The sequence below is a fragment of the Panthera leo genome, chromosome A1 (assembly GCF_018350215.1).
Source record: "Panthera leo isolate Ple1 chromosome A1, P.leo_Ple1_pat1.1, whole genome shotgun sequence".
Classification (NCBI taxonomy): Eukaryota; Metazoa; Chordata; class Mammalia; order Carnivora; family Felidae; genus Panthera; species Panthera leo.
The window spans coordinates 204057331-204345688 of record NC_056679.1 but is presented as its reverse complement, the minus strand read 5'-3'; the positions used below and the strand labels follow the sequence as shown (position 1 = coordinate 204345688).

The 288358-nt window shown below is 42.6% G+C and overlaps 5 protein-coding genes, 3 long non-coding RNA genes and 3 pseudogenes across 25 annotated transcripts; 4 read left to right on the top strand and 7 right to left on the bottom strand.

The window, feature by feature from the left end:
- Window positions 1-9179: 9179 nt before the first annotated feature.
- Window positions 9180-21043, top strand: LOC122226849. 3 transcript variants are annotated; one of them, XR_006205792.1, is made up of 4 exons: window positions 9180-9251; window positions 16603-16724; window positions 17599-17722; window positions 20330-21043. It is a non-coding gene; the product is annotated as an uncharacterized LOC122226849 (long non-coding RNA). The 3 variants fall into 3 exon arrangements; XR_006205789.1 differs by lacking the exon at window positions 9180-9251 and adding an exon at window positions 12062-12708; XR_006205790.1 differs by lacking the exon at window positions 9180-9251 and adding an exon at window positions 14338-14767.
- A 17634-nt stretch (window positions 21044-38677) lies between these two features.
- On the bottom strand, window positions 38678-39846 carry LOC122226843 (annotated as a pseudogene).
- Window positions 39847-39922: 76 nt separating this feature from the next.
- On the bottom strand, window positions 39923-51498 carry LOC122198440 (annotated as a pseudogene).
- A 927-nt stretch (window positions 51499-52425) lies between these two features.
- On the top strand, window positions 52426-75178 carry LOC122226857. Its single transcript, XR_006205793.1, has 3 exons — window positions 52426-52704; window positions 73850-74037; window positions 74812-75178. It is a non-coding gene; the product is annotated as an uncharacterized LOC122226857 (long non-coding RNA).
- Window positions 68059-72308, bottom strand: LOC122226845. Of its 2 annotated transcripts, none has more exons than XM_042950705.1 (2): window positions 72046-72308; window positions 68059-69254 (listed from the first exon to the last, which is right to left on the bottom strand). In XM_042950705.1, the coding sequence occupies exon 2, from the start codon at window positions 68836-68838 to the stop codon at window positions 68230-68232; it is 609 nt and encodes a 202-aa protein (XP_042806639.1). In that variant the 5' UTR covers window positions 68839-69254; window positions 72046-72308; the 3' UTR covers window positions 68059-68229. The 2 variants fall into 2 exon arrangements, with proteins under 2 accessions (XP_042806639.1, XP_042806629.1); XM_042950695.1 differs by having other exon boundaries at window positions 68059-69234.
- Window positions 75179-97294: 22116 nt separating the features above from the next.
- Window positions 97295-127582, top strand: ZNF131 (zinc finger protein 131). 12 transcript variants are annotated; one of them, XM_042950607.1, is made up of 8 exons: window positions 97295-97490; window positions 97737-97874; window positions 98396-98534; window positions 99562-99663; window positions 106340-106484; window positions 117166-117851; window positions 124815-124945; window positions 125662-127582. In XM_042950607.1, the coding sequence occupies exons 3-8, from the start codon at window positions 98411-98413 to the stop codon at window positions 126346-126348; spliced, it is 1875 nt and encodes a 624-aa protein (XP_042806541.1). In that variant the 5' UTR covers window positions 97295-97490; window positions 97737-97874; window positions 98396-98410; the 3' UTR covers window positions 126349-127582. The 12 variants fall into 12 exon arrangements, with proteins under 12 accessions (XP_042806541.1, XP_042806533.1, XP_042806549.1 ...); XM_042950599.1 differs by having other exon boundaries at window positions 97713-97874; XM_042950637.1 differs by lacking the exon at window positions 97295-97490 and having other exon boundaries at window positions 97644-97874; window positions 117166-117526; window positions 117629-117851.
- Window positions 127583-132449: 4867 nt separating this feature from the next.
- On the bottom strand, window positions 132450-136871 carry LOC122201885. Its single transcript, XR_006194361.1, has 3 exons — window positions 136635-136871; window positions 135709-135864; window positions 132450-132481 (listed from the first exon to the last, which is right to left on the bottom strand). It is a non-coding gene; the product is annotated as an uncharacterized LOC122201885 (long non-coding RNA).
- Window positions 136872-136961: 90 nt separating this feature from the next.
- On the top strand, window positions 136962-200791 carry NIM1K (NIM1 serine/threonine protein kinase). 2 transcript variants are annotated; one of them, XM_042950549.1, is made up of 4 exons: window positions 136962-137269; window positions 182710-183736; window positions 197737-198005; window positions 199972-200791. In XM_042950549.1, exons 2-4 carry the CDS (start codon window positions 183445-183447, stop codon window positions 200719-200721), a joined length of 1311 nt encoding a protein of 436 aa, XP_042806483.1. In that variant the 5' UTR covers window positions 136962-137269; window positions 182710-183444; the 3' UTR covers window positions 200722-200791. The 2 variants fall into 2 exon arrangements, with proteins under 2 accessions (XP_042806483.1, XP_042806474.1); XM_042950540.1 differs by lacking the exon at window positions 136962-137269 and adding an exon at window positions 141378-141458.
- Window positions 141427-142047, bottom strand: LOC122226794 (annotated as a pseudogene).
- Window positions 200792-208561: 7770 nt separating the features above from the next.
- HMGCS1 (3-hydroxy-3-methylglutaryl-CoA synthase 1) lies at window positions 208562-230751 on the bottom strand. 2 transcript variants are annotated; one of them, XM_042950492.1, is made up of 11 exons: window positions 230513-230751; window positions 224676-224736; window positions 217811-218268; window positions 217360-217485; window positions 216668-216832; window positions 215145-215310; window positions 214177-214347; window positions 213596-213702; window positions 212154-212279; window positions 211758-211921; window positions 208562-210388 (listed from the first exon to the last, which is right to left on the bottom strand). In XM_042950492.1, the coding sequence occupies exons 3-11, from the start codon at window positions 218256-218258 to the stop codon at window positions 210299-210301; spliced, it is 1563 nt and encodes a 520-aa protein (XP_042806426.1). In that variant the 5' UTR covers window positions 218259-218268; window positions 224676-224736; window positions 230513-230751; the 3' UTR covers window positions 208562-210298. The 2 variants fall into 2 exon arrangements, with proteins under 2 accessions (XP_042806426.1, XP_042806434.1); XM_042950500.1 differs by lacking the exon at window positions 224676-224736.
- Window positions 230752-260244: 29493 nt separating this feature from the next.
- CCL28 (C-C motif chemokine ligand 28) lies at window positions 260245-288132 on the bottom strand. Of its 2 annotated transcripts, none has more exons than XM_042950478.1 (3): window positions 288028-288132; window positions 267270-267396; window positions 260245-260453 (listed from the first exon to the last, which is right to left on the bottom strand). In XM_042950478.1, exons 1-3 carry the CDS (start codon window positions 288089-288091, stop codon window positions 260261-260263), a joined length of 384 nt encoding a protein of 127 aa, XP_042806412.1. In that variant the 5' UTR covers window positions 288092-288132; the 3' UTR covers window positions 260245-260260. The 2 variants fall into 2 exon arrangements, with proteins under 2 accessions (XP_042806412.1, XP_042806403.1); XM_042950469.1 differs by lacking the exon at window positions 288028-288132 and adding an exon at window positions 268410-268555.
- Window positions 288133-288358: the final 226 nt, after the last annotated feature.

The window sequence follows — 288358 nt, the reverse complement described above, 5'->3', positions numbered from 1 at the left end:
GGTGTGCAAGGAATGGGAACCTCCCTCCAGTGGAGCTTTATTGATTTTTAATATAGTATTATCAATGAATAAGTAAATACGTGGGGCGCCTGGGTGACTCAGTCAGTTAAATGTCTGAGTTCAGCTCAGGTCATGATCTCGCAGTTCATGAGTTCAAGCCACACATCTAGCTCTATGCTGACAGCTCAGAGCCTGGAGCCTACTTCGGATTCTCTCTCTCTCAAGAATAAATAAATATTTAAAAAAAGGAATAAGTAAATACAAATGCAAGCACATATGTCTTCAAATAAGGACTATGATTACTCTATTACTCAATGCCATTCTTCTAATGACCAATTTCTTAAAGGAAAGCTTATAATAAATGTTTTGTAATATTTTTATACTGAAAACACTTATGGATCAGGAAAAAATAATAGAATGGAGGGTGTAAGGAATTTAGTAATTGTGTGCTTGGCATAATACAATGTATTGATTCAAAGCCAGAATATAAACATCACAGACCTCTGGGAGTTATATTTCTTCTCACCATGTGTTACTTCCTGTGCAATCTTGTAAAAATAGATGACGTGACTCTCTGAGCCACAGTTTTCAGGAAAGGCAGTGAGGTACTGGGGACAGGTCTGGCCCAAACAACTGCTAAATTCAAAGTACAGGATTTTTGTTTTTTTATTTTGAACCACATTTTAACACACATTGACTGTGCCCTAGGCTTTTGTCCCCCAGTTTTCCAAAATACAAAAGTAAATATAACTATGGCTGCTATCAAAAAAGAAGAGAGCAGATACCTTAGCAAGGACATGGAGGAATTGGAACTCTTGTGCACTCCTGCTGGAATGTAAAAAATGGAACCACCGCAATGATAAACAGTACTGCAGTTCCTCAGAAATTACAAATAGGATTAGCATACAATCCAGCTAAATTCCCCTTTGGGGTAAAGACAGAAGAAGGGAATGCAGGAACTCAAACAGGTATCTTTACCGCCATGTTCACAGCAGCACTGTTCACAGCAGTCAGAAGGTGGAGGCAGGGGCATCTGGGCGGCTCAGTCCTTTAAGCAACTCTTGATTTTGGCTGAGGTCGTGATCCCAGGATCATGGGATCGAACCATCACCAAGCTACTCTGGTGGTGGATTCTCTTTGTCTCCCTCTGCCCCTCTGCCCCCTCCCCCTCTTGTTCTCTCTCTCTCTGTCTCAGCCTCTCAAAAAAAAAAAAAAAGTGGAAGCAACCCAGCACCCATCAGTAAATGAATGAATAAGTAAAATAAGGAATATGCATACAATGAAGTATTATTTGACCTTAAAAGGAAATTCTGACACCTGCTACAATATGGATGAAGGAAGAGGACACTATGCTAAGTGAAATAAGCCATTCAAAAAAGGCAAATTCTTGGGGCGCCTCGGTGGCTCCTCGGTTAAGCATCCGACTTCGGCTCAGGTCAGATCTCAGACTCTGAGAGTTCGAGCCCCGCATCAGGCTCTGTGCTGATAGCTCAGAGGCTGGAGCCTGCTTCAGATTCTGTGTCTCCCTGTCTCTGACCCTCCCCCATTCACGCTCTGTCTCTCTCTGTCTCAAAAATAAACATTAAAAAAAAATAATAAATACAAAAAAGGCAAATTCTGTGTGATTCCACCTCTATGAGGCACCTGGAAGTGTCAAAGTTACAGAGACACAAGGAGGAATGTGGATTGCCAAGGGCTGGGGGAGGGGCCAATGTGGAAATACTTTTTGTGAGCACGGAATTCAGTGTTGCTGGTTGCACAGCAACGTGCATGTAGTTAATGCCACTGACCACACACTTGAAAACATGTCAATGGTAAAGTCTACATGTGCGCCCTCACCACATTAAAAAAAATTTAATGGAAAAAAATGAGTGTAGACTCAGAACTAAAAAGAAAGAGACTGACACAATTGAATATATAAATGCTAAATATTCTTTGTTCTCTCCTCTTAAAAAATTTTTCAAGGGGCACCTGGGTGGCTCGGTCAGTTAAGCGTCTAACTCTTGGTTTTGGCTCAGGTCATGGTCACGGTTTGTGGGTTGGAGCCCCATGTCAGGCTCTAGGCTGACATTGTGGAGCCTGCTTGGGACTCTCTCTCTCCTGCTCTCTGCCCTCCCCCACCTGTGCTTGCTCCCTTTCTCAAAATAAATTAATTAATTAAAAAAAAATTTTTTTTTGGAGGGGTACCTGGGTGGCTCAGTCGGTTAAGCGTCCAACTTCGGCTCAGGTCATGATCTCACAGTCTGTGGGTTCGAGGCCCGCATCGGGCTCTGTGCTGACAGCTCAGAGCCCGGAGCCTGCTTCCGATTCTGTGTCTCCCTCTCTCTCTGGTCCTCCCCTGCTCATGTTCTGTCTCTCTCTGTCACAAAAATAAATAAAAACATTAAAAAAATTTTTTTGGAAAGCCAAAGAAAAATTGGAGAAAATAATTGCTGACAAAAATTTAATTTCCATAAACTTAATTTTCAGAAAAGTGCCCTTCAAACCTTACCTCCAAAGGTAAGTTTAATCTCACTAAAATCAAAGAAATGCAATTTAAAACAATGACTATAATTTTGCCTAGGGCATTAGTACATATTACACTTTTTGTTATTATACCCCATATTGGTGACAGCTTGGAAATTAGTAACTCCCAAACACCGCCGTGTTCTGTCCCCATGTCTCAATTGCTAAAAGTGACTGATTAACACCAAGGAGAGGTCAACACCATCGAAAGAGAAGTGTACTGTTATTCCCAGTGCCCCTCGAAGTGAGAGGCGTAGTTCACCACTCAGGGCCAGTGGATTACACCCGGTTTTAGTCAGGAAGCAGAAGCAGGAGTAAGCAGTCAGTTAGGCCAGAGCCTTTATTGCAGTTTCCTTGGAGAAGACCAGGCATGCGGAGTAAATAGTTTAGGATTGGCGAGTTCGAATATTTAGGGCCAGCTTTGGGCTACAGGGGTGGTCCCTAGTTGCCTGGCACCTGGCCCTGCAATGATTAGATACAGGAATATTGCCTCCAGGAATATACTCGCTGGGCCATAGGAAGTATGGCTGTGGATTGGTTTGTTTGCACAGCAAAGGCAGGCTCCTGGCTGGGTCCTTTGCTACTTCTAAATGGGCTTGCTCTGGGAGGGGCGGTCTGTCCACAGACAGAGAGGTTTTCTAAGATGTCAAAACGTCACAAGACACAGAAAACAGAAAACGTGATTAATACACACCAGTAGGAATAAATTTGAGAGGATTTTTGTAAATAGGGCAATATGCATTAAATATTTAAAGGTGAATACTCTTTTTATCTAGAAATTGCTCTGCTTCTACAAGCATGAAACTGTAACAATTTCACTGCAGGTTCATAGATTGGAATAACTCTACCACCCTGGTGAAGGATGTTGACTGATTGTGGAGGAAGTGATGCCAGTGTAGAGGAAGGGATACATGGAACTCTCACTCTTTACTGCTCAGTTTTGCTGTGCCCTACAACTGCTCTAAAAGAGAAAGTCTATTAGAACAAACAAATGTGTTTTTCAGGAAAGAGTTGGGGGAAGCAATGGTACATCTGAAAACCCAAAACTATGCAGTCCTTAGAAGTAAAATGAAATAAATTATTTTGAAAGGCTGTCCTACAGAACCACAAACCCAGAACTGCGTGCACTAGCGGTGGCCACACCAAGGCTTGGAAGGAGTGGACAAACCCAAGTTAGAGAGGAAAGCACTATGGCTAAACCACCAGGTTAGGGTTAGAGGGGGCAGAGTCCCAGGACCTCTGCCTGCGAGGACATCAGGTCGCAGATCTCTCAGCTTCCACCAGCAATGGCATGGCCCAGCTTTTCTGGGTCCCACTCAGCCGTATGGTCTATAGGACTCACCTCCCCTGGGTCTACTATGGCCCAGTCAGAACCTCAGTATCAGTTCCCAGGTAAGCCCATCTAGGCAGTTTTTTAAAGAGTTGGGGGCACAGACACAGTCTCCACATTCTCCTTATTCCCAATAGTCTGGGGCATTCAACTGAGCCTCCTCTCAGTACCTGGATCCGTCCCAGACCCAGGCTGGTATCACGTGCGAGGGGGTAATAACCCGGGCTCTCAACTTTTGCAGGCAACAATCAAACCCACTGAGCAAGAGAGATGAAGCTCCAATCCTTCAGGCTCCTAGATGGTTAAATCATATGTCCCGGCCAAGACAGAGGAGAAGGAAGCAGCAGGCTTCCAGCCTAGGACTATTAGTTGTCAGACACAAACTGCTGAAAACTGGATGTTGATGTTAACCTTCAGTGCAATTTGCTTCAGAAAGCCTGGGCTGGTGAGATGAAGCACATAAACATGCTCTTTCTGCATGATTTTAATCAAAGGAAGTTCAGCATAGCTTTGCAAGTCTAATTGATTGGGTCACGCCAGCATTAGATGGTGGTGACAAGCTTACTTGCATCTTCCCAGAAGCCAAATGAAACAAACAAACAAAGCTTCCAAGGAAGATATTTACATCTGACCTTCCTCTGTTGAGCCAATGGCTGGAGAGTATTTTGTATGCATTCATTCCTTCTTCATTCATGAATACCTTCTAAGTGCCTATATTGGGCTACATGGTAATCAAGGCCCTGGAGATACAACAACTGACAAGGCAGACATGAGTTCTGCTGTAAAGTATCTGACACTTGCGTGGAAGGAAACAAGCAAGACACATGCTCACAAATTAAAGAAAGAAGACTATGTGTGAGTGACAGTGCTATCAAAAATGTTATGCAAGTTAATTAGAAAGGAATGTAGCTGGGAGGGTGCTGTCTTAGCTAGGGTAGTCAGGATAGAATTGTCAGAGATGTGCCAGTATCCTTTCCACTTTGATATGAATAATGCGATAGAGGGAGCCATGCAGAGCCTGAGAGAGGAGTTATCATCAAGAGAGAACATTAAACTGCAAAGCTCTGAGTCTAGAACAAGTTTCATACAATCACGGACAGACAGAAGGCAAATGGTGGCCCAGGTGGGAGGTATCTGGACTGGAACGATCCTGTCCAAAGAGGGCCTGCTGGCCTCCAGGCAGACCTAAGAAATGATTTAGATGAAAGATGGAAGTTTTGGTTCACTTTCAATTGATTGCTGACAATAAGACCACTCAAATATATGACAGTTACCCAATCAATTATAAGATTGACCAGACATGTACCCAAGAGATTGGCAAGGGAGATCCAACCAAATGTCTTTGGAGATGTGTTGTTACATTTTCTTCCTAAGTGTGTCAGATTATATTACCCCATTTCATTTGAGCTGTTTAGTTTCTACATTAAGACACACAGACATTTTCCAGAATAGAATAGAAAATAAAAAATGTGTAAGAATAAAACATAATTAAGTGATCCTTCAAGGAAACTTTCATGGTCACTGGAGACCAGGAAACCAGTACCATTTGATTTAAGAAGATTTGATTTAGAGCATCTCCTGCTGCAGTGGGTGGTTTCTGTTTCCACGCGACTGACATAGAACTAAGGCTGCTCAGCAGGTCTCTGTCTGGGTAATGTAGGTTCCCACTAGGAGACCCTCTCCTCTGTGTGTTACTGCCCCCCCCCCCATCCCACCCACTCTCTACAATGCAAATGTCCACTGGCTCTTCACCTTCGGGAGACATATCCCTGCTCCTTAGCCCAGGAAATGCTGAAGCCACCTTCCTGGGGTCACCACTACAATCCCCAACGACCACTTGCCAGTTGGGTCTGCTCTTGCTTTCAGGGTCCATCCTCCAGACAGCTGGAGTCCACCTCCAGGAATTCACATTTCTCAAGAGAGTTCCCATTCTTGTTTTTAAAGAAGGCTTCACAGGGTGCCTGTGTGGCTCAGTCAGTTAAGTGTCTGATTCTTGATTTAGGCTCAGGTCATGATCTCACGGTTCAGTCCTAAGATCAAGCCCTGCAATTGGCCCCCCATTCCCTGTCCTGAGCATGGAGCCTGCTTAAGATTCTCTCCCTCTCCCTCTGCCCCTCCCCACTTTGTGCTCTCTCTCTCTCTCTGTCTCTCTCTCCAAAAAAAATAAATAAAAATAAAGAAGGATTCATATTTGTTAATAACGCAAATATTATTTGCCTCTTCTTTCTCTAGACTTGACACAGCAGTGGAGTGGGGGCTCATTTCTCTGGATTTCGCATTGGAGCAGGGGGGACTCTTTGGAAACCACGTTATTCCCCCCCTATCTTACAAGGAACGTACATCATTTTTATCTTCCTTAAGAGCAAATTGAATAGGTTCTATAGCCATTCAGCAGCCACATGACTTTAGATAATGTCTCTCCAGGTAGGAAAACAAAGGTGATGGCTTTAGATGGGGGCCCTGCTGACTATAACAGAGGTGTGGGGTCTCCCAACGGAGAGCCACATTACCAGACTAACCACTTGCTAAGCAGCCCCTCATGCCAACAAATACTTAGATTCTGGAAAGCTGCATTTCCTTACCTATAGAATAGACAGAATAACATCTAAATAAATGATAAATAAATAACACAATAAAAATAAAACATATAGAATAGTACATAATATATAGTAAGTTCTTCAAAAATATCAGCATAATTTTTTTCTAATGTTTATTTATTTTTGAGATAGAGAGAGACAGAAATATGAGTTGGGGAGGGGGAGAGAGAGAGGGAGACACAAAATCAAAGCAGACTCCAGGCTCTGAGCTGTCAGCACAGAGCCCGACGCAGGGCTTGAACTCACGAACTGTGAGATCATGACCTGAGCCGAAGTCGGACACTTAACCGACTGAGCCACCGAGGTGTCCCTCAGGATAATTTTTTATTTTTATTTATTTTTTTTTAATTTTTTTTAACGTTTATTTATTTTTGAGACAGAGAGAGACAGAGCATGAACGGGGGAGAGTCAGAGAGAGAGAGGGAGACACAGAATTGGAAACAGGCTCCAGGCTCCGAGCTGTCAGCACAGAGCCCGACGCGGGGCTTGAACTCACGAACCACAAGATCATGACCTGAGCCGAAGTCGGACACTTAACCGACCGAGCCACCCAGGCGCCCCCAGGATAATTTTTTAAAGGAAAGTGAATAGAATTATTTTATTACTTTCGAGTTATCGCTAAACATTTTACCACCAAAATGATACATATTTCTTTCCAAGTGAAATAAAACAGTAAGATACAAAGTAAAAACAGAAGTTATACCTTCCTTTTTCTTACCTCCCAATGGTTAAGTAACCACTAATGATATATTTTGGAGTATTTCTATAACGTTATACAAATGCAAACATACAAATTGTATTTCCCTCCAAGGAAATTGCATTATGTACAGGAATCAACAACTTGTCACTTATTCATATTTTGGACATCTTTCCTTTTTTACTCAAAAATAGTGTCTTCTAGGGGCGCCTGGGTGGCGCAGTCGGTTAAGCGTCCGACTTCAGCCAGGTCACGATCTCGCGGTCTGTGAGTTCGAGCCCCACATCAGGCTCTGGGCTGATGGCTCGGAGCCTGGAGCCTGTTTCCGATTCTGTGTCTCCCTCTCTCTCTGCCCCTCCCCCGTTCATGCTCTGTCTCTCTCTGTCCCAAAAATAAATTAAAAAAAGTTGAAAAAAAAAATTAAAAAAAAAAAAATAGTGTCTTCTACTTAAAGCAGCATGGCAATCCAATTTATAGACTACCCTCTAACATAAGTTCCTAGATGTAAACTTATCTAGAGAAAATACACCTCTTTGGAATTACTCTACTTATAGGGCACAATAATGGTTCAAATCAGAATCAGAATATTACTGGTTCTGTGCAATAACCAGTGCTCACCAGATTATTTCCCATAAGCTCCACATCACAGCCTTCCTGTAAGTCAGGTGGGCCACAGATGCCACCTACTTGCATTACCAGAGTGAGAAACACCACTGTGGTTTTCCTGGGATGAATCCTGATTTTTATCTGATTTCTTTCTCAAAAACCAAAAGATTAGCTGTAAAAAGGCAGTCACTCAGCAAGACCTTCTCACCAAAATCTAAGAGATAGGACAGCGTGGGGGGGAGAACAGGTGGGTAAAAAAATACAATTAAGAGACCAGTGTTCCCCTGGGAGGCCTAGGACATTGTCCGTTAGAGTCTATCTTGAGGTGCCTCCTAGTATCTTTGGATTGTTCATCATTTGCACCAGTGTTTCTTGAACTTCCCTTCTCCCACCAGAAACACATACACTTGTTCGCTTGTTCGGTGTCACCTTGGGAACTCAGAGCAAGTCCAAGGAAGAGAGGCCTCTGTCGTCTGGGGTTTCCGGTGAGGGGATGGGAGATAGGAGGGAGTCCACTGAGAATGGTGACCCCAGACATGGTGAAATTAGCCACCTGGCCCATGTAGGCTGAAGGTTTCAGTGTTAGGATTCTGTTGTGGTCATTCTGTTGTTCAAATCTCTCACCTCTTGACTTTCAAACGGTAGTTTATCCCTTCTGCTTCATTTTCCTCATTCAGGAAAACAACGTTCAATTAATTATACATGCCGCCACATCAATGTGTTTAGATGGTGTACTCCCTTAAGCATACATCCAGCACCACGTAATGTCAATAAATATTAACTGGGATTTTATGCCATTTGCTCTTTTCCAGCAACTTTGGGAGGACAAATTTCACCAATTTGTGGTACTTGAATGCCCTAGGCTTTCATCCCCAAAAGCTATTTCCTAAACTCCTTTCACCCCCACTTTATTTTCTGAGCTATCACCCTCACTGGTCTGAGGCTGTATGGAGCTTATCCAGTAAACAAGTGTTGGCCTTTCTTGGAGAATTGAAAACCATTGTCTAGTCCACCTGTTTGGCGACAGGATGATATTCCTGCTGTTTCAAACTCAATGCTGATTTCTCCGGTCATAGTTGGCTTGTGAACATACATTCTACCCCCTGAAGAATTGAAGACATTGATGTATGTTATAGATGCTAGTGTGCCTTTATTTAAACACAGTAATTTGTTGGTTCTGAGTGAGTGTATGTAAGAAAAGACACAATCATTGAAGATAAAATTGGCCAGAAATTACACTGTTTCTTTTTTCTCTACCTTTCCTTTTCTTGTTTCCAAAGCAATAACTAATCAATGGGGGTTAGGGAGAAGGGATAAATTGCTCCTGTGTAGACAAGAAAAGAAAGGATTCTACAATCCTGCTTGCCAATAACCACTGGTAGAGTGTGGAATACAGTTCTAGAATGTCTCACTGGAGATTCTACAGTCCCAAACTTCTTAAAGCCTGGACTCTCTCCACACACACAATTGGCTCCAAAACTCTTTTGCATCAAAGCAGACCTGAAGTGAAGAGAAGGTGTATCACACTCTTTGTTTCTCCCAGTTAACAGAGACAGTGATACTTTCCATAATGGAAACATCATGTAACAGAGTGGTACCAACCACAGGTCAAGATACTCAGGGTTATGTTCTATCAGGATGGGCACTCTCTTGCCTGTCTAGAATTTTCTACATCCTGAATTTTAAACCAAACGTGCCCTAAGTAATTCTTAAAAGCTATCATGTCCTGTATGTGTTCTAGTTATATATAAATATGTAATCATGATATAGACACCATTGTGACACACTTTTACCTCTTAACATGTTTAATACCCAACCAACTTTTATTATGCCTACTAGTGAAACTGCTCTCTTTCTTTTACCAACTGTATATGTCATTTTGAGGGGTGCCAGAAATTTTTATTTCCAATTTCCTATTTTTAGACATTTCCCAGTTTCTCCTTTTTGGCTTAAATTATCTTAATCCTATGGAATGGTGGAATACATTGCTGGAAGTTAAATTTATATGTTGTATAAAGTTCTTGTGTTATAAATTTTATAAATTTAAATATTAGAGTTTTACTGCTAATCAAAATTCAGCAGCAACAAATTTGACTTAGAGTATATGGCACTGCCTTACACTCTTAATGCTCTTAATAACATTGGGTATCATCAACTTAAAATACCGATTACAGGTAAAATATATATCCTCACCTCTTCTGTTCCAAGATCCCACCCCATGCCCCACTCTCTCCCTCCTCTCCTTCAGGATTTTCTGGGCCACCTCTGCTGGTGTGGATGCTGTTGCTAGACCACTGTGAACACCATGTCCTCAGTGAATTGCAAAGTACTTGCTTCTCCATGTCTTGGACCACAAGGGAATTTTCCCTTTGCAGTCTCAAAAAGACAAAACAAAACAAAAGTATCTAAGGGAGGGATTTTTTTCCATATGAGCTAGCCTACCACCCTAGGAACTGTTATCATAGATGTGTTTTGGAGACATTAATTACTTGACGTCTCTCATTTTCTTTTTTGGCCTCCCCCCCCCCCACCCACCCATTGGGAGGTTTGTTTAAGAGAGAAGATGAGTGAGGATGAGAGATAAATTATTGTCCAGAATTGCATTGTTTCTATATTTCATCCTCAGCTTTTCTGGGGAGTGATTTCAATAGTAACACGTAAGAGGAAGGGGGTAATAAATGAAACATGCTTTCAATTCACTGAGAGAATGACAGTCCCTTAAAAACCCTCTTGTCCGTAACTGAGGGGATTTGGAGGAGAGTTCCACAGTTCTTTATTAGCAATGCCCAAATCCAAACTGTTCTGCCAGCCTACAGTGCAAGATGGAGGCAGGACTGCGGAACTCGTTTGGCATCAGACCCAACCTGCACGAAGTTTATTCTTTGGCTAATCCCAGCTTGCACAAAAATGCTTAGGAAGAATTGCTTACTGGATGCTGTCCATCTGTTTCATTCAGAAGAAAATTTTTTAGCGTGAAAACTTCACAACCTGCACCCTTTGGGATGGAATAGGACAGGGAGAGGAAAACTGAAGGCGGCGCGATAACCGAACCCTTTGCCCTATCACACTCCCCACAGGAGCTCCCCACGGTGCCGGTGGCCTCGGGGACTTGTAGTTCTGCGGGTCGGGGTGAAGGCCCAGAGCGATCTGCACTGAGTAGGATGGGTCTGGGGCGGGCGTGCGCTCTGCTCCCTGACCTGCGGCGGGTGGGGGGGAACCCACGCCTGGAGCCCGGCCGGACGCGACACAAAGTCCCCGCGCGCTGGGGCCCCGGGAGTGAGCCCGAGCGGGAAGGAGCCGCGCCCCCTGCCCGGACCCGCCGGGATTCGAGTCCACCCGGGGCTGGAGCCGGAGGCGGCACCAGGAGAGAGCGGGTTTGGCCCGCGGGCGGGTGGGAGCCGCAGAGCCGACCCCGCGTGCGCCCCGCGCGGCCCGGCGGCCCCGGCTGTGTCCAGAGAGCTTGGCGCGGGCGGACCCTGCGTCGCCAGAGCCAGCCCAGCGGGACCTTGGGGGGGGGGGGGGGGGGTCCTCCCGGGCATTGAGTCGTCAGGGACACTGAGGGAGCTCAGACCGGCGTGCATTCTGGATCCTTGTTAGGTTTTTGTGTTTCCACGCGAAATCACCTTCGTTTGCGCGAAGAGAATTTTACAGGCTTCACCTTTACAATGAATGGACATTCAGGGAACTGGGGAACTGTTTCTGTTCCTTTTGCAAAATATCAAACTTTAAAAATTATTCTTCCCAACGTAAAAGCTCATTTGCCCACAAAGGCGCGGGGGCGGCGGGGGGGGGGGGGGCCGTTCCCCACTGCGGGAGACGCGGAAGGCGGGGAAGCGCGGGAACGGCCACTGAGCCCGGGATGAAAGGGGTCTCCCTGGACCTGAGGGACCCGGAGCCGCCAGGGGAGGGGTTCCCTAGGCGTCGCTGCCGCCCGGGGGTAAGCGACGGCGGGACTGGGCTGAGGCGCAGCGCCCAGCAGGGCTGAAGAGGGATCTGGCAGGGGTGGGAACCATAAATGACCCCATGATGGTCTAGAATTTTAACAGGGAGAAAAAAAGAAAACAACAACAACAAACAAACAAACAGGCGATCTGATTCGGGCGAAATTGCCCAGCTTGCGCGCCCTTTGCGCCCCCAAAGTACCCGAGTGGGGCGCCCCGCATGCGCTCCCGGACCCGCTCCGCCCCCTTCGCCTTCCCCAGACTTTGAGAGTCCCGGGGGGGGGCGGGGGCTGGGGGGATGGTTGTGTGGTTTGGGTTTGTTTTTTCGTTGTTTTTTGTTTTTTAAGGCCCTATAAGGTCACAGTCCCTGCTCTTGGACGGCATCACAGCCGCCCTTCGTCTCCTTCCGTGGAAGTGGTGAGCCCTTTTCTCCACCTCGCAGACCGCGTGCGTGAGCAGCGGGTCTGGGCGTTCCCTGTGGAAGCAGGAGGTGGGTGGCTTCTTCCCCTGGCTTCTCCCAGCTACGCCTCAAGGGGGTAAGTTACTTAACCGAAGGCCAAAACTGTTGTGAGGTGGCCATCTCTCCCGGCACTTCCTTGGTACCACACCACTCGTTCTCCTTTCTCCCGTGACCTAGGGGGCGACTGTTTCCTTCTGGTGCCAGCCCTGGCCTGGAGTGCTTCCCCGTCCATTTCCCTTAACCTGCCCCCACCCGCCCTTTGTGGGGAGTCACTCCGTTAACCGCTTCTCAGTTATCCCTGTGGAGTGTGCATTTGTTTTGTGGCAACGTTGATGCTTACAGGCCTCTTTTCCAACTGCACAATCGCTCCAAAATATTTAGGAAACCGAAATATTTAGTCCTGGGGGCACTGCAGAAGCCGGGCACGGAAGAGACGCCCGTCGACCCAGCTGAGAAGGAGCGTCTCCTGAAGTACAATAGAAACAAGGAGACTGGGACATCGTGGCAGCCAAGGACTATGAGGATGGCGAGGATAAGAGTCCCGTTGTGGAAATGACAGTGTTCTTGTAGAGGTTAGGAGAGGCTGGGAAGGGAAAGATGGAGATGGTGAATGTGTGCCCTTAGGGTGACTTTTTAAAGATTTTCACCTGGGGGGGAGGGGGGCCTGGGTGGCTTCCTGAGTTGAGTATGGGACTCTTAATTTTGGCTCAGGTCATGATCCCAGGTGGTGGGATCAAGGCCCCCGCATGAGGCTCTGCTCTGAGTGTGCAGCCTGCTTAAGATTCTCTCTCTCTCTCTCTCTCTCTCTCTCTCTCTCCCCCCTCTCTCCCCCTCCCCAACTTGAACTCTCTTTCTTTCTCTAAAATAAATAAATAAATAAATAAATAAATAAATAAATAAATAAGTGGTTTTCACTTGGAAATAAGTTGAACTTCACAGGAAAGATGCAGGAATAGCCTATAGAAATCCAGCAGACCTTTTACCCATATGGCTCAAGGTTCAGGATGCCACGTTTAGTCTCTCTCTCTATCTCTGTCTCTTTCTCAGTCTCTCAGACAGACATCCACACAACTTGAAACTAGATTGCATATATTATCTCCACCTATAGCTAAACATTTCAGTGTGTATCCTCACCTAAGGCTCTTACCTAATTAAGCACAGTACAGTTATTGGACTGAGGACATTTAACCTGTACACTATACTTCTATGGAATCTAAACTCCATAGTTCCACTTGGCCAATTTCCCTACTCATGTTAACAGCACTTTCACTCCTCCAGTTCATGATCCGGTCCAGAATCAAATGTTAAATTTAGTTACCCTGCCTCTTCAGTCTTGCTCAAGGTGGAAGAGTTCCTCACTCTCTCCGGCCTTGACATTTTAAACAATAGGGGCCAATCATTCTACTGAACAGTCCTCAATTTGGGTTTGTTTGATGTTTCTTCATGATTTGATTGAGATTATGTGTCTCTGGCTGGAATGCTGCATAAGTGATGTTGTGTAATTTCAAGGCATCGCCCTTGGAAGTATATAATGTCGCGCTCCCCAGTGGTGATGTTAACTTTGATAATGCCAGTAGGTCGTATGTGATGCCCCCACCCCACAGCTAATAAGCAATCTAAAGGAAGAGAAGTTGAGATAATGCAAATATTCTGCATCTCATTAAAGTCCCCTTTGCATATTAAGCATCCATTGGCAACTGCTGCCCAAGTAAACTTTTAATATATTGGTTGCAAATGATTTTCCAGTGCTAACACTGCACATTTGTCTACGGGAATTCTGCCGTAAGAAAGAATCCTTCATTCTTGCCTATTTTAAAATTAGTAGAGACTAACGGATTTCTATCTTAAGTATAACCCATTCTCTTCCTATTTTCATCTTCAAATTCTTAAGTGCTTTTGCGGTGAAATGGAGAAATAAAGTAGATGAAGAAAAGTGAGGATTTTCTAGATTTTTAAAAAATGTGTTCCATACATGTGTGTTTATGTCCCAAGGGGAATAAATGCATAGTTAAGGAGAAATTCTTGATAAAGGACAGGGGGTATATTTTCCCTTTAAGTTGGGGAAAGGAGATGTAATACAAAGAGGGTTTGGTCTTAAACAGAACACCTTTAAAGAAAAACTTTCTTTGAAATTCACCACCTACAGCTAACCTTCTTTATTCTTCCTCTACATCAGACACAGTGTGAAAGGGAAGCTCCTTCTGTGGTGGAAATTTACTTTGACCACAGTGCTGCACTGTCAGCCCTGTTGACAGTTTGTTTCAGCCATCTTTTAGCCTTGACCTTTTAGTCTTTGCTTATCTGGGCAAAGAGCAGGCAAGAGGTCTACAGTCTCTCTGAAAGTGCCTCACAACAGTGGCCATTCTGAGGTAATTCTGTCCTTTTCTGCCAATCAGGCAGCATCCAGTCAAACAGCAAAATGTCTTACTTTCTTACAAGTGCTTCCTAAGTGTTCTGAACATTATTCCTAGGACTATACAACATCATTTGCCTTCTGAGAGATACATCTTGGTTCCTGTTGGATGGGATATTGATGTGAATGCCACAAATTTCTCTACTCCTAGGAATTCCCTCTGTGACTCTTCAATTTGTTGAGTTTATGTATATCATCTGTAGAGGAAAAGGATCACGGTATTTTGAGTTACTTCAACAGTGGGGATGTTTCTCGAATCTATAGTGCCTGTTACACATTGATTTCATTTTGAGAGCTTCTGTCATAATAAGAAAAATTAATTCCATGGGATGTAAACTCTCCTAGGACTTAACTATGTCAGGAACTTGAGCAGAGGGAATAGTAACTTGTTAAAGATATTGTTTGCTATGAAATTTTAAAGAGACAAGGAAAGGTAGGAGTGCAAAAGCCAGGAAAAGCATATAATGTGTCATCCGGACCAGGACACTTGAGAATCAAGGGAGAGGGGGAATATTAATGATTTTACCAGGACAAGAAACCAGGACTATCTCAGGCACACTGAAATATGGCTGACCTAGTTTGAACCAAAATGGAATTTGAAATGGCTAAGAGTGAAAATTGACAGGAATATGATGCTTTCTAATTGAATAGTTTAAAGTAGTGTGTGGATGGAGAAGTGGAAGGACTGCACGAGAGACCATTCTGGGTAGTTCTAAGGAATTTGATCCATTAGAGAACTCAGCTGTGTTTCAAGTGTTAGGCTCAGCACATTGCCAGCATAATGGCTAATTTTCCCAGGCACTGGGCCCGATACACCATTATCACGTGTATATTATCATTATGTGTGTACATTTGAGGTTCCAGTAGATCATATGATTCAAACCCATATTAAAATCCACAGTGATAACCACAGATATGGTGGTAGATTTGATAAATTAGATTTTGAGGCACCAGGGAGCACTGTGGCACAGCCAGGCGAAAGGCAGGCAGCAAGGAGGGCACTTGGGAGTGGAGAGACTCATCTGTCATGTTGAGCAAGTGATTGTTTACTTTAGTACAACATTTTGAAGAACAACATAGAAATGCCAATCAACATTATGTTAGTCAAGTAACATGAAGAGTCTTATGAATTAAATCTTCTAGAACTCTCTCCTACAAAAGTATTCCAACATGTTGAGAACGGTGATAATATAGAGTGGGGAATATCAAGCAATTTTAAAAATTGATAAACACCATACATACCCTCATCACAAATGAGGCCAGGATTTCTTTACCAAAGAGTCTAAATACATTGTGTATACTCCCCAAAGAACAAAAGCAAAACCAGAAGCTTTAAAAAATGCAGGATTGTCAAGAGCTAATAAGGGAATGCAGACCTATACTGCATACTCTGTCAGACTTCAGTTTTCAGTCCATACAGGAATATTTGGCATCCCCTCACCTCATGTCATTCCCCCCAGTGATGAAGTTGGTACCCTTTGCTGGGGCTGCTATAACACAACACCACAGACGAGGTGACTTAAACAACAGAAGTTTATGATCTCACAGTTACGGAGAGTAGAAATCCAAGATCAAGGTATCTGCAGGTGTTTTCTCCTGAGACCTCTCTCCTTGGCTGGCAGATGGCTACCTTCTGCATGGTCCTCATGCACTCTTTCCTCTGGGTGTCCCCATGCCTGCTGTCTTTGTGTTTGACCACATTTCCTCTCCCTGTAGGACAGCAGTCTGATTGGAGTAGGGCCCACCCTAATGGACTCGTTTTAACTTAATCATCACTTAATGATTTTTATATCCAAATACACTCACATTCTGAGGTATGGGCAACAGGCCTTCAACATAGGAATTTGGGAAGACCGATGCAGCCCATGAAATGCATCTTACTCTTAAATCTAAGGGAAAAGATGAAAATAAATTCCTAGCAACTCTTCCACTTCAGCTTTGTGCCTTACCTTTCTTACAGGCATTCATTTGAAATAAAGGCCAATCGGAAAGATCACAGTACTTAAAGAACCACTAATGTCCTTAGTATCTATTGATTTCTTTCATTTCTTAGGTGTGTCAATGTGCTCTGAGCAAAGAACACCAGGAATACACTTGCAGTTGAATAAATTTATTACTCTTCGTACAAGATCAACTTATGCCTGGGAGGAACCATGAGGCATCTCAAGAGGAAGGGTGAGAATTACAGGATGTGAGTGGGCTTGTTTGCTGACCCTGTGGAGGATCTCAGCAAGCAGCTTTTGCTCTGCATTACATACTGTGAGCAGACAGGGGTAATTCTATGATTCACTATCTTAATAAATCTCTCTGGAAGGATGGAAGTCCGGACAGAGAGGACAGCTAAAATTGGTAAAGATGCAGCAATCCACTAATATCGTCGAGGACAGGTGTGTTTGCTTATTTTTGTGGTTAGGAGAAAGTTCATGATTTTGCCTCTGATCAGGTACGATTATAGGGTGGTCTTGTTTTTTTGTCCTGATCCATATATTGGCACTGGGTGGCCACATATGATGGTGTTGTTGTATGAAACTGTTTATATTCAACTGAAGAACATCAATGCCTACCTGTGAGTGCCAGGCTAGCTCATGGAAATAGTAAGTCACAGTACATAGCACCATCCAACTCTTGGATGTCAGGACTCCTGTTTCCTTTTAGGTGCTAAAATATAATAAAATAGAGACTAGTCTCAAAAATCTTCCAAGCAGACATAAGGTTAGTCACATAAACAATGTAAGTCAACTGATATCATGAACATAAGCGAAAGGTAGGTTATTTCTTGTAAATGCCTCTGGTTTTCATAGATGATGCATACCTTCCCAAGATGTATAAAAATCACTTAACCAATCGCCAGCCATCTGGAAACCACAATTGTGATAACCAATCATTGTAAATGTCAGAGTCCTCTCTTTCATTTTATAAGTCGCCCTATAACATCAAGGCCCCGAAGTTCAGACCACTTTTGCATTTCAGTTTTCCCTCTTTGTGAACAGTTTGCTTCTCACTCACAGAAGTACTTATATTGATTTTATGGTATAATTTTTTTGTACAGTGACTAGCATCAGAAGTGGGATTTGAAAAAGACCCCTGAAGAACCCTGAATACAGTGAGTAACGAGTGCTGCACCCACAGAGTCCCCTGCGGTCACTGCTTTCTTGCTGATCATGGAGTTCCAGGTACTGTCTCCCAAATCCAAGCTCCACTCCCTTTATGTTGACCTTTCCAATTAATTGAGCAACTTCGTTAAAGCTTTTTGGTAAGTCACACTCTCGTCTGTAAGGCCAGAATACCCATGCTTCTCGGGTTTGGGGGCAGTGGTAAATTAGTGAGTTCCGGGCAGATTTTTTGTCTTCGGGGAATCTAAAGGCAGAGATGGGTTCCACCTGGTCCCAGGCTGGGAGCTGGATCTTGTTCCTTTTTGGAAAACTGGTAAACAGTTTGCAGTGGCCACTTTAGGGAAGCTTTAACTTACATAAGAAAGCCTATTTCAGGGAGGATGCCCTTAAAAAAAGAGAATCCCAAACCTCTCTAAGACAATGGAATGCATTCTTTTATTAGGATGTAGAAGTTTCTAAAAAAGCAAAATGACTCCAAAAATAGGTTCTCTAAAAAAATTCTTATGCTAAGGGCACCTGGGTGGCTGAGTAGGTTGGACTTCTGTTCAGGTTATGATCTCAGGGTTCCTGAGTTCAAACCCCACATTGGGCTCGCTGCTCTCAGTGCAGTGCAGAGCAGGCTTCTGATCCTCTCCCCCTCTCTCTGCCCCCACCTGCTTGCATGCTCTCCAAAATAAATTTAAAAAACAACAAAAAAAATCTTATAGTAGTAAATTAAAGGCTTTACTGAAAAGCTGTACCCATCCAAGCAGGTAACCTTAACTTATACCACCTGCCAAAACCAGTTTAGACCCAACTATTCTTTTGAGCTTTGAGTTATTGTACCTGACACATGGCTAAGATTTTTAAATGATTGCTATAATTTTTGCAATTGTGTGTTTATGTATATTTGTATAGTTATGTAAAACTATGCTGGGATATATATTATCAAGCACTAAACTGCAGTAGAGAACTGATGTTAGCCCTCAGTGGGCCATTTCAAGCAACCTCAAGGAGATCTCAGAAACAGGAAGAACTGGGGCAGGGTGGTGTGGGCAGGGGGAAGAAAAAGAAAAAACAAAAACAGAAAAAACTGGAAAGACAGTTAAGTGGAGGTATGCAATCAATCTTTTTGAAAAATCAGAGATGAAAGACACATAATGTATTAAAATGATCTACGGGTCTTTCACGTGTCTATGTGGAAATCAGTAAACTTTAATTTTTACAACAGAACAGATTATACTTTGTGATGTGCAAATATTTGGAAAACTGCTTGCAAGTACTAACCCCTTTATCCACTTTGTACATCAAATGTATTGTAGCTAACAAGCTTCGGAACAGTTCTTCAGAGCAATCTGAATATCTGCTTCCTGGGCTATAGTCCTCAGTGAGACAATGAATAAAGCATTTGCTAGCCAAGATTGATATTGGCTTTCTTTCAGTTGACAATATGTATATGTGATATTCTTTGAGAGAGAGAGAGAGAGAGAGAAGGAGGAGGAGGGCAGAGGGAGTAAGAGAGAGGATCTTAAGCAGGCTCCCTGCCCAGCCCGGAGCCCCACGGAGGCTTGATCCCCACACCCTGGGACCAAGACATGAGCCAAAACCTAGAGTCAGGCACTCAATGCTCTGAGCCACCCAGGCACGATAAGTGTGATGTTTAACAAACAAGCAAACAAACAAACAAAGACCTGTGATTAACTAGCATAAAGAAAAATATGTGCTTGTATGAATTATGTCTTGAAGTCTAAGAAATATGGAACAAACCTTGACGTTTTTGTATACAAAAACATACCTGTTCAGGTATACATGATTGAGATATTCTTCAGTAAATTTTAGCCCTGGATTACTTTTCGCTTCCCGTGGGAGCTGAGAGCCTAGCGGTGGAATGCGGGAGGCACAGCTCCCTTCCCTGAGACCAGCTCTCCGGCCCCTGCATTCACCAATCAGTGCTCTCTGCTGGCTCTTGCTCTTTCCAGCATCGTCGGGCGCCCGGCGTTGGCAGGTGTCAGCCTCCCCTCCACTAGGTGCATGGCCCATGATGTGCGGTCACAGTCTCTGGCAGAGCCGGGCTGGCGCTTTCCCGGTGGAGGTGGCTCTTCTTGGCGCGGAGCTGGGTGTGTTTCGCCGGGGTCGCCCATCCTTTCGCTTAGCGGGGTGTTCCGTTCCAGGCCCCACTGGCAGCCGGGAAATCGGGGTGGGGGGTGGGGTCAAGGGGCAGCACCTGTGCATGAGCCCAGCCACGTGTTCCTCGGCGGGGGGGGGGGGGGGGGGGGGGGGGGGGCCCCGCTCCGCCCAGCAGCCTGTTTCTCGTCACCACTTTCGCGAGCAGCGCCCACCAGATAACTCTGGGATTTCTGCGCCACCACTTGAACTCCGCCCAAAGTTCAGGGTCGTTGGGTGCCGTCCCTTCCTCTGCCCAGGAAGGCCTGTGCCGGCCTTCCGGTGGTCGCCCTTCCCGGCCGTCCCCTTGGCACTTTGGCCAGTAGCTCGGAGCCGGCGGTTCGTCTGTCACAGCCCGGATTGTGCACAGGCTCTGTGGCAGCACCGCCCACGACCCGGCCCGCACTGTTTCTCAGTGACGGCCCCTATTCCGTGACTTCGCGGTGCGGGTGTTTGTCGTGGGCAGCACCGCTCGTCTCCCCCAGTTTGCATTTCTCTAATTGTCCCGATCTGGCCATTTGACAGGTGCAGTTTCCCTAGTTCCCCGGAGCATTCATTCTGTGTCTTGGTGGCTGCTCGGCGGCTAGCGTCCAGACCGCCGCTGCTCTTTGGACCTTTGCTAGTGGAGATGCGCCCGCGCTCGCTCTTTCGCAGAGAGGACAGCGACGCCAGAACGCCTCCATCGGACATTGGAACAATCACTGCCTGTGCTGGTCGGGTCTCGGTCTCCAACCCTCCAGGTTTCACCGTCATCATGCATTTCTTCCTTCTAGCACACCTGGAATTAGCGGTGCGTGGGATTTCCTTGTTGTAGCAGGTCCCGTGTAGTCGCGCCTGCGATTTCCAATCTTGGCCGAGTCCGAGAACGGCGGCCAATGAGATTTCTCCGCGGAGCAGATCCCGCTTTAGGCGAATCAAGGGTTTAGCCAGGCCTGGAACTTCTTAGTCAAAGGAAGTCCATGTTGATTCTGGCAAATGAGTATTTGATCCTGCCTTGCAGATTTCTATGTCTGACCGGATCCCGGTTTAGCGACTTACCAGCGTAGCATGAGGTGGGCGCTTCAGTTCAGCCTAAGATTTCCACTTGTAATAAGTCTGAATAAACCCATGTCTCTGGTATATCTGAGATCAGGTGAGCTCAATGTCAGACCGAATGTGTCCAGATTTGCAAGGAATCTGTACCTGTTCATCAGGCCTGCCATTTCTTTTTTCTTTCTTTAATAATTTATTTAACATTTATTTTTGAGAGAGAGAGAGAGCACGTGGGAGAGAGCATGAATGGGGGAGGGGCAGATAGAGAGGGAGACACAGAATCTGAAGCAGGCTCCAGGCTCTGAGCTGTCAGCACAGATCCTGACCTGGGGCTCAAACTCACAAACTGCAAGATCATGACCTGAGCCAAAGTCAGACCTTAACTGACTGAGCCACCCAGGCACCCAAGCCTGCCATTTCTTAATAGTAGCAAGTTGTGGTTTGGAAATGCCATGACCTGTCATACTTATGTTTGTTATTAGGTCCCACAGAAGTAGGAATAGATTGGCAAAACCAATTTCTTCTTTATGCTTATTACATTAGTTGTTTTTTTGTTTTGTTTTGTTTTGTTTTGTTTGCAATAGGAAGTCCACCTTAGCTATGCTTTTTATTACTAAATCTGGGAGAAGTCAATATCAACAGAATACAAAAATTTCTTATTTGTGGAAGTTTTAGGAAATTCAGACTTAACTGTTTTTGATTATTAGTCTCCTAGAAGTGGGTGTATATTTGCTAAAGAGATTTCTGACTTGGAGTCAGTTCTGGGGTGTTCTACTTTAACTATGTTTGCATCATTAAACCCTTAGAAGCCGATGTGTACTGGCAAAGCGATTTTTTAATCACAGCAATGCTAGATTCCACACCGGAAGTACCCTCCCCCCATTTACTAAGTCCTCTCAGTGTTGATATAAATTGGGGAAAATAATTTCTTCATCCCAGCAACTTCTGTAAATCAAGACTTAGCTGTGTTCCTGTTTATTATGCTGTGAAAGTCAGTGCATATAGAGACAAAAGCAGTTTCTTAAAACTGGAAGTTAGGGATTGGAAACACAAGGTCTGCCAATCATTTGTTAATAGGAAATCTGTGAAAATCAGTATATACTGCTAAAAACGATTTCTTCACTGTAGGCAGGTTTGGTTGTGCAAGAGACAGTCTGCCTTAGCTGTTCATTTTGTCGATTTCCTAGTCCTTTCAAATTATGTTTTTGCAATAGGAAGTTCAAACTTAATTGGTTTTTATCATGAAGTCCCCTAGAGGTCAGTGTCCACCAGCTGAAAAGATTTCTTGTTTGCAGAGAGTTCAAGGAAATTCTGATTTAGCTATGGTTTACTTTAAGGACACTGTAGAACTCAATTTCTTAATCGCAACAATGCTGTATTTGCAACTGAAGTCGGCCCCTTCTCTTTAAATCCCGTGGAGTCCCTGCAGACTAGCTAATGAGATTTTTTTTTAGGCGTAATAAATATTTGCTTAGCAGTGGCAGCTATTTCTTACTCCTGCTTCCTCTGGGTTTGTGTTTATGGAACACACGATTACGCTGATGGGAACATCTGGGAAAGCAGCATTTAGCATGTTTGCAATTTCTTTCTTTCTCTGAGGGGGAGGGGTTCTATGAATGCATTTGCTCCCTTAGTCTTCTATTCTCCTGCAGTGTATTTTCTTTGGAAATCGATGTGTTTGGTTTCATTTGTGTTGGGATCTATGTGTTTTGATTTCTATTTACATCTTGGTAGTTTATCCAATGCTCATGTTATTTTACTTCCTGAATTTAACTTTGTTATGTATCCTACTTATTTCCTTGCGTGTTTCACCACTCAGCTGCATGGTCTCTGACTTGCCTTCACCTTCTGAGAGCAAGCTCAGTCTCAGCCCCGCAGATGCTGGGTCTCCCTGTTTCCTGCAGGCTGCACCAGGCCTTCTGCCAGACGGGAGGCACACACTGCCTGCTTTATGGTCTGGGCACTGTTCCTCGCACCTAGTACACAGTTTCTCCCACTCAGGACCCCAGGGTTCTCTGTGCCATCTCCTTCTCAACCCCAGCACAGCTGGTTCCCCTGGGCTGGCCTGATCTTTGTTGGGCATGGACGTGTGAGGCCAGCTGGTGTAGAAATTGCGCTCCAAAGGCATCCTCTTCTTGCCCATAATAGTGAATGTTTTTTTTGTTGGGTTAGTTTGTGTATGGTTTGCTTTTGTTTCGGTTTCATTTCGGTTTGTTTTCCTCCTTTCGGTTTGTTTTCCACCTATCCGTTTGCTTTGCGCCTGTTGGTTGGTTTTAGTAATGGGCCTGTTGCTTTGGTTTATGGTTCTCTGCCAGGTTCTCCTTTTTCCTGTAGTCTCCACTGATTTGTTACCACTCAGTCGCGTGACTTTCTCCAGCCTTCTGCCTTGCCTCCGCCCACACCCGGAGACAGCATAAGTACCCAGGCTGCCGTACAGCTGAGGGCGTTGCCAGCTTCATCTGTGCAAATCTTCAATCATCCAGGTCAGAGACCCACTCGATGGAGTGGCGTTTTTCTGGATGTGTGAAAGGGGTTAGGATTTCACAGCAGTGATGCCAGAGTCCCAGGCCCCATCTTTGCTGTACGCAGAAGATTCTGGGCTTTGCCCACTCCCTTTCTATCCTGTGCTGGGAGAATCCTCAGGCCATGGTGGTGGTTTGGTTTTGGAACTGCTTTCCAGTCCTTGTTGGCTGCTTCGCTGGGTCTACCTGGAAAACGAAGTCTTGCCCAGAGCCCAGAGCACCCGGAGCCAAGAGCCACTGTGGGCCTTTGGCCAGGGACACAGAAGAACCCAGAGGCATCTGCAGGAGAGATGGACCCTGATGAGGAATGCCAGCAACTCTGTTTCTTCACTTCCTTTTTTCAGGTTAATATATACTGTTGTAAACAATTTCTTCATCCTAGCAAATTCTTGAAAAACAGGACTCAACTTTGTTTGCTGGCTAACCCAGGGAAGTCATTGTTTGCTGGTGAAAACAGTATCTTCCTCCTCGCCAGGTCTAAAAAACATAGGACTTAACGTTTGTGTTTCCTGTCTTCCTAGAAGTCCGTGTTCACCGGGGAAACTCCTCCTCCAGGCCAGTTTTGTGGAACTGGGACTTGGGTTTGTTGATGTTTGTTAACCCCAGGGACACTGTCAGATATATTGGGGATAGCGGTTTCTTGTGTGAATACGTGTTTGTTTCATTTATTATTTTACCTCTTCTTATTTCACTTTTTGATGGGCCTGAGCATTTCAGTTTTCACCCCTCTGCGCTCTAACCCGGGTTGGCTGCGCAGCTGGAGCGCCCTGCTGGGTCTCCTTCCTCCTCGAGAAAGACCCGGAGAGTCCCTGTGCTCCTCCCCTACAGGCCTGAGTTTCCTGCAGCACTTTCGACAGCAGCTCAGGAGGCTTCCTCCCTCAAGACAGAGCCCTGGTTTTCAAGCTCTCTGGGATGGTTGGTGCTTCCTTCGGTGGCATCTCTGTCCCAGGGCACCTTCTGGTTGCGTCAGCTGGTTCCTAACGGCAGCCCTGCGTCTGCACAGTGCCAGTGTTTGTTAGCACTTTCCCTAGTGGCGCGGGGTCACCATTTTTCCTGTCACTGGGCCTCTTGGTACCGAGTTGGCCTTTTCTCTGGAGCAGCACCATCATGCTACCTTGCCCAGTGTTTTGGGTGTGAGCATTCTCATCCCTGGGACTGGCTTCTCGGTCACAACAGTACCTTTCCTCCAAGCCCACTGGGTCTTGCCAGCCACACGCTGGGAGGTGGAATCTGCACTTTGCCCTAAGGCTCTTACTAGCCCAGTGTAGCCGGGCTTCCTGGGTTCCGGTACCTCTATGATGCCTTCATGTTATATGTGGGTCTCAGAGCTGAGGGACAGATCACCCCCACACACTGCTTTCCTCGGCCTGGCCCTTGGGCAAAATGTGCAGACCAGTGCCCAGCGATACCCTGGCAGGTTGGACCTTTGGCAGACCCCAGATGCTGCAGGGGGCTTTCTCCTCCCACCTGGAGAGCAGTGAGAGCTCTGCTCTCACCGCAGCATTGTCCACGGGGGTCCAGGTCTAGGAGCCTTGAGATTTCTGCTCACGGCTATTGCATTTTCCTCTCCAAAATGAATATTATTTACAGTAACATCTCTTCGTTTCCAAAAAAAAAAAAGTTTGCCTTCATGTTTCTTTGCAAAATGCTGCCTGTCTTTCTTAGTACAATTACAGAGAAATATCAAAGGGGCGGGGAGGCATTTAGGTGCCTGTTTTTTGTTTGTTTTTCTGCTTGACTGGTAGTACCACCCTGCTGGCTGAGGGTGGCAGTGTGGGGAGTGTAAGGAGGAAGCAAGGGTCCCCTGAAAACCTGAGGGCCTGGCTTCCCTAGGCGTTGAGACCTTTGACATCTGACTCTTGCCTGACTTTTTGAACGTTTCCTCTGGAGGAGCAGGTTTAGGGCCACTAACAAAAGTTGCTGCCCCACCTTACCTCAAAAAGTGAGCCTGAACATCTGAGCAGATCCAGTAGAATGCAGGTGGTAGAGAGGTCCTGACCTGCAAGAAGCACCCCCACTTGATATGCTGCAGCCCTTTCTTAGAGTTAAAGCCCTCAATGTTCAAGGCAGAGTGAAAAGGTGTTACTTTATTCCACAGTCTGACCACAGGGTGATATTTTTGCTATTTCAGTTCAAAATGAATTCCTCCTCATATTTGTACATAGGCTTACCATTTGACAGCTATGGCTGAGAATATACTACCTAAGAGAGGTAAAAGCAATTCCAAAATCAAAGAGCGGGCGTGGTTCATGAGTTCGAGCCCCACATCAGGATCTGTGTGGACAGCTCAGAGCTTGGAGCCTGTTTCAGATTCTGTCTCCCTCTCTCTCTGCACCTCCCCCTCTTCCGCTCTGTTTCTCTCTCTCTCTCAAAAATAAATAAACATATTTTTTTAATTTAAATTACAAAGTGTGAGGTGGTGCTCTGTACTATGTCTTAGTGTTGCCAGGAGCTGGCCTGGGATTCCCAGGTAGGCACTGGTGTTCTCCTCTTTAATATAAAGTTTCACAGGACACCAAATCAGAGAAAAATACTCACTGCCATGGGTGGATTAAGACAAAAACAAAACCACTCTGCAGTCATATCTGAACACAAACTCAGGAACAATACCTAACCACAAAATGCTACCTGTTCAGCAGAAATGGGTAGACTTACCTCAGAATAGCCACTAGGGGGAGGCATCCCAGGAGAGATCCTTGGATAATCTGATACCTTCCCCTAGAACTTTGGAGATCATGGATAGACCTGGAAGTAGTCTGAAGTTCAGAAGCATGACCTTACAGGATGGCTTATAAAGTGAAAAGGAGAAACTTGTTTAATCTTTACAGTGATTGAATATTACAAGGGGAGTTTCCTGATGGCAGGGGATTGGATACAAGTGATTATATTACACTATTTTGGAAAGATGATAAATTTCATTTATGATTATCAAAGGCATTTAAAGAAATAACTTAAGATTTGCTATGTTCATGAAATAGGCTAGACTGAGTTTTGCTTATGTGGTTAAATGGTTTTATCTGCTCCAGGGGTTTTTCAACCCTGGTCTCCATTTAAATGTGTATGAACCACAAAGACACCAAATATCCAAGTCATTGTGAGGAAAAAGAACAAAGCTGGAAGCATCATACTTCCTCATTCTAACTGTGGTATGAAGCTATAAAAATAAAAAATAATAATAAATTAATAAAAATAGTACTAGTACACGTGCAGACACATAGACCAATGGAACAGAACAGAGAGCTCAGATTTAAACCCCCCACATGTACAGTCAACTAATATTAGACAAGGGAGCCAAGAGCACCCAATTGGTAAAGGATAGTCTCTTCTACAAATGGTGTTGGGAAAACTGGATAAACAAGTACAGAACAATGAAATTAGACCTCTACCTTATACCACTCACAAAAATTAACTCAACATGGATTAAAGACTACATTATACTATTGTAATCATATTCTTTAGTATATTCACTACAAATTTTCTCCTTGTGGTTACCATGTGCTTATCAGTTTAAATGTGTAGCACCCTATTTTTTAAAAATTATTTTTCAATTTATTTTTTTTTATTATAAATTTTTTTAATGTTTATTTATTTTTGAGACAGAGAGAGACAGAGAATGATCAGGGGAGGGGCAGAGAGAGAGGGAGACACAGAATCTGAAACAAGCTCCAGGCTCTGAGCTGTCAGCACAGAGCCCGATGCAGGGCTTGAACTCACGAACTGTGAGATCATGACCTGAGCCGAAGTCGGACACTTAACCAACTGAGCCACCCAGGCGCCCCATAAAAATTATTTTTCAATTTATTTAAACTAAAAAAAATACCCATTTCTCCCACCTCTAATCCCCCACCTCTGGCAACAACCCATCTGTTCTCTGTATGTATGAGCTTAGTTTCAGTTATATTTATTTCAATATTAAAAATATATATTTGCTATATAAAATACATACATATTTTAGATTCTACATATAAGGGATATCATGTGGTATTTGTCCTTATTTGTCTAATTTATTTCACTTAGCATAATGGCCTCTAGGGCCATCCATCTGGTTGCAAATGGTAAGGTTTTATTCTTTCCTCATGACCAAATCGTATTCTACTATGTGCGTGTAACACCCTATTTTGAACTGATAACAAATTAATATTGATAGCATTCTTAAACTTTACAGTTTTACTTTCTCTCACATTTAGGTTATTGATATTATAGTTTGCATATGTTATATTGCATATCCAATAACATATTGTTGCAGTTATAGCTTTAATACATTTGATTTAAAAATTTTATTTTCTTAACTTTATTTATTTATTTTGACAACCACACACGAAGTAACCACTTGAGCTAAAGCCAACCCAATTATTTTGAGAGGGCAGGGAGGAGCAGAGAGAGAGAGACGGAGAGAATTCCAAGCAGACTCCTGCTGTCTGTATGAAGCCCATAGGTCTCCATCTCATGAACCGTGATATCAGGACCTGAGCCAAAATCAAGAGTCAGAAGCTTATGCTGATATCACTAGCAGAAAGATATCTTGTTCACCACTATGCAAGGACAAACTCTCAAATCATATTTTGCAAAACTTGCGACAAGAAAGACATAGTTATAATATTTCCCCATTGTACACCAACTTCTGAAAAGTGAAAAAGGAATAAAAAGAACACGTCTATGTCGTACTTTTAAAGATACAGGTCACCACTATACAGGTGGCAAATGTGAACAAAATTAAATCGTGATTTCCTAGAGCGACTAGGAACACAGAAAATATTTCTCCCCCCTGTTCACCAACATCTAGAAAGTGAAGAAAAAGGACCAACTCCACGTGGTAGTCTTTGGGACAGTGCTCACAGAAAGATACCATGTTCACCGCTGCACAACGACTTTCACTGAGGTGAAAAATAGCAACCAAGTTAAATCGTCATTTCCCAAAACTTGTGAGGAGAAAACAATTATTTTTCACCACTGTACACTGACTACTGAAAAGGGAAGAAAAAGGAAAAACAACGTGTTGTACTTTTAGGGATACTGGTAGTAGGAAGATATCATGTTCCCCAATGTACAAAGGCATCCACTGAGGTGGCCAATGCAAAGTTAAATCGTGACTTTGCAGAACTCGTGAGGAGAAAGAAATCGTTTTTCACGCTGTATATCAACGTCTAAAGAGTGAAGACAAAGGAAAACGTCCATGTTTTCCTGTGGTATTTCTGTGGTATTTCTAGCAGAAAGATACATTGGTCACCATTTGACAAAGACTTCCACTGAGGTGGTCAAACAAGAAAAGTTAAATCGTGATTTTGCAGACAACATGTTACGAGAAGGAAATCCTTTTGCATGCTGTACACTGACTTCTAAAGAGTGAAGACAAAGGAAAACGTCCATGTGTAATTTCTGTGGTATTGCTAGCAGAAAGATACTGTGTTCACGGATATACATGGAAGAGGCAGATACGAACAAAATTAAATCGTGATTTCCCAGAACTTGCCAGGAGAAATCCTTTTTCACCCCTGTAAACCAACCTCTACACAGTGAAGAATGAGGAACAAGTCCATGCAGTAACTTTAAAGATATTGGTAGTACGAATTATCGTGTTCACCTGTATAAAACGACTTCCACTGAAATTGCAAACCTAAGCAAAGGTAAATCGTGATTTTGCAGAACTTGTGAGGAGAAAGTAATCGTTTCCTAAGCAGTAAACCGACTTCTAAAAAGGGAAGCAAAAAGAACAAGTCCATGCGGTAATTTCCATCATTCGGCTAGCAGAAAGATCCCGTGCTCACCAGTATACAAGGACTTCCGCTGAGGCGGCAAATACAAACAAAATTAAAGGCGATTTCGCAGAACGTGCGAGGAGAGAAAAGTCGTTTTGCCCCAGTGTACACCGACTTCTAGGAATTTAAGAGAGAGGAACAAAGCCAAGTCCTACTTTTTACTATAAAATATATAAGGGACCCGAATGTAATAATCAACCAGAAACGAAAAGTAGAAACCTCAGAGAATAAGAACTGGACAGAGAACTCTGAAGCGCACATCTTAAGAGATTTTTATTTTGTAAGTTTCACAAATGAGACTCTTTTCCGAGGGCAGCTAGGAAAGGCTCCCGCTGCAATCTCAGGGCTCCTTAGTCCCAAAGATGCTCCTGCAGAGGCCGCTACTCAAGGTGTACACGGTGCGACCAATCCAGTCCAAGCAGCCTGAGAATGCCCCGACGGGACTCCACCGAGCGGGCAGGGGTCTGCGGTGCTCCGAAGGGTCCCCGCGGTCTGGTCTCCTCCAGCCTTCTGTCGCCAGGCGATGCGTCCTGGTGCAGGGAAGCTGCTGGTGCGAGAGTCCTTCGGGTTCCTCCGCAGAGTCCTCCTCTCCTGAAGATGCCTCTGGCTTCTTCTGTGTCCCGGGCCAGAGGCCCACAGTGGGCAGAGCGGGTCTGGGTTCCGAGGTGCAGTGGGATCTGGGCAAGACTTCCTTCTGCGGGTAGACCCAGCGAAGCCGCCAACAAGGACTGGAAAGCAGTTCCGAAACCAAACCACTACCGTGGCCTGAGGATTCTCCCAGCACAGGATAGAAAGGGAGTGGGCAAAGCCCAGAATCTTCTGAGTTCAACAGAGATGCAGGCTGGGGCTCTGGCGCCCCCGCTGTGGAATCCCAAGCCTCTTTCACACGGCCAGGAAAATGCGGCTACATCGCGCGCGGGGCTCTGATCTCCAGGACTCAAGCTTTGCACAGATGAAGTAGGCTAGCCTACAGCAGTACTGCAGCCTGGGTACTTATGCTGTCTCCGGGTGTGGGCGGAGGCAAGGCAGAAGAAGGCTGGAGAAAGTCACGCGACTGAGTGGTAACAAATCAGTGGAGACTACAGGAAAAAGGAGAACCTGGCAGAGAACCATAAACCAAAGCAACAGGCCCATTACTAAAACCAACCAACCGGCGCAAAGCAAACGGACAGGCGGAAAACAAACCGAAAGGAGGAAAACAAACCGAAATGAAACCGAAACAAAAGCAAACCATACAGAAACTAACCCAACAAATAAAACATTCGCTATTATGGGCAAGAAGAGGATGCCTTTGGAGCGCAATTTCTACACCGGCTGGCCTCACATGTCCATGCCCAACAAAGGTCAGGCCAGCCCAGGGGAACCAGCTGTGCTGGGGTTGAGAAGGAGATGGCACAGAGAACCCTGGGGTCCTGAGTGGGAGAAACTGTGTACTAGGTGCGAGGAACGGTGCCCAGACCAAGAACTGTCCTTGGCGCTCCAGGCCATAAAGCAGGCAGTGTGTGCCTCCCGTCTGGCAGAAGGCCTGGTGCAGCCTGCAGGAAACAGGGAGACCCAGCATCTGCGGGGCTGAGACTGAGCTTGCTCTCAGAAGGTGAAGGCAAGTCAGAGACCATGCAGCTGAGTGGTGAAACACGCAAGGAAATAAGTAGGATACATAACAAAGTTAAATTCAGGAAGTAAAATAACATGAGCATTGGATAAACTACCAAGATGTAAATAGAAATCAAAACACATAGATCCCAACACAAATGAAACCAAACACATCGATTTCCAAAGAAAATACACTGCAGGAGAATAGAAGACTAAGGGAGCAAATGCATTCATAGAACCCCTCCCCCTCAGAGAAAGAAAGAAATTGCAAACATGCTAAATGCTGCTTTCCCAGATGTTCCCATCAGCGTAATCGTGTGTTCCATAAACACAAACCCAGAGGAAGCAGGAGTAAGAAATAGCTGCCACTGCTAAGCAAATATTTATTACGCCTAAAAAAAAATCTCATTAGCTAGTCTGCAGGGACTCCACGGGATTTAAAGAGAAGGGGCCGACTTCAGTTGCAAATACAGCATTGTTGCGATTAAGAAATTGAGTTCTACAGTGTCCTTAAAGTAAACCATAGCTAAATCAGAATTTCCTTGAACTCTCTGCAAACAAGAAATCTTTTCAGCTGGTGGACACTGACCTCTAGGGGACTTCATGATAAAAACCAATTAAGTTTGAACTTCCTATTGCAAAAACATAATTTGAAAGGACTAGGAAATCGACAAAATGAACAGCTAAGGCAGACTGTCTCTTGCACAACCAAACCTGCCTACAGTGAAGAAATCGTTTTTAGCAGTATATACTGATTTTCACAGATTTCCTATTAACAAATGATTGGCAGACCTTGTGTTTCCAATCCCTAACTTCCAGTTTTAAGAAACTGCTTTTGTCTCTATATGCACTGACTTTCACAGCATAATAAACAGGAACACAGCTAAGTCTTGATTTACAGAAGTTGCTGGGATGAAGAAATTATTTTCCCCAATTTATATCAACACTGAGAGGACTTAGTAAATGGGGGGAGGGTACTTCCGGTGTGGAATCTAGCATTGCTGTGATTAAAAAATCGCTTTGCCAGTACACATCGGCTTCTAAGGGTTTAATGATGCAAACATAGTTAAAGTAGAACACCCCAGAACTGACTCCAAGTCAGAAATCTCTTTAGCAAATATACACCCACTTCTAGGAGACTAATAATCAAAAACAGTTAAGTCTGAATTTCCTAAAACTTCCACAAATAAGAAATTTTTGTATTCTGTTGATATTGACTTCTCCCAGATTTAGTAATAAAAAGCATAGCTAAGGTGGACTTCCTATTGCAAACAAAACAAAACAAAACAAAACAAAAAAACAACTAATGTAATAAGCATAAAGAAGAAATTGGTTTTGCCAATCTATTCCTACTTCTGTGGGACCTAATAACAAACATAAGTATGACAGGTCATGGCATTTCCAAACCACAACTTGCTACTATTAAGAAACGGCAAAAATAAATAAATATTAAAAAAAAAAAAATTAAAAAAAAAAAAAAAAAAAAGAAATGGCAGGCTTGGGTGCCTGGGTGGCTCAGTCAGTTAAGGTCTGACTTTGGCTCAGGTCATGATCTTGCAGTTTGTGAGTTTGAGCCCCAGGTCAGGATCTGTGCTGACAGCTCAGAGCCTGGAGCCTGCTTCAGATTCTGTGTCTCCCTCTCTATCTGCCCCTCCCCCATTCATGCTCTCTCCCACGTGCTCTCTCTCTCTCTCTCAAAAATAAATGTTAAATAAATTATTAAAGAAAGAAAAAAGAAATGGCAGGCCTGATGAACAGGTACAGATTCCTTGCAAATCTGGACACATTCGGTCTGACATTGAGCTCACCTGATCTCAGATATACCAGAGACATGGGTTTATTCAGACTTATTACAAGTGGAAATCTTAGGCTGAACTGAAGCGCCCACCTCATGCTACGCTGGTAAGTCGCTAAACCGGGATCCGGTCAGACATAGAAATCTGCAAGGCAGGATCAAATACTCATTTGCCAGAATCAACATGGACTTCCTTTGACTAAGAAGTTCCAGGCCTGGCTAAACCCTTGATTCGCCTAAAGCGGGATCTGCTCCGCGGAGAAATCTCATTGGCCGCCGTTCTCGGACTCGGCCAAGATTGGAAATCGCAGGCGCGACTACACGGGACCTGCTACAACAAGGAAATCCCACGCACCGCTAATTCCAGGTGTGCTAGAAGGAAGAAATGCATGATGACGGTGAAACCTGGAGGGTTGGAGACCGAGACCCGACCAGCACAGGCAGTGATTGTTCCAATGTCCGATGGAGGCGTTCTGGCGTCGCTGTCCTCTCTGCGAAAGAGCGAGCGCGGGCGCATCTCCACTAGCAAAGGTCCAAAGAGCAGCGGCGGTCTGGACGCTAGCCGCCGAGCAGCCACCAAGACACAGAATGAATGCTCCGGGGAACTAGGGAAACTGCACCTGTCAAATGGCCAGATCGGGACAATTAGAGAAATGCAAACTGGGGGAGACGAGCGGTGCTGCCCACGACAAACACCCGCACCGCGAAGTCACGGAATAGGGGCCGTCACTGAGAAACAGTGCGGGCCGGGTCGTGGGCGGTGCTGCCACAGAGCCTGTGCACAATCCGGGCTGTGACAGACGAACCGCCGGCTCCGAGCTACTGGCCAAAGTGCCAAGGGGACGGCCGGGAAGGGCGACCACCGGAAGGCCGGCACAGGCCTTCCTGGGCAGAGGAAGGGACGGCACCCAACGACCCTGAACTTTGGGCGGAGTTCAAGTGGTGGCGCAGAAATCCCAGAGTTATCTGGTGGGCGCTGCTCGCGAAAGTGGTGATGAGAAACAGGCTGCTGGGTACCGGCACGGAGTTGCCCCCCCCCCCCCACCCCAGGAACACGTGGCTGGGCTCATGCATAGGTGCTGCCCCTTGACCCACCCCCCACCCCGATTTCCCGGCTGCCAGTGGGGCCTGGAACGGAACACCCCGCAAAGCGAAAGGATGGGCGACCCCGGCGAAACACACCCAGCTCCGCGCCAAGAAGAGCCACCTCCACCGGGAAAGCGCCAGCCCGGCTCTGCCAGAGACTGTGACCGCACATCATGGGCCATGCACCTAGTGGAGGGGAGGCTGACACCTGCCAACGCTGGAAGGAGCAAGGGCCAGCAGAGAGCACTGATCAGTGCAGGCGCCCGAGAGTTGGTCTCAGGGAAGGGAGATGTGCCTTCCCAATCTCCTGCTTGGATGGGTACTCCCAGGGGAAATAAGGAGAAACTGGGGCTGAGATCCCTCAACCGAGCTGCCTGAGAGACCTGCAGTTCCCTAGAAGGAGTGGTGCTGGGACACTCCCTGTGCCAGCACAGCAAATGGCTGTGGTGGAGCCAAAGATGAACATCCCTCCTCCCAGAGCAACTGTGGTGCCGGGAGGAACCAGCGGTTCTGACCATTCTGTTGGCTCTAGTGGGAAACCCTTGGTTCTGAATCCGGGGTTGATGTAGCCCATAAACTAGCACCGGGTGCTACTCCTGAAAAGTGGTACAAGCACTACTGCTTCCACTGTCTGTTCCCAAATCAAAAGCACTGGGTGGAAGGAAATCGTTTTGTTGTTTGTTTTGTTTCGTTTGTGGCAGAAGCAGTCCCCACTCCCTCCCCAGTAACACCCTGCCCATCTAATGTTTCCTTCTATGGGAATACACAGGCAAAGCCCTGCTGGGAGTTATGGAGACTCAGGGTTCCTGGCCACTTAATCTCTGGACAACCAGCTTCTAAACTTAGGAGCCTATAACTATATTCTGTCAGCCACAGCACCCTTCTTCTGGCCCTCCACTTCCACATAATAGCCCTCTACCTCCTCTGACCTTCCCCAGCTTGATTCTACTACCAACCTTGTCCCTTTCCCTAACCACCAGGCCTAGCAGCCACTCCAGGTTCTACCCCAGGAATTGGCGACTCCCTGGGGCTTGTCCCACCTTCCCAGGACAATTTCCTCTATGCCACTCTGGTAGTCCAGTGGGACAATAAAATTTCACTTTTTTTTTTTTTTTTTTTTTTGCCCCTATTAGATACCACGGCCCAGGTCACTGTCATTCCATGAAATCCCTCTCAGTTCCCAAAAGGAAAGTCCTTATCCTTATAGGGCATTGCTGACAAAACAATCAAAGGTGTATAAACCCATTGGGATGTAGCTATTGGGAACATTCACTTCAAATGGCCTCCTCTGGTGGTGGCCCCCTGGCTCTTTCTTTCCTTACTATAAGCATGGATGCCCTGACAGGATGCCATGCTCTTGTTCTTCCTAACTGGCCTGCCAAATGGATGCCTTGACCACTCCTCTCTAGTCAAGACAGTAAACACTCCCCAGTATGACTTAAAGAAAGCACTGAAGGCCTATCCCATTATTAAAGATATGCTTCAGCCAAGAGTCATGGGGAGCCTGGGTGGCTCAGTCGGTTAAGTAGACTCTTGCTTTCCACTCAGGTCATGATCTCAAGGGTTCATAAGTTCCAGCCCCGTATCCGGCTCTGCATGGTTGCTTGAGATTCTCTCTTTCTCTCCCCCCTCCTCCACGCATGCACACACACTCTCTTTCTCTCTCAAAAATAATAAACTTTTAAAAAATTTTTTTAATTTTTTAAATATTTTTTTAAATTTTATTTATTTTTTTAAACTTACATCCAAATTAGTTAGCATATAGTGAAACAATGATTTCAGGAGTAGATTCCTTAGTGCCCCTTACCCATTTAGCCCATCCCCCCTCCCACCACCCCTCCAGTAACCCTCAGTTTGTTCTCCATATTTATGAGTCTCTTCTGTTTTGTCCCCCTCCCTGTTTTTATATTCTTTTTGTTTCCCTTCGCTTTTGTTCATCTGTTTTGTCTCTTAAAGTCCTCATATGAGTGAAGCCATATGATATTTGTCTTTCTCTGACTGACTAATTTCACTTAGCATAATACCCTCCAGTTCCGTCCACGTGGCTGCAAATGGCAAGATTTTATTCTTTTTGATTGCCGAGTCATACTCCATTGTGTATATATACATCTTTATCCATTCATCCATCGATGGCCATTTGGGCTCCTTCCATACTTTGGCTATTGTTGATAGTGCTGCTAGAAACATGGGGGTGCATGTGCCCCTTCGAAACAGCACACCTGTATCCCTTGGATAAATGCCTAGTAGTGCAATTGCTGGGTGGTAGGGTAGGTCTATTTTTAGTTTTTTGAGGAACCTCCATACTGTTTTCCAGAGTGGCTGCACCAGCTTGCATTCCCAATCTTTATTTATTTTTGAGAGAGAGACAGAGTGTGAGCAGGGGAGGAACAGAGAGAGAGGGAGACACAGAATCTGAAGCAGGCTCCAGGCCCTGAGCTGTCAGCACAGAGCCCAACGCGGGGCTTGAACTCACAAACCGTGAGATCCTGACCTGAGCTGAAGTTGGACGCTTAACCAACTGAGCCACCCAGGTGCCCCTAAACTTTTTAAATTAAAAAAAAAAAAGTCTTTATTCCCAAAGCTCCCCCCTTTCAATAGACCCATAGGCTGGTATTAAGCCAACCACTAATGCATGACACCTCACCGTTGACTATCTATCCAAACCTCACTGCTCAGGTTCCCTGATTTAGGCTCCAATTCCTAATATTATAGAACTGATTATAGGACATACAACAGGCCCAAAGAACATCCTTCACAGTCACTGACCTAGCTAGTATGTTCTGTTTTGTTCCCACTGTATACGAGTCCCAGGCCCAATTTTCTTTCACTTTTTAAGGGACTCAGTTTACATTTCCTTAGCTCCCTCTGGGATATTTATAAACAGTCCTGCAATTGCACATCACCTCTGCTAGCAGGTTTGATAGGATTTAAGTACCTTACAATTGGAAAGATGCCATTTGGGCATTATATTGATGACATTATATGAGGACACAATGATATAATTCCCTCTGAGGAGGCAGTACAGGCATATTTGCACATCCTCACGGACACATTTACACAGGCCCAGTTTTATCTGTCAAGTTTCTAGGCATCATCTAGTCCTTTCATCGCAGGAAAACTAAAAGTTACCCAGATGTGTTAATGCTATCTGGGAAAACTGAAAAAATATGCTTCTAGAAATTATGAAATGTATTTGTAAATTTGCAAATTTAAAGAATGCTGCTATAACACTCAGTTCACAATTGCTTACTTAGTTTTCACTAGAAATTAAGGTGATCTAAATAATATACGCAATTCAAAATAATAATAAGGGAAATATAATAATAATAAGGGAAGTATCTTCATGTGCCAAAAAAGTAGGATGTGTTTCAATAAGAGAAGATGTGAGGAAAGGAGGTACATTTTTTTCTTAAGGGAAAAGAAAGTAATTTTGTCTCAAAGTGAGGGTGTTTAAAGAAGAAAAACAGGACAAAATTGGAATGCAGAAAAGAAAGTTTGTAGAAGGATTATAGATAAGGAATTTTAATGTTTAATTTATTTTTAGAGCAAGAGACAGAGCTTGAGTGGTGTAGGAGCAGAGAGAGAGGGAGACACAGAATCTGAAGCAGGCTCCAGGCTCTGAGCTGCCAGCACCCTAGAAAAGGAATCTTTGAAAAGGAGTTGTAATGTGTAGTCAAACTAAGATTAAAATTAATTTACTTAAAAATGAGTTTTAATATCAAAAGTAAACTGGTGCGAAATTAAAATCTTGTTTTCTCTCTGTTAAAAGGACAGTTTTCTTGGGATTTATTGTATGATTATGATATACTGTGTAAAGTTTCTTTACCTTTTTTATGAAAATTACTTTTATTACATTATATTTGGTAGTCACACTCAATCAACAAGGTCAACAGAAACTTGTAAATATTGTGCTAAATAACACACTCTATGTACATACATTTTCAGTACAGTAACATTAAAATACTCCATTTCTTTTATTCATATACCTTTGCAAAGTGGGGAATAAATAAAGATACAAACATAGAGGGGCACCTGGGTAGCTCACTCAGTTAAGTAGCCAACTCTTGATTTTAGCTCAGGTCATGCTCTCATAGTTCTTGAGATCAAGTCCTGAGCCCTGCGCTGTCAGCACAGAGCCAGTTTTCAATTCTCTCTCTCCCTCTCTCTCTGCCCTTCCCCACCCTCAAAATAAATAAATAAACATTAGAAAAAAAAAGATACAAACACAGAAAAACGTCTTATCTTGAGCTGGTAAGAGTTACAGAAGTTACAATTATATTTATTGATAAGCCAATGACTGACCCTGACACTAGCAACACACAACTCAAAAGTAGCCCTTGTTCAGAAAAGTGTGGTAGATGGTTCATGGAAGTGATACCGTGTGGTCTCCACAGTGGTCTATTTGAGGTGATTTTTTTTTAATTGCTAAACTGGATTACTAACTCATAATAAAATGTAACTAGTCAAATTTAAACCATGATCAAAATGGGTCTACACATGCCTTTCAAAGCCCTGCTGGTCGCAGTCAGGAGGGGACTGCTTGCTGCACATTGTGCACACCTGCCTGTGACTTTCAATATGTTCTTCAAATTTGCTCTGATTATAGTTGGGAGGGAACAGTAATTCACAGAGGGGACCCTTCTTGTGAACATCAAAGCTGGAATCAAAGCAAAAGCGTGTCCTGCGCCCATGTGCCCATGTGCCCATGTAAATGCTGACTTGGAGGGTCAGGAGCAGTGGCACACTCTCATCTTCTTTCTTGTCCTCAGATCTTCTAAACCATCAGGCCGGCTAAGGTATCTGGCAGGCTGGCTGCAAAGACCATGATCTTCAGTCCTCAAGAAGGCTCTCACAGGTACCCTTCAGATTTCATCTGGGTAAAAAGCACCATCTGTGGGGTGCCTGGGTGGCTCTGTTAAGAGTCAGATTTCTGCTCAGGTCATGATCTCAGGGGTTCCTGAGTTGGAGCCCTGCTCCATGATGCCAGCACAGAGCCTGCTTTGGATCCCCTGTTTCTCCTCTCTCTCTGCCCTCCCCCACTTGCTCTCTCTCTCTCAAACATAAAAAACATTTTTTAAAAAAAAGCACCATCTGCTCCATCTCTGGTTTCCTGTGTCACACAAGGATTAACATATTGCAGAACGGGTTGTATATTCAGCACTGCAGCAACATGACCATTTTGCTCTGAGCGTATGTTGAGACACTGTGAAATCTTCTGAGAACCCTGGAAATTCTGACCTTCCGTTTCCTTTCTGCTTGATTTTCTAGAGTTCTTTCAAGTTCCTTGCTCCTAGAAAGGTTTTCCAAATGTGAAGTTAGACCATCTATTTCTTTGTCTCTCTCTCAAGTTTGTCATTGTGCTGTACTTCAACCACTGCTGGTTTTACATTTCCAGCAATCTTCACTTGTTCTTTCTATTTTGACTCCACTTTTGCAAGTTCATCAGCATATTATTGCATTTTGTTTTCTCATCCTGCAAGAGTAGTTTACATTTATTATATTTTTGTCTTGTCAGCAATGTCCTTGGTCATTTCACAGACTTTCCCCTTTGTTACAAGGGCAGAAACTGTCTCAGCTGCAGACAGTGATGGCTTTTACATCTACAGTAGAGCCAGCAGTAGCTGGGTCTGTGTTTATTGAGGCATCCTTTACTTTCTGCCGATTCCCAATTTTCATGGTGAATACGCTGTTGCTACTGGCTGATTGGTCTGAAAGTGTATTTATTTGTTTTGGGCCCCTCTGGCATTCCTTGAATTATCTTTGTAATTAATGATCTGCTGCCATCTGAAGATGATGTTTCAAATCTTCCACTTCTCTTCTCATATAGTGCACCCATGTATCAGTCTCTTCCTGATCTCTTTTCACAGCATTTAGTTGATGTCCTGCCACTGCATCAGCTACCTGCTTTTTGACTTTCTCACTTTCCCACTTTCCAGCTGTGCAGCATGCAGCTCTGCCATTGTTTGATCTCCCACATTCACAGCATCATTACGTTCTCTGGCCAGAAAGACCATTTCTTGCCCAGTTGCCTGAATCTGTTCCTCTGCTTTACAAAGTTGCTCCCTTAAAAGCAAACAAACAAACAAACAAACCACACACACACACACACACACACACACACACACACCCTGTATCTTACTTGAGGTTATAAACAAGAAAGCCCTTTGCAGATTTTCAGCCAAACAGAACTGCAGCCTTCCAATATCTTCTTGGCAATAAGCAATCATGCTTTTTTTCTTAAGTTTTTTTTTTTTAATTTAAGTAATCTCTATACCCAACATGGGGCTCAAACTCACAACCCAGAGATCAAGAGGTGCATGTTCCCCTGGCTGAGTCAGCCAGGAGCCTGACTAATCATGCTTTCTTTGTTCCCATCTAAATTCTTTAATGTCTGGACCTCTGACACGGCTTGGTATTTTATATTTCAGTATTCTTCAAAGGTACCTTAATAAAGTTCCTTCTCATCCTTTTCCATCTTCAACTAATGTTCCAGTTGTTCTCTTTCATATCATGCCTTCCCGAGTTTGTCCTTTAAACTGCCTCATTCAGTTTCTTTTCAATTGCTTTCTGTGTCACTGACACAATATCTTCCTCAAGCTGGAGAGCTTTGCATGTAACATCACTGTATCTCTTCTTAAACCCTTCATTTTCCATTTCTAACTTTGTGATACTTCAACAAGACCCTCTTGCTCAGATTGCAATTAGTTGGTCACATCTTTCTTTCTCATGGTTACTTTCTCTTTGCATTCTTCCAACTTGTTCTGCAAGTTGTGCTGGTTCTTTTTCCAGAACATCAATGAAATGTAAGAGTTCTTCTTTTTCTTTCATGGTTTTCTCAGTTTTCAACTCGAGAAGGCCAACTTTTGTGGTCACCACTAACATGTCAGAATTTCCTTCATCTTCCATAGTAAGTAACTCTTCAGCTGGAGAAGTTCTCAACTGGGAAGGTGTACTTGCTCCACGAATTTCACCCTAATGGGTAACATAACAGAACTAATAAAATGCTCCATCATCATTTGGAAGGCAATATCCTTGAAATGCAAATACACAATTAACGGTGGTTCCTTCTACATAATGTTCAGGCATACAAGGCCATAACAATGTGTGATAATCACAAGCAGTACTCCATCCAACCTTGAATATATCAACCCAATCTTCTGGATGTGGATGGACATATGGAGTTACGGTGCAATGACATTCCAGGTGGGAATTAGGAAGATAACTCTTGGGCACATATTTTTTTTTTAATGTTTATTTATTTCTGAGACAGAGAGAGACAGAGCATGAGTGGGGAGGGGCAGAGAGAGAGGGAGACACAGAATCCAAAGCAGGCTCCAGGCTCTGAGCTGTCAGCACAGAGCCCGACGTGGGGCTCAAACTCACAGACCGTGAGATCATGACCTGAGCTGAAGTCGGACGCTCAACTGACTGAGCCACCCAGGCGCCCCTCTTGGGCACATATTGAAAGATGACATGGGCAAAGTTGGAAGTCTGCAAGGGGACTTGTTGAAAAGATGTCATTGTGAATCGTTCAAGAGGCTCTAGGACAGAGGGAGCATTAGAGAGCCTCTGAGCCTATACCACCATCAGCCTTTGACCTCTTCCACCTCACTGCCTCGCTCCACCAACTGGCTATACTCCCCAAGTTTCTTTACCTTTTAACTATTAGGTTTCATAATCATCTGTGGTCCTAAGTAGAGAAGGGCTTTAAAACTTTTTTAAAAATATTTTTTACAAATTTCCCAAAATCAAATTGTAAATGAAGTTTTTTTGACCTACAATATTTCAAAGTATTTGCCAAACTAATTAGGCTTATTTGATATGTATATTTCGTGGGAAGTATTGTCAAATAATACTAAGCCTTTTTTACATTGTATTTGTAAGATTGTGTATTTGTAAGATGTAGAGAAACTCCATTCTCTTTCTGCAAGAAATGGGCCCACACTGCCAGACTTTTCCCATCTTGATGTGTTTATGACATGGCAACGTTTTGCTCCTGAATCAGAGAAATTAAGATGGGTGAACAATTGGAGTATTACTCGGCAATCAAAAAGAAGGAAATCTTGCCATTTGCAATTACATGGATGGAACTGGATGGTATTATGCTAAGTGAAATTAGAGAAAGACAAAAATCATATGGCTTCACTCATATGAGGACTTTAAGAGACAAAACAGATACATAAGGGAAGGGAAACAAAAAGAATATAAAAACAGGGAGGGGGACAAAACAGAAGAGACTCAAAAATATTGAGAACAAACGGAGGGTTACTGGAGGGGTGATGGGAGGAGGGATGGGCTAAATGGGTAAGAGGCACTAAGGAATCTACTCCTGAAATTATTGTTGCACTATATGCTAAATAATTTGGATGTAAGCTTTAAAAAATAAAAGATAAAATTTTTAAAAAAGAGATGGGTAAACAATGGTTGTAAATTAAATGAACACTCAGGGATATGGGAAACCCAAGACACTTGCTTGGTTCCTCCTACCTCCCTCGAAAACCCCATTTTTTGCTTTTTGCATTCCTTCACCATCCTAAATGACCCAACTTATGAATAAACATTGTGTCAAAAGCTTCAATAAAGTTGCAAAAAAAATTTTTACCAGCAATGTCTGATTTCCATCTAGGTCCATAATCCTATAAAACTGGTTTTGTTCCCAGAGGCTTCAGACCTCCTTCTGGACCCTTTGAACACCTACAGCTAGACTTCATTCAACTGCCACTCATTATTGGTTATGAATATGTTCTTGTTATTGTATGTGGTTTTCCAGAAGGGTTGAAGTTTTCTCCTGCTACAAGGCTGATGTCCTCATGGCAGCAAGGAAACTGTTAGAAATTGCGTTTCCCACCTGGTATACCTTTCCCAATCTCCAGCGACAGAAGAACCCACCTTCACCAGGCAAATCAAGGAACCTGGATGAAAACCTTGCAAACTTCTTGGAATTATCATTGTCCCTATCATCCTCAATCTTCAGGTAAGGTTGAGAGAACTAATGGGATCCTCTAACTTTAAACTAAACTTGCCAAAACAACTGTACTTTCCTGACCGAAGGTATTGCTTTTGATTTTGCTGACTATTCACGGTATCCCTCTTGGGAAACACAAACTCATTCCACATGAGATAGTCGCCAGGAGACCAATGTCTATGGGTATACAACTTTCTCCTGATCCTTTATTATCTCATGCTAATATGACTGGCTTCTTAAGTCTTCAATGTCTTATGGTAAAGCCTATCATCAACAGGTTAAAGAAGCCTCTCCAGACTCCAATTCAAAGGATCTTGTTTGTCATAGTGGGGAGATCGATGATTGGGTATTCTGGAAATAGCATTAGAGAAAACAGTGTTTGAGCCTCATTGAAAAGGACCTTACCAAGTGCTCCTGACCACTGACACTGCTGCAAAATTGGAAGGCACTGAGCCTTGAGTACACATGTAACAACTGAAGAAGGATCCACCTGATATCTGGTGGTTTACAGACACTGGAGACCTCTGAAACAAATTGACAGGGAAGAGAAGTAGCTGGCATTGAGGTAAACTGCTTCTGCCCAAGACAATGGATCAAGACTTCATACTTTAAATATGAAATAGGTTCTCCCTCTTTTCCTTTTCTTTACTTTGGCATTGGCCTGGAAAGATAATGCCTCATTCATAGCTCCCAGGCCATTGCTAAGGGAGGTAACCTTCCAGATTGCTGGATTTGTCATCAAAGATTCTGATCTTTCCATGATGCTAAAGATCCTCTAGTCTTCAATGGGACCAATTTATCTTCTTTTCCTCCTGTCCCTGTTAAATACAATCAATCACCTCTAGAAGTCTCTTACTTTGTTCAACTTTTATGGCCAGAGCATCCAATACCTTCTTTTTACCTTTCTCCAATAATAAATGTACTTACCAGTGTGTGAGCCACCCTAACACCATCTTGAACAAATCTACCTTGGTGACCATTCCATGACCTGAAGCCTTCTTGAACATAGCATCCTCCCCATTTTTTTTTTCTGTTTAACCACACCCTACAGTACAGTTTTAGGGCATAACATCCATGATATGTTCTGGAGATATGAATGTAATTTTCAAACACTTCCTCCTAGATGGTCCCCAGAACATACTCTCCAGCCTTTGAGACTAAATTTAACATGCCTGCACTCTCTATACCATCTGGCAAAAAAGGGAGTGCATCAGCATTGGGTAGAAGAACATCAAGCTGCCTTTGACCGAGCTAAGGTAGTAGCTGCTCAAGCACAGGCTTTAGGGCACCTTTCCCTGGTATACCCCGACCTTAGATGTGACTGCTACACCAGATAAGATGAACTGGGCTTGATGGAAGGAACAGCATGGGAAGTTAACTCCGTTTAGCTTTTGGTCACAACTCTGGAAGGGAGCAGAGAGCTGAAATTCTCCTATTGAACAAGTGTTGAGTCCATAAGGTCCTTTAACAAGGGGAGCCCTTAATGACCATCCCTCTGATAAATGCCTAGACCAGTTTGCCTGTAAAGGGGTGGACAGATGGTATATTTGCAAGAATGGCATCTGCAGTAGCACAAGCCTCTAAGACGCTTACTTACAACAAAGGAGTGTTCTCTCCACTAGTCCATCGGGAGCTGAATTACATGCTAACTTTGGGCAGCAGAATGTGAAATCTTTAATGCCCCCCCCCCCAGCCTCCTATGGAGAGACCCCATAACACATAAAGAAAGGCAAATACCATATTCCTAAAGAAGCTTGCTATACAGATGGGTTTATTAGAGAGAATCCTAGTACTGGACTACAGTAGCGATCTAGCCCCAGACTGATACTATCCGGTTTGAGACTTGGAATAGGCTAAAAGCAGCCAATGGGCTGAATTGAGAGCTGCCTGGATGGTATATATACACACACCTTGGCTCCTTACCCTCTGCATGGACACTTGGGCTGTCTATAGGGGTTTGACAACACAGGTGGCCCAATGGGCTAGGGACCCACAGAAATCATTATAAGTAGCAGAAATATGGAAAGATATATAGGAAAGGATACAGGACTCTGCTGCCTCCTATACTGATTTCCATGTCTCGGAGCATAGGCCTCCCTCACCCCCTGAGAATATTGAGACAGACCCCTTAGCAAAGATAGGGCCCTTACCCCCATACAAAGTTTAGAATTGGTTGCAGGGGTTCATAAGCACAGTGAGCATCTCAGTACAAGGGTGGGATGGAGCATAGTGAAGTGCTGTACTGACCTCCTAGCAGCTGTTAGCAACTGCCTTATCTCTTACAGTCTGAGACCTAGGAAGGTTCCACACACCACACAATCCTCCTGGGATCCAACCAGTTTTAGACTGGCAAATTGATTGTATTGGTCTTCTACCCACAAGGCAAGAAAAAAAGCACATCCAAACTTGTGGTGATACAGCTTCTGGGCTCACACACGCCACCCCTGCAAAAGAGCTAATCAAAATGCCAACATCAATGGCCTCGAACAACTTTGTGTCATGTATGGATAACCTCAAAGGATACATAGTGATAGGACATATATTTCACTGGACACAGGACTGGGCTCATGAACAGGACATACATGGGCAGTTTCATCTAACCTATAATCAACAAGCTGCTGGACTCACTGCAAGGAAGAATGACATTCTCAAAGCTCAACTCAGAGCCCTCTTACAGTGGCACATCTTGCCAGAAGCCATGACCTTGTTAAATTTGATAGCCTGTAGCCATACCCCAAACCCACGGTTAGGTACCAAAACCAGCATGCCTTCTGGACAACAAGGCCTGAAGCACTGGTTCCTGAGCTCAAAGCAGGCCAGAAACAACTGTATTCTGTGCTCCTCAGCCCATTCTCCCTGGGGGAGGGGACGCTTGAATGGGGCTTGGAATGGCAACTTCCCCCAAGTTGAACAGGCTGTTTCTTGCCAGAGTGTGAGAAATATCCTGGAGGGCTAAAGTGGTCCCCGTTGATCCTGCTGGAGTTGGGGCCAAAACAGTCAACATATACGTATTCCACACAGGCATCGATACCGCAAAGCACGATATGGCTGGTTACCTGACATGCTTGTTTGCACCACCTTTAATTTTACACGGACAGGCTGACTTTGGCCTCAGGCAACGTGTCTGGTGTGTCCCTCCTGTTCATGCACCTCAGACTCCCTCTGTCCTCACGACAAAGAGCGAAGCCACTAGCATCATACTGAGGGAGAGGGTTTTCCCAGACAGTACCCACTAAGCATTTATTCTTTTGTCCTTAGCCTGCTGCTCCTCTCTCATGCTAGTGAAGGAAACCCTTTTCTGCAGTGGGCATAGACCTACAGAGATGGTTTACAGTGGGATTCATGCTAGTAATGAGGTTTGCTCCCTTTTTCAGGGGTTTCTTTTACTGCTGCTGTCTGTACTTCTGCTGTGGTTTAAGCCCTCAATTTGAACACCGTCTGGCAAAAACACCTACCTCCAAAAGCCCCTCCATGATGGCTCAGGGAATATGGCAGAAGAGGTGGGCGTGTGAGATCATAAGAGCTGGATTTGAGGCGCGGAGTGTCTGAGCCAGACGAACACCATCTTGGAAAAATCTGCCATGATGATCGTTCTGCAACCTGAAGACTTCTTCAGCACAGCAACACACCCCTTATCTTTTCTGTTTGTTTAACCGCACCCTTGAGTACACTCTTGGGGTAGAACATCCTTAACCTGCTCTAGAGGTATGACTGTGATCCTCAAACATTTCCTCCTGGGTAGTCCCCTCGGCACGTACTCCCCAGCCTGGAGTGCTATAAAAGCGAGTCTTACGGGAGGCAGGGTTGTGGAGATCTACCCAAGACATACCTCTGTCTGTAAGTCCCTTTAATAAACCATTTCTTGTCAAGCTGGACTTGTTGGCCTTTTTCTCCAATCTTACAGCTCCTCCAGCCTCTGCGGGGTGTTTTCCTTTTCATGGAATACCCATCCTCCGTGGAAGGCATCCTTGCTTGCATACAAGGCAGGAAAAAGTCAAGCCACTTATGGCTTTGGCAGTGTAATTGGAGCACGGTTGCTCAGGCTCACACAGCATTGGCCGCTTGAGTTTCTCTTTTCCTGACTGAACTTGACAGGTAGAGTGTATGTGACCAGGAGTGGGTTCAGAAAACAATTTAAAAAGGAGAATTTAGAATTGGTTTTCAGACCCAGAAATCAACATAACCCTAGAGGATGAGTATTGGTAAATTTGCTAAACTTGAACATGAATGCTTCATTTCTACTGAAACATGGTAGACAGGTTATAACTTTTTATTATCTGCAGTGAAAAATTTACTGAAGTCAAAATACTGGAGGTCTAATTGGTTGTCTTTGTAGACCATTTCGATGAGAGTGAGGGCTACAATAACCACAGGGTGTGATGGCTGCCTCCACTGAATTGTAGGAGTCACAAAAACAAAAGATACAAGGATTTAAATTTTTGAAAGAAAAAGTTTCAGTAATGCCCCTTTAAAAAGCCTTATTTCTCATAGGTACAGTGATGAGAGGGCCAAAAATCAGACCCCAAATTGGAGCCTTTTAGAGGCTGAATTAAAATAGAAGGTGAATTCACATCTTTGCCACACCTCTCACGTGCAAGCAGGGGGACTGATGAGCAAGTAATAAGACTCTGTGGATTCAAATGGGTCAATGTGGGTGGATCTTTGTCAATATAAGAACCTTCAATCCCCATATCTCTCTGAGCTTCCCTTGAAGAACGAGTCCCTCGTCTAAGGAGGCTAGCCCTTCCTTGATTAAAGACACAGAGAAGATCTCACTGAGAAAGTTACCTTCTAGAAGAATGTCAATTCACCTAAAGTCATAAGCATCATAGTTCATTCCAAACCCATAACTAGCTGCAGATACTAGAATGCCCCAAAGGGACAACTATAAAGTGTGAATTTGGATTTATTGCTCATGTATCAAAACAATTGCAACACGTAGTTAACTTACATTGGCAGAAACCTTTGGAATGTGTACGGAAATGAATCTTAAAGGTTCTATACTAAGAAGGTCAGAACATGACATGAAACATACAAAATTTATTTACATGGACGCAGATAGAATTTCTAGCTTTCATGTACTTAAGCAGGCAAGAAAGTCTCCAGTAGGATTAAATAGTTGGGTAAAGTATTTCTTCAATGGAAGCCTACATAGAATCAGGCTCAGTTGTCACAACTTGCCTGTAAAATGAGGAAGAACTTAAAAACTTAGGAGTATCTCATAACCAACCAATTCTATTCCAAGGTCTACACACAAGAGAAATTCTTACACATGTACACCAGGAAACATAGAATAGAATGTCCAAATCTTCACTGTCTACGGCAACAAAATTCTGGTGGAGAGGGAGGAATCAAAGGCCCATTAATTGATGAGTGGATTAAATGATCTGTGGTATATTTACAGAATGGAATATTTTACAAGAATTCAAATAAATAAACTACAACAATATTCAAAATCATGGTGGTGGTACACTATTCAGAGAAATAATAAGGGTAAAAGACCACAGGGTCACCCGAGTGACTCAGTTGGTTAAGTGTCCACCTCTTGCTGTCGGCTCAAGTCATGATCTCAAGCTTCATGAGTTCAACCCCTGCATCAGGCTCTGCGCTGGCAGTGTGGAAGCTGCTTAGAATTCTCTCTCTCTCCCTCTCTCTCTCTGCCCCTCCCCTACTTGTGCTGTCTCCGTCTCTCTCAAAATAAATGAACTTAAACATTTTTTTAATTTCAAAACTACATACAGCACAGTTGTGTTTTATAAGGAAAAAAACAAAAATATAATTAAAATATGTAAAATAATATTCAGAATATTAAATTATATTGATAAAAAGTAAAACTATACAAAAATGAAAGCAATGAATAAATCAAGTCAATTGCAGCGTTGGGAGGATGGAATACAGGAAAATCTTACCCACAAGAAACTAGACTGAAAGACTCATCTTATATATCTACACCAAAAATGGATTTCTCAACACTGAATGGCAAACTTACATCCATCCATCCGGCCACCCGGACAGCTACACACCTCAAACTTCCCCAAATGGGGCTGTAGAGCATGGAGCAGCACGCACACTAGAAAATGTGTTTTCCATGGATAGCTGGCTCAAGTAAGAGTGGGATTGACAGGTGGGAGTTTTCATATGCGGATTCACTTCCAAACTCTACAGACAGATAATCCACTCAAGCATTGTGGGGAAAACTAACAAACGAAGCAAGAAACGAAAATTATTTCTGGAAAATTGCACCTTATAGAAATTGCAGGAGTGGAGAAGATGATTTCCCAGTAACATAATCCTTTCAGCCTCCTGAACCACTCTGTGAAAAGACAAACTTTTGTTCCAAATCTGGTGAATACAAAGCTGAGTATAAACTCAGAACCTAGGAAGAAAAAAGAGCAACACCTTTACCATACACAAAGCTAAATATATTGTGCTCTCACCCCAAAAATACCCACCATCAATTTAGTTGAAAAGGAAAGAAAATTAGGGGAAATATTGAAATTGTTGACAAAAGGCAGTACAAAGAGCTCCTTCAACAGAAACAGTAAGCTGAAACCACAGGCTTCATCAGGAAGTACTTCTAAAATTGACCCCCCAGAAATAAAAATTCCCACTTATTTTTTTAAATAACAATTCAATTCTCTCAGCTTTTTAATTTAGTTACTGTTATTTTATTTTATTTATTTTTAACATAATGCCCTATCACGGAGTTCGATCCAACCAGGCATCCCTAGGAGGTTTTCTTTTCTTTTCTTTTTTTCCAATTTTTAAAAATATAATTTATTGCCAAATTGGCTTCCATACAACACCCAGTGCTCATCCCAACAAGTGCCCTCCTCAGTGCCCATCACCCATTTTCCCCTCTCCCTCACCCCCCATCAACCCTGTTCTCTGTATTTAAGAGTCTCTTATGGTTTGCCTCCCTCTCTGTTTGTAACTATTTTTCCCCCTTTCCTTCCCTCATGGTCTTCTGTTCAGTTTCTCAAGATCCACATATGAGTGAAAACATATGATATCTGTCTTTCTCTGACTGACTTCACGTAGTACAATACCCTCCAGTTCCATCCACATTGCTGCAAATGGCATGATTTCACTCTTTCTCATTGCTAAGTAGTATTCCATTATGTATATAAACCACACCTTCTTTATCAGTTGACGGACATTTAGGCTCTTTCCATAATTTGGCTATTGTTGAAAGTGCTGCTATAAACATTAGGGTACATGTGCCCCTATGCTTCAGCACTCCTGTATCCCTTGGGTGAATTCCTAGCAGTGCTATTGCTGGGTCATAGGGTAGATCTATTTTTAATTTTTTGAGGAACTTCCACACTGTTTTCCAGAGCGGCTGCACCAGTTTGCATTCCCACCAACAGTGCAAGAGAGTTCCTGTTTCTCCGCATCAGGAGGTTTTCTTTTCAAGGGGGGAAACTAAAGGAGGTATGAACCCTAAGATCAAATAATTAAAGGCATATGGTAATATTTTAGTTTCAAAATTAATGCAAATTTTGTGCAAATTTTCATAGAAATTTCTTATAAAGTGAAAGATAATATTCATGATAACCATTACGAACAGTTTGGTTTCTATTTTTTAATCTAAAAACACATAGTTTATATATATATATATATATATATACACTAATATATATCGTATTTTTTAAACAAATCAAAAATTTAAGGTGTCTCTATTAATAACCTTCTATATTAGTACAATACTTATTTCCTATAAGCATTCAGTTAACCATGCTTTATTATTATTGTTTTTGATCCAGCACAGTGGCGCCCGAAAAAACATGCTATAGAAAGACAATTATTAAGGAAGCGGAGAGCCTCCTCTGGAACTTTAAGGAATAAAGTGCGGGGCATTTAAATGGTCCTGTTAGCCCCACTGCTCACCCCGCGCAGGCACATGGAGACGCTGTTGTAGGAAAGCTGCTAAATGAGTTTTCTCCCACTTTTGGCTCCAAATCAACAACTGGAAAATGAAAGCTATTACTCTCCTTCCCTTCACCATATGAGGACCCCGACTGGACTGCGGGGATCTAACACAGCCGCAGGAGGGTCGGGTGAGCTTAGGTTGTTAACATCAGAAGGGAACGAAGAGTGGAGGAATGAGAAATACCGGGCGTGACTCTAGAGAAAGAAGGCAGAAAAGCTGCTAGTCCTTACAGTGGGCGGGAAACCAGCCCTAACAACGGCCAGAGTGGGGTCAATGCCAAGCCTCCTAAGCATTCCAAGCACTCCTATTTTGGTTTCTTCTGATCCTACTCCTAAATCTCCTCCCATTCTTTTTGTCCTTTCTTTTCTGGTCATCTTTCTTCCTTCTTTTCTTCTTTCTTTCTTTCCTCCCTCCCTCCCTTCCTCAGACCTGCAACGAAGGAAAGCGGCACAGCCTGGAAGAAGGGCGCCTTTCCCCTTTCCCCCCAAATCTGCTCCTCCGCCGTGGGCCTCTGGGTGAGCTCGGCCCGATCCTCACCGGTTCCTCCTCCCGGGTCATCCTCCCGAGTCCGCGTGGGCCAGGCGCCGTTTCCTCGGACGCCCCAACCGAATGCAGGAGCCTAGACGTGGGATGGGAGGATGCCAAGATTCGCTCGGCGTCCGGGTCCCCGCCCACAACTGAGGTCCTACCTCCGTCCAGCGGCCCCCAGGCTCCCCTCCAAGCCCCGGCGCTGTCCGCGCCCCCAAGCCCTCGCTGCCCGGCCCCGCTACCTGGAGGCTCCTGGTAGCCTAGGTCCAGAGAGGAGCCGCCCCCCCCCCCCTCCTGTCCCCACCTCCGCGGTAACTGCCAGCTCGGCTGCCCTCACGCCCACGCACCCGCTCCGAGGAACCCTCCTTCCGCCTCAACGGTCAAACTGAATCAACCACATCCGTAAAACGAAAGAGAAAAGTTTTGGTATATGGTAAAATGTCATTACGAAATGATGTCCTCAAAACCAGTGAAATTTTTAGGCACTTAATTTTATGGATGATTTGGGGACACAGTTATGGAAGAAATGAAGATGATTTAAAACTGAAGGGTTAAATAAATTTCGATAAGTAGATTTCAGGGAAGCAAAATTTCGGAGCTGGAGGACCCAGCAAGGAAGCACTCCGCGCAGGCGCAGTTGCCGACCTGACTGCCAGTCTTCCGCCTCCGCGACCGGCCTCACCGAGCTCCTGACTCCCACGTGTGCCCCGTGTCCAGAGACGGCGCGGTTCCCAGCCTGGGGAGTTTGAACAGCGCCCCCACACTTCCCGTGACTATATACGGTCTTCGTGAGCCCCAGGCACGCTTTTGCATTCCTTGGCCCCTCAATCCATAAAAGAAAAAAACCCATCTCTTTCAGGTCGGCATTGGTTTTAAGACCTTATATTTATATTAAATATTTTCTTTGACCAAGGACTTCATTTTTCCCTTTTGATTTTAAAAGAAACTAAAAGAATTTTGTGAGGCCGTGAACTTATTGTGAGGCCCCAGGCATTTTGCCTAGTGGAATAGTCAGCCCTGCTCGTTGTGCTGCTGATTCCTCTTGGCTCCGGGCAGTTGGTGCTCCATCTCCAGAGGTGGTGGGTTCTAAAGCTTCCCAAATAAGATTTTCCTTCCTCCGCCGCAGCCTCCACAGTTTTTGAGCTGAGAGATGCGGCAAAGGATTCAACAACTGCCCGGCTATAAGGTTTTATGCTGCCTTCGAAGGACTCCATGGTTTTTGTAAATAAGCAAACCTCCCACAGATAGAAATTGTTCCTTCTCAGGTCATTCTGCTAACATTAGAACAGTAAACACAATAGTTTCTTTCATTGGAGTGAGTTGCGCAGATAAAAGAAACCTGAGTTTCCAACTGCGAACATGTGAAGCAACGTGAAGAGGCCACGAGACTCACCGAGATGGAATCTGGCACAGAAGGGCCAGGGCCACGGAGCGGGGGACATTTCCCGGCTGCGTGGAGTTCTTGCGGCTGCTGGCTGCCCGGGTGCTGCGTCTCCCGGATAGTCCACCGCGCGCGGGCAAGTTGGACAACCCTCCACGCCCCCACTCGGCCGCCCCCGCGCGCACGGAGAAAACCCCCACCGCCCGCCCCGTGCACTGCAAACCAGGCGCCCCAGGGTCCCCGCGCGGGGACCGGCACGGGCCACTCCCGCTCCTGCGCCTCGTCCTTCCCCAACAGCCAACCAGAAACGTAAGTGAAAAATCAGAATTAGAGCATTTTTTGTACACTTATTATTAAGAAAGCTAAAAGAAAATCTCCCAACGTCTGTGAAGGCCAAATTCTTACACTGAGTAATTAGAACAGATTACTAAACGGGGCGGTTACTGTAGCCTCGTTGTCCCAGGAGATTCGTGCCCGGAATGCTCGCAGGGGAAGTCTCAGGGGCCCTGGGCGCTTCAGACGGGCAGCGGAGCCGCCGCCCCGGGGATCCGGGCCACAGCGCGTGGGACCCAATCCATGGAGCCTTTGAAAGCCGAGGGGTGGCTCGTCTGGCAGGAGGAGGACGCCGCTGTCAAGTGTCTTCACCGCGAACGGCGGTCCCGGCGACGCCGGCGCAAGGAGGCTCTGCCGCGGGGCGCCTCTGGTTGCTTGCGGGCCTCGGGGCATTGAGGCCGCGGCTGGCGGCCCTGAGCCCCGCCTCCACGTGCTCCGCTTCTGGGTCCGTGTCGCCAGCAGTACTGGTGCAGCAGCCCGCAGGGGCGACGAAGCAGCTCTTGGTTGAAGTCCTGGTCGTCCCTAGAGAGCTGGCCAAGCTTCGGATACAAAGGGAGCGGCCAGGGCCCAGAGCTCAATGAGTGCAAAGTCAGCGGCGTGCTGGGTCCCTGCTCCCGCTGGGCCAAATCCCAGGCCTGGCGCACGCAGAGCGGATGGATGTGCCCCATGGATAGCTGTGCCCCATTGCTTCAGCGGCCCACGGGAGGGAAAGTGTGGACAGACTCCTTTCTTGCAAATTTATACTCTCCTGGGCGCAGGGCATAGGCCCACAGGATGTTAGGATGGGTGGGGACGTTTTCTAAGGTGTAAATTGCCTCAGAAGTCGGAGCCCGATGAAATTAAGGACAAAGTCAATCATCTTGGATGGAGTTATCTGAAGTTGAATTGATTTTGTTGACTGACAATATTAAAGAGTGTTTGTTTTAAAAGAAAATTTGGGTAGAGGGGCTTGGTCAAAACAAGCTATTTACAAGGTTACTCTTTTATTTACGAAAATCCTAGGGGCGACTGTGTGGCTCCGTCGTTAAGTGTCCGTCTTTGGCTTTGGTCATGATCTCAGGGTTAGTTAGCTCAAGCCCCAACTTGAGCTCTGTGCTGGTAGCTCAGAGCCTGGAGCCTGCTTCAGATTCTGTCTCTCTGCCCCTCTCCTGCTTGTGCGCTCTCTCTCTCTCTCTCTCAAAAATAAACATTTTTTAATAACAAAAAAAATAATTTTTTTTTTTTAAAAATCCCACGTGCCTGACAAGTTTTGGTAACTTTCCATCCATTGATTCTCATGGACATGCCAGCAGATTTTACCCAGATGGCCAGAGTGAGAAGTGGCTGGCTATCTCCGCATGAAATCACACTGCTGGTTAGTGACAGAAGTCAGATTCACACCCTCATCTTATATTTGTCTGTTTCCAAGTTAAAATAGCTTCAGAATTTCAGCCAATATGTATGATGGGGAGGGGGTCAAGATCTAAGGATCCAGATACTGTTTCTGTTCAACGTCGGTCCATCATTTCTCTATATGGGACACTCAGCTAGGACCTAGCCTTTCTTATCGACATATTTTCATCTGTTGGTTGGAGATAAAACTCAACATTTTACAAGGTAGCCTTTATGATTAAATTGGATACAAAGGCTATGTAATTAAATATCCCTGGCAGAAAATAAATTGTTCTGTTACAATTACTATTTTCATTGTCATCATTGGTGATATGAGATAAATATTTTTATCTAAATATTATTTACTGAGATAAATATAACATCAATAAATAAAATATAAAATGTCTTTTTGTATGTGATTACTCTTGGTGGATTGCTTTTTCCTTCCTGCATCATATCTATCGTGAAATTGAATCCTATTACATCCTTCCTCAAATATTTCAGACTTCGTACATCCATTTGGTAAATTTGTCAGTGCATCCTAACCTACATTTCCTTGATCAGATGTTTATCTTCAATGTAACAAAGTCAGTTTAATTCCAAGAACATAACAAGCATGTTTTGAGCACCCGCCATGAGCAGGGTGCTGTGGTTGGTGCTGCACATGCAGAGTAGAAGAACAGGTTCCTGCTTTTGCATAACTCACATTTCAGGGGGAGAACAGAGTCACAGTCAAGAAACCATGGAGACACAGACAACTCTTACTCCCTGTGGTGGTTCATTTGGTGCCAGGAAAAAAAACTTCTAATGTTTGAGATGACTCCCACCAAAGACCGTCTTTTTCATGAGCTGAGGAAAAAAGACAATGGTAGAGGTAAAATGAGAAATAAACAGGAAAAAAGAGGATAGGCAGTCAAAGCTGAGAGAGAGAGGGAGACGGAGAGGGTTGGGGGTAGAAATAAGGACATAGTAAGGATGAAAACATGGACAAGAGAAGAAGCAGAGGGTTGGAAGCTCTGGTCAAGGCAGCTAGTATCACTAAGTCGAAGGAATTCATTGGAATAACATGGTATCTTTGCAGCTAACTCAGGGCATGGGACACAGGTACTCGGGACAGAACGCTCTGTTGGGCTGAGTCCAAGAATGGGACAAACATGGTTCAACATCCCTGTTCCCTTTGAAGGCTCAGCCTGCAGCTCACTGGGTTTGGTGGTGTAGAACCTTCCCAGAGAATTGTTTGAACCACAGTGACAGCTGCTTCCCACCAGTGAGGTTAGGGGGAGAAAGTCCGCATTGTCGATGCATCAGAAAGAAGCCTCTACAGTGAGAACCAGCAATGTGGCCAGACTGCAGATGATTAGCCCCCTTCTCAACAAAGTGGGGAATCGCCGGGATTCAGGCAAGATCTACTCATTATATTCCATTGAGATGTCTTAAAATCTCTTTTCATCTATGAGATCCCCATCTCTTTCATTTTTTTCCCTTTTATTTTGTGAAGAGAAGCATATGTTAAGTATAGCATCTCCTCTGTTTTTTAAAGTTTCATTCATAAACAACCTTTCTGAGCATCAAAGCTAGGAATGTTCCACTGACCCTGTGTGTTGGCATGGAGCAAGTTCATCCTTCAATATTGGGCATTGAAGCAGCAAGGTTTGCCTAGGTAGCTATTTTCTCAAGACAAGAATTAAGTGATTTCAGGAAGACAAGGCAGATGGGGCACCCGGGTGGCTCGATGGGTTAAGCGTTCGACTTTGGCTTAGGTCATGATCTCACGGTTTGTGAGTTCGAGCCCCACATAGGGCTCTGTGCTGACAGCTCAGAGCCTGGAGCCTGCTTCAGATTCTGTGTCTCATTCTCTCCCTGCCCCTCCCCCACTTGTGCTCTGTCTCTGTCTCTCAGAAATAAATAAATGTAAAATAAAAAAAGGGAAAAAGAAAAAAGAGGTGGAACATGCACCCTAATGTCCATAGCAGCATTATCAAAAATAGCCAAACTATGGAGAGAGTCCAAATGTCCATATATACAGTATTCCATAATGGAATATTACTCAGCCATCAAAAGGAATGAAATCTTGCCATTTGCAATGATGTGGATACAACTAGAAAGTATTAACGCTAAGTGAAATAAGTCAGAGAAACACAAATACCATATGATATCACTTATATGTGGAATTTAAGAAACAAAACAAAGGGACAAGGAGCAAAAAGAGAGGAAAGCAAACAATAAGAGTCTCAACTATAGAGAACAAACTGAGGGTTGATGGAGAGAGGTGGGCAGGGATTGGGCTAAATGGATGATAGGATTAAGGAAGGCATTTGTTGTGTTGAGCCCTGGGTGTTATATATAAGTAGTGAATCACTAAATTCTACTCCTGTAAACCAATATTACACTGTATGTTAACTAACTGGAATGTAATTAAAACTTGAAAAAGAAGACAGAAAGAATATTTTATAGACTTCACAATCATTGAAATTGATATGCAAAAATGTAGATGGATTTTAGAATAAAACAACTCCATTTCTTATCCACCTATACCAAAAATAAGTTTTGGTCTATTGTTAAGGAAAAAGGTAGCATGAAAGAATATAGATTTGTGAGAATGGTTAACAAGAACATGTATAGGCAGGGATTGGACTTCCTCAGTGAGAAAATCAAGGACAGTCTCTGTGTGGGGCAAGAGGGTTCCTTTTTCCAGGGTTTGGGGTTCTGGTCTTAGAATGAGGAGGCCTTGCCTACTGATTGCTGTCTTATTGCTGATCTTTTTGCTTTTGAGAAAGAAGTCAGGTAAAATGCAAGCTCCTTAAGGGGGAAAACCACAGTAGAGTCTCTCACACCTAGTGCAGAAATTGGTGACAGCTGTGGGCCCACCTTACTTAATGAAGGGGCGGATGTGATTTGGAGCTTACAGGATATCCGGTTAGCACTAGTTATTGCGTAGAATCGGTGTCTGATTCTAATTTGAACCCTTATTTTCCCCTATCAGTAGACTACTTCTAAAGGGGCTCATTTTTTTCTTGAGGGCCATAGGGTACTCTCAGCAATGAGATTTAAAATTTAGTTTAATTTTCTCCATTTTATATGATAATTTCCTGCAATCCTGTCAAAATTGATACAGCTGTTTGTCTTCAACCTTGTGTAACAATCCTTGGTGAATTGAAGGGATTAAAGAAGGGGCAGTAGAGGAAATGCATCCTGAAACAGAATAACCCTTTTGTTGCTATCAGTGCACAGACAGTAGTATGCTCTTAGGGTGACTGTGTCCTGGCACACAGCGGGTGAGCAGCAGTGATGTGAGGGTTTCTTACAGAGAGGCTGGGAATGTTGGGGTGGGCCACAGTGAGGACTGTGATGTGATGGCTCTGAGGACAATATAGGAAGACATGAGAAAAACTCATGTTTGCACATAAACTTGACGTAGGTAACAATAAACGGGAAGGAAATTGACCCTTGGAGTCCATGTTATGATTAAATTCTAAGGCCCAGTTTCAAAACCAGGATAGGGACTTACAGGCTCAGCTTGGGAAAAGATGCCAAGACTTAGGCCAACACCCAGTACCCAATTAACACAAGGGTTAAGCATAAACTTGTCTACTCCTGCAGACATATGGATGGGGAAGAGGAGAGCAGTGGTCTAAGTACGGGAGGGGTTGGATGGTGAATCCCACAGTAATGCACCAGAGGCTACTTCTTCCACTATTAAGCATGACGACCGTGAGAATATTACTATTTTTGGCAAAGCTGACTTTTTCACACAATTTTTGTTCTAGCAACTCATGCTGGAGTATAGTATATAAATTGGATTGCCACGCTGCATCAAATAGAAGACAGTGTCTTCCAATAAAGACAGAAAGGTGTCCCAAACAGTAATACCTGACAAGTCAAATTATTGATGTGTGTGTGTGATATGATTTTTTGGAGGGGAATGATTTTTACATATTTGCATTTGTACTGGTGTGTTTGATTTTGTATAAAACTATAAATGCACTCCAAGGTATCGATACTGGTTACCTATCATTTAGGAGGTTGGGAGAAGGAGGGGGGAAGTTCTGTTTTCAGTTGACACCTTACTGTTCTATTCATGTAAAAATATATTTAAATTTTAACAGTAAAAGTATTTAGAAATTATTAAGAGACAAATAAAAGGATTCTAATGCCCATTTACTTTGCCTTTAAATTATAATAGCAAATATTTACTAAGAAGTTACTATATGAGAGGCATTATATTAAGAGGTTTTATGATCCTATTTCATTAGGTGCTGGTATTAAGTGCATTTTACAGGTAAAAAATGTAGAGGTGCAAAATTTAAGTAATATTTCAGCATGAGGAACTGCCAAGCAAATGTTTGGCTGAGTAATGTGCATCCCCATTGGGAAATCCCCACTTTGTGTGCTGTAGTCACCCAGGCACTGTCTACTCTCTACAACGCAGGTGTTCACACATTCTTGACGTCTGGAGACACACATTCAAAGTCACATGGCTAATGAGTGCCTATGCAATCTATTTAACTTCCCTTTTTTTCAATAAGGAAGGATTAAAATGATGCACATTTCTTTTTTTAATTTATGTTTTAGTTAGTTCATATATAGTGCAATTTTGGTTTCAGAAGTAGAATTCAGTGATTCATCACTTACCTACAACACCCAAACATACAACATCACAAGAAGTGCCCTTCTTGGGGCATCTGGGGGGCTCAGTCAGTTAAGCACCCAACTTTGGCTCAGGGCATGATCTCACAGTTCATAATTTCGAGACCCTAGCTGCGCTCTGTGCTGACAGCTCAGAGCCTGGAGCCTACTTGGGATTCTGTGTTTCCTCTCTCACTGCCCCTCCCCTGCCCACACTGTGTGTGTATCTCTCTCTCTCTCTCTCTCTCTCTCAAAAATAAATAAACATTAAAAAATCTTTTTTAAAAATAAGTGCCCTTCTCAATACCCATCACCGTAAATGATGCACATTTCTTATAAGATATCAGGAAAATAATGGGAACTTTTACAACCAGAAATGGAAAGTATCCCTGTAAATGGACTCTAGGTGTCTAGATAAAGGGTCCTGAGAGCAGGAGCAGCCTCAACTGGCAAGTTATCATCTACTTCAGCAGTGATCCCCAAAAGCAGGCTTCAGCTTTCTGTGTCAGATAGCAGGGATATATCTATCCAGGTGTGAACCGTGAGTGGATGCTTGTGTTGTAGAGAGAAAAAGGTGCCTGGGTGGCTATCGCTCATAAGAGTGGGGTTTCCCAGTGGGAAGCTCCATTACCCAGGCGAAGACCTAATGAGCAGCCCACAAGTTCACATGCCTCTCCCTCCAAACTGAACCAAACAGGGCACCGGTTCTTCTTAACTCTCCTAGGCAGAAACTGCTAAGACAGAGGACAATTTATTAGGGGATCTGGAATTTACACCATCTAAATTTACAATGTTACTTTTAAATCAAAATTCTATGGGTTTCTAGTGCCAGGAAAGGCTTCTTGAATAGCCACTTATAACACTTTTTTTTAATACTCTCTTTATTTTATATTCTACCTGGGAAGTATAGTGTCACAATACCTAAAAACTACAAAGCTCAGCAGATGTGTGTGTGTGGGGGGGGGGGGGGGGGGGGGGGGGGTCATATAATCTGACCAAATGAAGAAAAAAAAAAAATGTGAACACACTTTCCAACACTATCAGATCTCTCTTATCAATCCCTTGGTTATATTTCTGATCAATTTCATAATTTATTAGGTCAATATCATATATTTGAGCAGTGTTATTATCAGTAATTAAATCTTTCAATCAAAATGAACTCAAAAATTTGATCCTTCTTTTAAATTATCTATCAAGTATGACTATGCTAGTAGGTCCTCTTGGATAGAGGACTCTGAGATTGTTATGGTCCATATAGATCCTATTTGGGCCACAGAAAGTCACCATTTGCCTGCCCTCTGTCCCTGACTTTATTGATCTTGTTCTAGACTCAGAGTCCTTAAATTTGATGTTCTCTCTTGATAACTGCTTCCTCAGATTTTGTGTCGCGTTTTCATCACATTATTCTGATTTAACTTGAAAAGACACTCCCATATCTCTAATAATTCTATTTTGACTTTCCAAGGTAACATGGCACTCTCCCTGTTACCTTCTTTTCAATGGATTTGTAGAACATTCTTGATAGCACTTATTATACTAAAATAGTCTAATGCATTTATTTGCTGGCATGCTTACTATCTGTTCCTTCGAACAGAGGAAAAGTAGACGTCACTGAAAAAAAGAGAAAAATACCTTTCCTGGAAGGTTTTTTTTTTTTTTTTTTTTTTTCCATTTTGCTTCTCTGAAAACACTAGTAAGCTTGCTATGGCCACCTAAATGCTAGCACGACCCAATCAGCAGACTCAACCAAAACCGCACTCAACGCAGTTCTGATTAATGTCATTCAGGAAGAGCATGTTTATATATTTCCTCTCACCAAGCCAGGCTTCCTGAAACAATCTGCACTGAAGGTTAACACCAACATCTGTTTTCAGCACCTTATTTTCTAATGACTAAATGTCCTAGGCTAGAAGACTGCTGCCTCCTTCTCATCTCTCTTGGCCTCTTGGCCCTGACATATTGTTTTACCATCTACAAGCCTGAGGGATTGGAGATTCATCTGTCGTCGTGCTGCAAGGGTTTGGCTGTCTGCCTGCAGGAGGCAGGAGCCCTGCCTACTGCCTGCCCTGCACACCATAGAAGCCCGGGTCTGGGCCACCTCCAGCAGCTGAGAGGAGGCTCGGGGGAATGGCACACCTCCTGCAATGAGAACTGCCGGGACGGGGGAAAATGATGGGGACTCAGAGATTTTGTGCAGTGAGAAGCTGGAAAGCTACCAGACTGGCCTGCCTTAGAGCTGATACTTGGGTTCCTCTGGTCCAGCATTAGCCTCATGGAGCCTAATACTGGAGGTCAGGGGCTGAATTAGACACCAGGGCAGGTGGTTGTGGAGAGAACTGCAAGAGGGTATCCACATAGGGAAGAGTCCCCAGACTTTGCCCTTCTCTAAGCCTACCTGGGTGGCTGAGCCTCAGTGCTTCCCTCCCCACCTGGGTTAGAATAATACCCGCTTAGCCCCATTGCTAGTCACTGCCTTCCCAGGATTCAGAGGCCCGGAGCCTATTTAGCCTCTAGGATGGCTTTTCAAAATCATGCCTTCCATTTTATTTCTAAGGGCTGCATAGTTTGGGATTGTACAGATGTACGATGATTTTTTTTTCTAATCTTTTACTGCAAAGCACCCTTGTTTTTATTTTTTTAATTTAAATTTTAGTTAGCATACAGTGCAATATTGGTTTCATGAGTAGACTTCAGTGATTCTTCACTTACATACAACACTCTGTGCTTATCATAACAAGTGCCCTCTTTAATGCCCATCGCCCATCTAGCGCATCCCATCTCCCTCTGTCAACCCTCAGTTTGTTCTCTATGGTTAAGAGTCTTTGTGGTTTGTTTTCCTCTCTTCTCTTTTTTCCCCCTTCCCATATGTTCATCTGTTTTGTTCCTTAAATTCCACATATGAGTGAAATCATATGGTATTTGTCTTTCTCTCGTTGACTTATTTTGCTTAGCATAACATTCTAGCTCCAACCATGTCATTGCAAATGGCAAGATTCCATTCTTTTTGATGGCTGAGTAATATTCCATTGTGTGTATATATACCATATCTTCATTTGGGCTCTTTCCATAGTTTGACTATTGTTGATAGTGCTTCTGTAAACATTGGGGTGCATTTACCCCTTCAAATCTCTATTTTTATGTCCTTTGGGTAACTCTAGTAGTGCAATTATTGGATCATAGGGTAGTCTAATTTTACTTTTTCAAGGAACTTCCATACTGTTCTCCAGAGTGGCTACACCAGTTTGCATTCCCTCCAACAGTGCAAAAGGGTTCCCCTTCTTCTGAATCCTCGCCAACACCTGTTGTTCCCTGTATTGTTAATTTTAGCCATTCTGACAGGTGTGAGTTGGTATCTCATTATGGTTTTGATTTGTATTTCCCTGATGATGACCGATGTTGAGCACCTTTTCATGTGTCTGTTAGCCATCCAGATGTCTTCTTTGGAAAAGTGTCTATTCATGTCTTCTGCCCATTTCTTCATTGGATTCTTTGTTTTTCAGGTGTTGAGTTTGGTAAGTTCTTTATAGATTTTGGATACTAACCCTTCATCTGATATGTCATTTGCAAATATCTTTTCCCATTCCATCGGTTGCCTTTTAGTTGTGTTGGTTGTTTCCTTCACTGTGTAGAAACTTTATATCTTGATGAGGTCCCAATGGTTCATCTTTGCTTTTATTTCCCTTGCCTCCAGAGACATGTCTAGTAAGAAGTTGCTGCAGCCGAGGTCAAAGACATTGCTGCCTGTGTTCTCCTCTAGGACTCTGATGATTTCCTGTCTCGTATTTAGGTCGTTCATCCATTTGGAATTTATTTTTGTGTATGGTGTAAGAAAGTGGTTCAGTTTCATTCTTCTGCTTGTAGCTGTCCAATTTTCCCAACACCATTTGTTGAAGAAACTGTCTTTTTCTATTGGGTCCTCTTTCCTGCTTTGTCAAAGAATAGTTGACCATATAGTTGTTGGTCCAGTTCTGGGTTTTCTATTCTATTCCATTGATCTCTGTGTCTGTTTTTGTGCCAGAACCATATTGTCTTGATGACTACAGCTTTGTAATATAGCTTGAATTCTGGACTCAGGATGCCTTCAGTTGGTTTTTTCTTTTTCAGAATTGCTTTGGCTATTCAGGGTCTTTTGTGGTTTCATACAAATTTTAGAATTGTTTCTTCTAGCTCTGCAAAAAATGCTGGTGTTATTTTGATAGGGATTACATTAAATGTGTAGATTGCTTTGGGTAGTATCGACATTTTAACAATGTTTATTCTTCCAATCCATGGGCATGGGATGCTTTTCCATTTCTTTGTATCCACTTCAATTTCTTTCATACATGCTCTGTAGTTTTCAGAGTACAGATCTTTTACCTCTTTGGTTAGGTTTATTCTTATGTATCTAATTGTTTTTCATGCAATTGCAAATGGGATCAATTTTTTAATTTCTTTTTCTGCTTGCTTCATTATTGGTGTATAGAAATGCAAAAGATTTCTCCACACTGATATTATATCCTGTGACTTTGCTGAATTCATGTATTAGTTCTAGCAATTTTTTGGTGGGGTCTTTCACGTTTTCTGCATAGAGTATCAGGTTGTGTGAAAATAGTGAAAGCTTGGCTTCTTCCTTGCCAATTTGGATACCTTTTATTTCTTTTTGTTGTCTGATTGTTGAGGCTAAGACTTCCAGTATATGTTGAGTAGGAATTGTGAGAGTGGTCATCCTTGTTTTGCTCCTGACTATGGGGAAAGTTTTTCCCCATTGGAGATGACATTAGTTGTGGGTCTTTTGTATATGGCCTTTATAATGTTAAGATATGTTCCATCTATCCCTATACTTAGCTAAGGGTTTTTATCAAGAATGGATGCTGTGTTTTGTCAAATGCTTTTTCTGCATCTATTGACAGGATCATCTGGTCCTCATTCTTTCTTTTGTTAATGTGCTGTATCATGTTAATTGATTTGCAAATATTGAATCAACCCTGCATCCGAGAAATAAATCCCACTTGACCAAGGTAAATAATTCTTTTAATATAGTATTGAATTTTATTTGCTAGTGTTTTATTGAGAATTCTTGCATCCATGTTCATCAGGGACTTAGGCTTGTTATTCTCCCTTTTAGTGCGGTCTTTGGTTTTGGAATCAAGGTAATGCTGGCTTCATAGAATGAGTTTGGAAGTTTTCCTTCCATTTCTATTTTTTGGACAGATAGAGAAGAATGGGTATTCATTCTTCTTTAAACTTCTAATAGAATTCCCCTGAGAAGCCATCTGGCTGAGGACTTTTGTTTGTTAGTAGATTTTTTATTGCTATTTCAATTTCTTTGCTGGTTATGTGTCTGTTCAATTTTTATTTTTCTTCCTGTTTCAGTTTTGGTAGTTTGTAAGCTTCTAGAAATTTGTCCATTTCTTCCAGATCGCCCACTATGTTCGCATGTAATTTTTCATAGTATTCTAATTGCTTTTATTTCTGTAATGCTGGTTGTGATCTCCCCTCTTTCATTCATGATTTTATCTATGTGGGCCCTTTCTCTCTTCTTTCTGATAGGTCTGGCTAGGGGTTATCCATTTTATCAATACTTTCAAAGAACCAGCTTTTAGTTTCATTGATCTGTTCTACTCCTTTTTGTTTGTTTGTTTCTATATCATTTATTTCCGTTCTAATCTTTATTATTTCCCTTCTTCTGCTGGCCTTCTTTAGGCTTTATTTGCTGTTCCTTTTCTCCCAGCTTAAGGTGTAAGGTTAGGTTGTGTATTGGGAACCTTTCTTGCTTCTTGAGATAGGCCCGAATTGCAATACATTTCCCTCTTAGGATTGCCTTTGCTGCATCCCAAAAGTTTTGGACTGTTGTGTTTTAATTTTCATTTGCTTCCATGTATATTTGTATTTCTTCTTTACTTTTCTGGTTAACCCATTCATTCTTTAGTAAGATGTTCTGTAACCTCCATGTATTTGAGGGCTTTCCAAGTTTTTTCTTGTGGTTGACTTCAGGTTTCATAGTGTTGTGGTCTGAAAATATGCATGGTATGATCTCAGTCCTTTTGTCCTTGTTGAGGACTGATTAGTGACCGGATGTGTGATCTCTTCTGGAGAATGTTCCATGTGCACTGGAGAAAAGTGTGTATTCTGCGCTTTAGGATGAAGTATTCTGAATGTATCTGTTAAGTCCATCTGGTCCAGTGTGTCATTCAAAGCCATTTTCTGCTTAAATGCTCTGTCCATTGTTGTAAGTGGGGTGTTAACATCCCCACTACTGTTGTATTATTATCATTGAGTTTCTTTTCGTTTGTTATTAATTGATTTATATATTTGGGTGCTCCAAGTTGGGGAAATACATATTTACAATTGTTAGAATCTTGATGGATAGACCCCTTAATTATGACACAAGGTTCTTCTTCATCTCTTGTTACAGTCTGTTGAAAATCTAGTTTGTCTTATATAAATATGGCTATTTTGGCTTTCTTTTGATATCCATTAACATGATAGATGGTTCTCCATCTCCTCACTTCCAATATGCAGGTGTCTTTAGTTCTAAAATGAGTCTCTTGCAGGCAGCATACAGACAGATCTTGTTTTTTTTTTTTTTTTATCCATTCTGATACCCTACATCTTTTGATTGGAACATTTAGCTCATTTACATTCAGAGTGATTATTAAAAGATATGAATTTAGTGCCATTGTGTTACCTGTAGATTTGGTGCTTCTGGTGATGTTCTCTGTTCCTCTCTTGTCCTTATTGCTTTTGGTCTTTTTTTCTCCCCTCAAGGAGTCCTCTTAAGATTTCTTGCAGGGCTGGTTTAGTGGTCACTCACTCCTTCAGTTTTTGTTTGTCTGGAAAACTGTTTATCTCTTCTTCTATTCTGAATGACAGCCTTGCTGGATAAAGAATTCTTGGCTGCATATTCTTCCCATTCAGTACGTTGAATATATCCTGCCACTCCTGTCTGGCCTGCCAAGTTTCTGTGGACAGATCTCCTGTAAACCTGATCTGTCTTCCCTTGTAGCTTAAGGACTTTTTTCCCTTGCTGCTTTCAAGATTCTTTCCTTGTCTGTGTATTTTGTGAATTTGACTATGATATGCCTTGGTGATGGTCAACTTTTATTGAATCTAATGGGAGTTCTCTGTGCTTTTTTTAATTTGATATCTGTGTCCTTCCCCAAATTAGGGAAGTTTTCAACTATACTTTGTTTGAATAAACCTTCTGCCCCTTTTTCTCTCTCTTCTCTTCTGAGACTCCTATGATAGGAATGTTATTCCATTTTAATAAGTCACTTAGTTCCGTAAGTCTGCCTTGGGGATTTATTACCTTTCTTTCTTTCTTTTTTTTCTTTTTTTTAGCTTCATCTCCCCCCCCCCCCAATTGTATCTTCTTTTTTACTGATTCTCTCCTATGCAAATCTTCTTATCTATCCTCTTTTGTATGGCCTCCATTTGGGTTTACATCTGTTTTAGTATTTTTAATTTCAACCTGACTAGATTTTAGTTCTTTTATCTCTGCATAAAGGGATTCTCTAGTGTCTTCTATGCTTTTTTCAAGCCCAGCTAGTATCTTCACAATCATTGCTTTCTATTCTAGTTCAGACATCATACTTATATCTGTAGTGATTAAATCCCTGGCTGTGAGATTAACTTCCTGTTCTTTCTTTTGAGGTGAATTTGTACGTCTCCTCATTTTGTCCAGAAAAGAAGAAGGGAAAAAAACAAAAAGGGAAAAAGAAAAATTTTTAAAAACCTAGATCTTGGATGTGTGTGGTCTGTGTGTTAAATGAATCTAGATCTGAAATAAAATAAATATATATATATAAGAATTAAAAATAGTAAAGAAAATAAAAAAGGGATTGAAAAAAAGAAACGAAATAAAAAACCCATAATAAAAAATCACAGAATAAAAGTGAAAAGGAAGCTAGATCCTATTTACCCTAGAGCGAAGGTTTTGCAGCACTCTGTGATCAGTAGACTCGATGCCAGCAAGTTGTTTGTGCTGGTCTCTAGAGGAGGGGCCTGTTGCACTGATTCTCAGGTGGACTTGCCCTAGTGGAGATTCACCTGTGGGGTGGGGAGTTTGGTGCAAGCCGCTCTGGCCTCCACTAGGTGCCGCTGTTTTGCTTCCTGAAGGTTTCAGCGCCGAGGGGTGGGATGAACATGGCGGGACCGCTCTCTAGCCCCAGAGCTCAAAGTTTCCGCACCCCCAACGTTTCGGGGAACCCTCAGAGAAGAGCAACCAATCACCCCTCTTGTGTCCCTGATTTCGGTCAGAACCCTGCATTCACCCTGCCTACGTTCTGAGCTTTTTTTATCTCAGGCGCGGGACTGGGTTTCAAAACACCCCATCTTAGGGACGGCCCCGGCCTCGACCTGTGTGTGACCTGCGTTGTTCCCCTGGAGGAGGGTATCACCCTGTTTTTGCTGTTTGCCGGGTGTGCAAGGAAGACGGTCCCACGACCAAGCAGCAGTTCGGAACTTACGGCAAAACAGAGCAGAGAGCAGACATCCCAGCTCACTGCTCTCCGCCTGAGTCCCTGCTCCGATGCCTTGGAACAGCGCGGCACACTGGAGCCACCCTTTCTTCTTGCGACCCAGGGGATCCTCAGGCCATGCTGGCACTCCTGGGACTCCATGCCGCTTTGCCACCTGAGCACGTTTGAGCCAGGCATGTCCTCACAGGAACCGACTTCCAAAAGTTGAGATTTTGTGTTCCACTGCTTGTGATGGTTGGCGGTGGCTTCCCTCCTTTCCTGCGGCCACACCCAGTGCTCTGTCTCCACCAAGCAACCCTCTCCACCTCCTCCCTTCCAAACCAAGGACCCTTTTCTACTGGTAGACTTGCAGTTTTTGTTCTCTCAGACCTCTGATGGGTTTCTTGGGTCTTCTGAATGATTTGATAACCATCCAGCTGTCTTCAAGGAAGGAGACAAGCTTAGGGTCCCCCTCCACCATCTTAACTCCTCCAGCAGGCTTGTCTTTCTAATTTCTTGCTTGTAAGAAGTAGAATTTCTGGGCCCAATTAATGCTCATTGAGATGTTTAATATAAATTTGCCAGATTGCCTTCCCAAAGAGCTTTTCAAACTCATTCCCAAAGTGAGTAACTGAGAATTACTTCTTTCTATATGTTTACCAACATTGGATAAATTCTACACATTACTTAGTGCTCCTCGATATAAATGAACTCAATCTCCTTCACCTATTTCACCCATTATCCCCCCTCCCCTCTGGTATTCATTGTTTTAATTTGCATTTCTTTGATTTTAATGAGCTCCCACCAGCCTTTCAGCCCCGAACCCACCACTCCCTTCGGGGCCTGACCACACCCGCCCAAAATTAAATCCACAGGCTGAGAATAAGGGGAAAAGGCTTTAATTGTCGTGTGGAACTCGAGGAAGATTAGAATTTGTGTCGATTCTCAGTAGCTCTAGAAGAAGTTTTTCAAGATACTGATTCCATGAAGAATGTTTTCTAATGTAAAAACCTGTAGGTAATTGAGGACAGGTAAAGTAAATAAGGAAGGTTCTCCACCAGAGACCTCAAGGTTCATCTCGGTCCGGCCAGTCCAGCGAGGAGAAGTCCACACAGACAGAATGAGGGCCCCATAGGGTGTCTCGGGCTCCTTCCAGCGCATCGGTTGAAGGGGCGCTGTGGGCCCCGACGACGATGCTGGAATTCTTTCCCTCTCCAGCTTCCACCTTGCTTTGAGCCACGGTTTTCAGCAGCTTCCGGGGACGGCCTGGGCTCCTGGAGGCGGTCTGGCCGTGGGTCTGTCCACCACCGCTGGCGCTGGCATCCCCTGGCCGGTTCAGGGTCCATCGGGCAACACGGTCTGTCGCATGTGCCTCTCGTGGAGGTGACTGTAGCTCCATCGCGGTCTCAGCCGGGACGTGAGGGTCTCGACAGCGTTTCTGGCCCCTCTCAAGCCGGGGACCATCTCCGTGCCAAGGGCAAGCGTGGCTCAGCCTCCCGCACGCACCGGGGTTCCAGTTCCCGCACAACTGGGGGCGTTGGCAGGAGGGGCGGCTCAGCGCCGGGAAGTTATCCAGCGCCCAGGCCCAGGCCTGTTCTCGGTTCAGGCCCGGGGGCATGAGGGGCTCCGGACGTGCCCACCTGCAATCTTCCAGTGTGGGCAGATGGGGGTCCATGGCTTCAGCCTCTGACCAGGCCGAGACGTGCAGCCAGTCTGGGAGAAAGAAGATGCATCCAGCGCCGGGTGTGCCTTTTTATAGCGCTCTGTCGTGTGTAGGATCTCAGAAAGGACTGTCCTGATACTTGGGGCTGACCCTCATTAGCCTTGCAAATTACCTCGGAGCCAGATAAGATTAAGGAGAAAACTGCATCATTGTGGGCGGCGCTTTTGAGAGTTTGAAGGGTTTCAGTGATGGACTTAAGGGAGGAGCAGGGAGAAGGAAGGTCTTTGGGGAGAGAGGTCAAGTTCCTGGCTGTTTACAGTCGCTGTAGAAAGCCTCTCTCCTTGTCAGGCACACGTAGACAAATCACACTTCTCATGTCCCTTCTTTTAGAGTATCAGAGACGATTGCCTGGTGTTAAAGATGAGACCCTGAGCGTTAGATGAAAACAAGATCATAAACGTAGTTTATGCTGGAGCTGAACTGAGAGTATATGTAGGTCAACGAGTAAAGAAGTAATTCGGTAGAGGTGGGAAAAGGAAAGTCCCATGCCTTCCTTAAAATTGTAATTTTTTAGTATTTTCCATTCATTTGCAAGTTTATAAAATTGTGACATGTACATTTCTGTCTTATTTTTTCTTTGTAAGTAGGCTTCATGCACAGAGCAGAGCCCAGTGCAGGGCTTGAAACCACACTGTCAAGATCTAGACCTGAGCCTAGATCAAGAGTTGGACACACGTAACTGACTGAGCCACCCAGGTGCCCTACATTTCTCTTTTTTAAAATGTTTTTAGGGGCGCCTAGGTGGCTTAGTCGGTTAAGTGTCCGACTTCGACTCAGGTCATGATCTTGTGGTTCACAAGTTCGATCCCCGAGTCGGGCTCTGTGCTGACAGCTCGGAGCCTGCTTCTGATTCTGTGTCTCCCTCTCTCTCTGACCCTCCCCCCATTCATGCTCTGTCTCTCTCTGTCTCAAAAATAAATAAACGTTAAAAAAAATTTTTTTAAATAAAAATGTTTTTAAGTTTATTTATTTATTTATTTTTAGTAATCTCTACACCCAGCATGGGGCTTGAACTCATTACCCCACGATCAAGAGTCACATGCTCTTTGGACTGACCCAGCTAGACACCTCTGTTACATGTACATTTCGTCTGTGGTTTCCACTGCTGACATACTAACCTCCCATGAGCCCCTGCCACATTTTACCTATCTGCTGCCCCACAGTAGACACTCAGAACATCAATTACCCAACTTCACCACATATGATAGTCCTTGTGAGAGAATTTCTCTAAAATATATACCCATGAACAGAGTTATGCCATGAAAAAGTGCAAAAACCTAAATTCATTGAGTAATGCCATATTGTTCTTCAGGAGACAGGCAACACATACCCTCCAACAATAATGCCTGAGGATTACTCCATGCATGCATTCCCCACAAACACTTGGAATGACCCGATATGGTAACACTTGCCAGGGATTTGGTGATTCTGAACAGATCAACAGTAGTAGTAGTTGTGGATTCGTGTTTTCTGATTATTCTTTGGGACCCACTTTGCTCTGTGGTTCTAAAAACCATTACTGTTGTTCAGTCTAAACTATGTCCTCATTATTCCATTAAATTAAAAAAAATTATCCCTAATAAGTTATTTGATGCTTCAACTATTTGAGCATATTTCATTTCTGTTCCTAAAAAGCATAAAAAGAATACAACAGTGATATCACATTCAACATTATATTTACTTATTATAATCTTTTCCTTTTAACCATCTTAGAAGAATGATTTAGACTTCCTTAATAATGTGTAAATATTGGAAGTTTTTCTTTCTGTTTTCAGGATATTTTAAGAATATTTGTTTTATATTGATCGTGATTTTTTAGATGAAACCATAAACTTTAAAGAAGAAAAATTTCTCTCAATATTTCATCTTGAAACCTGACATCTTTCCTTTCTTACACATCCTTCCATCAAGAATGAAATAAGCCATTTTAGGGGTGCCTGGGTGGCTCAGTTGGTTAAGCATCCGACCTCAGCTGAGGTGATGATCTCCTGGTTCGTGAGTTCAAGCCCCTCATTGGGATCTGCACTGACAGCTTGGAGCCTGCTTCAGAATGTGTCTCCCTCTCTCTCTCTCCCTCCCTCCCCAGCTTGTGCACGCACGCTCTCTCTCTCTTTCTCTCAAAAATAAATAAATAAACATTAAAAAAAAGAAATAAGTCATTTTAATCAAGAATTTGAATCCCTTCTTTATGTGTTAATTTTCTTAGCATAGGGGTCCTGGGACAGGAACAAGGAGCTTCTCCAATCCCCGTTGGCACAAAGTAGTCCAAAGATGGAATCATGCAGAGTCTGATGTGGTTAGGAGCTGAGACTGGTGCTGCTGGTAGGGGTGGAGGGTTGAGAGGACCCTGAAACTAAAGACCAAAGTGTAGCTCCCTAGCTAGAGCAAGCAAGAAAATTATCCAGGAGAAAGACTCCATGCTTAACCTGGCTCCTGCCTCAGCCTGCTCACACGGCCTCTCCCGGACTTCTCTCTGGGGCAGGATCTCTTGTGACCAGCCGACCTCTGCAGGAGCCCACTTGGCAAGGAACTCAGGGCAGCTTCCAGCCAATATCGCTCAGGGAACTTAAACTTCATCTCAAACAAGTAAAATTTAGTTCCTCGGTTTTGTTGAAAGCAAAATACCATTCATATCACATAATTTTCTTATTTTAAAAAAGTTTATTAAACGAGGTTCAAACTCCTAAAAACAAAAAAACACAGACATTGAAACAAGAGCACGTATCTTTCGCCTACCAAATTGAAAAGATATTTATTACCCATTGATACTACCAATGACTGTCACATTGTAGGGTAATACATATTTCTTACACTGCAGTTAGGACTGTATTTGGTAGAGTAACACAGTGATCAAATTTACAAAGCACATATTCTCACACATATTCTCGAAAAACAAAACTTAAGTGGCAGTCTGTTACACACGGTGCACGAACAAGCACACATCTCCCCCCAGCACACACACAATCCGCCCACAAGATCGGCATGTTTATAGTCAAAACTAAGAGCTGGGAAAAGCAATAGGAAGTACGAATTAAGTCGTTGTAAACCCCCAAAGAAATGTATCTAGGGTAAATGAAATTGAGAAAGTTCATTCTGTAGGCAAAGCTGGCTACATAAAGGTATGTATATTATTGTTCAATTTCTGTGCTACATACTTACATACAGATATACTGTAACTAGAAAATTGACAGGTTCACAATAGCTTCTCAGAAACCTTGGGGGTGGGGCAGGTGCGTGTTAGAATTCATCTAGTTGGGGAATTCTAAAGTGGCCGCACCTGCTGAGCCCGACACTCTTGCCTTATTGTTCGGTATTGTTCTCAAGGGAGAGTTCCCTCCCACCTCCAGGATGGAGTCCCTTCGGTGTTGGGAGTTAAGGCACCTTGAGAAAGTCACCTCGCAGAGATGCAGATTGCAAATGAGCACGCCCGCTCCACGACCTCAAACCTTCCGCGACCTCAAACCCTCTGCTCTCAGCCGGGGGGGGGGCCGGTTTCTCGGGTCACGTGTCCAGGTCACGACGTCCCTCACCTTGCACCTCAGCGACCTTGAGGCAGGTCAGCTCGGGGGACGCTGGCAGGCGCTGGGCCAAAAGGCTGCAGAGAGTCGAGGGATAAGGGGCACTCGTTGGGCTCTGGCCGGCGCCTGAGGGCCCCTGAACTTCCGGGGGAGTTTGGAGAGGGGGGTGGGGGAGTGCGGTGGTGGCGGGGGCAGAGACACTTGCGAATGCCCCGAGGGCTTCTGAGACAGAGCCCAGCTCGGAACGGCCAGGGCCCTGCGGCGGGGGCGTTTCCCGGCTGAGCGGAGTCCTGGAGGCTGCCGGCCGCCTGCCTGCTGTTCCAGGAGCCATCGTCTGCTGGACCCACCAAGCGCCACGCTGTACTCCTGGCCGCCCCCACTGCACCCCAATGCACCGCAGACCCCACCGCCTTCCCCGCGCGCAGCAGAGCCCGTCGGCCGAGGGTCCGGCGCGGGAACCGTCACCGGCCACCCGCACCCCTGCGCCTCGTCGCTCCCTGGCAGACGAACCGGGGACACGCGGGAGAAATAAAGACTTTGGCGTTGTTCCTGGTCAGTGAGTAGCGGAAAGAAAATGGTCTACGGACTCCGAAGACAAGGCTGCTTCCGTGGTTATCCTGCAAACGCACAGGTGTCACCGTAACGCCTTCCGTGCGCGAAGGATGGTGAGCGGAGAAGGGTCTCGGCAGAAATCTCAGGGCTCCTTGGTGGCCAGGGGCGTCTGGGCCACAGCGCTTCGGATCCAGTGCCTTGGGACGTGCGGTGGTGGCTCCTGGGGTCAGGAACAGGGCGACCCTCTGAGGGGTCCCCACCGTCAGAGGCCTCGGGCTCCTCTCGTGGGTCCCGGAGAGAGGAGACCCCGCCGCGGGAGGCTGCGGGGGCGGGCGGCGGCCTGGCTCCCGGCTGGCGTCCGGCTGACGCGGGGCGCGTCTGGCTCCTAGGGGGTTTCCTGGTGGGGGGCGGACGTCCTGGGTCATGTCTTCCAGGCTCTGCAAGTGTCGGTTACCGGAGCAGCGCCAGCGCAGAAGCCCACGGGGACTGGAAAGCGTTTTTCCCAGGGGAAGTCTTGGCGGTCCCATGAGAGCCCTTCCAGGTCCCGAGAGAAGGGAGTGGCTGAGCTCAGGGTGGTGGTGCACTCAGCTCACACCAGATAATTGCATCAAAAGACCTGATGATATTCATACAAAACCCAATCACCTTGGATGAAATTATCCAGGATCAAATTCTCTTCGTGATAGATTGAATTGGGTTTGACAATAAAAAGGACTAGTGCACCTGAGAAAAGAAAACTGGGGGGGACACTGGTTTGTAATGTTGGAATGGACACAGAAACCTAGGTTTCCAGGCTGAACACTCTGAATGAGGGGAGTGACAAGGGAATTTGTGATGTGAAGGAGGTTGCAAGGGTGGTGAGCCAGTTCTTACATTGGACTTTCACTTCCCAGTGCTGCCTTCTCCTGGTGATTGCTCAATTCCAAGGACCTCAGACTGTGTTTGGACCGGTGTTTCTCCCAGAAGCTGCAGAAACTGGACGGCTTGGGTGAAGGGGAAGTTCTCCTCAGCAGATTATCTCACCTCTCTAGGCCTCCTTTTGTCATCTGTGAAATGGGGACAAATCACCTCTCCTTACAAGGTAGCTGGAGCAGTGCAAGCGTGCACGTCCATGTTTTTAATTTGCTCAATTATTACTGTGATTATCATCATTCTCAATATTATCATGGGTAGAATTATAATCTTAATGAGAACAAATGTTAAATACTGCCTCTGGGGGAATTTTCTTTCTCTAAATGGATTATGTTTTTCCTTAGTATATCATGTCGATGGTGTATTGCATTGTAATACATTCCTCTTCATCTGTGTCTAACAACCTGTTGACAAAAGCATCTGTGAATACATTATAGATTTCCTCAACTAGATATTCATCTTACTGTAATAAAGTCTAGTTATCCCCAACACTTAGGAAGCAAATTTTGATATCCTTCTGTGTTCCGGGTGCTGTAAGGGGAGCCACCCAACACAAAGACAACCGGCTGTAGCTTTCAGACCCTACATTCTAGGGAGAGAGCAAAGACACAGTCAAGAGAACACAGCCAATGCTGTGAGCATCACCAGACGTATATTCCAAACATGATACCTCCCTTTAAAGTGAGACTTGTATTGTTTGTTTAATTGCAGGGGGAAAAAAATAGGCTACAGTAGAATAATAAATGAGAAATAACAAAACAGAAAAATCGAACAATAGACAGTAAAGATGGCAGATTGAAAGCTGTAGCTAGTTGAAAGGTTTATGGGAGCAATTTCGGATTCTCATAGCTGAGGTGAAGATCAGAACAAAGATACACAGAATAGGAGAGCTCAGCCTGGGTTCTTAGAAGGGGGAGGCCAAGTCAGAATTGTCTGAACCCAGTGACTGCTGAAATCCAAGGGAGAAGGAAGGCATAGCTGGCCTGTGTTACGGGTGCACCAGAAAGAAGTCGCTACAGAGAGAACCAGCAATGGCGTCTGTCTGCTCCGCATCCATTACCAACAAGGTACAATGGCAAAATGCATGATAATATTTCAGGGCCGGAACAAAGAGGTATCTGGGCTCTCATACTGGGTTGTAAACATTGACCTCCCTTTCGAATTCAGATGAATAGTATGTGCATATCATGTTAGAGATTTGCTGAATCTGACATTGGGAGGTCAACCAATTTTTAAACATATTTGGAATGTATCTTTTACATACACACAGATAAACTGTGTCATCAAGTTTTGAATTACTTATATTTATATATCTTGGACACCTTTTGATATGATTCTAAGTTTAAAAAATTTCACTTTAAATGTTTATTATGGAGAAATCCAAATATACCCATGGAGAAAAATAGTTTAATGAACCTTAATGTATCCGTCAACCAGGTTTTAACTATTTTTCAACGTTTGGCAATCTTATTTCACCTGTCCCTCACATTTTTCCCCCAGAGTATTCTAAAGCAAATAATAGACGTCGTATCATTCACTCTGTCACTACTACAGCATCTAAAATACACCAGGACTTTCTTCATAATCGTGTTGCTACTATTACATTTTATAGTTCTAACAATAATTTTAGTATTATATCATCGGTATGTGTTCAAATTGCCCCCAGTCTTAAAAATGTCCTTTTTTCACTTGATTTCTTTAAATCGGGATTCAAAGAAGATCCACACATTACAACACATGTAGTTGATTTGCCTCATAAATATTTTTTATTTGTGGCAATTTACCAAGGCCTTTTTTCTTGCCTTTTATTGTTGAAAATGTAGGTAATTTATCCTGTAGAATTTTCCACTTCCTGGATTTGACTGATCTCTTCCGGTGTTAATTGTTCTTTTATTATTCATAACTGTATGAACATAAGATCTTGATATTTGTTAGATTTAGTTTGAATTTTATAGGCAAAAATATTTCATAAGTGATGCCATTTACCTGTTAATTAAAAGGTACATAATATCTTACAGTGAGATTAAGAATTATAGCTGGATTTAGGCAATATATGTTTGATCCCTCAGTTACATATTCTCCCATTAATGTGTTAATTAGTGGCATTAGCATCTGTTAATGATTATTACCTAGATCCATTATATCATGGGGGTTGGGGACATGTTACAAAATGATGATTACTTCATCCTATCTTTCACCTTCATGTATTAATAGATGTCTACTATAAATATGTACTTTCTCTTACTAATTGTTTTCTTAGACTAAGATGCAATTCATATGGCAATGACTGAATAAATGCTTAATTCTTTTCCTTTCTCAATTTGCAGAGAAAAGGTATGTCATAGCAACATCCAGTGGTGATTAATAAATGTTCTGTTAGTTTAAAATTTTTTTAATGTTTTTATTTATTTTTGAGACAGAGAAAGAGCATGAGCAGGGGAGAGGCAGAGAGAGAGGGAGACACAGAATCCGAAGCAGGTTCCAGGCTCTGAGCTGTCAGCACAGAGCCCGACATGGGGCTCGAACTCACGGAGTGTGAGATCATGACCTGAGTTAAAGTCGGATGCTTAACTGACTGAGCCACCAGGGTGCCCAGTTCAGTTAGTTTTAAGTATCAGTATGAACACTGGTTTTCTGGTATATTTGATGAGTTTGATACTTACTGTTCAGTTCTCCCCTGAATAAAAAGACTCGATGCCCAGCTGTGAGGAGGATAGCTATCTGACAAACCTCCAGCTCTCAGCTTCAGCAGAGACTGACTCAGCTTTTGAATCTACCCAGCTATATTTGGAAGAAAATCACCAGGTCCAGCCCATCTCAACAGAAGATGAAAAGACAGACATGAATACTAGGAGATAGTGATCATTAAGGCCTGGCTTAAAGGCTACCTGCCCACTGGGAGAGGTTCTGAGCTCAAGTGCTGTGAAAAGAACATCCATTCATGAAAGCAATTAGGGTGTGAAGGTGGGGGGGGGGGGGTAGGAACTGGGAGGGACTGGGAGTGCCATAGATTAGGCATTGATTATATGCAGAGGAACTCTAAATTTTTTCTTATTTTAACATATTGGGAATCAGGATATGTCTCACAAATAGTGCTGTTTCTAGTCTATGAGACATGTGGTGTCCAGATTGTGCAGAGCTGTTTTTAGGCTCAATAGTATGTTCCATTGGTCTGTTGGTCATGTCTCTCCATTTACATCACTGTAAATGGCATTTATATCATGGAATCTATTCTTTTCCATAACAGTGGACTCAGGTGTATCTGTGAGGGGCAGAGAGAAATGATAAAGAGAACAGGGAAGAATATGGGCTCATTTTATTATTTTTAAAAATATTTACAGTTTATTTATTTTGAGAGAGAGGAAGTGTGCATGCACAAGTGGGGCAGAAGCAAGAGAGAGAGAGAGAATCCTAAGCAGGTTTTGTGCTGTTAGCATGGAGCATGATTGGGGGGGGGGGGGGTGAGGGGGGGGGCTCCATAAGATAGATCATGACCTGAGCCAAAATCAAGAGTCAGACATTTAACTGACTGAGCCACCCAGGTGCCTCCATGGGCTCATCTTGAATACACCTGCATTTATGCCACAACCCTTCAAGGCTGCATGAGTCTTGGTTCTAGACTTGGAAAAGAAGATGGCACTGAGGCTTAGAGCTATCAGAGCAGGTGAATCGAGGGAGAAAAATAAGGTGAAAAAAAAATGGGAGAGAAGGAAACCGTAAGCGGGGTACAGGGGTGCAAGAGCACCTGGCTCGGGGGCCCCAAACAGACCAGGTTTGGCCACACTGACAAAATCCAAAGGCAGAGAGACCAGCGGTGGTGAAACCAGAAAGGAATGTATTTCAGTGAGGCCAGCACTGGGACAAAAGTGGACTAATGTCACACAACCTGTCCAAAGTGCTGGAAATACTTCTAGGTTTATATAAGGAAAATGTGAGACAAAGTTGCTGGGTATGTGCAGGTGGGCAGTAAAGGTCAGATCGGTCATCATCTTGGGATCGATCACAGGGTCTTGCTGGCACAGGGCAGTGCTTATTGCTTGAAGGGGTAATTTCGGTTCCCATCACAGGATGCTCTGTCCACAGGGTCTTTTGCCTAAGTTAAGAGATACGCTGGAAAGAAGAACTTAATCAATTAGAAAGTACGTACTGGGGTCAAAATGGGGGTAGTGGAAGTCCTCTTTCAAAACCTAGGGCTGGGAAGCAAAAACAAATAAACAAACAACCCCAAACTAAAACAACCAAAACACCTGTAGAATTGAAAGGCGAACTGCACCTGTCACTTTTGATCCGTTAGAGACACCCGCCCCCGCAAACCAACAGTCACCTGAATTCATTTGGAAAAAAAAGAAAAAGACCATTTGGCCCTGGGTCACTGCGAGCAGATGCGCTCCGTCCTCTTTCCGCGTCGTGTTCATTTTGCATACACACAAGTAGGGGAATGGCACCGACAGATCCTGCAGCTCCACCGAAGAACCACATCTCAGCCCTCTTCCCAGTGCAGGCCCTGACGATTCCTCCTGCCTGACTCCAATATCTCCCGAGGCTTGAAGGGAGGATGGTGGACTGTGGCTGGTTTCAATAGCCCAGCCAATTTCAACGTTTGCTAACTTTCTGCCTGGAAGTTTCGCATCCCCTCCAGCCTTAGAGAAAAGCTGTGAGGCCTGTGCCTGCTCACTCACCACTAGGGGGCAGCAGCACGCAGGGCTTCAAGCAGGACCTCCTGGTTCACTGGAGAACCTGGGACTTGCAGGGGCCTAATGCTACGCAGTCTTGAAGATTGATCAACGTTGCCATTCTTGATACAGCCACTAGGAGGCGATGCTGCCTTCCCCCCAAAAAAGTGGAATTGAAAACTCATTTTGTTTTGGTTTTTCCAGCTTTACTGAGCTGTAATTGACATATAACATTGTGTCAGTTTAAGGTGTACAAGGTATTGATTTGACATATATTGCAAAATGATTATTACCATAGCCTCAATGAACAGTTCCATTACCTTGTATGATTACCATTTCTTTTTCGTGGTGAGAACATTTAAGATTTACTCTCTTAGCAACTTTCAGTACACAATGTAGTGTTGTTAACTATAGTCACCATGCTGTAGATTAGATTCCCAGAACTTTTTCATTTCTAACTGGACACTTGTACCTTTTGACTGACATCTCTGTATTTCTCCCTGCCCCCCAGGCCCTAGCAACCACCATTCTACTCTGTGTCTATCTTTTTTAGATTCTACATGTAGAATCTACCAAACAATATTTATCTTCTCCACCTGACTTATTTCTCTTATATAATGTCCTCATGGGGCTCCTGAGTGGCTCAGTCGGTTAAGTGTCCAACTTTGGCTCAAGTCATGATCTCACGGTTCAGGAGTTTGGGCCCAGCATTGGGCTGTCTGCTTCCTGTTGACTGGGAACCTACTTCTCATATTCTCTCTCTCTCTCTCCCTCCCTCTCTCCCTTCCCTTCCCCCACTTGCGCCCTCTCTGTCTCAAAAATAAACATTAAAAAATACTTTAAAAGTAATATAATGCCCTTAAGTTCCATCTATGTTGTTGGCAGGATTTCCTTCTTTTTCATGGCTGAATGGTATTCATATATGACACACACACACCATATCTTATCCACTCACCTTTTGAAGGACACTTAAGTTATTTCCATATCTTGGCTATTGTGAACAATGCTGCAATGAACATGGGAGTGCGGATATCTTTTTGAGATCCTGATTTCATTTGCTTTGGATGTATACCCGGAAGTGAGATTGATAAATCATATGATAGTTCTAGTTCTAATTTTTTTAGAAATCTCCATACCGTTTTTTATAATGGCTGTACTAATTTACATTCCCACCACGAGTGCACATCCACATCCTTAGTAACATTTATCTCTTGTTTTCTGATGACAGCCACTCTAAGAGCTCTAAGGCAGTATCTCATTGTGGTTTGGTTTGCATTTCCCTGACGATTAATAATGGAGTATCTTTTCGTGCACCTATTGGCCATTTGTATGTCTTCTTGTTCAGTTCCTATGAACATTTTTTAATGAGTTTTTTTTTCCATTGTGTTGTAAGAGTTCTCTATATATTTGGATATTATCCCCTTTTAAGACCTATAATTTGCTAATATTTTCTTGGATTCTGTAGGTTACCTTTCATTTTGTTGGTTGTTTCCTTGGCTATGCAGAAGCCTTTTATCAGGTATACTCCTACTTACTAATTTTTGCTTTTGTTACTTGTGCTTCTGGTGCCATATCCAAAAAATCATTGACAAGACCAAAGTTCAGATTTTCCCCTATAGCTTTTCCTATTTTCTTCTGGAAGTTTTAAGGTTTCAAGTCTTATGTTTAAGTCTTTCATCCATTTCGAGTTAATTTTTGTGAGGGGTGTAAGGGATCCCATTTCATTCTTCTGAACGTGCTTTTCTTTAGACATAACACATATATAATATTTATATATTTATTTTATATTTATTACATATGTTTATAACATTACATATATATATACGTATATATACACACACATATATATATAATCATCTGTAAACAAAGACAGTTTTATTCTTCCTTTCATATTTAGATGCCCTTTATTTCTTTCTCTTGCCTGATTATTCTGGCTAGGACTTCCACTACTATGTTAATATGAGTGGTAGGAGTGAGCACCCTGTCTTCTTCCTGATCTTACAGTAAAAGGTTTCAAACTTTCACCATTATCATATTGGCATGGGCTTGTCATATGTGGCCTTTATTATGTTGAGGTATGTTCCTTCTACACCCAATTTGTTAGCAGTTTTTATCATGAAAGTATTTTTCTCACATGCTTTTTCTGAATCTACTAAGATTATAATAATTTTTACCTTCTATTCAATTAATGTGGTATATTACATTTATTAATTTGTGTATATTGAGCCATCCTTATATCCCAGGGATAAATCCCACTTGATCATGGTGTATGATCCTCTTAATGTGCTGTTGAATTCCGTTTGCTAGAATTTTGTTGAGAATTTTTGCATCTGATTTATCAGGAATACTGGCCTGTAGTTTTCTCATATTGTTCTTAACTGGCTTTGGTGTCAGGGTAATACTGACCTCTTAAAGTGAGTTTGGGAATGTTCCCTCGTTTTCAATTTTTTTTTTTTTTTTTTTGAAAGAGTGAGAAGGATTTATGTTAAATCTTCTTAAACATTTGGTAGAATTCACCAGTGAACCATCTGGTCTTGGGCTTTTCTTTGTTGAGAGGTTTTTGATTACTGATTCCATCTCCCTACTCATTATTTGTTCAAATTTTTAACTTCCTAATTCAGTCTTGGTAAACTTTATGTGTCTAGGAATTTATCCATTTCTTCTAGTTTATCCAATATATTGGCGTACAACTCTTCACAGTAATTTTTTATGATCCTTTGTATTTCTGTGGTATTCATTATAATGTTTCCTTTTCATTTCTGGTTTTATTTATTTGAGTGTTCTTTTTTTCTTGGTTAATCTAGCTAAAAGTTTGTCAATTTTGTTTAACTTTAAAAACAAAATCTGCTCTCATCGGGCACCTGGGTGGCTCAGTCGGTTGGGCACCCGACTTAGGCTCAGGTCATGACTCAGAGCTCGTGGGTTTGAGCCCAGTGTCGGGCTCTGTGCTGACAGTGCAGAGCCTGGAGTCTGCTTCAGGTTCTGTGTCTCCCTCTCTCTCTGCCCCTCCCCTATTCATGCTGTCTCTCAAAAATAAATAAAAAGTTAAAAACAAAATCTGCTCTCAATTTCATTGATTCCTTTTGTTGTTTTTCTGGTCTCTATTTCATTCTTTCTGCTCTGTTTGTTACTTCCTTCCTTTGCTAGCATGGGCTTAGTTTGTTCTTCGAGTTCATTAAGATATGAGTTAGATTGCTTATTTGATAGATTTATTTTTTCTTAATGTATAAGTTTATTTGTCACTGTAAACTTCCCCTAATATGGGATGTCTGGGTGGCTCAGTTGGTTAAGTGTCTGACTCTTGATTTCGGCTCAGGTGGTTCCTGGGATTGAGCCCCGCATCAGGCTCTGCACTGAGTATGGAGTCTGCTTAGGATTCTCTCTCTCCCTCCCTCTGCTCCTTCCCAGCTTGCACTCAGGCATGCACAATCTCTCTCTCTCAGAATAAATAAATAAACTTAACAAAAAGAGAGAGCCTGTTTCTTGGTTTCCATCTCTTTATAAATAAAAAAAAAAAAAAAAGAAATAGAAAAAACTTCCCTCAGAACTGCTTTTGCTGCATCCTACAAATTTTGGTGTGCTGTGTTTAATTTTTGTTTCAAGATTTTTTTTAAATTTCCATTTTAATATCTTCTTTGATGTGTTGGTTGTTTAGCTGTGGAATGTTTAATTTCCACATATTTGGTAAGTTTCCCGTTTTCATTCTGTTATTGTTTTCTAGTTTCATAGCATGTGGTTGGGAAAGATATTTAGTATGACTTCAATCTTCTTAAATTTGCTAAGACTTGTTTTGTAACCTATCATATTGTCTATGCTTGGTATAGATCTTGTATTTTGGTGTATCCAAAATACATCACATGTGCTTGAGAAGAATGTGTTGGATTGAATATTCTGCATATGTCAATAAGGTCTATTTGGTCTACAATGTAGTTCAAGTCTAATGTTTCTGTAGTGATTTTCAGTATGGATGATCTATCCATTGTTAAAAATGGAGTATTTAAGTCCCCTACTCTCACTGAATTGCTGTCTATCTCTCTTCAGATCTGTTAGTATATTATTAATATATTTAGGTGCTTGATGTTGGAGATATATATATATATATATATATATATATATATATGCATATATATATATATATATATATATATATATATATAAAACATATAATTGTTGTATCTTCCTGATGAATTGACCCTTTATGATTATATATTGACCCTCTTTGTCTCTTGTTACCACTTAGCTCAAAGTCTATTTCGGCTGATGTAAGCATAGCTAGTCCTGCTCTCTTCTGGTTCCACTTGCATGGAGTATCTTTTTCTAGCCTGCACTTTGAGCTTATGTGTGTCTTTAAAGTTGAAGAGACTCTTTGGCAGGCAGTATAGAGTTGGGTCTTATTTTTTTATTCATCCAACCTCTCTATACCTTTTTTTTTTTTAATGTATATTTATTTTTGAGAGAGAGAGAGAGCGCACGCACACTAGTGGTGGAGGGTCAGAGAGAGGAGACAGAAAATCTGAAGCAGGCTCTGTGCTGACAGCAAAGAGTCCTATGTGGGGCTCAAACTCAGGAGCCTCGAGATGATTTGCTGAGACGACATCAGATGCTTAACAGATTGAGCCACCCAGGTACGCCTCTATACCTTTTGATTGGAGAATTTAATACATTTACATAGGTCATTATTGATAGGGAAGGACTTACTAAAGCAATCTTATTCATTGCTTTCTGGCTTTCTTGTATTTCCCTTGTTCCCATCTTTCTTGCTTGCTGCCTTCCTTCATGAATTGATGACCTTCTGTAGTGGTATGCTTTGATTCCTTTTTCTTCCTCTTTTGTGAAATCTACTATGGATTTTTGCTTTCTGGTTACCATGAGACTTATGTAAGACATCTTATAGCTATATCCATATTTTATGCTGAGAACAAGTGAACTTTATTCACATACAAAAACCCTACCCACTTACTTCCCTGTTTTATGTTTTTGAGGTCACAACTTACCACTTTGTATGCTGTGTATTCATTAACAAATTACAGCCATGCCTCATTTTGTTGCACTTCGCTTTATTGTACTTCACGGATACTGTGTTTTTTACAAATTGAAGATTTGTGGCAACCCTGCCTTGAGCGAGCCTAATTGGTGCCATTTTTCCAACAACATTTGCCCCTGTCATATTTTGGTAATCTTCACAATATTCCAAACTTTTTCATTATTATTTGTTATGGTGATCTATGATCAGTTATTATGACTTGCTGAAAGTTCAGATGATGGTTAGCATTTTTTAACAATGAAGTTTTTTTTTGTTTTTTGGTTTTTTTTAGTTTGAGATAGAGAGAGCACAAGTGGGGGAAGGACGGACAGAGAGAGAGAGAGAGAGAGAGAGAGAGAGAGAGAATCCAAAGCAGGTTCCACACTGTCAGTGCAGAGCCCAACGCAGGGCTCCATCCCATGAACCAAGAGATCATAACCTGAGCTGAAATCAAGAGTCAGATGCTTAACCGACTGATCCACCCAGGCACACTAATAAAGTATTTTTTTAAGTCTACTTATTTATTTTGAGGGAAGGGGAGGGGCTGAGAGAGAGGGAGAGAGAGAATCCTAATCAGGCTCCTCACCACCAGGGTGGAGCCCAATGTAGAGCTTGAACTCAGGAACCATGAGATCATGACCTGAGCTTAAGTTGGACACTTAACCAACTGAGCCATCCTGGTTCCCCCTCCAATAAAGTATTTTTAAATTAAGATATATATATTAGAATGCTATTGCATAGTTAATAGACTACAGTATAGTGTAAGTTTATATATGCACTGGGAAACCAAAAAATTCATTTGAGTCACTTTGTGATATTTGCCTTATCGTGGTGGTCTGGACCTAAACCTGCAATATCTCTGAGGCATACCTGTATCGTAGCTATAGCTATTTTTAATATGCTTAGCCTTTATACTAGAGTAAGGGGTTAACATACCACCATATTACAGTTTTAGAGTATTCTGAATTTGACCATGTATTTGTGTATATTTTCATATTTTTCATGTTATTCATTAGTGCCCTTGCATTTCAGTTTACAGAACTCCTTTCAGCATTTCTTGTAAAGCAGGTCTCATGGCAATGAACTGCCATGAGTCTGGTCTCAGCTTTTGTTTATCTGGGAATATCTTTATCTCTCATTTCTGAAGGTTAACTTTACCAGATGGAGTATTCTTGATTGGCAGATTTTTCTTTCAGAACCTTGAATAGTATCATTCCACTCTCTCCTAACCTCTAACATTTCTGCTGGGAAATCTGCTGATAGCAGGCTTCTCTTGTAAGTGATGTTTTATTTCCCTTACTACTTTTATGATTCTCTCTTTGTCTTTGATTTTTGACATCTTTATTCAAATGCATCTTGGAGAACAACTTTTTAGGTTGAATTTGTTTGGGGTCCTATGCACTTCCTGAACTTGGATGGACAAATCCCTCCTTCAGATTTGGGAGTCCAATCATTATTTCTTTCAATTAACTTTCTTCCCCTTCTTCTGATTCTCCAATAATTTACAGATTGCTTCTCTTCTACCAAGAGAAAGCTTTCTTCACACCTTCATTCTTCCTTTGTTCTTTTTTGTTCTCCTCTGAATTTCTCCTCCTGTTTTCTACCTCACAGATTCTTTATTCTGCTTGATTCATTCTGCTGTTGGTGCTGCTCTCTGTTGCATTTTTTAAAATTTTATTCCCTGTACTCTTTACCTCCAGAATTTGTTTTGTTCCATTTTATGTTTTTTATCTCTTTATTAAACTTCTCATTTGGTAACACACTGTTTTCCTGATTTCCTTGAATTGTCTTTCTATTTTCTTATAGCTCAGTGACCTTCCTTAAAATTTTGAGTTCTTAATCAGGTAAATCACAGATTTCCATGCCTATGGGATTTGTTACTGGAAGATTAGTGTGATCCTTTGGTGGTGTCATGTTTTCTTGATTTTTCATGTTCCTTGAAGTTTTGCATTGCTGTCTTCCCAATTGAAATGGCAATCACTTTCTCCAGTCTTTACTAACTGTTTTTGGGAGAGAAGTGCCTTGTCAGCCATGCTAGAGATTCTTAATCTTTCTTAGACCTGCTAAAGGTACACCTGCTTCATGCTTTTTGCTCCCTATTGTGGCAGAATTCTTAAGTTAGTATGCCTTCTCTGGATCCTACAGTGAACCTCGCCTAGTGCTGACCTAGTGCTGAGTTTCTCTTTTGTTTTCCCAAAGGTGGCACTAAAGCTCAAGTTTATGGTCTCTGGCTTGCTGATTTGAACTGGCTTTCTGTGCATGCTCACTAGCCACCAGCCAAAACTTGTTCTTGCTGCCACAGTAGGGAGAGTGCCTCCTTCTGGGCATTCTGCATAGCTGGGGTGGTGTGGCAGGCAGGGCTCACTCACATGCGCATTCCCTGCCCCCACTCCAGAGAAATCACAGGCCAAGATCTTGGCCCCAAGCTGTGCTCTCTTAGGGGAGGGATGATGAAGATAAAATCAAGCTGTTTTCTTACTCTCTCCAATGCATCCAAACTTTTTTTTTTCTTCTCCAACGTCATGCTAGAACTTCTTCAGAAACCTAGATTTCCACAAAAGCTCTTTTTGTCTGTTGGTGATTGTGTAAGACAGTGTTCTCCAGGGTCTCCAGGACCACAGCTGAGAGGGGCTGGAGCTGGTTCATGGACCATTGCAGGGTCCACAGTCAGGACCAAGGTATGTATGCCTACTACCTCACATATAGGTGGGCAAGACTTCGCCTGGGTCCCTTGGTGTATGGTGCTGCCTTCCACAGCTCCCACAAACCACTTTTGTCTGTGGATGGATGTTGAATCAATGTTGTTGAGAGGGCAGCCAAAAACAAAGGAAAATCTCTTATTCCACCATGATGCTAATGTCACTTCTCTGAAAACTCATTTTGGACCAATCTGCTTAGCAATGCCTGCAGAAGAACTTGAAAGGAAAGAATAGAGGGCAAATATTTGTAAGGTTGGGCAAAAAAAAAAAAAAAAATCAAGAGCCAGGAACCACTTTTGCAGGCATGGCCACTGCTGACCATTTCAGCCACAGGTGATCTAAAGGAAAGGATGAATAATTATTAAAATAAGAAACAATCCAAGAAGAGGATGAAATGGAATTTTAGTACATTTAATAATTTTCATATGACTTTTTACATGATAAAGATACATTCATTCGGGGCATCTGGGTGGCTCAGTCAGTTAAAGCATCTGACTTCGGCTCAGGTAATGATCTCGCGGTCTGTGAGTTCGATCCCCATGTCAGGCTCTGTGCTGACACTTCAGAGCCTGAAGTCTGCTTCAGATTCTGTCTCCCTTTCTCTCTGCTCCTCCCTGCTCACATTCTGTCTGTCTGTCTCTCTCAATAGCAATCATGAACACATAGACTGAGAAACATAAAAAAAAAGATTCATTCATTCAACAAACAAATATTTATTAAGCACCTGCCACATATAAGATACTGTTCCGGAACTTCAAATACGTAAGTGAACAAAAAAATTGTATCTGACTTCATGGGACTCACATTGAATAACACATACTTGGTGTAAAACATTTAGAAAATACTGAACCTTGTAGAAAGAAAAATATTCTCTTATTCTACCATCAAAAGACAGCCAGTATTTTTTTTTAATTTTTTTTAACATTTATTTATTTTTGAGACAGAGAGAGAGAGAGCATGAACAGGGGAGGGTCAGAAAAAGAGGGAGACACAGAATCTGAAACAGGCTCCAGGCTCTGAGCTGTCAGCACAGAGCCCAACGCAGGGCTCAAACGCATGGACCGTGAGATCATGACCTGAGCCGAAGTCGGATGCTTAACCGACTGAGCCACCCAGGCGCCCCAAAAGACAGCCAGTATTGATATATTGTTGCATTTTCTTAATGCCCACTCTTGCCATGCCCATACTCACATCTATATACTTTAAAATTGGGGATTTTACTGTACCCTTGACTTACATAACACTGTACAAATTGTGGGGCACCTGGATGGCTCAGTCAGTTAAGCATCTGACTCTGTATTTTGACACAAGTCACAATCTCACAGGTTCGTGGACTGGAGCACTGCATTGGGCTCTGTGCTGACAATAGAGCCTACTTAGGATTCTTTCTCTCTCTCCCCCCCTCCCCCATGTGCTCACAGGTGCTCTCTCTCTCAAAATAAATAAAATTTTAAAAAATATTATACAACTTGTGGAAGGATATGAAACTGTCAAACTTCCTCCATAAAAATGGCCAAACATCTTTCCAGAAATACCGTTAATCAGTTGCCTGAGAGTTATTAAGGTTTAAAATAAACAGGACTGGGTAATATATCAATTAGATGTTTGTGTGGGAGAGAAGTAGGGAAAAAAAGTTTCAGGTTTCTGAATTATTCTACTAATGGGTAGATGTAGGTATCAATAACCAAGAATATAATTTTAATGAGGGTAATGAATCTTAATGTACATTAGATGTGGTTTTGAGGTACCCTAGGGGCATCCCAACAGAGCCACCAGCCTGGGGCTGAATATTAATGTCGAAGCTGGAGATATAGGTGTGGATTATATATTCAGCAAGACCAAGAATGAGCTTACCAGGCAAAAGTGTATGGAATAAGATGATAGAAGCTGAGTTTCAGGGAATTCCCACTGTCCCAAAGACTTGGTGTTGGTCTTCCTAGTCTGGGGGAGCCTGGGATGGCTAGGATGTATCTAGTACATTCCAGAGTCTTTACCCTAACATACATGTAAGATGGCTCTAGAGTTCCCTGATTCAGTCATCCCTTGGATTTATCCATAATAACATGGGCTCATGGGGTCAAAAGTTGAGGTAGAGATTTTCTGTGTTTATTTGTTCCCCTGCCCCTTTCTCATTACACATACATTCCTTGAATTCAGCTTAGATTTTTCCAAAGGAGAATTATGAATCATGCTAGGAAAGCCTGAGGGAAAGTCATGCACTGGAACTATAGTAAAAGCACTTCAAAGTCTCAAAATCATGTGTAAAATGGAATTTTAAGAGTCCTAATAGAAAACTCATATTCTGGTACCTTGACTTTCAGAAGTCAAATGAATCATTCTTGAAAGATTTTGTTTCAGAAAAAATGTCAACAAACATTTGTTAAATGTCTGCTATGAACCAACCACTATCCTAGGCTTGAGAGTTGGTGCCAGAGGAGGCGGGAGGCCCCTCTGAAGCGAGGCTTCATCTACCTGAAAGGCCTCAACCACAGAGCTGCAGTGACAAGAATGATATATGGTAATTCTAAAACTTTACATTTTTGTGCCTGCTTGGCACTATGAATTAATATCTTCTTTCCGAAAATCCTGTCATTTATCTTTCGAAAAGCATAACTACATTGTATTATATTTTGATTTGTGAAAAAGTAGAAATCTGTTAAATATTTTAAACAGGTCACAGTTTTTAGAAAGTTACTTTGAGATTTCTTAATTTTTTTAATATACCTGGAACCTCCAAAGGTGAAAGTGGTCATGCCCTGTTGACTTCTGAGAGACCACAGATCAGACATATTATCAATCCTCAAGAAAATTCCAATCTCAGGGACAGACATATCAATGGGGTCATTTCAGTATTGTGTGAACCCTATGCACAAATAGGGTTCTTTCTTAAGCCCTATGCACAAATCTTTCAAGAAAAACCAATAGCAACAACAACGATGAGTGGGTCAGAAACAGATCTTAAATTGCAGTGTTGAGGGCTGCTCACCAACTTCTACTGATCCTATCAATGCCACTGTGATATTACTATGCCCAAGATCCATTTCAAATCTTTTCCATTTTGTTCTGTGATAGGCAGCTTCAAAGATTGCTTACAATGATTATATCTCCCAGAATGTGCCTTCCTTTGGCTATGGGCTGCACACAGTGACTTGCTTTTAACAAAAAGATACAGCAACAGTCGTGGAATGCCACTTCTCAGATTAGGTTACAAAAAGACTTTGGCTTCTGTCTTGCTCACTTTCTCTTCCTCTTTGATGGAATCTAGCTGTCATTCCCTATGGTGAGCCCCACATGGAGGGAGGCCTTGCAAAGAAAACTGAAGTCTTCAGTCTAATAGCCCAGGAGAAACTGAATTCTGTCAACAACCACTTGTTGTTCCAAGTGACCTTGGAAGCAGATCCTCCCCTAGCCAACCCTTGAGGTCACAGCAGCTGACATCTTGACTGGAACCTTGTTAAGAGACCCTGAAAACCCAGCTAAGTAACATCCACACTCCTGACTCACAGAAATTGTGAAATAATAATGTTTTAAGCCACTACATTTGGGGGCAATTTGTTACACAGTCTTAAATAACTAAAATATCTTCCAATCTCAAACTTCTCCTCCCCAGCACGTGCGCACTAGTGTGTGTATGCACACACGCGCACACACACACACACACACACACACCCCTCCTAATCTTGGCTTTTAGTAGATAACAGCCACCTATTTCATGGAAAAAGTAAATGTTTTCAGTTATAGAGGAATCTCAACCTCTTGAAAGCAAATCCACACTCCTAAGAGCATTCACTCTATTAATCTTTTCAATGATAAGACACGTCCTTCCTTCTGTCTAAGGCTGATTCATTCACATATCCTCTCAACATCACTTTCTCCAGTTTCTTCTTCTCTTACACAATTAGCCCCTTTTCCTTACGTAGTTTCATCATCTTCCTCTACTGGATCCTTTTTCCATCAGCGTTTAAATTGCTTAAGTTTCTCCCATCCCCAAACACAAAACTAGCTTGACCCACATGTACCCCTCCCTTTCCTCCCTCATTTTTTAATGAGAATTCTATCATTATCCTTTCATTTTATTTTTCTAGTTATTCCTTAACCTACTTGGATACAGGCTTCTCACCACCACTACCACCTTCCAGGGAAGTTAACTAAAAACTGTTCTTGCTAAGGTCTTCTACCAAACACATCATGATACTAAATCTAATGGACCAACCCTTGCTAATCTTTATTTAGTTAGCTTGACCACTTGGTAGCATCTGGCACTGCTGACCACAACCTCTCTTTTGAAACACTGACCTGTTCTTCCTCCTTTCTCCAGCTGCCATGTTGTCCTTTGAGGTTCTTCTTTTGTACTCCACCCATAAACATCGATACTTAGCAGGGATAAAATTCTACACCCTCTTCCATTGTGATCGTGTGTACCAAGAGTCCAAATGCATGTGCTCTAAAAACAAGGCAAGTAAAAATGAATGATATGAACTAGATTTAAGACCTTAGAAAGTGATGAAGACTGTGAACTAGATAGTTTGAATCCCAAATAGAGAGAGAGTTTCTATTTATCCTAACCCAATTGTTGTATAGGAAAGTAGTCCTATAGACTAGAATTTTCAAAAGCCTATTTCTGTGTGTAGTTTCTTCACCTTGAAAAACACCATGTGAATAATGATGATAATTTTAAACAATAGCCAAGAATACTCTTTCCAGCAAGGCTATTATTCAGAATAGGAGAGATAAAGAGTTTTTCAGACAAACAAAAACTAAAGGAGTTCATGACCACTAAACTATCCCTACAAGAAATATTAAAGACTCTGTGGTGGAAATTAAAGGCCATACTTTACAGTAAGAAAAGAGAGTATAAAAAAAGGAAACACAAAAGCAGTAAAAATAAGTATTTCTGTAAAAACTCAAAGGATTCACAAAATAAAAGGATGTAAAATATGAAATACAAATACACAAAATATTGGGGAAAGAGTAGTAAAGAATGTGTTCAAACTTAAGCGACCATCAACTTAATATACACTGCTATATGCAGAAGAGGTTATATACAAACCTAATGGTAACCACAAATCAAAAACCACTAACAGATATGCAAAGAATAAAGAGAAAGGAATCAAAGTATATCACTAAAGAAAAAGAGCAAACCAAAAGGATCAGAGAAAAACTACAAAACAACCACATAACAAGTAACAAAATAGCAATAAATACATATCTATCAATAATTACTTTGAATGTAAATAGACTAAATGTTCCAATCAAAAGACATAGGATAAAAAAAAAAAAAACAAGACCTATCTATATGCTGCCTACGAGAGACACATTTCACACCTAAAGACACCTGCAGATTGAAAGTGAGGCTATGGAGAAATATTTATAATGCAAATGGATGTCAAAAGAAAGCCCGAGTAGCAATACTTATATCAGACAAAATAGATTTTAAGACAAAAATTGCAAGAAGAGACAAAGAAGGACTATATAATAATAAAGGTGACAATCCAACAAGAAGATGTAACAATTGTAAAAATTTATTCACCCAACATGGGAGCACCCAACATAAAACAGTTAATAACAAACATAATGAGACTAATTGATAGTAATACAATAATAGTAGGGGACTTTAACACCCCACTTACATTGATGCATAGATCATCCAAACAGAAGACCATCAAAGAAACTGGGGCTTTGAATGGCACACTGGACCAATGGATTTAACAGATATATTCAGAATGTTTGATCCTATTTTTAGTATATGTGCTGCCGAAGTGAGCACCAGAATGTTTGATCCTAAAACAGCAGAATACACATTCTTTTCAAGTGTACATGGAACGTTCTCCAGAACAGATCACATATTAGGCCACAAAACAAGCCACAACAGATTCAAAAAGATCAAAGTCATACCTGCATTTTTTCTGACCACAATGCTATGAAACTAGAAATCAACCACAAGAAAAAAGTCTGGAAAGACCACAAATACATGGAGATTAAGTAACATGCTACTAAATAATGAATGGGTCAACCAATATACCAAAGAAGAAATCAAAAAGTACATACAAATAAATGAAAATGAAAACACATGAAATGGTCCAAAATCTCTGGGATGCAGCAAAGGTGGTTCTGAGAGGGAAGTTCATAGCAATATATGCCTACCTGAAGAAGCAAGAAAAATCTCAAATAAACACCTTAACTTTACACCTAAAGGAGCTAGAAAAAGAACAAAAAAACCCAAAACCAGCAGAAGAAAGGAAATAATAAAGATTAGAACAGAAATAAATGATATAGAAACTAAAAAAACCCATAGAACAGATCGATGAAACCAGGAGCTGTTTCTTTCAAAACATCAGCAAAACTGATGAACCTCTAGCCAGATTCAGAGAGAGAGAGAGAGAGAGAGAGAGAGAGAGAGAAAGGATTCAAACAAAATCACAAATGAGGGAGGAGAAGTAACAACCAACACCATCGGAATACAAACAATTGTAAGAAAATAGTATGAAAACCTATATGCCAACAAACTGGACAACCTAGAAGAAATGGATAAATTCCTAGAAATATATAACCTACCGAAAGTGAAGCAGGAACAAATAGAAAGTCTGAACAGACTGATTACCAGTAAGAATATTGAATCAGTAATCAAAAAACTCCCAACAAACAAAAGTCCAGGACCAGATGGCTTCACAGGCAAATTCTACCAAACACATTTAAAGAAGGGTTAATACCTATTCTCAAACTATTCCAAAAAATATAAGGAAAACTTCTAAATTCATTCTATGAGGTCAGTATCATCCTGACACCCAAACCAGATAAAGATACCACAGGAAAAAATAACTACAGGCCAATATCTCTGATGAACATAGATGCAAAAATCCTCAACAAAATACTAGCAAACTGAATCCAACAATACATCAAAAAAAAATCATTCACCATGATCAAGTGGGATTTATTCCCAGATTGCCAGGGTAGTTTAATATTCTCAAATCAATCAACATAATACATCATCTCAATAAGAAAAAAGGATAAAAACCACATGATCATTTCAATAGACACAGAAAAAGCATTTGACAAAGTACAACATCCATTCGTGATAAATGCCTTTAATAAAGTAAGTTTAGAGGGAACATACCTCAACATAATAAAGGCCATCTGTGAAAAACCCACATCATACTCAGTGGGGAAAAACTGAGAGCTCTTCCCTTACGGTTAGGAAGAAGACAAGGATGCCCACTGTCACCACTTTTATTCAACATAGTACTGGAAATCCTAGCCACAGCAATCAGACAAGAAAAACAGAACACATTCAAATTGGTAAGGAAGAAGTAAAACTGCTACTATTTGCAGATGACATGATACTCTATATATAGAAAACCCAAAAGACTCCACCAAAAAACTACTAGAACTGATAAGTGCATTCAGTAAAGTTTCAGGATACAAAATCACTGGACAGAAATCTGTTGAATTTCTATACACCAATAATAAAGCAGCAGAAAGAGAGATTAAGAAAACAATCCCATTTACAACTGCACCAAAAATAATAACATACCTAGAAATAAACTTATGAAAGAGGTGAAAGACTTATACTTCGAAAACTACAAAATATTGATAAAAGATATTGAAGATAACACAAAGAAATGGAAAGACATTCCATGCTCATGGATTGGAAGAACAAGTATTGTTAAAATGTCTATACTACCCAGGGCACCTGGGTGGCTCAGTCGGTTGTGTCCAGCTCTTGGTTTCGGCTCAGGGCATGATCTCATGCTTTGTGAGTTCAAGCCCTGCATCAGGCTCTGTGCTGGCAGTGTGCAGCCAGCTTGGAATTCTCTCTCTGCCCCTCCCCAGCTCACACACACACCTCTCTCTCAAATAAATAAATGAAAACTTAAAAAAAAAAGTCTATACTACCCAAAGCAGTCTACAGATTTAATGTAATCTATCAAAATACCAACAGCATTTTTCACAGAAAGATAACAAACAATCCTAAAATTTATATGGAACCACAAAAGACCCCAATATTCAAAATAATTTTGAAAAAGAAAGTTGGAGATTTCATGATTCTGGACTTCAAGTTATATTACAAAGCTGTAGTAATCAAAACAGTATTGTACTGGCACAAAAACAGACATATAGACCAATGGAACAGAATAGGAAACCCAATTATATGGTCAATTAACCTTTGACAAAGCAGGGCAGAATACCCAATGGGAAAAGGACAGTCTCTTCAACAAATGGTTTTGGGAAAACTGGTCAGATAAATGCAAAAGAATAACACAGGACCACTTTCACACATCATAAACAAAAATAAACTCAAAATGGATTAAAGACCTAAATGGGAGTCCTGAAACCATAAAAATCCTACAGAGAGCACAGGCAGTACTGTCTCTGACATTGGCCATAGCAACATTTTTCTAGATAGGTCTCTTGAAACAAGGGAAATAAACGTAAAAATAAACTATTGGAACTACATCAAAATAAAAACTTCTGCACAGTGAAGGAAACATCAACAAAACTAAAAGGCAACTTACTGAATGGAAGAAGATATTTGCAAATGACATCTCCGATAAAGGGTTAGTATCCAAAATATATAAAGAACTTACATAACTCAACACCAAAAAACCCCAAATAATCCAATTTAAAAATGGGCAGAAGACATGAAGAGACATTTCTCCAGAGAAGACACATAGATGGCCAACAGACACATGAAAATATGCTCAACATCACCCATCATCAGGGAAGTGCAAAGTAAAACCACAATGAGTTATCACCTCACACCTGTCAGGATGGCTAAAATCAAAAACACAAAAACAACAAATATTGGTGAGGATGTGGAGAAAAAGGAACCCTCCTGCACTGTTGGTAGGAGTGCAAACTGGTACAGCCACTATAGAAAATGATATGGAGATTCCTCAAAAAATTAAAAATAGAACTACCCTGCAATCCAGTAATTGCACTAGTGTGTACCCACAGAATACAAAAACACTAATTCAAAGGGATACATGCAGGACAACTGCATGGCTCAGTCAGTTGAGTGACTTCAGCTCAAGTTATAATTTCATGGGTTCTTGAGTTGAAGCCCCACATTGCGCTCTTTGCTGTCAGTGCAGAGCCTGCTTCTGATCCTCCGTCCCGCCTCCCCCCCGCCCCCGGTCCCTCCCCCACTTGTGTACTCACTCTCCCCAAAATAAAAAAAACATTTTTAAAAAAAGGGATACATACACCTCTAAGTTTATAGCAGCATTATTTACAATAGCCAAATTATGAAAGTGGCTCAAGTATCCATTGATAGATGAAAGGATAAAGAAGTGACACACACACACGCTGGAATATTATTCAACCCTAAAAAGAATGAAATCTTGCCATTTGCAATGACATGGATAGAGCTACAGAGTATAATGCTAAGTGAAATAAGTGAGAGAAAGACAAACACCAGATGATTTCCCTCATGTAGAATTTAAGAAACAAAACAAATGAGCAAAGGAAAAGAGACAAACCAAAGAACAGACTCTTAACTATAACTATACAGAACAAACTGATGGTTACCAGGGATAGGTGGGTGGAGGATCAGGTGAAATAGGGGATGGGTATTAGGAAGTGCACTTGTCTGATGAGCACTGGGGGATGTATGGAATTATTGAATTACTATGTTGCACACCTGAAACTAATACACTGTGTGTTAACTATATTGGAACTAAAGAATGAATGAATGAATAAATAAACAAAATTTGCATTAGGATAGATGAAAAAAAAAAAATCTGTTTCCATGGCTTTAATATCCACTTTATGCTAAAAATTTCCAAATCCCTATGGCTAGCTCTCTCCCCTAAATTCTATACAGGTCCATATATAAAATGCCTTGTTGACATCATCTGTATTTAGTTGTCTCCTTAAAATCATCTCTCCCCTTCCCATCCTTTCTCCCCAATCATTTTTTCCAGTTATATTCTCTATTTTGGTAAATTGTACCAACAATCCATCCACTCAAGCCAGAAATCTAGGAGCCATCCTTGAGTGTTTTTTCTCTTACCATGAATATATCCAACATTATTTATTTAGTACCCATGATATGTTTCCAGTCAATGTTGATTCTATTTCTAGATTCCATCCAATTCTCTAATCCCATTTGCCACCACGATTTAATCCAGATTACTAACAGCTTCCCTCTGGTCTCTACTTGCATCTTCACCTATTAGACTATTCTCCATATTGGGGCTGGAACTACCTCTTTAAAAAGTAAATCTTTGTATGTCACTATCCTGCTCAACCTTCAAGGTTTCCCTTTGTGATTATAAGAAAATCTATCATCTTTAACACTGTTTACCAGGCCCCGGTGGGTCTGCCCCACCAACATTCTTTTTTAGTTCTTCGAATGCTATAATCTCGCTGTCTCTGAATGCGCTGTGTACCCTTGGCGTAAAAACACTCAGACTTCATATTGCTTCTTACAGGTCACTAGTTTTCCTCAAGGAGCCCTACTCCCCGCCCCAGATTACCTTGTTCTTCACATCTCACATAACACTCAGAAATCTGCATCCAGGCAATTAACTGTACAAAAGATCTATCTACTCCATCAGACTAAGATTAGAAAGGAACAAACTACATACGCCTTATTCACCACTTAATTTCTCAGTCCCTTAAACAGTGCCTAGCACAGCGCTGGCTCTCAATAAATAAATGTCTGTTGAAACAATGATTACACTCACCCTTGCATATAACCAGGTATTTTGAGTCTTTCCCTAATCCTCACTCTATTTTCTTATGCGAGAAAAAGTAAATCTCGACTGTTACCCTCCAAAAGCATTTTTTTCGGATGAATGAATGAATGACCCAGGGAAGAGAGGCTGATTGTAGGTCACTGGTCTCTTTAAGCGCAGGGGTTGGGAGTGGAGAGCTGTAGTAATAGCATCATGTGTAAATAATCCGAGCAGATCCAGGTCCCAAGCCTAGCAAGCACGTGCCGCCTGCAGAGCGCGGAGAGGGCGGGCACCGGGGAGGAAGGTCCCAGGCGGCCGGAACGTGCTCGCGCCCGTGGCCGCCGCCCGCGCCGCGGCCGCCAGGGTCTCGGAGCGAGCGCACGTGTGCCGGTCGGACCCAGCAGAAGCAGTGCCCGGGCAATCGTGAGGAAATGGAGGGCGAGGCGCTATTTAGGGGTAGGGAACAGTGTGGGTTCAGTTTCGCCCAGAGAGGTGAGAGCCGGGAAGATCCGAGGGCCAGAGAGGAGAGAGGGAGGATCAAGAGCTAGGTAAGGCGGGCCCACCCAAGGCTTGGGAGGGAAGGGGGCGGGGCGGGAGGAGCCGCGGAATAAAAGCGCACCCGGGACGAGTTGTGAGTTTATTTCGAGGTCCGGGTCGGAAGCGCTCACACCTGGAGTCCTGCGAAGGTGGGTGGAAGGGCGGGGTTTAGGATTTATGATTTAGGATCCCTGCCCCGGGTACAGCCTGGCCCGCAACTGGCTCTACCCTAGCACAGCCCGACTTCCTCCTCCCAGCGTTGGCCGCCTCACCCTCGACGAGCGCCAAATCCGCCACTAGCCGGGCGGTGGAGGTGTGGCTTCTTCGCTCCGTGGTCGGCGCTTGGTCGGCGTCCGCGTCAGCCGGAGCCCAGCGCGGTGACGCAGTACGTCGACGTAAGTGACGCGCAGGCCCGGGCCGCTCCTCCTTCGCTGAGTGAGTGCCGGCCCGGTCGGGGCGGGGGAGAAGAGGGAGGGCGGGGGAGGGAGAGGCGACCCGGGAGTCGTTGTGGGCCGCGGGCCGGACCGGGTCCGGGGCCGCAGGAGCCAGGGCCGGGCAGAGGGGCTTGGCGGGCCGTTAGGGCGCCGCCACGGCTGTCGGGTCCCTTCCCCTGCCGGACTTGCGCGCCCCGGCGCCCGGAGCCTCCGGCGCTCTGCCCACCCCGCTTCAGCTCGCGTCTCCCGACTCCAATTAGGTCAGGCTCGGAGTCCCGCGGCCGTGGCTCCGGCCCCCAACGCGCGGCGGCCACCCGGCTCGCCTTTCTTTCTTCCCTCGCCTTCCTCTCCTCTTGCCTCACCCTCCCCCCACCCCTTCTTTTCACGTAGCTGGGGTTTTGGGTTTTGTTGTTTTATGCTTTAGGGGTTTTGTGCCTCGGCCCGAGCTCATGGGTGTACATTATCATGCTCCTCTTTTGTAGAGCAGCCCGACGGCCATGGAGGCCGAAGAGACGATGGAATGCCTTCAGGAGTTCCCGGAACATCATAAAATGATCCTGGACCGATTGAATGAACAGCGAGAGCAGGATCGGTTTACTGACATCACCCTGATTGTCGATGGTGGGTAGGGTGGTGGGCAGAGCAGTGAATTTGTGGCTACCGTTCTTCTCTCCCCTTCCCCCACCCGCCTTTTATACCCAACCCTCTGTGGACTGTGCCTATTGAGTGTGCGCTGGGACGAGGGGGTACTTGTCAGTGGCCACTCACATAGACCGTGTTGCAGAAGGCTAGTTGGCTAGTCATGCTTTCAACATAATCATCACATCTTAACTTGTTGCAGCCTCTTGAAGTTTCCCTATTGCACACATTAGTGTAAGATGATGGCGTGGAGATAGAGAGGATGTCTCTAAATGTTTGGTTAATAGCTTTCTGCTCATAAACTTCTTTAAGGAGCCTTTCACAACAATCATTTGAGAAGTGTTGATTGTTCCTACCTTCCCAAATGGTCTTGGAGGGAGAACGTGAGACATACCTTTGCAGCATTTGTACCCTCTTTGGGTACAAATCAAATGGGGTCTTTACCAGTGTTAGGAGTTGTCATTATAATGGAGACAAACGTAGCTTGGGTATCTTTTCTATTTAGTGAAAATAGACTCCTCAAGGCAAGCTATTTATTATAGATCTGCTTACTGTAGATCTGCTGCTTCCAAATATTAGGCATATTAACATGTTTTCCATAGCAGATACATCCAGCATTATGTTTATTCTGTGTTTTTTTTGTCTCTTTCCAAGTGATGTATAACTTTTTGGGTTGTGTTTATATTTAGCAGTTTAAACTGAATCCGATATGCCTTTCACTCTTTAAGTAGTAAGAAGCTTCTCTTATCTCTTTTAGTTTTATAAACTGGCTTTTATAAATTGACTTTATGAGGTCTTTGAGGTAAAGATTTGGGTTCATGTCTAATTGAAATTGAAATTTATCAAGATAGCTGCTTAGAATGTTCTGACTTTAGTTTCGTAATTTATATAGTCTTATGATTGTATTATGAAGAAAGATCTTTATATAATTTACTACTTTGTTTTATGGTTTTACTTTTGATTTTTGAATACATATGATACTCTTTTTTTTTTTTTTTTTTTAATCTAGGACACCATTTTAAGGCCCACAAAGCTGTTTTGGCTGCTTGCAGTAAGTTCTTCTACAAATTCTTTCAGGAGTTTACTCAGGAACCTTTGGTGGAGATTGAAGGTAAATGCTTGTTTTTGTTTGTTTGTTTGTTTTTTAATTAATTTACTTATTTGGAGAGAGGGCCCATGCGTGTGCACACATGCAAATGGGGGAGGGAGAGGCAGAGAAAGGGGAGGGAGAGAATCCCTGGCAGCCTCCTTGCTGGCAATGCAAGCCCGACACAGGGGACAGGGTACACGGGACACAGGGCTTGGGACTGGATCTCACGAACCCATGAGGTCATGACCTGAAGACGCTTAACCAACTGAGCTACCCAGGTGCCCTGGTAAATGCTTGTTATAAATACAATATTTAGCAAACATTATAATAATTAATGAAGAAGTGTTACTTTAGCAAGGTACTGTAGGAAATAGGTATCAGTGGTTCCTGTTACTTGACTGGATAAATTGTTCTTTTGACACTTGAGAATTCTTGCTTTCCGTAAAGTGCATGGTAAAATGATCCGCCAGGGAAAACCCTTACTTTAGATGGTAGATGTTGATCTCATAAAAGAGTCTTTTTCAACTTCTGAGACCAGTGCTCACTCTTTTGAAAACATGTATTAGAAGTGAATTCCCATTTTTGTTCAGTGGGCTTATGTTTCAGACTGGTGGGAATGCCACAGGTTACAGTAGAGCTGCTTTATTAGCAGAGGTACTTATGACATGCGCAAGATGAAGTGTGCTGCCACAATATGGAAAAGGCTAGGAAAGATGAACCGAAGCAGCATTCAGAAGTTGTAGTGGATATAGAGTCTGGGATGGAAGGAATCGTTCAGTAGATACAACCTTAAAGTAGAAAGTGATTTTTGCACTTGTTTGACTTTTGTGATAATAGCTTCCCAAGTGCTAGCTATAGTGCTATTTAGTTTAGGTGCATTTTCTGAGGTTTAAAGCAATCCTTTGAAGTAAGTGGTATTATTTCCAATTTATACATCAGGGAACAGGCTCCAAATGGTTACTTGCTCAGTGTTGCCCAGCTAGGAAGGGATTCATTTTGTGTATTAATTACCATGCTTTTGTCTTTTGATATGACATTACTTACCCCTCCCCACCATCCAAAACTGTAGGAAATATTTGTCTACATAAATACAGAACTTTAGCTTTTCCAGTGTTCTTGAGCTTTGGTTTTGTATCTTCTTCACTGTGTGTGTATATATATATTTGTTATGAATGAGTTGCCTAGAAACACTGTTCCCTTGGGAAAATTTGGTGCCCTGGGGAGTAAAGAAAATGTGAAAACTTAAGCATATTCCTTTTGGGGGGGTGGCTTTACATTCCAGTTTAGCATTCTGGCTGATACATCCATAGATAATCTTTTCATTATCTGTGATGGACAGCCACAGGCATAATGGAAATCCACGAAGCTTACTAAAGTGAGAATCTAGCTGCCTATACGGTATTAGTTTCTGTTACAGGGCAAGATTTCATCCATTTATTTACCTGAGGTACTTTGTGACGCCAGGCAGGTTACTTTACCTTAGTTGCATAGACAGCTTGCCTTGAGGCAGGGCTGAGAGGAATAAAATTTTCATCTGAAAATTCCTCATTTCTTTATAGGCTTGTCACAATTACTTGAAATAACATGTGCAGAGCGCTGAGCATAGTGTTTGGTACATTGTCAAAGTTTAATAAATTGGGACTGTTTGTCAGAATTAATACTTGTTATGTGTTATGTACTGTACTGGACCCAGGAAGTGAAAAATTGATGAATGAGACAGACTTTAAAGAATTTGCAGATTTAATCACAGATGAGCAACAGATGCAGAAAAGAGAGCAAAGAGTGTTGCAGAGACTTTTATTGTGGAATGGTGTCGCCGAGGAGGGAGGACGAGTGGTTTAGTCTACCTTGGTGAGATAAAGATTTCAAAGAGGAGCTGACTTCTGCTTTTTAAGCAAATAAGTGGCCCAGTCTAGAATATGCATTGCTTTTGGAACAAGGAATATACCTGGAGAAGTAGGGTCTTTTCTTCTGGAGACTAATCACCTTGAGATTCTCTTGTACTTCTTAGTACCTCTGACCTGCTGCCTTCATTATAGGATAGCACATACAAGCCTTCAGTACTTAACATGACAAATGAGAAAGTGTAAGAACATTTTCTGTTTTTGTTATTTGCCAGGTTCAGGTTTAAAGAATCAGTTTGGCTCAGTGTGTTTTTGTTTTTCTTTTGGTGTTTTTTTTTATTATTAAAAAATTGTTTTTAATGTTTTCATCTTTGAGAGAGAGCACATGCACACGCGCATGTGAGCAGGGGAAGGGCAGAGAGAAAAGGAGAGAGAGAATCTCAAGCAGGCTCCACACTGTCAGTGAGGAGCCTGAAGTGGGGCTCAAACTCATGGGCCACAAGATCATGACCCAAGCTGAAATCAAGAGTTGGACGCTTAACTGAGCCACCCAGGAACCCCTTGGCTTAGTGTTTTCTTTCTTTCTTTTTTTTTATTTCTTTTTTTTTAACATTTATTTATTATTGAGAGACAGAGACAGAGCATGAGCATGGGAGGGGCAGAGAGAGGAGACACAGAATACGAAGCAGGCTCCAGGCTCTGAGCTGTCAGCACAGAACCCAAAGTGGGGCTTGAACTCACAAACTGCGAGATCATGACCTGAGTCGAAGTTGGACACTCAACTGACTGACCCACCCATGCACCCCTTGGCTCAATGTTTTCTTAAGCCCTTAACTTCAGGATCACTGTACAATCTGTCTAGGTCACTTGGCTATAAAGAAAGCCCTGGACATGTCATTAGACAACCTGCCTTGTAGTCCTGGCTTCACTGTTTTGTCGTTATATAACCTTGGACATGTGGCTTTTCTTTTTCTTATCTGTGAGATATGTCAAGTAAGTTTTCACTATGTCACGGACGTTTTAATGTTATGACATTCTGTGCTGTTAAAATCCTCTGGAGAATGCTGCTGTTGTTGTTTTGATTTGGTTTTGTTTTTAGCAGGCAGTCAGCCTGGTTTAGGTTCAGTCTGGGCTTATGTGGGCTGTGGATGCAATGCCAGTTTATTTTTCAAAACCTTTGTTGTGCTGCTCGGGTGCCAGGTGTGCCAGCCTGGGTCCACATCATACATAGTGCAGGTCTTAGACCCTTTACTGTGTTGCCTCAGGTCAGTTCCACATGTGTAGCTCAGTGGCTAGTGCTAGGCTGCATTCACAAGGACCTTTCTCTAGCTCCCTCTTCTGACTTCAGTACTTTAGCTCCTCGGGGCAACTTTTCCTGATCCTCTGGCTGGAAAACTGGGATTTTTAGCTTCCCTGTGCTGACATAGACTTCCCATAGTGGGATCCATTTTCTAGACAAAGTAATGAGAGGGGGGGAAAAAAAATTCTCTCCATGTTCTTGGAGATCATTGCTAGTTTTCTGTCAGAAAGAAGAACCTTTTCTAAGAATTAGTGTCTGCTTGGCGGCCACCAGCCACAGGTGTGCAGCATCAGAACTGGGACTTGCCTTGAGGCAGGGCTGAGAGGAATAAATCCAAGTATCTCCCCCCCCCCCCCCCCCAACAACACACATGTACTCTCTGTTCCCTTTCCTGATTCTCTAGCCAGAGTTTTCTTCTGTACCTGCTACACAGTTACAGGATTTGGGCTGTCTTCAAGTGTAAGCTGGGATATGTGAGAGGAAAAATAAAAACCAGGAAACTCACTGCTGCTCTTTTGAGTTTTGATTTCTGTCCTCAGCCTGCTTGTTTCTATTTATGTTTCAGAGTCCTTATGTATTTGCTTTATGTATTCTGCCCAGGATTTTTAATTGTAATCAGTGGACAAGATAGGGTGGAGTGTGCTTTCTCCATCTTAGTTATAATTTTAACCTCCCTCCGTAAAATATGAATAATGACCTCTATATGTCTAGAATGCTGCCCTGTTTTGCTTCTTCCTAAGGGAAAAAAAGAAGATTCAGGCTAAGGTGTTCATATTAACAGTTTCCTTAGATAACTCAGAAAGACTATATTCTCTTGCCCACTTCTCTTACGAAAGGAGCAAGGGATTAGTGAAGTCGACTGAGATTTGGAAGTTATCAAAGTAGTCCTGATAGAGAACCAAGTGTTTTCGCAGCTGTGCATCATCTGTCACCACATCACTTCCCTGGGCACATGTTAGCCGTTTGGTCCATGTTAGCTAATTAGGTCAGTAGTTTATTCCTAGGACTAGTGCTGGACTGGCGACTTAAGCACCTAAGGTGCTTATAAAAAAAAAAAAAAAAGTTTCCTATCCTGGTTTTGATTCTAAGGATCAGAGACCCATGCTTTAAGTCTGCAATGATTCTAATTAACCAAAATTGGGAACTAAGTCTGTAATTCCTTATTCAAATCCTTGGAGGCCAGATGTTTCTTGAAATTACAAATTTTCTAAAGATAATGCAGTCTGTGTAGTACATTATACTCCCAGTGGGGTCTAGGGGGTGACATTCTATAACGAAATAATACTTCAGCAGAGTAGCATATTAATATTTACTCTAAGTGGGATAAAGACTATAAATAGCCTAATGTCCATTCAGATCAAATATTGTTGCCAAATTAATGGGAAAACTTCTGGTCTTAAGAGATCTGGGGGACTTTGGAATTGTGAATAAGAGATTGTGGGCCTGTAGTGAATTAAGCTGTGGATATTCAAACTCTTCCAAGCAGGAGTGTTTCCTGCCATCATCTTATTTAAAAATCTTATGTTGGGGGCGCCTGGGTGGCTCAGTTGGTTAAGCATCTGACTTCAGCTCAGGTCATGATGTCACGGTTTGTGAGTTTGAGCCCTGCGTTGGACTCTGTGCTGACAGCTCAGAGCCTGAAGCCTGCTTCAGATTCTTTGTCTCCCTTTCTCTCTGCCTCTGCTCTCTCTCCCAAAAATAAATAAACATTATTTAAAAAAAAATCTTATGTTGGGCTTAAGAGTCGAGCCATCTGTGTTTGATTCTAGTTTAATCTTTTCAGTAACTTGCCAAAGTCACAGTTATTAACTTCTGTGTGCCTCAGTTTTCCTGTCTGTGAAATGGGATTATTATAGTAAGTTCTCCATAGGATTGATATGAGGATGGAGTTAATACTTGTGACGTGTTTAGAGTCATGCCTGGTATTTGTAGTATTATATGTGTCATTCCATTTCGAGAAAAATACACATTTAAAAAAGTTTTTTTTAATGTTTATTTTTGAGAAGGGGAGGGACAGAGAGAGTGGGAGACACAGAATCCAAAGCAGGTTCCAGGCTCTGACCTGTCAGCACATAGCCCAGCGTGAGGCTCAAACTCATGAACGGTGAGATCGTATCCTGAGCTGAGATCAAGAGTCAGACACTTAAATGACTGAGCTACCCAGGCACCCCAACAAAGGTGTTTTGTTATACTTTTAAACATTTGATCAAAACTCCTTAAGTTTAGTTATCTGTACCTCAGGCTACTCTCATATAATAATGAATACCATGGTGAAAAGACAACAGGAAAACAGAGATTTAGGGGAGATCCAAATAAAAGCAACCTGAAAAGAATCCAGTCATTTTTAGATTGCTTATTCAGGTATATAAAGTGCATAGGAAGAAAATAAAAGTATTTTTGTATTTGCAGTTATGCAAATTGTGTGCAGTTTAGACTTGGGCATTTCTTAGTGTAAAAATTCAGTGTTGAAAGTAGCTTTCTCTTGGAGGGCCTGGTTGGCTCAGTCGGTTGAGCATGTGACTTTTGATCTTGGGGTTATAGGTTCAACCCCCCACTTTGAGTGTAGAGATTACTTAAAATCCTTAAATAAAAGTGGTTTTCTATTTGTTTCTTTCAATAGATTTTTGTTGTCTTGCATTAGCAGACTGAAACAATAATATATAGCATTGAAGAGAACAAAGAAATAGAGTATCCTTTTGGGCCAAAATCTAACCATAAAACTTGTAAAGAAAAGTTGGAATCATGGAAATTTAATTTTGGAAGTGACTTTAGCCCTTATTCACTCCTACTTTGTGTGTCTGCATTTTAGGGAGCATTGTTTTAGATAGTGGGAGGTGAGTGTACAGAGACAAAAATCATTTCCCTCGTGTAACTTAGAGTCCAGAGATGCCCATGGGTTTTAATTACCAGAACAGGTACAGAGTTCAGCCTGGGGGAAGTATTAGAAAGTTTCATTAAGGGTGTGGCATTAGAATTGGGCCTTCAAGGGCAATAGGACTTATACAGATACAAACTGAGCATTCATTAAGGAAGGTGAGTGTTAAGGCAAGGAAACTTTTAGAAGTGAAGGGTTTGTTTAAAGATCAGTATATAGTATGGGATTGATACAGTTTAAAATTTGGAAGGGAAAATAGTGGTAAATAGGAAAATAACGTGAAGTACCTTGAAATAAAGGCAGACTGGTTTGGAACTTTTTTGCTGAGCTGTGGAAGGCCCTTGAAAATTTGGAGCTGAGTTGATGTAGTGATCCCTGGCAAGAAACATAGCATGTCTGACATGTAATAGTTAGCCAATTCATGTATTTAAGTGATAGATTTTACTATTTACTATTCATAAGAGTATTAGGAAACCTTTGGGAAAGATCTTAAAGTAGTTTGGTAGGAACTTTGGCTATAGTATTACTGTACTGTTAATGAGAATTCCATCAGGAATTAATTTTCTGAAATTCAGATACTAATCAGGTTTTGAACACTGAGCTTTTTTTTTTCTTTACTAAATGTTAGAAGTTTTGAATCAGTGGGCAAACATGCTAATGCACATCTTTTTTTTACAGGTGTTAGTAAAATGGCCTTCCGTCATTTAATTGAGTTCACATACACAGCAAAATTAATGATACAAGGAGAAGAAGAAGCCAATGATGTATGGAAAGCAGCAGAGTTTCTACAAATGCTAGAAGCTATCAAAGCCCTTGAAGTCAGGTAATTACTTATTTTCTTAGTGATGCACAGATAGTTCTGTTCAGTCATGTACATCCTATTAGTCAAGAATTTATTGTATGTGTTATGCCATAAAGGATTGACATTTTGAAATTAAGAATATTTAAGGATCTATAAAATTCTTGATACTGATTGCTCTTTCTCTCACACTTGATTTCTTGTCCTTCTGTAAAAACTGCTAAGGGTAATTAAAGTAGCATCTTTTGTATCTAATAAAATCGGGAAGACTAGGCAGCTTTTAAGGAGTTGTTTTGTTGGGTTTGAGTTGTTAATTGTACCAAGCTTTATTCTAAAAAGAATTTGGCTTACAAAGATTAACATAGTCCTGTTTAAAAATAGTGAGGAAATGGATGAAGATAAATAGGCCACATGAGGTGATAATCAGTGAAGTTAGAAATACAGTAGCCAATATGCATGGCATTCAAGTCTATACACTTGCTAGGTGGGCTAAATCTAGCTCTGAATTCTGAAGCACCTAATGGAAAGAAAAAGGAAAGAAAAACCTTAAGCTACATTATTCATGGCTATGAGAACAAATCAGTTGCTTCGGAGCCATTCCTGGCATTAAGACACAAAATTTCTCAGAGAAAGTATTAAAACATTAAATGACATAACAAAGACTCAACATCTTGCATAACAAACAGTGGCAATATAACATAGTGACCAGGGTGCCTGAGTGGCTTAGGCGGTTATGCATCCGACTCTTGATACTGGTCAGGTTGTGATCTCGCATTTGTGAGATCAAACCCCTCTTGGGACTCCGTGCTGAGCATGGAATCTGCTTAGGATGTTCTCTGCCCCACCCCTGCTCATGCACATGTGTACACACAGTCTCTTTTTAAAATAAAGATAATACATATGTTAACAAAATAAAAATAAATACAGTGACTGAGAGCAAGAGTTCTGGAGTCAGGCTGCCTGGGTAATAGCTTCGCTCTCTACCATGTAATGAAGTTACTCAACTTGTCAGCACCTCAGTTTCCTCATCTGTCAAAGGGGGTAATAGTGGTACTTTCTACACAGGATTATTTATGGGCATTAAATGAATTAATGCACGTAAAGTGCTCAGCATGGTGTCTGGTATAAAGTACTCCGAATGTGAACTGGCATTGTTATTAATATCTCCCGGCTGTGTTTCTTGTGATGTCATTGGTGTAACACTAAAGTGCAGTTTGGTAAAATCCATTTGCACGTGGGGCAAAATAATTTAGTCCAACTCACTGGTATGGTTTAGTCAAAAGATGCAAATTAGAATAATTCTAAGAAATAATTGAATTATAATTATCCATAAGTACCATTTCTCCTAATGAACTTGTAATTAGTTTGATGACAGAATTCAAGATTAAACCACGAGCTTGGTATGTATGTATTCTCTAATGCCTAGTGCCTGGCACATAGTATGTGTGTGCACATTTGTGAATGGATGGGTGGGTGCGTACCAGTTAAAACCAGGTCAACACTCCTGCAGAGAGAGCTGAGACCTGGGTAGCAAAATAGAGGTATGTTGAAGATAGTACCTGATGTCATACCTTTTCAGAATGAAAGTAGAAAGGGAATATAATACGGATAGGGCAACATCAGATGTGGTTAAATCCTGGCTGAGAATCTACTGAAAAAGTGTTCTATCTGTGTAGTTCTCCTTGCTGCTCGTACTAGTAAGTTAGTATCCAGCTGTGGGGAAAGTCCTTGGCAGCAGAACAGTGGAACACATTCTGACAGCCTAGGTTGGATTCGGGAGAGTTAGGACTTGAGTTCATTGTGTATAGTCACTGTGAGATGAAGGTGAGAACAACTGGGCATGGCTCTTTTCCCAGGCCTATTTAGAAACTTTGGGAAGATTTATTATTATAAGAGTGGGATCTTTATAGTAATTACAACCATCAGTGAATGCTTTTCAATGTAAATACAATAACATACTGAATTGTTTCTTGAAGCAGTTAGGCATGCAGCGTCCTCTGAAGAGTTCTTTAAAGACAAGAAGACAGCAAGCAGCATTACATGTTGGCTGTTAATGATAATGCAATTAAGGAATAAAAATTAATTTAGTTGTAGTTAAATTGACTGGTTAAGGCAATTCTATACTGAGAAGATTATTGTATAATTGTTTTGTAGATACAGAAGGTGAAATAAGTGCTCTTCTCACTTTCGCATTATGCAAGTATTTTTGGCATACGGTGTCAACTTTCTGAATGACACTGAGGAAAAATATTAGGGACTTATTTTGCTTTGCTAGAATTACATTATTGTGTATTTAAAGCTATGTATGAGAAGCTTCCTGATACTTGTTAGGGAGCAGCAGTTGCCTTATAGATTTTTCCTCGCCAGCCTATTGAAGTATAATTTACATGTCAAACAGTTCACCCAGTTAGGATAGAGTTTGAATTTTGGCGTTTGTATACAGTGGTGTAATCACCACCATAATCAAGACATAGGAACGTTCCCATCATTCTGAGTTTCTCATGACTCTCTAGTCAGCCCTAATCCCCAGCTTCAGTTATCCACTGCTTTGATTTTTATCACTGTAGTTTTATCTGGGATGTCATATAAATGGATTCCTACAGTGTAGTTTCTGGTTGACTTTTTTCACTTAGCATTATGTTTTAGAGATTTGTCAGTGTTGTCGTGGGTATTACTATTTCATTACCTTTTATTGTTGGGTAGTGTTCCCTAGTATGGCTATACCACCTGTTGATGGACATTTAGGGTTCCACCTTTTACAAATAAAGTGGCTATGCTTTCATTTCTCAGTAAATACCTAGGAGTGGAATAGCTGGGTTGTATGATAGATGTTTTTAATTTTTTTTAAGAAACCGCTAAACTGCTTTCCAAATTGCTGTGCCATTTTGTATTCCAAATTGAAGTGTGTGAGAGTTCCTGTTGCTCCACAGCCCTGCTGATACTTGATATGATCAGGCCTTTTCATTTTAGCTGTGCTGATGTAGGTGTGTAGTGGTTTTAGTTGGCATTTCCCTTATGACTAATGATGAACATTACTTCATGTGCTTTTTTGCCATGTGCTTATCTTCTTTGGCAAGGTGTCTGTTGAGATCTTTTGCCCATTTTTAAATTGGGTTTATTATCAAGAACTGTGAAGGGTCTGGGATTTTATCCTGTTTGCAAACTAATAAATTGTCCTGCCACTGTTTTTTGAATGCTGGCAGAAGACAGGAGACTCCTGAGTCAGAGAAAAAAGGACTTCATTTCTCTCACAGCATAAGGAGCAGCATGAACTCTCACATTCACATCAATTTTTCTTATCCTCCTTAGCCCACATGCAAGTCCCATGGGGGTGAGACAGGGTGGCCTAGGTGTGTGCTGTACTCACAGTGGTTTGCATCACATTTGAGGAACACTGAGCTGTAGGAAACCCAAATCTTTTATAATGAGCTATAGATGCACCTGTCCCCCACTTGGGGGAAGACCAGTTCTCTCTTCTAAGGCTATTTGCTATACAGGCAGCATTGAAAAGATCCAGAACAAAAGGCTATCAGTGTCTGTTTACAAGACATGCAGAAACATGAGGGATCCATAACTATCTTCCAACAATATCCTTGTTTCTATATTATTTTAGCTTCTGGTAAATTGTTCCATGAGTACACTACTCTGTGGCCACTCTGATTAATCTGACCAATAGGGACTGGGTCCTAATCCATTGAATTTTTTCACACTGGATTTAATGAAGGCAACTATAAACAGAACTTGAAGCAGCAGGATGTGGCCACCCTGCACCACTGAGCTTACCCATCCACCCATTTTCTTAAGGTCCTAGACTCAGCCAGCTGAACAAATTCCTAGAAAGCCAGGTAGCTTTATTCTTTAGCCCTAAGTGGAAAGTGACCTTTTTCACTTAGCCCTAAGCATTAATCCAAGTATAGCAAGATCTTTTAGCACTTGCACAGTCCCTCATTGGCCCACAGGGAGGAGGTCTAGGGCAAGTGTATCCATAATAACCCTGGCCAGTGATTTGAAGCTGACATGAATGCCTTCCAGGGCCCAAGTGGTGTCCTTGATTACATAGGCTTACGTCAGGCACAGATTTTGTGCCACCTTTTTATTTAGATGATTCGCATTGTTGGGAAAACTATGCATGGAGCACACATAAATAACAAGTCAGTTATTCCTCCAGGAAGCTCCCCCAAATAACCAAAAGTTGCCTCGTTTTGGGGAGATCTCTGCAGTCATCTGAGAACTAAACTGATCTACTGGTGGTGTTTTGTTTAAACAGGATGATGATCTCTTCTACCCACTCCTGAAGTGCAGGTCATCATACTTTAGAGAGGGAAAGAAGTTAGTACCTGGCTTGCACATGAGAAGTATGGTCCTAAGGGATTATAGGTAGGTTGGAAAGAAAGTGGTGTTTATAGTTGTTTGTGCCCAGTAGGACCTTCATCAGTCAGGGGCACAGGCCTCAAATGTGGCTTTACCCTTTCCCTGATTGAATCTGGTCTAAAGGTTTTTAGAAGGGTCTAAAGGTGGTCAACACCTGAATTAATTACCTGAGTGGTAATTAATTATCCATCTCACAAACTGAGCCTCAGCTTTGGGAATGGTAGTGGGGCAAATACTTGTTTTTGCATGGAACATGCAGGAACTTGGCCATCCTCTGCTGTTTGCAGAAGACTTCTTGGTAAAGTTAAGGGAGATGATCGTCAAATCATGGTCCGAGTCATCTGGCAGGGGAGGGCAGATCTAGCAGTCAGTTTAAACGTTGGCTTGCAACAGATGGGGAGAACTGCATCAGAGCATTTTCCTACCCAAGGAAGGCTGTGGGGGCAGTTTGGAAGGATAAGAGAAGGACAAGTCTCCTCAGGTGCCAGAATTGTTGCTCTCTCTTCACCTCCACAGAATCATTGTGTTACATTCTGGTAGCTATAACCTCATTCTTTTCCAGTCATCCATTCCTCTTACCCAGACCTTTCATCCAGAAAGGTCAGGGACACAAGGTCATTTTCATAAACCGTCTAGACCCATTGTGTCTTCCACTTTGGCTCACAGGGGCAGTCTTAAGTGTACTTGGCAACCAGTATATTCAGCCAAGTGGTCATTATTTTAGGATGTAAGATGATGTCAGTTCAAAAAGAGACTCCAGATGGCTGAACTAGAATTAAGTTTGAATCTCCTAAGCCCACTTTTGACTGGGCTGTCACCTGGAAGAGATACCAACCAGGCTGTGCCAGTGTTGCCATTGTGGTGGGAAAGGTAAGGATTGTGTCTAAGAATGGTCAGGGCAGAATTCAAATGTCCAATTAGGCTTCTATAACTTTCCACCCATTTTTGTCTTGATCATTCCCCAGGAAGCAGATGAGAAGAGATAATCCCTTTCTGGGGACAGCTGAGTCTGGTCATCACAAAGTGCCTTACTCAGATTTTTGGACAAAGGATGGGAGGGAAGTAGAGTTAGAAATCTTCCTGAGTCAGTGTTTGAGGAGGCTTTGCAATGCTGTCTGTATTACAAGTGTCTGTGGATGGTGGGGAGCTTAAAGGGTTCCTCAATACCTTGACTGTTAGCCAATTATTGAGTAGGTTTTGGCACAAAATTATCAGACTGCAAATGATCTAGAAAGCTAAACAAAACACAGATTAGTCTCAGGGGCCACAGTGGTGTGGCCAGAACCAACAGATCAGTCTGGAACCGCAGCATTGTGACCTTAAAAAGTGTCAACACTGGTGAGGCAGTACTGATGGCTCTAAAATGGGGTCAGAGGTCCAGTGGCCTCCTTCACGGTGAGACAAACAGGCCAGCTTTCGGTGGGTGTCACAAGTCTGGCATCCAGTGGCAACTTCCACATTAGAAACATAGGCTACTTTATGCTTAATCTGTGATGGTGGATATGTCACCATGTTCAGAATAATATTGGATCCTAGGAGTCCGTGATGGAAGTCTAGGCAGTGCAGCCTTGATCAGCCTCTTCCTTCTGGTTGGTATCTGGTTGGTAGAGAACGGGCCCTTCCCATGGGCATGAATCAGTGATCCAGATAGTTTTGATCAGCAGCTGCTATTTGTTTCCACAGTTGTGGTCCTGAAGATAGAGGTCTTTAATCTGCCACGATTTCTGTCTCTTCCAAACAGCTAGGCCACTGGCAGCAGCCCAGGAGTCAATACAGTATAACATGGTTCATTGTGGAGAATGTTGTCTAGAGCTATGAAGAAAGCTTTTGAGTTCTGCCCTCTGAGCACAGCAACCACATCCACTTTTGGTTTTGTGTAGTCGGTGCTAAAGCTGAGCATTTGCAGCAGCCCAGGGAATACCATCAGTCGTGAGTTTAGCCAAACCATTTGTGAATCAAAAACCCCATTGATCTAGTGGCTTTCTTTGGGCATCAGAGTGAGGGAGCAAGCAACCTTTTTTTTTTTTTTTTTCCCATGTAGAGCGAAGAGGTCAATTGCTTTCTTGAGTATCTTACTTTGAGAAATGAGACTTATTTTGAGAAATGAGACTTAGTGGGCTTGTTTTACCTTGCTATTCGTTAAAGTCCTAGTTGACGTGCTCCCAAATGGCAGTATCAGGCTAGAGAGCCTCAAAGCCTCACTGAATCAGGCATCAGTTTCAACAAGAGCCCAACAGCACACTAATCCTTTCTTTTCAAAGGGAGTGTGCCGTGCAGATGTGTCAGGGAATTGACCAGTACAAAACTACAAGGTCTACCTTGTGGGTGGAGCCTGCCTCCCTTGGTCAGAAGCTCTACTCTGCAAAAGCATCAGTGTCAGACTTGTAGTTCAGAGGGGTCATTAAGAGTTATAGGACCTCCGAAGTAGAGAATGTACCACAGCTTGATGGACAACTTCCAGTGCAGCCTTTTGATTAGAGCCCCACTTTAAAAGATGCTGATTTGCAGATGAGCTGATACAAAGAAGTAGGATGCCCGAGTGAGGTACATGCTGTCTCCAGCAACCCAAAAAAGTACAATAAGATGCTGATCATCATTTTTAGTAGGGAGAGGAAGGAGGTGAAGGAACAGTTTTTCTTTAACTGCTGGAGGGATTGGGTGTTGTGAATCTACTCACTTAGTCCCAAGAAACTTCACTCGGTGAATAGGCCTCTGAATTTTGTTGGGGGTTTATCAGCAACACCTACTGATGGAGGTGTGCTAACACTGAAATCAGGGCCTTTGAGACAGACTTATAGCTTATAAGTCAACAGGACATCCGTATAGTGTAAACTTTAGGCATCACGAGATAGAGACGCTTGTGCTAAACCTTGACCAGCTGTTGGTGGCATCTGTCAGGGGAGCTTCTTCCAATAGCTCCTCTCTACCTGTGGCTCTTTTCCGTTTGGGACAGTCTATCTCTGGTACTTACAGAATAGAGCAATGTAAATACCATACCAATTCCTGCTATACATTCAGATGTCAAGGCAACACCAGTATGTAGAATCGGCTCTACCCACAGGGTTAAGACAGCCTCCCTTTCCTGTTGTGAACTTTGCCTAAACCCCTAAACCTTGAATGTAAGTGCCTCCTTTCCCTGTGATAGGATGGTTAGTTGGACACCTGAATCTAATGGAGCCATGAAAGTTTGAGTCTCTTCCATTCCTGAGTTTCCCTCAGCATACTTGGATAGATATATGGGGGTCTTCACTATACCCTTGGAAACAGGGAGACCTTGGCTCCACCCCTCATTATCTTCCTCCAAGCTGGTGAAGTCAAGGCATCAGGCGAGGGGAGGTAGAAGAGAAAGAGATATGGAGGAAGAAAGTAACTCCATGCCAGTGAGCTTTAAAGTGTGTACGTTCAGGGTGCCTGGCTGGCTCAGTCGGTTGAGTGTTGGACTCTTGATTTCAGCTCAGGTCATGGGGCCAAAGCCTCACATTAGGCTCTGTGCTGAGCATGGAGCCTGCTTAGGATTCTTTCCCTCCCCAGCTCGCACTCTGTTTCTTAAAAAAAAAAGTATACCTTAATCCTAGACATTGGCTGCCCTGTTGTTATAAAACATCTCTTATGTTTTTACCTGGTTTAACATAAAAGTTGGGATTTTCAGGAGGCTTGACCACAGGAATTTATATTATTTTGGATTCTTATTCCCCAGTGACTCATCTTCATGAGCATTGTAAAATCCAGTTGGCAAGAAGACTTACTAGACAGTGCTTCATCACGGGAGTTTGTCTCCGAGAAATCTCCCCAAGAGCACCATGGCACCTTTATGGCAGCCAGGACACACTGCAGGAAAAAACCCGAGACCTTTTAGTGTCCTCTCCAAATGAATCTAAGGTAGATGTGACACTGCAGGAGAGTGAGCCCTGCCCAGGTGTTGCCATTCTTCCTTGGCAAGCATCGTGTTGCCCTTCATCTCTCATGTGGACCAGCCAAAGTTCTAATGACTCAACTTGTTTTTGTTAGTAGCAGTTGCAAATTTCCCTCTTGTCACCCTTGGTTTAGATAACTTGTCTGTAAAGGGGTGGAACCTTCTGTCTCCACCCCTGTTCCCACCTGTGGATCTTAGTTGTTTTGATGGATTGCACTTATGACAGACCACCAGGTTGGCAGAGAGGTCCTCTCCCAACACTGGGAGAGTTTGCAACAACCAGGAACCATTCGAGCAGCTGTCCTTGAACTTACTCTCTAGTATTCATCCTGCAACCACCCTCCTAGTTTTTCCTCATTAACAGATGTTTTAGTTTTCTGAGGCTGCCCTAACAAAGTACCACAAACTGGGTATAACAGAAATTTACTGTCTCACAGTTCTGGAGGCTAGAAATTTTAAACCATGGTATTGGCAGGGCCATGTTCCTTCAAAAGCCTGTAGGGGAAGATCCTTCCTTGCCTGTTCTAGCTTCTGTGAGCCCCAGGTGTTCTTGGCTTGTGGCAGTATGACTGCAGTCTTTGCCCACATCTTCATTCACGTTGCTGTCTTCTGTCTCTTTGTATGGCTTTCTCGTGTGTGTGCCCAAATGAACCTCTACTTACAAGGACGGAGTTGTAGACCTCATCCTTGATTACATCTACAAAGACTGATTCCCAAATAAGGTTACATTCACAGGTATGAGGGGTCCGGACTTCAGTATATCTTTTTGAGGGACACAGTTTAACTCCAAGCAGTCAGCAACTAAATGGAAGATGACGCATTGCCCACTTGATCATGCAGTTTGGTCAACATGTTTATTGCCAGCTCCAGTGGACTTCCTCAGATCCCATTAATTGCTCTGTGAGGCCTGATTCTTTGTCTTCTGGTAAACCTGCTCTTTTTCAGCATTTTGTCCTTGTTGCCAAAACCTGGCAAGAACTGTGACAGATCTGAGATTTTACCCTATTTACAAGCCAACAGTTTATCCTGCACAGTTTTCATAGATACTGATAGAGGATATGAGACTTTTAGGTTAGAAAGATTTTCTTTTTTGCACAGCAAGCAGCATGAGTTTTGTATTTGTGCCAGTTTTTCCTTCTCCCTCACAGGGGTGACATAGAGTGGCCCAGGTGAAAGCTCTGCATGTGGTTGGATTACATCACAGTCGAAGAAACTCCAGCTTAGGAAGCCCAATCTTAGATAATGGGCTGCAAGCAAACCTGACTGACGTTGCCCAAAGGGGGATATTATTATATGGACAGTAAGCACAGCTGCCCTCTGCTCTAGAGGGAGCCATACTCTGTCTTTCCAGATTGCTGGCTCTACTGCAGACATCTTTGAAGAGAGTCCAGAACAAAAGCTGTCAGTTCAGAAGATGTGCAGAAACATGAGACTCATGGATAATTGTCACCTAATAGTTATCTTCTTTGTGTTTATTGGATTGTGGCAGTTCTTTTTATACTGTCTATGTAAGACCTTTGGCAGATATACGTGTGCCCATGTTCTGGTCTGTGGTTGCCATTTGTTTGGTTTGTGGCTTGCCTTTTTGTTAACTATTTCAAAGGGCAGAAGTTTTTAATTTTGATGAAATCTCTTTTGTTAATTTTTGCTATTAAGCTTTCTGTTTTTGTGTGCTATTTAAGAAATCTTTTTTTTTTTTAATGTTTTTTTTTTTTTAAAACATTTATTTATTTTTGAGACAGAGAGAGACAGAGCATGAGCAGGGGAGGGTCAGAGAGAGAGGGAGACACAGAATCCGAAACAGGTTCCAGGCTCTGAGCTGTCAGCCCAGAGCCCGATGGCGGGGCTCGAACTCACGGACTGCGAGATCATGACCTGAGCCGGAGTCGGATGCCCAACCGACTGAGCCACCCAGGCGCCTCTAAGAAATCTTTTAGTAACCCAATGTTACAAAGATTTTCTCCTATTTTTTCTAGAAGTTTAATTGTTTTAGTTCTTCCATTAAAGTCTGTGATCCATTTTAATTAATTTTGGGGGGTATGATTTGAAAGTGATGGTTGAGATTTATTTTCTCCATTTAAAGACCAGTTGTTCCAGTACCACTGTTAAAACATTCTTTCCTCCATTAAATTACCTTGGAGCCTTTTTTTCAAAAATCAGTTAACTGAATAAGTGTAGGTCTATTGATGGACTTCATTCTGTCCCACAAATCTTCACGTCTTGTCTGTCCTTTCACCAGTGTCGCATCTTAACTCACTGCAGCTCTACAGTAAGTCTTGAAATCAGGTAGTATAAGTCATCCAAGCTGGTGTTTTGCCTTTCCATATAAATTTTACTTTGAGCTTACCAGTTCTTCCCAAAAGCCTGCTAGGAATTTGATTGACCTTACAGATTTTTAAATCCATACATTATGTATTTCAGGAACAAAGAAAACTCAGCTCCACTAGAGGAAAATACCACAGGAAAAAGCGAGGCAAAAAAAAGAAAGATTGCAGAAACTTCAAATGTTATCACTGAGTCATTGCCATCTGCAGAGTCAGAACCTGTTGAGATTGAGGTGGAGATTGCCGAAGGCACAATCGAAGTGGAAGATGAAGGCATCGAAACGTTGGAGGAAGTGGCTTCTGCCAAGCAGTCCATAAAGTACATTCAGAGCACAGGTTCTTCTGATGATTCCGCCCTGGCACTGTTGGCAGATATTACCAGCAAGTACCGTCAAGGTGATAGGAAAGGGCAGATTAAGGAAGAAGATGGTTGTGCATCTGACCCCACAAGCAAACAGGTAGAAGGTATTGAAATTGTGGAACTTCAGCTGTCACATGTGAAGGACTTGTTCCATTGTGAGAAATGTAACCGTTCATTTAAATTGTTTTACCATTTTAAGGAACACATGAAATCACACTCCACTGAGAGTTTCAAGTGTGAAATATGCAATAAAAGGTATCTTCGGGAGAGCGCATGGAAACAGCACCTCAACTGTTACCACCTCGAAGAAGGTGGAGTCAGTAAGAAGCAAAGAACTGGGAAAAAAATTCACATATGTCAATACTGTGAAAAACAGTTTGACCACTTTGGACATTTTAAAGAGCATCTTCGAAAACATACAGGTAATTAGCAAATACTTTATGTTAAAAGTATATTTTTCCACATTCACTTCAGGTCTCAATGTCTAAATCCTTTTTTTTTTTTTTTTTTTTTTTTTTTTTTTATTATTACCACAGAAACCATCTCCTGTTTTTTCTAATATGCAGGTTGAGTTCACATTGTTTTTTTGGTATTAGTTTGTTGAAATATTGATACTTTAAAAGCAGAATCAGTATCAACTTTGGAAGTAGTTGTCACTCTTGCACCTTGCCAATTTTTATATATATATATATATATATATATATATATATTTTTTTTTTTTTTTTTTTTTCCTGGTCCAGTTTTATTTTTTTATTTTTTTATTTTTTAAATACAGTCTATTGTCAAATTGGCTTACATACAACACCCAGTGCTCATCCCAAAAGGTGCCCACCTCGATGCCCATCACCCACTTTCCCCTCTTCCCCACCCCCCATCAACCCTGTTCTCTGTATTTAAGAGTCTCTTATGGTTTGCCTCCCTCCCTCTCTGTTTGTAACTATTTTTCCCCTCTTCCTTTCCCCCATGGTCTTCTGTTCAGTTTCTCAGGATCCACATGAGTGAAAACATACAATATCTGCACTCAGCAGACTGACTGCACTTAGCATAATACCCTCCAGTTCCATCCACGTTGCTGCAAATGGCCAGATTTCATTCTTTCGCATTGCCAAGTAGTATTCCATTGTATATATAAACCACATCTTCCTTATCCATTCGTCAGTTGATGGGCATTTAGGCTCTTTCCATAATTTGGCTGTTGTTGAAAGTGCTGCTATAAACACTGGGGTATTGGTGCCCCTATGCATCAGCACTCCTGTATCCCTTGGGTAAATTCCTAGCAGTGCTATTGCTGGGTCATAGGGTAGATCTATTTTTAATTTTTTGAGGAACCTCCACACTGTTTTCCAGAGCGGCTGCACCAGTTTGCATTCCCACCAGCAGTGCAAGGGGGTTCCCGTTTCTCCACATCCTCGCCAGCATCTATAGTCTCCTGATTTGTTCATTTTAGCCACTCTGACTGGTGTGACGTGGTATCTGAGTGTGGTTTTGATTTGTATTTCCCTGATGAGGAGTGACATTGAGCATCTTTTCATGTGCCTATTGGCCATCTGGATGTCTTCTTTGGAAAGTGTCTCTTCATGTCTTCTGCCCATTTCTTCACTGGATTATTTGTTTTACAGGGCCAATTTTTATATTTTTAAAAGAAATACATATAACACAGCTTGTGATTACTTACCAAGGATGATAAATTATGAAATCCTAATTACAGGGAAACTTCACCGTTCCTTTTTTTACATTTCCTATCTCATTTATATGTTACGTAGATCAATATGTTTACAAAAATCCCTGGCATGTTTATCCATTTGTGTACACTTGGTCACCTGTTATGACCTGGTGGTGAAGTAGTCAGCATATGTTCATCTTCCCACCCCTCTCCGAGGGCACACAGTGTTGGCACTGATGGACAGCAAAGGGGATGAGAAAGGTAAAGTCTTTTACTGCCCTCCTCGTGGGAGCCATCTCAGGCATGCAGGAGTGATTCCAGGGAGTGTCCCACTCGGCCTCTGGTCCTTATAGCTCTGCATCCATCTCCTGTGCCTGTTTTTGTCCTGTCAGACACCCTGTCCTTCTGCCTCTCAAGCCTCTTTGCTAAGTCTCCTGTGCCACACACAGGAGCTTCTGCCAATGCTTTGAATCTCGGGTGTGGGGAGAGCAGTGGATAAGATGTGCCAAGTGTCAGACTCTGGACACGCGTTCCCAAGTTCTCTGTGGTGGCTAATGCTGTCTAGATGGTTTAATACAGTGAAGACAACACAGGTGTTCCATACTATTCAAAATCTTTCTCTTTGCTGGAGTTTGGAGAATTTTGAAGCAATTTTTTCATAGATTTCCTTGCTGTCCTGAGTTGCTTGCTGTATACTACTTGAAATTGAGGAAGCGGATAGATTCAGATAAATGTGGCATCCCTCACTTAAATGTTTAGTATCCATACTCGGGGACTGAATAAATGCCTAGAATCAATACTTAGTGGTTAAATGAATAGCAAGAGAATCTCCTACTTTAATTTCATCTAGTATAGATTTAAAAAGCTTTAGGGTACTGGTTTGGGTAACTAATAGGTGTTTATGAAACCTTTTGGGAAAATGCTTTCTGATTTTCAAACATACAGGTATATTGTATATTTAGAAACTGCCTATAGTAATAGTTTTTAGTCCTTAAAACAAATATTCATCTATTTTAATGTAGTTTTGCAAAAACGATTGCTATACCATTAAACTAGTAAATAAATGTTAATTGGTAACTAGTGTGTTTTAATAAGGGTTTCCTGTGTCCCAGCAGATAATCAGTCACTTTCATATTATTTTCTAGCATTGTAAAAGTAGAAGCAATTGTCTCTTTTACCTAAAACATAACCTGATAACTTGCCTGTTGAAAACAGGCAACACAGACTATTTTGGAAGTTAAAATGTGTCTTTCAAGTCCTATACGTTGTATTTTGGATTAAACACAGAATATAGAGCTAAAGTATATTATGTTGTATGTCTTTATCTTTAAAATTATGTGAGATAATTACGTTGTTACAAATTATAGAACTAGATGTCAATTTGAAGAACAGTTTAACACATAAAGCAAACTGAACTTTTGTTGGCATTTAACCTCAATTAACTGTATTAGTAATTAGTAACAAGATAGTTGCAGATGTGATCAGTGACTTGGTGAATTCAAGAGGAGCATAAGTAAACAGCTTTAAATTGTGCTTATGTTAATGAAGGATGGATCGTTTTTTGCTTATAACAAACTAAGTGTAAAGATAAGGAACAATCCCATTCCTGTGTTCCTACCCTCAAAATATATATAAATCCCCCTCAGTTTCACATTTTGCATACTTTTATTAGTTTAGTGGTTTGATTTCTTCAGTGTTCTTAAAGCATGCGCTATAATCTATGACTTGAATTGCAAAATTTTGGCTGTTACTCGTCCTCTGAATTATTTTGTTTCCATTTGGAAAATAGTAATGGTAATGCCAACCTGCTAGGTCGTGGAGATAAGGAATTTTTAGAGTCTCTGCCTTCAAGGAGCTCACAGTTATGTTGGGAAAGACAAGCAGGCACAGTCACATGTGACGGGCTAAGTGCTAATAGAGGTAAGCACACAGTCTTATGGGAATGCCTGCCTGTACTGTTTGTTTATGATGGAAGAGACCAGGATGGTTTCCTGGAGTATTCACCCTATAATGACACCCAAAGGAAAAGGAGTTTTCCAGGAGATGGGCATTCCAGGCAAAAGAAATGAAGCATGCACAGGCATAGAGGAAAGAGCGTAAGCAACTTGTTTGGAATGCTGCTGGTAGGTTGAGGCCGGGGGATTGGGTCCAAGTTGAGGAATGCCAGCATGTGTAGCTGTTAGGAAGGGCTGCCCACATGGCATGCACTTAGGCATCATGGACAATCTACCAGTGGTTCAAGGGCAAGAGATGAGAAAGTGATGGGAGATAAAGCCAAGATCATATAGTTACTTTTCATAAGTGCTGTAAATGAATTCAGATTTTATTTTGGAAAACTGTCATTTTAAAGAAGTTTAAGCCAGGATCACATTTCTGTTTTTAGAGTCATGACGGGCAAGATAGAGTGGAGCGAGATGAAACCTACAAGGTCTAATTAAGAAGCTGTTGGAGCGATCTAAGCAAGAAGGAGAGGCTGAGTAAAGGCAGTGATAGTGGAAGAGGGTTGGAAATGTGAAGAACATTAAGGAGGCAGAGTCAACAGGATTTGGTGACCATTGAGATATGGGGGTAAATCCTAGCTCTTTGGTTTGGGTGGCTACATAGTTGGAGGTTTATTATTAATTTAGAAAAATACAGAAGGGTAAGCACTTTAGCGGTGGGAGGAGATACCAGAACTTTTGACGGATTTACCAGTGGGACACCTCATATGAAAGAGAACCTAAAGGTGACCTTTAATCATGTCTTTAAATGATTGTACCTCGTTTGCCAGAGAGGTAATGTGGAATTATAGAAACAATGTGGGTCTGGAAATCCTGACCTGACCCGAAGTCAGACGCTTAACTGACTGAGCCACTCAGGGGCCCTGGGTGGGTCTGAAAATCAGATTGGATTGCAGCTCCAATTCCAACATTTGACAGTATGATGAACTTAAATGGTCGCTTTATCTCTGGCCCTCTTTCCTTGTTTGTGTAAATAAGGGCAATAACTTACTTTACAGGGAAAAGCACTTTGCAGGCTGCTGTCCACACATCTAAAGTATAATTAATCTGTTGCTATTTCTAGACTTCATCGGACTTCCTAAGTTTTTAAAATGCAAAAGCTCAAATGACATAAAAGCCGAAATGACAATGAAAAATGAATCTCTTTTCTACTTCAGTAGATCTCTCCAAAAGCAGTTACTGCCATCATTTTCTTACTTATCCTTCCATATCTATTCTTTGCATTTTCGAGTAACCATACACAGGCATGCACACAGAGGGTTTTTTGGGAAAAAAATAGAGGCATGTAGTACAGTGTGATGCCATTTTACACTATTTAATTTTTTTTTTTTTTTTAACATTTTTGAGAGAGAGAGAGAGGGACAGAGTGGGAGAGGGGCAGAGAGAGGAGAGAGAATCCCAAACAGGCTCCACACCCAGTACAGAGTCTGACATGGGCCTTGAACCCACAAACCGTGAGATTATGACCTGATCTAACCAACTGAACCACCCAGGTGCCCCTGAAGTCTTTTAATACATGAAAATTCAGGAATCTACTTTTTTTTTTTTTTTTCCCCCCCACTGTGGCTGCATGGTGTTTCAGTGTATGGGTATACCATAATTTATTTATATTGATACACATTTAGGTTGTTACTAGTCTTTTACTGTTACAGGCTATGCCTCAGTAAGCATACTTTTGCATATATCTTTGTGTACATGTTCAAGAGCAGAATTGCCAAGTCAAAGAATATGTACATTTTAAATCTTGGCATTGTTATGAAATTGCTATTTAAAGGAGCTATACCAATTTATATTTGTAGGTTTTATTTATAGTGAAAAATTATGTACTACTGAAACCACAAAACGTAACCATTGTATTTAGCAGTATCTTGCAACATTGGGGGATATGATAAGGAATTTCTGTACCAGCACTAATTCTAGGTGATTAGGTCTTTCTAATTTTCCCATCTCATGAACATTATACAAAAAACAGAGGGTTTTTTTGTCAGGGAAAAACTATAGCTCGAAGTAACTTGACTAGTATGAAGGTCACAACTAGGATCTCATCACTGGAGCCTGTTTCTCTGCAAGCGTCATGCTGTCCCTTGAATCCTTTCTCTTCTTGTCTTACTCCAGACTGCTGGAGTCTACCTGTTAGCCTGCCAGTCCTTTCATATCTCTTTCCATCTAGCTTATTGCCCTATTTCTGACTTCTCTATCTTACCTTGTCCTCCTTGTATACAACTTGAATCACTTTTTCTTGTACTCTAAGCACATTCCCTTGGCTTTTGAACCCACTTGCTCTAAAAAGGCCTCTAAAAAATCCTGGAATTATTGCGGTCAATTACCCCTACTCCCTGCTGAGCACTGTTGGAAAAAATTCATATCAGACCTTAAATTAGGCCTTTTTGGTGTCTGATTTAAAGCTTTCTTTGCCAGATTGCTATTTTGGGCCTTCAGCCCGATACTCAAGACTCTGCCCACACCTCACCCCAGCAGATGACATATCTGTCATCTTTCAAAACCCTCCATCCCCTTTACTGTTTTCATGGGCTTGCCTCTCATCCCACTGTAGTCTGGCTTCTAACCCCACCATATTACTTACACTATTCCTACTAGAGTTAGTACAATCCCCTGTTGTTATTCTACCTGACATCTCTGTTCAGTTTAGCACTTGTTTACTGCCCTCATCTTCCTGAAATTTCTTAATTTCCGCAGTGTTCTTTCCTTCTGCTTCTGGCTGTTCTGTTTCTGTTCTCTTTGCTGCTTCATTTACCTGGTGTTTTAACTTGGTGTTTCATTGAGTTCTGTCCTTGATTCTGTTATCACATAACATACTTAGAGTTTTCACCACATCAAAGGTTTTTATTACTACCTAAAGTAACTCCTGATCTGTATATCAGTCTACCTTCTATTTGACTTCAGAGGAGTCTGTTCAACTATTTACCAGACTTTTCCACCTTGAGTACCTTCAAATCAACAGATACAAAACTAAATTTATAATCTTTCTCAATACACTGCATTCCAAACCTACTTGGATTTCTGTGTTCTTGATTCTGATTGGCATTCTAAGCTAGAGGTCTGAGAATCATTATTGATACCTTCTCCCTCTTACTCCTCACCCATGTTGTTCTGTACCTCTGTGTCTCTGCCTAGAATACATTTCCTTCTTTCCTTCACTTATTCCATTCCAGGCAGAATTAATCCCTCTCCTTTTGTGCTGCTGCCTTACATTTTCCATGGCCCTTTATTCTGAAACAGGTTTTCTACAGTACATTGCAGGTGTTTATTTGTATATATTTCACGTTCATAAGATACTGTGGCCTGTGATACGAAGTTTTTAAAGAAGGGCAATTTATCTTCATCACCTAGCACATGGTCTGGCACATAGTAAGTGCTCAAAAAATACTTGTGGAATGGATAGTGATGCATTTCCCCAAAATAGAGATTGAGCTTGATTTTTACCTAAGGGAAAATTTGCACTTTTAAGAAATGCTAAAACATAGAACTCAGATCCAATTTTTATTTCTTCCTCAGAGTACAGATTCAATTATAATAATCACTGAAAACTTATTATTTTCACCTCTAGAAGAGTCTTCTGGATGTGATAGAAAACATCTGAATTACAAATTCAGACCTTCCTCTCAAGAAAGTGCTATTAGAATTAACCAAAAAGAAAAAAATTTATTTGCTTTTTCTGTTTTTCTTGATTTGCCAATAGAATTTTTTTTCTATTCGAATAGGTGAAAAACCTTTTGAATGTCCAAATTGTCATGAAAGATTTGCTAGAAATAGCACCCTCAAATGTCACCTGACTGCGTGCCAAACTGGAGTGGGGGCAAAAAAGGGAAGAAAGAAGCTTTATGAATGTCAGGTACGTGTGGGTGTATTCTGTCCTTAGCAAAGGAGTTGGGTGTTTGAAATCATTAAAAGTGAAGGGTAGCAGAGTCTAGAGTAAAAGTATAGAGCTGGCAGTTTGGAAAGAATGAGTAAAAAACATCATCCATCGTTTTGATTTTATTTATTTATTTTTTTCATCGTTTTGATTTTAGAAGGGAGATTAGAATAGGGTTTTTTGGGTTGTTGCCTTTTTTTTTTTCCAACTCAACTCTAGATGACATCAATGTCAATAAAATTATGTCCTAAATAACAGGTAACCTGAAACTATTCTTCACCGTTGAGCAAACAATAGAATTAGGGAGTGGAGCAGTGGAAGGCTCACTGGCTGTGATCAGCTTTTTTTCCATGATTAGTGTATATGTATCCCAAATAATGTAATGGTTCTAAATGCTAATGATATATTGTAGGAAATTATAATATTGGTACTTTATATCCCTTGAATTTATATGACATTTAAGCAATGAAGGCAGTATTATGTTTCCTACATTGCATCTAAGTTGTTAGCTACATCAGCTAAAAGACTAAATAAACAACATAATTATGAACTCTCTTAGATCACATTATAAATGTCATATTCATAACATTTTTCAGAAAAATCTTCAAATTTTTCCTTAACAGAGAATAAATGCATTCATGCTTTCTTCGGCTTGAATATTAGTAGTGTTAAAACCATATGTTTGGTTATTTCAGGTCTGTAACAGTGTGTTTAACAGCTGGGACCAGTTCAAAGATCATTTGGTAATACACACTGGTGATAAACCCAACCATTGTACTTTATGTGACTTGTGGTTTATGCAAGGAAATGAATTAAGGAGGCATCTCAGTGATACTCACAATATTTCAGAGCGTCTAGTAACTGAAGAAGTTCTTTCAGTAGAAACACGTGTGCAAACTGAACCTGTGACATCAATGACTATTATAGAACAAGTTGGGAAAGTGCATGTGTTACCATTGCTTCAGGTTCAAGTGGATTCAGCACAAGTGACTGTGGAACAGGTCCATCCAGATCTGCTCCAGGACAGCCAAGTGCATGATTCACATATGAGCGAGCTTCCAGAGCAGGTTCAGGTGAGTTATCTAGAAGTGGGTCGGATTCAGACTGAAGAAGGTACTGAAGTACATGTGGAGGAGCTGCACGTTGAACGGGTAAATCAGATGCCAGTGGAAGTACAAACTGAACTTCTAGAAGCTGACTTGGAACAAGTGACCCCTGAAATCATGAACCAGGAGGACAGCGAGACCACCCAAGCAGATGCTGCTGAAGCTGCCAGAGAAGATCATGAAGATGCTGAGGGTTTAGAGACCAAAACAACAGTGGATTCCCAAGCTGAAAGGGCAGGGAGTGAAAACAGAACACCTATGCCTGTTTTAGAGTGAAATAACAAATGAATATATTTTTAAATTAATGTGTTGGGTTTTTGAACTGATCATGGGCAGTGTGACTGTCCTTAAGCTAACAGACAAGTGGACCAAAGTTAAAGTCTTTCCTGTTGTGAACTGTTTCTATTGAAACAAACTGATTCCAACGCCCACCCCCCCCCACACACACACTTAATGCCACACAGGAGGGATCTTTCCCATAAGTAATGGGAAGCTTTGAGAAGTATTATTTCTGGAAACTTAAATGGATTATATTCTTATTATATAGTTGGGTACGAATGTATCTATTTTCATTGTGATAAGGGTTCTCCCTCTCTCTTTCCCAGGTCACGTCCTTTCTCAGATTTTTTCCATGTTGTAAAATCAAAAGTAAAATCATTAGAATACAAACTCGTGTATTCTAATGCATGTTAGAAAATTGAATATATAGGAAACACAAGGCTGCATGAAGAAAAGTACATTGTTACTGTGCAGTTAAATTTTGGCTTCTGGCTTTCTTTAGTTTGAACAAACTTCTTGTCTATACTGATAGTCACAAATGTCATCTCTGCAACGGAAACAGTGGTGGTGGCAAAATTTGTAGAATGTAAGACAAAAAAAAAAAAAACAAAAAAAACCCACACACACCCATGTGCCTTTTCAAAGCCAACTAAACTTCTATAAAACATCTCTGGTTCTTTCAAAGTTTGTGTTGTAAGGAGCGATGTAGGTGATGCTGTAGTACTTTGTTTTTGCTTATAATGGCAACTAGCAATTCTTTTTCTTGGTAACTTAAGGTAGGGTGAGAAATAGCATTTAATGGCAACTGAAGGGCCATTTCCGATTGGGAAAATTCATTTATATCTGTGGTAAACTTTTTTTTTTTTTTTTTTTTAATGAAAAGTTGCACTAATATTTTACCACCAGATGAAAAAAAGGAGCATCATTTAAAAATTAATGTATTTAAAGTAAAGTACAGAGAAAAACATGTATATAATATATCAGGCTTTGTTTTGAATGAATCTTTTTCCCCGATCCTTAATGTAAAGATCTTGTGCTATAACTTTTAAAGCCATACAAATAAGAGTGCTAAACTGTGGACTTAAAAGTAGGTGTGTAAATATTTTTAATCAGTATTACTTGGAAAATAAAATATAACAACCACATAAAATAAACCAATATGCTATTTTCTTTACCTGTTAAATATTGGGAGATATTTACATTTTTAAAGTAAAGTTTAAAATTATGTGTTCATGACTCGTTTTTCTCTTTACTAGTATAGAAGTGGTTTCGTGGTCCAAGATCTTCACTCATTTGTATTAACATGACTGATACGTGAATTAAGATATGCCGTTCTCAGTATGCACCTCTAATCCCCAAAAATCAGTTCAGAAGAACGGGAGGAGGAAGAGGTTGGCATTTGTGGTTCTTCCACGGTGGGGCACAACAGCCAATGGAATTTTTTAGGAAGAGCCTACTTTTAATGCACTTTCTCCTCTTACCTAGTGTGTTCAGTTTAAAAGATCAGTTCAGCTTCTCCTTTGGTAATCCTAGTGGTTCAGTGGTATCACATTTATGACCTGTTTCAAAGGGAATGGCTTCCCACAAGTGGAGAGGTCACAGATTGAGAGAATACAGGAAGAGGAGATGGAGTTTTTATTTTAAGGTTAAAAAAGTATATGAATATTTCCAAGTCTGTTCTGTTCGGCAATTGGACACTTACACAAAGCTTACATAGGTGTTTTCTTTCTTCAAAGTCAGAAAATGATAGAATTAAATTATATTACATGGAATTTTCAGTTTGCCTTAAGATATCCAGGTTCCTGAGTTAGTTATAACTTAAAAAGAAAAAAAAAAAAATTCCTGACAGATAGTGGTTTCAGGTATGTAAGTTACTAGTTAGTATCTAGCGAATTTTGAATGCTGAAAATAGCTCATGATGTCCCCTTTAAGCCAAGATATGAAGCGAGGTTTATTTTTAAACATAATCTTAAAAAGGCTCTGACCACAACGTCGAGATCATGGACAAAGGCACAACAAAGTATTGAAAAGCACAACAAAATACTAAAAATTTAACATTTGAGCGAACCAGATTTGGCAAGGCCTTTCAAAACAGGTTTGAGGATCAGATACAGTTCCTTTTACTTTTCCCAAAAGGTATATAGGCTTTATCAGTGTATCCTGAATGCCGGTAAATTTGATTGCAGAAGGAGAGGAAAACTACCCACTGGTGGTAAACCATATGTTGATTAGGCTTTGCAGTTTGCAAAGCATTTTACATATAATAAAACAACTATGAAAACCCATGATGTGTATTTAAGAACTGAACTGAATATATTGTTTCCTCTCATTTTACTCCTAGTGGCGTTTTTAGGTCTACAGTGGCAGCTGGTCCTTAGAGTGCCAGACACTGATCAGCAAACGAATCCCACGTGCACGGCAGAATGATAGATAGGAGAGCCTCTTCTGTCTCCCCTATTCCACCGATCTAACACACAGCAGTGCTCGGATTCTCTAACACCAACTGGGTGTCCAACAAGTCACTTTTGACAACAGCCCGAGTTAGCGTAGACTCCACAAGTGATCAGTAGTAGTAGCACAAGACTGCCCTTGCTTCAGACGGTAGCCAAAAATGGAGTACCAAGGATACCTGCACTTCTGCCCTGCCGACTACAAATCAGGGGTCCCTGCCCCCTTGTCAGATTCAATACACTAGAACAACTCAGTACTGAGGAAGGCACCACACTTCTGAGTACAGTTTTATCATAAAGGATACAACCCAGGGGCTCCTGGCTGGCTCAGCTGATTTAAGAGTATGTGTGCGACTCTTGATCTCTTGAGTTGTAAGTTTGAGCCCCACGTTGGTGTAGAGATTACCTAAAATCTCTTTAAAAAGAAAAAAGGAGGTGGTGGTGGGGGGGGGGGGGGGGAATCCAGGAACAGCCAAATGGTTGCAAAGGGCAAAGGGGGTTGGGGGAGTGGAGTAGGTAGAGCTTCCAGGCCCTCCTGGTGCTCCACCCTCCCTGCACATGGCTGTGTTCACCAACCTGGGAGCTCTCTTAACCCCTTAATCTTTTCTTTTTTTACTAAGGTTTCATTACCTAGATGTGATTGATTAAATCATTAGCCCTTGATTACTGAATTCCCTGTCCAGCCCTTCCATCCTGGATATCTTGGGGTGTGGCTGGTAGTTCTAGCCCTCTAATTATGTGGTTAGTTCCTCTGGCGACCACTGCCAAGATCACCTCATTAGCATAAACTCAGGGATGAGCAAAAGGGAGCTTATGATAAAAGACATCAGGAAATTCCAAGGGTTTTAAGAGCTCTGTGCCAAGAACCAGGGTCAAAGACTGGATACATATTTTTTATTATACCACACCTACAATCTGAGATTCAAAGGAACACTAAACAGAACTCTAATAATACATGTAAAACCCAGAAGTCTTTTGAATATGCACAAAAAGAGAAGGTTCTTACAGTCTTACTAGTTTAAAAATGCTACCATCCTCATACACTGTTGAAAGTAGGAATATTTTCGTGGAAATGTAAATGCTTCTGTTTCTGCTACATTCAACTTGGAATTAAAGATACCAAGATTGAAAGGGTCTTTGAAGGTATAGACTACCCACTTGATAATTGGAATAAGCCAACAGTACTGAGGCCTAAATATAGATAAAAGTCTACACCAGAATATCAAGTGCGTCTTAATGAACATCTTCAATTTAGCATGGGTTGTTTTATTTTTTATTAAAAAAATTTTTTTAATGTTTGTTTATTATTGAGAGAGAGACACAGAGCATGAGCAGGGGAGGGGTCGAGAGAGGGGGAGACACAGAATCTGAAGCAGGCTCTAGGCCCTGAGCTGTCAGCACAGAGCCCGATATGGGGCTCGAACCCACAAACAGATCATGACCTGGCAGAAGTCGGTTGCCTAGCCTAAAAGTTTAGCCTGATTCTGTTGGACAAAATAGCTTTGCTTTCATTAGGTTAACACTGTTGGCTGCATCAGGGGAGGGGAGAACCTAAGCTCAATGTTTAATAGATATAATGTTCTGAGCTGTGCTATGGCTCTTACAGAATTTGTCATAAGAGATCTAAATGAGAAGCAGCAGGAATTAAAACTATTAAACACTCACCACCAACAACAATCAATAGGATCCTCTGTAGTTAACTGGAGGCCCAGAAGTGTATTGCTTTAAAATGGTAAATGCAGAGGCTGTCATTATAAATGTATTCTGACCTTATGGGGATATCTTAAAACTACTCTGTGTTGTATAAACATTGCTTCGTTAATCCTGTTGACGTGGTAAATAGGAAGGCAGGCCCTGAATGCAGTATTTTCTTCTCACCTTTCCTAAAACCTAATATCACACATAATTATTCACCCACCTTGTTGGGCATTGCACCAAAATATAGGCCAGGATAGAAAAATCTTGTAACCTAAAAGCATCATTTATGAATCACTTAGTATATGCCAAACAATCATCTCAATGACTTCATGAGGTAAATATAAATGGAGGAAATTAAGAGAAGGAGGAGATGAGAAACAGCTGGTAAAGAATGGAGCCAGTATTTGAAACCAAGGAAATTGACTCCATAGGCACAGTCTTGATCACTAAAATACAGTTACCTTTGTATGAGATCTCTTTGTGGTTGACAACATGGGATTGCACAGAGCAAAAGCTAAATATCCATTTTCTTTTTGGAATCCACATCAGCCCTTGATAGGTTTTGGGGTGGAGGGAGCAGGAGATCAGAAAAGCTGGCAAGATACATGCAGCAAATTGTCTTTTTTTTTTTAATTTTTTTTTTACATTTTATTTATTTTTGATAGAGATGGAGCACAAGTGGGGGAGGGGCAGAGAGAGAGAGGGAGACACAGAATCCGAAGCAGGCTCCAGGCTTTGAGCTGTCAGCACAGAGCCCGACGCGGGGCTCGAACTCACAAACCGCGAGATCATGACCTGAGCCGAAGTGGAATGCCCAACTGACTGAGCCACCCAGGCGCCCTGCGAATTGTCTTCTGATGTCTCCTTGCTGACTCCTTGCCCTGAGACCATACTGTCTAGGTAATTGTTCTCCAACTTAGTGTGTGTCAGAATCTTGCTAAAACACACATTGATAGATCCCACACCCGGAGTTGCGGATTCAGTTGGTCTGGGTTAGGGCCCAAGAAATTGCATATCTAACAAGTTCCTGGGTACTACTAATACCCTCAGTCCTGGAACGACTATCAGTTGAACAGCAGACATAGGACACTTCAAGAAAGCACAGATGAGTAGCCAGTGGAATGGACCTTTTTGACAGTCTTTTTTTTTTTATGGTGTAGTCAGGTGCTACTCTAAAAATATCCTGTTAACTATTGTTCATGTTTATCATTCATGTAATGGACTGGACTAAGGCAGTTGTCTTAGGTTTTATAATTTCAAGCAAGAACATTGTGCTTATTTTCAATAAATCATTGCTTTTCTGTTTCTAAAGTGAAAATGCCACAAAGACAAGAAATGTTAGAGAATAATAAGAAATTAAAAGCCAGAAAGTCAGAATAATGGACTAGGAATACTTTGCTTCTTCTGGGTAACTCAAATACACTTTAGACACAAAATCTTAGCTAATATCTGTTGAGAAGTAAATGCCAATATATGAATTCACTTAAGAGAACAGCTGATCATTAGCTGTGGTTTTGCGGTCTGGTAAACTGCCTATATGAGGACAGAAACTGTCCTGTAAAATAATAGTTATCTATTAGACACAGCTAGGAAACACTTTGGAGGGAATACTATGGGTTCAGAACCCTGGCCCAATTAAAATGGGGCTTATTTAAAACTAAAGACTCAAAGGTAATGGTTCAAATTTGATTTTTATAAATTTTCATAAAAAATAATTTTGCTCAAGTATCAATGGGCCTGGGGCTCTTAAACTATTCTTCCTTGCCCAATTGTAAGTAATACCCAAGTGCCAATTATAAGAACATATTACACTAATTGCTGTATGTGGTTACACGGTCAAGAAAAGTGTAGAGTAAAATTGCTACAACCGTGAGAATCTCAGCGACTCAAATTTCATGGTGAAAATTACATTTTAATGAAAATTTCTCAAGATCACAGTTTTTTTTTTTCTTTCTTTTTCTTCTCTATTTGTTGTATTTTACCTATGGAAGAAAGTTCAATATTGAACATTAGACTAAATGACGAGGCAGGAAGATCTCAAGTGAATTAAATAAAGTACCAAGAATATCGATAGAATTTAAGCTGACTGGCAGAGGCAGGGGCAGTGGCCCCTCATTCAGCCACTGAAATTTGTGACCTCTTTCTTTTTCATTTTGTTATTAATATTAAATTACACCTATACAAGTAAAAGATTCACATATTTTAGGAAATAAGAAAGCAAAAAAATCTACTCTAGGACCCATTAACCAGAAATAACTGTTGTTACCATTACATGAATATATGAATATCTATCTCTACACACACACACACACACACACACACACACACACACACACACACGTGAGAGCAAGAGAGAGAGAAAGAAGGAAAAGGAGAAGAAGAAAAAGAAGAAGGAAAAGGAAGAGGAGAGAGGGAGATGCAGAGAGGACTTTTTAAGGCAGGATTACCATGCTAGTTTTAATTCTTTCAGTTTAATTTTGCTTAATTTAACAAATAAGCAGAATAAAATGGTAAAGCTCAGAAAAATCTTTATTGCAAGAAATATTAGTTCCTTTTTTTTTAATTTTTTTTTAATGTTTATTTATTTTTGAGACAGAGAGAGACAGAGCATGAGCGGGGGAGGGGCAGAGAGAGAGGGAGACACAGAATGCAAAGCAGTCTCCAGGCTCTGAGCTGTCAGCACAGAGCCTGACATGGGGCTTGAACTCACGGAGTGTGAGATCATGACCTGAGCTGAAGTCGGCCACTTAACTGACTGAGCCACCCAGGCGCCCCAAGAAATATTAGTTCTTAAAAGATTTTTATAAAGTTAAGGACAAAGGATTTCAATAAATACTGATTGTGATTCATTTTTAAACTGTCAATTGACCCCCTGCTGTGAAATGATGAAATTGGCATTCTCATGCTTCCACCTTGTGATCTTATTGTATTTGCACTGACAAGGCTTATAAAATCAGTGTGCAGGTTCAACAGCTAATCAATTACAACCAAGAGAGAATTTGTGAAATATCAGATCTGAAGAAATTACCAGAGTGTAAAAGAAGTTAAACAGAAGGTAAAAATCTGGAAAACATGAAAAAGGACATGAGATAGAATGAGCTCTGACATACATAATGTCCAACTCGAAATCCTAAAAGAAAGGTAAAACATGGGAGAGGAGTCATAATCAAAGAGATTGGGAATTTTGGAAAGACATGAATTATCAGATTTAGGTAGCACACAGATCCTAAACAGGATAAAGACATTTTTTTTTTTCTGGAACCACATATGCCTTTTGAGTTGCAGACCCAGTTCTACAGCGCTATGCAGTCTTAGAAAAGTTTTGTTTTATCTCCTCTCCCAAGATTTGTCAAATATCCCTATCAGAGGAAAGGAGGAAGGAGAGTAGGAATAGTCCAACCCCAGGAATAGCCCAGGTTCACATTCAGCAGGGATGCAGTGTACCAGGTAACAATATCCAGAAAATGAGTAGAATGTCCCCATATGCCCTAGAATAGTACCAAATGTGGAACGATCCCTCAGAACTTGAAATAGCAAAAGTAGCTACCACTTATTAAGCACTTATTAGAAGAAGTGCTGACCTGCTTGGGGCCCCAACTACTTAGAGACTGTGATGAAAGGAGCATACTTTAAACACTTTCAGTGGGGGATACTCCCACCAACCACTCCAAGCCCATGGACTCCAGGTTAAGACAACCTAGTTAAACTGTTCGCCAGTAACTTTATCTCATTAATTCTCACAATTCCCAGAGGACAGATGAAAAAACTGAGGTTAGAAGATGCTTGCAACTAAAGAGTTCATACAGCTAATAAGTGGCAGAGCTGGGAGTCAAGGTGTAACTTTATGACTCAAAGGTCTAAACTTTTAGCCACTGCCAGGAGGCTCTCAAAGCATAGAACAAGTACCTCCTGGGTTAGAATCATCCAGGACTACTTTCTGCCAACACAATGGAGCAGGGTTTAGAAAACAGACACTAAATGGACTTTATAGGTTTTTTCTTTTGGAAAGTAATATTTTTCTGACATTAAAATATTTTTTTCTGACATATACGTCCATTGTAGAAAAAAAATGCTGAAAATATTAAGGTTATTTAAACCACCTGTAATTCCACCAGTTCACAAAAAACATTACCAATATCTAGTGTATTTCCTTCTACTCAAACATATCACAAATTTGTATCATTCTGCTTTGTAACTTTTGCTTTCACTTAATATGTTGAAAATATTTCCCCATACTCTTCAAAACAACAATTTTTAACTTCTATATGCTGTTACATTGTAATCAACCTACTGAATGGCCCTTTCTAGGAGAAAACAACACTTCTTTCAAGTGGAGGGAACTGAATGAACAGTCAGTCCTATATGACTGGGGTCCCAGGACTTTCAAGGGAAAGGAAAGCGTGAAGGAATGGTTCTGATTTGAAAGGGAGTAGACCCCAGCAGAATAGCTGCAGGAGAAATAGGGGTGCAGGAGGCTTCTGGAATGGAATCTGGCCAATGGACTTTAGAAGTCATCTCTGATGCTGAAGTTTTCCTTTTCTGTGATAGCCTCAGGTCTTCAGTAACCTTCCAAGCCACTAGAATCTAGTATTTATGATACTCCATGGGGGCATGATGCAAGGGTCTATGAGAGAGTCCATGTTCGGTTGTGAGTTTGAAGTTCTTGGCTTCCAGGCAGTTTCCTTATGAACTCCTATCCTGTGTATTGTCATGTTATAGGATTCAAGGAGTATTTTATATGACATTTTTAAACATGTAAACTGTTACCCTGCTTTAGGAGGAAAACAAGGGGCGCCTGGCTGGCTCATTCAGTGGAGCATGTGACTTTTGATCTCCGAGTTCTGGGTTCCAGACCACAGATTACTTAAAAATAAAATCTTTCAAAAAAGAAAGAAAGAAAACAAACTGATGGCATGTGCTATCTTAGAGACTGCTCTTTGATAAGTTTATTTTTGAGAGAGAACGAGAGTGTGAGTGCATATGAGTTGGTGAGGGGCAGAGAGAGAGGAAGAGTGAGAATCGCAAGCAGGCTCCACACTCAGCACGGAGCCCAATGCCGGGCTGGAACTCACAAATGGGGAGATCATGACCTGAGCCAAAATCAGGAGGTGGATGCTTAACCAACTAAGCCAGCCAACTAAAGGCTGCTCTTAAAAGAAAAAAAATGCCTCTTATCTTTTAAGGAAAGGGCCTCCCTTTAAAGACAAACCTTTCTCACAGAGAACTTTTATCCTGTAAAGTAGATAACCACTCTCATCAAACAAGGAAGCAAACATTCCAGGTTGTTTTGGTTTCTCGCCAATCTCAGTGGCCAGTCCCTGGAGCTGTCCAAGGTTTTATTTCTTCCTCTTCCTGTTCCTGGTCCCTTCAATCACACAAAGAGGCATCAGAGTGAGGAAGAAAAGCACTGACTCTGGAGTCAGACTGCCTAGGTTTGAATTCCAGCACCAGCATTGGACAGCTGAGCAGTCAAATAACCTTTCTGAGCTGTTTCCTTACCTGTCCAAAGAGATGGTAATAATACCTAAAATAAGGTTATCGTGAGGATTTAATCAGTTACTCTTTTGAAAATATTTATAATAAGGCCTGGCAAATAGCAAAACAAGGAATCTTTGGGTTCCCTAATTTCTACCATAAATAGATTTAAAACTCATTCATCTACACTTTTGCTTTCGTAAATATTGCCCTGGCAATCAGGAAGACAGCATCTGGGAGCATGAGGAGGTGGAAAGAGTGCTTGCTGAGCTGTGACTTAGGGTGCTGGTCTTGGCTTTGCCATTAACCAAGCTGTGTGATCCTTGTTAACTGACCTCTCTGATCTCACTTTCCTCCTCTGTAAAATGAAGGACTTGAACTTCAGTGGATAACCTCTAGTTATCCTACGGGTTTTGCTAGTCTGCGAATCGCTTTCTCCGCTCAACACTCAATTCAGTGACTTGGCTTCCTTGTTTGTAAACTGTAAAAATATTTGGCACCTACCATTAGCCGGAGGGTTATAGCTGGGGAGTAGGCAAGAGATTAGGGATTCACAGTCTAAATGACACCATAGGAACTGGATATATTGTATGGGAGGGATCCGGGCAGAGGGTGGCATTAGCACTTCTTTCTGCAGAGCCTAAACCCTGCCAGACTCACCCGAAGGAGCTGTCACGGTGGGTCTGCTGGAAACCCCGTTCTGTTGGTAAGCTTGCTGGGTCCCGGTCTACCAAGGACACGGGAAACCTTTGATCAAGAGGCTCGAGAGGCTCAGTACGAGGCGTGAGCGGACGAGAGCTGTGTCAACCCTCTTTTGGCTGTGTCGCCGGTTCTCATCCATCCCGTAGGAGGGACTCTCTCTGTGAGAGGGCCAACCCCCCTCCCCCTCCTCCAGTGTCTGCGATGGGTGTCCCCGCGCCGCGCACCCCCCCTCCCTCCAGCCCCTCCTTCCTGGCTGCCATAGAAACCTGCCTACGAGGTCCGGGCCCGAGTCCCGGAGCCTGACCGGCCCCTGGCCCCCTCCCCCGGGCCAGCCCCCCGCTCCCTATTGGTCCTCCGGGGAAACGCTGCGGGGCGCCTCTGTCCCCGCTGCAGAGCCCGGGCCGGGGCCAGCGGGCGGGGTTTGCCGGGGCCGCTGTCGGTCAGGTCCGCGGTCCCTGACAGCTCAGGGAGCCTCCCGCGCGGCCACGGCGCCCGCCACCCACGCATCTCCCGCGCCGCGCTCGCTTCAGCTCCAACCGCCCCCAGCTCCTGGCCCCGCGCCGCCGAGTCCGTGAGCCGGGCTCGCCACGAAGGTAAGCGAGGGCCGCGGGGCTCGCAGCCAGCACCTCCACCCCTCCCGCCCCTCCTCCCCCAGGCTGCTGACCTGGTGGCGGGGGGAGGGGGGTGGCTGCGAGCAGCGCCCGTCCCCGGCAAGCCGAGGGGGAAAAGGGGGCACGGCTCCCGGAGGGGCGAGGGCGCGAGCTGGGCGCGGGAGAAGGGCAGGCGCTCCCGGGGGCGAGCGCGAGCAGAGGGCGTTGTAGCCGGAGGCGCAGGCTAGCCGGTGCCCGTGCAGTGTGCGGCGCCCCTGGGTCAGCGCGCGCGTGTGTCCCCGCGTCCCGGCACCGTGCGGGCCCCCGCGTCGGAGTGCGCGCCCGCACGGGAGCCCGGGAGGGCGGCTTCGCGCCCGGCCCGGCGCGCACCTTCCGCGGGGACCCGAGCCCCAGGACGTGAGCCCAGGTGGGGACCTGCGTGACCCGGACTGGCAGAGAGGGCGCTGACAGCGAACGGCTGTGGCCCACCACACCCCACACCACGACGCTCCCTAAAGAATCGTGCTCTTTTAAAGACTGTACGAGTAAGGAGGAACCTCGTCTCTTCCCGGATGCCCCTTCGGGAGTATTAGGAGCTCCAGGATGACCAGGAAAGAATGGCAACGGGGTCTGTAAAATGGCATTTCTGATCAGCTTTTGTGTTCCCGACACAACACCTGGGCAGATGGAGAGGTCAAAGTAACAGATAAAGGTGCTCTTGGGGCAGCAAAGATTCAGCCTTCCGCATTTTTTTCCTTCCCTTCCTTCCCTCCCTCTTCTTTCCTCCCTCCTTGCCTCTCCTGCCCCTACCCCCTACCCCCGTTTCACCCCCCCACCCGCGTTTTCGTCCTCCAGAGTTTAGTAGACAAGAGGGCTCTCTGTTAGACCCACCCTCCCCCACCCCACTTCTCATCCCGTTTCAAAATGGGAGCAAATGAACCACATTCTAAGCTCTTACCCGTGCAATTCAGACAAGTTTGGAAATTAAACAAATCGCGTTTGCACTCGAGTCCGCCGGAATCCAAAAGGGAAACAAACAAAACCAGACCGAAAAATCTATTCCAAGTTAAGTCAAGATTTCAACGCGGGATCTAAAAGGAGTATTTGTGTATGGCAATACGTTGTGTGTGTGTTTTAATGTTTGAAAAATATGTGTCACTCAAGCTTGCATCATCAGTATTCAATGTGATTCACAGAAGAGCTTCAAAAGATGGTTTCTGTTAGTGTTGCAAAAAGCACTTCTAATTTTGGTTGCCATGGTAACCGAAGAAGTTGCCCCGCGCCGTTGATGCGCAGCCTGGCTGGAACCAGGAACTGTTCGTGAGATCTCCTCACGTCCCCTCATGTCACCATGGTAATAATAAATGAGCTTATAAGATACTTGTTTCTTTTCCTTAAAATACTAAAGCCCAAGCATGTTGTTTTCAAATTTTATCTTTCCAGAGTTTGCAATTTGTGACACAGACCTTCCTTCTTAGACAACTGAGTGTAAACACTGCCCTCCAGCCAATCAGCCCCGCTGGCCCAGCTCTCTTCCCACAGCTCGCCGCAATAAGGGGGGGAAGCATGAAGGAGAAGAGTGTTTGGTGTTAAAGGAATCCCGGCCTTGCACCACATCCCCCTCCCCATTTAGCGTTTTATAATTTGGAGTCCTAATCAGCTCTCTAATTAGGAGATGGGGAATGTGGGTGGGGGTCCCAGAAAGAGGTGAATGGAGGAAAAGCTAAGTCCTGCTCTCCATGGACTCCTGTTTTGTGTGCTGTTGAATTTGCCTCATGGGTTTATTTTTGGCTTGACCACTGTTAAGTGGTTAGCCTGGAAAAAACCTTTAGAGAGGCCTTCTTCTGTGTTAGGAAAAAATGTGGATTGGATATTTAGTTTGAGGTGTGCGTTTTTTTCTAGTAACTACACTGCATTTAAAATAGAGGCAGGTTTGTATGAAATCTAAATTTCCCAGTAATAACTACATGTAGGCCATAGAGCCCTCTATGCTCTTGATTTAGCCTGAGGTTTTCAATTAAGATGGATTAATTTGGGGGAAGCAGTAGCATCATTCAGATACTTTCAGTAGCAAATGTTGGTGTCTTCAAAGAACTATAATCCTTTATACAGTACATCCACAATTCCTTAGCAGTGAATCCTATAAAATCAATTTTGTACATTGATGGCACATGATTGGGAAATTTGGAAGCCCCTAGACTTACAGTTTTAAAAGAAGAAAAAAAAATACTTTGTCTTAGTAGGTTAATGTTTATAGCCAAATATGTAGTTTCATTTTGAAGAATTTAAAAATTAAAATATAACGTGAAATCCACCTTCATTTTTTGAGTCTCATTATGGTATTTCTCTAAGGACTAAAAAAACCTCAATTCATTGGCTGATTTTCTTTTGGTTGCTGAAAGGACCAGCTGTTTACAAAACTAGTCTCATTCTATAGTTGCCATCTCCTATCATCATTCTTTAAAAAGTTTTTGTGGAGAAAATAATTGTTTTTTACTTGCTTAATTTTTAAGAACCTCTGGCTCTTTCTTATCAAATATTCTAATGACTCTGTAAAACACCTCTCCTTGGTATTTTCTATACAATGAAATGCATCAGACAGTCCTTAGATCCTTCTAGGCCCCCCAACCCCCATCCAGCCCTTCAAAATGGAGCCCCAGTCTGAACCAGTTCTTTCCTAGCCCTGACATACACCAGCATTCTGAGATTTCCCTTCACTTCCTTTTTGTCCCCATTCTCTGTTCTCTGGTTTTCCTCTTTGTTAGTTTACTGCTTCATTTTCTGAAGCACCCACTTTGGTAGCTTCTTAAGAAAGAGTTATGGGAAATAAAATTTTGAGACCTTGCATGTCTGAAAATGTCCTTATTTTACTCTTGCACTTAATTGATGGTTTGCTTGGGTGTAGGATTGACTGGAAATCAATTCCTGCCAATTTTGGAAGGTATCAGTTAATTGTTTTCAGCTTTCAATGTTGCTGAAAGTTCAATGCCATTCTGATTCTTGATTCTTGTCATGGTATCTATTTTTTTTGTCTGGAAACTTGTAGGATTCTCTCATTGTTTTGTGAAGTTTCACTGAATATGAACTTGCTTTCTACAGATTATGTTCATCTACCTACTGGTCCTGAGGAACTTGTATCCTGCTCTTCTGGGGAATTAATGATATAGACATACTTGGAAAATCATTCCATTTTATCGGTTACTTTTCATTGTCACATATTGATTATTCTTTACTGCATCAACTCAAGATATTTAGTTTTGAATACTTGGTTGCTGCTCTTTGGAATCATGCATGCTGCCAGACCATCCTGCATTCCATTTCTGTTTTCTTACCACTTTTTGTCTTTTAACAATGATCAGTGCTCTCATTCGTATAGGGTCATACCCTTAGCTCTACAAATAGTTTTTATATTCTTTGTATATTTGCTTTATGGGATATGTTGGTTTTACAAGTAAATTAGAGCACAACAACAGTACATTTGCTGTGGACTAATCAATGATGTGATGGCCAAGTCTAAAATAATGAGGCATCCTCCATGCCAACCATTGGTGACCTGCAAGGTAAATATTTCTCTAGAATGTAGACTTGTTCACCCTCTTGTTTTGCATGTGAGGCAACAAATCCAGAGATATTAAGTGTGCGGTCATTTTTCCGGAGTCCCTTTTATTTATTTATTTATTTATTTATTTATTTATTTATTTATTTTAGGGTCAACAATGCATTTTATTATACATCTTAGATTTGTACATTTCACATATGCTTTCAAAGCTTCAATTAACAGACAATATAAAACAAATATATATGTGTGTGTGTGTGTGTGTGTGTGTGTGTGTAGCAGTGGTTCTCAGGCACAGAATGTAGGAGGAGACTGGAGCATGTTTTTCCCCTTAACACAGAGTGAATATTCTGAACCCAAATAGTGAAATGTTTCCATCTGACCTAGCTGCCTTTTTGATTGAATTTTATTACACTGAACTGCTTTAGTAGGCACGATGTTGCCAACAGGAAACAATGAGACTCAAATTTGTAACCTGTATTTTCTTGAAGTCTGTAAGACCTAAATGATTACTTTTCTCCTGATAGAGCTCCGGGATCATCCAGTGAAAATAATATTGCCCCTAACATATCTGGAACATCAGCCTCAGAACCACTGCCCATGGTTATTCAACGTCTTCAGGCCTCACAGGATGAGGTAATGGTATGATGGATTTCTTCTCAGTGTTTCTGGAAGGTGCTCTCCTCATATCATAAGCGTCCTCATCACATTCCCTGTTGCTGGGCAAATAGTACTCTATGACTGTCCCTTACATGCTGTAGCCCGACTGCTTGTACATGTTGACTGCAACTTGGTTAGATACTCTTACAAAGAGATCAACAAAAAATCCACCCTTTCTTTCTGAAGTCTCCTCTAATAACTCCATAAGTTCAGCAGCCAAACCAAGGCGTCGAAATTCTGGGGGGGGTTGGGGGGGGACAGAGAGAGCCGTGACATGCCCGTGCCATTCTTCCCTAGCTTCGGAGCCTTCTGCTTTACCCGCGATCTAACCCGTTAACTCTCCACCAGGTGTCTCTGCAATGATGAAATACCCTAGCCAGTGGGCGAGGTGCTGTAAGTAAAAAGGAATCCGTTACATTTCTGTAGGTGGATCCAAGTTAATGTTGTCGAAGCGGAACAGGTCGTTGCACGTGAAGGCCCAGAGTGTGGTCATCGGCCGCCTCCTAGGCCAGCTCGTTGGGATCCCCACCTGCCCTGCCTGAAGTCGTTCTGCCCTGACTCCCTTTTAAACACTCATTCTTTTACCCAGCCTCCTCTCTCTCCTCGGTTACTTTGTCATATATTCTTTTTTCATTTTTAAAGTTTACCTATTTATCTTGAGAGAGAGAAAGAGGTAGAGGGAGGGAGGGGCAGAGAGAGAAGGAGAGAGAGAGAACCCCAAGCAGGCTGTGCACCGTGAGCACGGAGCCCTTATGTGGGGCTCAAACCCACCAACCATGAGATCATGACCTGAACCAAAATCAAGAGTCAGAGGCTTAGCTCATTGAGCAAACCAGGCTCTCCTCTGTTCCTTTCTTTAAACCTTTTTTCTTTATTATAAAGAAATATTCTACTTCTTTGTTATAAACTATGTATTATAAAACAATATATATTCCACAGGTAGCAAGAAGTAGTGGTTAAGTCTTATTTAGTTTTAAAAATAAATTTTATAGTTAACGTACAGTGTAATATTAGTTTCAGGGGTACAGTATAGTGATTCAGTAATTCTGTGCGTTACCTAGTGCTCACCACAAGTGCTCTCTCTAATCCCCATCACCTATTTCACCCATCCCCCTGCCCACCTCCCCTCTGGTAACCATCAGTTTGTTCTCTATGCCAAGGCTGCTTCCTGGTTTCTCTCTCTCTCTTTTCTTTGCTCATTTGTTTCCTAAATTCTACATATGAGTGAAATCATATGGTATTTGTCTTTCTCTGACTTACTTCACTTAGCAGTATATTATCTAGCTCTATCCATGTCATTGCAAATGACAAGATTTCGTTCTTTTTATGGTTGAATAATATTCCATTGTATATACATATGCCATTTCTTTATCCATTCATCTATTGATGGACATTTGAGCTACTTCCATAATTCGGCTATTGTAAATAATGCTGCTACAAACATACAGGAGCATGTATCCCTTTGAATTAATGTTTTTGTATTTTTGGCATAAACACCCAGTAGGGTGATTTGTGGACTGTAGAGTAGTTCTATTTTTAACTCCTTGAAGAACCTTCATACTGTTTTCCACAGTGGTTGTACTGGTTTGCATTCCCACCAACAGTACACGAGGGTTCGTTTTTCTCCACATCCTCACCCACACGTGTTGTTTCTTGTGTTTTACTTTAGCCATTCTGACAGGTGTGAGGTGATATCTCATTGTAGTTTTGATTTGCATTTCCCTGATGATGAGTGATGCTGAGCATCTTTTCATGTGTTTGTTGGCTATCTGGATGTCTTCTTTGGAGAAATGCCTATTCATGTCTTCTGTCCATTTTTTAATCAGATTATTTGTGTTTTTTTGAGTTGTGTAAGTTCTTTATATATTTTGGATATTAACCCCTTATTGAATGTGTCATATGCAAGTATCTTTTCCCATTCAGTGGGTTACCTTTTAGTTTTGTTGATTGTTTCCTTCACTGTGCAGACGCTCTTTATTTTGATGTAGTCCTAAGGGGTTAAGTCTTAATTCTGGAAATAGCTTTGCTGCGTTTGAATCCTGGCTCTGTGACTTACTTACTTACTATAAATGTGACCTTGGGCACATAGTTTGATCTCTTTGTGCCTCTCTTTTTTTTTGGGGGGGGGGGCATAATAACAGCAGGTACCTTCTAGGATTGTTGTAAGACTTAAATGAATTGGCTCATGTAAAGCTCTTAGAATGGTGCCCGGCACAAAATAAATGTCATTGTCGCTAGTATTATTGTCAAAAATACAGAAATAAATGTTAAAATGAAAGAAATAATTATGTATAAATCTCTCTCTAATCCTGTGTATAATCCCAGCTAGAGAGATTATCATGGTTAACATTTCAGAGGGTTTTTTTTTTTTGGTAGTTAAAAACAAAGAAAAAAAATTGAGATACCATACATACAATTTTATTTGTTGCTCTTTCCATTTATCTTTATGTTTTGAGCTTTTTCCCTTGTTGTTGGATAGTCAGTATTCTCTGTATGACATATTTGTTTTCTTTTCTGTATTGATCCTAACACAGAGCCTTACAAATTAGGCCCTCAATAAGTACTAATTGTCTGTGAAGCCAGCCCTTTCTTCTGGACCCTTTGGGCTTGGGGCAGGTGTAAAGGGAGTTCCTCCCATCATGAATTTGAGAAGTCCCCCTGCAACTAAGACAGGTCTTATCTTTTCCTACGCAATAAAAGCATTCTGGAGATGGCACCTGAAAAGTGTGGATTCAGCAGAATGAGGGAATACTCGTGTGAAAATATGATGGAGGAGTGGGGGGTGGCATGGACAAGAACCTGAATGGAAGTAGCGAGGCATGACTCAGCAGGGCCACCAAGCTGGGAGGTGTGGATCTTGGCACATGCACAGCAAAGGCCAAGAGAAATGGCCTGATGTTTTGGTTTTCCCTCACAGCCTCAGTGATTAGTTGAGGCTAGGAAGCCAGTGAGAAAGCTTCTGTGTATAGACACTTTCAGAAGTCTGGCCTGCTTTGATCTCCCCCATCTCCTCCTGAGAGATCTGACCCAATTTGGCTCTTCCACAGTACATGACAGTCGCCTGCCTGCTTTCCTCACACAGGACACGTGTGGCCAGAAACAGTCACTTAGCAACTCTTTCACGGTTTTGGAATTAAGCCTTGAGCAGCCCCAGTGAGGATTCGTGTCTCCTCAGAGCACTGCATGTAGCATGGAGGCAAATTTGTGTTGGCGTTTTTGTGTTCTGTCATGTTGCACATGCCAGAGAGTTACTATATCCCAGGAAGCAAAGATGTTATTCAGAAGAGTGTGGACTAGGTGGCTGGCTGTGGCCGGAGACATTTAACAGTTTATTTAGAGGAGTACTTCTGTCTTGCTTAAACTCAGGCTTCCTTAAGAATCACCCTTTCTGGGGGCACCTGGGTGGCTCAGTCAGTTAAGTGTCGACTTCAGCTCAGGTCATGATCTCGCGGTTCGTGGGTTCGAGCCCCGCGTCGGGCTCTGTGCTGACAGCTCAGAGCCTGGAGCCTGCTTCAGATTCTGGGTGTGTGTGTGTCTCTCTCTCTCTGCCCTCCTCCACTTGCACTCTGTCTCTCTCGCTCTCTCTCTAAAAAATAAATAAACATTAAAAAAAATTAAAAAAAAAAAAGAATCACTCTGTGTAGCACATGACACCCACGTGAGAACCATTCTGTGTGGTCTGGTGGCTGCTGTCTGCCAAGGAAAGTCAAAAAGATTTACCAAAGCTCTAAAACAATTGCATTGGTTAATATCTATAGAAAACAGGGCATGACACTTTCAAAGGTTACTATATAGCAATGCTAAGTAAGGATGCTCTTGGCTTAAACCTGTTTGTCACACTGCTAGAATATTCAGTGAGTTGCTGATCAGTGACTTAAAATTCTTCTGTTCAAGATTTTGTGCAAAATGCTAGATTATTTTGTGAACGTTGCCCACAGAGACAACGATTCAAATACAGACTATTAGTTCCATTCTTGGTTAACAAAATACACTCTGATCATATTTATTGAATCATGAGGATTTCTTTTAAAGCCTTTTAAACTTGGGGTGCCTAGATGGCTCAGTCGGTTAAGCATCTGACTCATGATTTCGGCTCAGGTCATGATCTCACGGTTTGTGAAACTGAGCTCCGCATCAGGCTCTGTGCTACAGTGTGGAGTCTGCTTGGGGTTCTCTCCCCCCTTCACCCCCCAGCTCATGCACTCACACGGACTCTCTCTCAAAATAAATAAATATTTAAAAATAATAAAGCCTTTTAAACTTTTCTGAGCTTTTAGTTTAGACAAATACTCCTCGGACATAATCAACACCACCAGTTCGTGAGCTGGTGTAGAAAACGAAGAGGTACAGATTTGCTCACCCTTTATATAAATGCCTCAAATTCAACAAGACATTTTAATTTTTTTTAACGTTTATTCAATTTTGAGAGAGACAGAGCACAAGCGGGGGAGGGGCAGAGAGCGAGGGAGACACAGAATCTGAAACAGGCTCCAGGCTCTGAGCTGTCTGCACACAGCCCGATGTGGGGCTCGAACCCACAAACCACGAGATCATGACCTGAGCCGAAGTCCGTTGGTTAACCAACTGAGCCACCCAGGCGCCCCAACAATACATTTTTAGATGCCGCGTTTCCCTGTTTTCCTCACCTACGTTTCCTTACCTTAGTACTTGCTTGCCTTCAGGCCTCATCTGCTTCAGGAAGTTTTCCCTACACATTCACGACACGCTAGCTGTTCTCTGAGCACCCACTCTCCTGTGCGCATCTCTAGCCAACTGCTTTGTCCATTATATTTAACTGGTCTGTTTATGTATCTACTTTGTCCCGCCAACGGATGACTTATTCTCATCCACATGGCTCTTGGCGAGCACCTCAGACGGTTGGCATAAAGTAGGCAGGCACTTAAAAATAATGTTTGCTCAACTGGACATTTCATTGATGTTGACAGAATCTTCCATAATAGAGTGTGAAGGTAGTGACCTCACATTGCTTAGGGTGGCAAGAAGGTCAGGGAGAATCATCTCGCTTTCATCCTTCTTTCTAGCAACATCTTTTCGGGGGATTGCCTGCGACACTCACGGCTCCTGCTCGTGAGACCAGGTAACACAGCAGCATCTGTTGTGTGTGAGGCACAGGCTCTGAGGTCAGAGAGGCCTGAGCTGGAAATCCAGCTGATATTTCTTGTCTGTACAACTTTGGACAAGTTATCAAGTCCTTCTTGCGTTCAGTTTCTTCATCGTAAAAATGAGGGTAAATTGCAGGCAACTTTCAGGGCGGTTGTAAGGATTAAAGAAAATCTGTATCAACTAATTGGAACCAAATATAGTAGCTATTCTAAGTTAAGGATGCTTTTGGCTGCAAGGAATAAAAAGAGGCTTATTAGCTTGGCTAAAAGAGGTTTATTTTCACGTAGAAAAAGAGATCTAGATAGGTGTCTTGGTCTGCTCAGGCTGCCATAACAAAATACCATAAAATGGGAGCCTTAAACAACAGAAACTGATTTTCTCACAGTTCTGGAGGTGGGAAGTCCGATACCAGGGTGCCAGCACGCTCGGGTTCTGATGAGCACTGTCTCTGGCTTTCAGATGGCCACGTTCTTGCTGTGTCCTCACATGGCAGAGAGAGGGAACTCTCTGATCTCCTAAGGACACGAATCCCATCGTGGGGGCCCTACCCTTGTGGCCTTATCTAAACCTAAATCCTGTCTCCAAATACCAACACACCGGGGCTTAGGGCATCAACGTGTGAATTCTGGGGAAGACACAATTCATATATAACGAGAAGCCATTGATAGCTTTGTTTTAGTTGCCATCAGAGACCTAGTTTATTGCTATCTTTCTGCTCTGCCATTCTTCCGAAGTCTTGCTCTCATGGTTATCATTTCAGTGTGCTTAGCTGGCCACGAAACCTCCAGACAAGGTCCACACAGGAAGAAAGGGAAAGGAGCTGGGCCACTTACAACTATGCCATTTTATCGGGAAGCATAAGATATCGAAAATCCCTTACTAAGGTCCCATTTGCCAGAACTGTGTCTCCGGGCCAGCCCTAGCTGTTGGGGAGAAAGAGCACGGGGGCCTTCCAGCTTCTATAGCAGAAGTCGAGGAAGGGAGAAAAGAGTTAGGAAAGATGTTGAGTGAGCCAGCCAGCAGTGGCTCGTCACTTATTGATAGGGTGCTCATATGTCCCAGTTTGCCAGCGACAGCCCTGGTTTGCACCTGTTGTCCCAGTGTGATTATTAATAGCAACCCCTTCTATTCTCAAAAGTGTCTTGGTTTGAATGACAAATGCTATGTTCATTCCACTTATTGAGCGCTTGCTATTTACTGTAGGCTCTTATTAAATGGTAGTTATTAATAAGATAGAAGGCAACCATACGATAAATAATAAGCCAAGATTACGTGTGTGGCAAATGCCTGTGATGCCACTTCGTAATATGGGATACAATACTACGATATTGATTTGGCCTAGGAGTGTTTTGAGGACTGATGACGCAGACTAGAAAGCCACTTACATATTAAGGCAGGTATACTTTTCTGCCGTCACAAAATTTATCAGAGAAATTTTGCATATGAGAAGAAACATTATTTTATCTTCTAGATTATTCTCTTGTGGAGAAGGTAGTAGACTGTGACCTTGGGCTATTTAGTAATAAAGCCCTCCTTAATCAGGAGAAAATATTTGTATCTTCCAAATATTCTTTCGAGTTGATTTAAAATAAAACTATTTACTTAACTGTTTATTTTTTTCCCCCTTAGCTCGGTTTTAAAATCCTAACAATTTGTTTTACAAATGCATATATTCTGTTGGGCTGACACAGTGGAAACAAACAAATTAAAGAAATTTGGTTCTTGTTTTGTCCCTGGCCACCAGTTAGTAAGTCTCTTTCCTCTCTGGATCTGTTTCTCATATACAAAGTGAGAGATGAAATAATCGTGGGGGGTCCTCTACTTTGTGTTCCTAAGAGTCCATAGGTGTGTTTGGGTCATCAAGGGAAACCAGGAAACAGCCAATCTGCTTGCGGCCTCAGGTCACTTTGGTCTGAGGATGTGTTAAGAAGTAAGGCTGCAGAGGAAAACTGACATGAGGTCACAAATCGCATGCATATCCATCCAGCCAAGCAACTTGCCATTCATTTTTGGCAGAAGGAAGGCGTTTCCTAAACAGCATGGAAGGTCAGCGGTACTTGATGGGCTGGAGGGAAGAAAGACACGGAAGGAAAAGACTTGTTTTATTCCGGGTTCTGAATTCTTTACACGTTCAATGACCTAACATCTCTGGTCCAAGGAGCAGAGTGGCCGTGAGGCGTAACTCACCTGTCCCTGGGTTTGTGTTCTGAGAAATTCTAGCAGCACGTCACAGGTTAATAGTTTTGACACAGTGTGCTGTTGGTGGTTCAACCCCAGCCCTCCCACCCCCATTCTGCTGTGATAGGTATCCCCCGCTTTTCTAAGTTCACATTACACCATCCCGCTTTTACCAAAAAACCTACATCGGTACCTGTTTTCACTCACTGAGAGAAATCTGCAGAAGATTTTGGCTTTTATGAAAAAAGGCGAAAAGTGAACATGCATTCAGCATCGGCTTTGCCGTGAGCCTCTATGGGGGCAGTACACCCGGAACAGTGGCAGAGGCCACACCGAGCTCCTTCCTCGGGAACTACACTGGGCACACGAGCATCACAGAGCTTTGAGCTATTGTCTGTGAGCATCTGTGCTTTGTCGCAATTTATTTTGAGCATCTGCTAGCAAAACGTGTCCCAAAGGATTAGAAAAGCCCAAGAAGGGTATTTTGGGGGTCTGGGAATGCTAAAAAAAAAAAAAATCCCATAAAAATGAATGGTAATTACTCCTTCACTTTCTGCCATGTCAGCTTATGAAAGGTTTCATACGAACCCTCTACTTTTGGAAAGTGGGGGAAAGCTGTATCTCCTTTCTAAATGACATCACCAATGTTCTACAACCTTAGTTCCTTATTACTTTTATTTTTGAAATGAAAGATTTAGAATCTAGATAATTTGCCTGCTCAGTCAACCCAACCAATTTTTGTTTAGATTTTCTCATGGGAAATAATTTTATCAAATAGCTGAAGAGATTAGTATTCCAATGTCCTGCCGCCACTTTTAGGAGTAACTGCACCCTGGATTTTGATATCTAGGTTGCTTGTTGAAACAGCGATGCCTGATTGATATCTTCAAGGTTCTAAGGACTGCTGTTCCGAGGTCATTCCACGCTCCCCATCCCTGACCACCTTCAGTGCGGTTGGCAATTATTTTGGAGTTTTTTTTCTCCTTATAAGTCCTCATTGGCACTTCCTTTCCTACCTTATCTTCCCCCTTCCTAAAAACTCATTTATTTTTATGAAATCTTCCTGAGGTAGATTTTGATTTTCTCAACTTTTTTTTTCTTTAGTTTTTTAAAATGTTTATTTATTCTGACAGAGAGACAGAGTGCGAGTGGGGGAAGGGTTGAGAAAGAGGCAGACACAGAATCTGAAGCAGGCTCCAGGCTCTGAGCTGTCAGCACAGAGCCCAGCATGGGGCTCAAACCCACAAACTGAGATCATGACCTGAGCCAAAGTCGGACACTTAACTGACTGAGCCACCCAGACACCCCATCTCAACTTTTCAACTTGTCAGGTTTCCAATCATCTGCTGAACGTTTCCTGTTTTACCTAATTCATGGAAATGCTGAAAAAGATTCCCCCCAGTTCCATGCCCAGTGCAACTCATTGCCTTGTCCAAAATTGCTCAAAACTCTGGGTTTCTGCGGCTATTCTGAACCACCCATATGTAATAGTTTTGCTCATACCTCTTTTAGAAGGTTTAGATGTTTGCAGTACCAGTCTGTGTTGTGAAACTCAAACAGGTCTGCTTGCACGTGGGTGCCATGGAACAAAAGACCAAATATACCGTTTTAAGCATACCACCACGCAAAAACAGAGAACAGTGGAGATTTCGACTGGAATCCCTTAAGCTTATAGGTTCGTTTGGGGGAGAGTTTACATCTTTATGATGTTGAGCATTCCTTTACTAAACATGGTGTCTTTCCATTTATTAGAACTTCTTTTTTTTTTTTTTAACAAAGTGGCAGTTTTTTTTTTTTTAATTTTTTTTCAACGTTTTTTATTTATTTTTGGGACAGAGAGAGACAGAGCATGAATGGGGGAGGGGCAGAGAGAGAGGGAGACACAGAATCTGAAACAGGCTCCAGGCTCCGAGCCATCAGCCCAGAGCCTGACGCGGGGCTCGAACTCACGGACCGCGAGATCGTGACCTGGCTGAAGTCGGACGCTCAACCGACTGCGCCACCCAGGCGCCCCCATTTATTAGAACTTCTTTTATGTTCTCCCATAAGCTTTCATAATTTTCCTAATCTATGTCTCTCTCAGCTCCTTTATTGGATTTATGCTTAGGTTTCTCAGGAATTTGATTGCTACTCTTGTCAATGGAATATATATTATTTCTTTATTGTTACCAGAGTATTATCAGTGAATACGAATGTTACTGGATTTACACTAATCTTGTGTCTAGCAACACTGTTAAACCTACTTATTAGTTCTAACAGTTTCTGAGTAGGGACTCTGGGATTTTCCATGTTTAAAATATGTGTCTGAAAATAAGAATAATTTTATTTCTTTCTTTTCAATATTTAGTTATCGCCTTCTTTCATTGGCTAGAGGTTCCAATAAACATTGAATAGAAGCAGGACTGGAAGGCATCCTTGTTTTCTTCCTGACTTTGTAGGAAGAGACAGCTCGTTGTTGTTTTTTTTAAGTTTATTTATTTTGAGAGAGACAGAGATAGCACAAGTGGGGGAAGGGCAGAGAAAGAGAGGGAGAGAGAGAGAGAATCCCAAGCAGGTTCCATGCCGCCAGCGCAGAGCCTGGTGTGGGGCTTGAGCCCACAAAGCCGTGAGATCATGACCTGAGCCAAAACCAAGGGTTGGACACTCAACCGACTGAGCCACCCAGGCACCCCAAGACTGCTTCTGATATTGAGCCACTTAAAAAGATATTTGCTATAGGTCTTTGGTAGATAGGCTTAACTTGCTTGAGCAAGTTCCCCTCTGCACCTAGTTTGCTGATATTTTATTAATAATGAGTGTACAGTTTTAGCAAATGTTTTTTCTGCACCTGCTGAGATACCCTTTTGCTTTTCTCCTTTAATTAATTTATGTGCTTAATAAAATTTGTACATCTTCTGTTGTTAAGCAAGGCTTATATTCTTGGGAGACATTTTATTGAGAGATGCCTTTATAAATATATTGTTGGATTTGATTTAGTACTACTATTTTATTTTACATTTTTGATATCTATGGTTAGGGAGTGAAATTGGCTTATAATTTCACTTTCTTGTAGAGGCTGCCAAACTTTCAATCGGTATTCTATTCCAAAATGACCTGAGTTGTGGTTGTAGCTTAAAGTATAGCTTGTTTTTTCTATGGTGTGTACATGTATAGCAAGGATTGCTCTTATTTATTTATAACCTCCTTTGAGGCATTAGGACTCATTTAGCAATAATGATAATAATCATGACCCATTTTGAACTTTCTCACTATAGGTTGTCATTCAAAAGCACAGAGTTATCTAGAGTTTCATCAAGTCAATTTGGCTGCTTTGCAGTGGTGATAAGCCCATTACGAAGTTGGGAATGAAGAAAAAATTAATTTGTGTATTAACTGTTACTGATGTTGATCGGGCCCAGTGGTTTATCCAAAAACAAAGAATACTCCTTTCTGATTCTCCTGCCTGCCCTCGCTACTATGGCTGATTCATGTCATGCCCAAGTCTGGACTTCGTGGTGGTTGCTGGTTCCCTAGAGCATTAAGTTCCACAGTAATATACACCAAATAGAGGCAGCAAATGGAGTCAGGTAGGCTTGGGTCCCTTGCTCTCCCTGCTACTTGCCAGCTCGTTGAGTTTGGACAAATTCTTTCACCTCTCTAAAATGTTAGTTATTCATCAGAGCAACGGGAATTTTAATATCATCAAACAGAGTTTGTTACAATGATTAAATCCATAATAGAGTGCAGTATCTGGTATAGTGTAAACGCTTAAAAGAAGTACCTTTATTTTTTCCACTGTTAGAATGAATAAAATGCTAACAATACTATGCTAACACCAACTGAAAGTGTGGCTTCTTTCAAATGCCCTTCAAAAGGTGCTATTAGTTTGCAGTTTATAAGTTTCTGTTACAGTGCCTTTCACATATTATGTCTTAATCCTTTTTCTTTTAAAAAATATTTATTTGGTGCCTCTCATATCTTAGGGTTCGATGCTGGGGAATATTGAAGATATGAGATAAATAAGCAGCAGAGATCAGTCTAGAGAGACAAAATACAATTAAAATATGAACTGATAGAATGTAAGATGTGGGATATCAAGATGGAACATAAGATATGGGAATATCAAGATTGAACTCAGTGGGACTGAGGAAGAAGCAACTAACTGTCTAGGTAAGTAGAGCAAAGAAAACATGAAGAAGGTCATATTTCAGTAGGGTCTTAAAGGCTGAAAGAGGTAAGGAGCAAATGTGTTCCAGTCCTAGCAAGCTAGGTAGGTAAAACTACCCCGGCAGGAAAAAGATATTTTATGATAGGAAAAGTAAAACTTCAAGAATAAATTGCATAATTGATTCTGATCTCAGAACTTCCCTTCAGGGCTGGATATTTAACTATGAGTCTGAGCCTGTGGGAAGGAGAGCAGGGATGCCTTGGAACCCTGGGTAAACACTGACCCTCTGGTGTCCTAGAGGTAAGATTTAATTCACTGCTAATTAGTGTTGGCTTTGGCTCCCCTGGGGAAGTATAAACATAAAGAAGGAAAGGAGTGGGGAGAAGGGCAAAAGGCAAGTGCATGGATGTGTATTTTGCAGAACTGCTCTGGAGGAATTGAGAAGTGCAGAGAAGGTCTTGAAAATAGAGCAGGGATTATTTCGCATGCTTTAAAATAAAGCAAATTCTGCTGGAGGCTGCTAACATATCACACCCTAAAAATAAAAACAAAGGAATATGGAGCCTTTTTTATTCTTACTGTGATCATTTTAACCTTCCAAAAGGAAGCCATAATTGGGCTGTTTTTATTGTCTGTGGGCTGGAGCAAATGCTGGTCTGTAAACATTCTGATGCTTCCAACTCAAATAGCCTTCTTAGGAATGTCTACCCACATTTGAGGTGTGCTTCACTGGGAACCTTAGAATGTTGTAGAAAAACAACAGGGCATCTCACCAAACCCACAAATGTTTCAGAAATTTTCCAGCCAGAGTTATTCTGGCTGGGGGCACATGTAACAAATGTGCCCTTGTTTCAAGAGAAGATACTTCAAAGAGTTTTGGGATTTTGTTTGGTTGTTTTCAATTTTTTTTTTTTTGCCTTTATATTTTCTTTATCATAGAACAGTTGTTTTAGTGTTGTGGTTGCTGTTGCTGTTGTTTTTCCACCAGAGAAGTATATGAAAGAAATATCTATTTCTGTATCTTCTGGGATCCACACTACCCTTTAAAATATCTGCACAACTCAGATCAATTCACGTGGCATTTATGAACTCCTCCTGGGTACTCGGTGTCCAGAATCCTGAAGTTAATAAGATTGAGGACTTGCCCCATAGAACCCCACATTCCAGTAGGGAGGACAAATATGTACACAAGTAGCACAAACACTAGACAGAATGTGAAGATGTTCAAGGAAAACACAGAGTTCATGTGGGAAATACCAGAGGAAGAGCTGTGTTCTGCCTGAAATATCGAGAAGAGAAGAGAAGAGAAGAGAAGAGAAGAGAAGAGAAGTTTGAATAATAAGTAGAATTTTAACCATTAGACTATTGAAATAAGAAAAAGAATGGAATTAATCTCTTGTAAAACAAGAATTTAAAATAATTGTTGTGCTTACCAACAAAATAACTCTGTTTTAATTTGTTTACTCATTCATCTATTCCATAAACAAGTATTGAGTACCTATGATGTGTCAGGCACTATTTAGAGAGAGAGGTGAATAGAACATCCTCCCTGCCCTCAGTACCCTTATTGTCTAGACAGATAGAGATGTTCACACAAGAGACGGATGTGCACAGACAGGCGCATGAAATACTCTGAGAGTACCACAGACTTAAAGGAGTCGAGGAAGACTGCACAGCGGGGTAGAGTTTGGAAGGTTCGATGGGGAACAGGTTAAAGAAAACAGTCCATGTAGAAGGAATGTCATGTACAAAGGCTTGGAGGCGTGAAGCAGCATGGGGTGCTTGTGGGCCCTCAAGTATTTTGATGTTCTCAAATATAGCGCTGTAGGGGAGGAAAAGTGCTCCTGGACCTTCCTAGAGTCCTTGGCTGGGTCTGAAAAGTAAATTGACAAAGATTAACAGGAGAAGAATGTACACATGTGTTCAACCTAAGTTTGATGCGACATGGGAGCCTTTACAAGGAAATGAAGACCTACAGAAACAGAGCTGAGTATTTTATGCTGGGTTTGATGAGGAGTGGACAGTCGTGGAAGAACACTATGATAAGTCAAGTGCAGTGGTCCCCCCCTTATCCGTGGGTTTGCTTTCCACGATTTCAGTTACCTGAGGTCAAGTGGGGCCCCGAAGTAGAAGATTCTCCTTCTGTCTTATCTGCAGAAGGTCAAGGGTAGCCTAATGCTAGGTCACCACGCCTATGTCATTCACCTCATCTCACCACACAGGCGTTTTATCATTTCACATCTTCACAAGAAAGGTGAATACAGTCCAGTAAGATATTTTGGCAGACCACATGCACATGGCTTTTATGACAGCATATTGTTGTAATTGTTCTATTTTATTATGAGCTATTGCTGTTAATCTCTTACTGTTCCTAACTTATAAATTAAACCTTATCATAGATATACACATATAAGAAATATCATAGTATCCACAGAGCTCAGTAGTCTCTGTGGTTTCAGACATCCACTCAGGGTCTTGGGACACATCCCCCAAGGATAAGGAGGGACCACTGTATGAGGTAAGTGTATAAATTGGGGGAAGCTTAGCAAGGCCTAATTGTTAGGATTCTAACTGGTGCCCCTTGTCTTCAGAGATAAGGATGCTCCTTTTCTTCAGGTACAGGGAGGGCACCCCTCACCTGAAGATTTTATAGCATGTTTCAGGGGAGAAGGAAGTCAAACGGACTCTCCTGCTTAAAATACTCAATATATCAAAGTGCCGTATTTGGGGTAGCATGCCCTGAATCCTATCAGGGCATATGGAGTGGGGCAAGTGGGAGCAGGGGACATGAGAAATAAGACTAGAAATAAAACCAAAAGCCAGATCTCGAAGAGCTTTCTAGACCATGCAGTGGAGATTGAATTCCACCCAATATTGATTTTAAATTTTGTTTAAAAGTTTACTTATTTCTTTTGAGAAAGACAGAGTCAGCACGAGTAGGGGAGGGGCAGAGAGCAAGGGAAACAGAGAATCCCAAGCAGGATCCGCACTGCCAGCACAGATCCCAATGTGGGGCTCGAACCCACGAAGCCGTGAGATCATGACCTGAGCCGAAACCAAGAGTTGGATGCTTAATCAACTGAGCCACCCAGGCGCCCCTGTTCCATATTCATTTTAGTGAAGTTCGTTTAAGCAGAGCAGTAATACCTAAATTTTAGAAAGCTCCTGCAGATGGTTTCCTGGAGGATAAAGTGGAGCGGGGAAAGACAGCATGCAGGAAAGGCTGTCAGGAGGCTGTTTCAGTCAGCTAGGTCCAGGGCAGGATTTAGACCATTAGGGGGCAATTGCCCTCATCAGCCTAACGTGCAATTTAGAATTTAGGCAAAGATAACCATAAAATGCCTAATAAAGTGCATGATCTGATTTTGCTTATGATGATTATTGAGATGCCTTGAAAAAGATCAAATTTCAAAATATTTTAAGACTTTTATTGGCTCGTCCCTGCATGTGCCTCTCCATCTGCTGTGGGATCCAGTCGTGCAGGAGTCAGGCCGATGGGTGAAAGGACTGGGGTGATATTGAAGTGGGGGGGCTTACAGGACTAGGTAAAGGGAAGAGAGAAACCTGGGATGGCGCTTAGATTCTGACCGGGCCCACAGGGTACTGGCCAAGCTCTGCCTTTGGAGTGCTACTGCCCCTCTGAGGCAGGCACACCTCTCCCATCTGTTCCCCCTGCAGAGTCCCTCGATGTTTTGCACTTCGTCCAGCCTCCAAAGGGTGTTTTAAAATGCCCTCCTCTGGGGACCCTCACAGACTTTAAAATCCTCAGGACCAGATTCAGCCTCTGACACGACCACCATTTCAGCACAGCTCTGTCATGAGGCTCCTGACTCAAGTTGGCTCAGGAGAGGAGGGCTCAGCAGGGCCTCCCAATCCTCTCACCCATCGCTTGTCCCCCCCTGGCACGTGCTCCTCCACGCAGAGGTAACCTGGTCCCCTTACTCACTCTGGGACTCCTGCTCAGTGGCACAAAACAGAAGATGCCGCCTGACAGAGACTCATCTTTCTCCCAGCGTCATGCACCACCCACTCCCAGCCCCCAAATCTGTCTGGGAACAAAGCCCCAGGCAACAGCTAAATATATCTCTGGGATTGTTCCTGAATATTCCAAAGCATCAGGGACTGAGAAGAGAATTTTCCCCATGATCCTGGGCCCAGGGCTCATTGCACTGTTTTCTTCAGGATTCCCAAAGCCCCAGCTTCAAGAGAAACAACAAAATATTTACAGATGCCTTCTCGAATAGAGGCTTAGCTCCCTCTCCATGGTCTTCCAGGCCCAGTGCGGGATACTGGCTCCCTAAGTGTCATGTATGTTCATCACCAATATTTGAGTGTCTACTTCTGTTTGGGAATCTATTCTGTATAAGCAATGTCACCATTTCAACCACTTGATTTAATGTGGTGCCAGGTTTCATTTCTTTCTAAGCCATCTTATTTCTGAATTGCAAACTTTTAAAAATCGTGACTTTGGAGTACTGGACTAGACCATCTCAGTCCGGGGTGGGGGGAGTGGTTTACCATATCGGGGAGGAGTCACTTTTACATCCATGGTCATCAGAGACAGGCCACAACCTCCAGATATTGGTGGAGATAAATGTATATTTTTAGCCCGTAAGCGAAGAAAATCTCTGTGGTGATCATAGTAAAAACGGCACACGCAGAAGTATACAGAGTAAAATATGATAGAGCTCCTCGGATTCTCCACCTTCAGCCCAATTTCATTTCACTGTCAAGGGTTGGGAACTCGTGGGTCCAGAACTTTTCCTGCACTTGGCAGATATCTTTCCTTATGTATGACTAGATCCCTGCTTCAGTGAATAGTGACTATTTTCATGAAGCTCTCAGAAATGTGCCCATTTCGTGGACCTTATGGCTGTTCGCCTATACACGCCTTATCTTTACAATTATAAATAATTCATAAAATTATTCCAACTAAGGTAGTACAGGGCCGGGAGAGCAGAGTGTGGGCTGAGAATCACAGTGGAAACCTTGATGCACCTACCGAATCGTTTCGTGTTCAATCGGTGATCTTCTTGCCATTTGATGCACTGAAATAATATCTAGTCTCCAGAGCTCAAACTCTGCTTCTGAACTGCTCTGTGAGATGAGAGATCCTCATTATCTACTTTAACACCACTCCTTGGGGAAATTTTTTCATCCAGAAATACCGGGTCAATTAGCAAGCACTATGGAACAGTATGTAATTCTCAGAACTGGCTTCCAAAGCCTCCTGGCTCCCTGGTGGGCAGCACTTAACCTGCCTCTTCAGCATTGTGTAATCACTCCCTCAATCAGCCCCCAAACGGTGCCGCTCTAGGGAACAAAGTGTCTCTAATTACACTTGCCTTTCTCTTCCTCAATCACGAAGGTCCTCTGTGCAGAAGCCTGTGCCAAGCAGTTCTTGGAGCAGGAGAGGCACAGTCAGACGTGGGAAGGCCCTGACTCTCCTTTTTTTTTAATATTTAAATTTTTAATTATTTTTAATTTATTATTTTTTTTAATTTACATTCAAGTTAGTCCGCATATAGTGCAACAATGATTTCAGGAGTAGATTCCTTAGTGCCCCTTATTCATTTAGCCCATCCCCCCTCCCACAACCCCTCCAGTAACCTTTAGTTTGTTCTCCATATTTATGAGTCTCTTGTATTTTGTCCCCTTCCCTGTTTTTATATCATTTTTGCTTCCCTTCCCTTGTGTTCACCTGTTTTGTATCTTAAAGTCCTCTTATGAGTGAAGTCATATGATATTGTCTTTCTCTGACTAATTTCGCCTAGCATAATACCCTCCGGTTCCATCCACATAGTTGCAAATGGCAAGATTTCATTCTTTTTGATTGCTGAGTAATCCTCCATTGTGTATATATACCACATCTTCTTTATCCATTCCTCCATCGATGGACATTTAGGCTCTTTCCATACTTTGGCTATTGTTGATAGTGCTGCTATGAACATTGGGGTGCATGTGCCCCTTTGAAACAGCATACCTGTGTCCCTTGGATAAATACCTAGTAGTGCAATTGCTGGGTCATAGGGTAATTTTATTTTTAATTTTTTGAGGAACCTCCATACTGTTTTTCAGAGCAGTTTATTTTGCTTTTCCAAGCCAGGTAGGCCTGTGTGATTTTTGACTCCACAACTCGTGTTCATTAATGGATTTACATCATTATATACCAGGCTCCCTTCAGATGAAAGGCCAGTGGGGTTTTGATGTATTTTCTCTTCATGTAAAGTCCAGAATGACTGCATGATTTATGAATTTCCTGCCCCCCCTAGAAGCTTTTCTGTTTCCCATCAAGATGAATACTTACTTGTTTTTTAAAAAGCAACTTAATCTTTGATCCTGGTATACTTCTAGGTATAAATGGATAAAGAAATGTAAATGCCCTTTGTTACCATTTTCTTTCCTGAGAGCATTTAAAAATGTAGAGATGCTATATTTTACATGCACTAAAGTGCTCTTTTATGAAGACCTTAGGAATGGTTCTCTGTGAGGTGAGTTGAGGGGGTGTCCTTTATGGAAACCAGGCAGGGAGTTGATCCCTATGTCTTCTCCTGGCTGTCCAAGCCAGGAGTCAACTTGGAGCTCATAGGAGCCAGCCTCCTGTGAATTTTGAATTGTTCCTCGTAACAACAAATGAAAAGCTGCAGCAGCTGAGAGCAGATGTAGTGGCTACAGAGATCAAAGAATTGCTTTTATCCTCTGGTATGCAAGTTTTGAGTTTAAATGTGAATGATGTCTTGTAATCAACGCATTTGATACCTGTGACTAATGCGGTAAAGAAAAGTATCAGAGGTTGGGTAGAAAGATAAGGAAACATTTGCTTAATTAAAGAGGGCTTTTGGGGGAAGGTGAGCAAGGACAAAGTATTTTGGAGACCATGAACAAGTCATATAACCTCTCTGGGCCTTTGTCCTCTCATCTCTGAAATGAAGAGGTGGGAGAGAGGAGCATGGAGATGTCTTCCATTTCTAACATTCCAGGGTTGCATAATTCTTTATTCTATGCATTTAGACAGTCTGGGCAAAGACCTGTAGGCAAGAAAGGGGAGATAGCTATTAAGAATGTGAACAGGAATGGAAGTTACAGGTAGAGATATAAATGGCCGGAAAGAGAACATGAATCGTCTGGGAGCAGAAGGATATTTAATCCCAAACATGGTCGAGGTAGTTACGGAAAAAGATTTGGAGGCAACTGGCTGGGTAGTCTGCATTAAGTGAATATTTTCTAGTGTAACATTTTAATTCCTCTCATTATTTTAAGTGTATTTTGGTAGCTTCATTGAGATATATTTTAAATATACAATTTACTCATTTAAAGTATACGATTCAATGGCTTCTCATACATTCACAGAGTTGTGCATCCATCACCACGATCAGTCTTAAAAAGAAACACTGCTCTGCCTAACAGCATTCCCAACCCCTCCCCGAAACCCCAGTCAACTAATCTGCTTTCTCTTTTTAAAGATTTGCCTATTTTGAACAGTTTACGTACATCGTATCATACAATATGTGGTCCTTTGTGACTGGTTTCTTTCACTTAGCACCATGTCTTCAAGGTTTGTCTATGTCACAGCATAATGTCAGTACTTCAATTCTTTTTATTGATGGCATAATAATATTCTATCACCTGGATATACCACATTTTATTGATCCCTTCATCAGTTGATGGATATTTGGGTGTTTTTACTTTTTAGCTATTATGAATTATGTTGCTAGGAACACTTGTATAAAAGTTTGTGTGTCGACATATGTTTTCATTTGTTACAGGTATATACCGAGGAGTGAAATTGCTGATAACTATATTCAGCTGTTTTTAAAAACTGACCAATTGTTTTTCAAAGGGCTGAACCATTTTACATTCCCCTCAGCAGGATACAAGGGTTCTGGTTTCTCCACATCCTTGCTAACACTTGTTAGTATGTCTTTTTGATTCTAGCCATCCTAGTGGGTGTGAAGAGGTCTTACTATGATTTTGCATTCCCTGGTGACTAATGATGTTGAGCATCTTTTCATATGTTTATTGACCATTTATGTATCTTCTTAGATAAATGTCTATTCAGGTCCTTTGCAGGTTTTTAATTGGATTATTTATCTTTTTATTATTGCGTTCTATTTCTAGATTCTAGATACAAGTCCCTTACCAGATACATGATTTGCAAAAAATTTTTTTTCCTCCATTCTGCAGCTTGTACTTCACTTTCTCGATGGCATCCTTTGAAGCATTACAGTTTTTAATCAATGAGACCAGTTTCTATTTTTGTTTTTGTTGCTTGTACTTTTGTCACAGGCTGACAAATGATTGCCTAACCCACAGTTGTGAAGATTTATGCCTATGCTTTCTTCTAAGAGCTTTATAGTGTTAGCTCTTAATTTGGGTCTTTGATGCATTTTGAGACAACTTTTGTTTACGGCGTGAGGTAGAGGTCTAACTTCACTCTTCTACATATAGATAGCCTTTTAATGATTTTTAACTATATATTTCTAGTTATTTTCTGAAAGGTTACTCTAAGGCTTAAAATATATTTTTAACTTATCAGAACCTAGTTTAAATTTATACTAACATAATTGCAGTGAGGTCTAGAAATTGTACTCCTTTATAGCTCCATTCCCATCCCCCCTTTGTTTTGCTATTATTGTTATAATTGTTACATCTGTATGTGTTAAAAATGCAACATACTGTTGTAATTGTTACTTTATGTAATTTTATGTTCTTTAAGGAAACTGAAAGAATGAAGGATAGTCTTGAATGAATAGATAGTCTTGGAGGTTTTTATGAACCCCTTTAGTACAGAAATGCTTTCCACGTTGCTCATTATCATATCCACTACACCTAGAACAGTCTTTATCACATAGTAGGTGCTCACCTAATACATAAATGAATGAATAATGATCTCCATGCAGGTAGTAAGTGGAGAGAGAGAGAGAGCATCCCCAAAAGATGTGGAGATGAATAATGAAGAGATTAAGAGAATGAGATTACATGATTGTGGAGCTGTTGTGGGAGAGGTAGTGATCACAGTAAAAAGTAAGACAATGTCTTTCTCATTCAATGTCTTATGTGTCTGATGTGTCTGATGTCGGGCACAGTTGACATTTGGGAGAGGCTCAGTAAATGTTTAATGAATAAGTGAAACATCCTATGGCTGGTGCAGATCTTGGGGGATGAGGCAAGAGAGTTTCAGTCTTCGAAGTCCCTGTGCTCCCCAAATGGACAACCTCTGCTTCTTCTCAGTGACCCTGGTGCTTCTTCTGGGCTGACAGACCCCCCTGGATTGTCAGCTGCCTTTGTGTGTTCTCAGCAGGATGTCCGATCACTGAAAGATGAGAAGTACAAGCCTGTTGGTTAGGACTTAGCAGAGGGAAGCCAGGATAAATTTATCATTAACCAAGTTGGTAGGGTGGAGGGTGGGCAATAAGAAGAGGAAGAAGGAAACTATTGGTAATAGACAGTGAGGTAACTAAGAGGAAGCCTATGATAATTCTAGACTTAATTAACTCATTCATTCACCCACAACACCTATTGAAAGCCTGCTTTGTACTAGACTAGAGATGGATATAACAACGTATTCAACTTTCCTTATGCCAAATGTTAAACCCTAAACAAAAAAATGTACTTCACTGTTGTAAGAACATTCTGGAAATAACTATATAGACCTTTATAGTGGTTAAGATGCCCAAGACTGAAGCCTCACTGACTGGGTTTGAATCCCAGATGGGTAGAGTTGCCTGATGACCTCCCTATGCTGATTAAACCTCCCTTTTCTGTAAAGTAGAGATATTAATACTTACCTCCCGGACTTCTAGATTAAATCGTTAGTACACATAAAGCACATAAGATATTGCCTACCATGTAATATGTAATACATAAGAGCTGGCTATTAATATTGCTGTAACAATTATTATTAAACAACGACCACAATAGTTAATTGAGATCATCTAGTAAATTTCAATGCAATTTTAAAGTTCCCATTATCCATAGTACCTAGCTACCTACCTAGAAATTTTCTTAGTAGCAGCCATTTATGTATATATGAATTGATTTTGAAGCTTGAGCTGTTAAGAAGAAACAACCCTCTTCTTATGTGTGCTTGTTTCATTTTGTTAAATGATTACTATGGCAAAGAGCTGTTTTCTACCTTTAAAAACCAACTCCATTCCAGAGGTTACCAGAACAGAGAGGAGCCCTCATGATTCAGAGGGCTGGAAAGCAGTTGATTTATTTTCAAATTAGGTTAATATGAATGGATTGCTGTCTGAGATTTCAAAGCTGTGGCAGATCAATTGGCTCAGGAATCAAAGACACCAAAGGTGATGCTGTTAATGTAAATGTATGAGTCATTCAAAATACTAATTAAAGACTGTAGTTGGTTTTATCATGTAAAAGAGCAGCATCATGAAACATTCTTTTTTTAAAGTTTATGTATTTATTTTAAGAGAGAGGAGAGAGAGAGAGAGAGAGAGCTACCAAGAGCCAGGGAGGGGGCAGAGAGAGAGGGAGAGAGAATCCCAAGTAAGTTCCATGCTCTTAGCACAGAGCCTAACATGGGGCTTGAACTCATGAACTGTGAGACCATGACCTGAGCTGAAACCAAGAGTCAGATGTTTACCCGACTGAGCCACCCAGGTGCCCCTGAAGGATTCTTTTTGAGACTTACAAAAGATATTTAGATTAGAAAGATACAGTAGAAAGGTTGAATGTTATTTCCATTACTGGATGTAAGAACCTCTTCCCTCTGCCCATCAAAGTGCTCCATAACCCACTATTGCTTGGACCCCTAAAGTACAAATCGGGAGTACAAGTAAGATTTGTCTTACTGCAGGGCCACCAAGGTGGCTCAGTCGGCCAAGTGTCCAACTCTTGATCTCAGCTCAGGTCATGATCTCACAGTTCATGAGTTCAAGCCCTGCATTGGCTCTGCACTGATGGTGCGGAAACTGCTTGGGATTCCATCTCTCCTTCTCTCTGCCCCTCACCTGCTTGTGCTCTCTCTCTCTCACTCTCTCCAAAAATAAATAAATAAACTTGAAAAAAAAAAGATTTGTCTTACTGTAGAACTGCAGGTTCCTTCTGGCCAATTTTTTTTTTTTTTTTTTTTTTTTTTTTTTTTAGTAGAAGCATGGAACTTACTTCAAACATTGAACATTAGCACCTGACATTCCTTTCTCAGCAACAGATTGCCTATGTTAGACCATGCGTATGCAGTGACTCTCCGGGACTTAGGGTCCTGAATAACGCATTGTGTGGAGAGGACATTGATGGCACATAATAGGTGTTTAATACGTGTTTGTTGAATGAATGATGGTGGTGAGGGCGAACTGAAAATAAATTGATCATAAATAGGAGTCTCATCTGATAATTTTACCCTAGATTATGATCCCAAACAAGTCATTTAACTAGATCATTCCATGCCTCAGTTTCCATGTCTTTTTTTTTTTAATTTTTTTTTAACATTTATTTTTCAGACAGAGAGAGACAGAGCATGAAGCAGGGAGGATCAGAGAGAGAGGGAGACACAGAATCTGAGACAGGCTCCAGGCTCCGAGCTGTCAGCACAGAGCCCGACGTGGGGCTCGAACTCACAGACTGCGAGATCATGACCTGAGCCAAAGTCGGACGCTTAACCAACTGAGCCACCCAGGCGCCCTTCAGTTTCCATGTCTTTAAAAGAGAGTCCTGATGAATAATATATTGTGGTTTAAATTAAATTCTGGGTTAAAATATTGATTAAAAAGTTGGTGCTTTTCGGAATAAAATAGAACTATATAATAACACTGAAGACTCCCCCTGCCCAGCTCACCTGTTTAGAGTAGGGAGCAGGGAAGCAATTTAAACACCAGCTTGTATAGTTCCTCAACCCAGTCTTACACTGGTCATCAGAATGAACACTCACTTTCATTTGGCCTGAGGTTCCTTCCAGAGAGTGATGTGAATAGGTAAAACAAATAATACAACCAATATGCAACTACGTGATTATTTTTATCCTCAGTGACTACCCAAATAAGAGGAAGAAGAAAACAAAGTAAGAGGAAGGAATGCCACATATAAGTAGGATGATCATATTATATATGGAAACAAGGACACTTTTGAGAGTGAAAAAGCAGCTACTGTTAATTGCATCAGGACATGTTTAGACAGTCTTATGCAAACCAGAATGTATGTTTAGCCTCGGTCTATGCCATGCCCAGAAGCAGTTTCTTAAGCATATAGGATCAATTTAACCCTTTTTACCCAATGAAATTTTTTTCCTTCCTGACCCCTTGTTTTTGTTGATAAAACTCCTCCCACTTCCTCTAGGTAGAACATTGGTAGCTTCACCATCATTTGCTAGTTTCAGTGTCTCTAGTTCTCATTATAACATCATTGGCATTACTGAGGCAATGAGGAAGGAGGTATATGCGTCCTGCTCCATTTGGTGAAATTCCACCTGTATTCTTAGCTAATTTACTCATGTGAATGTTCTGCAGTTACCGACTCCTTATTTTGTGTGATTCACTACAGGTCCTTGTAACCTGTAGACAAGCTCTTGAGTTTGCTGACTTGACACATTTTATCTCAACTGATAAATAGCCTTGATAACTTTTCTTTCCCTCCAGTAGGATAGATTTTCCCTCTAACCGGCACTGCCCACTCAACAGTCAGAGTGTTGACATCTCTTGCACCTGTCAGGATAGCTGTATGTTGTGACAAGAAGGAGGCAGGTCTTTTATACATTTGTTCAACAAATACTTAATTGAGCATGTATTGTGTGCCAGATGCTGTTTAGAGCCCTAGATTTTTAGTGTAGTCTGTGATTTCTCTATTGGTTTTCTTAATGGTATCTTTTGATAGCCCAGAAAATTTTAAGTCTGATGATGTCGAACTAACCAAATTTTTTCTTTTCTATGGTTTGTGCTTTTTGTATCTAGTCTGAAAAGCTTGCCCTACTTCAGCATCATGGATTTATTATCCTGTGTATGCTTCCGGAAACATTTTGGTCCTAGGTTTTAAGTCAATGATCCGTCTCAAATTCATTTTTGTGTATGGTATAGGATAAAAGTCAAGGTTCAACTTTTATTTACACAGACATCTAGTTGATTCAGCACCATTTGTTAAAAAAAGACTTCCTTCTCCCCATTAAATTGGCTTGGTGCCTTGGTGGAAAAACAACTGACCATGTATGTGTAGGTCAATTTCTGGACTCTTTATTGTGATCTTTTGGTCTATCCTTATACACCGTCTTGATTACTGTAGCTCTTATGAATATAGTTTAAATAAGTCAAACACAATTACTACCCTTAATGGGTTTACAATCTGATGAGATGAAAAGTCTGATGTAGAAGTCATAATAGTACAAAAAGATGGAGAAAATCACAGTACTAGCCACAGATGTTGGAAGTACAAACGAGAACTCCACCAGGTTTAAGGTGGGCGGATGGGGAAGATTCCTGAAAGAGGTAATAAAGTGATCCTTAAAGGCTAAGGAGGAGTTTGCAGAAGGTAGGAGCAGGCCTGATACCCTCAAGGAAGAGCGAGAAGGCCAGTGTGGCTGGAGTGGAGTAGGTGAAAGGGAGACTGGAGATGATGCCGGAGGGAGGACCACCTTGGGCAGAGCTTTGAAGGCCATTTTAAGGGTCTTGGCTTTTATTCTGAGGAAGAAAGGAAGCCGCCAAAAGGGTTTGAATGGAGAAGTGATTGGACATCCTTTATTTATTTACTTGTAAGTTGATTTATTTTGAGAAAGAGAGAGAGAGAGCATGTGCATGCCAGTGGGGAGCAAGGTAGAGAGAGAGGGAGAGAGAATCCCAAGCAGGCTCTGAGCTCAATCTCACGAACCATGAGATCACGACTTGAGATGAGATCAAGAGTCAGACGTTTAACTGACTGAGCCACCCAGGCGTCCCTGCTCTGACATCTTTTAGAAGCATCTTCCCAGATGTTGTGTTCAAGACAGACCATGTTGGGGGTCGGCAGGGGGCAGGTAAAGACAGAAGCTCTGAAACCAGCTGTGAAGACCACAACCGTAATCCAATTAAACCTGGCTGTGGCTTGGACTCTGGTAATAATGTGATTAAATCAAATAATGTGATTGAATCAAATACTGTGATTTGGGTAATAATGGGATAAAATGATCCCGTTCTGAATATATTTTGAAGGTAGAGCCAAGAGGATTTGCTGACAAACTGAACACAAGACATAAGGTAAAAAGAAGAATCAAGGGTTTTGGCTTCAGCTATAAAGATGTGTTGCAATTTACCAAGATGTGAAAGAAGCACATTTGGAGAAGAAAATCAGAAGCTTGATTTTTCTACTTTAGAGTAAATATGAGCGATTGCTACCCAAAGTACAAGCAATTTCCTCTACAGAGGATGTAGTTGGAGGATGCAGTAGAGATAGTCATCTTGTGAGTCAAGCCCCATGCGAGCAGCACTGTTCTAGGTGATGGGGAATGGGAGAGGGTGGACGTGATGCCCTGCACATGGACCCTGCTCTCAAGGAGAGTTTGTGGGAAGGCTTGACTCCCACGAGATGGAAAAATCATGAAGTCAAGGACCAGATTATGAGATGCAGGTCTCAAGTGCTCCAGGATAGTAGTGGGGCCGTATGAAGTAGTCAAGAATGCTTCTAGAAGGAAATAAGAAAGGAACCATCTTCATAGGATGGGAAAGACTTAGAGGAAAAAGGGTATAATTGTGGGAATAATCAGGAGCCGCTCAGGACACAGATTGTTCTTGGCCTGGCTGGAAGAATTGTTGGAAGGATTTTTTTAATCGGTTAAAAAATTGGTTTTTGGCACATAGTAGGCATTTGATAAAGACCAGCCAATACCACTTATTATATTGGGGGAAGAGATGGAGATAACTACTGTGTCCTGAGTCCACCCCCACCACCATATCAACACCTGCACCTGCTCCTTTAATGCTTTTTGCCCTTTCTCTTTCCTGGCTCGTCTTCTATTACTTCTATTGGAAAATACTCAAACTGGGTTTTCTAAATTGTTTGTGAGGGGGAAGGAGTTGGACTAAAATATATTCAGCATCATCACGTAGGCTTATGGGTTTTTAATAATCTCATTCAGGTGAATGTTACAAAGGTCCAGAAGGGGGCAATGTGACACTTGGACTTCAGGAGGGCTTTTTTCCTATGTTAAAATCAAGAATCTCACGTCAGGGAATGATTCTGTAGACATCATGGGGCCCATCACTCTCACTTGCCAGTAGACAAACTGAAGCCCAGAGAGGGGAAGGGACTTGCTTAAGGTCACACAGGCATTTAGTGGGAAGGTCTAGACCCTAATCTCTTTCTAACCCTAAGTCTTTTTCCTTATAGCCTCTATACAGCTGTGAAGCAAAACAAATTTTATCAAGTTAAATACAAACAAAACTTCAAACCAATGAAATTTAGATTAACAATGTTACTTGAAAAGTATAGATGGTATTGTTTTGTTGAAATTAATTTGTTACTCATAAGTAAATTAAGTAAATGTGGTGCTTTTAAAAACAGCAACATAGTTATTCATATAACCTTAGTTTCTTTCATATGACCAGTCCTCAATAAATATTTGTCAATTTTCTGTGTATGAAAGTATAAATAATTTGGAATATTTTGGGATATCAGAAAACCAGTATCTGACGTCTGCACTTCTTATTCTCTCCTTGACCCAGGTACTTTCTATCTATAGATATGTACATTTCTAATTTTTAAAGTAATTATACATGTTCTAAAACATTCAAACAATACAGAAACCTAGGAAGTAAGAAATGAAACAAGTTCATTTTGTAAACATTATAAACATTATATAACATTAGGTTGTGTAAACATTAAGTTGCTTTAGCAAAGGTCAAAACAACGGAGACTTAAAGAAGGTAGAATCTTAATTCTCTCACAACCAAATCTACTAGTAAGCAATCCAGGGCTGATATGGTGGCTGTGTAGTGTTGCGGGCCCAGGTTCCTCCTGTCTTGTGGCTCTGCCATTCTCAATTCATGGCTTCCATCTTGGTCTAAGATGGCTATTTCCATTTCCACTGTCATATCCATATTCCAACCTACAAGAAGAAGGGAAAAATGAAGAGGAGAATGACATGTTTCTTTCCTTTTAAAGGCACAACCTGGGGGCGCTTGAGTGGCTCAGTTAGTTAAATGTTCAACTCTTGATTATGGTCGTGAGTGTTGGCCTCCATGCCAGGCCTGCTTGGGGTTCTCTCCCTCTCTCGCTCTCAGCCCCTCCCCTGCTTGCACTCTCTCAATAAATAGAGATGAAAGAAAGAAAGAAAGAAAGAAAGAAAGAAAGAAAGAAAGAAAGAGAGAGAAAGAAAGAGAGAGAGAGAGAAAGAAAGATGATAGATAGATAGAAACTTAAAGGCACAACCTGATATTGCATTTATCACTTTTGGTCACAGCTCATGATCAGAACTCAGACACGTGGCCAAGCCAAACAAAGGGAGACTGGGAAATATATCAGTTGGATAGCAGTGTTCCCAGACAAAACTTTGTCATAGAATAGTGCTTTTCAAAGCTGGCTATGCAATAGAATCACCTGAGAAACTTAAAAACAGACAAAAAACCATGCCCTCTCTCAAGATCAATGAAGTCAGCATCTTTGGGAGCAGGGCTTGGGATTACCCATTTAAAAAAAGCTCTAGAGTGACTTTGATGTGGGTCAGAGCTAAGAATCAGTGCCATAACAAAGAACCAATAGAGATGGGACAACTCACAGCCTCTACCATACCCTCCCTTCACTACTCTGCCCCTTCGGGTTGTCATCCACTAGTTCAGTCCAGATCTTTTACTGTGAATATGCAAATACTTTTTCTGTGGACACATACATACATACATACATATGTGCATGTCTAAACACCCAACACTGACTAGAATTTCTATATGTATGGGTCTTAGGGTAGTAATATTACTGGAAAAGGTGTGAGCCTCTGTGTTAGTCTGCATGGCACTTTATATTAATTTAAGAAAATATGAATATCAAAGAATGGAGACATCTGATGGAGAATTTTGGGTGTTGGATGAGCTAACACCTACCTGAGCCAGCTTTTGGGTCGGTCTCCACAAGCATCATGTACTAAATCATGTATCTTCTGCCAGCGGTTTGGAATGCCATGTCAATTACATAGGAAATTTCCATGTCTATGAGATTTTTGTTTTTTTAATTCTCTATTCTGTTAGTGCAGATTGCTATTGTACACCATCCCAGGTCATTTTTTTTTTAAGTTTTTAAAGTGTATTTATTTTGAGAGAGAGAGAACAGGATTCGAGAAGGGGCAGATAGAGGTGGAGAGACAGAATTCCAAGCAGGCTCCATGCTCTCAGTGCAGAGCCCAACACGGGGCTCAAACTCTCAAACCGTGAGATCATGACCTGAGCCGAAATCAAAAATCTGACACTTAACCGACTGAGCCACCCAAGCGCCCCTGGTTCACTTTTTTATATTCAATAACTTCTCTCCTGTTTACTGTCATCACTACCCCTCATTTACTTCCACTACTGGGTACATTTATGAATATTTAAGAATTTATTTATTAAATATTTAAGAATTTATTTAAGAATTCTTGGATTTGTTATTTATACTGTGTGAAGGGATCACTTATGAGGTATGGGAGGCTTGTGATAAAGGTTTCAAATCCACCTGAACCTTTTATATGGTAAAAGTAAGAGCTTTTCTTCTGGAACACTGTTCTCTCCCTCCCTGACCATAGCCCTTCAGCCTCCTGTCATGACAGACCTTCTTGAGTTCTGCTCAAATAGAGAAGAACAATGTTTTCCCATCACCTCCTAAGGCCATCCTTCAAATGTTCTTCCCTGCTTCTCAGTGAACATACTACATCAGAGTTGAAGGAAGTTCTAAGGCAGCAAAAGAGCAATGTCTGCTTTGACTTGCAAATATTTTTAGACCCCTAAAAATAAACGATAAGCTGCAAATAGGCATGAATGTTCGCACACCGTTTCCTAAATTCATTATTTCTGAGGAAACGAAGACTACATTTTGTTTTTCTGGTGTGATTCAATCCATGATTCCGTTCTGTACCTTAATGCTATGCCTTACTCAACCCTGTGCCTTAATGTCCTTCCTTATTTCTTTAGAGGCTGGCATATTCCCTCAGAGGAGATGGGAAGATTTGTGTTTTGGAAATGAATTATGTATGAGATTGAAGTCTTTATGGGGAAGGCCCTGGGTTTCTGCCATGTCTTGATTGGAGCATGACAATGTTCTCTTCCCTATGTGTTTGAAATTCCTGGTTCCACATGTTATAAGGTTTACTTACACAGCCTCCACTCTTATGGAGTTAATAATCAGGACATCAAAGGCAACTTTCTTTCTCTCTCTTTCTCTCTCTCTCTCTTTTTACTTAAATGCATATTTCCATTTTTCTATCATTTTATTTTTTTCATCACAATAAGTGTACTCTTTAATCCTTTCCCTATTTCCCTCATCCCCCCCACTCCTCCCCCTGGTTACCATGAGTTTGTTCTCTATAGATAACAATCTATTTCTTGGGGTTTTTTCCTCTCTTTTTTTCCCCTTTGTTTTATTTCTTAAATTCTACATATGAGTGAAATTATATGGCATTTGTCTTTCTCTGACTTATTTCACTTACCATTATACTCTCTAACTCTATCCATTTCATTGAAAATGGCAAGAGTTCATTCTTTTTATGGCTGAGTAATATTCCATTGTATTTATATACCATATGTTCTTCCTTATCCATTCATCTATTGATGGACACTTGGGCTGCTGCCGTAATTTGGCTGTTGTAAATAATGCTGCAATAAACATACAGGTGCGTGTATCCCTTTGAATTAGTGTTTTTGTGTTTTGGGGGTAAATGCCCAGTAGTGTGATTCCTGGATTGTAGGGTAATTCTATTTTTAACTCTCTGAGGAACCTCCATACTGTTTTCTACACTGGATGCCCCGCTCTACATTCCCACCAACAGTGCACAAGGGTTCCTTTTTTCCCCACGTCCTCGCCAACATTCGTTGTTTCTTGTGCTTTTGATTTTAGCCATCCTGGGGGCGCCTGGGTGGCGCAGTCGGTTAAGCGTCCGACTTCAGCCAGGTCACGATCTCGCGGTCCGTGAGTTCAAGCCCCGCGTCGGGCTCTGGGCTGATGGCTCGGAGCCTGGAGCCTGTTTCCGATTCTGTGTCTCCCTCTCTCTCTTTTGTTTTTTGTTTTTGCTTCAATGTATGAAAAGAGAATGACAACCCCCCACATCGTAGGACCCACATCGTAGGACTGTCGTGTTACGCATCCATCCATCCGTTTGGCACTGTCACCTGTTGTAAAATACCTAACATTTTAAAACTACGAATGTATTTTTGATCTAGTGGATTGTAGCAATCTTTTTCTGAAGCGCATTATAGAAAAGTTTAAACAGATGCAAAAACGGTGCAAAGCATGTGATAAGTCTCTGGGAGCTCGTCATGCAGCTTTGAAAGTGATCAATTCATGACCCATCTTGTTTCATTTAAGTTTCCATTATTCCCTTCACTCCTGATCATTTTGAAGGAAATTCCAGGCGTATCATTTCACCTAACAACGCTTTTTCCCAGAACTTTGATTTTTTTAAATTGACTTATAGCTGACACACAATGTTACGTTAGTTTCAGGTGTAGCACATAGGGATTCAACAAGTCTATACCTTATGTTATGTTCACCACAGGTGTCGCTACCACCTGTCACCACACATTTTTACAACACTATTGGCTATATCCCCTATGCTGTACCTTTTATCCCTGTGACGTATTTATTCTATAACTGGACACCGTATCTCCCACTGCCTTTCACCCATTTTGCCCATCCCTCTCACCACCTCGGCCTGGCAACCATCCATTTGTTCTCTGTATTTATGGATCTGTTTCTGCTTTTTGCTTGTCTACTTGTTTTGTTTTGTTAGCTTCCCTATGTAAGTGAAATTATAAGGTATCTGTCTTTCTCTGTCAGACTGATTTCACTTCACATTCTACACTCTAGGTCCATCCATGTTGTTGCAAATGGTAAGATCTCATTCTTTTTTATGGCTTAGTAATTTTTATGGCTTATTGCTTGTATATATGTACCACATCTTCTTTATCCATTCATCTATCAATGGATACTCGGATTGCCTCCAATCTTGGCTAACATGAATAATGCTGCAATAAACATTGGGGGCGTATATATCTTTTTGAATCGATGTTTTTGTTCTCCTTACGTAAATACCCAATAGTAGAATCACTGGGTCATATGGTATTTCTGTTTTCGGAGGAACTCCATACTGTTTTCCACGGTGGCTGCACCAATGTACACTCCTACCCATAGTGCGTGAGAGTTCCTGTTTCTCCACATCCTCGCCAACACTTACTATTTTTGTCCTTTTGATTGTAGCCATTCTGACAGGTGTAAGGTGATACCTCATTGTGGTTTTCATTTGCATTTCCCTGATGATTAACAATGTTGGACATCTTTTCATATGTCTGCTTTCCAGCTGTATGTCTTCTTTGGAAAAATGTCTGTTTAGGTCCTCTGCCCATTTTTTAAAAAATTTTTTAATGTGTATTTATTTCTGAGACAGAGACAGACAGAGCATGAGCAGCAAGGGGCAGAGAGAGAGGGGGAGACACAGAATCCGCAGCAGGCTCCAGGCTCTGAGCTGTCAGCACAGAGCCTGATGCAGGGCTCGAGCTCACAAACCGTGAGATCATGACCTGAGCCGAAGTTGGTCGCTCAACCGACTGAGCCACCCAGGAGCCCCAATTCTCTGCCCATTTTTAATGAGATTATTCGTGTTTTTATTGGTGTTGAATTGTATAAGTTCTTTATATATTTTGGATCTTAAACCCTTATCATTTATATCATTTGTGAGTACTTTCTCCCATTCAGTAGGTTGACTTTTTGTTTTGTTGGTGGTTTCCTTCGCTGTGCAAAAGCTTTTTCTTTTGGTGTAGTCCCAACAGTTTATTTCTGCTTTTGTTTCCCTTGCCTCAGGAGTCATATTTAGAAAAATGTCGCTAAGGCCAATGTCAAAGAAATTACTCCTTATATTTTCTTCTAGGAGTTTTATGGTTTCCGGTCTCACATTTAGGCCTTTAGTCCATTTTGAGTTTATTTCTGTGCAAGGTCTAAGAAAGTGGCCCAACTTCTCATCTAACAATTATTTTTAAAGATTTATGTTTGAGCCCACTTAAAACTTTAAACCTTTTTTTAAAAAAATTTTTATAATGTTTATTTATTTTTGAGAGAGACAGAGACAGAATGCGAGTGGGTTAGGGGCAGAGAGAGAGGGAGACACAGAATCCGAAGCAGGCTCCAGGCTCTGAGCTGTCAGCACAAAGCCTGATTGTGGGGCTCGAACTCACAAGCTGTGAGATCATGACCTGAGCCGAAGTCGGTCGCTCAACTGACTGAGCCACCCAGGCGCCCCTAAACCTTTTAAACACTTTAAACTGCATTTATAATTTATTTCATTTCCTTTTAAATAAAGCATTTTATATGATTAACAAAAAACTTCCAAAATACTAATAATTTTTTTAGTATAGATGACTTAAACATCTAAACAGGGTAAACCTTATGTTTTCTTAAATACAGTCCAATGCTATTTATAAACAATAAAATTCCAACTCAAAACCACAAATCTAAACCAATTATTCAATTCTTCATTGAAAATTAGCATCACAAAACTTTTTTTACTTTATTCTGCTAAATTTTCTTCACAAGTACATAAAATGCCAGTTTTATACATCATCAAAACGAAAGTATTAATACTATGGGATTTGAGTCTCTTAAACATTTCTGTTTTTAATGATAAATCTTCCCAGAGTTAAAAGATACTCGATCACTGAGGAACTACTATGTCATTCTAGATGTCACAGAGACAGGCATTTCCCAAGCCAGTCTGCTATGTGGATTAAACTCAACAAATTTGTTTTCTGTTTCGTTCTATACTGAAGAGTTTTACTAATCTTCTTGGGACCCAAATTCCTACAGATATTTTAACCAACAGTTGAGCATTTTATAGCTTTGTCTAACTCTGAGGTCAGAATTATAAGAAAAATGCCCATGACAAAAAGATATTCTGGGAGAACGAATTACATGGCTAAGTAAACTTCGAGGACACTGCATTAAACAAATTAATAAATAAAACACTGTGTGTGTGTGTGTGTGTGTGTGTGTGTGTGTGTGTGTGTTAAATATTACAAGACTGTAAGGTACTAATGCAGATATCTGTGCCACTCCCAGGTGACCTTGACTGTGGACCTCTGGATGACCCTCCCCTTTTCTTCTGGTGATGTCCCTAGAAAACCTAGAGCAGACTGCAAATTGGCAACCTGAATGCCAAATCTGGCCTGATGGTTCAGTTTCACTTGGCCACACAGTATTTTAAAAATATTTAATCCACACACACACACACACACACAAACTCACACACTTAATCTACCATTTAAAAATTGAGAGAGTTCACCAAAGATTTCTTGATTTCCAGCTGCTTTTAACAAAAGGCCAAGCAAAAGTAAGCCTGCATTCTAGCATGGCCTCTCTGGCTTAAACTGAGTATGGACTTCCTTGTCATGCCGAGTTGGGCACTGTGGAAGGCATGGGCCTTGCACTAAGCCCCATAGAACACCTGCATGGCCCTCTAGGTGTTTGAGTCTGTGACCTTGGTGGCTGAGGTTGACCTTGATGGCTGAGGGAACCTCACGTGTGGTAGAATTCTGTGGGAGAAGAGCTGATGTCATAAGCTCGTCAGACTGGGTGGATTGGCCATGGACGGTGGGTGTCCGTGGAATGGAGGAGACCTGGGCTGAGTGGCTGGCAAAGTAGCCTGGGATGTCAAGCAGGGCAAGGGGTAGTATTAAGAACAGCTCTGCTATTCATCAGTAGGGCACACCCAGTTCATACTGATTTTCCATTTGCTTCAAAATTTCCCAACTGCTCCCCATGGAGATCTTGACATGTGTGTTGAGAAATAAAGAGCTAAGAGCAAAAGCTAAGACAGTGCAGATGATTTTTAAGTTGTAAAATATATTTTTTAAATGAAGCCTATTTGGGGCGCCTGAGTGGCTCAGTCAGTTGAGCCTCTGACTTCGGCTCAGTTCATGGTCTCACGGTTCCTGGGTTCGAGCCACACATCTGGCTCTGTGCTGACAGCTCAGAGCCTGGAGCCTGCTTCAGATTCTGTATCTCCCTTTCTCCTGCCCCTCACTGCTCGTGCTCTATCAAAAATAAATAAATATTAAGAAGAAGAAGAAGAAGAATAAATGAAGCAAACTATTTGCTAAAAGTTCTCCCAGAAATGCACCATGCCTGAGAAGGATTACATGGGATTCGGCTATCAGTGCAGCCAGTTGCCGCACAGAAAACCCAGCTTTTCTTCTAAGCAAACCAGTGCCTGCCCTTGCCAGCCAGGGGAAAAGGTCCTCAGAAAGCCTTGCCTAGTTTTGTAATTTAAACTCAGACAAAGAGAACAAAGGCCAGATGGTTTTCTTTGATTTACTCTTCGCAGTGGGTTGCAAGTCAAGAGCATGAATTACTAAGTAAGTTCAGTTTTCTTTAATCTTAACGCATTGCTATGCAACAGCAGTAAGCTAATAATTAAGGACCGATCTGCCTCCTCCGGAAGCTTTGAGCTACAGTGATGTGACTTCATGTTTTTGGCTGATTGGGTTTCTAAGCTTTCATAAACATTGGTCGAAATCAAATGGGCAAAAGGGAAAACCCTTAGCAAATGCATCTGAGAAAAGGAAGATTTCATCCACAACTAGATATGTCATCATTTCCATCATTTGCATATTTTTGGCATGATGTAACTTGACATTTTGGGCCACTACTAGAAAGTAATGTAAATGCAAGCTATTTGTAGCAAGCCCACGACCTGCAGTCAGGATTTCTACTTCCAAACATCTAAGAAAAGTCTTTAGGGGAAAAAAAAACTTTCTGCAAAATAAAAACGAGTATTCATTATACACATATCCAAGTGGGATTTATCTTTCCGTTAGATTTTTTTCTTCTACTTTTTTGTTGTATTGGAATATCTGGGAATCTGGAACTTTCCCTCATTCATTACTATTTTTGAAATTTGTTGGCAATTCGAGTACAATAGGAGTCATATGTCTTACTTTACTGGGGACACGATAGTGTGACTCTGGGAACTCTAATAATTAGATGTTGGACTTAAAATTTTTTTTTTAATATTTATTTATTTTTGAGAGAGACAGAGACAGGATGCGAGTGGGTTAGGGGCAGAGAGAGAGGGAGACACAGAATCCGAAGCAGGCTCCAGGCTCCGAGCTGTCAGCACAGAGCCCGACGTGAGGCTTGAACCCACGAGCTGTGAGATCATGACCTGAGCAAAGCCAGACGCTTAACCGCCTGAGCCACCCAGGCGCCCCTCTTACATTCTTGCTATCCCATTTACATACACTTTTCTGTCTTCTTAACAGGACATTTTGCAGATTGCAACACATTCTTTTTCACAAGTGCATAGCAATCCATTATATACGTATTATCATTGATTTAACCTGTTCCCTATTGATGGCCACATAAACAATTTCCAGCTTTTGCTGCAAAACAACCCGGTAGTGAGTATCAGTCTCTCAATCCTCATATTAGAAATAGGCATATTTTTGTGCAGCGTGCGTAAGATAAACTCCAGAAGGGGACTCCCCGAAGTGAAGGGTATATGCACGTGTGCTTTCAGAGCTAGAGCCCAATCGCCCTCCAGGCACGTGGACTCAGTAGTAATGAATGTAATGGATAAGAGTCCCTGTGTCCCCAAACCCTATCTTGCCGGGACATTACCAAAAATGTTTTTGTAGTTTCCAAATTTCTTTGTAAAAAAATCTAATTTCCGTGTAGTTTCATGTGTATTTCTCGGTTGTAAGTGAAGTTGAGCATCTTCTATATTTTAGAGCCATTTGTATTTTCTATGCAGTGTCTGCTCATGTTCTTTATGATTTTCTTTGGGGATATTGGCATTTTTCTAATCAATTTGTAAAAATTCTTTATCTAAAAATTAGGCCTTTGTCATACTTGCTGGAAAGTTTTTCCTACCAGTTTATCATTTAATTTGCCTTATTGGTTTATGTTACCTTTTGGCAAACAGAAAGTAAGCATTTGATGTAGTCAAATTTAATGTTTTCTTTTCTGACCTTCTCTGAGATCATAAAAAAACTTTTTTTCTAGTCTTTTATGGTTTCATTTTTTTACATTTACTCAGGTGGTCTGTTTGGAATTTATTTTGGAGTAGGATGAGTTAGGGGTTCAGTTTTTTCCAGTCAGCTTGCAACTTGTTTCAACAGGTTGCAATTCATCCTCAATACAAACCCATGGCAACATTTTTAAAATTGCAAAATTTCTTTATCTGATATAAACAGAAGACTAACTGTCTCCCTAGCCATTGTGGAAAGACAATTGGTCTTAAGGTCATTGCGCAAGAAATTTAATTTGCAGGTAGAGTGTGTGTTATGCAAGATAACGCCTGACACCTGACAGCTGAGTCTGACCTTCTTTTCTCGAATTAGGAAGAGAAAGAGGAGCAATTCCTGGGGGCACCTGAAGCTAATCAGGGTAGCAAGCCTAAAAGCCAATTGTAAATCCCAGGCCTGAATGGGGTTCAAGATACGGAGCCCAAATCAGGAGACGGGAGAACCAGCAGAGATGGCCGAGCTTGGGGAGTCAGAGAGTAGGTTCCAGGAGGCCTGGGTGTGGCGTGGGTGCCTGAGGAGAGCTGATCCTTTGGAAGGGGCAAGGAGGAGGAAGATTTTGCATTTCTAAGCAGCCCTATGGTAATTCTCCGTGGGATGTCGGAATTCCCATTAAACTCTCACCTACACTAGGTTGGGCCCAGAATCCTAACAGCTGAGAGAGGTTAGCTCTGGCCTCAGAAGTATGGACTGAAATAAGCTTTCTGAAATAATTCAAGTAAATCTTGGGATAGCGTTATTATTTTATAAATAAAAATCTTTACCTCTACTAAATCATATCCAAATGTAATGGTTGATAAATTGGTAAATTAATGCATTCCCTCTTCGTCTACATTTATCAGATACGTGCCAGGCAATGTGCTGAGCTCTGGGAAATAGAATAAGGTGCAGGTCCTTTCCCTCCAGGTGCGTATCTAGATGGGGTACGAGTAGGTCAGCAGCAGAGACTGCAGAGCGGTGAGGTGCTCTGGAGTTGCATGAAAGGCCCAGGAAGGACACCAAGCCAAGTTCTTCATAGAGTTTGCTGGAACAGGAGGTGATCAAGCACTGCTTCTTGTCTAAAATCCCTACTCTCTTTATGTAGGTAAAGCTAGAGTTATAATTTCAGAATTATAATTCATGTTACTCCACTTGTCATCTGTGTGGTAACTTTCTGCCAGGGGTCGGGGGAGATCTAGTGCCACTCCATCTGCATAGAGATTCTTAGTCTGAGCATGGATTTCAGAGGGTCTGTTAACCCCTTAAAATTGGATGCAAATTATACGTGCGTGCTGTTTATTTCTGGGGATAGGATCATAGATTCCATGAGAATCTCAAAGGAGAGTGTGATCCCAGAAAGCTTAAGAACCAGTGACTAGGGGCACCTGGGTGGCTCAGTCGGTTAAGTGTCTGGCTGGTGATTTCAACTCAGGTCGTGATTTCAGGGTCATGGGATTGAGCACTATGTTGGGTTCCATGCTGAGTGTGGAATCTGTTTTGGATTCTTTCTCTTTCACCCTCTGCCCCTCTCCCCTGCTTGTGCTCTCATTCTCTCTCTCTCTCTCTGAAAAAAAAAAAAAGAACCAGTGGCTAGATTTTCTTAAACCTAATTAAGGATCTCTTATCTTAACATTTTAAAAACATTGTAATCAGACCCTAATCTAGAGATGTGTGTGGTTCCTAATACCTGGCCCCTTTTAAACCTCTATCCCTTATCCTTTTTCCAGCTTCCTCTCTCCCTGTGCAAAAAGAGGAACAGAGCTGGGTGGCACTTTACTCTTTTCCTGTCTTTATCTTATTTGGCAACCCCATACTTAACGACAGTAATAATGTAAGCAACTCTGTACTTAATTGTAATAATGTGATATTATCAAACAGAATTGGAAATTCACATTCCCAAGACAATCTCTTATGTTCACTCAGGCTTTTGGTTCAGAATGCTCAAGTTCAAAAATCATGTTCAACACACATTGAGCAAAGACTTTGTTTTTTTTAGTTTTTTTTTAATTTAATTTAATTTTTTAAAGTTTACATCCAAACTAGTTAGCATATAGTGCAACAATGATTTCAGGGGTAGATTCCTTAATGCCCCTTACCCATTTAGCCCATCCCCCCTCCCACAAACCCTCCCGTAACCCTCAGTTTGTTCTCCATATTTATGAGTCTCTTGTGTTTTGTCCCCCTCCCTGTTTATATTATTTTTGTTTCCCTTCCCTTAAGTGTATCTGTTTTGTCTCTTAAAGTCCTCATATGAGTGAAGTCATATGATATTTGTCTTTCTCTGACTAATTTCACTCAGCATAAATGTCCTCCGGTTCCATCCACATAGTTGCAAATGGCAAGATTTCATTCTTTTTGATTGCCGAGTAATACTCCATTGTATATATATACCACATTTTCTTTTTTTTTTAATTTTTTTAATGTTTATTTATATCTGAGACAGAGAGAGACAGAGCATGAGTGAGGGAGGGGCAGAGAGAGAGGGAGACACAGAATCTGAAACAGGCTCCAGGCTCCGAGCTGTCAGCACAGAGCCCGATGCGGGGCTCCAACTCACAGACCACGAGATCATGACCTGAGCCGCAGTTGGACGCTCAACCGACTGAGCCACCCAGGCACCCCTATACCGCCTTTTCTTTATCCATTACATCCATCGATAGACATTTGGGCTCCTTCCATACTTTGGCTATTGTTGATAGTGCTGCTATAAACATGGGGGGTGCATGTGTCCCTTCAAAACAGCACACCTGTATCCCTTGGATAAATACCTAGTAGTACAATTGCTGGGTCATAGGGTAGTTCTATTTTTAGTTTTTTTAGGAACCTCCATACTGTTTTTCAGAGTGGCTGCACCAGCTTGCATTCCCACCAGCAGTGCAAAAGAGATCCTCTTTCTGGCATCCTCACCAACACCTGTTGTTGCCCGAGTTGTTAATGTTAGCCTTACTAACATTAAGGTGGTATCTCATTGTGGTTTTGGTCTGTGTTTCCCTGATGATGAGTGATGTTGAGCATTTTTTCATGTGTCGGTTGGCCATCTGGCTGTCTTCTTTGGAGAAGTGTCTATTCATGTCTTTTGCCCATTTGTTCACCGGATTATTTATCTTTTGGGTGTTGAGTTTGATAAGTTCTTTATAGACTTTGGATACTAACCCTTTAACTGATATGTCATTTGCAAATATTTTCTCCCATTCTGTCGGTTGCCTTTTTAGTTTTGCTGATTGTTTTCTTTGCTGTGTGGAAGCTTTTTATTTTGATGAGGTCCCAGTAGTTCATTTTTGCTTTTGTTTCCCTTGCCTCTGGAGACATGTTGAGTAGGAAGTTGCTGCGGCCAAGATCAAGGAGGTTTTTGCCTGCTTTCTCCCCAAGGATTTTGATGGCTTCCTGTCTTACATTGAGGTCTTTCATCCATTTTGAGTTTATTTTTGTGTATGGTGTAAGAAAGTGGTCCAGGTTCATTCTTCTGCATGTCGCTGTCCAGTTTTCCCAGCACAATGTTGCTGAAGAGACTGTCTTTATTCCATTCGATGTTCTTTCCTGCTTTGTCAAAGATGAGTTTGTGGGTCCATTTCTGGGTTCTTTATTCTGTTCCATTGATCTGAGTGTCTGTTCTTGTGCCAGTACCATACTGTCTTGATGATTACAGCTTTGTAGTATAGCTTGAAGTCTGGGATTGTGATGCCTCCTGCTTTGGTTTTCTTTTTCAAGATTGCTTTGGCTATTCGGGGTCTTTTCTTGTTCCATACAAATTTTAGGATTATTTGTTCTAGCTCTGTGAAGAATGCTAGTGTTATTTTGATAGGGAAAGACTTTCTTTATGTAAGACATTGTGCTCCATGCTGAGGGAGAGAGGAGGGGAGCAGGGAATACAGATGAATTAAACCCAGTGCCCACTTTCATGGCGATAAGACATTTTGGAAAAAAGCACAAAGCACAGTAGGGATTCAGAAAGTGATTATTTCTTACTAGAAGATGCAGGAGAAAAAGTCATGAAGATATTCACGCTGGACAGTATTTCTTATCACTGAGGATGCCATAGACTTTTTCCCTCCAGTAACATTATCCTCTGTTTCTGCACCTTCAGAATGAGCTGTTGGGCCTGGAGGCTAATACCTGATTAGAAATACCCAGAAAATAAGCTTGGAGAAAAATTAGCCTTTGTCATGGCTAATGACAAATGGCACAGAAAAAAGGAGTAGGAACAACCAATATAGGAAAAATTGTAAAGAACATTGTTCTTTGAATCAATGTAAGAATTTTTGAAAACTGATATTAATAGGAAATCTTTATCATCATTAATGCCATATCATTATTTTAAAAGTCTGGCTTTAAAGCAATTTAAGGCAACATGCATATTTCCTAAACATCAAGAAACAGAAAAATAGTTTTGCTAAAACTATTTACAGGCTGTGAGCGCTTTTCTAAAGTGTAGATTGAGGAGTGTGTGTGTACATTTTCTTCTTACTAAATCATCTATAATCAAGCATTTACTACTGACAGTCATAACTGAAATTTGTACAGTGCTTTTTTTTTTCTTTTTAGATCAATGCTTACAAGGCAGTTTCACATTCATTATAAATCCTGTACAGTACATTGGCGTAGGCTAATAAATTTTCTTATTCTCTGTTCTTAGGGTGAATCAGCACCTGCCAAACTTTTGAGACAGCTCACGGCTTAGAGGAAGCCTCATCTAAATAAAGGCCGGCTAAAGTGACATTGCAGGGATTTAATCCTTCTCTGGCAGCCCGTGTGACCAGAAGGCTGATTTGCAAGTTTCCACTCTCCTAGGGTCCAGATCACTGGGTCTCGGGGGCCCTGAGGCTGGCCAGCAGGAGAAGTGCAAAATGAAGGAGGTCAGAAGGGAACGCCAGCAGCAGGGACCCGGGGACCTCCACGGGGCTCTTATACACCACAATGAAAGATTCTCCGGCCATCAAAGGAAATAGCAAACTGGAGGCTTTGTCTTGGGACGCAGCCACCTTCCACAGAGCATCAGACTGCATGGTGGGCCAGAAAGTTCCTGGAGCCTGAGCCGGAGAGTGGTTATGGTAACTGGATGTGCGGGCCTATACAGTGAGAGCTGGGAAGTGCCACGTGAGGGAAGGTGGGAAATGTCTTGAGTGAGGTGGGTGGCTCCTGGCCTGGCTGGGCAGACTCTGCTGGCCCGTGTGCCTCTGCCCCCCTCAGACCAAGAAGGGGTCTGCTCATCAAGGAACCTACCCCGATCTGCAGGCCAGCTGTCACAGACACGGGGCTCTGGCAGGCCCTAACTCCCATCTCCCATCCCCCGGGCCCTTGGCACTGCTCCCCGAGCCTGCCTTCGATTGGTGCCCTTGGCCGAGATGGAGATGTGAGCCTGGGGTGGACGATGACTGCAGTGTACATGAATGGAGGCGGCCTGGTAACCCCCCACTATGCCAGGTGGGAGCGGCGGGATAGCGTGGAAAGTGGCTGTCAGACGGAGTGCAGCAAGGAGGATGAGGAGGGGCAGCCCCGCCAGCTGACACCCTTCGAGAAGCTGACCCAGGACATGTCCCAAGATGAGAAGGTGGTGAGAGAGATCACGCTGGGGAAACGTATTGGCTTCTACAGAATCCGAGGGGAAATTGGAAGTGGGAACTTTTCCCAAGTCAAGCTCGGGATTCACTCCCTAACTAAAGGTAGGATCTGACCTTCCTGGATTGTCTCCTGTGGTATCAGGACCTAGAGTGGGGACAGGGTTAGGAGGCCAGAGCCAGGGAAGCAGGTGAAGCGACATTCCGGTGGCCCTGCTGGGCGCAAGCCCTGTGCCACACGCCTTCCACTGTTACCTCAGTTGGTTTCCACAGTAATGGTGTGAGGTCAGGATTTGTATTTCCATTTGGAGATATGGAAACTAAGATCCAAAGAAGTCAAATGTGGTTTTTGGCAGTTCAATCTCAGAGGATTTTGACTCTAAAACCTCTCCCACCGTACCGTGTGGATGAGCTCACTCAACGTTGAGGGGACTGTGTCCAGTCAGGCCATGGAGAAGTGGGGTGGGGTAGGGCTTGGTTCCCAGGCAACTCATATTCCAAGTCCTTATTTATCACTTCTGTTTGTGTTTGTGTGTCAATGCAGATGGCACAGGAGGCCTCCCAGGTCACCACTGCCAGTAGCTAGCAGGGTTCAGTCTCCCCTCCTCACCTGAGGCTGCTACTTCTGTTATCTCTGGGGGAAAGGCTTTTGATCTCAGGACCTTCTCTGCTTCAGTCTACTCTGTTCTCGTTGTTGCTTGGCTCCTTGCCGTCTAGCAAAGACCCATGTTTCCCTGGATCCAGACACTCGGGACCCCAGACCAGCAGTGCCCACGACTCTGGCTTCAAGGAAGAACTCTACAGAGAGCCCAGCAGCCCTTTGTTGGCCCAGCCCAGTGTGGACTCTCCCCCATGCCACGTGTAACTTAGCCGAAGCCTAGGGATTATCATAAGGGAGTTGTAAGGCAGGAAAATAACATTTGTGACTTGATATAATTTACCAACTTCCTAAAGCCCATGGACTCTATCCTGTTCCTGAGAGTACTGTACTGACATCTTCTCACCATAGGCCCAGCCTGCTACCCTATCTCCAGTGTCACTCTTCTCTCATATTAGAGTTGACTCTCATTTTCTTCTCTGCTCCAACCTTCAATTCCATCTCTATGTTTGGCCCCTATATAAAAGTCACCCCCGCCCCCCAACACATATACACACATGTGCACACATGCATAGTCCCAAGTCACTGGAGCTCCAAGTCTCCTGCCGTCTTGCTCAGAGCCCAAGCATCTGGGTTCACATCCTCACATCTCAGCTACTCACCTTGCTTCCCTGGGTAAATGACAGTACTTCAGCAGACAGTGACAGTGCTGACTTTATCCACAAAAGTAGGTCTAGTGCTGTAACTCGAATCTAATTGGGACATGTGTTGCTTTTCAGTGGTCTGGAACAAGAATGAGAGACAAAGGGGACACAGGGAGACGAGGGGCCAGAAACTGGGAGAGAAGACATGATTAGGAAGGGGAGAAGAGAAGTTGGGTAAAGGCAAAACAGGGGAGGAACTCAGAAAGGGGAGCATGTCCAGCGCATCAGAAAGGCCACGGGGCAAAGGCTGAGCAAAGGCTACCAGATGTGGCCAACTTGGAGCTTTTTCCTGGGTGTGAGTTCAGGTGTTAGATTCCAGTGGTGAGGAAGCAGCGTGGGGCAGTGGAAAGAACAGGGATTCAGAATCAGATGAATTTGTTTCAGGTCCTGGTTCAGTCCCTTCCTAGTCACTTACTCTTTGGTCCCTAGTTGCCTCAGCCATAAAATAGAGATAATGATTCTTACCTTAGAATTGTTGGGAAAATTAGAAAAAACATATACAAAGTATATGGCACATAGTAGCCACTCAATAAAGGGTAGCTATCATTGGTGCAACTCGATTTTTTTACTTAAATAAACTTACTTCAGAAGGAAATGTAATGTTATTTAAATAATGAAAAACCAACGTCACTTGCTATGAATAGAAGGTAATGGCAAAAACAGATATGATGCAAACAAATTTAAAAGATTTATTTTTTATTTATGTATTTGCCCAGCTTTATTGAGACATAATTGGCATATAACATTGGGTAGGTTTAAAATATGCACCACAGTGATTTTATTATGTCTGTATATATTGAAAAATGATTACCTCAGTAAGGTTATTTAAAACATCTGTCACCGGGGTGCCTGGGTGGCTCAGTCGGTTGAGTGGCCGACTTCGGCTCAGGTCATGATCTCGCGGTCCGTGGGTTCGAGCCCCGCGTCAGGCTCTGTGCTGACTGCTCAGAGCCTGGAGCCTGTTTCGGATTCTGTGTCTCCCTCTCTCTCTGACCCTCCCCCGTTCATGGTCTGTCTCTGTCTCAGAAATAAATAAACGTTAAAAAAAAATTAAAAAAAAAAATAAAACATCTGTCACCTCACGTAGTTAGGATTTTTTGTGTATGGTGAGAACTTTTAAAATTTAGTCTCTTAGGAACTTCCACAAAGTTTTGAAGGAAAACCGCCAAGTAACAAAAAAGTAAAACATTCCAAAAACCGATCTGAGACTTTCTCTTTGCCTTAATTAGGAGAATTCAAGAATAACTGAAGCAGGAATAGTGTTTTTATGCTGTGCATCAGTGCCATTTAAGGCGGTTTCCACGCACAAAAATCATTTTGCGCCCCGTGAGTGTTACCGGCTTCACTTTGGGAAACACGGACCTCATCTAGCCCTCCCGCGTGTCCCAGAAGTGACACGGGTTCTTCCTGCAGCCTGCTTTCTGCCGGCCCTTCTCCCTGTTCAGACGGTGCCTAAGAGAGAGCCGTGTCATTAAGTAGCAGAAGGGCATGGAGTGAATATTGTGGAAAGACACTGGCTTTGGAATCAGTGAGACCTGGGTGGGATTATTATTCTTTTTACTTCTGTGTGACCCAGAACAAGTTACTTTATCATTCTGTGCAATTTTTTTAATGTTTACCTATTTATTTTGAGGGGGCAGGGAGCACGAGCCGGGGAGAGGCAGAGAGAGAGGGAGAGAGAGAATCCCAAGCAGGCTTCTCGCTGTCAGTGCAGAGCCCGATGTGGGGCTCAGTCTCACAAACCGTGAGATCATGACCTGAACCCAAGTCGTGTGGGACACTTAACTGACCGAGCCACCCCGGCACCCCTGCGCCTCAATTTCTTCATGAGTAAAATTTAAAAATCTAACACACTGAATATCTACCGTGTGCCTAGACAGAGCCACACTAACCATTCATCAAATGCTATTATTAGTCTGATTTTTCGAAAAAGTCTCTGTTCTTTAGGCCTGCCGAGTCACACATAGCTGGGTTCGTGGAACAGAAGCCTACTCAGGTTAGCTCGTGTGTACGAGGGGAATTCTGTGGGCCCACAGCAGGGAAGCAGAGCCGGGTCTCAAGATATCACACTCTCCATCTCTTCTTTCTCTGGGGCTCGCGGTTGCTCATTTCTGCGTCCCTTGATGAAAGTCTTGCCTCTCTATACTTCCTTCTGCAGAGTGGCTTTCTCTGCGTGATTATCGGAAGACGCACGGCCACGAATGGTTGTTGCCAGTTCCACGTCTACACGATGTCCCAGCTTTATTACCCATCTCCATACCACCAGTTTCATTCTATGACAGCTCGAATTTTGAGGAGAGAGAATGTGACTGCTCACCCGCCAACCGATGACAGGCCGCCACTGAGTTCAAGGGCACGCCTGCATCGGGTCAGCGGCAGCCTCTAGGGCCACAGGTCCCACGGCTCTCTCAGCAGAGCCTGAGGTCCAAAGTAGTGTCTCTGAGAGGGGAGAGTAGAGAGCACAGCAAATCAACGGACACATCCGCCGTAGAGCCGATAAGCAGCTAAGCACAGAAATCAGCGCAAGCCCTTAGCAAGCAAGCGTCTAAGTCTGCAGACAGGCTGTTAAGTAAGGAGGGCAGAAGACGACGCATGACAGCAACAACTGGCATTTACATGGTGACTTCCTGCTCAAGTGCCGAAGGCTTCTCGTCTGTTGTATTACAAAATTAACTGAATTCTAGTTCCTTGAGTTTCAGAGAACACGGCATTTTTCTGCTGTGCAAGTTGGGTGCCTCAGTGGCCTCACTGACATGCTCTCCTCAGTGCTGACCCACCACAGAGTAGCCCTGTTGTCAAAGGTTCAGTGTCACCCTCTGGCTATGGGACATATGTGCAAAAGAGGGGGACGGAGGCCAAAAGCACAGGGGGTGGAAAAATCAGTTCAACAAGCAAGTTTGAACAACAGAAAACGTAATGGCAGGTAATTGAGCGACAGAAAAGGAAATCCTGGGCCTCACTGGTAGGCCCATCCTGTAACGGGCTCGTCCTGGCTCCGCGCCCCGCCTCTCTTGGGTTCTGCCTTCAGTGGGCCCCCGGTCAGGAAGGAGCAGGAAGGTGAGCATAAAGGGAGCTGAGAGGTTGGGCGGGGGAGCAGGGGGAGCCCCCAGATGCAACGACAGGGAAGGCTCAGGAAAGAGGAGGGTGGTTCAGGTCCTGGGAAGTGGAGTCTCAGGGACCCGAAGAACTGGCCTGAGGAAAGGAGGAGGGACATTTGGCCACCCTGAGCTGACTGGAAAGGAAAGAGAGAAGTAACGTTCCTTCCAAATCTTTACCTCTGAGAGAGGAAGGAGATTTACCAGCAATTGGCTTAGAAAGGTTCGCTGGGAATTTCAAACAGCTGTCCCATTGCCCAGCCACATCAGATTGTACAATGTGGACAGTGATTGTGTAAGTATGGTCCCCATCAAAGCCAGCTGGCCTGGAATTGTCATCAGGCTTTCTAGGCAATGGGGACAGCCTGGACAAGACAATGGAGGAGATTCCCAGGAAAGCAGAGAGTTTCAGTGCCGGGGGAGGGCGGGGGGTGGGGCAGCTCCTAGGACAGTCGTTTTCAAAGGGCACCAGCTGTTTTGGATCTCTAGAAGGAAGGCTCCAGTGGAGGCCCCTGTTGGCTGGAGTTTATTTTTATAGCTAACAGCTTAGATTCCCTTGGGCCTTGCAAGCTGATAGGGCAGAGCTATGAGTCCCCTTTTAAGCTGATTAGAAATTTCTCAAAAGAGATGATGCACTCAGCCTCTGAATATTTTATGTTCCATCTGTTGTCACAAACAAAAGTAAATGAGGCCACGGGTGCCTGTCCCTTTCTCTGTTGCTGCCCTTCCTGACCTCTTCTTCCCTGGTCTTCCTGTGTATTACTCTAGTCTCATGTTTCTAGAACCCTTTCTTCTTCTCTCTCAATTTACTTATTCATCAGTTTATTCATGCCCCCTCACCTTCCTTTTTAAAAATATAATAAACACTCCCGTACCGATATTTTGTTCTGGGCCTTACAGAGTCGAGTACAATGTGGTGGTAGCCTATTAGGAACTCACAGTAGGTACTGGAGATGGGATATGACTGGAAGGTGTGGCCGCAGAGTAAGGTAAATGGGTGTGTTCAGCTGTGCTCAAGGGGAGCAGGAAAGGGTCATTGACCGGGACAGGCTTGCAGTAGGCCTAGAAGTTTATGAAGCGCATGGAGGTATGAGCTAGTGAGGGGAGTATTTGGAAATTTAAAAGGAATTCGGCAAGGGGGATGCAGAAGGTGACACAGGCAGGGACTAGATCATGGAGAGTCTTCCTGTGCATTTGGGTTTTGTCATTTAGGTATTGGGGAGCCACCAAAGAGCTTTAAGCAAGCAATTAATACAAAGTGATTAATATGATCAACTTTCAGTGAGGAAAGCAAATTGAAGTTGGGGCATGACAAGAGTCAGGGAAGTCAGAAAAAGTATTAGTCTAATAGTCCAGACGAATGATGATGTCCATCTCAACTAAAGAAGTGAAAGGAAGGATGGAGAGAAGGAGATGCATTTGAGAAATATTTCAGAATATTGGAAAACCCTGTGGTCAGTTGCATGGGTGACAGCAGGAAGGGAGAAGAGGTATTGAAAGTGATGCCCAGGGTCCCATTTATTTAGCAACTCAGAAGTGGGTAGTGACTATAGAAAAAGAAGCAGATTTGAGAGGGAAGATTTGGAAGCACTGATTTGGGGGAACATGAAGGTCATGGAGTCTAACGGCCACCCTGGAGCCTGAGGGAAAGTAGGAACGGGAAATAAAGATTTGGGGCTTAACACATCCAGGGGGTAGCGAAAATCTTGGGTGTTCTGGTTACAGGCTCCTTGGTGTCATCGTATCATTTTGATCCTTAGAATTTCCCCACATGGGTTATAAATAGTAAACGTTCAACTAAACATTCAACGAATATTTGGTAACTTAAGTTAGTATAAAATGCCTCATGAGAACCCAGTGGGGGCAGGGAAGAGATTTTAGAGGGAGCAAGGCATGGCAGTACTCTCTGGTAAGTCCTCTCTGTTGTCACCTCCTGGCAGACAGGACTGGGGACTAACTCAGTCTAGAGTAAAGCTTCATAGAGAAGGCTCAAGGATTTTAAAGAAATGATACCTCCTCTTGAACACATTCATTAAAACAGCAATTAAAGCTTGTTTTCTTATTTTAAAAACGGTTTAAAGCGGCTTTGGTGAATCCATCCTAAATAGGTCCAATATTGGAAATACTGTAACCAAAAAATGCTCATTGTGGGTGTTATTTATCATGCAAAGGACTAGAAATCCCTTATGTGATCCAATGATATAAGAATTGCCAGGTAAATGAGAGCATATACACTGGATAGAAGGTTACACAGCCATTAAAAATCAGGATTATTGAAGAGTCTACAGTAACGTGGAAGGTACACGGAACAGAACAGTCAATGAAAAAGCAAAGTGCCAAACTGAGTTTACTCTGTGACGATATTCCTCACCCTGGGTTCTTGTGAGGTTAGATCAGAGCCTTCATTCCACAAATATTTGTTCAGCACCTGCTGTGTAACAGGTGCTCTTCTAGGGACTGGGAATACAGCGGGGAACAAAATAGACACCAGTATGTGCTATGAAGCTTACGTTCTACTGGGGAGAGACAGACAAAAATAAGTCAGGAAAATATTCATTATGTTACATAGTGGTGAGTGATAAGAAGGAAATCAAGCAAAGGGGATAGGGAACAGAGAAGGCCACATTTTAGATACGTTGGCAGGGACAGCCTTCCTGAGGGGGTGATCCCTGACCTGAAAGAAGGTCACCGCCCACAGATGTGGGGGAGAAGTGGTCATGCGGAGGGGGTAGCAAGCCTAAGGAGGGGGTGTGACTGTAGTACTCCAGGAACGGCCAGAGGGATGAGGCCATGGGACAGCAGTGACCAGATCATGTGGGGTCATTATGTCATAGGAAGGACTCCGGCTTTTCCTCTGAGTGAAACTGGAGCCAAGCATGGAAGTGACACGATCTGGCTTATGCTTTAATAGGATCGCCCTGGCTGCTCTGTTGAAAATAGACTGCGAGGGGTCAAAGGCAGAAAAGGAGAGATCAGGTAGGTGTCTGTGCCAGTTATCCAGGCAAGAGATTAGTGGTGGCTTGGAGCAGGAAGCTAGCGGTGGAATGCTGAGAAGCGGCTGGATTCTGGCTGTATCTAGTAGGGATCTGCTGACAGATTCAAAGTGGGGTGTAAGAGAAGAGTCAAATCCTCAAAGGTTTTGGTCCTGACAAGTGTAAGAATAGAGTTTCCGTTTACTGAAACTGGGGAGACTGTAGGAGGAGCACGTCTGGGGGTGGGGGGAGGAGACCCAGAGTACGGAACATGTTGTGTCGTACGTCCTTTTACACATCCATTACGCATACGTGTTGGGGCCTCACCCACGTCTCCAGGCACCTTACCACCTCGGTGCATGCAAGCCTAACCTTCACATGCCAGTCTCGCTATCTCTCTGCCTCTGGACTTTCTCTGGGTTCTGGAGCCTGCTCTTCCCGCAGGCATGGGAGGCCAGAAGGAGAGGGGAATTTACATCCCCCAGGAGTGGCCAAAAACCAGTTACTGGCAGTAGTTGATCCATAAATACGCCAGCTCTTCTTGTGATATCAAGGCACAGTAACTCAGCAGGATGACCGATAACTTGCTTAGTAACACATCATTTACTGGCCGTCTTTCCTTTCCCATCTCGGTTTTTCATTCTTCTATCTGTATTTCCTGGGGTTATCTCCTTCGTAAACTACTTGCACCTGCATCCCTGCCTCGGACTCTGCTTCAGGCAGAATCCAAACTAAGACAACTAAGTGGAGAGGTCATGCAGGCAGACATGCTTCTGCATCTGGCATCACCAAGGAAATGGTTGTAGGGAGGGAGTCCAAGGACTGTGCCTCCAGGTAGCCAACACTCAGAGGCTACCGAGATGAAAAGGACACAGCAAAAGAGGCTCAGAAGTAGAAGAGGCAGGAGAAAAGACACATACCATGTGCATTCACTAATATGTGGAATCTAAAAAACAAAACCAACAGACAGACTCTTAAATATAGAGAATAAACTGGTGATTACCGGAGGCAAGGAGGGTGGGGGGAGGATGGGTGAAATAGACAAAGGGGACTAAGAGGCACAAGCTTCCAGTTATAAAATAAATAAGTCACGGAGATGGAAAGCACAGCACAGGCAATATAGTCAATAATAGTATAATAACATTGCATGGTGACGGGTGGGGAATACTTACCGAGGTGAGCGTTATGTGCGGAACTTGAATCAGTATATGGTACACCAGAAACTAATATACCATCGTATGTCAGCTATGCTTCAATAAGAAAAAAAAAAAACACACAAGAAAGAGGGAAGAGAAATGCCATAGAAACCAAGTGATAAAGGTGTTTCAAGGAGAAGGGATAAAGCCTAAGAAATAACAATTGGTCTTAGCAAATTGGGGGTCATTGCTGACCCTGAGAGGCCTCCAAAGTAAGGTGCACATTCCCTAGGGGATGCCCAAGATGATCACTGGATAAGGGAAGGCAGTATTAGAATTTCCAGGGGCACCTGGGTGGCTCAGTCAGTTCAGTGGCTCACTCTTAATTTTGGCTCAGGTCATGGCCTCTCAGTTTGTGGGTTCAGGCTCCACACCCGGCTCTGTGTTGACAGCTCAGAGTCTGCTTGGGATTCTCTCTCTCCCTCTCTCTCTCTCTGCCCTTCCCCCGTGCTCTCTCTCTCTCTCTCTCAAAACAAATAAACTTGGAAAAAAGAATTTCCATTTATATTTATTTGTCACGATATCTTTGGAATTTCCATGATTATATATACATTTAAAATGTGTATATTAGTACACGTATATTATATATATATACATATATACATATATATGTGTGTATGTATATATGTGTGTGTATATATATATATATGTATATATATATATACACAGAGAGGGCCACATTTATTTGAGATAAGTTGACAGAGACAGCCTTCCTGAGGGGGTGATCACTGATCTGAAAGAAATAAGGTTGCTGCCCACAGATGTGGGAGAGAAGCGGTCATGCAGAGAGGGTAGCAAGCCTAAGGAGGGAGTGTAGTACTGTAGTTCCTGTAGTAGTCCAGGAACGGCCAGAGGGATGAGGCCAGGGGACAGCAGCCACCAGATCATGTGGGGTCATTATGTCATAGGAAGGACTCTGGCTTTTCCTCTGAGTGAAACCGGAGTAGTGCTCAAAAATATTTCATGGGTAAAGAAAGCCAATCAAAAGTTGTGTGGACCAATACCCCAAGGTATCAGGGCCTTTCCTGCTTCAAGATCTTCTTTCCTATACATCCCTACCACTAGAACCTTCCCTCATTGCCTCTCCACTACATTCTTCTAGCTGACACTTAGTCAGATTCCAGGGAAAGCACAGCCTCTTGCTTTTCACCCACATCACCTCCCTCACCTTTACCCTGCAAGCCTGCTGTGCCTAGCATCTTCCACCTGCCTCTCCAGATCCACTCTCCGCCCCCCATTCTGCTCTCTGCCCCAGACTGTGTTATGTCTCTGTAGTTCTCTGGGTTCCAGTTGGCTTTGGTCTCTTGCAGGGGATCAAAGGAACGAGAGGGAGGGCCTGATACCTATTCTCCCAGCCCCTGGCTCTGTGTCTGTAAAGACGATCTTAGATCCTCTCGTGGCAAATTTTTTACACCACACTCTGTGTTCTAATATCGATTTTCTCCCCTTTTCCCTTTGGTCCTCGAGATATATTCTGCCTGGTTCACTTCAGGTTTAAAAATGTGAATTAGTTGCTGTCACTTAGCGATTGGAACGTTTGCATAAAAATTCAGAGGTCTGGCTTCTCTTGAAAAAAATCAGCTGTGACAACACCTAGTCTCCGTGGCAAACAGCAACAAGTGTCTGGAGTTGAGTTTGCACCAGGGCATGTCCTCCTCAGGACACCGTGGTCCCCACTGTTCCCGGTTGCTTTATGCAAGCTCGCCACCCTATCACCACCCTGGCCTCTCGAGATATTCAAGTCTGCAAGTCCTAGTTTAAGGAATGTGTTGCCCACTACATGGGACCTGTGTCAGACTCCTGACCAGATTTGGAGAAAGGGGAGGGTTACTCAAGTGTGTCCAGTCTCTCTCCCTCCTGCCAGCACCGGAAGAGTCCTCTCTCTGGGATCTCCCAACCCGCCAACCTGCTCCCAGGCCTATTCTTCTATCCGTTTCTCTCAGTGCAGCCCGAGTACTCATTCAGACACGGAAGTCAGATTATCACTCTCCCGAGAACCGTGGACTGTCTTCCCGCTGTCCCACAGGCAAAGCCTAGGTTTCTTAAGGCAGCCTCCAAAGCCCAAGATTTTCTGATCCCACGTACCCCACTGGGCTCCCTTCATTCTCTGTGTCCAGCACAGTGGGCTCCCGCTCGAGTCCTTGAGCACACATGGTGTCCCTCTGTCCCTCGCCTGGGCCTGGCACACATGTGATCCCACAGCCACGTGCCTGGCCTCCCTCCTCACCTCTCGGTCACGGCTCAAATGTCCTTTCCCAGGGAGGCCTTTCCATGCTCCACCCGCACCCCTTCCTCACACGTGCTGCACTTGTAATATGGGCTTTTTAAAAGTCTCTGTCCCTTGCTGAGCTGCAGGGACTGTGTCTTCCTCACTGCCTGGCACGTTGTGTCTGTGCTCACGGAACCCTTGTTGAAAGAGTGGATTTGGAGACCTCGCTCTCCTTGGAAGAGCAGTTTCTTTCACTTAGTGACAATCCAGGATACTGGAGCCTTTTTCATGTTTTCTATGATCATACATTTATGTTAGGAGACATGGCAATAATCTGATTCGACACCAAGTAGAGGAAACAGGTGGACAGGAGTGAGGCCCGGGGGGATCCAGGGCACAGAGTTTAAGAAAGGCCTCCCTAGGGGCGCCTGGGTGGCGCAGTCGGTTAAGTGTCCGACTTCAGCCAGGTCACGATCTCACAGTCCCTGAGTTCGAGCCCCGCGTCGGGCTCTGGGCTGATGGCTCGGAGCCTGGAGCCTGTTTCCGATTCTGTGTCTCCCTCTCTCTCTGCCCCTCCCCCGTTCATGCTCTGTCTCTCTCTGTCCCAAAAATAAATAAAAAACGTTGAAAAAAAAAATTAAAAAAAAAAAAAAGAAAGGCCTCCCTTGGGGCTCCTGGGTGGCTCAGTCGGTTGAGCGTCCGACTTCGGCTCAGGTCATGATCTCGCAGTTTGTGAGTTCGAGCCCCGCGTCAGGCTCTGTGCTGACAGCTCAGAGCCTGGAGCCTGCTTCGGGTTCTGTGTCTCCCCCTCTCTCTGCCCCTCCCCTGCTCATGCTCTGTGTCTGTCTCTCAATAATAAATAAACTTAAAAAAAATAATAATAATAAAAAAGAAAGGCCTCCCTCTCACAGCTCCTCTCCTGCCTTATTCTGGTCCAGGCTCTGGGAGGGCAGCCTTTGCCAAGAGCCACTCAAATATAAAATAAAATAAAAAAATGGGGCACCTGGGTGGCTCAGTCAGTTAAACGTCCAACTCCTGACTTCGGCTCAGGTCGTGATCTCATGGTTCATGGGAATGTGTCGGGCTCTGTGCTGTCAATGCAGAGCCTGCTTGGGATTCTCTCTCTCTCCCTCTCCCTCTGCCCCTCCCTTGCTTGCTCTCTCTCTTAAAATAAATAAACTTTAAGAAATAAAAGAAAAACAAAAAATAAAATAAGACTCGAATTGTGCTCAAGGAGGTTTGTGACAGCAGCCTGACCTCACCGCGACCTGATTCTTGGGTGCCCGCAACGTGGGTGACCACGTGCCTCTGCCTGCCACGCAGCAAAGAGGATATGCACCCTAACAGGAGTTCGGGTCAGGTTCAGGGTCAGGATCAGGGAAGAGCGGCGGTGGGGGCTCTTCTGCAGCCGATCTGCCAGGTTAAAGAATGGGGCTCATCATTCCAGCTGTTAAAATAGCAGCTTTACCTAACAGGCTACCCAAAACCAAGAGTTTCTGCTTCTGGTAAGCAGGTGGAGTGAATCTTATTCCTAAGGACGGAACAGTAGAAAAGACATGACGGGGAGACAGGAGGCCCGGACGGCTGGTAGTGGCAGTGTATCCCTGGGGCCGATGGCCCACTGAGGTGACACAAAACCCCAAGGGTTCTGCTCCGTTGTGACTCGCCTCCTTCTTCCCTAGTGTTGCCTCCTCTAGAGCAAGTATGACCTCAGAGACCAGAGAACCCTGCCCCTTTCCATTCCAGAAGCCCCGAGGACCTACTTTAATATATAAACAACACTCCTATTTTTAACTAGCGGCATCTATTTTTGCGCCCACAGCCACTGTGCCCAAGTTCTTCAAAGCAGTTGTGGGTCTTCAGGGGCCCTGCAATCCTGTTTTCCCATTTACTTGCCTGGAAACTTCTTTCTTCCTAATACAAAATGTGGTCCAATTCGAACCAAAAAAAAAAAAAAAAAGAATTGTTTTACTTTGGAGTAGATTCACCGTGTTCAAACAGTAACCATTTTTATTATGCAATATATGTTAATTGTCTGATTAATTGTAGGAAAATTAGAGAATACAGATAAGTTAAAAAAAAATTAACGGAAAACCACCCGCGATCCCCCTATTAATAAAATAAGTATTCTAAACTTTTTGGTGAATAACTTGCCAGACTTTTTTCTATGCAAATGTGTATTTGTATTTTTTTCTCACTTGTTCTGTATTGAACATCACTTCATGTCAATTAATAAAAATCAGCATCATTAATTTGACAGCTGCATGGTGTACCATTATAGAGATGGATGGACCACACTTCATTTTAGCCGTCTCTCTTGCTGGGTGCTGTTCCCAATGTCACCAAAGTCTTCTGACATAGGGAGTCTTGTGCCCATGTCAGATTATTTCTTTAAAGTTAATCGACCAAAGCAAAATGGCTGGCTCAAAACATGCAGCCATGCTTAAGGCTCTCAATGCATAACAGTAAACTGCAGTCCAGAGCCATCATACCAGCGAACCCTCCCGCCAGCCACACGTCACCCTGCCGGTCAGTCTCGTGCACCCCCTGACCTCTGCACAGACCTCTGTGTGGCCCGTACTCTTACATTATGTGCTTTGTGCTGCCAAAGTCAGATAAAACGTAGCCACGTGGGAAGAGGGAGGAGGAGGAGACAGACAAGGAATCAGCATCTATAGGCCGGTGTGCTGAGATTATCGTAAGGAGAATACACGGAATTGACGTCCTGGGACTGGTTCTGAGGCTAGCCTTGAAGGGTAATCAGGAGTTACCTGAGTACAGAACAGGGAAGCAGTGACGAGCCAAGCAGAGGAAATGATCCAGATGGAGGAAAGGTCCCAGTATGGATGTTCAGTCCCTTTTCAGGGAACAACAAACAGTTGTGTAACGTTGTGCGTGGGGCTGCGGGGACTGTGGACAGGAACGATGCAGGATGAGGCAGAAGAGGTGGGTTGGGTCTGATGAGGAGGGGCTTTCTGGGCTAAGCAAAGAAGCTTACACTTTACCCAGACAACTAGATAAAGATCATCAAACTGAAACTTCCTTGGAAGACAGGAGTCTTGGAAGTCCGGAAGTCCTAGAAGACAGGAAAACACACAAAAGCTGTGTGTGGAAAACTCACACCGATCCCAGGAATGAGCACTGTTGTGAGCTCAAGGAACTCCCGTCTGTCTGTCATCACCACTGACGAGCTCCAGGAGCTTGGGAACAGCCATTTAACCTCTGTGTCCAGTAAAACAAAGGGGCCCATGTGGGTTCCTCACACTTCTAGCTATCTATGTACCTGTGAACATGGGCACATCGTCTCTCTCTCTTTTTTTTTTTTTCCCAGAAAAGGTGGCCATTAAGATCCTGGACAAGACCAAGCTGGACCAGAAAACCCAAAGGCTACTGTCCCGTGAAATTTCCAGCATGGAAAAACTGCACCATCCCAATATCATCCGTCTGTATGAAGTGGTGGAGACCCTATCCAAGCTCCACTTGGTGATGGAATATGCAGGGGGTGGGGAACTCTTTGGGAAAATCAGCACTGAAGGGAAACTCTCAGAGCCAGAAAGCAAGCTCATCTTCTCCCAGATTGTGTCTGCCGTGAAGCACATGGTGAGTGGGTGTGAGGGATGGAGTCTTGCCCCCACGCGGCCCACAGTGGGAGCGTGGGCTCCAGTTGGCCACCCTCCAAGCGTCCCCGGAAGCTTCGGTCCTGCAAAAGGCAGACAGTAGTCCCTTCTGTGAGAGTCTAGACGAGATTACACTCTTTGACCCCATCTCGTCACTGCCAGACAGCTGGCTCCACGCTGCTTCGGGGCCCTGTCTCCCTGCCTCTGTGTCTCTCTGCCCTCTTACCACGTCTCACATTCCAAATCCTCTCCACCCTTCATGATTCTGCTCAGTTTTGTCTCTCTCTGGAATTTTCTTCAATGTCACATCAGCTCATACAGACCCTTCTTGCCTTTGGTGAATTCCTCCAGCTCTTGCTGCCTCTGTGCTCAGCAGATTAACATTTATTATGTCATTCTTACTTTAGTCCTCTGATCATTTCTTTAGGTAAATGTGGACTCCTAAAACACACACACACACACACACACCCCTAGTTCCTCCCAGAACTGGTTCTGCTATGCCTTCTCCACTGTTGGCTGTTTTGCCCCCACACACTGAGGAGCCTGACACGTGGGCCTGACCACCATCTTTACGGCTCCATTAGTGCAGAAGTCTGGGCTGTCCTCTTTACCTAGTACAGTCTCAGTACAGTTGGCAGGAAAGAGACACTCGTCTGGGGTCTATGTGAGGTGAGAGGCTATTTCTAGTTCGTTCTTCTGACTGGATGCTGTGGAGGCAAGACTGTCATCAGTGACCTCCTGGACAAATTACTAAGGGAAATTAGTGACCCAGGGACCCGAGATAGGCATTGGGAGGGAGAAGAGAAGGAAAAAGAAGTGAGTGAGAGAGAAAAGCCCAACCGTAATGGGGGTGGGTGCTTCAGATCTTCAGTTCCACCAGGTGTCATTTAAGTGGCCCCATGCTGTGGTGAACTGTCCCAGGGCCAGGCAGTAAGCCAGACCCACATTGAGCAATGGAACAGATGGGCAAAGAGTCTTCCACATCCTACTTGGAAAAGAAATTGAGTGGGAGAGCAGAGGGAACTCAGACTGAGGCCTCTGAAGCTCCGTGCCCTGACATTTCTCCCATCTGTCCAGTGGTGAGTCATGGACACAGATCCAGATTCCACTGAGCGTGTCCGCTCTGGGCCGGGACCTTGCTGAGCACTGCAGATACAGTACCACTGGCCACCCTCACAACAATCTCATGAGGTGGCTCCCGGTATCTCATTTTACAAAGAAGGGAAACACTCATGTTACACTGCTGGGATCATTGAACCTAAAATTAACCCAGCCATCAGGCCCCAAAGCCCAGATTCTTACCCCAGGAAGCCCAGCAAAGTCACATTAAACCATCCCAAGAGCCCTCGGGACTAAGTAGGTCGGGGGTCTTCAAGGTTGTCTGTATGGATCCAGAATGTGAGAGTGGGGGTGGGGTACATGCTCGCCACCCACAGTGGGACTTGCTAAAACTTGCTGAATATAGCCTCTTTCCTTCTACTGGATTCTGGAGAGGAGCCCCCACAAAGGAGCAGGGTTGAAAAGTTGGGGAGGGCTCTAAGTCTTGTTGGTGTTGGCTCTAGTCAAGAGCTGCTCAGCCAGAAAAACTCATTCATGGCCTCAAACATGAAGGATTACCATTTCGTTGTGTTTTGAATCATGTAGTTTCAAAAGATCTAAGTTTCATTTCTGGCACTGATTCCTGAGTCACAAGTGTCAGACAGACTCCAACCATTGCCCCACGGAAGAAAAGAACCTTTGGTCTGTTTGGGGGATGTGTGGGTGTCACGTTGGCTAAAGGGCATGGCCGGGCGGCCCTCGAGGCTTGCAGTCTGAGTTAGGTTGACATCCACTGAACTGGTTGTTACTCCGTCATCTATCACTTCACTGTTTCAGAGCAACTGACACATTTGCTTCTGTTAGTATTATTCCTTGAAAATGATAGCTTTTCCCTGTGTCTTCTTCCACAGCATGAGAACCAAATTATTCATAGAGACCTGAAAGCAGAAAACGTGTTTTATACCAGTAATACTTGTGTGAAGGTGGGTGATTTTGGATTCAGCACAGTAAGTAAAAAAGGCGACACGCTCAACACTTTCTGCGGGTCGCCTCCCTACGCGGCGCCCGAGCTTTTCCGAGACGAGCATTATGTCGGCATTTATGTGGACATCTGGGCCTTGGGGGTGCTTCTGTACTTCATGGTGACCGGCACCATGCCGTTTCGGGCAGAGACCGTGGCCAAGCTGAAGAAGAGCATCCTGGAGGGCACATACAGCGTGCCTCCGCACGTGTCCGAGCCCTGCCTCCGCCTCATCCGGGGCGTCCTTCAGCCCGTACCCACCGACAGGCACGGCATCGATTCCATCATGAGCAATGAGTGGATGCAAGGGGTGCCGTACCCCACCCCTCTGGAGCCTTTCCAACTGGATCCCAAACATTTGTCCGAAACCAGCACCCTCAAGGAAGAAGAAAACGAGGTCAAAAGCACTTTAGAACACTTGGGTATTACAGAAGAGCACATTCGAAACAACCAAGGGAGAGATGCCCGAAGCTCCATTACAGGGGTCTATCGGATCATTTTACATAGAGTCCAAAGAAAAAAGGCTTTGGAAAGTGTCCCGATAATGATACTACCAGACCCGAAAGAAAGGGACCTGAAGAAAGGGTCCCGTGTCTATAGAGGCATAAGACACACATCTAAGTTTTGTTCAATTTTATAAATTGCGTTAACTGCTGATAATTAACCAAGAGCATTGTTGCTGCTTTTAAATTTTTTCATGGACAACTTGGGTGGAGACATTTTTGTAATTTTTAAATAAATTTAAATTTAAGATCTGCATTTTCCCCCCAGAAAAGCCTAGATTTGCTTTCTTGTTCTTCAACTCTAGCGTTCATTCATTTATTTAATCAAGAAATATTTCTGCCAGGAAATGTTTAAGGTGCCGAGGAAAGAGCGAAGAATGACACAGGCCCGGCCCCTCCCCTCCTGTTCAGGATAGTCTAGTGCCGGACAAAGGCAGCGACAAAGACATTTTTTACAGAAAAATGTCAGATAGTGATAGATGCTTTAAAGAGAATGCAAATAGGGTGATGTGATATTAGAGGTTTGCTACCTTGGATGGGACCGTTAGGAGAGGATACTTGGAGTAGATAGTCTGAGATCTGAATAGGAAGCAGCAGTGACCCTTGGAAAGCAGGCCAAGAGCATTCCAGGCAGCTAGGGGTTCAAGACTGGGTTCCTCCCAAACAAAGCCTAGGACAGAGGCTCCATGTAGAATAGTTTCTTTGGGAAATGATCCTGGAGAGGAGAGAGGGGCAGGGGAGAGAAACAGGAAAAGCCAACACACATTGGCCAGAGCTATGGGTGGTCGGCACTCAGTCCTGCAGGACGCTCTGAGGAGCCTTATGGAACACATCTCAGGTGTCTGCCTAGGGCACAAATGGAGAAACATTTACCCATCACCTCCTGTTCACCACTAGTCAAGAGTGGTCCCATGGTGTCACCTGCCCTGCATCCCCAGAATTTGCTGTGTGTAAGTACCCCTGGAGCATGCTTTGGAAGAACATTTGCAGATTATGATGTGTGAACTCACCAGATGAGTTCCTGGTGCTTCCCATGCCATAGTGTCAGAGAAGCCCCGGAGGTGGCCAGGGTCAGGTGACAAGATACGATCAAGTAGGACCTGCATAAGGTTGTTCAAACTTGTATGGAAACAGTCACAGCCTCAGTGGCTGGAGGGAGAAGCGTGGCTGGAAGGATCCGATGGGCACATAGCTGCTACCTGGCACACACACCACCCCAGGCTCTGCCCTGACCCACTCTCTGTTAGATCCAAGTCACTGCTGGCACTCCGTGCAGGAGGATTAGTAGGACAAGTTACAACAGTGGTTCTCAGGTCCGGTGCATCAGAATCTCTTGGAGGCTTTGTTAAAACAGACCGTGAGAACCCACCCCCAGAGTTTTGATTCAGCACATCTGGAGCGGGGCCCAAGAACCTGCGTTTCTAATAAGTTCCTAGGTGATGCCGATGCCATTAGGGACCACGCTTTGAAGACTATGGAGCCACAGTCACTACCGCAGCTGGTCCCGAGGCTAGGATTGGATTCATCCCTCCCTCCTCTGTCACCCATTCTAAAGGTCCCTCACCTTTGGCCAGCATTTCAGCTGGCCTAGATTGGTCTAGTATGGTGTAAATCTTTATCATCAAAGATTTGAGCCTCTAGGGGTGCCTGGATGGCTAAGTTGGTGGAGCGTGTGACTCTCGATCTTGGGGTTGTGAGTTTGAGCCCTACATTTAGTGTAAAGATTCTACAAAATCTTAAAAAAAAAAAAAAAAAAAAAAAAAAGGATTTGAGCCTTGAGTTGCCTTGCCCTTGTCAGGCCGTGGTTCCTGCAATTGCCTGTTCACTGGTATCATGAGGCCCCAAAGTTAGGCTCCAGTGAACTTCCTGGGTTCCAGACATTCTCCTCTTTATCCCCGTATGATGATCAGAGTGAATAATCTCCACGAGTATGATAGCTCCTCTCTTTGCTTGTCAACTGGCACAGAGACCTCAAAGTGACCATGCGATAGTCATGGGTTCCAGTTCACTGGACCTTTACTGGGTCCCCTGGTGAAAGCATCCCCCTGCCCCTGGGAACCCAAACCTCTAATCTAGCTGAACCTGGGTTGTAGGAAAGAGAAGTACAAATTCTGCAAGTGGGTCACTCTCACATCACTGATGTGAGAGAAGGCTATCCTACTTTTACCTGTTGATTCCCAGGCCTATAGTTTTTTGTTGTTTTTTTTTTTATAAAGATTTTCTTAAGTAATCTCTACCCCCAATGTGGGGCTTGAATTTACAACCCTGAGATCAAGAGTCCCATGCTCCACTGACCAAGCCAGCCAGGCACCCCACCAGGCCGGTGTATTTTAACAACAGGGGACACATATCCATCAGCCATGGTTAAAGTGCTTGTACCCAGTCCTGGAGACTGTCAGGATCCAACCTCAACCCTTCAGGATACTGTCCTATAGAGCCAGTGCCTTGGCTGAACCACTACATTGTCCTATTTATGCTGGCTGTTTCAGGTGTTGAGGTTTATAGTGAGATGAGTAGATCCCATGGTCAAGTGCCCATTGCCTTTGCCACGAAAGTCTTTGAGGAAATGCCATGAGAGATACCATGAAAACGGATCAGATATTCTCTGTGTCATAGCATGATTGTGTTAGAGGGTACGCTGTGGGCAGGAAAGGCAAACCTGTATCCTGAGTAGATGTCAATTCCAGTAAGGTCGCTGCTGTGCCATCTGCTTTTATGACTCCATGGATCTGATAGTGACCCAGTGCATGAGGAGATGGCTCCGTTTGCTTTGTCTCTTTGCGTCCCATAATCAGGTGCTTAGTCTCTACTAGGGCCCCGTAACACACCAGGAGCCCAAGCGGTTCTCTTTTGCAGAAAGTGTGGTGTCACTCCAGGACCCTACAGGGCTGTGCTGTAGCCGTCCACTGGGATTGCCGGACCCCCCACAGTATCCCTCACCGTCATGTAATACAGCCAGGGTGGCAATGCAGTTTGCTGCAAAGCCTGAAACTGGATCGTGTGTGTGTGTATGTGTGTGTGTGTGTGTGAGAGAGAGAGAGAGAGAGATCTACTGGAAACGGGCAGCCATGACAGAACTGGAAGAATGTACTAAACATAATGTACTTCCAAAACCCAGAGAGTCCTACTAAACCCTGTGCCTCTGCCTCAGCACTAAGAGGTAAAAGATGCAACAAATTGTCCTTTACCTTAGAAGGAATGTGTAGGCCTGCCCCAGGTCATTGGGCCTCTGAATACTTGGTCAATATAACAGGCCCCTGATTCTTCCGGGCGTTTATCACCCACGCTCTGGCACACATAAGTCTCACTAGGGCATCTGAGTTCTTGCCACTTTCTGATGCTAAACCCACCTAGGACGCTGTCACAATACAGTGGGCTAGGGTGATATTCCGCACTGTCAGGATAAAGTCCTTCAGACGATATTGTGACCTGGAGCCGGAGATTGACAATTGCCTGGAGCAAATGAGACCAGCCGCCCGTCCTGCGCATTGTTTTGATCCTCCTTTCTGATGCAAATTGAAAGGAAAGCATTTTCCAAAGTAACAGCTGCCTATCAGTGCCAGAGGCTGCCAGCGAAGATGCCGCATCCGCATCCTGCGTGGGGGCGACAACAGAGAACAGCCATCATCCTTTCTTATCTGCCTGCTCTCTTCTTAGAAGTCTGATGGATAAGTTAAAGGAGGTTTTGATGGAGCCCATTACCTTTGTGACTTTAAATTTTTTTAGTAGTGAAGCTGAGTTTGGATGGTAATACTGATGGCTGCATTTCCTCGTGTGCTTGTTCGTGATTTACGAACATGGCCTGGGAGAGGGTACAGCCCTGGAGGTTTCCACGTGGCTCTTCCTCCACAGGTCAGTGGTCTAAAAGTATCGATCCCAAGTAGATAGTTGGAGACTGGGGAAGGAACCCCAAGGTGGGACCCACTGTGAGACAGACTTTGGCCAGAACTCCACTCATCACCTGGTTTCTAAAGACGCCCATCCACACTTAGGGTCATAATAGTGTTTAGGATTTCCTGGTATCCAGTTCAGTTTGGACTTTTTAGCCAACAGTCCTTAAAAATTCTGGGCACGTATACCGTATATACTTGTGCCAGCAGGCTTTTCCTCAAGACCTGGCCTCCCAGTCACTGTGCACTGGGTCTATAACTTAGCTCTGGGACCATGATTTTCTCGTGACAGGCTGTATCAGCCTCTCCTCACCAGCTTGCCTCTTTTTCTTTCCTTTCTTTTTCTTTTTCTTTTTTTTTTTTTTGTTATACAAGTCAGGTAACACTCTAGCCAGCTGTCACTCAGAACACTGAACTATTAGCCTTTGTCACAAAACAAAGGCTCCTTGATTTTCCCTCCAGCCAACTGTCCATTCTATTATGTCCACCTCACCTCTGACATTTAAGTGATAATACATGGCCTCTGTCATTCTGGAATCCCATCATCCCCGCTGATCATAGCACGCCTGGTTCCGTGGCAGCATTTCCCACTGCCAAGGCCTGCTGGCAGTGTGTAGCCATCACTGACCTTTACATAAGTGCTGGTACACCCCTCCCAGAACATTCTTTATTGCCTCAAGTGAAGGTAACGTCCTCCTGGGGAATGTACGTAGGTGGTTCTTCAGTCTCACTTAATGAAACCTTTCTAATATTCGTACCTCCCAGAACTTTCTTACCTTTTCCTTAACACTGTGACATCTCTGCCTCATTTACTGCAGGCCGCACTCATGTCCAAACCTCTATAGCCATCCCGGCTGCATGTTAGGACCAGTTTATGGTGTCCTCTCCAAGTCATGGGTAAATGCGCCCAGGATGATTAGCTCTCCCTTATCCCACCTGCTATTCTTCCTCGACCTCCACCCCTGGCCCAATGTCTTCAAGATCCACTCGAACACATTTTGCCCTGGTGCCTGATAATACATATTAGCTTGATTCTGCAATTCCTCCTGTGCCCAAGCTACTTCTTCCCACACAGATGCTGTATTTCTCTCCTCAGTCTGTGTGGCAGCTGTTGAGGCCTGACCTGGTTCTGGGTTTGGAGAATAATAAGGGCATTGGAAGATGGTCTCGAGGAGGTCATGCCTCAGCTTGCAGGCATCTGCCTCACCAGAGACATTGGCAGGGGCTCCAGGCAAGGGAGAACAGCTGCTTCTGCCAGTCCTGTGTAAGCAGAATCTTGTTCTCAGCATTTTCAGGTTCATCTACACTGTGGTTACTAACTCAGGCCCCAGTATCCCAATCTCTTCTTACCAAGGCTTGGACTTTGATAAAGAATTGTCAAATTCCTTGTCCACATTCCTTGGTTTGTGGCCCCGGTCCTCCATCTGCAAAGTCAGCGATGTTACATCTCTCTGACCATCTTTCTATAACTCACATCTCCCTCTGATCACAGCCCAGAAAAGTTCTCTGCTTTTAAGGGCCTGCATGGTTAGCGTGGGCCTATCCAGACCACCTAGCATAATCTCCCCAGCTCAAGGTCCTTAATGACATTTGCTTCTGCCAAGTAAGGTAAACATATTCACAAGTTCTAGAGATGTTCATCTTTGGGGATGCGGGGGGAATCATATGCCTACTACAAACAGCAATGGGGTGATTGCCATGACTGGTGAGTAAACCAGCCCTCAACTCCTACCCTGAGGGTCTGCATTATAGGGCTATTCTGGGTATCAATCGTCTTAGCCTGGATTCTAAAAAAAAAAAAAAAAAAAAAAGAGAGAAAAGAAAAAAAAAGCCCGAGACAAAAGCTTACATGCAACTCACATATTTGGGAAATGACCCAGGACACAGGAGATGCACAGGAGTAAAACCGAATAGAGGAAAGCCACATAAGGATGCACTGCAAATTGGCCACGGGCCAACTGGTGGTTGATTCTGTAGGATCTTCTGAGGAAACTTCTGGAACGTTTCTCAGAACTGTCTGCCCAAGGGAGAAAAGGAGGAAACATCCACCAGCCAGGTCCATCATTGGTCAAGGGTGGCCGTGGGAACTTAACTCCTCTGCACTTGCAGCCTGTTGAAATTGTGAGTGCCACGTGAGTTCTGCGGGGACCCCACATCACAGTGAGGCTGAAGCGAAAGGTCTATAGCGGGAATCCAAAGGGAGATGTTATCACATTCTCCGGGGTCCTGGGCAAAGACCGGAGACAGTTGCCACCCTTGTGGCTGGAGTTGAAGGCAAGGCAGAGAGCATCTGAAATGTGTCGAAGGGTTCTGATGCATAGACCAAAGGCTTTAAGGCCTGAAGAATAAACCTGGCACATTTTGAGGAAGGGAGAAGACAGGGTAGATGGAAACATTGTAAATCTTGGTGAGTGTGGTACTGAGTTGAAGTAGGCAGAGAACAGATCCTCTAGGAGTTTGCAAGCCTGAATAAGGAATTTGATAAGAGTGAAATGTAAGCACATTTGCAGTAAGCACATATGCAGTCTAGGCAGCCTTCAGGGAGGAAGCAACTCTTGCCCTAAAGATCGAGAGTTTTGCTAAGGTGGGTTGGAGGTGCTTGCTTAATAGCATCTGAAAGACATGGAGGCACAGGGATGCTTTTGTAAAATCAGTCTAACAAAACTTTAATTTTTCCTTTTTTAAAAAAATTTTTTTTAACGTTTATTCATTTTTTGAGAGACAGAGCATGAGTGGGGGAGGGGCAGAGAGAGAGGTAGACACAGAATCCGAAGCAGGCTCCAGGCTCTGAACTGACAGCACAGAGCCCGATGCGGGGCTCGAACTCACAAACCGTGAGATCATGACCTGAGCTAGTCAGACCCTTAACCGACTGAGCCCCTCAGGCGCCCCTCATTTCTTTTTTTTTTTTTTTTTTTACTATAGAGGCTTGCACAATGATGAAACATGGGCAAAGAAAAGATGAATTCCTTTTTACTTCTAAACATTTAAAATAAAAATGCATTATTATTATAAGCCAGAACTCTGATGATCTATAAACTTCTTGAGGATTGCTATTCATAATCTTCAGCACCAAATTACTACCATTATAATAATTTGGGGGAGGGGAATCACAGGACGACTGTTTTCTTTGACCACCAATTTGGAAAAACACAAGGAACCTAGGACTTAATTAAAAGTAGTTGCTGGAAAGTTTAAAGAAAAGTGTTCGTTTTGCTGTCAAGATTACCTCGCTTGAAATGATTTCAAGCCCTGTTACATTCATTCCTTGCTCTGTTTACATCTTTAGTGTTTCTTTCAGGACATTTCAAACAGGAGGTAAGGGAAGAAGCGTTTCAACTGAATCACAGGAGGATCAAAAGTAGCTGTTTGCATCCGTCTGAGTTTGATCTACTGCTAATCTTAAACTTACTCACTAGTGTTCATAAAAACAAAAACCCAGAAGGTTAAGAAATTATCACTAAGTATTGAATGTAGACATGACACGATGATATGAGCTGATTGGGATTAGCAAATAATCTGGATTAATTCCTAATTCATACAATCCTAAAAGTTGATATGGCTCCTAGAGATGATCTGGTCCAGTATTACTGCCAATGTGAAAATTCTCTCTATAAAACCCCTGGGAGCACCAGCACCACGTGACTCTTACGTTGGAGGCTCTTGCTGGTTGGAAGCAGTTCATTGGCTGTAAAGTTTGATCTTTAATTGGTAACTCTTAATCTTAGGTTGTTTCCGGGAAAACACAGTAACTCTCTTCATAAATATTTACAGCCAAATTTATACATGCTGACCACCCACTTTGTTTAAAAGGTAAGAATAAATTATGAGTACAAATTCTTCCACACTAGATGAATAGCTCCTTGACGACAAGACATTATGCCTTATAACTCTTTAATTCTGACCTAAGCAGAGTGCCTTGCTTATATCAGGTTTTCAAATGTTTGCTGAGTGATGAATGAATAAATTAGTGAATGAATGAAATGAAATGAAACAAATGCCCATATTTAGAAATAGCACCTTGGCTGATTTCTTGCCTGAATTCTTAGTTCAGGAGGGAAAAAAAAGAATACTCAAATATCTGAAATATTTCTCTAAAACTTTATTCAAAGTTATTCACCTCACTGTCGATGAGGTGTACAGTTAATGCTCTGACAATTTCACCAGGCTTGCCCATTGCCGGCAATGGACTTTGAGAAACCCATTTCCTGACACCCAAAAGTTAAATTAACTCTTTTCAAAACATACCAAACTCCCAATACTTGTGAAAGTATTACATGCACCATTTTCCCATTAATCTTTAAATGTGAACTTACATTATTAATCTACATCAGTAGATGTTAAAATGAAGTCATTTTAACAAATTATGACTGTACAAATCAAAATACCACTAGTTAATATTAGACAAGAGTATTTTACAAACACTACATTACATATTACCTTGCAATCTGAAACATTACAGTTCATATTTGTGTAAGTTTATCTGAGATAACTGAAACTTCACAGAATTTAACAGCAAATAAAGTTTAAAAAATTGAGTTCTGTACATTAGTTCCAACTATCTCTATGTTACAATCTATAAGGCTCATGTCATATTCAGCACCAAGAAGATCTACAAAACGATCTAACCAGTCTTCTTATTCATCCTATGTGATAGTTTTTGTTGGTTTTTTAAGGTGAAAGTCTAAAAAAATGCTTTATAAATCCTACTTCCAGAACTTGAAATGGAATACTCTTTTTGGCTGGTCATACTATATAAAAACGTGGGTTGCAGTTTTTTGTGTTTTTTTTTTGTTTTTTTCATTGAAAATACACCCAAAAAAGAAAAAAAAAAAAAAAAAGAAAAAAAAAGGAATACTTACACCATGAATTTAGGCTGTCAGTCTTTAAGTTGAATTTGTAACACTGAAGCATCAGAAGTAACCTAATAATGCCCTGCCTCATCCTTCCATTTTGTTTTAAAAGTTTTAAAGGCAGCCAGAAAGATGTTTTACTTATTCTTCAAAATAAGGTGCAAAGAAGGATCCCAACACTTCCTCATACACAGCTCCACCGACATCTCAGTGTTGTTCGGCATAATCCACCTTGAGCCAACGATCCAGAAGCAGACCCAGAGGTACAGCCATAGCTCCCAGTGCAGCACGCTGTCTATGCCAAACGTCCACTCAAGGCTAGCATCTCTCTGTTCACAGAGGTCATTGCAATAACTCATCCCTGCTGGCCTGGATTTAAAGCGACATTCCGGTTTCCAGAACCAGTGCCATATCATCCCAACTCTTCTCCCTCTTCAGGATTTATAAATTATAGAAAAAGAGCAGGTTTGTCTTGCCATTTTTAAACAGGGTTTGTGCATATCACATTTTAAGACCATACGCCCTGAACTAGAAACTTTTTTCAAAAACCACAGGTACTTTCAGTAAGCTTGTTTGTTCAAAGTACAAAATTCTTACGTGTTTAAAAAAATTAAAATCGGAGACCAGTACCTCTGCTTTCTTCGCCCAAAGCGCACAATTCGTCATACCACATTTAAAAACTAAGCTTCATGCATACAAATGGCCAGAGAGGTATGAAGTTTACAGAGCCCTTAAACATCATTCCGGTACATTAAGCATTGGCTAGACCACGACAGGAAGCATGTTAGCAAATTGAGCAAAGAGACTTTCCCAAGAACACGATAGTTTTCCAGGCTCCATGTCAGTCACATAAAAAGTTACATAACATGTAATCCTTTAAAATTGTCCCCAGACATCCCATTCCCAGAACTGTTCCCATACATACCCCCCACCCGAACCCACACTGAAGTCTTCCACTTCACACAAGTATCTTAATGCTCCCCGTTACTAATGACAGCCGCTTCGGGTTCTGCCGCTGTTGCAGGGAGCCTTGGCACTTTCTTAGCAGGACTTGGAATGTGCTAAAATCGAAGGAAAAAGAGTTGTTGACTCCTTGGGGGTTTTTTTAGAGATAGAGTGCTAATTAAAATTCTCATTAAAGAAAAACCTGAGAAAGGACAACTTTGGAGAGGTTGATGCTAAACACATATCCTATAGAACCTTTCAGGGAAGGAACTAAATAGCGATTCTTTACCTAATGGTGAAGTAATACACAAATACTCAGAGCGAGGGAGAGAAGACCACCGACACCTTCCATACACAGTATTCTACTTGCTACTCTTGCGTTGCCAACTCTCACTCTAGCGCCACGACTTGCTACCTAATTTGTGTAAGAGCAAGAAGCGAGCCTATGCATTCATCAAGTTTGTGATGAGCAGATAAAATAAGCGACTTCAAGGTCATAAAGTCCCTAGTTTAAAGCGTGGCCTTGACTTGGCAAATCATCTAACTTCTTGCAGCTTCATCTGTAGAATGGGGATAGCATCATTTACTCAAGATGGATTTTGTAAGGACTAAATTAGAAAATGCAAATAGGGGCGCCTGGATGGCTTAAGTCGGTTAAGCATCTGACTCTTGATTTTGGCTCAGGTCATGATCTCACAGTTCGTGAGTTCGAGCCCGACATCGGGCACTGCGTTGACAACACAGAGCCTGCTTAGGATTCTCTGTCTCCCTTTCTCTCTGTACCTCCCTGGTCTCTCTCTCTTGCTTTTTTTTTTTTTTTTTTTAAATGTTTATTTTATTTTTGAGACAGAGAGAGACAGAGCATGAACGGGGGAGGGTCAGAGAGAGGGAGATACAGAATCGGAAACAGGCTCCAGGCTCTGAGCTGTCAGCACAGAGCCCGACGCGGGGCTTGAACTCACGGACCGCGAGATCATGACCTGAGCCGAAGTCGGCCGCCCAACCGACTGAGCCACCCAGGCGCCCCTCTCTCTTGCTCTTAAAAACAAATAAACATTAAAAAAATAAAATGTAAATGAAGTTTCTAGCATATAATAGGAATTCAAATCATTGCTATTATTGTTGCTGCTTGACAATTTATAGAGATTTGACAATGGCCTGAAGAGACGAGGGGGGCTCCTCTCTCACCAAGACATTACCACAAAATGAGCCTTCTCTCTACATCAGTTTTCCTTTAAATGTTGGTATTCTTAATAAAACCTAGTATTTACTATCCATTTTCAAACTGCTAATAATTTGAGTGCAAAGCACTTCATACAGTAGAAAATGGCACAGCTGGAATCCAACACCAGAGCCCTAGCTCTGAATTACTCTGCTTTCTCAACATTCCTTTAGGTGGCTCAGTCTCGGGTCCCCCGGAGATGTGGGGATGGAAATTTCTTACGCTGTCAAAGGCAGAGAGCAAGCACGACGAGCTTTACCCACCTCAGTGGCTGTACTTGAATGCACAAGTCCCACTCCTTCCCCCAGGGTATCGTCACTGGGAGAGGGGCGCCGGGCATAGGTCCTCCTGTGCTTCTCATCCACTCTGACCAAGTACCATGTTCCTTCAAAGAGTGAATCTACTGAACTCTGGGGAATATAGTTGACTAAAGGAAAGGAAGAGAATATGAAACGTTAGTTATGATATACAATTCACCTGGTAATAAAACTAGAGATAAAAAGTTGCGTATTTCCCCACAATTTTTACTGATACCGGATTAGTATCGAATAAAGCCTAGATATCCTTATCTTACATGTAACATGTTTCATATTATTAGAGCCCTCCAATAGGCTTTTGGGTATATACCTAAATGTTTAAACACAATTTAGTATTTTTACCCAAGTGATGAGTGTCCTCTCTGAGCTTCATGTTTTCAGCAAAGACATCTGGTGCCACACAAGTTCTTGAGTCAAGTCTTGATTTAAGATCACATAAACTTGCTGTTATTTTATCAAGAGCAGACCCTAAAACAGTAAACACCAAAATTAAAAGACAAAAGTAGCATGCCCCAAAGCCTGAACAAAATGCTACCAAATGGAAAAACAACTTTTTGTTCCTTGTAGAACTACCTGATATTGTTTAATTGAAAGATATGATAGTATTTGTTTGGTGCAGCCTCCCTATGACATTTGTTTGGTATCAGACAATAGACAAGTCGGGAAATCATTGGGATCTGAAACTATAAGTAACTTGTCTATGGTCAATACATGATCCAGTCTTAGAGTAATGCCAAGTCTTCCACCAGTTTTTTTCCATGTTTTGCTCCTTCCTACTCAGGGAAGGGACAAAAGTTTCTCAAAATATAAGCCAAAAACTAGAAACCTATAAAAATCAAATATCTTAGTATAAAACCAAACCAAAAAGAAACGGTTTGCTATTACTCGTATGATCAGACTCAAAAGTTGCCTGTAGTAAACAGATATGCATCCCTTTCCCTACCTATATCCCCTGGTTATAAATGCTTTAAAACTGACACAAAGGATAAAAATAGTTACTTGCTGAAGAAGGAAAAGTCAAACACTGTGCCATAATAAGATTTTTTTTTTTTTTTTTTAATGGGGCGCCTGGGTGGCTCAGTCGGTTGAGCATCCGACTTCAGGTCAGGTCATGATCTTGAGGTTTGTGAGTTCGAGCCCCACATCAGGCTCTCTGCTGTCAGCACGGAGCCGGCTTCTGATCCTCTATCTCCCTCTCTCTCTGCACCTCCCCCCTTGAGCTCTCTCTCAAAAATAAATAAAACCTCTAAAAAATATATTTTTTAAAACTGTTGGGGAAGAGGAAGTATAGTGCAGTGCTGTGTTCTTTCTTTCTATTTTAGATTGAGAGAGAGAGAGAGAACACTCGTGATCAGGGGAGGGCAGAGGGAGACAGACAGAACCCTAAGCAGGCTACAGGCTCAGTGCTCAGTACAGAGCCCAACATAGGGCTCGATCTCACAGACTATGAGATCATGACCTGAGCTGAAATCAAGAGATGGTCATTCAACTGACTGAGCCCCTAGGCACCCCGCCATAATAAGATTTTTTAAGCTCATTATATATTTTTTCTGACTCAGATGAGAGGGAAAAAGATCTCCCAACTCAGACATAATCCTGCCATTTATTTACCCAGTTAAGGCAGATCATTCAAGAGTAAAACTCTGGCGACGTTGAAAGAAGTGATGAAGATTCAAATGTAATTATCTGCGGGACAGATTCAAGCGCTCACTTGGGAAGCCCGCTGAATGGACCCTGGTACGGCAGCTTCTCGATACACACTCGTTGGGAGTGTTGGCATTTACCTGGTGTGGCATCTTGTGTAACTTTAAGGGAATACATGGTGGCAGCCAGGCCAGAACCGTAAGAGAACACACCGATCCTCTTTCCTGACAGCTGCTGAGGCGTGTACCTGCGCAGAGGGAAGAAATGTCATGAAAAAGTCCCACTGACCTAAAACTACAAGGTGTGGGAAGACTGAGTTGGGAGTCAAAATTCATCCTGTAGCCGCAGGAAGCCAACCTAGTGCTTTACAACAAGCACACTGGAAACAAGACTATTCGCCTCTTTGGGAATGATGGGGCTTTATGAAAGTTATCGTGTCATAAAATAAGTTACTCTGCCAACCAGGGATTTACAGTTCAACTGCGGGTCAAGAGTAAGAAGACCACGAGAACAGCAGCCAGGAAAGCCAGTATGAAACGAAGTACCCAGGAGTAACTGCAGCCTCGTCCCATTTCTCTTTAGGTCAATGGACAGTAGGTAGAGAGCCTAGCAATAAAATGTCATCCTGTGACCTGCCAACAACATGCCTGCCAGCAGCTTCAGTCTTCGAAATTGAACATCCCCAAATGAGAGGAGTGAAGCAGCCGAAATGGGTACTTACTGTGCCAGAACAGAAGCAAGGGAGCCATACACCGATGATGTGTACATATTTCCATTTTGATTTGACACAAGCAAAGATGCCTTTGTTTTCTGATTAAAGAGTTCAGAACTAGCCTTCATAAATGCCTTTTCCACATCTCTATCAAAGTAGGTATCTTCTAATTTAACATCCCTGAAAGATTAAGAAAAAAGACCATCTTACAATGCTCAAAGACTACATTTTTATTATACTAGTGGACGTAACTAATATTCTAATCTGTGTGTATGATTTAGTTTCCTTATTTATTAAAAGCCAAGTAGCAACATGCTAATGGTTATGGAAGATGTAACAGTTGCACACATACAGTCTTTTTGGTTGAAGTTTTTTATAATCATGTTAAGACAACTTAATTCTAGTGGGTTTATAAACTCACTAAAGCTTCGTCGTCACCAAGCTGAACACACTACTCTTTCAAGTCCATAATAATGTCTACTTAGTTAGAAAAGTCATGATATTACAGGAGCCAGGTCTTAAAAAGTTGAGTAGAATTTTATTAGACGTAGAAGGGCCACAGGCAAGAAGGAACAGGCATGGCATTCTAGGGAGCCCCAAGAGTGGGGAAAATGTGGAAGGAGTAGGAAAGGTGACTTTGATAGTGGCAGCGTGTGAGATGGGATGGGGCACAGGGACTTGAGAGGCAGGGAAAAGATTTAAGAGGCTGTAGTAGTAAATATGAGCACTCATCAGGCTATATTATTATGGTGACAACAGGAACAGATCTAAAAGGAGGAAATCAGAAAATATGAGAAATAACTAAAGAATTCATGTAGATAAGCCACCTCCTGCCTGGGACTCCGTTTCTTCACTAATGACATAGATGGGTTAGACTAGATGACTTTTAAGATCCTTTTGACTCTAAAATTTTCATGTCTGTAAAAATAATGATACTCTCACACAGAAGGAAAAAAAATCACAACAACTCCTCTTACCCAAAGGCTTCCAGGCCACTATAGGTACTGTTTTTATCTCTGTTCTGGTCATTAAGGAAGTCATTCAGCAACATCCGAGCTAGAGATTTCTGAACCAGCTTACAGTAGGGTGAGTGGAAGATCATGAAACCAAAATCATTCAAGGTAAAATCTCTATCATTTCCCTCTGAAAGAGAAACACAAAGAAATTATGAAATTCATTTAAACCACTATCTTTGGAAGGCTGATTTTAGAACAAGGCTACGATGTTCTTATATCTTTAAAAAGCAACCAAAAATATACTGTATAATGAAATAATCTCTAATGGCTTAAAATGCAGATCAAAAAGACATCCAGAGATAGAACAATATCCACTACCACATCACTGTTTCCATACTTAAGAGTCTGTAATTAATTTAGTGGGTTGGGGCCAGCTTTTTTTGTTTTGTTTTTTTTTAACCTAAGAGTATTTTTTTAATGAAAGACAATACAGTAGAAAATAGCAAACTGTATAGCTTGTGGCATGGATGAGTAATTTCATGATATTTTTGTTTCCGTTTAGCAAGCATAGACAAAGTAGAATGTACTTCTCACTATGGATCCTAATAAAAAGCTAGAAAATCACTGTATTGTTAAATACTGTTAAACAGTATGACATTTTACACAATGTAAGAATGCTTCTTCTCCAGGACCACCATGAATCTTACTATGTTATTCAATCTTACTATGTTATTCAATTTTTAACCCTCTCTCACAACCTCTATAAAGCGAAGTTAGTTTATGGAAAAAGCCTGATTTATAGGATACTGTGTGTTTTAATAGCACTAATTCAAATACTGTACTTTTGAATATATCTCAAGAACTTTTTTTAGGATTAAAGATAGAGATTAATGAGGACACTGAAAAAACAAGTATGAATTCACAGGTCAAATGCAAACAACCTATGGGGTGGAGGGAGTCACTTCAGCAATTTATTTTCATTAGAGTTTGCTCTGGATCACAGTTGCAAACTAAAGCCTTATAAAAGTACCTCTGTCAAAAGATGAACAAAATTCAAGTTTTTTTATTTTGAAAGAGAGAGACAGACAGACAGATAGACAGCACAAGCAGGGGAGGGGCAGAGAGAATCCCAGGTAGGCCACAGAGGGAGGGAGAGAATCCCAGGCAGGCTCTGTACTGTCAGCTCAGAGCCCAACACAAGGCTCGAACTCATGAACCGTGAGATCCTGACCTGAGCTGAAATCAAGAGTCGGACACTTAATTGCCTGAGCCACCTAGGTGCCCCCAAGTCACTTTCTTTAACCCTAGTTTTAATTTTTTACTGAGGATAAATCTAAGTATTTTTGCATAGACATACCTCATTTCCAAAGCTTACCTGTTTTCCGAAATTACACATTCCCAAAAACTATGGGAAAATGCAATCTGGTAGGTGAGGAAGAAATGGTTAAAGGACACTCCTACAAAGCAACATCTCACTAAAGATACTTAGTATATCACACTGCCCTCAACAGATACCAAAACCAAGGAGAATGGATGAAACCCACCTTTCTGCCACTGCGCACGGATCTTTTTGCGGTAGACAGCATAGCAGCGGTCTAATGCACCGAGGTAGCACTGTATGGAGAGTTTTCCATCTACTATAGGATATTCAGAAAGCATATCGGGCTTGTAAAAGTCATAGGCGTGTTGCATATGTGTCCCACGAAGTCCTATTAGAACAAAAAAGGAAGATGATATGTATTTCTGCTTCTTGATGTTTGTATGTTAGTAAGCATATCCCATTATATGGGGACTTTCCTTAATAATCTACTCTTGCCACTTGCAGTATAGAAATCACAAGGTGAGACCAACATGTAATTGAAATGAAACAACAGTATCCATGGATGGGCCTAAGACTTCTTTCATTGCAACATTTTACACAAGCTTCATATGTCTAAATGGGACATCACAATTGCTCTACTGAACTGAAAACAAATTAAACTTGTCACTAATGAGTGACTATGGGCCAGTTGCTCTTTTTGGTTGTTACTTAAACCCATCTTACTTCTCTGTAAAATGAGAATGACATTACTTACCTCATAAAATTGCTGTAAAGACTAAATACAATAACACAAAGCACTGAGCAGGCAGTACCCGCATTTAATGAACACTCAGTAAATACCGGCTTCTGTTTCTGTTTTCAACTTTCTTGGCACACTTTGCTAATAAAAAAAGAAATGCTCTCTCAAACACTCACCTCGCTCAAAAATTAAAGGAGCATTTGGCCCAATGAGCAGAGCAACAGCTCCAACTCCCCCTGTAGGTCTAGCATTTCCTGTGGCATAGACAGCGATATCTCCTGCAACCACCAGGGCATACCGTCCTGAAAAATATTTTTGTTAATACATAAGAAGGTGATCACCACTATAAATATCACACATATAAACTGAAGTCTTCTATTTTTCTAGAATGTGCTTTCCTCATCTTTGGCAAAGAAAAAATATTCCAAATTTTTATAATTTTGTCCTACATGATAAAGATAACAAGTTTATAATTCAGATAAGTTGAAAGAGCTATATTTCTGAGCATATTCAAACAAGCGTAACCGGCAAGATTGCACATGGCATTAATTAAAAGGTCGTTTGGGCCTATGCATCCTCAAGGAGAGTTTCTTTGGAATAACATGTAACATATAACATGTAACATACCATCCCAAGAGCTGGACTCAATCCAGTTAACGGCATTAAAGACAGCAGCTGTGCCTCCATAGCATGCATTAGTTGTATCTATTCCTTCTATATCTGTGTTCCCAGACTCCTCAAACAGCTGCATCAAATTAGTCTTCACGGACTTCGATTTGTCGATGATTGTCTCCGTTCCAACTTCTAAACGCCCAATGCAATCATACGAAAGGCTATTTCTCTCCATAAGATTCTGAACCACAGTCATGCAAAGAGAGTTGATATCTTCTCTATCGGTGCAGAAGCCCATTCTGGCCTGGCCCAAGCCAATAGTATACTTTCCAGCATCTACACCATCATATTTTTCCAACTCTGCTTGATCAACATATTGAGAAGGAAAATAGATCTCAAGGGCAACAATTCCCACATCTTTTGGCCAGCAGGCTTCTGCATTCAAAGGAAGTGACCCAGGCATGGTGAAAGAGCTTGAGAAAGAAAAACAGAAAAAAAATGTTGTTTTAGGTTATAAATTCCAGATTGTCAAGTTCAAACTTAAGACATCAACATTAAAAGTTCAACTATCACCCAAAATGTTAATTTAGGTTCTAAGTTTAGTATATTTTACTTAGGGCAGTCAAGTTTATTTTATAATAATTATTATTATTTTAACTGAAGTATAGCTGACACACAATGTTACATTAGTTTCAGGTGTACAACATAGAGATTCGACAACTCCATGCAATATGCCCCACTCACAAGTGTAGTTACCATCTGTCACCACCAATGCTATTACAATACCACTGACTATATTAGGGGCAATTTTAATACGTGAAAGTAGTCATTGTAGTATGAATGGAATACTATTATTTAAAATTATTGTCTTTTACAAAGATTTGCACCTGATTTAAAACTAGACCTTTTCAGGGGTGCCTGGCTGGCTCAGTTGATGGAACGTGCGACTCTTGATCTCGGAGTCATGAGTTTGAGCCCCATGCTGGGCACAGAGATTACTTAAAATAAAATCTTTAAAAAGCAAAACAAACAAAACCCTGGACCTCTTTAGATTTAAGAAATGATTATTAAAGGTAAAGAAAACTCAAATAAGATTCTTCTGTGGTAAAGAACTATAAGATAAAATACAATGACAATTAGTAATATGGTCCACAAATCAGAATTCAAGTACCTAATCCATTCCTGGCCACCCAAGAACGTTTAAATAAGTCAGTCAGTCACTCATCATAGATATATGGATTATTCACAGCTATTGACTTTAAGGGACTTTAAAAATTGTTAAATCAGGCGCGCCTGGGTGGCTCAGTCGGTTAAGCCTCTGAATCTTGATTTCGGCTCAGGTCATGGTTTCACAGTTCATGAATTCAAGCCCTGCACTGGGCTCTGAGTTGCCAGTGTGGAGCCTGCCCAGGATTCTCTCTGCCCCTCCCTGCCTCTAAATAAATAAGCAAACAGACAAACAAACTTAAAGAAAAGCCATACTATAGAAGTCTACCAAATCAATCCGTACAAGGCCCCTGTTATTATAAAGAACCCCACTCCCTCACCCAGAACCCATATGATTAAAATTTTAAGCAAAAATAAGTTCCAGGACCCATCACAGGGTGATATGCCAATATCCTATACTTTCTACAGCCAGTATATAGGCAACAAATGATCACAAGGTATCACTTAGCTTCTAAATCAGGGAAAAAAAAAAAACTGATTCAAATTTGAAAACTGGTAATCCATATATTATTTATGTGGCATCTAGATAACACCTCTTAAAACCACCCCTTCTTGGGGCACCTAGGTGGCTCAGTCGGTTAAGCGGCCGACTTCGGCTCAGGTCACCATCTCGCGGTCCGTGCGTTCGAGCCCCGCATCGGGCTCTGTGCTGACAGCTCAGAGCCTGGAGCCTGTTTCCGATTCTGTGTCTCCCTCTCTCTGACCCTCCCCCGTTCATGCTCTGTCTCTCTCTGTCTCAAAAATAAATAAACGTTAAAAAAAAATTTTTTTTTAAAAACCACCCCTTCTTTTTTTTTTTAAAGAGGGCACTATAGAAAACTGTTGCCACACTATACATACTTTCAGTAGTGCCTAGATTTATTTACTAACAGTAAAATAAATGTGCTAGCCACTCAGCACCATTGCTACGTGCCTGCCTACGGGCAAGTCACATGACCTATCAGAGTCTCAATTTTTTTAAGAGATTGTATTCATTAAGAGAAGTTATTCTAAATTATTTCTCACAGGGGAGAATTTAATAGAGGGAAACGGTTTCAAATTTGTTGGCTGGGCTAGAGGAGCAAAAAGGGGAAGGTGGTTATTCAAATCCCCAGAGCTCACACTCCTGCTGAAGCCGCTGGGGCTGTCAGCACTAGCACCTCTGCTACCGAGCTAGAGCCAAGATACCCCTCCCATCCCAACCCTTCCTGCCACCGCCACTGACCACTGACAACAACAAGACCGCCCCTCTCCCCACCTTCCAATCTCTCTTGAGTACTTCCATGGGCAGTCTACCCAGAACCCAGCTGGCACAGGAGTCAGAGGAATATAGTCGTCAGGCTTTGAAGAACAGCACAGCCTGTTAGTTTTAGAGAAAGAACCTTTTCTTTGTTTAACCTTCCACAACTTGGGGAGCCGGGGTGGCTCTCAGTCAGTTGAGCATCCAACTCTTGATTTCAGCTCAGGTCATGATCTCGCGATTGGTGGGTTCGAGTCCTGCACCAGGCTCTGTGCTGACAGCATGGAGCTTGCTTGGGATTCTCCATCTCCCTCTTTCTCTGCCCCTCCCCCACTCTCTCTCAAAATAAGTAAACTTAAAAAAGATAAACTTCTACAACTCAATTTCCTTTTTAGGCATCACACAATTAGAAGGTGCTATTTAGGTGACAGAATTTCAGGTTTTCGTTGACCTAAAGGTCTTAGTTTATGAGAGTTACCTGGGTCCTACTGGTTCACCAACCTTCTACAGCATTGACCAACTCACTACTTTGACTCCTAAACGTGAAAATAAGATCCTATATTTATGTCATTTGTCCTCTGCCACTCTGCAAACTCTGGTATATTATCAGGTATAACAAATTACAAACTACAGCCATAGTGAGTTGTTAATTATGGAAATCTTGACAGAATATCTATAACAGAGAGGTTATCCTTAAATCATGTAATAATCTACTCTGAGCCCATAAGCCATCAAGTCATGAGTATATTAAAACTTAAAAAATAAGCCCCTAGAGATATAATCACAAAATCTAAGTTAAAGGTCTTAAGGGTGGGGCGCCTAGGGGGCTACGTCAGTTATGTGTCTGACTCTTGATTTCAGCTCAGGTCATGATCACACGGTTGTGGGATCAAGCCCCCCACGTCAGGCTCTGCACTGACAGCACAGAGCCCGTTTGGGATTCTCCCCGCCCCTCCTCCGTGCTTACTCTCTCTAAAAATAAACAAACATTAAAAAAAAAAAAAAAGGTCTTAAGGGATATCATTGAATCTTCCTTCTAAATCATGCTTACTCTCTCTAAAAATAAACAAACATTAAAAAAAAAAAGCTCTTAAGGGATATCATTGAATCTTCCTTCTAAATCATGCTTACTCTCTCTAAAAATAAACATTAAAAAAAAAAAAGGTCTTAAGGGATATCATTGAATCTTCCTTCTAAATCATGCTTACTCTCTCTAAAAATAAACATTAAAAAAAAAAAGGTCGTAAGGGATATCATTGAATCTTCCTTCTAAATCATGCTTACTCTCTCTAAAAATAAACATTAAAAAAAAAAAAGGTCTTAAGGGATATCATTGAATCTTCCTTCTAAATACAAGAATCTTATGTATATGTTTTTTTATTCACCTAAACAATGACAACATGTTATATGCCGAACATTTGGGACCAGTTTCACAGGAGATAACCCTTGCCCTTTCAAATAAATATTCACCACCTTGTGTGTAAGATACAAACACCTAATACTAAACAAGTGAAACAGCAGAGACAGTCAGATTATGTTATGGAGAACTACCCAACCCAACGTGGTGGTGGGGCAAGAGTGGGGAGAGAGGCTTCTTGGTTACTGGTGCTGACTTGAGTCTTAGGAATGAGTAAGGAGTAATCAGTAAAGCTCTACAGAAGCAAATGGTGGTAGGAGATTTTCAACAGGGTGAACAGCATACATAAAGGCACAGAGCAAAGAACTATGAAAAGTTTTACTAATTTACTAAGTGAAATGTGAGGCCCAGGGAGTAGATCAGACAAGTAATAGGTCAGTAGAACTAGGTCAGGGTCAGGTCATAACAGTTCTGCTACGCTAATGGTAAGGAGCTTCAACTTCATCATAAAGACATTAAGGTGCCATCAAGGTTTTAAACAGGAGTGACCTGGGTCATATTAGTGTTCGGATCAGTGTTTTTCCAACTCTGGAAATCAATTTAGTGGGTGGCAAACAACATTTTTTAAAATGTAATAGTAAAGAACAGAAAACATCAGATTGCATGGCACACAGTAAATTTAAGAATTTTTTCATGAAAATTACGTTTCAATTATTCACACATACCCTGGGTTGCAATATAAAGTATATTTCTTACTGAGGGTCATGGTCAAAAAAGTTTGAGAGTCAACATTTTGCACAATCACTGGTGTTGTGTAGAGAACAGATGTGAGTTGGGGAGCAGATACAGCAGTCCAGAGAAGACAGGTCATGAACCAGAGCAATTACTACATGATGGGTGAAGAAGGAACAGCTTCAAAAGATATGGAAGCAAAAAACTAGCAGAAATTGTGATTGACTAGAAGAAAAGAAGGAAGTGTTTAGGATGGCTCCCAGATTTCTATCCTCAACCGTCATGACGAGACAGACATTCTGTCAAATTGGCTACATGAACAGAGAGGCATCTGTTTTCTTCTTCTATTCTTTCCCCTCTTCCTTGGAAACCTAGCAGTTTATGATCATCTAAACTGCGTTACACTGAAGTTGAAATAAAGACATAATGGAACTAAAATGTCACTAGGCAGATTCTCAGTTTATAGTAAAATAACATGAAGTCCTCTGCATAATCCACAGAAAAGAGTTCTATAACTGTGTTTAAAAACAAAGACCAGTCCATATCCCTAGAAGAGGAACCCCTCCTACATGCTATCCTCAAAGTCACCAGGGGCAGGAGGATCACCCACCTTCCCAGCCTTTCCCACAAGCTGACACTTTAGGTTCTTTACAACTCTCCAAACTGCTCTAAATGTCCGGAGGACACTGCGATTTCCCTTGCCTGGCCCAACAGCTTGCAACGCTTTTGGAAAGAAAATGGACAAGTATATACAATCTTCTGAAGGTATAAACCAGTTTATAAGAAGCCATAATGCAAGGCTTTGATCCCAGAATTAATCCATATTTACCATAATCTGACCAGCTCTGATCAGTTCTTATATTACGGTACTTAAGAAATAAGGTATAACTCTGTTATTCTTAAACCTTCGAGGGGTTAACTAAGTACCTTGTTTCATTTGGGGTAAAAAGTGTAGCTTAACTAACCCACTCACATCAGGTTGAAAGTCAATCATGACCCTAATCTTGGTATGGAAAAAGTTTTACAGTATCTGACTCAATCAATATTGCTCATTGTTTGAGGGGTTTTGATGGCCAAGATGTTTATTATATTCCCAATAAAAAGCCATCTAATTTGAAATATTTAGCTTTTGGTTGAAATTAAGGGAGAGTAAGATTAAGTAGGAAAAGAATGGAAAATTAATACAAGGAAGTAATTGCTTCCATGGCATTTCAAACAACAAAAAATATGGTATAGTTTCTGATCTGTAATCTTTACTTTTAACTATCCTATTAAGCATATGCTCTTGTGTTGTCCTCTCAATGCTCTCTGAAGCAGGCCAAAAATAAATTATAAAAAGGAAAAGAAAAAAGCCAGCTAAAGATCTCAGATTTTCACATTATGGTGTTAACTCCATACAGAATGGGTTAATTCACTATTCTAAATATCACAAAAAAAACTCTAAATAGAATATAGTTTAAAAATCTGACAGTTTAGGGGCGCCTGGGTGGCTCAGTCGGTTGGGCGGCCGACTTCGGCTCAGGTCATGATCTCGTGGTCCGTGAGTTCGAGCCCCGCGTCAGGCTCTATGCTGACAGCTCGGAGCCTGGAGCCTGTTTCAGATTCTGTGTCTCCTTCTCTCTGACCCTCCCCCGTTCATGCTCTGTCTCTCTCTGTCTCAAAAATAAATAAACGTTAAAAAAAATTAAAAAAAAAAATCTGACAGTTTAGGGATGACTGGGTAGCTCAGATGGTTAACCATCTGACTCGTGATGTCAGCTTGGGTCATGGTCTCACAGTTGAGGGATCGAACCCCACATCGGGCTCTGTCGGGTCTGCACTGAGCATGGAGCCTACTTGGGATTCTCTCTCCCCTCTCTCTCAGCCCCTCCCTCACTCGCACCTCTCTGTCTCTCTCAAAATAAATGAACTTAAAAAAAGATCTGACAGTTAAAAAATCACCTTCAAATATTTTTAACCTTTTGCCGATAAAAAGGTACTTTGTTATTTTTCAGAGCACTGTATGTGCAATTAAAAAATATGTAAGTGAGATAATGGGGATTCTATTCTGCATTTATAATAAAATACAGATATTTTCTTTCAAAATTTTAAAAAGGAGAGAAAAGGCACACTTCTTAAAAAAATTAGTTTCTAGATTTTAAACATCAGTCTGACAATCACAAAATTGAATGGTCTCCCAAGGCACTACAGCATTAACTCGTGTTTGAAGATAAGGTATAACTCTGTAATGGATTTTAAGAGTGTGTGGGGCACACAAATGGCTATTAGCCCTGGGATGAAAATTAAATTTCCCCCTTCTGTTGGAGAGGAACGCTTTCCTTCGGCAGCACGACAGGATGCCATACCTGTGTGAGGGATAAAGGACTGCAGTCTCCAGGTCTGTCACTCTGGTTCCTCCTTCAGGCGCTAGGAATTTCAAATAAGAACTTCTTTTAAAGTCATAAACCACCACACGAATTCAAATAATGACTCCAATTCCAAGTGTGTTGAAATAAGCATTTCCTTGCCCAATCACATGACATAGAACAAATTTGACTTTGCTTGGAAAAATGGTACTTAAAGCTTATTAAACATCTCCGCCTTATTTCATTAGTGCTTATAATGGTAGGTTCGGTCCCGGTAATGACCTGACATACGAAGTTCGTATTACCGATTCAGGTTTTAAATCAAGTGTGATGCTGGGAGAGTTATTAGTTGTCTTTACTAACTTTGAATTATTAAGAATTGAAGGAAAGAAATATCAATAAGTTGTACAGGACTAGCAAGCTCTGGAGTAATGAGATTGATACATTCAAGAGCTTGCTCTACACTTTTAAGAGTTGGTGGCTTTAGTGATTTGTGCCTCTTTGAGCTTCAATTTCCTCTTCTATAAAATGGAGTGAAGGGACTCCTGGGTGGCTCAGTCAATTAAATGATCGACTCTTTGATTTGGGGTCAGGTCATAACTGCACGGGTTCGTCAGATTGAGCCACATATCAGCTCAGCACTGGGGCTCAGTGCAGACAGTGTAGAGCCTGCTTGGGATTCTCTCTCTCCCTCTCTGCCCCTACCCTGCTCATGTTCATTCTCTTGTGCTCTCATTGTCTCAAAATTAATAAATAAGCTTAAAAAATGTTTTGTAATATCAAGCACCAACTCATCGTTATCCTAGTTCTTAGAATTTTTCAAATGAAATATGTATCTTTCTAGCAAGACCTAATTACCTTCCTGTATTTAATCTTGTGCTCCTAGTTTTCAACAGGTCCACCCTCCCCCTCCCCAACTTTTTAAAAAGTAATTTTCCCTATAGTGCTTGTGTTAAAAAGATAAGCATGCAGTATCAAGACAAACGAGCATTAAGCTTTATCATCATTTAAATTATGTGGAAATGCAATGGGAAGGTGACACTGGAGCACTTTCTTCAGGCCATCTGTTCTGAAGGAGTATTGCTCGAGACAATAGTTCCTATATTAACGAAAACACAATTACCTTTTCTCTCTATGTAACTATTGGCAAATTTAGCGTCTGCCCTTGACTGATTAACCAGAGACCGCATTCAGTAGTCTGAATTATTTTTAGTAAATAATTTAGTAAAGATTTATTTCTTTTACATGATTACATTTAAGAGCTCCTCCCAGATTTAGTTCCTTTTATTTCATTAAGTTTAGCCCCCCCACCCCAAATAAATAAACCCTGATAAGACTACTACATTCCAAAAAATCTCTTTGGGGCACCTGGGTGGCTCAGTTGATTAAGCATCCAACTTTGGCTCAGGTCATGATCTCACAGTTTGGTACGTGAGTTTGAGAACCACATCGGGCTCTCTTCTGTCAGTGCAGAGCTCACTCCAGATCCTCTCCTCCCTCTCTCCCTGCCCCTCCCCTGCTCATGCTCTCTCAAAAATAAAAAAACATTAAAAAAAAAAAAAAACTTTTCAAAAGATCTCTTTGATTACAGAATTATACATACACTTTGAGAAATAACCTGCATTTTGTTCTTTGCTATTTCAATTATGCTTTTGTAACCTGCAAATTAAGCAGACTACAGGGACTAGTCCTCACTGGTGAGGGGAAAACATGATTCCCCTTCCATGTTGAGACTATTTAAATAACTTAGTAATATTTCTTCTTGAAACCATGTAGGCATATGTATTTGACACTATTTTCCCAAGGAAATTTCTCCTGAACTTCCAATATTCCCTCTTTCAATTTTGATTATTTAAATTCGGGGGGGGCGGTGGGGGGAGACAGGCAGAGAGAAGAGGAGGGAGGAGGAGAAAGGGGAGGAAGAGAAAGAGAGGAGAGGGAAGAGAAAGAGAGGAGAGGGAAGAGAAGAGGGGAAAGAAAAGGAGACAGAGAAAAAGGCATTAGAGCAAAGAAAGAAACACAAGAAAAAAGATTCACAGAGGACTGCTGTGCTACTTAAGCTCCCAGGAGAAGAAGAGGCCAGGAGACCAGGAAAGGAAATGGGGGGTGTAAATGCCACTTTGGGGAATAACCCATTAGAAAGGGATTTCCTTTCTCTTCTGCAACTGCTAGAAGGGTTCTCTGTCCTGACTGAAACAGCAAGGCCAAAGTCTCCAGCTGATCATCAGCATATTTCTAACAGAAGGTCCCTTCAGGGCAAATCATGGAGCAGCATGGGTCAGGATAATAAGCAGTTAATAAACAGCAAGCGGCTGGGCACTGTTACCACAAAGCCCGTTTGGAGCCTCCAGAGGCCCAATATAGGCACTTCTAGTTTGGCAAAGATTAAAACTGAAAACTGCCGAGACTGCCAGGGCCAACCAGGTTCATGCAGTGATGCTTTCTCCTGGGGTTTATTCAGAGTTCTGAATTCCATCTTTGGCATCCCTCTACAGCCTTGATTCAAACAAGTAGTCAGAAAAGTTCACCCAGCACACAGTTTGGTCCATGATAAATGGTAAGCAGTTGCCTGCTGATCTTTTTCGCTATAAAAGGAGAGAAATCCAGGACATCCTCTCTCATGAGAAAGAGCTGGCCATCTTTCTCCCTTAGGAGCAAGCAAGCAAAACTACGGTGAAGGCTTTGGCAACGCCTGTACACTCTGGTCTAGTTCTCTAAGTAAAAAACAGACATTCCTGCCTCTCCCCAGAGTTACTGGTCTGCTTATAAATTCTACTCCTATTTCAAGGCCCTGTTCTAAGCTACCTCTTCCAGCAAGGTTTCCTAGAGTTTTCTCATCAGGGTCCCGCACTTCTTCGGCAAGTATGTGATTCACTCAAAGTCTTCATATTCTACTCTCAATGGAAAACTAGTTATTGACAGTCTTCTTATCCATACTAGATTCCTAGGCTCCTAATGGGAGAGGGGGTGTATTTTGATTCTTTTGAAATCCCTTTGAGACCTTGGAGTAAAGGGCATTCTACTGCCAGTTTTTGAGGAGCTAAATTTGGAGTTATCACAATTAGAGGACGAATCGTTTAGATTCAAGTACACAGAGCAGCCCTCATTAGTCAGTTCCTTTTGCTATCGCTTTGTAAATGAGCTGCAGCACCAAATAGTGCCTAGAAGGTGTTTCAGAAGAGTGGCTTTCTACTGAAAAATGTAAGGAGTCCAAACGGAATAAGAGGACATCTGTTGGTCTTACCAACATTCCCATACGTATACATCCCCAGGCACACACCCTGCCAAGATGAAGCCTGTAAGCTCCTCTACTCTATCTACACTCGATTGACAGACAGCAACTGATCATCACATGCCAAGTGTCAGAATGAATAGATTATTAAGAATTGAGTCCTATCACCCTCTCATTAGATTGGGTAACATGTTTTCAAACCTTCTGAATCTATCCCACCATCTTGAGAAACATAAAAATATCACACCCTTCTATTTGGTTTGTTAGTAACCCAACATAAAATTAGAAGACTCTGTTCCTTTCTACATGAAACTAAATATAGATTCTGAATATATAGCCAATCAAATTCCTTGAACCAGAACCTCAACTGCATCTCCTTTCAGCTCCACTGCTTTATGGGTTTAAATAATTTTAGGGTACCCAGGAAACACACATTACATCAATATCAGGGTTTTGCACTTCCTTCCAGAAAAGCTAGCTAAAATCTCAATTCAATCAAAAAATCTTAGTCATTCCCACAGTTAAGAATAACAATGTATTCCATTTGCAACTATGTGGATGGAACTAGAGGGTATTATGTTATGGTAAGTGAAATTAGTCAGAGAGAGACACATATCATATGACTTCACTCATAAGAGGAATTTGAGATACAAAACAGATGACCATAAGGGAAGGGAAGCAAAAATAATATAAAAACAAGGAGGGGGACAACACATAGAGACTCTTAAATACAGAGAACAAACTGAGGGTTGCTGGAGGGGTTGTGGGTGGGGGCATGGGCTAAATGGGTGAAGGGCATTAAGGAAGACATTTGTTGGGATGAGCTCTGGGTGTTATACACAGGGGATGGATCACTGGAATCTACTCCTGAAATCATTATTGTACTATATGCTAACTAACTTGGATGTAAATTAAAAATAAATAAAATAAAAAAGAATAACAAGATATAAAAGCACTCTAGATAAATACTTAAAGAAAACAAAATGAAAAAGCAAGGCCCAGAAACTACCAGTAGATGATGTGGCCTCTTATGGCCTCAAACATAATATCCCATAATTTCCCCCCTTCGGAAACACCTTCCTGAGAACTGGGGTTCCTGACTAAACTAGAACTGAATAAAGGATAAACCTACACATTTAGGAGAAAGAGACTTGCAAAGGTTAAACACTAAGGAAATAAAGTCTTTCTCCTCTTCCATAAAATATGCTATCCCTACCCTCCTCACCCCACAAAAATAACTGAAATTTTAAAAACAAAGTTTTGATCAAAGAAAGAACACAAACAGCTTAGACGTCTCAAGATGCAAAGAACCATTTGGCACAGATCCATGTTAAGGACTTCCAATCCGCCTTCTAACAGAATCTGTACAATGAAAGCCCAAGCTCCATCGCAGAAGGATAAACCTGTTAACTATATGAGCACTTCCATTTGTCTTAATTTTGTCACGTATCCTGCCACTGTTTTTCATAGTTCATCCGTGTAATCGAGCAAATGTTACTTAGCAGCAGCCAGAACATTTCCTTCTACTGCAGCTGGATGACAAGAGCATCAGGAGCAGGGAAGACATGCCCCAGAGGTGAGCCTCGGAAAAAAAGCCTGTGATGGCCAAGGCCATAGGGCAAACATGACTAGCAGAGACAATCTCATTATCTGTTGTCCAAATCCCTCCTCCAGCGTAGGTGAGAGTAATCTTTTTCTCCACCACCGGTCAAAGCAGGACGCACCTTTTTCAAAGACACCATATACTTGGCTTTGAAATGTCCCTGGCTTAATCCAAAACCCACTGGGTGTGAAGGCCCTGTGGGTGCCTCCCCATTACATCACCATATCAGGTCGGGCTGGCCCCGAAGCTATTAGCAGGAGGGAGGTACGGGATTTCAGAACACCAAGGAAACCTTTTTTTTTTTTTTTTTTAATATGGGCATAAAAAATATGGAGGCGGGAAGGTGGGAGGCGGAATCTGTGATAGCTGAAGCAAGCTGCCTGAAGCAGTCAAGAGCCCAAGTATTCCTCCAGGCTAAATCACGGTTGTGATGCTTTCTTGCACCTGAGCCAGGGAAAAAAGTTATGCCCACTTCCCAGCAAATCTCTATGTGGCTGCAGGAGGACACACCCACTTGCCAACCTACAAGCTTCCATCTAATTATAATCTTCCCCATCCTTCAGCGTCCACCCTTAACCCAGAGCTCCAGGAACGTCCTGGCAGCCCAGCTCATCGTCCCCTCCTGATGCGCCTCCCTGCCCCCAAATCCCCCCCCCCCCCCCCCCCCCCCCCGGCGATCACAGCCATGTCCCCGGCACCTCCAGCACCTGGCTATGTCATTTAGAACCCTAGCCCTCAACGCCCCTTCGCCTTCTCCCTTTTGCGACTCCTCGGCCCCTCGTCAGACCTACCGCGGTGAGCCCCAGGGCCCCTGGCAGGGGAGGCCCCTCACGGCCCTGCTCGCGGCGCCCCTTCCTCTCGGGCCGGGTCCATACCTCCTCCCCACCCGAACCAAGCAGGACCTCCTACGGGCCTAGTCAAGGACACCGCCTTGGCTCGGCCCTCACCTCGCCCACCCGCAGCGCCGCAGCAACTTAGCTCTCTTCCGCGCGGGGCACTCACCCAAACGTGACCTCCGGGTGGTGGTCGTGGAAAGGGAGCGAGCCACGAAAGGGCAGTACGCGGGGCCTCCCCTCCACCACCAGCTTTATAGCCGCCGACCCACCCGACTCCGGCAAGGCCGGCAGTCGGTGGGAGGCTGGACAGTGGTTCCAGCAGCCAATCGTGGCCCACAGAGTAGCCCGGCAGCGCCCGCCCCCCAGCCCGGCTTCTACCAATCCGAAGAAAACTAGAGGCGGGATCTTGCTAGGGTTTTCCCTCGTGGCTGGAAGGGCGGGGGAAGGGGCGGGGATAAAGCTGGAGGGCCGAGGAAGTGGGGTGAGAGAGTGACGTGGGGTGGCCCGAGAGCCGGCCTGCCAATTACAGAGCGGCGAGAGACAGCGAGAGCCAACAGGAACGGAGTGAGAGGTTCTCCGACCAATGGGAGTTTAGTGAGAGGAGACGGGAGCCAATGAGGTCTCCGCGTCCCACCACTGGGGAGAGATGGTCAAGTGTGGGAGGCAAGTTGGTCCCCACTTGGGACTCTGTCAGGTTGCCTAGCAACAGGTCTGGGTTTCACCTGTAAGATTTCTGAAATACTTATTTTGAATTCAATCTTAACGTTTTCTAGTTTCCAGAGAAGCCAAGCACGCCTACGTTACAAGTTGGAACAGGATATCACTCAGAATTTGTAAATGTGTAAATATTCTAAACACCCGATTTGTAAGTACCTAATACCTCTATTCAAAACTACCTTGACTTAATTTTAAGAGACTGGTATTGGTACAATTCTTCCTAAGGAAACTGGAAAAAAGTTTGGGGTTAGACACCAGTGAGGACGCCAGTGACTTCCTGGCCTGAGCAGGGAAGTTGATCACGCTTGTAGGAGTTTTGGTAGCCCACGCACTCTGAGGAAAGGAGCTCCATCTGACCCCACTGTACCTTCTGAGCTTGATATGTGGTACATGCCAAATAAAAGGTTGTTGAAAGAAGGAAGGGCCCCATAATTGCAGGTTTAGCGAATCTATGGGATACAAACTACCTAACTTCCCCAGGAAGAAAGGAGCAAGAGAGGAGCAAGCTGGAGGAAATCGCCGGGAACACCATTTGGGAGAATCCAAAGGAGGATAATTATGGCCTTAAATTAGACTCTGCCCCATCTCCTCCTCAGACTGAGAATCCGTAAACTTTGCTTGGGTGGGGGACCCTGAGAGTTGTTCCTATTCCTCCCCCTCTGTTTCGTTGAGACCCAGGAATGCTGCTAACAAGTGGTCATTGATGATTCTGTGCATCGCACAACTACTGTTATATGAAATTTATTATCCGCTATAGATACTAACCTAGTAAGAGACATTCTCAACAGCGAAGTGGCAAAATGTACTGGCAATGGAACCACTGTGAACTGGTGGCATCAATTACTTGGGGAGAACAGGCCACTCAATGGCTGTCACTCCATAGTATTGCCCAATTCATACACTCAAAAAGTAGATGTTAAAGAGAGACAAAAATTGCCTAGTTGTGATCAACAGCAATTTGGGGGGGGGGGGGAATTAAACATTCTTGGCATAGAATGCATTGAAAAGCAGTAAAAACAACCAGAAGAAAGAAGATACAGCTTTATTCTTAGAAAGGGAGAGCAAATAGTTCCAACTCCGGGAGTTCACAGTAGGAAATGATTAGCCAGATAGTCGTGAGAATGATCATCTTGCACAACAGGAAATTCCCACAAGGCACAGATTGTCTTTTTGATCGAGTTAATCTTCAGTGAAGCAAAATGAGCACAGTTATTGATAACTGGGAAGCTAAGCAATAAACCATGAAATGGGTTAATAATTAGATACAGAGCATCTTGATTGAATTTTTAAGAACAAGCCTCAGAGATTCTGTGAAACATAATAGATAATACCAAGCTACGCAAATATTAGCTCTGGCCCATGCAGTTGAGGACAAAATATACATATATTTATCTCGGAAGGGGCTGCAAGTTTTTTTTGAGTTACGATTTTATACAAGCATAGTCAAGTCAACGTCATACTTGAATGTGCATTTTTAAGACATTAAGATCTATGTTTCCTTATAGTTTCTAAGTTGAATGCTAAGTCATGTTGGTCAAGCACTATAGATGCTACACATCAAAGGCAAAATATAGTTTATTGTTCTGCCCTGCTTTGAAAGGAACAAAAATTTTATTAGAGGCAGGAAGATGTTATGATAGCATTTAGTATTATAAATTCACCCATTGGACAAACACTTACTTTTTTACTTGCTCTGCAGCAGGGATTGTGCCCGGCCTATGCTGTCCAATAAAACAAGGATTAGCTGTATGTGGCTCTTGAGTACTTGAAAGGTGGCTGGCACAAAGTGAGAGAAGTGTAAAATACATCCCCGATTTTTAAGACTTAGTACAAAAAAAGGAAATATCACCTTAATTATTTTCATATTGGTACATGTTACAATAATACTTTGATTATGTGGGGTTAAATAATATATGTTATTAAAATTAATTTCACCTGTTTCTTTTTAGTTTTCGTGTAACTGCTGGAAAATGGAAAACTTTGTCTGGGCTCCCACTTGTGCTAGACGGTAGGAAGACACAACCAAACACTCTTTCCTCAAAGAGTTCATAGTCTAAAGAATGGAGAAAAGTAAAAATGGCAAAAGGCTGGGTTTCCAGCCTTTATTTCACTAGATAAAGAGTAGGAGAGGGTGGGGTAGGAGGAATTTTCAAATTTGCAATTCCGTCTCTTCAGGTTTAACAGCTCTATTTTGCCTCAATATTCCATAGATTGAAAGTTTAATTCCTTCTCAGGGCTATTTCTCCACAAGTCCCTCTACTGGGCAAGATGGCACCTGGATTTGCTCACTGGGTTGTTGTCACATCAGAGGAGGGTAGGGCGCTCAGCCATGCTCATGGGTCCTCATACTGGCCTCCCTGTGCTCACAGGAACCCGGGCTCACCTCTGCATAGTCCTAAGGCTCATCACGGCTTTCATTGGATGCCCTACCAGCAGTCCTACAGCAGACCTCTGCTAGAGGCTCCCTCGGCCCCTTTTGCAGCACAGCCCCTCAACATGGTCAGTTTCAGCTCTTCTGTGCTCTGTGCGACGTGAGGAGTTTCTGTACTGCTTCCACACAACTCGGGACCTGTCCCTACCTGACAGTACAATGACACTAGTTCACCTCCACTGCTGCACTCCAAAGTAGGCTTGTGGTGCCCAGGGATATAGTCTCCTCTCTCCAGAACCATCGCCTACCCCCTTCCCAAAATTTCTTAATGGGAACTTGATTGAAAACCCTACTGACTTAGCACTTTTACCCCCACAAACAGGTGGTGTTTCCAACACAACTCCTCTCTAGGGTTTTATCTCTTGCCTTTCCTCTTTCCCACCTTACCCCTGAAAGGGTTACTACTGTGTGAGGACGCATGACAGGTATTTCTTAAATAACACAATTAATAATCACAACATAGTTCAAGCGTTATACAAAGAAGCATGCCCAAAGGACACTGGAGGTTCAGAGGAGGAGGACCTAACTCATCCTGGTGGCAAAGGAAGGCTTTCCAGAGCAAGTGGTATTTGTCCATTTATCACATTCAGAGATCTTTGTTGAACACTACAGTGTGCCAGGCACTGTTCTAGGCTCAAGGGTTCATTGTGGCACACAAGACAGACACAGTTTCTGATCCAGTCAAGCTTAGTGGAGGAAAACCAAACATTATGTAGTAAAAAGAATAAGTTGATGTCTCTTCAGGCAGTGATCATACCGTGAAGAAAAGAATGCAGTGGAGTAATGAGACAAGAAAATGCCTGTTGGGTGGACAGGTCCATGAGGTGGAGAGGAAGAACCTCTCTAGCTCTGGAGTCAGAGGGATGCCGAGTGAAAGGGCCAGGAAGGGCAAAGGCTTGCCCGGTTGAAGAATAGAAAACAAAAGGCCCATGTGTCTGAGCTGAGTTTTGGAGGAGTGACCGGAGATATCTGGGTCGTGGACCAGGGAGGGGGCATCATTTCAGGGAAAGGGAACCATCAACTGTATAACGTGGGAACTGCAACTTCAATCAAGAGTGATAGCCTAAGTCCAAGTGGTGGCGAGTTCCAGTAAAATTTCCCTCGTGCTGGGTTTTTCAGGTAAAAGGAGTGTTAAGAGAGCAAGAGTATGATATTTTTTCCATATAATTTGGGAGGCAAGGGAGTGAGTTCAATGGAATGTTCTTCCTACAGTGTGATCTTGAGGTTAATCTACTTCTCACTTGTCGTCATTTGTAGTAAGGGTTTATTGAGTGTATAGTGTTTTTCAGAGATTATAATATGTGTATTGTGTACACTATCCCTCTAATTCACCACCGTGTAAAACCCAATTTACAAACGAGGAGAGTGAGGTGCAGAGAAGTTAGGTAACTTGTTTCAAGTTAATTAAAAAGTAGCAAAAATGGAATTCAAATCCAGGTCTTGTGATGTCAAAACCCATGTTCCTTCTACTATTGTGTATACAGAAACACAGTTGTGTTCAAAGAGGGTAGACTGGGGTGGGGTGGTAGATGTCGAGGAAGGCAATGTAGGTAACTTCTCCCAAGAGGCTTCAGAGGACAGCACCGAGTACCCTGGGGACTCTTTTGGTGCCTGGCTCCTGGGCTCAGCAGACGTCCTCTATCAGCCTGCTAAGAACAAGTCCGTCTCTGAGGGGTGCACTACATTGACCATGTTTATGATGCATAAATCAGAATGCCAGTTCACTACCGATAGTACAAAAGGGACCCCAGCCCTCGAAGTCCGCATGACTCACCCTCTAGGTTAACCAACACGGGAGGTCGTGTCATCCTCGGACATTGATTGTACACATGGAATTGGGAAGAAAATTAGAAACACAGCTCTTTCAAGCTCCTCTTCTCATCAGGTTACGGTGACATGGCGCATCCATTTTTCAATAGGACAGTCTTCCAAATAGGAATGAAGATATGCCAAGGCCACGAAACTACCAATGAACTTCGCCCATGCCACTTGAAGACTGGCTTTGCCAATGGCTCAAGAACACTGGATACACAATCCACTCCTAATCTCTTCTGTGACCCATTCTTAATTGGGCACGGTTTGCGTTTGTATCTGTGACTTCTTTTTTATGAAGCCATGACTGACCATCTCTACTTCCCATTCTGTTCCCTAAACAAGTCAGTACAATCAATCAGGTTAAAGTCTAGTCTTACTGCCTGAGTAACATTTGGTTTCTTTGAAGTGACGTTTTCTATCTCTGCTTCAGTATGTGTCAACTTCTTAAAGGTTATTCTTCAGTGGATGACCCAGTTTCCGGGTCCTTAGGGGGTACCTCACCGAAGACTCCACCTCCTGAAAACACATACTGCCCTCACTGTCCCTCACAGTAGTGTATGGAAGGAATATGTTAAGATAGTGTCCAGCTCACAGATAGCCTGAGTTACTCAATGTGAGTCACCCTAGATTTGGAGCACCCAGGCCGGCACTGAGCACTGGGGCCCAAAGCTGAGAAATAAAGACGCACTAAATACCTTACAGTCTATAAAGAGCAACACTGGAGCCAGTTTCATTCCTACAAAGGGATTTTGAATTGGTGAAAGAAAAACCTTTCTGCAATCAACCACCACCTACTATACCTCCACAACATAAAAGAAAAGAGGGTGGTGAGGGTAGGGAGAGGGGGAGGTCAAGAGACATAAGTCCAGAGAGAAGTTTGGGATACTAGGGAGAGGGCAATTTCTTCTTGCCCTTTGGAGGAAGGGTGGTTCTTTCTCCATTGCTCCCAGGTTAGATTAAACTTTTGGTTATTGACAGGAAGAGAATACTGACATTCCCCTCCTCGACTGCCTGATTGCTGAGCTGCAGGGCCTGAAGTCCTGTCCCACGGCAGCCTTAGGAGCACTTTGGGGCATGGAGGAAGAATTGGAAGAACTTTACATACATCCCCCGGGGGGAGAGTGGGAGCACATTAAATATAAAGATTAGTGCCTACTTTTGGTCTGTAGATTTTTTAAAGAAAATGTGTTGGAATGGTCGCATGAGGAATTGCCTGCGAAGGAGACAGAGGACGGCTCCTGTGCTATGACACCATGACACTAAACGAGTATGAAAGAGAACCTCAGAGCTTCCCACAGATGCATGTAAAGGGTCTCATAGCACACAGGGAGTAATTGTTGCGGGAAGATCCGGCCATGGTTTCACTCCGCTACCCCCATGGCTTTGTTTGGCTTTTGTCTTCAGGCTTATTTAGTCACATCACAAGATGGTTGCAACAGGTCTAAGATTTATGTCTTTGCCTAACAATACCCAAAGGCTGGAAGAGGGGGAAAGGGCTTCCTTCCCAAAATCCCTTTGGAAGAGCAAAGACAAGTTTTCCAAAAGCCTCTCTGGATTCTCACGTATTTCATTGGGCAGAATGGCATCACATGCCCATTCCTAAATCAATCATCATGGGGGAACACCATTATCATTATTAGCTTCAGCCTTCTCTAAAAGAAGTTCTGGGTTCTATTTATAAGGAATACGGAGCAAAAGACTAAAGCGTAGGCAGGAACTGTATCTGCCGTTTGGAGGAGTTCTACTTGAACAGCCACCTTCCTGTGTGTGGATATGGGTGTCTGGGAGCTGCCTGAAGGTTGAGTAATCCCAGGACTCTTCCTGCCAGACGTGGGATTTTATGGCAATTATACACCCTTCAAACCCTAACTGGTTGCCTAACTGGGTGATTTAATTTGGAGAGTCCATTCACTGGTGTATTAGTCAATACTCTTTTGGTTGCAAAGAACAGAAACCAACATCAACTAACTTAATCAATGTGTTTGTATAATGAAAAATCCAGGAGGTTTGGTTTTTTTTCTAGGAAAATTGGATCCAAGAGGTCAGTTGATGTCTTTACTACTATAGCACTCTCCACAACTGTGGAGAATGATTTCCTTGGTGTTGGCATTTTTCTCAGAAAGGCACCTTCCTTGCTCAAGATTCCCATCCCACAAGGCTAACAGTTTGAAACAAAACAATGTCCTTGTGCCCAGAGAACTTTCTTTCTAGTGGGGTGGTCTAAAGAAAAACACACTGCTATATGTTTCCTCCATTTTCTCTAACACAACTTCACTTCTGACACGCATTAAGCAATTCTTCGACAACAGTTGGATGTCCTGCAATTTAACTCAATTTTGACACTATCTACCTGGAGACAGCATCCAATCTTACAGGTTAAAGGCTCAGTCTCACAAGACTGCCTCCCTCTCAAACCACTTCAGGCACAGTCACAAGTCCTGATTACTACCTGTGCTCCTCACCCACCACTTATAAATCAGAGATTCCCATGGCACCCCCTTTAGGTTTAATTAATTTTCCAGAGCAACTCACAGCACTCAGTAAACCAGTTTACTTACTAGACAGTAGTAATTATTGGCTTATTACAAAGGATTTTAAGGCTATAAACGAATAGCCAAATGAAGACAAAGTAGGGAAAGATCCATAAATGTCTCAAGTACAAGAGCTCCTGTCCCCATGGAGTTTGGAGTGTGCCATCTTCCCAGCATTAGGTAGGTTCTCGTTCACCAACCCAGAAGCTCTTCAAACCCTCTCCTTTTGCGGTTTTATGGAGGCTTCATGTTTTAGGCATGGTTGATTGAATTCAATCTCCAGCCCCTCTCCCCTCCCGGGGGGTGGGTGACAGGGGGCGGATAGAGGGACTGAAAGTTCCAATCCTCTAAACACAGGGTTGGTTCCCCTGAAAACCAGCCAGCATCTTTAGGTGCTTTCCTAAAGTCACCTCATCAACATAAATTCAAGTGTGGTTGAAAGGGGTTTGTTATGAATAATGACACATTTATCGCTCTGACCACTTAGGATATTCCAAGGGTTTTCGTAGCTCTGTGCCAGAAATGGGACACAGACCAAAAATACATTTCTAATTATAAGTCACAGTGTTAAAGATGGGGAGCAGCCAGTGAAATATGTAAGCAAATCGATAAATAAGTTAATAAATAAGCTGCAATGTTTCCAGAGACAATACTAAGAAAATGAAGCAGGATAATTGGATGAAATATGATTGGCTGGGAGGAGGATGGTGATACATGAGGGGGCTAGGAAAACAGTCATTTCTTGTGAAAGTCGAGCTGAGAAATGAATAATCAGAAGGAGCCAGTCATAGGAGGCCCTGGAACTTGCAAGAAGAACAAGTACAAAGGTTATGAGACAGAAATAAATGACCCCTGTCTGATGAACAGACAGAAGACAAGTATGACTGAGCTGAATTTAAAGAACTAACAGGCATTAGCCAGACTTGGAGATGGGGCAGGGTGGAGGTGGGGCGGGGGAGGGGAGAAGGATCCTAATTTATTTTAGGCAAAGAGGATAGTAGCAGTGTGGGAACCATAACTTTAACCAGAAGTGCACTCACATCAGTCAAGTTTATCATGCTCATTATGATATATTCAGAATGCCAGTTTCAAGTATGGTTGCCTGGAGAGGGGACGTGCTGGCACATAAAACGCGTAATCAAGAATAAGGAATGCCAATTCGCAAACGTATTTTAAAAAATATTTTTGAAGCTCTCTTTGACGCATGCAGGTATGTCCGGTCTAGGACTGACGAGTTGATGTGGGAAGAGTGCAGCGAGTTCCATCTCACGGCTTCCAACCAAGGAAAGGAAATGCTACCGTGCAAACGTTGTTTTAAAATAGTAACTGTTTATATTCCAGCATAACCTTACTCTCAAAATGAGAGTACTGAATTGTAGCGAGTGTTAAAATAAAGAATAATTAAGGGGCAATCTGCCCAGAACACTTATCAACATTGTTACTAAAGCTGAATACTTAAGAAAAAGACAGGAAGAAATAAAACAAAAGTTTGGTTGCCATTTTTAAATATTGGCCTGAGGTTCCATTTCTGAACTGAGAAGAGGATGTTAAATCACTGTACTCACATGACGAATGCTTCGAGTTTAAAAAGTAGCAAAAACGTGTGATATAGTGCACATGAGAACTTCCATATTTCCTGTCTTAGCTATTTTCTTCCTTGATTCTCCTCCTTGGAACCAAGATTTATTGTTGTACTAACATTTTGTTTTGTGGACTTTAATTCCTGATAAATTGCACTTTGTGTTTATCTCTCTGGTGGTCATAACAGCACTATAGAATACAAAATGGTGGGGTTAGGCATGATTTGCCTTAATACACAAGAATATTTGGTTGTAGGCACCACTGCCGAAAAGTGTCGTAGTGTCCATTTGTCATTTTTCTATCTTCACCTCTGAGCCTGTGGACCTCATTCCTATATTTAGGAAATTCCCCATGAATGGTCTCCCTCCCACAATCAGGTGAGAACAGCAGATACCGACTTTGTCACATCACCTGACAGGGAGAGGGTACATGACCTGGATTTAGCCTGTCAGATGCATGCACCTAGGTCTTTGAACCTGAAGTTAGCGTTGGAAAGAAGCAAAGCAAGTAGAGCATTCTTTCTGACAGTGGCTGCACCATCCATTTTCGTGGGGTGGAGCGGGGGTTGGGGAGGGGTGATGGTGAGCAAAGGCCAAAAATGTGTTCGGGATCAGTGATGCAAGCCACAGCCCTGGTGTGTGTTCGGCAGGGGAGGCAGGCCCTTCCTGGCTGGCTAGCCTCCTTTCATTTCTGCCCATTTTCCAATCCTGCCTTTTAAGCCTTCCCTGAATCTCTCCATGAGGCCCAACATCACTGCAATGAATCCCTTTTCTACTGAAACCAGCCAGAAATGGTGGCCAATACAATGGCCAGCTATCTATGGTTGTACTTTGCTGAATTTATTATACTTAATTTTATGCTAAAGAAAAATCCTCTGACGCTATTTCATTCTCTATTTTGTTATTGGGAGATTCTGAATGTGGGGTTTTAACTGATATGTGTTATAATCCAACTGTGCCTGTGCCTTTTTAAAATCAGTCCTTGTGAAACCCAGAAAAAACATAAAAGTGGCATAGACCTTAGGGCACCTAGTGGCTCAGTCGGTTAAGCATCCAACTCTTGACTTTGGCTCAGGTCATGATCTCATGGTTCGTGAGTTTGAGCCCTGCGTGGGGCTCTCTGCTGCCAGTGCAGTCTGCTTTGGATTCTCTCTCTCTCTCTCTCTCTCTCTCTCTCTCTCAAAAATAAACACTTTTAAAAAATGGCATAGACCTTATTGGGGGGGAAGGGGGTGGCATGTGGAGGACATGACTGTATAATTCTACTGGCCTCTCCATACCTACTTTCTCTCCCTTCCCCTGGCAGGAAGGAGTAACTTACTTAACTAGAGGCTTTGGAAGAAGACACGAGGGATAAATTCTCCCTTCCTGTAGGCAGTCAGCCTACAGAAACAGCATGCCCCCTGTTCTCCACCATGCAGTAACTTGCAATATCAGCCTGGCCCTTCAGAGGAAGACCTTCTCTGGTCCACCACAGGCTCTGCTGGGATTTTTACCACAGCTTTATCCCCTTGCTGCCAAGATGTTGTTCCTGTTGTCCCTTTTTCTTTTTTTTTTATTTTTTTTTTTAACGTTTATTTATTTTTGAGACACAGAGAGACAGAGCATGAACGGGGGAGGGTCAGAGAGAGAGAGAGGGAGACACAGAATCCGAAACAGGCTCCAGGCTCCGAACTGTCAGCACAAAGCCCGATGCGGGGCTTGAACTCACGAACGGCGAGATCATGACCTGAGCCGAAGTCGGACGCCCAACCGACTGAGCCACCCAGGCGCCCCCTGCTGTCCCTTTTTCTAGGCTTCCTGTCTTTATGGATTTATGGCTTTTTGTTTTTCATTTATTTATTTTTTTTTACGTTTATTTCTTTTTGAGAGAGACAGAGACAGCATGAGTGGGGGAGGGGCTGAGAGAGAGAGAGAGAGACAGAGAGAGACAGAGAGACAGAGAGAAAGAATCCCAAGCAGTCTCCATGCTGTCAGCACAGAGCTCGACTCAGGGCTCAAACTCATGAAACTGAGATCATGACCTGAGCTGAAACCAAGAGTCAGAAGCTTAACTGACTGAGCCACCCAGGCGCCGCTGGATTTATGGCTTTCTGGAAAATCCATGTATGATCATTTTAGTAAGCTTTCACTAGGAAGCACATGTCAGTATATCTTTCATTCATACCTTTACCTGGAAGCTTCTGTCCTGGGTTCAGGGGCTCCTCTGCTAAAGGAGCAAGCCCACCACTCAGCCTCTGAGGTTGCCATCAGTCCAGGCTGCCCCCACTTCAGGGAACGCAGGTCAAAATCTCTGTCCAAAGATGTTATCCTCAGTAAATTGTCTCTCGAGCATCCCTCTTTCAACTCATTCGGTCAGTCAGGGTTCAGCCAGAGAAACAACCAATAGGAGATATATATATTAAGAAATGTATTGCGGGGCGCCTGGGTGGCGCAGTCGGTTAAGCGTCCGACTTCAGCCAGGTCACGATCTCGCGGTCCGTGAGTTCGAGCCCCGCGTCAGGCTCTGGGCTGATGGCTCGGAGCCTGGAGCCTGTTTCCGATTCTGTGTCTCCCTCTCTCTCTCTGCCCCTCCCCCGTTCATGCTCTGTCTCTCTCTCTCTGTCCCAAAAATAAATAAAAAACGTTGACAAAAAAAAAAAATTAAAAGAAATGTATTGCAAAGCATTGACTTACATGATTGTGGAGGCAAATCCATAGGGCAGGCCTAGAACTCTCTGGCAGTAGTCAAAGCTGCGTCCCACAGGTGACGCTTCTTTTCTTCAGGGAAACCTCAGCTCTGCTCTTAATGCTTCTCAACTTCAGTTGAACCAGGCCCACCTAGATTATCTAGAGAATCACACGAAAAATAACTGACTTTGGATTTTGATTACACCTGCCAAATACTCTCACAGCAACACCTAGGTTTGTGTTTGATTGAGTGGCTGGGGACTGTCGTCTGGCTAAACTGATATATGCGACCGTCCATGACACCCTTATTTCGGGGTGAGTATTTTTAGAATTATGAAACCAGTGGTTGAGCATTTCCTTTGAAAATCTGCAACTTATTCCAGCACTCACTTTGGAATTTTGTTTCTATTGTGTCCATTTCATTTCCTTAAGTACCCTCTTGATGCTCAGCTTCAGAGAATATTCCAGAAAAATGAGCCCCTTATTTGTAGTGTCCTGAGCCTCCCAGCCTCACCCTCATCGTGTTGCATAACTCACTGCTCACACATTTAACTGGCTATACTTGTGTTGTTCCACTAAAGCCTCATGTCTTCATAGAACACTCTGGGTTCCCCAGTTGTTCCCACCTCATTCAAAGGACATGCCTTCCTCCAGTTACTCTTACGCTGTGTCTCCGCATTGGAGGTAAAGTGTGGCTCTGACCTTATTACTCTGTAGTGATAAACACCACATCTTCATTACCAGTGGCACAAACTGGGCATCCCTTATTAGTTACAGAATTACCAAAGCCACATTCACTGACAGCCCTCTAGAATACTATTCTAATCTATTGAAGATTCTTCTTACCAAACCAGGTGGTTTGTTTTTCCTCGAATGCAGTCTACCCTTTCTCACATTTCTGACTTGGCTTGTGATCTTCTGTTTCCAATGTCTTGCCCACTCCCCGCCTCTGCCCCCAACACTACCCATCAAGATCTCACCCATCCTTCAAAGTCCACCACAAATGAAACCCCCTCCATGAATCCTTTTCTGATATCCTCAGTTGGATGTCATGCCTCCCTCCTCACAACCTTATAGTACTTACGACACATGTATTATTCTTGCTTATATTATGTTTATTCCACATATTGGTGTTCTTTCCCACCCATCCCTACATTGAAAGCTCCCTGGGGCAGAGACAGTTCTGGATCATGGTTCTATTACCTCTAGCATCTAGTACAATGCTTTGCCCAAAGTAGATCCTTCGTTTCTGATATGAATGTAATTGATCTGGGTCATTATTTCTCTTAAAATGTTGTGCAACTAACTGCACATATGATCTCTGAATTAGGAAACCTGGTTTTGAACTTAATCCTGTTCACTTTATTTTTCTCCCTGCCTTCATCTTTAAAATGAGAGCATAGGCCAAATGATTTTCAGAGTTCCTGCCATGATGTTCTTAACTTCTAAGGTTTTTTTAGCGCCTGAGATGAGAACGCTATGTTGTCAGTTCCTCAAAGAAATAATCTCTGCTCAAAGAAGACAAGATATGCTCTTTCAGGTGACAAAGTTGGAGTTGCTGAGATGATAGTAGGTTGGCAGCCCAGACCTGCTCTGTCTTGCCCTGCCCAGGGCAGCACGCTACCGACACTCACAAATCAAGGAGCAGGAAAACTGGCCAGATGTACTAGGATAAGAGCAGGTGACATGGGAGCAAATGAAGGGCAAGAAGAGAAATTGAACACACTCTCAAAGAGAGGTGAGTGAGCTAGAATTTCCAAGCCTTGAGGAAAGAGAAGGAAGAGATGTCAATGAGTGAAATCAAAGCAAAAAAAAGAAGGTCTTTGAGGCAGAAACTGAGAATCTGGTTAAGAAAATCTACTGTTCTAATTGTTTAAAAAATATCCTGTTAATTTAGATGAGTTTTAGATTTCCAGAAAAGTGCAGATATTGTGCAAAGAGTTCTCCTATACCCCACATCCAGATTCCCCTATTGCTAATGTCCTACATATGGTACATTTGTCATGATTAATAAATCCATATTGATACATTATCATGAACTAATTTAGATTTCCTCAGCTTTTACCTAATGCTCTTTTTTCTCTTCAGCATCCCGTCCACGATACCACATTACATCATCATGTTGCCTTAACTATGGCAGTTTCTCAGAATTTCCCTGTATCATTTTGCTTTGCTTTTAAATATTTTTTTCCAGTTTAATTGAGATATAATTGACATACAGCACTGTATAAGTTTAAGATATTCAACATGATGTTCGCATGACTTCCATATGTTATGAAATGATCACAATAAGTTCAGTTAATATCATTATATCATATAGATCCAGAAAGAAAGAAAGAAAAGAAAGAAAGAAAGAAAGAAAGAAAATGTTTTTTTCCTTTTGATGAGATTACTCTCTCAGCAACTTTATAAAATTTTTTTATGTGTATTTATTTATTTTGAGACAGAGACCGCAGGGGGAAGGGCAGAGAGAGAAGGAGAGAGAGAATCCTAAGCAACTCCATGCTGCCAATGCAGGACTCGATCCCACGAATGGTGAGATCATGACCTGAGCTGAAATCCAGAGTCAGCGGCTCAACCAGATGAGCCACCCAGGTGCCCCTTTAATGTTTTATTTTATTTTTGAGAGAAAGAGAGAGAGCATGCGTGTGCACGCAAACAGGGGAGGGGCAGAGAGAGAGGGAGACAGAGGATCCGAAGCAGGCTCTGTGCTGACAGCAGAGAGCCTGATGTGGGGCTCGAATTCATGAACCGCGAGATCATGACAAGAGCCGAAGTTGGACGCTTGACCTACTGAGCCACCCGGGTGCCCCTCTCTCTGTAACTTTCAAACCACAGAGCCGTGTTAACTAGAGTCACCATGTTGTGTACTCCAGCCCCAGGACTTCTTTATCCTATGACTGGAAGTTTGCATCTTTGGACCATCGTCATCCAATGCTCCTCCTCTCAGACTTTCTCTGTTTTTGATGACCTTGGCAGTTTTGAGAAGTGCTGGTCAGCTGTTTTACAGAATGTCCCTCAATTGGAGTTTGGTGTTTTTGCCATGGTTAGACTGGGTTGTGGGTTTTTGGAAGAAGACCAGAGGCTAAGACACCATTGTCATCCCATCATGCCCAGGTTGTACACGATCAGCCTGACTTACCAGTGGTAACGTTGACCGGTCACCTGGCTGAGGTAGTGTTTGTCAGGTTTCTCCACTTGCAAGTTACTCTTTTCTCCCTCCCCATACTATACTTTTTGAAAGGAAGTCACTTTGCACAACCCAATCTTAGGGGTGACACTTATTTTTTTTTTTTTTTAAAGATTTTTTTTAACGTTTATTTATTTTTGAGACAGAGAGAGACAGAGCATGAACGGGGGAGGGTCAGAGAGAGAGGGAGACACAGAATCTGAAACAGGCTCCAGGCTCTGAGCCGTCAGCACAGAGCCTGACGCGGGGCTCGAACTCACGGACCGCGAGATCATGACCTGAGCCGAAGTCGGCCGCTTAACCGACTGAGCCACCCAGGCGCCCCAGGGGTGACACTTATTTTATTTTCTCTCATCCTCCAGATTTATCTTGTTCTTCCTTAAGAAAAATTTTTTTAATCAAAAAAATTTTTTTAGCATTTATTTATTTTTCAGAGACAGAGCACAAGCAGAGGAGGGGCAGAGAGAGAGAGAGAGGGAGACACAGAATCTCAAGCAGGCTCCAGGCTCTGAGCTGGCAGCACAGAGCCCGACGTGGGGCTCGAACTCATGAACTGTGAGATCATGACCTGAGCTGAAGTTGACGCTTAACCGCCTGAGCCACCCAGGTGCCCCTATCTTGTTTTTCTTATAGTCTCCTTGTCACCCTGGCCCAACTACATATTTTCTTCTCCTCCAGCCTTTGATGGAGCAGCATTTCCCCTGTGAATCCATGAATCCATATGAATCTGTGAATCCATATGAAAAAGTATTCCTTTCTCTCTACTTCTCTTCCACCAGAAATGTGGTGTGTTAGCTACCACTGTATAACAAATCACTCCAAAACTCAGTGATTTAAAACAGCAATCGTTTATTTGTTCACATGTCCACAGGTTAGCCAACTGATTTAGGCAAGGTTCAGCAAGAGCTTCCGTTCAAGCTGTGGGTCTGGCCCGCTCAGATCTCTTCTCCGTGTGTTTTCATTCTGGGACCCAGACTTGAGGGAGCAGCTGCACAGAGGGGAGGATTCTTCTCCAGTGACGGTGCAGGAGGCTCGGCCTCGCCACATAAGGACTTTTGGAGTTTCTATTTACCTCACATCTGCTAACTTGCCAAAGCAAATCATGGGGTCAAGTCCAAAGTCGAAAGGAGGGGAAATACACTCTGCTTTGGTGGCAGGAACTGCAAAGTGACTTGTGGATGTAGAGAAAGACAAAGCACTGGGGCCCATAATTGAGTATACCACGGATGATCATCCTACACTTCAATTTCAGTGATTTGACGCGCTCCGAGAACACTGGAGAGCCCGAAACAGTTACTGCTGTCAATCTTCCGCTATGGCTTTGGTGAAAAGTGGAAGCAGAGGGAAAATAAACAACAAAAACATTACAAACTCCCTTATCACGAAGAGCTGTTGCTGTACTTTACCCTTTATTGTGTTCTCTTTCTCTCCAGCTCTTCCCATCCAGGTCTCTTGATAAAGAAAGGGCAAGGGGGGCGGGTAGGCTGTGACACATTCTCAAACTTCTTCCCTGCCCAGTGCAAATCAATGAAACAGAAGCTGTTTTCCTGCTGGGGAACAAATAGCACGTGTGACTAAAAGATAGGGACACATTATTTTGATGCTCAATTCAGATACCGTGTAATTCCACCGACCTCATGGTCAGATGTTGCTTTTTTTTAGTGTGGATGCCCCCCTACCCCCCACCCCAGGGCCCAAGGGTATTATCCCAACTGCGCTCAGGAACAGGCGATTTGTCTACTTTTGCTCTGGCCTTATTCCCGCTGCCCTTTGCTGCCTCTGCTACCAATGACCCACATGAAGGTGCTGCTCTGAGGGGCACAGAGGTCCTCCATTCTATTGGTGATGGCCCCCGGGTCACCACTCAGGCCTTGTGAGGACACAGCTCTCCCTTCAGTTATTCTCTCTGAGGCACAAGGCAGACTCTTCCCAGCTCTCCACAGCAGAAATGAGGCCGGGTTGTAAGGTCTAACGGGTGTTCAAGTGTTAGGAATCAGAGGGAGTCGAGTTGGGGAGAACATCTTCATCTCAGAGGTTTTTCTCACGTTAAACAAACCAGAATACAGTTTTCCTCAAGACAGAACTAATAGTTACTGGCCGCCTCTTAGATATCAAGCACTGTGTTTTACAGTAAACCTTCACAACGATTCTTTTAATGACTTAAAACACAAATTTATTACCTTAAAGTTCTAGAGGACAGGAGGTCTGAAATGAGTCTCACTGGGCTAAAAGCAAGGTATTTGGGGGGCTGCATTCCTTCTGGAGACCCTCGGGAAGGATCCCTCTCCTTGCCTTTTCCGGCTGCTAGAGCCGGCATCCATGGGCTTGCACCCCTCTTCCCTCCAGCCTCTAAGCCAGCAAGAGTCGGTCAGATTTTTCTCACAGCGCATCACCGTTCTTCTCAGAGACAGGCTATTCTTTAGGTGTTGTATCTCCTTCTCTAACTGCACAATCTTTTGAGCTAGGTTTGCTTATTGCCATTTGCAGATCAACAATCCAACATTCTCTACAAGGCTGTAAGTGAGGTCTGATCAAAACAATCCAGTACTCTTTTCCTACCACGTTATGCTGTGCAAACGAAAAATCAAATATCGACATTAGCTCTTAAAAAAAAATAATACTCATTTTTACCAAATGATATATTTGGAAACATTTCTTTAAGAGACTCTCTTACTTCATTTAAAATTTAATTCAGCTTACAACAATAAATTCAATACTGACATAGTTTCTAAGTATTTCAGAGTACTTCAGGGCCTTTTAGTTTATAAAAACAGATTCATATACAGTTTTTAAGTTGCATGTGTAGGCTTTAAGTAGCAGTTTTTAACTCCCTAAAAACTCAAGCAAGGCTACTAAAGTTAATATTTTATTGGAATTATTTACATAATGATTACTGAGAGTATAGTAGTTAGTGCCAGATAGTATTTTTGCTGTCGTCTTTACTGCCTCTGATTTCGCATCCTGAAATAAGGGAAAGCTGACCTGATTTGGGGATTTGGTTTGGGGAACTAAAAATGCTGAGTTTTTCCTTTTACCCCTGAAAAGTAACTTGAGCCCACTGAGGAATCTGGAGCTATTTCTAACGTAAAAAAAAATTAATGTGGGTGTGTTAAGGACAAACCCAGTTGAAATAAGCCTTGTTCGGGCACGTCCCCTCCAGGAATCCGTCTTGGAATCATCACTTGTGATCTACAGGGTTCAAATATTTGAAACAATACCTTATGTAACCAGTAAGACTTGCTCCACTGGCTTGGGGGTGTAAACACAGTTAGATTTCTTTATTTTTCCAATCAACTGATTGCAAATTAATTTACCTTTATTCACATTTAGAGTATTTCCTTCTCAAGGCCTCTCTCTCTCTTCCACCTGAATCGTCTAAGAATCCAGTGCAAAGTAGAACACTCCTCCTTTGCAAACACCAGGTAAAGAGAGAGATTGGAGTCTCCCAGCACAGCCGCTGTGCTTGCTACCACAAATGTGCTGCTGCTGTATTCTGAATCCTGTATCCTTCATCATGCTCAACTTTGTGCTCAAATATTCACGGAGCACCATCTGTGTGCCAGACACCGGGCTAAGCACCAAGAATGCAGCTGGGAACACAGGACACATGGCTTCTGTCCTCATGAGTCTTTCCCAGTACTATGGAGCCCAGAGGATCACCGGCCCGGAGGCACAGACCAGCGTATGGAAATGCTCCGCGCTTTGGCTCCCGCAGCATGGCTCTCCGGGGTCACACACAGGCTCAGACACTAACACTTAAGAGGCAGGGTCTTGAGGGCTTTGCCTCTCAACCACACACTGAGGTAGAAAGAATCCACTTCCATACTCGGACACGGAGCCTGTGTTTACCAAGCCTAAGTCACCAGCTGAGAAGAATCCTGCCCTTCAGGTTAGTTTCTCTTAGTAGCGCTTGGTGCCTTGCCTGCCAGTGGGTTTTGGCAGGTTACCCTGAACTCCCATTTCGGCCGTTCCAGTTAGAGTGCTGATCCCCTTTCCCAGACGTATACTTCTTTCCCAGAACATTGCATAGATCTGTGGAAGAAACGGCTGCTAAGCCAGAAAGGGGGAGAGGGAGATCTTGCCGTGACCTTTGCCTTCGCCACTGACCTTTCAGTTTTGTGGTAAATGGAAGCCACTCAAGAAACCTTTCACAGAACAACTGAGACTAGTGAATCACCATTGCATGGTGACTGCCCCTTTCTGCCTAGAAACAAAGAGGCTGAGATCATTGAAACAATAACAGCACTGCATTCTCCAGAGAATTCTTATGTATAGTCTTTATTTGCTAATAAACATTGAGACTTTTTTTTACTGAGATATAAGTGACATATAGCATTGTATTAGTGTTAGGTGTACAACAGAATAATTAGATAGATGCATATACCGCAAAATGATTACCACAATACGTTTCATTAACCACCACATAGTTACAATTTTGTTTCCTGTGATGAGAACCTTTAAGATCTACTTTCTTAGCAACTTTCAAATGTACAATATAGTATCCACCACAGTCACCATGCTGTACATTATATCACCATGACTTACTTATCTTATAACTGGAATTTCGTACCTTTTGAACCCCTTCACCCATTTCACTCACCCTCCTGCCCCCTGCCTCTGGCAACCACCAGTCTATTCTCTGGATCTATGAGTTCGGGGATTCTTAAATTCTACATACAAGTTAAGATCATAGGTGATTTTTTTTTCCAAAAGTTTATTTATTTATTTTGAGAGAGAGAGAGAGAGAGTGAGCAGCAGAGAGGGAGAAAGAATGCCAAGCAAGCTCCATGCTGTCAGCACAGAGCCCAACACAGGGCTCAATTCCAAGAACCATCAGATCGTGACCTGAGCCAAAACCAAGAGTCAGTTGCTTAACTGACTGAAAGACCCAGGCGCCCCATAGGTGATTCATGTTTAATTAGAGCAACACAGAACAAAGTGATGCCTTGGGGGTGGGCTTAGGAGGGGAGAAAGAAAGGACAGTAATTTTTCACAAAAGCAAAATGTGTGTGTGTGTGTGTGTGTGTGTGTGTCGCATAGGGTGTTATACATAAATACAAAATATTTTATATATGTATGCCATTGCATGTTTTATTTATGAAACTTTATTTGCCTATCTGCTAACCCATGAAGTCTAGAAATGGACATTTTTGATGTCTCCCATACAAATCTTCAAATCCCTAACCAGAGCTGACAATAAAGTGAATTGAACTTAAGCAAAAAGCTAAGCCTGACAGATTGCTCCTTACTGGCGTTTATGATACTGATTCCTTTGCATTGAATCTTGTTCCCTCGTCAGTACACCCATATTGTTGCATGAATTATAAATTGCCCTTCCTCGTTGTCAGATAGTATTTCATTTTATGAATGTAACATTCTAAATCTATCCATCCTGCCGTTGATGGGCACTAGGTAGTTTCCCATTTTGGGGCTGCCGTGAACTTGTACGTGTGTCTTGGTGAGTATATTCACTTAACTGGATATTACTTAAGAGTAGGATTTGGGGGCCATAGCATAGGTATGTAGCCTTAGTAGATACTTCTAGACAGTTTTCCAAAGTGATTTTATTACTTTACAGTCCCTTCAGTAAACAGATGGGTTCCAGGTGCTCCATATCCTTGTCAACACTTGGTATTTTCATCTTTTTAATTTAATTCATTCTGGTAGGTCCAAGGGCAACTCTAAAAGTGGAGAATCAAACAGGGAATCATCTGTTTTCTTCACTCTTTATAATTCCCTAAGCCTCCATGATCCCATTTTCTTCCCAAACCTAGATTTTCTTGCAGATGGTACAATTTGCCTGCACTCTGATCTAGGTTTAGCAAAATCAACCCAACAGAAACCACCTTTCTTGCTTTACCTCCTCTGCAAAGGAGTTTCTTTAACTCACTGATACAGATTACTATGCCCTCGGAGAAAGATGAACAAAAACGGAGATAAAGTCCATTTTATGGACAGGCTTGTATCAGAGCTGTAGGGAAGAGATAAAGAACATAAAAATTCTGAGATTAAGAAAAGCTTGAGAACACTGGAGCCCAGTCCCACTGGTTTATTAAATATACTCTCCCAGCCCAGGTCTTGGCAGAATTTAACCCTTAGTACCTTTCTCACCCTTCAGTAGTGGGTGGTTGTTATTAGGAGGGCATGACTGTTCTGTGGTTTCATTGTAACTGGCCAGATGAGAGGTCTCTTGCCTACATAAGTTTTATCAGTAAATATTTACTGACTGCATACTAAGTGCCAAACCCTGGACAAAGGAAGGAGATATTTACTCTTTCAGTGGTTTATGCAGAGGTAGAACAGGCAACAAGATGGAAAAGCTACAATATGCCATGTAAGCAAATTATTTTTCAGTGATTTTTGAGAGAGTATAATCACAGCATTTGGGGTAGGATGGGATGAACTTGGAGTTCTCTTAAATTTACCAGAGGGAAAACCTTATTTTATAACTGTTGTTTTTTTTTTTTTTTAATGTGCTATAATGGGGCACCTGGCTGGCTCAGTCAGTAGAACATGCAACTCTTGATCTCAGGGTTGTAAGTTCAAGCCCCACTTTGGGTGTAGAGATTACTTAAAATAAAAGAAAATATTTTTAAGAAGTGCTACAATTGTCAAAAGAGCATCAAATTGGTTATATAAATTGTGAAGCACACGCCATAGTTCTATTTGTTCTGTGATCATATAAAAATCCAGATCTTATAAGACAATAAGCCTTAGGTCATCCTTGCCCACCTTCCCACACTTGCTAGTCAAGCTTCCTTGTGATGAGTGGAAGTATTCTAGATTGTCTTCTAGCAAACCCAATTTGGACTGGAATAGTTAGTGGACATTTAATGGTGCTACATAGAGTCCATATTTACAAAATGGAAGATCCTTTTCAACTTAGATTAGACTGAAAGCTTCAGTAGTCTTCCCCCTTCAAAAGGGACAAATATAAAACTCATCCACCACCTCAGGGTGACCAGAACACAGAGGCAGCTTTTTATCTCACAAAGGGAAAGCTGGGGGCTATGCTGTTAGAAGGCCATTGCCAGATTTTATGTATTTGGAGGCAGACCTATTGCAGACAGTTTGCATTATTGAAGAGCACAGCTCTCTCCAGCAAAAGAGATAAGAACACTATTACTTGAAAACCTTAGAATTTTGAACAGCTTCTAGTGCACAAATGCAGATTTCTCTGTAATTAGTAGGGGGAGCCTTGATACCTCAAATGAGTGACTGACAAAAACAAGAAGCAGATATACAAAATCTGCATGCCTGGCCATACCTGAGAAAGAAGCAAAATGTCTACGCCACATGAATAACCCAGAAAGACTCCATCAGACTCCGGTTGCCTGAATAGTGAATCACATATGGTTCATTGTTAGAGAAGGGTAGTAAACGAACACACTTCTTGGCTCAGCAGGAAACAAAAATTATATAGTCAGGACGGTTCAAGTGCCATTTTTTGACTGTGTTAATTTTCCATTGCTGCATAATAATGTACCATACACTTAGCCCCTTTAAATGACACCCATTTATTAGCTCACAGTCTGTAAGTCTGAAGTCCAGACATGGCATGACAGTTCTCGGCTTAGGGTCTCACAAAGTTGAAATCAAGACATTGGCTGGGCTACATTCCCTCTGGAGGCTCCATGAAAGAATCTGCTCCAAGTTCATTCCTGATCCTGGCTAAATTCAGTTCCTTGTGGTGGTAGGACTGAGGTCCTTGTTTCCTTGCTAACTGCCAGCTAAAGGCTGCTCTCAGCTGACTTGTTTCAGGGAGGAAGAATTCCTGTCCCCTCAAAGATCCTTCTAGCTGGACTGAGAATCAAATTGACATGAAAGAGATTAGCAGGAGAAAATCAAATTTAGTAAGTGTACATAAGGGAAATCCACATAGACATGGAAATTCCAAAGACAATCAAGCAAAAGGAAGTACATATGTCATTCTGAACTAAGGAGAAGCGGGGAGGGGTCTGGGATTTCAGCAGACGGGAATGTATTTCACAGGGTGATAAGAAGAGCAAATGTTTGGGAATTAGATATTCCCCTACTATACAGGTGGGTCTCTCAGATAAAATTTATCTCTGTTAATGACACTTATTCTGGGAAAGACTCCCAATTTAGATTCTTCTCTGTAGGTAAGGGAGGGGCAAAAATTTCTCTGGAGGCCGCAGGGTCTCAAGTGCCTTGAGGTCAAAATAATCCACATGTCAAAGTGTCACTTTGGTGGGGGAGGTGTGGGGAGCTGCCCTGAACCTCTTCACTTGGCCCCCTCCATCTCCAAAGTCAGCAGTAGCATGTTGAGTCCTTATGTTTTGAATCTGACAACCTTGTCTCTGACCTCCAGATTCAGACTTAAAGAGCTCCTGTGATTAAGTCACGCCCATGCTGATAATCTCCCTGTCTTAAGGTCAACTGATTTGTGACCTTAATTACATCTGCAGAAATACCTTCACTGCAATGCCTACATTAGTGTTTGGGAGAAGGCACGTATGGGAAATTAGTTTCTGGGGGCAGGGGGTACTTTAGAGTTTTTCCAGCTATTCTGGTTTTCAATTTTTGAATATACCATAGATTCTACTAGACCAGTGATTCTCAAATGAGGGTAAGGAGTGATTTTGCTCCCCTCCCCTAGGGAACATTTGGTAACATCTGGAGTCATTCTTGGATATGATCTACTGAGTAGAGGCCAGAGATATACTGATAATCAATCTACAATGCATAGGAGAGTCCCCAAAATAATTATCCAGCCCGGTTTGAGAAAGCCCACCTTGAAGAGAGCATGAAAGAAAATTCTTCTTCTTCTTCTTTTTTTTTTTTTTTGAGCTTTAAAATTTTCTTTTAATGTTTATTTATTTTTGAGAGAGGGAGAGAGACAGAGTGCAAGCAGGGGAGGGGCAGAGAGGGAGACACAGAATCCTTAGCAGGCTCCAGGCTCTGAGCAGTCAGCATAGAGCCCGACGCGGGGCTTGAACTCATGAACTGCGAGATCATGACCTGAGTCGAAGTTAGACACTCAACCGAATGAGCCACCCAAGTGCCCCTCTCCTCCTCCTCCCCCTCCTCCTCCTCCTTCTTCTCCTTCTTCTTCTTCCCCTCCTCCTCCTCCTCCTCTTGCTTCTTCTCCTTAGCCTTAATGTTATTCTACAGAATTATCATTATCACTCTCAGTCACGTAAATATAAAAGTGTAGCTGATGTGACACAGATAGAGGATAAAAAGGAAAGGGGTCTGGAATACTGTCTATATCTTACATACAGAGGAGACTTAAATTCTAGAATGCATAGGCTAATGGATGGGAAAGTGGATATATTATTCAAAATTACAAAGATAGAGGCGCCTGGGTGACTCTGTTGAGCGACCAACTCTTGATTTCAGCTCAGGTGGTGATCTCACAGATTCATGAGTTGGAGCCCCACATTGGGCTCTGTGCTGACAGTGCAGAGCCTGCTTAGGATTCTCTCTCCCTCTCTCTCTGCCCCTCCTCTGCTCTCTCTCTCCCTCAAAATAAATAGATGAACTTTTTTTTTTTTTTTTTAAGTTACAAAGATGGGGCGCCTGGGTGGCTCAGCTGGTTAATCGTCTAACTCTCCGTCTCGGCTCAGGTCATGATCTCAGTTTACGAGCTTGGGCCTGAATCATGCTCTGTGCTGAAAGTGCAGAGCCTGCTCGGGTTGTCTCTCATCTTCTCTCTCTGCTCCTCCCCTGCTCATGCTGTCTCTGTCTCTCTCAAAGTAAAAAAAATTTAAAAAAATTAAATTAAATTAAATTAAATTAAAAAATAAAAAGTTATTGGGGCGCCTGGGTGGCTCAGTCGGTTAAGCGTCCGACTTCAGCTCAGGTCACAATCTCGCGGTCCGTGAGTTCGAGCCCTGCGTCGGGCTCTGGGCTGATGGCTCAGAGCCTGGAGCCTGCTTCCGATTCTGTGTCTCCCTCTCTCTCTGCCCCTCCCCCGTTCATGCTCTGTCTCTCTGTCTCAAAAATAAATAAACGTTAAAAAAAAATTAAAAAAAATAAAATAAAAAGTTACAAAGATAAAGAAAAGTAATAGTGATAAAACTCAAGATGGGGAGGGAGAAAGGAAGGGAAATTGAGAGTAGTAAAGAGACAATAGATATTGCCGAAAACTGATAAACAACCAAATCATACTTTCAGCATTCACCTGAAATTGTGGAGGTAACCACCAATGGGTTACCCCAAAATATGGCATGTTAACATGTAGAGTGTTTTAGGCTGAAGGAGTTTGAGAAAATGCCATAAGCGAGATCACTCTGCTCTTCTCCCCATTTTTCTCCTTGTAACGGGTCACAAAACCCTCAGATAGAAGATGAAAACTTTTATTAAATAAATGTGTATGTTTTTCTGTTAATGCCTTTGTCAGCTTATTTTTCAGACCCATCTGGGGACCTTAAAAAGATCGAGGAAATCTTTTCCTCCCCTGTAACACTAGAACTAAAACTTTTAAAAAGGTTAAAAGCGGTTGCATCAAAGAAGTAGGTCTGGGGGCACCTGGGTGGCTCAGTTGGTTGAGCCTCCGACTTAGGCTTGGGTCATGATCTTGAGGTTCATGTGTTCAGGCCCCACACTGGGCTTTTTGCTGTCAGTGTCAAAGTTGTTAGCGGGGAGCCTTCTTTGGATCCTCTGTCCTCTCCCTCTCTCTCTGCCCCTCCCCTGCTTGTTCCCCCCCCTCTCAAAAATAAATAAACTTAAAAAAAAAAAGGAAGTCTGGAAATAAGGAAGAGACAGTGAGAGAATGTTTTTAATTATAAATTCTGCTGAACTTTAGATTTTTTTTACTACACACTTGCAGTGCTTTATAAAAAGGTAAACTTAGAAAAAAAACTTAGGGGTTAACCTGGGTGATCTATTCATATAGGAAAGGTAACAGCAATGGTTATATAATAATGTTTTAGTAAAGTGTGATAGCATATAAAACAGAATTTAAGAAGCTGCTCTCCAGGCACGCGGTCCTCATACAAAGTTTCGCTTACCCGCATTGCAACAAAATTGCATTTTATTTATTTTTATTTTTTTTAATGTTTATTTATTTTTGAGACAGAGAGAGACAGAGCATGAATGGGAGAGGGTCAGAGAGAGAGAGAGACACAGAATCCAAAACAGGCTCCAGGCTCTGAGCTGTCAGCACAGAGCCCGACAAGGGGCTTGAACTCACAGACCGCGAGATCATGACCCGAGCCGAAGTCCGCCGCTTAACCGACTGAGCCACCCAGGCTCCCCAGCATTTTAAAAATATAGCCTATCTGTGCTGACCCCTTGCTCGGAGCCTGGAGCCTGCTTCGGATTCTGTGTCTCCCTCTCTCTCTGCCCCTCCCCCGCTCATGCTTTGTCTCACTCTGTTTCTCAAAAATAAATAAATGTAAAAAAAAAAAAAATTTTTTTTTAATATAGCCTATAACCTGTCATTATAGCTGCCCTCAAACTGTGTAGAACTCTGGATCTGCACTGGTAAGAGAGATAAAATTTAAAATAATCCAAATTGTTAGCAGAGAGACTTAGAGACCGATTGTTTTTTTTTTTTTTTTTTAAATGTATTGACTATATTCCCTATGCTGTAATTTTCATCTCCAAAACTTTTATATTTTATAACTGGAAATTTTACCATTTAACCAATGTTTGTATTTTATCCTGACTTTTCACCAATGTTGATTATTAGGACTAATTTAAAAACTTGTGATTTCTTTTTAAGTTAGCCTCATATTACTTTATCATTTTTTTCTTTAATGTGGCTTTCTTCAGCTTTTAAAACCTGTAATTTGAGGACCCTGGATGATAGTACTACACAGCTAAAAAGGAATATTTAGTGCTGTGGTTTGAATATTTGTGTCCCCGTTAGAGCCCATGTGTTGAAATCTAACCCCCAGAAGAGGATGGGAGTGGAAAGTGGGGCCTTTGGGAGGTGCTGAGATCATGAGGCTGGAACTCTCATGAATGGGCTTTGTGCCTGATAAAAGTTCAGAGACACCCCCCCACCCCCCTTCCCCCGGTCTTTTCCACCTTGTAAGGACACAGGGAGAAGTCAGCCATATGCAACCAGAAGAGGGCTTTCGCCAGATACCGAATCCAGGACTTGCCAGCCTCTAGAGAGGCCGAGAAATAAATGTTTGTTGTGTATAAGCCGCCTTGTCTCTGGAATTATAGCAGCCTGAACAGGCTAAGACGTTTAAGAACCATTTTCCTCATGATCGTATTAGCATATTAAAAAGCTTGATGGGGGGCGCCTGGGTGGCTCAGTGGGTTAAGCGCCCAACTTCCTTGCGCTCAGGTCATGGTCTGGCGCTTCGTTGAGTTCCAACCCTGCATCGGGCTCTGTGCTGACAGCTCAGAGCCTGGAGCCTGGTTCGGGTTCTGTGTCTCCCTCTCTCTCTGCCCCTCCCCTGCTCACTCTAGGTCTCTCAAAAATAAATAAATGTTGAAAAAGAAATTTCAAAGCATGATGGATTTGAGTGGAAGAATGCTGTTTTTTTGTTTGTTTGTTTTTACAAAATCCATCTTTAAGTTGAAAAGAACAAGTTGCTGAGGGAGATTTTGCAACAGAGGCTACAGTGTGCCATCTCCTCCACTCTGCCTAGGAGTGTGAAACCCAGTAAAATCAGGTTGGGGCCTGTTTGAACCTACCAAGGGGGCTGTCGTCGGTATCTGCACCAGCAATGCCAGTAGCAGCATGTTTTAATACCAGGCTTCCCGGTGAAATTGTCAGCTGGCATCTCGGAGCCCTTCGTGAGGCACCAGATACACAGATCTTTATCTAAATTCCTCTCCCTCTGCCCCACCTCCTTGTCCACATCTTCTAGGGTCCACTGCTGGGGGTGATAGAACCGAGGAGGGTCTGGAGGCCCCGGCACAAGGCTTGTCTCTGCCACTTCCTGCATGATCTTGGGCAAATCATTTTATCTCCGTGAGCTCCAGATTTCTCCATCCACAAGGTAGAAATATCAATACAAAGCTCAAAGGATTGTTGGCGAGAATAAAGAAATCACGTGCTAAATTGGTGTCCATGAGGGGAATCAGACCACAGCCACTTGATATTTTAACCTACATCAGGCTCAGCACTTCGTGTGACCCATTATCACCTCCGAGTCAGCCTGGCAACACCACTGCTTGGAACTGGCCAGCAGGGAGGCACAGGACACCGGACACCTGGTAAAATGGACACTGTGTTCCTGCCATCTGATGGCTATTTATGAAAAGTAGGTCTTACTCTGCATCTGGAAGCCTCTGTGGACAAGGAGGCCAAGAGATGAGCGATACAGTGGGATCCACCCACAAGGTGTGGGGAAGATGGGCCAGGAGTTAAAAGGTACAGGGCTCCTGGTTGAGGAGAGTGTAAAATCATTCCACATGGGTTCCAACTCTGGATCCCTCCCTAGTGATCCAAGAACTCAGTTTGGGAAGCAGATGGCTTCCTGAGCAAAGCAGGATCAGAATTTATCAATCCAAACAACAGTAGTTAAACTAGATGTGATATTAAAGTGATATTCAGTTAAAACATTTCTATGTAGAAAATGAACGCCGATGTTCACAAACTCTAAGTAATGCAATAAGAAATATACAAATTCACATAGAAAGCATTCTTTCTTACCGAAAATGTTAAACCTGAATGTGGTCGTGAGGAAACAGGCTAACCCAGAATGTGGAACAGATTCTGCCCGAGACTCTCTTTTAAAAAGTCTGTGCCATGGGAAGAAAGAAAAGAAAAAAAGCAGAGGGACTTTCTTCTAATAAAAGATACTAAAAAAATGTCAACATTAGTTACAATATGTGAATCTTGATTGATTAAAAAACCTATACAGAATTTATGCTCTGAAGGGTGCCTGGATGGCTCAGTCGGTTAAGTGTCTGACTTCACCTCAGGTCATGATCACGCGGTTCATGAGTTGAGGCCCAGCTTTGGGGCTCTGTGCTGACAGATTCTGTGTCTCCCTCTCTTTGCTCACGCTCTGTCTCTCAAAAATGAATAAACAGTAAAAAATTTTGGAGACAGAATTGGAAGCACGCTCCAGGGTCCAAGCTGTCAGCACAGAGCCCAAGACAGGGCTCGAACTAGCAGAAGGCAAGATCATGGCCTAAGCTGAAGTCGAATGCTCAACCCACTGAGCTACCCAGGTACCCCCCACCGCCAACCAAATTTTTTAAAAAAATTTATGCTCTGGAGGGGTGCCTGGATGGCTCAGTCAGTTGAGCTTCCGGCTTCAGCTCAGGTCACGATCTCACGGTCCGGGAGTTCGAGCCCCGCGTCAGGCTCTGTGCTGACAGCTCAGAGCCTGGAGCCTACTTCAAAGTCTGTGTCTCCCTCTCTCTCTGACCCTCCCCCGTTCATGCTCTCTGTCTCAAAAATAAACATTAAAAAAATAAATTTAAAAAAATTATGCTCTGGAAATAGTTGGGGAAATTTAAAGGTGGAATACATCAAATGTTAATATTTTAGACATAAACCTGATAACATGATTATATACATACAAAATGTCTTTATTATTGAGGGATGTTAAGTTGTAACATAAAAAAAAATTAGAAGTGAAGTATCATGATGTTTGCAACTTGTTTTCAAATGGTTTAGCAAAAAAATTACATATTTATATATAAAATGTTTTATACACACAAGCAAAGAGAGAAGAGAGTAAATAAACGTGGCAAAATATTAGCAGTTATTAATCTAGGTGAAAGGTGTACGAGTGTTCATTGTGCTAATCTTTCAACTTCTCCGTATGTTTGCAAACCTTCCTAATACAAAAGTTGGAGAAATTCTATCTGTATGCTGCTCTTAAAACATTGTATGAAGAGAAGTATCTTTTCATTTCATTTTCAGATGAGTATAATATTGGTTACATTTGTATCCTGTATAATTGTTCCTTTAAAAAACATATTTTGTTTTGCCCTGCTGTCTCTCAATAAGGAATATTTGATGTGATACATTTATAAGCAACCAATGGCCAAGTTCACTTCAGGAACTGTCTGTGTGGATTCATTTGTAAACGCTTTAATAAGGAGTTTTATAGCCATGGGTTTCGGGTTTCCCCTGATGTGCCCCTTTGCTGTTCCTCTTGCCGTCCTGTTTCTTCTTGTGGCAAAGGTTGCCTTTAGCTTTTTTCTTGGCCTCTTGTTCTTTCATCCACTGCTTAATAACGTGACTGTGCGGGCTGACGCAGACCCTCCTGCGCCTGATGTGAAGGCTGCCGAGAAGGGAAGAAAAACAAAATCACTGATAGAAAGTGCAAGAAAGTAAAAATTTAGTGACTTCTAGGCAGTTCCCACTTTTAGACACAGTGTACTCTTAGAGACTGAGTACCACCAGGATGAATCTTTACTATACCTCTGCCTGCAGTTCCTCAAACATCAGTATTAAAAAGAGAAGAAGGAATCTGAGGAGGGGAGAGGGGGTGGAGGGGGAGGTGGGGGGAGAGGAGAGGAGAGGAGAGGAGAGGGGAGGAGAGGAGAGGAGAGGAGAGGGGAGGAGGAGGAGGAGGAGGAGGAGGAGGAGGAGGAGGAGGAGCGGGAGGAGGAGGAGGGGGAGGAAAGAAGGAACAAGGGAAAGTAGTAAAAATGATTGTCTTTCCTGACCCCGAGCTTCACCCACCAAAACCAATTCATACCTCACGGCCCATCTCAAACATCTCGATAAAGTTTTCTAGATTCTCTCAGCTAAATGCCCTTTTTTCCCTCTGAGTCTCTCAGCATTACCTCTCTTCTGGCACTTAACTTATGCTTTTATTTGACTTTTTGTTTCAAAGCTTCTCCTTGTCCTGTGGTGTTATCTCCTCGAAGGAGGAATAGTCTGGAACTGTCTTGAAAAGGCCTTGTTCAGTAGGAATTCAGTAATTAATTATAGAGATGAAGTGAAATTGTTCCAAATAAGAACAGTCTGGTTTTGTTTCCAACAAAACAATCAACTAAAATATTCTAGGCATTTGTTAACATTTTAATAATAATTTTTTAAATGTGCAGATGCAGGAAGGAGGGAGTGTGTTTAGGGAATAGCACATGGCCTGGATAAAGCATGGCAGGTGATGAGAAAGAAGCCTGGAAAGATACATCACAGCAGGTTGATGGAGGCTTTTAAAGGGCATGTTAGAGAATTTAAACTTTATTTGGTAGGCAGTCAAAAGAGAGAGAAGATTTTCAAGAAAGGAAGGGACAGGACTGAACACAGATTTGTCTCATAACAGTATGTGGTAAAGGTCGAAGTAGGAAAAGAATAGAGAGAAACCATTTAAAAGGCTACTGCAGGGGCGCCTGGGTGGCTGTCAGTTAAGCGGCTAAGCGTCCAACTTCAGCTCAGGTCATATCTCGAAGTTTGTGGGTTCAAGCCCCACATCGGGCTCTGTGCCAACAGCTCAGGGCCTGGAGTCTGCTTCAGATCCTGTGCCTCCCTCTCTCTCTGCCCCTCCTCCACTTGCACTCTGTCTCTCAAAAATAAATAAACATTTTTAAAACATTAAAAAAGAAATAAAGAAAGGGCTACTGCAGAAGACAAATATGGCCTGAACTGGGTGGCGGCAGTAGAAATAGAACAAGAACACCAAACATGAGAAACTGGAAAATCAAATAAAAACGACTTATCAACTCATCAAACACTGGAGGATGAGGAAGAGGAAGGGTTTGAAGGTGAGTTTGAAATTCCATTTCCGGAAGCCTGGATTGATGTTGGGGTCAGAAGTTGAAGCTTCTGGGCAGGAGATGAAAAGTTCCCCTTTGGGATGTACTAGCATAAGGAGCTTGTAAGGTGTCTGATAGGCAAAAAAAAAAAAAAAAAAAAAAAAAAAGTAAGTTTGCATTTAGGAGAGTAATCAGATATAAAGAGATGGTTATGGGGTAGTTGTCTTATAGAGAATATAGTTAAAGCCATGACAGCAGGTATGATAACTAAAGCACAAAGAGAAAACTTTTTGAAGAGAAGAACTTGGGACATACCTATATTTAGGGATGAAAAAGGGCAAGGGGAGGTAAGAACAACTAAGAAAGAGCATTTAGTAAAAGAGAGGAATCAGAAAAGTTTAGGGCAATGGAGGCCAAAGGAGAAGAGTTTCAGAAAGGAGATGAGCAGCGGTGTTAGGAGCTCCGAGAAATCATCCAGGCATCTGTTAACATTTTAATATACTATAGATCTACACCCCATCTGAGATGTTTTCGTTTTCATCTTGACCTTGGGGTGGGAGAACCCTAAAGCAGCATTCACAGTTTCCAATAACTGGAAGAATTTGTGACAAAACATTTTGTGACTTTTAACTTGCCATCAGGTGCCATTTAGTTCTTGTTAAATGTCACGGTTCCTGCCGGCTCTACAAACACAACATGTCTGGATCAAGTGAACTCCTGTCGTGTTATTGGGAGAAGAAACAGGGGTTTGAGGGTAGGCTGCCATTTCCCCAGGTGACCCAAGAGGAATCATCCACTAACGTGGGGACTCAAAATGAAGGAGAGTTGGGACAATGTCTGAATGAGCTGAAGTATAATCAAGCCAGCATGTGGGAATATTAATTTGAAAGAAGTGAGGCTTCCCGATAGGAAGACAATACATTCTCTAAGTGTATTACATTGAGCGGTCTTCCAAAGGAAAGCGCCCTCTCCCTGTGGCCAGCTGTTTTCCTTTTGGCTGTGATAGAAGAGAACCTGGCTGTAGCATTCAGTGGAGGAACAAGAAAGAGTCGAAACTCCCCTATCTTTCCCAAAGGACTAAAACTCTCTCCCTTCTGTGTGGTGTCAGCAAGGTCCTGAGCAGACATCCAGTGGAGAAAGGCTCCACGGACAACCAGATAAGCCTGCAGGTTATGCAGGAGGGAACTAGCACTCAATTCCCTTACTCCATGAGGAATGAGGCACTCCCATGAGGGGCACAGGCACTGGGGCTGAAGGGGGCACCAGATGGGGGCAACACACAGAGGACCAGGGAAGTGGAGATCCCCAGGAAAACAGGCAGCAGCAGCTACCATGCAAGACTGTTTCCTTCCTTTCTCTTTAAATTTTTGCTAACATTTATTTTTGAGAGAGAGCAAGCAAGAGAGCGAGTGGGGGAGGAGCAGAGAGAGGGAGGCAGAGGATCCAAAGCAGGCTCCACTCTGTGAGCACAGAGCCTGATGCGGGGCTTGAACTCACAAACCGTGAGATCATGACCTGAGTCGAAATCAAGAGTTGGCCACTTAACTGGTTAAGCCACCCAGGCACCCCAGGACCCTTTTCAAAGGCCTGCCCAGTTGGGCCTCAAACTTTCAATGTAATACAATGGGAAAAGATCAGCTACCGGAACACAGCTCCCAAATTTGAGATTCTACGATGTTTTCAAATCCCAAAGTTTGAAGACTGCTTACACTGCATTCTGTCCCCTGTGTATTCCATCTCAGGATAAAAAGAGACGAGGCAATCATGCTAGACAAGGAGATGGTCTATTCCACACTCCCTCAGCCACCCCCAACTCCACGGTATTCTGATGGGCGCTGCCCCACCCCATTGTGTACTCTCTGGTGGAGAGTTTGGGCTCTAAGAAACCATAAAGCTGATCCCCTGGTTCTTTTGCCCAAAAGAGAGTAGCTAGGGACCGGCCAATGGACCGATGGGGTTGGCCCCGCCATAGAGATTAAACCTGTAATTGTTCCCTAAACCTTTTTTCTTTCCCCTTTCCCCCAAGCAGAATAGCCCCTCAACAATCACTTCTGAAAAAATACTCAAGCCTCCCAGACAACTTTAATAACCCCAAGTTTTCCTCCCAACAGATAGTATCTGTGAGCTTCAAAACCTCAGCCCTCTGCCCAAGATAAACAACTTTGCACTGTGTTTATGTTTAGAAACTGCCAGAAGCTCTTTAATGAAGTCACTGTAGAAGGATTTAAACAAACTCCTCTCTCAGAGAACAAAAATTACAATGATCACTTATAGGGTATGAAATAAAGGACCTATTCTAGGCAGAAAAGGAAAAGGGAAGAAATCTAGTGAGTTCACCATAAGCTAATTTATATTAGTTAGTTGTGGTTAATAATAAATGCTTTTTGGGAGTTGTACTGCCAACACTTGCCATGTTTTCTGCATCTAAAATACTATTCTCGAACCTATATATTCAAAGTTAAGGGACTACATTTTAGATAAGTAAAGACATGCTCTGTAGTAAAACAATTTGAAAACAAGAGAACTTTATTTATGTTGAATGTCAGAAAAAAACAACAAAGAAGATCTGTAATTTATGATTTAAAAATACCACCTAGTCAAATTCATCTTATGTGAGATGAGGTCATAACTAATCTATTTTTCAGTTGTCTTATAGCACAGAGAGACCAATTTACAAACCTGTACTTTAATAAAGTTTTTTTTTTTTTTTTTTATGGTTTATTTTTGAGAGACAGAGAGAGCACAAGCGGGGAAGGGGCAGAGAGAGAGAGGGAGAGACAGAATCTGAAGCAGGCTCCAGGCTCTGAGCTGTCAGCACAGAGCCCGACCTGGCCCTTGAACCCACAAACCGTGAGATCATGACCTGAGCTGAAGTCTGATGCTTAACCGACTGAGCCACCCAGGCATCCCAACAGTAAGCATTTTTGGATCCAAGATATTGGCTTCATAGTTTCCCTTTAATTAAAATCAAGTTCTTTCTAATTTTTTTTTTTTTTTTTTGAGGGTGGGAGAGGGGCAGAGAGAGAGGCAATCCTAGAATCTGTGCTGACAGTACAGAGCCTGACACAGGACTCTTTCCCACAAACCGTGAGATCATGACCTAGCCAAAAGCAAGAGTGGGATGCTTAACCCACTGAGCCACCCAGGCACCCCTCTTCCTTTGACTAAGAATCCTGTCTTGGAGCAGTGTTTTTCAAAGTTGGGTAATGGATGGATTCCTCTGAAAGGGAAATAAAAATGTATCTTAAATCTCAGAGAATGGTCTGTAGGACCCAGCTGAATAGAATCTCTGGGGACTGCAGGAGGGCATAGTCTGTTTTGTGTCACTGGTGCATCCCCAGCGCAAGCTGAGGATAGAACGGTGCTTGGTACGTAAATGTTAATCAATAACTATTTGTTGAATTCATTGAATAAATAAAGAAGCTTCTCAGTGACTCAGGAACTCAGGCATAAGCAATGGCCTTATGTGGAGCTAAAAGAAGGGGTTACCAAATGGCTCATTAGCACCCCCTGCAGCCATAAGTGGAATTTAAACTAGAATTTAAACAGAATCCATGAAGTTTGGAGAGAGCATTTTATGGTCGGTTGCATCATCACTTTTGAGAGATCTTTGAGGCATGTGGTGTTCCTAATGGAAAGACCTGATGCACAACCCGTCTCTGCCATTCTCTAGCTGTACGTCACCCAGGTTAACCATGTAATCCCCTCAGCCACAGCTCTATCCTGTGTGACATGGAGATAATGCACGCCTTCCCCACAGCATTGTTGTCAGAATCCAGATTTGGTTTTCAAGTTTCTATGGAGACATGAAGAACACAGAAATCTAAAATTTTTAATAACTGAGCCAGAGGTAAGGGTGAAAGGGTTCGCCATGAGCCAACAGCCCAGAATCAAGAGCAAAGATGAGCATTCATGCTTGATTGCATGTGACAGGTACAGACATCTCTATACTTCTGTTTGTTTTTTCAAGTTAAAAAAACACTTTTAATCTTTATTTATTTTGGAGAGAGAGAGACAGAGACAGAGTTGAGTGGTGGAGGAACAGAGAGAGGGAGACAGAATCTGAAGCAGGCTCTAGGTTCTGAACTCTCAGCACAGAGCCCAACGCGGGGCTCAAACCCACAAACCATGAGTTCGTGACCTGAGCCGAAGCCGGGTGCTTTGACTGAGCCACCCAGGCGCCCCCATTTTTTCAAGTTTTGTTTAAATTCTAGTTAGTCAGCATACAGTGTAGTATTGGTTTCAGGAGTAGAATTTAGTGATTTATCACCCAGTGTTACATGTAAGTGCTCATCACAACAGGTGCCCTCCTTAATACCCATCACCCATTTAGCCCATCCCCTACCCAACTCCCTCCACAAACCCTCAGTTTGTTCTCTACAGTTAAGAGTCTCTTATGGTTTGCTTCCCTCTCTCTTTTTTTTTCCTTCCCCTATATTCACCTGTTTTGTTTCTAAAACTCCACCTATGTGTGAAATCATATGGTATTTGTCTTTCTCTGACTGACTTACTTCACTTAGCATACTACATTCTAGCTCCATCCACATTGTTGCAAATGGCAAGATTTCATTCCTTTTGATAGCCAAATATATCCCATTGTATATACGCCACATCTTTATTCATTAGTCGATGGACATAGGGGCTCTTTCCATACTTTGGCAATTGTTCACAGCGCTGCTGTAAACACTGAGGTGCATGTGCCCCTTTGAAGCAGCGCGTGTGCATTCTCTGGATAAATACCTAGTAGTGCAATTGCTGGGTCGTAGGGTACTTCTATTTTTAACTTTCCGAGGAACCTCCACACTGTTTTCCAGAGTGGCTGCACCACTTTGCATTCCCACCAGCAGTGCAAGAGGGTTCCCCTTTCTCCACATCCTCGCCAACACCTGTTGTTTCCTGTGTTGTTAATTTTAGCCATTCTGACAGGTGTGAGGTGCTACCTCTTTGAACCTTGTATATACCCCTGATGAATTCAGAGAGTAAAAAAGACAGCAACCTGTATACTTGCCTGGAAAAAGCCACAGTTAAAGTCACAAAATAAAACAGAGTCACCTTCTGTTTTTCTTTTTGTTTTGTTCTTTTACTCAGAGTGTGCCTAGTTTTGTTTAGAAAAGTCACGCACATTGTCCAGTGACTGAAGATATTTATCCTGAATCACAGCACTGCAGTAGGGGCAGCGGAGGCCAGTGTGGGGCTCCGAACATGCAGGTACTCAGAGACTGTGTGCTCACTCCAGGGAGCCTGGTGCCGGAAAGGTGGAGTATTTACTCTTCCCCCCACGTTTGAATGATCGCTTGTATGTTGCACTCAGGCAAAGCCTTCCCAACCTACTGCTCACTGGCTGAGAAATGATCACTGGACAGTTTTAGACCTCCCTGAGGCAGGGCACTCACATGACAGCAGCCAAGTCACAATCCCCATCAGCTCTCTGAATGCGACATATATTCACTCTCTCCAGAAGCCTTCTGGAAATATGACGTGAAACCTCAGTGCAACAGCTGGAGGCAATGGGAAGTATGGCTAAAAGAAGAAAAGAAAGAAAATGTTACATCTTACAATTCATAGAACAACGGCCTAGACGCCAAAAAACAAATAATCCAATTTAAAAATGGGCAGAAGATAGAAACAGACATTTCTCCAAAGAACATATCCAGATGGCCAACAGACACATGAGAAGAGGCTCAACATCAGTCATCAGGGACATGCACATCAAAAATACAATGAGATATCACCTCACACCAATCAGAATGGCTAATATCAACAACACAAGAAACAACAAATGTTGGCAAGGATGTGGAGAAAAAGGAGCCCTCGTGCACTGTGGTGGGAAGACAAACTGGTGCAGCCACTATGGAAAACAATATGGAGGTTCCTCAAAAGTTAAAAATAGAAATATCTTATGATCCAGTAATCAATCACGCTACTGGGTATTCACCCAAAAAATACAAAAACACTAATTCAAAGGGATACATGCACCTCTATGTTTCTAGCAGCCTTATTTACAATAGCAAAATTATAGAAGCAGCCCAGGGGTCCATCAATAGATGAGTGGATAAAGAAGAAGCAGTATATGTATATACAATGGAATATTATTTGGCCATAAAAAGGAACGAAATCTTGCCATTTGCAATGACATGGGTAGAGCTATAGAGTATAATGCGAAGTGAAATAAGTCAGTCAGAGAAAGACAGATACCATATGATTTCACTCATATGTGGAATTTAAGAAACAAAACAAATGAGCAAAGGTAAAGAGAGAGAGAGAGAGAGACAGAGAGAGAGAAAGAGACAAGCCAAGAAACAGACTCTTGACTATAGAGAACAAACTGATGGTTACCAGAGGGAAGAGAGTGGGGAGACGATGAAATAAGTGATGGGGATTAAGGAGTGCACTTGTTGTGAGGAGAAACTGGGTGATGTATGCATGGCTGGATCACGATATTATACACCTGAAACTAATACAACACTGCATGTTAACTCTGCTGGAATTTAAAAACAAAAAGTAAAAACAACAAACAACAAATAGACAACCACCTGGTCCTGGCTCTCTTTGTAGATTCCAGAGAAACAGAATGCTAATCCACTCAAGCAAGGCGCAAACACTCACTGATGGCTCTGTGAATGCAGACCTGGGACAGGACATGTCTCTCCCTTCTAGAACTTACACTGTATTTGGGAAAGATAAAACATTAAGTTCACACAAAGACACAAAACAAGTGAAGAGATGAAAAATAGCTCCAGACAACGATGCTAGCAGGGTTGAAGACTGACCTGATTAGAGTTGAAAGAAGTGAGGTTGACAGAGTATCCCACACAGTTTAGAAGAGAGGGACCACACGGGTCCCTGGAACAGGTTTGAAGTTCCTACCAGGGAAGGACTTGGATGAATCTTTAAGAATTTGGATGGGTGGAGAAAATGAAGACTTGTCAAGACTAAATAAAGTGCATGGTCAAGAATTCCGAGATAGGAAAGACCAAGATGTATTTAGGGAATGGAGAAAAATAGACCACACTGTTTGAAATGAGTAGCTAGGAAGGTAAGCTATTGGGGATATGGTTCAAAAGATAGACTGGTCACACCAGTGAGGCCCTGACTGTCAGCCTAAGGAGGTTTATCTTTTATGAAATGGGGATCATTAAAGATTTGGGAAAGGAGAAGAGTTTTAGGGAAATCCATCTTGCAGTGATAATAAGCAAGATGCATTAAGGTGCAGAGTGACTGGAGAAGGAGGTCAAGGTAGGAGGAGCTTACGTTACCCAGATGTAAGGAAGGCAACACAAATATGAAAGGGAATCCGATCCCCGACTAAAACGTGTATCTGGGGGCGCCTGGGTGGCTCAGTAGGTTAAGCGTCTGACTTCGGCTCAGGTCATGATCTCACGGTTTGTGAGTTCGAGCCCCGCGTCGGGCTCTGTGCTGACAGCTCAGAGCCTGGAGCCTGTTTCAGATTCTGTGTCTCCCTCTCTCTCTGCCCCTCCCCCACTTGCACTCTGTCTCTCTCTGTCCCAAAAATAAATAAACATTAAAAAAAAAAAAGTTAAAACGTGTATCTGCAAACTCCTACATGCCACATGCACGCGGTATTCTCCTATGCTTCCCAGTCCACCAAGTGGGCAGTGAATTTTAAAAATATTTTTTAGAAATTACAGCCCACAGTGGGTGCAGGTGGCAGCCTCATGATAACAGAAATTAGCTCCTGAATTAGGTGCTAAAAGAAATGTTTTGACCTCTTCATAGTGTCAGCTCTAAACAATAGAGGCACCTACCCTTAGGATAGGGGAAAATCTCAATATCCATGCTTTGTCCACATGGAAACATCAGGTCACTCACAACTATGGAGTAGAGGAGCTGAATATGAAGTTAAGAATGTTTATGTGACTCACTTTTTGAGCATCAAAACTTTCCATTATTATTCATTTATTCACCTATTCATTAATTACTCAACAATATTTATTGTGCAGGTAAAATGTTCTAGGCACAATGCCAGTAAGTGGGGGATACAAGAATAAATATAACAGTATGTCCGTGTCCTCAAGAGGCTATAGTAGTGGAGGCACATTTAGAATTAAATGCTTAGGATACAACCCTCTTAGCCCACTATAATTGAACTTATAGAATTCTGTTCTTCCAAAAGGCTCCCACAAGTCATAAAGACAGATGCACAGCTGTTCACTATAGCAAAAAATTAGAGACCATCTGAATGTCTACCAACAAATAAGTAATAGTACATCCAAATGGAATAAAGGATGAGGGGTGTGTGTGCGTGTGTGTGTGTGTGTATGTATGCACTAAGATATATGAATATCCACAATTTATTGTTTTATTGTTACGGGAGAAAAGCTAGTTTCAGTATAAGAACTATAAATGACCCCATTTTTATAAAAAGAATGTGACACATACACAGAGGAAAAATCACGGAATTATATATGCCCAAATTTATAAGCAAAGACCACTTCCAGAGGGGGGCAACTTTTTAACTGGCATGCAATATTTGTATTTTTTTAAACCTCCAACGCTATGGAAATCTGAACCAAGTCCTATAGAAACACAGAAAGTTAGAGAGAAATTAACTCTGAATAGGAAAGACAAGGTAGGCATCAGTTTGGACTCAATTCTAAAAGTGGAGTAAAAATTCACCTGATTGAGAAAGGGAGTGGAGCAGTCCAAGTAGAAGGAACTATGTGTCCAGAGCACTGGGGTAGGAGAGAAAAGAATGTTTTTATTGCTTGTATAACTCACAGAATCCAAGTCCAACACATAGAAGCTGGTGTCTTAGACCAGGGCAAGGATACTCTGGCAAGACTCTTATCAACTATGGTACAAGAACCTCTGTGCTGCCTTCAGATCCTCTCCAGAGCCTTAGGGAAATGCCTTGACCCTAGTCTCATAGCCTTAAGGAGGAGAGCCTCTTTGCTCTGCATCTAGATGCAGTAAACGGCTTTTCATTTTGTTACGCATATAAGGAGTGTGCATGGAGGCACATCCAAACACCAATAAACCAGACTGACTGGAATAGGAAGATCAAGCATTTATTGAGTGTCCATTCTGTGCCAGGTCCTGAACATTAGAAATGTTGAAATAAACAAGGCAAACTTTCTGCCCTTGCAATGTTTAATAGTCCAGTGGGAGGCAGGGAGGTAAGCAAATAATCACAACATAGCAAAACAAACGTTAGCAGATTGATGTGTAAAGTGGAATGGGGTTACAAGTGAAAGAAACCAGATTCAAAAGGCCACATATTGTGTGATTCCATTTATATGAAATGTCCAGGATAGGCAAATCCATAGAGACGGGATGTTGCTGCCAGGATTTGGGGGTTAGAGGGAGTGGGGAGGGACTGTTAACAGGTACATGGTCTCTTTTGGGGGAGACATGAACATGTTGGAATTGGATAGTAGCGATGGTTGTACAATTCTGTGACGATACTAAAAAACCACTGAATTGTAGGCTTTAAAATGGTAAATTTTATGGTATGTGAATTGTTTCCATTTTTAAGCGCTATAGGAGCACAGGACATTGGTTGTCCTTTCATTTATTAATGTATTTATCTCCTAAAATGAATTGTTTCTTCAGCTACACTATGGTGCCTATTCTCCAAGTCAAACTATTTTAAAATCCCAAAGTTTTGGGTTTATTCGTGTATCCGTCCATTCATTCACCGTCTTACTACATAAGAATCACTCTGTGAATTCTTATAGAGTAATATCCAAATACATATACTTGTAAATTCTTATAGACTGAGTCGCTAGCTAGACCCTGGGAGTAGACAGATGAAGAGTTACTAGCTTCAGAGAGCTAACACTCAGACCACTGCTATTAGTTGTGACCCAAGCAACTATAATATATGAAATGGACTTTCAGAAGCATTGTGGGAATTAAGAAATACTGGCAGATCTGTGTGATTAGGAATTTGAGTTATCTGAGTGCTGACATCAATTCAAGGAATAGTTTTAAGCCAGAAAAGCAAGCAGGACCTATATGCACTTAGTAAATTGGATTACATTTCTCATAAATGAAGGTAGGACAGGCTCACCTGGAGATCATTTAATCTAAATCGGATTAACTATCAAAAGGCAAGAGGCAGGCCAGATTTATTTCATGTTGGCAGATGTGACTGGTGCCCTCCTGAGGCAGCTGGAAATATAAAAAGTCAGGAGAGATGGAATCCTCGGAAGAATGCTCAAAAAGTTAGGCAGCGTAGACTATTAACAGGGTAGTTTGGACGAGGGCAATGCCAAGATTCTTTTGGAGAACCGCACCCCCTACAGGTTTTCTCGATCAGCGTCCTGTCAGAGTATTTCCATTTCAAAGAATGGTCAGCAACTTCCTCTGATTGCAATGATGATCCAGAATTTCCAGACAGGAAAGATTTAGAGGTGGCAATGAGGTTGAAAAGATGGATTAGGTGGTGTTTCTTCTGCATTTACAGAGTTTTAATTCAATTTATACAGTTACTTGGTTGGGGAAGCAAGCTGATCAGGGATTAGAAGACTACGCCTTCCCCAAAAGACCACCCTAGGGCCACCACTACACAAAGCACAGAATCCCATGGGAAAGAACCTATTTTTGTTTCAGAGCTGGAGTTTACACACAGACCTGTCTGATGGAGTAGGGGTTCCTTGAGGGAAATATGGGAAAATTTTTGCAAATAAGAAAGAAGGCTTTGCAGAGGGGGCTTAATAAAGCTGCAGGGCCCAGAGGTATGAACGAGCAAAGATCTGAGGTTTATTGTGAGGCTTTTTCCGCTCCACCCTCACCCCCTTTCCTAACTGCCCCAGACATGCCCTTTTGCTTTGGAAAGGACACTCCGGAGTGTGTCATCCCAATTGCTCCACCTGGGAATCTCTTTGAAAAGGTGATTTATGAGAACAGTGGATGCATTTCCCTGCCTGTCTAAGGTCAGCCCTCTGGGGGAAGGAGGCAACCACCAGTGAGTAGGCAGTGGGTCAACAGCAGCTGCCCAGTAGAGGCACCCTAATACTGCAGGTAGGGGCACTGATCACGTGAGAGGCCAGCATCCCTACCCTATCAGACCACCTCTCCCAGATTCCTAGAGGGAAGAGCCCTTTTTCTACAACCCACAATTTGAGAATTATCAAGAATATTTGGACTAGAGAATCCTGGGAAAAACACGTGGGATGACTGACTAAGCAACAAGGTGGGGACTCGGAACATCATAATGGCTATTCACCAGCCAGTGGAGCCCGGACCATATAGTTTCCATGCGTAGCATCTGATGTGTGTATTCAGTAAATTGAACTCAATACTTGAATCATTCTCCAATTTTTTGTAGACTATACTAATCTTTGCCCCATTAAAAGACAATTTGCTACTGTATAAGAAGTGTGAGACAAAGTAGGGGGGAAACACTTCTAACATAAGGCAGAATGTGGCAAGGGCTATGTGAGAAATAGAATGAGTGTCCTGCATTCACAGGCAGAAAAGAAAATTATAACAGAGATACACGTACATCTTTATCAAGGAGGTAGCATTTGAGCTGGGGACTTGAAAGATGGAGAGTTTGAATAGAGCAGTAGATGTGGAGGAGACAATGAGTATAAAGGCACAAATGTGGGGAAAGATAGAATATATTCAAATTTGGTGAAATTATACATTGTGAGTGCAAATTGTAAGAGGAATATGTCAAAAACACAAGTTCAGTAATCTCGAGGACATTTTTTTTTTTAATGTTTAGTTATTTTTGAGAAAGAGAGAGTGAGAGCAAGCTGGGGAGGAGCAGAGAAAGGGACACAGAGGATCCAAAGCAGGCTATTCACTGTCAGAGCAGAGCCCAATGTGGGGCTAGAATTCACAAATCGTGAGATCATGACCTCAGCCAGTCAGAGGCTTAACTGACTGAGCCACTCAGGCGCCCCTACGGAAATATTTTTAATGAAGACATCATGATTTACTTTAACAATCTTCTGTGGAAATCTAAGTGTGGAGAGAGAACTGATGACACCCTCTGCTCTCCTCCTTTGCTTCCAAAATACTCAACATATAGAGAGGTGCCTGGATGGCTCAGTCGGTTAAGCACCTGACTTCAGCTCAGGTGACAGTCTCATGGTTCATGAGTTTGAACCCCACAAGGGATTAGTGAGTTTAAGCCCTGTGTTGGGCTCTGCACTGGAGCCTGCTTTGGATTCTCTGTCTCCCTTTCTCTCTGCCCCTACCTTTCTCTCTCTCAAAAATAAATAAAAAACAAAATCAAAATATTCAATACAGAAAAGTACAAAGAATGATACAACACCTATAAACCCCATTCAAAATTTTACCAATTTTAATCCTTTTCCATGTTTGCTTTCAGCTTTATTTTTAAGAAATCTTTTTCCAATACTTTACTGATAACAAGCAAGGCTGCAATAAATATCCTAATGATAATAAGAGCCTACATTTGTTGAGTGCTTACTCTGTGTCAGCCACTGCCATATGTGAATTAATTCATGCACAGCAACTATATGCAGAAGGTACTAGATTTACCTCCATCTCATAGATGGGTTACTAACAGAAAAGCTACATCACTTTCTCCAGATTAAAGGGCCAAGAAATGGTGGGGCTGGAATTGGAATCCAGATAGCCTGACACTTTTTAAAACCACTAAGTTAAGCTTTGCTTGGTCTTCTATGTCTCCCTGGGCCTTGTATGAGAATTCCTCTAAGGCAGTGGTTCTCAAAATTAAATGTGCACCAGAATCATCTGGAAGGTTTTTTAGACCAGATTGCTGTCAATCCTTCCCCCACCTGAGGTTTCTGATTCAGTACAACCTGGATGAGGCCTAAAAATGTGCATGTCTAACAACTTCCCAGGTGATGCCGAGTCGGCTAATTCTGGAACGCACTTGGAGAACCACTGCTCTGAGGAGAATAGACCTACACATGGAATCATCTGAAAAATATTGTTTTCCCATCCATAAATATGGAATTATCACTCTAGTTATTCAGGTTTTCTTCAATGTCCTTCAAGACCTTTATGAAGAAAATAATAAAATATTGTTGTATATCTTATCCTACATCTATTCCTAGGTACTTTATAGGTTTTGTGCTACTGTGAATGGTCTTTTGAAGAACTGTGTTTTCTAATTAGTTATTTTTGATGTGTGGGAATGCTGTTGATTGTTTTATGTTGTTCTTGTATCCAGCAACTTTGCTGAACTTTTTTAGTTGTAAGAGTTTGGAGTGGATAGTCTTTGGTTTTCTAGGTAAAGAGATGTTTTTATCTCTTCTTTCTCAATTCCTGTATAGAAATAAAAGGCTTTTCTCCTTTAATCCATTACTTTGTTAAATGCCTAGACAGTGCTTAACCCATTGTAAACTCAAAACACAAATTAAAAAAAAATTTTTTTTAATGTTTATTTATTTCTGAGAGAGACACAGAGGGTGAGTGGAGGAGGGACAGAGAGAGAGGGAGACACAGAATCTCAAGCAGGATACAGGCTTCGAGCTGTCAGCACAGAACCGGACACAGGGCTCAAACTCATGAATCGCAAGTCACACACTTAACCGGCTGAGCCACCCAGGCGCCCCTCAATAAACAAATTTTTTAATTAATATAATGGATTAATCTATTTTCTTCCTTGCCCTCCTAGGATAAACCATACTTGGTCATTATGTATTAATTTCTATATGATTCTGAGTTTGATCTGCTACTTATTTAAAATTTTGCATTTATTTTCATAGACAAGATTAGCTCATACTTTTATCCCCTGATATCAACCTTGAATGTTTTGGGTATTAAGGTTGTATTAATCTCAAAAATGCATTGGGTAGCTGTCTCTATTATTCTATTATTTGAAGAGTTTGTGGATTGTGCCTCCAATGTTTGGTAAAACCTCTGAAACCATCTAGGCCTGATGTCTGTTTGAGGGCAACATGTTCAACTCTGATTTAACAGTTATTTGCTTTTTTGGGGTTTCCTATATCTTCTCCAATCTTGATATCTTAGTCTTCTAAGAAACTGTCCATTTCATCGACAATTTCTAATTTAATTTCACTAAAGGCATTCGGAAAACTCCACCCCCAAAAGTGCCACTCTATCATATTAATTTAAAACCACTTAAAATTAGCAATGCAAAAAGGGCATTCTAACTTTCCTACAAGCAGGAGATAAAACTCGCAAGTAAAAGGTGCCCTCCCTGAACCAGGAGGAAGAGAGACATTTTTATCACTAGGGGGCGGCACTTTACCCCTCCCTGTGAGTGGGGAAGTTGAGGCCAAGAGAAATCTGTGCAAATCCTGTTAAACGAACTCTTCTCTTTCTGGTGCTAACCGTCCTGGCCCAAATACCTTCGTCTTATCACTTTGCCACAATTTACCACTCTGCCCCACTTAATTATGTCTTGACTCAAACTGCTTCTTTAGGTTTTCATTTCCTTATGAAGGCTCCCATGCCTTATATAGATGTGTACGCTTTCCCCCTTTTAATGCCTTTTGTTACAGGGACCCCAGTCAAGAACCTATTAAGGGTAGAATGAAGGGGTTTTTTTTCTCATCTACATCACAAAGTTGCATAGTATTATCTCCAGTCAGGGCTCCTTTTTCATTCTTAATAGTGTTTGAAGAGGAGGTTTAACCGCTTAAAAGCTTGAACCTAGGGACGCCTGGGTGGCTTAGTCGGTTAAGCTTCCGACTTCAGCTCAGATCACGATCTCGCAGTCTGTGAGTTCGAGCCCCCCGACGGGCTCTGTGATGATGGCTCAGAGCCTGGAGCCTGCTTCGATTCTGTGTCTCCCTCTCTCTCTCTGCCCCTCCCCCGTTCATGCTCTGTCTCTCTCTGTCTCAAAAATAAATAAACGTTAAAAAATTAAAAAAAAAAAAAGCTTGAACCTAAATAATATACCAAATAGTTATAAACTTACAAATATCATGTGTTTTGAAACTAAAAAAACATATTCGATTCATAGGTCAAAGAAAAAAATCACAAAATATTTTGAAAAGCGTAAGTGCTATTCATTATTATAACGGGTGGGTTATAAATTTAGCCTAAGTGCATTTATTTGCACACGCACGAAAAAAAAAACAAACGTTCAACCAAGAACTTGGAAAAGAAACCTCGTAGGAAACTAAAACAAACAAAAACCACAGATGGGGAAAAAAAAAACAAAAGCACGACGTCGCGGCGCTTTACGGTCGTCACGCTCACGTGTCTGAGGTCGTGGCGGCCATGAAGCAGGAGAGGCCGAGAGCCAGAGCCTTGGTGCTGGAACCGGATCCCGAGCCCAAGGACGAGGAGGAGGAGGGAGAGCGGCTGCAGCAAGAAGCGGGTGGTGCCTGTTGTGACATACCGGAGCCACAACCCGCCGCTCCGCCTGCCTCTGCGCGTGCGCAGCGGACTTGGCGCCACTGGCGAGGCCCGGCGGCTTTTCTGTTAGCCCGTGGGTGGTGCGCGCCGCGCGGAGGAGGACGTTCGCGGAGAAGCGAACCGAGGAGAATAAAGACCACGCCCAGGGGAGGGGCCACGGGCTCCCGAAAGCGCTAGCCTCTTATGGCGGCCGCCTGAGGGAACTGCAGGCACCTGCTCGGCGTCACCTGGGACCTCCCCAGGCCGCTGGCGACTCCAGCCTCCGCCCCCAGCGTCCTGAGGCCGCGCTTGGGCGGCGCGGACTGAGGCCCGGAGTACCCAGCTCCGGCTTGGGCTACCGGCCGCTGCCCTTCATAGAGCTGCGGGAAACTTTTAGTTTTGTGATTGATGTGTCCGTTTCCGAGGTGGGTATGTTAAAAATCTCACACTGGTGTCGAGATTATGTCAGATTTTTTTTCTTCCGATTCTGTCCCCGTTTGCAATATATCACTTGGGGTTATATTTTTCAGATGCACCCAAGTATCCTTCTGGACCACAACCGGGATCGGAGTGAAGTAGCCTCGGACAAAATTTAAATGGACGCCCAAAAAACTCAGTAATTGAGATAAATAATATTTTCAGGCAATATTTTTAAAAACAAAAGTTTATACCAAAAAAATGATGAATAAAACACAGTTGACCCTTGGAAAACATAGGCTTGAACCGTGTGGGTCCACCTATACAGAGATTTCTTTTTGACACAGTGCTTTAAATAGACTTTCCTGGGGCGCCTGGGTGGCGCAGTCGGTTAAGCGTCCGACTTCAGCCAGGTCACGATCTCGCGGTCCGTGAGTTCGAGCCCCGCGTCAGGCTCTGGGCTGATGGCTCGGAGCCTGGAGCCTGTTTCCGATTCTGTGTCTCCCTCTCTCTCTGCCCCTCCCCTGTTCATGCTCTGTCTCTCTCTGTCCCAAAAATAAATAAAAAACGTTGAAAAAAAAATTAAAAAAAAATAAATAGACTTTCCTTAGGGTATTCTTAACATTTTCTTTAGCTTACTTTAAGAGTACAGTATATAATACATGTCACATACAGAATATGTATCAGCTGTTTATGGTACTGGTAAGGCTTCTGGTCAAGGGTAGGCTATTAGTCAAGTTTGGGGAGAGTCAAAAGTTATGTGGGGATTTATCTCTAGGGTAGGGTGAAGTAGGGCTCCTTACTCCTAGGGTGTTCAAAGGTCAGCCTTCCTACAATTTAAAAAAAAAACAACAAAATTTGACCCTGCACTTGCATGACAGGTCTAAATGTACCTTCTTCGTGAACTGATACTTTTTATCCTTCTGTAAAATTCCTTTAGTCCTACTGCAAGTTTTTGCCTAAATTCTACTTTTCTACTATTAATATTGTGACACTAACCTTTTGGCTAAATTTACTTACTCGCCTTATTTTTTTGTTTTCTTTTTATCATCCTTCCCCCCCCCTCCTTCATTGGATTGATAAGTTTTCTTTATTTATTTTGTTTTTTTACTGAAAATTTAGCTTGGGTTAGGTCAAGGAAAAACTCCCTTGGGAAAATATCGACACTATCTCAAACATTTTTGAGTTTGAATGGTTTGAATAAACTCATCATTTTACTAATGAAAGTGATAGGTCAATAAAATTCCTTGAGCATTTGTATAGTACCTACCTTGTGTCTTTTATTGTTCTAAGCACTAAATATACAAAAATTAGTAAGTCATGGTACCTGCCCTCAGGATACCTCCAATAGCAGATGTTTTTCTAACATTATCTTACAGGACCTCCTTTCTGCATGTGACATTGGTACCCATTCCTTCCTGGAAATTTTCCATATCCCAGATTAACAAAATACGCATCTCTCCTAATTCTCCTAATACTGAGAAATTGCATTCTCTGCTCTTGAACCCCTCCTCTCCTCAACAGTTATTCCTCAAAGTTCCATCCTTGACCTTCCACTCTTCTTTCCATTCACATCTCATGCTTTGAATTACTACCCATGTCAGTAACTTTTAAATATCTTTATCTACTTTACCCTGTATGCCAGTAATCCTGACGTATGTTCAACTGCTGTGTTTTGTCTTTTTTTTTTTTTTTTTTTTTTTTTGAGAGAGAGAGAGCATGAGTGGGGGAAAAGAGCAGAAGGAGAGAGGAAGAATCTTAAGCAGGCTCCATGCTCGGCACAGAGCCCAACGCAGGGCTTAATCCCGCCACCCTGGGATCATGACCTGAGCCAAAATCAAGTCGGATGCTTAACCAACTGAGACACCCAGGTGTCCGTCCACTGCTGTTGAACATACATCCGAATAGTCCACAGGCTGTAGATAACTCAATAAATCCCGGACTGAAGACATTATTTCCTACCACTGAAACATCCTTTCCTTGTCTCACTGAAAGGTCATTTACTGCTACCCAAGCCAGAAACCCACATGTCACACCATCCTCCTTCAGCACTCCACAGCCAGTCACAAACTTCTGTATATTTTACTCTCTGTGACGTTTCTCAGATTTGTCCCCCACCTTCTCATCCCTGTTACCACTGCCCGAATTCAAGACCTCATCAAGTCTCCTTTCCCCCAGTCTTGCTGTTTCCTTATGTGAGTCCGTGGTGCCACAACATCCTGTGCTTTCCTGTCATTACCGTGTATAAAATGAAGGGTTGATAGGACTGTTTTTTTTTTTTTAATTTTTTTTAACGTTTATTTATTTTTGAGACAGAGAGAGACAGAGCATGAACAGGGGAGGGTCAGAGAGAGGGAGACACAGAATCTGAAACAGGCTCCAGGCTCTGAGCTGTCAGCACAGAGCCTGACGCGGGGCTCGAACTCACAGACCGCGAAATCATGACCTGAGCCCAAGTCGGCTGCTTAACCGACTGAGCCACTCAGGCGCCCCAAGGACTATGTCTTTTGACCGTGAGCTCCCTCAGTGTATCTGTGTGCCCACACCACACAGAACAGTGCCTGGTATTCGTGCTCAATAAATGTCTCTTGAGCTGAACTAAGCTCTCATGTCTTCTATTTCATTTTATCTTGTTTTAAGGCTTATAATGCTATTAAAATTATTTTCCTTTTTTTTTTTTTTTTTTTTTTTTTTTTAGGAAATAAGATTATCAGTGTTTGGTCAAGGTCTTATGTCCCAAATGTCCTTAAATTACACAATGCTTTTAGAAACATCATCCCTCCACCCTCAAGTAATTAGGGGTCAACTCATGATGATAAATCATTTGCCCCATTATATTTAATAATTTAAAGATATCAGTGTCTCATTAAAAGTCTTACTATTTGTCTTACTGTTAAAGTGTTATCGCTCTCGATTCTGTTGGTTTGGGGTTTTGTTGTTGTTGTAATGTTTCCAGTATTAAGTGTCAGAGAGTTGGGTGGGTGATTTGCCACGATTGTCTGTCCCTGATTTGGTTCTGCCTATGATCCAATTTTGGACCGAGGCTTTAAAGATTTCCTCCCCAAGATCTGTTCAGATGAACACTAAAACACTTCTCATCAAATCTGTGATGTGAAAGTTAGATTCTGGTTTTTAAGGAAATGATTCTGTTATTACAGAGAGATGAACCAGCCTCCTCTCTTACTTGGATGTATCGTATAGTCTCTTGCCACTCAAAATGTGGTTCCCAGAGCTGCAGGAATGGCATCACCGGGCGGCTTATTAGAAAGGCAGTTTGCGGGGCGCCTGCGTGGGTCAGTCGGTTAAGAGCCCGACTTCGGCTCAGGTTGTGATCTCATGGTTTGTGAGTTTGAGCCCCGTGTTGGGTTCTGTGCTGACAGCTCAGAACCTGGAGCCTGCTTCGGATTCTGTGTCTCCCACTCTCTCTGCCCCTCCCGTACTCACATTCTGTCTCTGTCTCTCCCAAAAATAAACATTAAAAAAAGAAAGAAAGCAGTTTACAAAACACCAGTATAAAGAACACTTTATAGAACACGGTAAAGTGGAAACAAAACAAATGTTATGCCACTGTTGGGGAAAGGATTCCTAGGATAAAGATAAAAACAATAAGATTCATTTGCCTGCTGTCAGTTTGTCTCAAGTTTGTGAGTGCAATTTAAGAAGAGCAATATGTAAATAAACATGTATGTGTTTGGTTAAGGATACGTTTCCCTATTCTAGTGGACTTCACGCCTTAATGGAGCCACATCACATTGTGGATATAACCACAAATGGAGGTGTCCACTGCCAACATCGAGGAGGTAGGAAGGACTCACCAAGCAATGAGGCATGAGATTGCTATGCCCAAATAATATCCTCCCAAATAAAATCCTCCCAGATATTTTTGGAACCCTGGGATAATGTAAAGAGTGAATGAGGCTTTTTCTTTACCTTCATATGAAGACATTTGGTCACTAATGCTTCTCACAGCATGGACACTTGGACCGGTCAGGGAATATTCCTGAAGGGGATCAGGATAATTTTGTGCCATAGGGACATGCCCTATGGCATTACTGCACAGTGGTTAAGCATACAGAGACAAACAACCAGGCTCGACTCCTGGCTTTATCACTTACAAGCTTATGTTGGATGAGTTACTTCATTCTCTCTGTTTCAGTTTCTTTTTTTTTTTTTTAAAGTTTTTTTTTTTTTTTTAACCTTTATTTACTTTCTTTGCACAGGCAATGGATGGGACAGAGTCAGACAGAGCGGCAAGCACGGAATCCGAAACAGGCTCCGATCAACGGGCACGGAGCCTGACGTGGGGCTCGAACTCGCAGGTCGCGAGACTTCGACCTGAGATGCAGTCAGATGCTTAACCAACTGAGCCACCCAGGCGCCCCTGTTTCAGTTTCTTTATCTGTAATACGAGGATGGTAATAGCACCTTCTTCACAGGGGTGTTGTGACAACTGCTTGAGTTTATGCATTAAGTGCTTAGAACAAGCTGACAGGGGCACCTGGTGGTTCAGTTGGTTGAGTGTCCGACTTCAGTTCAGGTCGTGATCTCATGGTTCGTGAGTTCAAGCCCCTTGTCAGGCTCTGTGCTGGCAGCACGGAGCCTGCTTGGGATTCTGTCTCCCTCTCTCTTTCTCTCTCTCTGCTCCTCCCCCAATTGCTCTCTCTCTCTCTCTCTCTCAAAAATGAATAACCATTTATTAAAAAAAAAAAAAACAGGCTGACAAATAGTAAACACTCAATAGTTAGAAACAAAATCACATCACCTGCCCCACAGTAGGCATCAAGGTGTCAATATTAAGTTTGTGGAATGCACCCACTGTCCATTTACTGCCCCTCAGCTTCAAATTCACCCTTAATTGCCAGTTCTAGGGAATTAAGATGGGCCCTTTAAATATTTTTCCTTCACGGGCTGGCACGATGTTAAACCTTTGTCAGTGGGGGACACTGGAAAGGCATTGCAGCAAGAGGGGTTTCCTTCCAGGCTTCAGGGTGCACACCTATCATTTCTGCAGCACCAGGCTCTGGGAGCACATGACAGCTAACAGCACCCCAACTCGGGGCAGTTTGGGGGCAGAGTGTCTCCAGTGAGACACCTCCCTGTGAAGAACTTGCTCCTGAAAACTGGAAGGCAGACCAGTGATTTTCCTGCCACTCGGTGAGCCATGGCTGTGCCCTCTCTAACAATGTCTGAATCTCAGCTGGGCAGGGAAGGGGTAATGGGATCTCTTCCCTCAAAACTCCACTTCAGCCCTACCAGTATCAGCCCTACCCAGCCCTGTATTCTTCAGGGTTCTGTGTGCCTCCTAGCCTATCTCTTGTTATAGCTAATAATTTGTTATATTAAACTTTCCCTATTCAAATTCATGTCTTGTTTTTGTCTCTTAATTGGACTCTGACTGATAATGAATGAATAAATGAGACTTCAATGTCCTAAACTATTCCTGGAAGTTTGTATGTTATCTCTAAGATGAATGATCCAAACTTTTAAGAAATGCCTATGTGTGTGAAACAGCTATACTGTTATCTATGATTAAGTGAAAGAAAAATTAGGTAATGTGTAGATTGTTGTCCTTTTTATGTTTTTAAAAATCTGTGTGAATGTGTGTGAGTTCATATTTGTAAATGCATAGAGAAAGTTCTGGAAGGATACACAGAAGCCAGAGGGTTATTTATTACCTCTGGGTGGGGGAGAGGGATGAAAGGAATAGAGAAAAGGGACCTTCATATATTTTATTCTGTATTTTAAAAATTTACACTGTTACTTTTTTTTAAAAAATTTAATGTTTATTTATTTTTGAGAGAGAAACAGAGACAGAGACAGAGCATGAGCAGGGGAGGGGCAGAGAGAGGGAGACACAGGACAGGAAGCGGTCTCCAGGCTCCACGCTCAGTACAGAGCCCAATGCGAGGCTCAAACTCACTGTGAGATCATGACCTGAGCCAAAGTCAGAGGCTTAACTGACTGAGCCACCCAGGTACAAATAACAGTATTTGTTATTTTATAATTTTTATAATTTTAGGAATTAAATTATTTGATTTTTGTGACTTTCCATAATTTTAATTAATTAATTAATTTTAGAAACTTTTTAATGTTTATTTTTGAGAGAGAGAGTGCAAGCAGGCGGGGGTGGGGAGGGGTGGAGAGGGGCTGTGAGACACAGAATCAGAAGCAGGCTCCAGGCTCTGAGCTATCAGCACAGAGCCCAACGTGGGGCTGGAACCCACAAAATGCAAGATCATGACCTGAGCCAAAGTTGGACGCTTAACTGACTAAGCCAACCAGGTGCCCCTCATAATTTTAATTTAAAAAGTTGGTGATAGCGATGCCTGGGTGGCTGGGTCGGTTAAGCATCTGACTCTTGGTTTTGGCTCAGGTCATGATCTCACAGTTAGCAGGTTCAAGCCCCCTCATTGGGCTCTGCGCTGATGGTGCGGAGCTTGCTTGGGATTCTCTCTGCCCCTTCACCACTTGTGCTCTCTCTCGCTCAAAATAAATATATAAACTTAAAAAAAAAGTTAGTGATAGAACCTGGCAAGAGGAAAGGAAAGGAAAGGAAACTAACAATTAATTATTGAGCACCTCTTCTATGCCCAACACTTTCCTTGTTATCTCATATAATCCTGAGAATAACTAGGTAAGAGAGGCATTGTTATTCCTGTTTTACTCTTAAGAAAACTGGGGTTCAGAACGTTAGACAATTTCTCAAGTTCATGTAGTTAGAATTCTGACTTGACCTTTTGGAATCCAAAGAGACTCTTCCCAGGCTTGCCAGCATTTCTCAAACAAGGTTTCATAGCAGGGGGCTCATGAGCATGTTCTCAGGGTTTATGAGCTCTCCAGACAATTCCTAAATTTTAATATGTCATCTCGATCATGATATTTAAATAGACATGTTCTGGATCTTCTGGAAGACTATCTTAAAAGAGCACTTTCAGGACATTTGAATTTTGCTTATGTTTATGCCTAGTGCTATTATCGGGTCAGATCCTACCTTAATTGTCCTAGGCCAGTCAGAAAGGAACAGAGCGGAATTTTCTAATGCATTCATGCTAAGGGAGGGCTCAGTTATATCATCCTGGTTCAAACAAAAAAGTGGTGGGGAGAAAACACTTCTCGTTCTGAACATGCTAGCAAATGCACATAAAACTCAAAATCTGCATCTTAAGGATCAGTGCTATATTTGTGTTTGGAACGGTGATGGTAGTTTTGGCCAAATATTAACCATTACTTTAAATTAATATTGTTTGATTGAACTCTTCTTGGCTTTGCAGTTGTGTTTTTATTTAAATTTAAATTTTATTTTGGTTTTAAAATTGCAGAAAAGATATACACACAGGGGGTTTATAACTGGTTTCATGTTTATATACCAAGTAACATAGTAAAATAATTAAAGGTTACCACTGAGAGTAAAAAGAATGTTTTCCTGTAAAGGGGCCCATGTATGACTCAGATTTGAGAAGGCTGCTCTTAAATTATTCTGTTTCTCCAGACATAGAAAAAGGACATTTAAAGAAACCCCTGAACTACAGTATAAATACTATGACTGGGTTCCTTAACCAAAATCTAGACTCTTAGTCTAACAATGGTATTGAATTTAAGGAAAGCAGGGTATGTTGTTTTAACAGAAGGGCATACCTGGAGAGAAATCGAAGAACAGGTTGGTGGCCCTCATGTCAGGCCCCTCATGGACCACTCCTGGGGAAGTGGAGGGTCCTGACTGTGCAGAACAACTTTCAAGCCCAAATGCATATTCTTTGTTTTTTTAATGCTTATTTATTTTTGAGAGAGAGAGAGAGAGAGAGAGAGAGCGAGAGAGTGGGGAGGCACAGAGAGAGAGGAAGACACAGAATCCGAAGCAGCTCCAGGCTCTGAGCCGTCAGCACGGAGCCCGACGTGGGGCTCAAACCCACGAGCCGTGAGATCATGACCTGGGCTGAAGTGGGACGCTTAACTGACTGAGCCACCCAGGCGCCCCTCAAGCACAAATGTACATTCTTGGTAATCCTCCCTAGCGAGTGTCCTATAATTAAAACAAACAGAAAATAAAATGTCTTTTTAGGATGCAGACGACAAGTCCCCAGCAAGTGCCTGTGTGAGGAGGAACCATCCTGCTGTGAGAAAACGGATTGTCAGAACCAAGTCGGTTTGGGACTGTGAGGCAAAATGCCTCACCCTGCATCTGCCAGAGACAAGTGGAACCTTAGTCTGAAAATATCTATAGTAACAACAGCCAGCCCACAAAGCCCTAGATTGTGGCTTTAAATAATCTGGCTTAGGGCCACCGGAGTGGATGATAGACACTTTTATGGACTCGGTTTTGAGTTCTGGGAGCCAGCAGCCACGTCAGCAGGTGTATATACCCTCCTACCTTTGGGTAGAACCCAAGGCTTTTAATTACAGGTAAGTCAACTGCTTCCTGATTCATGCAAAATGCTTTGAGAATGCCAATTACTGAGCCATAACATTAAAATGGCCATTTAAGGCACCATTAAGGCAGTGGAACCATTGGTGCCTGGAAGAACAAAATGTATTTCTCAAAGTTACCAACTGGCACAGACCACTTCCCGATCCCCTCCCGGAGCCTGTGACAATTGTCAAAGCCACCTATACCTCCTTCCCTGCACTTCCCAGTATTCCCCACCTTCCTGCCTCCTTCCTCTCCTGCTCCTCCCCCAGGTCCGAGTCCCTTAGAGCCTCCCACAGGGCACGTGGGACACACAGATACTCCATGGAAGGCTTTTATGGAAAGCAGTGGGTTACCCCTCTAGGTTCCACAACTGCTCTCAGGCCTACCCTCTCGTATTTTAACCCAACATCACTTATTTTTAGACGGCAGAGGGTTGGGCGCTTCCCAGATCGTGTGATTTTCCTGTGGCCCGAACTGCCTTAGGAAAAGCCCTGGGAATCACCCAAAAGGCCACTGCGGGGTCTCCTCAGTTCTCTTTCTTTCTTTCATCACCAACTGGACCTTTTTCAAACACCTCTGTGTTTTGCTGTCCCACCTTCTCTGCCAGGACTCGGTCCCATGGGAAGTCTGGCCTTGGGTCTGGCAGGGGCATCCCTCATCACCCCTGCCCCTCTGCCTGCCTGTCTCTCCCTCCTCTCCCATAGGACAGCTGCTGTGATTGCTGAGGGGCAGCTGGAAACACATCAGGAAGCTGAAGGGAGATACATTTCAAAGCTTTATTTCAAAGCTTTATGTGAAAAAAAAAAAAAAAAGTGCATTGCCAAAACTAGAAATAAAGCCTGAGCAGGTAAGCCTTTGAGAAACAGTGAAAGTGAATCCTAAAATTTCAATGGTGAGTTCTTCTGAAAAATTTTTACAGAAACATAGAAAATGATACACTTGTGTCTTTGTCTTGATAAGATAGATAGATTGATAGAAATGAAGAAGAGATTATCCAGATAGAAATGAAGAAGAAATTATCTAGATCTTTCCATGCTCGGTAATACAAGACCAGTACATTGGTGCACTATATCGGGTCCCCTAAACAAATGCCTACAGGAACCAGGCAGTTAATAGGACGATAGCCAACCTCAGAGAAGGACAGGGGCTACTGCACTCTAGCCAATTCCTGCCAGAGGACATGGGACCGTTGTTGCCAGATGTGATTTTTCAAGAGAAGCTTTAAAATACAATTTGGGTGTATATGTGAGAATGTATATACGAAATCTGTCAGTTTTTAAGGGTTGGCAAATGCTTTCAAAAGCAGATCAGACATGACTTATATTTCACCTCTCTTCTGGATTTAGAGAATCTATTCAAGGTCAAGTTTCAGAAAAGACGACAGTGGGAAAGAGTCAAGTCAGTCAAGTATTTAGTACTTCTGTTTAGGTTTTCCTAAGTACTGTAGAAAAGATTGCCTCCGGTTCAAATGCAGTTACAATCTCCATATATATGCTAGCAATTCACAATTTGAGTTCTCTTTGATATAATTTGTATGGTTCAGTCTCCTTTATCCTGCATCCCTTCTTAAAGGTCAGATTGCAGTTTTGCTTTTCAGTATCCACAGGGCTGACTTTGTTGCTTCCCAAACCCCTAACCCAGAAGGTGACGTCTGCCTTTCCTGCAGGAACATGCACATTTGTCTCCAGTGTAGCAGGTTGGGGGAAGGAGGAGACGGATGAATAATAGGGATTTTCCTCCAACCTCTACCTGGGGATTTTCTAAGAGACTGTCATCAGCAAAGGAAACACAGCTCAAAGTTGTTGTGTGGAAAGATCTCATCCTCCATGAGACAAATTACTAATACCTGTTCAAATGAAGTTCCATCCTTCTTGAAGATCAGCAATGTAAATCTATGCCAGTCTCTCGTAGATAACTGGAAATTCCTACCTGAAGAGATCGAACTTCCTGCCCCAAATTGCCGCCAGGACTTCACTCCTTCCTGCTCCATCTTGGGGAGGCAGCACCCCCTCTTTCCACGGGAGGCTTGCATAGCCAACACCCCCACTCACCTTCTGAGGAGGGAAAAGCCACACAGGCAGCCAAGGCCACCAGAGCGAGTCCTGTCTGCTGCATTCCTGCCTGCCCCACCAGCCCCGGGCTGTACCACAGGTGAGGCTGTAGGATCAGGAAATGAGGTTGAAGGTGTCCTTGGGTGCAGAGAGTGTGGAGGAAAAGTAAGCCGGGCAGCCCCGCCCTGGGAGGTGCTGGGGTACCTATTTCTCATATTTCTTTCCTTGAGACCAGGCTCTTTCTTACGACCAGAACTGTGTACAGCCACCTGGGGGTCTAGCAACGTCAGCAGTGATCTGGCAGTTGGCGAGGTCATTGCGAGTTGGGGGT

Bases quoted from the DNA above. Each gene is read 5' to 3' on its own strand.
- HMGCS1 (XM_042950492.1), bottom strand. From the start codon at position 218,258: ATGCCTGGGTCACTTCCTTTGAATGCAGAAGCCTGCTGGCCAAAAGAT. The intron at 217,486-217,810 runs GTATGTTACATG...AATATTTTTCAG, and splicing joins TGAGTCCAGCTCTTGGGATG to GACGGTATGCCCTGGTGGTT. The intron at 212,280-213,595 runs GTAAATGCCAAC...TTACTGTTTTAG, and splicing joins TACACAAGATGCCACACCAG to GGTCTGCTCTTGATAAAATA.
- CCL28 (XM_042950469.1), bottom strand. From the start codon at position 268,518: ATGTCCTGTCCCAGGTCTGCATTCACAGAGCCATCAGTGAGTGTTTGC. The intron at 267,397-268,409 runs GTGGTTGTCTAT...TTCTTCTTTTAG, and splicing joins ACAAAGAGAGCCAGGACCAG to CCATACTTCCCATTGCCTCC. The intron at 260,454-267,269 runs GTGAGTGCCCTG...CCTTCTCGGCAG, and splicing joins TGTGACTTGGCTGCTGTCAT to CCTTCACATCAGGCGCAGGA.
- LOC122226845 (XM_042950705.1), bottom strand. From the start codon at position 68,838: ATGGACCCCCATCTGCCCACACTGGAAGATTGCAGGTGGGCACGTCCG.
- NIM1K (XM_042950549.1), top strand. From the start codon at position 183,445: ATGACTGCAGTGTACATGAATGGAGGCGGCCTGGTAACCCCCCACTAT. The intron at 183,737-197,736 runs GTAGGATCTGAC...TTTTTTTCCCAG, and splicing joins GATTCACTCCCTAACTAAAG to AAAAGGTGGCCATTAAGATC. The intron at 198,006-199,971 runs GTGAGTGGGTGT...CTTCTTCCACAG, and splicing joins TGTCTGCCGTGAAGCACATG to CATGAGAACCAAATTATTCA.
- ZNF131 (XM_042950607.1), top strand. From the start codon at position 98,411: ATGGAGGCCGAAGAGACGATGGAATGCCTTCAGGAGTTCCCGGAACAT. The intron at 99,664-106,339 runs GTAAATGCTTGT...TTTTTTTTACAG, and splicing joins ACCTTTGGTGGAGATTGAAG to GTGTTAGTAAAATGGCCTTC. The intron at 117,852-124,814 runs GTAATTAGCAAA...CTATTCGAATAG, and splicing joins GCATCTTCGAAAACATACAG to GTGAAAAACCTTTTGAATGT.